The sequence below is a fragment of the Danio rerio genome, chromosome 21, assembly GCF_049306965.1.
Source record: "Danio rerio strain Tuebingen ecotype United States chromosome 21, GRCz12tu, whole genome shotgun sequence".
In the NCBI taxonomy this organism is placed as follows: Eukaryota; Metazoa; Chordata; class Actinopteri; order Cypriniformes; family Danionidae; genus Danio; species Danio rerio.
Genome location: NC_133196.1, coordinates 23347116 through 23635473, shown reverse-complemented (window position 1 = coordinate 23635473; position 288358 = coordinate 23347116). Strand labels below are relative to the sequence as shown.

The 288358-nt window shown below is 35.6% G+C and overlaps 5 protein-coding genes and 4 long non-coding RNA genes across 38 annotated transcripts in view; 3 read left to right on the top strand and 6 right to left on the bottom strand.

Annotated features, from left to right (window-relative positions):
• The window catches only part of capn5b (calpain 5b), a 70654-nt gene extending 40354 nt beyond the window's left edge, over window positions 1–30300 (bottom strand). For both annotated transcript variants that reach the window (XM_009295397.5, XM_001345078.8), the window contains exons 1-2: window positions 30187–30300; window positions 17061–17233 (exon numbers count right to left, since the gene is read on the bottom strand). In XM_009295397.5, coding sequence (XP_009293672.1) covers window positions 17061–17225 — 165 coding nt within the window. In that variant the 5' untranslated portion in view covers window positions 17226–17233; window positions 30187–30300. The remainder of the gene's footprint in view (window positions 1–17060; window positions 17234–30186) is intronic.
• On the top strand, window positions 6756–10178 carry LOC137488807 (uncharacterized). Of its 2 annotated transcripts, none has more exons than XR_011008038.2 (6): window positions 6756–7021; window positions 7267–7410; window positions 8125–8241; window positions 8335–8376; window positions 8720–8850; window positions 9191–10178. It is a non-coding gene; the product is annotated as an uncharacterized lncRNA (long non-coding RNA). The 2 variants fall into 2 exon arrangements; XR_011008037.2 differs by having other exon boundaries at window positions 6758–7021; window positions 8720–8806.
• Window positions 30301–32792: 2492 nt separating the features above from the next.
• On the bottom strand, window positions 32793–51306 carry cul5b (cullin 5b). Of its 14 annotated transcripts, XM_073935322.1 has the most exons (21): window positions 51211–51306; window positions 50557–50666; window positions 50343–50442; window positions 49443–49478; window positions 49126–49302; window positions 48886–49027; window positions 48653–48798; window positions 47088–47196; window positions 45980–46060; window positions 45701–45839; window positions 43079–43209; window positions 42799–42906; window positions 42134–42198; window positions 39995–40127; window positions 39735–39866; window positions 39539–39662; window positions 37349–37524; window positions 35314–35475; window positions 35022–35140; window positions 33537–33660; window positions 32793–33210 (listed from the first exon to the last, which is right to left on the bottom strand). In XM_073935322.1, coding segments are annotated over exons 7-21 (1800 nt in total). In that variant the 5' UTR covers window positions 48655–48798; window positions 48886–49027; window positions 49126–49302; window positions 49443–49478; window positions 50343–50442; window positions 50557–50666; window positions 51211–51306; the 3' UTR covers window positions 32793–33015. The 14 variants fall into 14 exon arrangements, with proteins under 14 accessions (XP_073791423.1, XP_021330127.2, XP_021330129.2 ...); XM_021474452.3 differs by lacking the exon at window positions 47088–47196; XM_021474454.3 differs by lacking the exon at window positions 47088–47196 and having other exon boundaries at window positions 45746–45839.
• Window positions 51307–53731: 2425 nt separating this feature from the next.
• slc35f2 (solute carrier family 35 member F2) lies at window positions 53732–60177 on the top strand. The gene is given in 9 exon segments (NM_001076556.1): window positions 53732–53801; window positions 54725–54857; window positions 54967–55136; window positions 55504–55631; window positions 57045–57204; window positions 57436–57592; window positions 58721–58773; window positions 58889–59043; window positions 59273–60177. Coding segments are annotated over 8 exon segments (1191 nt in total). The 5' UTR covers window positions 53732–53801; window positions 54725–54741; the 3' UTR covers window positions 59525–60177.
• Window positions 59270–61285, bottom strand: LOC141379864 (uncharacterized). Its single transcript, XR_012396781.1, has 2 exons — window positions 61040–61285; window positions 59270–60863 (listed from the first exon to the last, which is right to left on the bottom strand). It is a non-coding gene; the product is annotated as an uncharacterized lncRNA (long non-coding RNA).
• elmod1 (ELMO/CED-12 domain containing 1) lies at window positions 60797–76391 on the top strand. 5 transcript variants are annotated; one of them, XR_012396614.1, is made up of 14 exons: window positions 60830–60920; window positions 61359–61432; window positions 62592–62683; window positions 63979–64124; window positions 64226–64254; window positions 65665–65762; window positions 65851–65980; window positions 66109–66242; window positions 68819–68887; window positions 69204–69227; window positions 69346–69369; window positions 69504–69554; window positions 71300–71433; window positions 72845–76391. XR_012396614.1 is itself a non-coding variant. In XM_021468917.2 (13 exons), the coding sequence occupies exons 3-13, from the start codon at window positions 62613–62615 to the stop codon at window positions 73018–73020; spliced, it is 1062 nt and encodes a 353-aa protein (XP_021324592.1). In that variant the 5' UTR covers window positions 60830–60920; window positions 61359–61432; window positions 62592–62612; the 3' UTR covers window positions 73021–76391. The 5 variants fall into 5 exon arrangements, 4 of the variants coding, with proteins under 4 accessions (NP_001316803.1, XP_021324592.1, XP_005161264.1 ...); XM_021468917.2 differs by lacking the exon at window positions 69346–69369; XM_005161207.5 differs by lacking the exons at window positions 62592–62683; window positions 69346–69369.
• An 11688-nt stretch (window positions 76392–88079) lies between these two features.
• Window positions 88080–91924, bottom strand: LOC141379866 (uncharacterized). The gene is made up of 3 exons (XR_012396783.1): window positions 91808–91924; window positions 91129–91416; window positions 88080–89770 (listed from the first exon to the last, which is right to left on the bottom strand). It is a non-coding gene; the product is annotated as an uncharacterized lncRNA (long non-coding RNA).
• Window positions 91925–92141: 217 nt separating this feature from the next.
• Window positions 92142–269936, bottom strand: gria4b (glutamate receptor, ionotropic, AMPA 4b). 10 transcript variants are annotated; one of them, XR_012396477.1, is made up of 17 exons: window positions 269681–269929; window positions 267094–267252; window positions 179491–179730; window positions 161975–162159; window positions 161118–161171; window positions 160503–160661; window positions 148170–148337; window positions 145550–145654; window positions 137846–137956; window positions 131438–131644; window positions 127848–128221; window positions 105304–105502; window positions 102504–102751; window positions 97591–97705; window positions 96773–96887; window positions 95928–96065; window positions 92142–93950 (listed from the first exon to the last, which is right to left on the bottom strand). XR_012396477.1 is itself a non-coding variant. In XM_021468771.3 (16 exons), exons 1-15 carry the CDS (start codon window positions 269766–269768, stop codon window positions 95763–95765), a joined length of 2715 nt encoding a protein of 904 aa, XP_021324446.1. In that variant the 5' UTR covers window positions 269769–269929; the 3' UTR covers window positions 92142–93950; window positions 95732–95762. The 10 variants fall into 10 exon arrangements, 8 of the variants coding, with proteins under 8 accessions (XP_021324446.1, XP_021324448.1, XP_021324447.1 ...); XR_012396478.1 differs by lacking the exon at window positions 269681–269929 and adding an exon at window positions 268157–268277; XM_021468771.3 differs by lacking the exon at window positions 96773–96887 and having other exon boundaries at window positions 95732–96065.
• Window positions 269937–275110: 5174 nt separating this feature from the next.
• Window positions 275111–288358, bottom strand: part of LOC141379862 (uncharacterized) — a 19089-nt gene continuing 5841 nt past the window's right edge. The window contains exons 3-5 of one of the 2 annotated variants that reach the window (XR_012396775.1): window positions 282429–282692; window positions 279394–279508; window positions 275111–275654 (exon numbers count right to left, since the gene is read on the bottom strand). This is a non-coding gene — a long non-coding RNA (uncharacterized lncRNA). Of the gene's footprint in view, window positions 275655–278999; window positions 279509–282428; window positions 282693–288358 lie in introns of those variants that run through there. The other variant, XR_012396774.1, reaches the window with a different exon arrangement.

Below are 288358 nucleotides of genomic sequence, written 5' to 3'. Positions count from 1 at the left end.
AATTTGGGTCGTTCATCCGGAACTGACGATCGATAAAATACATGCAGTTTGATAAGCAGTTTTCAAATTAGACAATCTAGTGCAAAATCTTCTCCCCTAATTATTTTAAGCATACATTTCACTTACTGTGTATGTGGGACTTTTATTTTGAAAACGTGAGCGCCAATTTGTTTACTTTGTATCACTGGGCAACAACAGCACAAGACACATTGAAACTGGCCTCAAGATGCAAAATGCTAGATTTACAAACAACACATTTATTTATCTTTGCTCTGAAGAGGTATAAGGTATGTTTAGTTACATCTTTAGTTTGTGATTTATTGTGTTTATTGTAAAATTTGATGTGTATGTTTCAACAAACACATGCTGAATTGTGTCAAATCACTCTGCTCAAATGTCATCTGTTCATGCAGAGGTTGATATTAATTCCTGGCTGTTTTCTTTGACTGTGGCTTCAAAATACAACAAGACAATCTTTATCTCTCTTTTGTCAAGTTTAATTATAATTTAGACTTTATCGATAACAAATCTGGTGAGCAAAACAGGTTAACATTACTCTAATTGGGTTTATATTTGTCTGTGTTTAGCGCAGTGGTTCTCAAAGTGGGGGTCGTAAGACAATGAGGGTTGTCGCTTGGTGATTTCCAAAAATATCATATATTTTAATAAACTATTAGAATGATCATATTTTATTAATTATTATAAATTATTTGCGACCTCTGTGGTTATTATGCTAGATTAACATCACAACAGTGTTAGTTGCAGCAGATTGATTTTGCGGTACAATATTAAACTTTGACACCTTTATGGCACTCACATAAATTAAGGCCACGATTGAACAAGGAAGATGATCTCCAAGTGGCTCCAAGTCTCTAAAATTGAACCAAGAATAGTCTTGTGCTCATAAACATTGTGCTCACCATTCTCATTAGGTGAGATTAATATTAAATTAAACAAATTAATAATGACTATAAAAAATATATGGTTGGAAGACTGTTGCACTTTTTTGTGTTGCCAATATCCTTATGTTTATATAGTTCCTATTGGTGTGTGTGCACCATTGTGTACAATATCTGTATGCTTATAACCACCTCCGATTATAGTGGGGGTCGCGAGTCACTGGAGTGGATATTTTAGGGTGTGTGTCTGTAAGAGCAGCACGTCAGAGTGGACCTCATTTGGACAAACACTTTTGGTCAATTTTATCACCACTTTTCATCCGGTTGATTAACGAATCAAAACAAAATTCAAAGCTTCCAGATACCATGAACACAGCCACAATTACACTTCTCCTCAAACCCAATAAAGACCCAACATTACCGTCAAGCTATCGTCCAATCTCACTAATTAATGTAGACACTAAAATAATTGCTAAAGCACTTTCACATAGAATAGAAAAAATCATGCCATCCATAATCCATCCAGATCAAACCGGTTTTATTAAAGGTAGACAATCATCAAACAATACACGCAGACTCATAAACCTAATACACCACTCATCAATAAACAAAAACAAATCTATCATAGTCACCCTCGACGCTGAAAAGGCTTTCGATAAAGTAAACTGGAAATTCCTGTTTTCCACATTAGAGAGGTTTGGTTTTGGGGAGTCATTTATTAATTGGATCAAAATTCTCTACACATCACCCTCAGCTACTGTCATTACTAACGGACTAACATCACGCAGCTTCACTCTACACCGGGGAACTAGACAAGGATGTCCACTCTCTCCCTCTTTATTCACCATATTCATTGAACCACTTGCAGCAGCCATCCGTCAAAACATTTATATTAAAGGAATTCAAACATTAAACATACACCATAAAATAAGTCTTTATGCCGATGACATATTATTATACTTACAAAATCCCCAAACATCATTACAGGAAACAATAAAACTTATTGATACCTTTTCAAATATTTCGGAATATTCAATCAATTGGAATAAATCTGCTATACTCCCATTAAATTCCACCAGTGTGGATGTGACATCCCAAACATCACAAATCCCTCTGTGCACTAACTATATCACATATTTGGGTATCAATGTTTCCGCCAGGCTGTCAGAGTTGTTTGCACTTAACTATACTCCGATACTTAAAAAAATAGATGACGATCTGCAACGCTGGATGAACTTACCACTATCCATCATGGGCAGAATATCAGTTACCAAAATGTCCATTCTCCCAAAAATAAACTATTTATTTTCAATGATTCCAACACAACCCACACATACCTGGTTCAAATCCCTAGACTCAATTATAACAAAATTCTACTGGAAAAATAAAACCCCAAGAATAAAATTGACAACCCTACAGAGACCAAAATCACAAGGAGGATTAGAAGCACCACATTTTTACAACTATTTTTTGGCAAATCAGCTTCAAAACATACACAATTGGATTAAACCTAACTCATCAGAATACACATACACAGAATACAAGACATTGAACAATCAATATGCAAAGACATTAACATTTCAGAATTACCCTTTCACAGTCAATCAATCAAGAGACATCACTGTTTTAAAATGCCGACAATAGAAGCAACTCTGACAGCCTGGTGGAAATTCCATCAGGTCACAAATTCCCCACTCACACCATCTAAATACACCCCAATTTGGAATAACCTTGATTTCCTAGCCAACAAGAAGCCACTTAACTTTCACACATGGGCAGCCAAAGGAATCACACAACTTCAACATATCTTTATTAATAATAATCTGGCACCATTTCCCCATATAGCCCAGACATACAGCATTGGGAGTAATTGCTTTTTGGAATATTTACAAATCAAATCATCAATTAAGTCAAAATTACCTAACCAATCAATCAATCTAGACCTTCCACCTCAAATCTCAGAGTTTATTAATATATCGCCCTCCAAAAAATTGCTCTCCCAAATATACAAAATGATATCAAAATCAGACAATGCATTAGTTCTACCAACCACTAAATGGCAAACAGACTTATCTATTAATCCCAATGCTGCATTCTGGACTCAAATTTGCAAAAACACATTTTCCATGACTAAAAATGCTAACTTACAACTTATACAGTACAAAGTACTTCACAGATCACATTTAACTGGGCAGAAATTATTTAAAATGGGTTTCACGTCAGAAATATGTTCACATTGCACACAAAACACTGCAGACACATATCTTCATGCCTTATGGCATTGCACTTCAATTAAATCATTTTGGGTAAAGGTTACTGACTCACTCTCCAACTTAATGGGTTGTCACATCCCACTGTGTCCCTCCCTCTGCATATTAGGTGACATATCCACAATCAATATAAATAATACAAATGGTCAGTTTCTGCTGGTGGCTCTAACTATCGCAAAGAAAACTATCCTCATGAACTGGAAATCAAGAAATACCATTCACATCTCATACTGGAAAAACTTGTTAACAGAATACATCTCCATTGAAGATCCTCTTTGCCTGAAGCCATTCCCTAACAACACCTTTATCAGTACATAAACAAGAGGGGAGGGGAGAGAGGGGGTCAGGTAGAGATGAGGGAAAAAAAAAAAAAAAATCTAATATTTAATCTAATTTAAAATAAATAAATCAATTGGAAAAAAAGTATAATGTAAACAAATAAAATAAAAGAATCATAATTCGGTCTTTATATACTTTTTTACTTTCCCTTTTGTTCTATTTGTTCCCCTTTCCTGTCCCTATCAATGTTATTTATTCATTTTTATTATATATAATATTTGTTTTCTATTTATTATTATTATTATTACTATACATAAATTATTATTATTATTATTATTATTATTATTTATATACCAGTGCCTCTCCTGACCAACAACAGATAAAAAAAAAGAAAAGAAAAAAAAAAAATAGAAAGAAAGAAAGAAAGAAAGAGAAGAGGAGGAAAAAAAAAGAGAGAGGGAAAAAAAAGGAAAGAAAAAAAATCTACTTACATGTACTAAATTCACAGGGTAAAGTGTAACGTAGGCATGGCAGTCTGGGCACTGCACTGGACTGATCCATGCCACACGTTACACTTTTTTTAATGCATCACAAAGCAACTGACAAACACTATATACCTTAATGCCCATCACACAACTACAACCTCCTCAATTTATTGTTACAGCTGTTGTTATTTTTATTATTATCATTATTATTAGTATTATTACCAGCATGAGTATATTATAGTTATCAAATTACAGTAATAATCTATCATACATATCTTTAATATTATTCTTCCATGTGGAATTGTATAATTCATAATTAGCATTGATATAGTGTTTTCTTTTTTATTTATTCAGTTTTTATTATTATTATTCTTTTTTTTTTTTTTGGCTTATTCTCGTTGCTTTGTTTGCTGAACTTTATTTTTCTTCTCTCTTATTGTTTCTTTTTTCTTCTACTCCTCCCCTTCCTTTTCTGTTTTTATTTTTTATTTTATTTTATTTATTTATTTTTATTATAAGTATTTTATTAATTTTTGTTTATTATCATTAGTTTATTTTCTCTTTTCCTCTATCTCCCCTTCAAACTTACTACTTACTACTATTATTATTTGTTATTATTATTATTATTATTTATTATTATTATTACTTGTCCTCTCCCTGATTTTCCCATCCTCCCCTCTCCTCGACACCTTTGTCATAAATGGTATTACTTTTATTTTTTGAAATCATTATTATTATTATTATTACTGTTCTGACTTGTCCTGTTATCTTTCCATTATCATTATTACAAGTATTTATACCATTATCATTATTAAGGTTGCAGTTGTTGTAGTAGTAGTAGTAGTAGTAGTAGTTGTAGTTGAAGTAGTAGACAGTGTAATAGTATCGATTGTTATTGAGTAATTGTTACGGAGATTTTTGAAGTAGTAGTTCATGTAAGTAGTAGCAGAAGTAGTAATGGTGTGGTAGTTACAGTAGTAGTAGTAGTCATTGTTGGTGTAGTAATATCAGTAGTAGATGTTGTTGATGTAGATGTAGTAGAAGTGATTGTAGTAGTAGTAGTAGTGGTAATAGTAGTAGTAGTAGTAGTAGTAGTAGTAGTAGTAGCAGTAGCAGTAGACGTTGTTGTATTAGTTGTAGCAAACGCTATAGTAGTATCAGTAGTGGTAGTCGTTGTAGTAGTATCAGTATTAGTAGACATTGTAGTAGTAGTAGTAGTAGTCGTGGTTGTGGCTGTAGTAGAAGCAGTAGTAGTTGTAATATAAGTAACTTTTTGTAGTAGTAGTTTGTGTAGCACTTGTGATTTATTATTATTGTTGTCAGTTATTACTGTTGTCCTTTCTTTCTTTTTACTCTAATTTTTACTATCATACATTAATAAGCATTGTTGTTACTCCCTACCTCTGACTGGTTTCTTTCTATATGTTTTATCTATATCTGTGACACTTGCTTCATTTATTGACTGTTATTGTTCCTTATGTATGTACTCTGACCTGTCCACCAAGTTACCTTTACATGCATACACACACTCACACACACACACTCACGCACATACCAGTACATGACTATATTGTTGTTGTTTTTGTTTTGTTTTTGTTTCGTTGCTTTGTATTTGTTATTTGTTGACGTTTTCTTGTATTTGTATGATTTTTGCATATTCTAATAAAAAAAAAAAAAAAGAGTGGACCTCATTAACATTCACGACACAATCCAAGTATGGTCAATCATGGACCTTCTGATTCTATGGGTAATAAATGAGCTTATAAAACCATTTCTGGAGATTTTTTTAACTTACTGAAGCCAAAAACCTGCAATGTGGATATCATAGAACAATTTAACTTATCAAACCAATGCAGTATACGGAACCTTTAATGGTTACCTTTTATACCCCTTTTTACAAGATGTAAAATAAGTCTCTAGAGTGTGTATGTGAAGATTCAGCTCAAAATACCCCACAAATAATGTTTTATAAAGCTGTGGTCACACGAGTTTGAGGTTGCGAAATACTGTTATACAGTGCTGCGAAAAGGCAGGACTTTCCCCCTCTGACGACATGTACAAAGGGAGAATGTCAAGCATTTCTGCAGACTGTATGAGAATGTATTAATATTTTTTACTATTGAAAGCTGCTTATATTAATAGACTGTTGCTACGCAACTGTGTTTAAACCTCTTCCAAATGTGTTTTGTTTCCATAATAGTCACCATTTAAATATACATTTTAAAAAGTGTCAAATTATGGTTATAGAGCAACTTACACTGCAAAATAATATAGAAGTGCAACTGAGACAATCATCAAACATGCAAGTTAACTTCAAGTATGAATCAAAAATGTCTTCAATGAGTTTAAAGTCAAGTAAAAAAAACAGAGCAATCTGAAAAATCAAGTGCAAGCTATATTTTTTATAGCTTATAGAGAGTTTATAGATTGTAATCAAAGCCATAAAATCATAGAAAACAATTTCACATTTTAACAGCCTCACACTGCACTTCTTTTCCTCTGTTCAGCTCCCTTCCAAATGAAAACACTAATAAAACAAATTGTGAATACTGTATATAGACTTCTTGTATATGCATTAACTCCTTAACATATTAGCATGCTGCTTAGTTTATGCTGTTAAAGGTTATATGAAGAGCATAAAAATAAATAACAGACACAAACAAACTGGTAAAAGTTTAATTAGACTTATGAACCTTTCTTTGATATTTCATTTTTGTCAGTATGGAACAACAATAATAATAATAATAATAATATTTATAATTATATACACTGTTAGACATTTCTGTAAATTACACAGTTATTTACTATATTTCACCCAGTGTAATACTGCAAATTCCTTTTACGGTAAATAACTGTATTTACCGTTGCATTATGGGAATTTAGTGTGACGTCGAACAACATATACAGCGATGTACTGTATTTGTAAAAATTCGTGTATTATACTGTATTTTCCACAACTGCTTCAACGCCACCTTGCGGCGATTCGACTACTCTGCACCACATTTTGCCTGAGGACCCTGGAGCAATTCTGGAGGACAATTTATTAGTGTGCCTGAAGAACATACTGGATTTAACAAACTTTACTCTGGTAAGCTGAGGCAGTGTTTCATTTTACAGAATGTTTTGTGGACGAGAATAGAACAAAGTAAAGTATAAAGTTGGCTATTATTATTTTCTCTGGCTTGGCGTTATTTCGCCCATTTGAGAAATATATCATCTATTAAGATGTTACCTTTATTTAATTTATTACATTAACACTACTATTACTTTAAAAAAGACTGTTTATGACTATTAGCCATTGTTCTCGTCATATCTTTTTATTTATTTACATAGGAACCGGTGTTGCAGCGGGTTTTGGTTTAGGAGGGAACCAGAGGTATGCAGACAGTTTTGGAGGACACTTAGCACGAGACAACGGTCCGGCAGAGAGTGTTTTCCCCCAGAAGAATATGAATGAAAGACCATCAAATAATCCAGGTAAAAGCGCGTCTGTCTGTGCTGACAACACTCGACATTGATTTGAGCACCTCTATTAGCATTTGTTTGCTCGGCAACATTAGCTGAAGCGATCTTAAAATGGTAATGTTAACTGTTAGCTAAACTGAGCTAAGTTTATATTGAATTGGACTCAAACTCATTTTAACGTGCAACGTTTAACTTATATTGATTTATACTATATATATTAGATGTTGTGAACTTATTTTTCTCTGGTTTAGAGTAACTTATAACGTTAGCTTGAGAAAATAACATCGCGACGTAACCTATAAGAACGTTAACGTAAATCTACAATATGCATAGAGGTAAAGTTGGTTTTATATTTGCACATTCGTTCATTTAGAAGACTCTAACGTTATACTGTTTACCATGTTACTTTGAATATTCGATCAGAATTAGCATGCCAGTATGACTTGAAATCAACATTAACACTGTTTATTTGACCGTGAGCATGTTGTACTTTGATAGTCATTAGCTGCTAAAATGATTTCGCTATTTAGAGTTTGCAAATAATACTTTTATGAAATTAAATTATTACGGGGGAAGTCTGAATCTGCTAATATAAAACCAACTTTACCTCTATGCATTATGCTAATAACCACCTTTTTGCTATTTATTGTTTGCTAATTATTTTTTTATCACAACTCTTGACATTTGCTTTAACATAATTGTTACCATTATATTTTTCCTGTTTAGATATGGCACGAGCACAGCAGCAGGTTTTGTCTGAAGAAACAAACAGCATTTCGGAGGAACATCTTGATCAGCACAGCCTTATGCTTAAAAAATAAGCAAGACCAGTAAGCAACCAAGGTAAACAAATACAAAAAAAAGTTGTGTGGAGGTTGTGGATTGTAGCATGGTATTCTTATCTGTATTTTTGGCTTTTTTATGGTCTCAATATAGAATACTGGGAGCCTGCCTGTGCAAACTGGACCTCATACAACAGTAAGTACTGTACATCTATTTGTTTCTCAATATAGTAACGTTACTTTTAATACAAAATGTGTCACATGTTTAGTTGCTAGCTAAATAAAAAATCTTTTTCCCTTTTTTATTAAACCTTTTAGTAGGGTTTTTTCATCTTTGTTTATAATATTTTTGAGCAGATTGAGGTCTGTCATGGGTCAGACATTTCAAAATACAATAATTAGTATTGGGATACATGCATTTGTCTATGTATTAATTGTCTTTTTCCCCATTTCATGTTGCCTAAATATTTTGTAATATTAAATAATAAATATTATTATATTAAATAAAATAATAAAAATTTTTGTATAAATAATTCCAGAGGATGAAACAAAATGCACAGCAACAACCAGAGTGAGCCAGAAGAAGGCAGGAGAAGTAATGAAGAGAATGACAACCATGAACAACAGTGAGTTATCCTTCTTTCACCAGCTAACTGAGAACTTGGATTAGGTGAGACACTCTCAATAATTGTATCAGTATTCAGTCTGTTTTAGTTTATTAGGAATACATAAAACAAATAGTCTAATCTGTCCTGCCGTGAATCAACCCATCACAAATGCTACAATGTTTTTGTAAAACCTTGTTAGGGAAAAAAATAAACAGGACATTCTGGTTAGTTATCTTTTAAACATGGTAGTGAGCAGGTTATGAGCAGGAGCCAGTTGCTCAGTACCTGCTGAAAACTAGCCCAACCTAGCTGCCATGCTTCAAAATAATTAACCAGTATATGATTTATTTTTTTTAAACAAGCTTCTTCTATGCTTATGTTAGTCTGTTTGTCCCTATCCAGAGTTCTTCATAATCCTGGACTAGCCAAATCCTAACCAGATGCTGTGGTGGTCATGGAGGAGGGAATCCTAAAAGACACACGTGATCAATGAGTTTCCGCATTGATCCAATGGGCCAGCCTGACCACCCGCTGGTGAACTTTCAAGCCTCCGATGCCTAGACTGCGGCCTTGCACAAGTTTGGCTAGCGGAGAACTGGTCGTGCCCAACTGAGCCTGGTATCTCTCAAGGGATTTTATTCTACACTTTCGTCAGTTGGTGAAGTTTCTTCCATGCCACTGTCGCCAATGGATCGCTTGGCTACGATTGGTGGATCGGTGGATTTGCTCTTCAGTGTTTGGACTTTCAGCAGTGACATTTACTGCTTCAATTCTGAAAACTGGACTGAAGCAGCTTCAATTTACAAGAACTTCTATGTTAAGCTGCTTTGACATCATTGATCTACAGTGTAAAAGTGCAATAGAAATAAAGATGAATTGCATTTGAACATGTGAATTCAGACCTTGTTGAGCATTTGACACCAGAATTAGTAATATTTTAAAGTTGTGTTGTTTCTGAGTCGGCTAATAGTTACAAATATTTATTTTTCCAACAATATGCAATTCAGAAGTTTACATTTTTATTGTACATGTATGTTCTAGTGCTTTGTGTGATTTATTTATTTTTAATGTGTTGATTGTATTGCTTAATGTAATTTTCACACATTTTCCTTAAATGCTTTATGCATTATTAATGTTTTAAAGAATGGAATATTTTGTAATTGTGTCTGGTTTAATGTCAGTAGTACTTAGTACAATTGGGTTTTTGTTTCTCAACAATATGCAGGTCAGACACTTAAATTAGTTTTGTACATGTATGTTAATGTGCTTTGTCATTTTCAATGTTTTTTTTCCTAAAATAAAATATTTTGAATGATTGAAATGTAATGTTTTTACACATTTTTAAGCTTGTTTTAAGCATCTCCAATGTTTTAAATAAAGAGTGTTTATTTTGTTAATATTTTGTAATTGTGTCTTTTTTAGGTCTATAGTATTAAAATAATATTAATACAATTATATTATAAAATATTTAGGACAAAATTAAAAGGTTTACAGTAGCTAACTGTTAACTTAGGTTTTTACAGTAGTTAACCATTTTCAGACACTACAGTAACATGCTGTAAACGGATTTACAGTTGTATACTGTAAATCTAAAATACAGTAACTTACTGGCAACAGTGTTGCCAGTAAGTTACTGTAAAAACCCTTTGAAATGTCTAACAGTGTATATATATATATATATATATATATATATATATATATATATATATATATATATATATATATATATATATATATATATATATATGAAGAGTTTAGATGAAATTTTCCTCTAAAATGAGGATTTTTATCAGGCTCCTGTGTAAATGTTCAACAATATCACTTTTATGGCACAGAATAAGTCCTTTTTCTGGACTTTAAAGTGAAATATCTCAAAATAAATAATGGAGCTGAGATAAATGTTTATTTTTGATGTAAACTTCAAACTGCATTTAGACGTTTTTGCATCTGTACTCTTCATATATATCTATATCTATATCTATATCTATATATATATATATATATATATATATATATATATATATATATATATATATATATATATATATACACATCTATATATACACATATATCTATCTATCTATCTATCTATCTATCTATCTATCTATCTATCTATCTATCTATCTATCTATCTATCTATCTATCTATCTATCTATCTATCTATCATTCATTATTATTCTAAAAAAATTTAAAACATCCCGTGCTGGTTTGCCTGGTCTGTAGCATGGCTTTAGAGAGAATTTTGGGGCTTTTTGATACCTTAAAATGTTTCCTACAAAGGCAGCCCACTAGGTTTTCTTCAGTTGGGCCAAACTAATGGGCTTTTCTTTCCAAATAGGAAATAATAACACTATTTGTCTTCAGCATGCAATACATCAACTATTATTTGACAAGCATTTAGTCTCTTGAGCGTTTTAAGCGATTACTTTCACAGCCCAAAAGCCTGAAAATGGACATAATATCTTAACACCCCTCACAAGTCCATTGTCCCCTGTTTCATTATAAGGAACAAAGAAAACAGAGACAAAGAGCTGACAAAGAAAAATAAAAGATATTGTTTTTGTGAGTGAACGCTCTCTTCAGAGGCGAGTTTTCAGCGCTGTGTCTGTGGGTTGGTCACTATTATAGTTGTATTGTGTGTATGTGTGTGTGTTAAGAGGATACGGACTGATTAGACCACAAGGTCATTGGAGTTACAGCTCAGCACTCCTGCCACCTCTGTGAACACACACACTTTTTAATCACAGCCTAAAATGGCATCCAAGGGGCAACCCTCTCCTGGGGCTAAGAGCTTATGTGTGTGTCTGTGTGTGTGTGTGTGCTTCTTTCATATTATCTCATGCATTGAGAGTTATGAGTCATGCTGAGTCTGTCTTGGCAAGCTTTGACAGATAAGACCAATCATAAAATCACTGAGCAAAACTCAGACACCAGTGAGCTCATGGTTTAAATAAATGACCATCAGTCAGCACGTTTACATGAACTCCAATATGCTGACATCTCAAGATCAGTCTGGTTGACATTCAAACCAATTTTACAAGACTTAATAAATCAGTTATAATGATGTCAAAATGTAATCATTTGGTAACTCCTACTCATAAAACCCAGTCTTTCTTCTGTTTGAAAAGCAGCGTTGACAAGAAGCGGCAGAAGGGGGTGGCAGAGAAAGAAAAAAGAGGGATTGAGGGATGGTATTAAGTGACCCAAGGACCCAAAATGAAATATGAAGCAGCAACAGTGAACTGCATTAAAGCCCCTAATGGCGATCATTTAGTCAGTGTGATTTGTTGCAATGCCTTCCTTCATGTCAAACAAGGATAGGATTTCATTTGTACAGTTCAGGGACAACAAACAAAATGTCAGCATGTGCAACTATTAGGCTCCCTGTTGATGGAGAGTGATTTCAAATCAACATGGATTAGCCTTGTTCACATTCTTACATAATTTTTCTTGTCTTAAATATGATTATCAAGGCACGTTAATCCAAAGTAAAATTATGTTTTTGATATTTCATCAGAATGCAAGAACAGTGTTTATAAGATAAATATTATACACTGTCAGAAATAAAGGTACAAGAGCTTTCACTGGGGTGGTACTTTTCAAAAGGTACACATTTGTACTTAAAGGGTCCATATTGGTACCTCAAACGTATATATTAGTACCTTAACAATTTTAAAAGGAACACTTTTGTACTTTTTAGGTACTAATATGTACCCTTGAGGTATTAATATGGACCTTTAAGTTACAAATTTGTACCTTTTGAAAAGGTACCACTTAGTGAAAGCTCACTTACCTTTATTTTTGAGAGTGTATGTAGTAGCCGTATTGTATTTATAAGACATAAACAAGCACAGTTTTGGATAATAATGTTAAACTTTTTTGTGGTGGAGGGGGGGGGGGGGGTAATCATGAAATTTGTGCATGCAGAGTAAGTTATCTCAGTGTTAAAGAGTTAGATTTGCATGTATTTCAGAGCTTTTCTTTTTCAAAATTTGTAAGTCTGGGTTGGAGTCTGTCTCTGATTATTTTTTTGAGCATATTCTTATTTATTTTTACTCTAACTGACATTAATGTAGATAAATCTGATAATTACACAATACATATTAATAATAGTAGAAGTCGTCCCTTTCTGCAGGTCAAGAGCTTGGGTGTCATCTTGGATAGCACACTCTCGTTTGAAAGCCATATCAAAAATATTACACATACTGCATACTTCCTTCAGCATAATAATTCTTGTCTCCGGCTCTTCGCTGTTCTCTCACAACCAACAACACAGCAATTCTCATCCATGCACTGGTTACTTCACGTCTTGACTACTATAATGTACTTCTCACTGGCCTTCCTAATAAACTTTTCCATAAACTCTAACTGGTTCAGAGCCATGCAGCTCGCGCCATTTATAGGACTCCATCTCACGAGCATGTCACATCACTTCTTTATCAGCTTCACTGACTTCCAGTAAAGTATCGTATTGACTTTAAACTATTACCTCTCACCTTTAAGGCACTTCACAATCTTGTTCCTCAATATCACACTGAACTTCTCCATATTTATACTCCATCTCGCACTCTAAGATCAGCCAACTCTTTGTCCCTGGTGCCACCTTGCACTCGATTTAGCACAATGGGAGACAGATCTATTAGCTCTATAGCTCCACAGCTATGGAACTCGCTTCCCCTGGACCTAAAAAGCAGCGATAGTCTTCGCACTTTAAACAGGCTTTCGTGTTAATATCAATTACCATGTTATTTTATACTTCCATGTGTTTGTACTTCAGCTCCTCTCATGTATTTAAAAACAGCAGTACTCACAAACGTATCAATACAAGTATACTCCAAGCAAAGCGTTTAATAGATATGTAGTGGAGGAAAATGGAAAGGCAATCTATTGTACAGTGGATCAATGTCCTTCTGTTTAGCTATATGTAAAAGATTTCAGACATGCTAAAAGGCAAACTTACATTCTTTGAGAAAATGTGGACACCCTTTATATATCTTATTTCAAATTTAAATTTCACCAAATTATTCAATGAAACAGGAAAAGACGAAATAAACTGATATTGACTTAGCCTATTTACATATTCCCGCTATTTCCAAAGATTTGTTTAAACAAGCCATTGTCATATTGATGATCTGGTACATGGCTTCTATGGATGATTTGTATTTTTCAACAATTTCTTACTGTTTTCTCTAAAATAATCTGTAACTAATTCAAACAACCCGTGCCTCAACCCCCCCCACCCCTTTTCCCTTTTTATTTCCTTTTTTTAAACCTTTTTTTGCTTTTGTTTTTTTTCCCCTTATTATTTTTGTATTTTCCTCTAAATTTAAAACAAAGATGTAAATATGATTGTGATGTTATACTGTCATATTTTTATTACATCTCAATAAAAAGATTGTTGAAAAAACTCATATGCAGAAATATTGTTATTCAGTCTTTTTTTCTTCATCACAACAACACAATGAATGCGATATCAGTAGTGTCTGCACTCGATCCCACCTTCTCTGCTGTGACCATATAAAAGGTGGAGATGTCAACTTTGGGATGTTAAACTGCGGCACAGACAGAACCAATCATAGTGTCTGCCTCAATTATAACCTGGATTAATGGTGACAGGAGCTGCTGTGGGTGCAGTTCAGACACCCCACACTGGAGCACAGCACTGGTGTGTTTGTGTGTGAATGAGATTCTGGGTCGGGCTTCGTTCCAGGAGCGAGAGAAAGGCATAATTGACTTGGACAGGCTTGACACTTAGTATGGCCCTGAGCGAGACAAGCACAAGGGGGAAAGTAGCCTATCACATTCCTGCAATTCATGCTATTCTAAACGCTACAGTTTTTAGAGGCTGCATTGTATAATTAAGTTAAAAGAGAGTTATAATGCCAAAGAAAACCTTAATAATGTCCGCTGATAGCTTTTTCCTATCAGGATAGGAGATTTAACAAATAGGCTATATTGTATATGCATTCTTGTGAACCAACATTGACACTACATGGTAAAAATAACCCTGGTTTAGTCAAAAACAAAATAAAAACTGAAATTTTATGTCTGTGTCCATTAGTGGTGGATAATAGACCTCCTCCTCTAAAGGACAAATGACTCAGGCTGACCTTTACTTCTGCCATGGCTTGACTAACATTGAGTTTTGACTGTACTGATGATGAATTACAGCAACATTTTGTTGATCAACAAACTTATTGAGTAATGACAAGCAGAATCCCAAATTTAGCACATCTGTGATCAATTCTTAATTTTGCCAGCATTTCAGCAGGCCATTCACACAATGTATGATGACTACAAAAATGAAGCATAACTAGATAATTTAACGTTGGCTTGAGAAAGCCTAGCTAGAAAGTTTGAATTATTATTAAAAAGTCTGAAAAAGTTTGAAGCCGTTATTTACGCATAACGTTTGGAGCACTTTTAATGGTTATAGGGCATTCTCTATGGATACTAGAGTGTTGCTATATGATTGCTAGAGTGTTGATAGGTCAGGGTATTCTGTGTAGTTGCTAGGGTGTGTTGTTTCTGTAAGGTTGCTACATGGTTAGTAAACATGTTTCTATGCATGCAAAAGTTTTAAACACATCACCATCAGATGTGCCTTGTTTAAGGCTCAATAGCGCTTTAGAGAGTGTGCTCTTGCAAGTGTGGCCATATTCTCTTCTTACAAGCATCTTTATATGAAATGTATGGGATGATAACTGGTTTCAAGGTACTGTATACTGTGATTTGGAAGTCAAGGTTTTAAAACTGCCAAAATGTTGTTATACCTTTCCTATGGTGTGTAAGATTTGTTTTGCTTTATTTTTTACATCTTTTCACAACAATTTTATTTAGCTTTTTTTAGGGCAACAGTACAGAAAAGAACAGAAACTACTGATCTAAAATATTTTAAAGGTTTCTTAATATAAAATATTTTGTGCTTACTGGGGTAAAAGTTGTTTTTTACAAGACATTTAAAAATAACCTATTTCGGAGCAGTAATCACAATACTGTGATACCGCGAAACAGTGATATTTTTTTCCAAGGTTATCATACCATCAGAATCTTATTCCGGCCCATGCCTAGATGTGTTTTTTAATATCTTGGTCTAATTTTCATAGAAATATCTTTCCAAATTTGTGCAGGGTTCTCAGGTAAGATCTGCCAACACTAACGCTAATGCTATGCCATTTCCTGCTATATGCAAACAAAAAGGAAACAATTTTGATTTAAATATATCATTAACAAGTATATGGTCAGTTCTGTACACACTGTAGAATTAATATAAATGCTGTGGTCACTACCTGCATTTGCTTGTTGAATGTGGTTATCATTTCAATAAATTACTGGACAGAATATAAAACAGAACAACAAACAGATACTCAAATTTAGCTGCATTTTATTTTGCATTTAGAACTTTTTTTATAAATACAAACACTGTAAAAAATGCAGGGTTCCACGCAATTCATTCATGCTGTCCCAATAAAAATAGTTAAAAAAAGTTAACTTAACCCTTTTAACAAATTTATAAGGATTAAACATAAAAAATAAGTTGTCCCAAAGAAATCTCAAGAATTGTGTTGTTTCAGCTCATTTTAATTAAGTTTAAACAAGCAAAAAAAAATTTAAGTGAAGTTCTGTCATGAAACAAGATTCTTTGAACAGAACAGAATAAGACAGAATGGAACATAGTAGAATAGAATAGAATAGAATAGAATAGAATAGAATAGAATAGAATAGAATAGAATAGATATTCTCTTGAATACATATACAGTACTGTGCATCTCCAAAAATGATAAATTGTTTTTTTAAATTCCTGCAACAAACATATATACACTAAAACATACATACTTGCTAAATGTATGGATGTAAAAGTTCATGAATTCACTTTAAAAGCAACTTAAGTGTATTCATTCATTCATTTTCTTCGGCTTAGTCCCTTTATTATGAACCACCAACTACTCTGGTATATGTTTTATGGTCCTTTCACTAGCCACCCAGTTTTGGGAAACCCATACACTCTCACACTTTATCCAATTCACTTATAGCGCATGTCTTTGGACAGTGGAGGAAACCAGAGCACCTGCGAAACCCATGCAATTCTTTAAAAAAAAATTAACAAACCAACATCAACATCTTTCCAACTAGCAATCTATTTAAGATTTTAGATGTAAGAACTCTCTTTAAGATCCTCTTGGGAACATAGAAATCACAAGCAAAGCAAAACTCTCACTGTGTCTGTTAAATGAAAAATAGTGAAAGTGCACTAGGATTATTAAGCGCTGACCTCAGGTCTTTTCCAGTGGACACGACCAATCCGGTTCCCCTGGTAGAAGAGCGAATCATCCACAGCGGGGAACAGCGGGTCCTCAAACAACGCTCCACTCTGTAGACACTGCCTCTTGAGGGTGGAGTAATGCTGCCCCTCAAAGGCCTTCGCAGAGGAGAACATCTTTCAGCCTGCAGAGGGAGAGAGAGAGAGGGAGATGAGCATGTAACTCAGATGCTCAGGTGAAGATCGTCACCTTCTTCTACTAGGACATTTGTGTGTGTGTGTGTGTGTCTGTCTGTTTGTTTTCTGTATGGTGCATATTCCTTAAAGCAATGGTACTAAAGACACTGAAGTAATTTCTGTCCGGGGGCTTTAGGCAGTGTGAGTGAGTATATGAGAGCATAGTTTGTATAAGTTGGAAATGTTTGACAGGTTTGCAGCATCAAATCTTTAGTCTGAAGCCCTTGGCATGGGGTTTCATCACCTTTATACTATTCTAAAATGTGTCCTTCTTCGATGTCATTGTCTGGCTCAGATATATTTGTTTATTTATTCCGTTACCTTTTTCTGTAATTTTAAGAAGATTTTTTACAAATTGTCTAAAGAGAAAACACATACTAGGCAACGCAGTGGCGCAGTAGTTAATGCTGTCGCCTTACAGCAAGAAGTGCTCCGTGCTCCGTTTTAGCCCACAGTCCAAAGACGTAGTACAGGTGAATTGGGTAGGCTTAATTTGTCCGTAGTGTATGAGTGTGGATGTTTCCCAGAGATGGGTTGCGGCTGGATGGGCATCTGCTGCGTAAAACGTGCTGGATAAGTTGGCTCATTCTGCAGTGACAACCCCAGATTAATAAAGGGACTAAGCGACAAGAAAATGAATGAATGAATGAAAACACATACTGTAAATATGTGCTCATACAACTCTTCACAAATCTGTCAAAATAAAAAACAAAAGGAAGCAATGTATACATACAAATAAAATGTCCTATAATTATATATATAAAAAAGGTTTCCTAGGTTTCAGACAAACACCAGTGCACAAATTTAACTTTTCTTTTTAGAACTTTGTACAAAATAAATATATGAATGCCTTTTGATAAATGTCAAAACAGGTTTGCTGGTGGGAGAAGAAAATAAAACTGCAGTAAAAATGACATTTAAAATTCAATTGATCAAAAGTAACAACATAAAAAATCAAAAAATGGATTTTTTTATTCAAATGCCAATCCTGAAAATAAATAGCATGCTTTTAAAAAAATAGTAAGAAAAGTTTTTTTATCAGTAAAATAGCATATCATTTTTGAGGGATTTATGTTACAAAATGTTATATATAATATGTTCTTAGAATATTAGAATTTATTTATAATTTAAGTTATTGATGATGTGAGACTAAAGACCGGAATAATGACGCTGACAATTTAGCTTTCCCATCACATGAATAAAATGTATTTAAAAATTATATTTATATAGAAGACTTTTTTTATTATTAATTGTAATAATTTACTTTGTATTCTTTTGAAAACATTATAATATTTTACTGATCCAAAACTTCTTAATGGTTACTGAAAATCCAGCTTTTTCTGTTAGGAATAAATACTTATTTAAAACTACAAATACATATTTATACAAATGTATATACAGTTGAAGTCAAGATTATTAGCCCCACTTTTATTTTATTTTTTATTTTTAAATATTTGAAATGTGTAGAAAAAAAAAAGTTCTCTGCGTTCAACAGAAATCTGGGGAAAAAATAAACAGGGGGGCGAATAATTCAGGGGGGCTAATAATTCAGTCATCAACTGTATATAGTTAGAGTTTATGGTGTAAACAAATAAAAACAATGTATACAATGTTAATTTTTTAAAATATTAAATGTTTTGATAATATTTCATAATAGGACTATTTCTGCTGTATTTTGATCAAATTATTGCAGGCTGAGCTCAAGAAACTTTCAAAAAAATAAAAAAAAATAAAAAACACTTACCAATCACTTAAACAATCACAAATGTGTACACCTTCCCAGAACCAATGAAATAGCAAGAATCTTAAAACACAAGACTTGGCACGTAAAACAAATAGGATCACAATGAAAGCACTTTATTTGATAGGCTGTAAGTAACTCATCCTTCTAGACTCGCTAATCTACAGGACACATTTACTCTGCTGGCAGGACGAGATGAAGTGGAGCAGCAGGAACTGTACCTGCCCAACAACCATGTCACTGTGACTCCATGCTGCTCTCACTCTCAGCTTTCAATCTAGCCTGAACTGGAACATATCATTACAGCGCTCTATTCATCTCAGAAAGAGACAATGTGAAACCTATGTCTGCTGGGATGAGCGTGTCAAATTGACTGGGCAATACAATTTTTTTATTTTAATTTTTTTGATTGAAGGGGTCTATAAGAGCTATCCTAGAGATTGAAAGTAGTTCAGCTCAGCAAAACATGAGAACATCTTAGTCAGAGACACCACTAAATCTGCAACTGATTATCATAGATAAGTTAGAACAGATCAAGTTAGAGTAGTAAATTAGCCATATTTGTAACATCTCTAGACATTGGCAGTTTTTAGGGACATGGTACAGTAGCTGGTTTTAGCCAGTCAAAGATGGCCATTGGTTCATAATTCAATAAAACAACCAGACCCAGAAAACAGACATCTAATAGACGTCCAAACATAAACACCTTGCTAATTAAAGGCTAAATTTGGGCTGTCTGTAAAAATTTAATAGATATCTAATAATATTAGTTCAAAATGAAACTATTTTTTGGACTAATGTAGTGATGTCTAGACATACCCTTAAAAGCCCAAATGTAGCGTTTTATTTTTAGTGAAGACTATACTTTGATGTCTATTAGACATCTGCAGTTTTAGGGGACATGGTAGCTGGTTTTAGCCAGTCTAAAGCCCCGGTCAGATCAGATCACATTTTATTGTTGGTTACAAAAGTCACTATGTCAGATTATGCGATTTTGTCTTGATACAATCTTGTCGTGGGTAACAAATGTGCCAGACTACACATTCCTTCACGATCTTTCATCCTGTGACGTCTACGGTGAGTGTTATTTCCCAAAGCAGTCATAAGTGTTGCCATAACAACATTCCTTATCTTATAAATTTCAAAATTATTAGGCATTCGTTATGACATTAATAGGATCAAATTATATTTTATTTTGTAATATTAAGCTATCTTTTAAATCTAGCCATGGGTTTCTTATCAAACACTTCTTCGCCTAAACTTGCCGCGAGTGAGACGGAGAAAATGAAAGCATATCACCACCAAGGAAAAATGAGATACTCGAGACAAAATAATGACATAATAAAAAATTAGCAAATATGCGACAGAGGTTTGTAATACAAAAATTACAGTGAAGCATTAATTAAGTCTTTTAAGCATTAATTAAATCAAGTAATTTAAATTAGAAAGCCTGGGCTTTTTTGTATTCGCAGCACTAAACTTGTTTCCAGATTACCTCGGTAAAACAAACTCGATCTGAAGGCTGAGAGAACTCAGAAACTCGATGTGAGAATGTCTGCATATATGTGCAAGATAAAATTGCTAAAAACACTTTAATATTTTAGAGAAAGTAGTTAAAGTTTGCATAACCAATCATTGACGAAAAACATCTAATAGACATCCAAAGATTAAAAATCTAGGCTAAATAAAGGCTAAATTTAGTTGTCAGTAAAAATCTAATAAATGTCAAACAATAGTCTAAAAACAGACTATTTTTGATATTCACAAATTCAGCCCCTTTTTTGTGAAGACTATATTTGGATGTATATTGGATAACTTTTAAACACAAAATTGCTTGGTGGGAACATGTATACTGTGCTCAAGCTGTCTTTATTACAACAAAGTGACCTATTAGCCAGCAAATATCCAAAATGGACAAACTTCGACCAGATAGATCAGAACTAGTAAGCTTGTTATAGTAGTTAACTAATCATGTTTACCAACCTGGCTAAAAAAAAAGCAACATTCCGTTGGTAGCATGTGCTTTGGAACAGTAGTACTGTTGTACAGGTAGCTAGTCTTAGCTGGTTTCTAGCCATTAACGCATAAAACAACTTAAACAAGAAAACACAGCAGCTACCACTTGGTTATATTTATTAAATCTGATTCATATGTTTTCATATTATCATCTCAAAGACAGACAGTATAAAGTATTGAGACATGGTAGCTGGTTTTACCCAAGAAGGACGACTAACAAGATTATCTTGAACCAGAAAACAAAGCATCTAAATGGTACTGTACCCCACAAGCATGTTTTGGCATCAGTCATTTTTTGAAACATGGTATAATCTAAAGAATGGTGGGCTGCTTCAATCTAAAGCTTTAAAAAATATGGACAAACTCAAGACATTTAATGCAGTCATTGGGTTTTTAGTTAATTCAATATGTCCATTAGCTCATAGAACAACTTGAACTTCATTTTTTTAACTGAATGAGTCTATGTGATTTATTCAAGAGTTTGAATGTTGTTTAGATGAGCAAAACCTGAGAACAAAAACGTATACGGAGTCTCTTATTCAGAGATGCCACTAAATCTGCAACTGACCATCTTTGATCAGCTAAAACATGTTAGAGTAGTAAACAAGTCTAACTTGAAGGAGAACAAAACTGTAAAAATGCCTAGATGCTTCAGTCCAAAACTTCGTAAATTATGGACAAACACAAGAGTTGAGTTTCCATATTTTACCAATTTGAGTTGAAACAGCATTTGAAAGAAACTTTTATAAAGCGTAGCTGGTTTTAAGCCCCTAAAACAGCTTGAACCAATTGGAACTTGACCTTTTTTTGAATGAATGAGCCTATAAGATCTATTCAAGACTTTGAACGTAGCTCAGATGAGCAAAACTTGAGAACATCTTATCCAAATCTACAAAAAAGGATCACTCTGTCCGTTTCCCTCCACATTTCCATGGACTTGTCTGAAATGCATGGCCAGTCTGTCAATCACGGCTCACTCAGAGGCCAGTTTTGCGGAGCCGCTGTGAATTATTCATCTCCACTTGCAGACCTTCAGGAAGATTAATTATGTCTTCAGCTTTCTGTCCATTCTCTGCGCGCTAATGACAAAAAACGCCAGCTTATGTCATTCTACAGCCACATTTCCATGGCTCTGCAGGGGAAACATAAAGGCTGGAGACTTCGGATGATAACAGCTCCATTATATGGTCACGCAATATCAAGTCAGCAAATGTGGGATGAAGGTTCTTGATGATCTCATTATTTGACAATGATAACAACGACATTATACTTGCATGTTGAAGAAACAACAAAATGTTCATTAAAGGAATGTTCATGTGATGCATTTGAGGCATAATGTTGCTTATCACAAAACTAAAACTAAAACATTTTATTTTATAAAATAAAAGTGGAAATAAATTGATTATTAGATTATAAATGAAGAAATAAAAATAATATAAACTTAATATAACTTCTACGCTTCAAAACAATAACTCTAGACATTTGAGCTTCATCTACATTAAGTGTTTTTAAAAAAAAAATCTGTCAAAACCTACGTCTTCTTTCAGAACACTCACTCACCCTTCTAAAACATCTACAACAAGCCCTTACTCTAGGCATGACTGCAGCCAAGCGGCTAATAGTAAAAAAACTGTAAATCTCCTTTACCCCCTTCTTTTCGAACCTGGTTAATGGATATGGCCTCCGATATCCACTTGGAAAGGCTCAGATTTATCAGGTCCAATTCCAACAAAAAATTCTTTGCTACCTGGGAACCCTTTCTTGGATACTTAGACCTGAAACTTGCTCTATCCAAATCCAGCACCCTTCATGAAAACTGACTGACACATCACCTTATAGAAATTTTTGGATGTCTACTTACTGTGTAACACTAAATTTTGTTTGTTATTTCTGTTGTACGTAAAATCCTTATAATCAAAGTATTTAAAAAATTCCATCTTTAGTCTGGCCTATTGATATAAATTTTTTTTAGAGAAAATATATCTATTTTTAAAATCTATTTTTACTTTTTAAATTTGATTGTAGCTTATATTGTCTTGTCTTTCTAACTGATTTTTTAAGGTGCTAAATAAATAAAGTTGACCTTGACCTTATGAATTGTAAACAAAAGTTAGAAATGGTGCCTTGGTTTACATGTTTACCTAAAAGAATAAATAAAACAAATATTAGATGTAAAACTTAAAACAACAAATTATTATTATCAAAAAATATTTGCAAATAACTGAAATAAAATGTAATCATCCAGTTTACACCTTAAACTTAAAAATGGCCGAAGAATGTGTGGCATATTACTCATTTATACACAACTAAAACTATTAAAAGCATTTCTTTACCTAAAATAATAGCTCAAATAAAATAAATTATGAAAAACCTCAAGTAAAAAAGGATAAATGATGCCTTTGGAACTAGCTTAAAGAAAATACATTTTCATTCAATTTCCTTCAGCTTAGTCCCTTTATTCATCAGGGGAATGAACCGCCAACTTATCCAGCATATGCCCTCCAGCTGCAACCTAGTACTGGGAAACATCCATACACACTCATTCATACACATACACTACAGCCAATTCAGCTTGTTCAATTCACCTACAGCGCATGTCTTTGGACTGTAGGGGAAAGCGAAGCAACCGGTAGAAACCCACGCGAACACAGGGAGAAAAAGCAAACTCCGCAAAGAAATGCCAACTTGTTCAGCTGGGACTCAAAAAAGTGTTGTTCTTGCTGTGACGCAACAGTGCTAACCACTGAGTTACTGTTGCCTTTCTATCAGATCAAACCAGTCTGGCCATTCTCCTCTGACCTCTGGCATTAACAAGGAATTTTCACTCACAGAACTGTCGCTCACTGAATATTTCTTCTCTTTTCAGACCATTCTCTGTAAAACCTAGAGATGATTGTGCGTGAAAATCCCAGTAGATCAGCAGTTTCTGAAATACTCAGACCAGCCTATCTGGCACCAACAACCACGCCCTGTTCGAAGTCTCTTTAATTACATTTCTTCATTCTGATGCTTGGTTTGAACTGCAGCAGATCGTCTTGACTATGTCTACATGCCTAAATGCATTCATTTGATTGGCTGATTAGAAATTAACGAGCAGTTGGACAAGTGTACCTAATAAAGTGGCCGATAAGTGTATATTTATCCAAATATAGACATTTGTCCATATCAAAACAACTTAAAACATCAGTATCAATAAAAATATCCTATCATTTATTGAAATAATTTCCGTTCTCTTCAGCTTTTTCCCCCAAAAAAACAGAGGAACTGAAAATAAATTTTTGTGATATTCAACATTGAGCCACAACTCAACTAAGAAACACTGAACCCTTAACATTCCTTTAAAAAGCATTAAATAATCTCACTGTTGAACTCATGAACACATGATTTTGCACTGGAAACTCTGTGTCTGTACAGTACACTTGACTGGAGCACCTGGGGAAATAGAAACAGTGCAGTTGGACAGCCAGCACAGCAGATGGTGCCTGGCCTCATCTCATCACTGAGACCACCAAACCAAAAAATAATGAATACAAATAAAAATCCTCCTCAAAAACCTCATCACAGGAAACAGGTAGTGTAAGAAATGCTAAGGAATTTGAGATAGCAAACATTAGAACTGACCAAGATTATCACATGCATCTGTGCAATGCTTAGAATCAGTTCAATTCCAGAATGAATGTTTTATGATAATTTACTCATTCCATGATGTTCATTTCTTTCTTACTTCAGCTGAAAAGGAACCAAGAATTTTGTGAGAAAACATGCAGGATTTTTCACCATGTAGTGGACTTTTATTGTGCCTAGTGGTTGGAAACTGCAGTTTCAATGCAACGAGAGCATTTAATAATGTTCTTAAAAAAAGAAAATAAATATTTTTATACAACAGTTGTGTCTGGTTCTTGAATCTGATTGGTTGAAAGCCCTGCAATATTCTACCAGTAACATAACTCGCACCTTCTATTCATCCATGTGTATTAGCGATGGGAAGTTCGGATCATTTTACTGACTCAGATCTTTCAGTCTCGTTCATCAAAATGAACAAATCTTTTTTCGAGTCATTTCACTCATTTGGTTCAATTTGCCAAAATATTATTAAAATGTTACAAATTGCTTCCAAACACATCTACAACTAGCCCAAAAGGTTGATCACTCGACAAATAAGTCATAAATAAAATACCATAAGAAGGAGAAAATAATAATTCAATGTTCACCTGCTCTTTTGTCTATGAAGGTATTGTTGGTTCTTTGCTCAGCTCACCACTTCCTGTCTTCAAATGTCAGTGCTTCGTTCACGTTACACGGACAGTCACATATAATCTTAACCAATGTACATAGTCTAAGTCTATAGGAGCCATGATAATTAGTTAGTAATTAGTACATAATTAGTCATTCGTTCATCACATGACAGAATGACTCAAACCCGAGGACTCGAGAGATGAACGGTTCAATTCTTTTTCCGTCTCTAAACGCATATGATTGGCCCGTGAGGAATGAATGACTCAGACCCGATAGAGGACTCGAGAGATGAACGGATCAATTCTTTTTTCGGCTCTAAACGCATATGATTGGCTTCTGCCTTTCTGCGATGAACGACTCAAAAGACTTGGAATGAACAATACCACCTGCACAAATGTGCACACGTGCGGATGAACAAATCACTCCCTGAGAGGACTCGTAGTTCCCAAGTCATATTGAAGATTTGTTCAAAAGAACGAATCGTTCATAAACGACCCATCACTAATGTGTATTACTCCGCCCATATACAGCAACAAGCAGAGGACACTCTACAGTTTGACAAATATTGCTGCTGTTGTGCAACATAATGTACTTTTGAGGGTTTTTTTAGTCAAGAATGTGGTTGTTTAGATTACAACAATATAGTTTATTCAAAGGATGGTGCTTATTTTAAAATATTAAAAATGTCTGAGAGACAGAGCGTCGTTGGCCATTAGCCTGCCATACTGAGCAAAGACAGTTGACGTTGTCCATCCACAAGATGGAGACAGAGACCGCATAAAAAACCTTTAGAGGAAGAAAAATACAGCATAAATTCTAACTACAGCCGATCAAATCATTATTAAACAGGTAAGTGATATTCTATGCTGATATCTCTCTCTTTTGTATGTTGTAGTGCTGTATTTATACCATATAGTTGTAGTGTATTGAGTGTGTGTTGGAATGTGTGTGTTGGCAGAAAGAAAGAAGAAATGCCTGTATGTGTTTAGCATTTTTGCTTATCGCAAACACAACACCAATCTGGTTGTGATTTTGTTGCTTTTTTTTGGGGGGGGGGGGGGGGGGGTAATTATTGTGATATCGCGATTGCAACAGAGCAATACTGTAGACTGTAATACTGTTGGAAGATATCTCTGTAGATTGATGGCATTTCATACTGTTCAGCCTTATAATCCTAAAACGCAGCGAAATCACCTGTTTTGTCATCACTTTAGACATTACACTGGAGAATCATTCAAATACTAGCTCAAAAGTGATGTTGGTGAATTAGTAACAGCTTCTGCTGTTCTGACATCCGCTGCAGATGTGAATGAATGGTGGAAGAAAGAAATTCCTAATACAAAAGGGGTTTTAGACTCTCCGTGTTTGATTTTCTATTTTACATACATGATTATGCTATCGAACTGTTGAATAAACACAATATCACATGTGTAGCAGTGCGATGTGACTGTATATTGTCACATATTGACTGTATATGGGACGATAAGGCACTCGCTTAACGCACTCCTCCCACCAGTGCCGATATACAGCAACATTGCACTGTTACTCGTGTGATATGGCTCATATATACTTTAAATGCAATCAGCATTCAATAGAATGCAATCAGCATTCTTCAAAATATCTTCTTTTGTGTTCAACAGAAGAAACTCAAAAGGTTTAAAACCACAGGAGGGATAATAAATAACATTTTGGTTTTCGGGTGAACTATCCCTTCAACCACAAAAGCTCCACTGACTGCCAATAACTTTTGGATGCAAGCATTTGTGGTTAAAAGTATATAATTAAAACAAGTGTTTTTAAGACAATGACAGATTGTTGCACTGTATCGTGAGATCTGTATTTCTTAAATGGAATTTTTACAACTCTATGAAGCTGCTGCATTAAAATGGTAGTTTCGATGTTTAATCCACTGAGCACTATATGAGTCCACTATATGAAAAAATCCCTACAGGTTTAACTCAAAAACCTCATTTCTAATCTCATTTTTTAAATTTCTGATCAAAATGTTTTCTTTTATTCTGAAAGTGAACTTACCCTTTTAAACCAAAGCCAAATGACTGACACATAAAGTGCTAGTTGACAGACAAACAAAGGCCTTTTGACTCTCTCTCACACCCCATTGATGCAGCACAAGCTCATAAAAGTTTACAAGCGGGGTAGTGGAATGAAGAGGTTTATGGTCTCGGCTCGATTAAGCATTGCGCTTAATGTGAAAAAAATCAAGGGAGATCCAGAGAACCGAGTATCTGAAGAAAATGCATGGTATAGGAAATCCTGAAATTTTCCTGTGGCGGTGGATGGAGAAAAATCGTGAGGCCTCACTGAAGAGCTGGCAGAGAAACAGTGCACCAGAGAGCTTGATGAAACCCTCCCCTCCCCTTGCCGATAATCACCATTTCAGGGTATCCCAGCTGCGTCACTGCAGCCTTCTCATGAATACATGTAGTATATGGTCTAAACAGAAATACTGTACACACACAGTCACCCAAACACTCCACGACCGGAAAAGAACACTCAGACAGCATGCAGAATATAGTCACTGCTGAATAAATACGCTAAATTAATTCAAAATGTACAGCAGTCAGAGTTGAAAGGGCTACTTCTCAATCGAAATAACACTTATTTCATCACCAATGTTTTTTTTTTGTTTTTATCAGTAGCTCATATTTTATAGTATGATTTAAGAAATACAATCATTTCTGAATAGGATTATTAATTTAATGCAACAAAAATAATGTCACAAATTTACAAAAACTATATACTTAAACGATATCAACTCCTTTTATTGCTTACTGTAGGTTTCGATAACAATTATTGACTGATTTGTCCATTAAGCACATTAAACAAGTATGACTGATAAGTGTTTTTTTTTAATTATGTAGTTTGTTGAGCCCTCTTAAGTTACAAAACAGCCACTACTGTATGTCTGCAAATTAGAGAATAATTAGAAGTGCTTTTGAGCTAGTTTGACTTGTAAACTAGCAATGTATACAAACCCTGCTTTTAAGTACAATTTAAGATGGTGGTTGACATTTATAAAACTGTGGCCAATATCTAATTAGTCTAAGATGATCATCTTTAGCTGGTATACCAGCTAAAGATAGATGATCATCTTAGACTAGTATACCAGCTAAAGATCTACCAGCTAAAGATCTGATCAAAGTTAGAAACTGGCCACGGTATATGATATATGTTAACTATTTTATTTATAAATAATCTTGGACATATATCAAACAAGCTACTAGTGGATCATCTCATTATGGTGGTCAGTAAGGTCAGCTACAGAACAAATGTAAGTAATAAACTAGTTAAATAACAGATTAAGGGACTAAGTCGAAAAGAAACTGAATGAATGAATATTAGAAGGTACCATTTTTTTAGGACATAATGACTGTTTTGTACAGACTTAGTCAAACTACTTATATAAAATGAGCTGAATCAACAATTTTTTTTGGGGGGGGTAACTTAATTGTTTTGTGTTCAATCCACTTTAATCTGTAAAAACAAAAACAAGTTAACAATCGATTTATGTTGGGACAACATGAAGGAGTTGTGTGGAATACAGCATTTTTTACATTATAAGAAGGATATAAAAATATAGTATAAAAATTAGCTCATCAATGAATTAAAAAATGTCAGCTACCAATTGATCATACTTATTTAATGTGGTCAATCTGTTTTCTATTCTTTATTTGTTAAGTAAAGTGACTGGTCAGTTAGTCACAACCTACTAAGTACAGTCAGGCAGGTAATAGTATTAGTAAACTTGTTAGAGCAGTAAATTAGTTTACTAATATTTTGGTATCTAGACATTCTAAGATGACCATTAGCTGCTAAACCAATATACTACATGGTTAACCTAATCAAAATGCTTTTCTGAATATGGCAACCTGACAACTAGCTAATTATAATTATACCATATTAGACCCAATATAATTAAATTAGTTGGAACTAGCCACAATAGTAAAGTCAAGTTTACAAGCCCAGAAGGAAATTCGTAATGTTAGCTGCTTTCCAGCAGGTCTATGGTGGTTATATGATGGTAAACCACCACCAACAACCCTTCTAGGTATTGTCCATACTGATTTAAGGCAGTCATGTTAGAAGAAAACGCTGGCAGGTCAACCACCTGAAAAGCTAATGGCCACAGCTACCAGTTGGGCTTCAAAATAAGTAATAGCAATGTATTTTTGTGATATATTATAAATCTTCTTTAAACACCACTAATTGATCTGGAAATCGAATAAGCTTCCATCAAGATTAGTTTAGTCATAGATATAGCTAAATCGTTAAAAATACTTTAAAAAATGTAATCCTTGATCCTATTAGCTCGACAAGACTAAATAACACACCTGACAGCACTACAGCATAAGGCTTTCCCATCCATCCACCCACAAAACATGCTATCAGATCATTCTGTTGTATTAACAGTTTGGGTTTAAAGCTTCCCGTTAACGACCGCTGGACTGCCCACTCCTGTCAAACCGGTGGTCTAACTTATCTCAATAAGAAACGCGAGGCGTGGGCACAACTAATTACCGACTGAAAGTGATTTCCTTCCCTATACAAGAACAATTGGGTGCTACTTTACCCAAACGCGCCGGGAAGATGCGGTAGGCTTCCAGTTCCCGTGCACACACATGACAATTTATGCCCGCGACCAGCGCGAATCTCCATCAAATACAAGCGTGATGTTATTATTTTCTCGCCTCAGCACGCGTCCCGTCAGGTGGCAAGATTTACCTCGCGCGCTTCATACGATCAGCATAAATCAGCGCGCTCGTCTCGTTTGCGCGGATAATTACAGGCTGGCATTCAAAAAAAAAACGTGTCAAATTCGACCTGATGCCACACATCGCCAGTATAACAGAGCAGCACGGCCTCGCTGCCTGTGAAATAATCCAATACCTGAGCACAACTCCAGTCCCACGGTGGTGTCTCTCTACCTCTCTCTCTCTCTCCCTCTCTCTCTCTCTCCGGTCCTCCCGGGATCCAGCGACGTTCTTGCGGTCCCGTGCAACTGAAGCTCCTCTCCGGGCTCCGGATCACTCGCACGCGTGTCTGGGAGGGGCCTACGAGCGGAGGGGGGACTCCTATTCTGAGCATGTGCGGCGGGGTAGACACCAATGTATGGCCAGTACACACACACACACACACACACACACACACACACACACACACACACACACACACACACACACACACACACACACACACACACACACACACACACACACTGTGATTGCAATAATAAATACACGATGCATTATGTCATTTTTCTTGGTCAGAGATGTAGTGGCATTATCCAGGAGCATCGTGGTGCAACTCAATGTAATGCTATGAGAAGGCAGGCGTCAGCACCATGGACAGCGGCAGTGTACATTTCTAACTTGCCACTAGGGAGACAAACAGGGACACACTAAGCAGAGACTGTGAGCTGATGGGTAAAACTACTGAGGAGGAAAAAACGCCTCAGGCCTGCGCTTCTCTGCAATAACATACAATGCTGAGAATGGGGAGGATGATTTGATTAATAGCAAGAAAATTGGCCTTGATTTCAACTTTTTCTAAGGCAATGAAAGGAGGGTTTCTGCCGGTCTATGAAGGTGAATTTAAGGCCTTTTAAAGATCTTTTTAAGACCTTGTGAAGACGATGTAATGAATCATAATGTAATGAATTATGTTTTGAAATAAGCAAACTATGAGTTTATCAGTACTGTGAAGTATAAATAGAAACTGAAAATATTTAAATAATTGAAAATAAACATCCAAACTAATGTTTAATTATTGTTTACAGCTCAAGCTAAAAGGTGCAGTATGTAAGTTTGACACCCAGTTTTTGCACTAGGCGCTGCATTCCTGAATCACAACAAACACAAGTGCAGACTGCCAGACTGAGGACCAACAGGAGAGAGCCTGACGGTCGAGCCTGAAGGGTGATTTGAGCCGTATTCTGAAAGCAATGGCAAACGATAGAAGATAATATAAATATAAAATAAATAAAATAAACTGATTGAAATTGAACTTTAAAACTGTGACTCAAAACCAACACAATTCAGCATGTACATTTAATAATGTTAAAGAGGCTTGTTGTATTAATTATGTTATAAACCTTAGAATTTTGCGAGTAAGTGCATATTCTGTGCTTCTGAATGGCTGTATTTAAATTTCTATCATGTTTCTTCAGTTGCAAACAGCCTAATTGCTTATCACTGCAAATCTTGTCACTTAGCAAATTAGCACACACAGTTACAATGTAACCCGTTCACGTAATGTTTGCATTTGTAATATTTATATTATTTTCTAATTTATAACCTCATGTGGATCTCCGTCTCATTTCGGAGTCTGCTACTGTCCACCAAAGGTTGAATTTCGGTCACGGGTGCATGCTTTGAGAGCCTTTCTGACTGAATGAATAAAATGGGCAACCTGGAGTGTTAAAATATAATTGGCTAAACTGGCATTGGGCGGGTTAAAAGACCCAAAACAAAGACAGCCTTTCTCTGCACGCTAACGCACATTTTCAAAGCAGAATAACTGACTTCAGCATTGTTTTTTAGATAAACAAGAGTGTTCGCTTAACATGTTTCTTAAACATCTGTAAACATATTATGGTATTTTTATACTTTAGAAGAGTTAAAAACTTACATACAGCACCTTTAAGGCCCACTTTTAGCTTAGCTCCTACTCTTAGCTCTTTTAGCTCCTACTTTAGCTCTTAAACACTACATTTTTGAATATTCACTGTACTTTTACTTTTTGATCAAACTGTGAAAAGTGATATTTTTCCTCATTATTTCTTTTTAAAATTAAAATTAAATTTTCATAAAATTCACATATATTTATTCTTGTTTTAAGAATTAGATGGCCTAATTATATTATTTTTGTTAGGAAACAATTATTTCGTATTTATGTACATTATATAAAGAAAACTACATTGAACTGTCTTTATTCACAGCCATGGGGGAAAAAATATAATTTGAATATTCTGTTTGGGGACTTATCATTTACAGTTATGTTATTCAGTAAATCAGTTTTTTACTCTGTAAAATGATGACTTTCTACCGAATAAAAAAAAAATCCATTTAGGGCTTTTTCTTTTGTTTTGCCTTAAATAAAAAAGGTGACAAGATTTGGACATGCTTATATTCATTTTTAGACAGCACAATACCAATGTTTTTACTTTAGAAGAAGTAAGAAATTTAGATTTTATGGAATAACCGATTTTGTAATCATTAGTTATTTTGACCTACTGCCAATTTTGTGAGAAAAAAAAAAAAACACAAGCTCTAAAATTATAAATAATAATTAGAAATGTGGATTAAATGTTATCAGAAATTTCTAGAAAAATAGTACATTTGTACTCAAACTGAGAATTGATGGCTTTTTTAGGATGTAAAGTAATGTTTCCACCCAGTGAGTTGGCGTGGAAAGGTCATAAAACATAATTAAAAGATGCATTTAAGCTGCCCAAGACTGCTGACATGCGTATAAATTAGCCACACAGACTCCTGCCCGCTTTCACTCCTCTATTTCCACAAAAGTTCTTTTTTATTTATCTCATAGATTTGTAAGGCAGGGTTTTGTCAGTGATTTCTCAGCATGATGTGTGTTGAGATAAATCTAGTCAGCCACCCAGCAGGCCAGGCTGGGCAGTGAGGTGATGTCAGATATGAACTCCTCCAAAAGGAGAGCTAGTGTCTAAAAAGTGGCCCAGATTGCACTGGGAATGGTCGGCTATGCCATGTAGATAAATGTGTTAATGTCTGTCTCGTCCCGTTTGATGTACTTGTGTTCTATCAGCCACTCGATCTGCTCCTTGATCATCTTTTTCTGGGGCAAAAACATGTTCTTTAGGATTTCCACCAGCTCCGTCTGAAGCTGCGCATTGCTAATCCTCTTCCTCATCTTCATGATCTGAATGATAGCTTCCTATACAGAGTAAAGACGAGAGTACAGAGTAAATATGCAAGTCTTTACAAAAATAACATATTCATAAAGAAACGTTCTGACTGAGTTCTCCAGATGGCAAAGGAAAAGCAGCCAACGAGTGACTAGAAAACATGGCAACTCGTTCAAAAATGTTTGAAAGCATCCCAGGATCATAGAATCACTATTTATGTCATCTTATATTTATGTTTGAGTTTATTCACAGTATGTTTGATTTAAAAGTGGGAAAACAGCATAATAAACAGTCAACAGATGTGACTTGATCCATCATAAATATAATCAAGGTATAGGTTCAATCATTTTAATACCTGTGTGCGTAATATCCTAAGTTGAACTATGCCTTCATTTTCTTCTTCTCGCATTCTCTCCGTGGTGAGTTGTAATCGACCAATTAAATTGATCTTTCCTCTTTTTTGAACCTTGGAGTTTTTTCTGTGCAAAAGAGAACATTTCGCTGAACTGAAATATGTTAGAGTGTGCAGTAATAAAATAGTATAGTAGATGTGCGGTATGTACAATACAGTTTAAATGTTTGTGGTCGGTCAAATCTTTTTTAAGGATAAATTAATTATTAATTAATTATTTTCAACAAGGTTTCATTAAGTTGATCAAAAGTTATGCTTTTCATTACATTTCAAATAAATGTGATTCTTTTCATTAAAGAATTCTGAATCATCCTGAAGCCAAAGGTTTAAACAACTGTTAATAAAACGTAATGAACGAATGCCTTTCTACGCATATTACAGACTTTGACTTCCTGTAACATAGGAGTCAGGGTACAATTGAGTTGAGGGTCCAAATTAGGTAGTCAGACAGGCAACGGTCAAAAAGGAACAAACAGTAACGTGTGTAATCCAAAAGCGTAGTCAGCAAAGCAGGAGAACGAACAGTACAGGCGGTACAAAAAAGATCAAGACCACGGAAGGACAAGGCAGGGAAACTGCTTAGAACTGTTACAGGGGAACAAGACTCAGCACGTGAATGTGAGGTGTATTTATAGTCCTGGTAATCAGTCGATAATGAGCTTCCAGCTGTGTGTGAGAACTGGAAGTGGTGTGTGTATGAGATGCATGATGGGATTTGTAGTTCTCTAGTGATCTGCAACTGCTTGATCGTTGCTGATCGTGACACTTCCATATTACGTAAACGAAAACTTACAGAAGTCAATGGCTACTACTGGCATTAATTTCTTTTCTAATTATATTTTCTTTCTGTTCATCAGCAATACTTGAAACTCAAATAAGTTTTGTAATAAGTGAAGGGTCAGTAAATGATAACAGAATTTTGGTGTGAACTGTAACTTAAATTAATTTTAGTGATGCATAAATTTCGATAAATACTGTTAACTAACAACTCCTTATATTTGGAAGTCAATAACAAATACATTTGCTGATATAAAAATAAATATTGATATGACTTTTTTTGTACCTGATTCCAAAAAGAATAGGCAAGCAAATACAGTGGACAAGTGAGTGTATTTTAAAAACCTAGCTGCAAGAAATCTCTAGATCTTTCTTTTCTTTTTTATGTGAAAAGCAAATATCTAAACCCTCATGGCAAGCTGCATATATATGAAGTAGATCAAACGTCGGAAATAATCCATAATTTGACAGCTTTAATACATCAACATAACTTTCGTCCAGGTCTTTAATGATTACACAACATTTTTTCCCCACAAATGTTGATATGGTAACCAATAAATTCTTCATCCCTCATTAACATGCATAATTTAAAAAAAATTATCTTGAATACTTCATTCATGATCAAATGTACTCTGTTATGTGTGTGCTTACATTAAAGAAAACTCTTGATTGATGGAAAATACAGTGCCTTCTGCAAAATCCTTAGGAGAGCCCACTACAGGTTCATAGGACAGCACCTGGCGCTTTAGTTTGGGAAAAGCTACAAGAGACTACACATGTAAAAACAACAACAACAAAAATAACAACGTGTCAGGCAGTTCCCAAAAGTCAGTATCATTTCAGATCTATTCATTTTTATTTCATATATTCATTTTAAGTTCCGAGAATGCTCTTCTTATAGCTGTATAAAATACAAATTGTTTGTAACAAAAGATTCCATTACCCAAAGTGTCCGGCGGAGCTCAGCGTCAGGAAGTTCTGTTGCTAGTTTCAGATTCTCAAAGCTGATCCTTTCTCTTGGTCTTTGGTTCCAGGCAAACAGCACCGCTAACTGGAACGTTGTGACTTCTAAATCATACTGGCCAACTTCATTCTTAAACGTGATCTATGGATAGGAGAGATAAGACCAGACTTGACCTGTTTCCTTGACACGACAGACCTTATGAAATGTCAAAGCGAGACTTAATCTCCAAATCCGGTGTTGCAAGAAACCTGACATTTCAAAGACTAAGACCGTGTGTCCAGCGAAGCATTTTTTTTCTCTTCTAAAGCCAGCATATTTTTACAGTTGTTTTCAATGACCGTGCTGTGTTTTTAAAAACTGTAGCTGTGAGGCAAGGCTGTAAATGACCATCTACATTACACTGAGGCCTGGTATATGCAAATTTGGCTAAACCCAGCCCTCATCACTGTCACTTTCTAATAAGTCATCAAAGTAGAAGGTTAAGATCTATCACATTGTGCTGTCCATGTACAACATTAATTTTCATATCACTGGATTACAAGATGTTAGCAATCTACAATGGCTGTAAAGTACACTGTGAAGCCGTAATGACAAAGTCAGTGCAGCAAACATTTTTATGTTGCTTTAGCTTATTTTATTAAGGTAATCAGGTTAATCAACTACATTTTTTAGGTTTAACTTAATATTTTAGTCAGTCTGATTGATGCAAGTTGAGATGCCTAAAAAAGTTAATTTGATTCAACTAAAAAATGTGAGGCTGCAAGAATGTATTAACAGTGTACCGTAATAAAACAAAATGACAAGTTTCAAGTGAATTTTAGAGCCAATAACACAGGGCTGAAAATATCTTGAGTAAGATGGCGGCACAAGTCAATTTGTTACAAAGAGATGAATATATTAGTAAATGATGTTGCTTTTAGACATCTTGATTTCATCTTATGACAATAATGATCATTGTAAATTGTTTGCATGCATGTAATTTAAGTGGTGTTTAATTTCGGCTAATTAATCACAGAAAATCATTCTATTATCCAATCAGCTCAAGACCAAACCCCTATAACCTACGCCATACCTCCGTTTTCACTTGACTTCAGCATCCCTCCACCAACCCAACTCCACACTATTAAACCTGATACCTACTTATATCTGAGGGGGGAGCCATCTGGAGCCGGGCTAGACACTGCGTTCAGACTCTATCTCTCTCTATCCTGATAAGGGGAATAACACGAGTTAGGATGTCTTTCCGAGCTCAGAGCCCTCTCTCCGGACAGCTGGCCAAATATGCATACTCTATACAGTCAAATATCTGTGAGTGTGAACTCGTGAAATATCTATTTAGATTCCATTTCTAACCATTACATTTTTGATGGCCCTATATGGTTAATTTCCAAAGATAGTATGACTATTGACTGACAATTTGTACTGAAACTATATGAAATTGTATAATCTAGGGGCCTAAAGCATGGATATGAAAAGAAAACATGGTTAACAACTGAAATCTATAAAAGGCATTAAGATATCTTTAACACTTTATGAGTTATAGCAAAGTAAATTGTGAAAAAAAAAACTAAAAAAAAAAAAAATGCTTTAAAAATGCTTAAAAACATTGACATCTTTCTAAAGTCATATTTATCACCATGTAACTTGGTTCCAACTCTTAGGTAAAAATTGTTATTTTGACAAAGTAGTGAATTACTCAGTAAATCTGCATCCATGAAATTTATTAGTTTGGCATTTACCATTATTTGGGCCCATTTTTCCACAGAAAAAGGAAACATTAAAATCCTAAACTTAAGGAGAACTGGAAAAGCTTCTAAAATGTTTCTGAAATTCCCCCAGAATGCCCCAGCAGCACTGTTCAGATTTAGCTTCAAATTTTAAGCCTTTTAATGGTGACAGTACAAAGCGGACAAACAACAAATCAGTCTCACGGGAAGAGGCTTGCCTTGTGTTTTTCAAATTTTCACAGTAAATAGAGCATATCGTTACACAAAGGTCTGAAGCTGCCACTTACAATGCCATTGGACATCAGATGGTGCCAGTGTAATTTTCTGCCACTGTGATTTTTCTTGTAAAAGTCCTCCACTTCAGGAATGAGATCTTCTAGTTCGGTGGGCAGCGACACAAACACTTTCTCTGAACTCCGAGACCACGCGCCCGCATTCAAAATCTTTATATTGACTGAGTCAGCTGTAGTATCAACACATAAATGAGTAGTTGATGAATAGAAAGTAAAACATTATTTGCAAAACATTACTTAAAAAAACAACAACAACAACATACAGTATATTAATGTAGTTTGAAATCTGATATTTGAGAAAATCTAAGTGGTCGATAACTTTACCAATTTTTTCACTGTTACTATAATTTATATAATGTTAGTGTTATATATTGTATTATATTTTTATATTGTTATTATATTATTATAAATATTAATATATTATTTATTTTTTTATTTTATTTTTACTCTACTGTATCCTTAATATGTCCTATGGTGAAAAAAATCTCTTAATAATATACAAATAGAGTAAGAGTGCTTTATCTTCATTGTTGGACATCACCTTCATTTAATGTTATTTATTTGATATAAAATGATTTTTTTCTTCTTCATGACTTGTCATACTTGGTCATTGTCAATAAACGGGTGTCACACCAAATGACAACACAACTTAATTTTAGAGTGGTTTCATGTATGTTAAATATGACAAGATTCTGATACAAAAACATTACAGGTTTATGTCATGGGGTGCACAGGAGGCTTCAGTCACATGATTTCGAATGGCGTCCTTCAATTATTAAAACTTACTTTGGAATTGCTAGATTAAAATTGCACAAAAAGTACAGGAGTGTCAAACCAGAGGACATGGTTTTCAGTGACAAAATGTTTAAAGTTCCTATTTTTTCAGAAATATGCGGATGAAAAAAGTACTGCCATTTACTAAAATTCCTAAAATTAGGTCTAAGGTATTTGTTAAGATTTTCTTTTTAATTTATTAGAGTTGTAATTTACTGAAGTATGCTCAAGACCTCGAATAACACCATAGGTCAGTTTTTAATTTTTTTCTCTAAATAGTAAAAAAATGTGTTAACAGCAATTTTTAAAACAAGTAGTGTTGTCAAAAGTATCGAGTTTGGTACTAATCAGTACTGAAATTTTAAAAACGCCTAATTTCCTGCTAACATTCTTAGCGCTGTTGGCCATGTTCCTAAAGAAAATTAGAATTTAATATAAGAATAAAAAAATTAGAAAAAAAAGAAAAATACAGACTAACATAATGTCTTTCGGGAACACTTCCCAAAAAACATTATAATTTGAACGGCATCTACGCTTATGTTAGTTATTAGTTTATTTTTTCTTATCCTGAGATCTCCATAATCCTGGACCAGGATGTATACTGAGCAGATGCTGTGGTGGTCATGGAGGAATGAAAAGCATGAGACTGATTCCTGCTGAAAGACCCCAGTGACAGACAAGTCTCTGCATTGATACCGTGGGCCAGCCTGAACACCCACCGGTGACCTAACTTCTCCATGATGGATGTCCAGTGTTTTCCTGACTGACTTTCCAGACAGCTGATCTGCACAAGAAGCTTGGCCAGAGGAGAAATAGTCATGCCCATATGAGCCTGGTTTCTCTGGAGGTTTTTTTTTTTCCTTCACTTTCATTTTTCATTTCATTAATTGATGAAGTTTGTTCCTCGCCACTATCGCATTTGGCTTGCTTGTTTTGGGACCTGTGAAGCTGGGCATCGATGGATTTGCTCTACACTGTTTTGAATTAAACACAGCAAAGATCAGTCGATCCATTAGTGTATCTGTGTTAGCACTTGGTGAACAGGAGTGAAGAATGATGAGCCTTCAAGGCCAATCACAGTCATTTCTGTTGAGCCCAATGGCCAATCAGCAGTGTTTAAGAACATGCTCAACAGTGCTTAAATGTTAGCAAAAAGTGGATGGTTCTAAAACTTCAGTACTGATTGGTACTGAACTCGATACTTTTGACAACCCTAATAACAAGAGGTCGATGGAAGACAAATAACTGTTTAATTGCTTATTTGAATTTTAAATGATGACAATACTAAAAATATTCATTTTTGTCATGTGTGAGAGTGGAAATGCAATGTCATGTCAACAACCCAAATATCAGGTAATCCAAACATACAACAGAACAGCTCTAAAGCTTTCCAAAACTGGCATATCTGACCTGGTAATGCAAGTTTATTGTGTTTGTGCATTTCTTTGAAGGATTGATTTAAGTCTTCTGATACTTTGATGTCCTGGAACATTCTGGCCAGCTTGTTCACGTAATCTGCGGGCATACCAACCTCCTGACACACACAAAAGATAATTAAAGAGATCCTGAAAAAGCTTTTCATCCACCATCATTTCAAGTCTCTTACCCTGAGCCACTCCACCATGTTCTCTTCGATCTCACTGTCTGCAGAAATGTCAAGAATAAGCCTGCGGGTCAAGTGCGCTTTGTGGTACCTCATGAAGACGTCTTTGTTCTGAACATACTTTAAAACCAACAGCTGAAAAAAAAAAGCGACTGACATAATTCAACTGATTTGACAATTAGAAACATAAGTCAGGGGCAATAATACAGCCACTAAAATGAAACTATTTGTTGGTTCCTCCACCCATCCACCCACTCACTAACCACTTCCTTCAGCTTGGCCTCTATTTCCTCTGAGGTGAGTTTTTTGCTCAGTGGCGTCTTTCGAAGCAGCATATCACAGTAGTTGGCCAGCAGCTCTGGACATTTAGACTCTGGTTGTGTTTTCAGACTCACACTGCAAATATAAAATTAATCCACAGTAAATACATTATCAAAAAAAGATCAATTAGTATATATTCTCTAAAGACAAAAATATGGGTTACACTTTACAAACAGACAGCATTAAATAATATGTTTACTAACAGGAACTAAAAATGAGCAATACATATAAAAAAAAATTAACTAATGCACTATAAAAATTCATAGTTGTGTTGGTTAACATTAGTTAATGCACTGTGATTAAGAAGAACTAACAACTTACAACTGTATTTTCATTAAATGTTAACAAAGGTGAATAAGCACTGTAATAAATGTACTGTTTATTGATTGTTCAAGTAATTAAAAGTAACTAATGGAATTATATTGTAAAGTCTTACCCGTATACGTAATAAATTATGGACACTAACGATTAATTAGACATAAATAAATGGTGTGTTGAAGTTGTTTTACTGTAAATAAACATAGCTGTGGACCTATGCTCAGTTATGTGTAAAATAATAATCAATATTGTTATCATAATTATTCCAAAATATTATAAGAAGGACATATGACCAAAACAAGGACTGCTCAGTTATGGGAAAAATCATAATCATGACATGTTTTGGTTGATATTGTAATCACAATTATTCAAAAATATTATGAGAAGGTCATATGACCAAAACAGATGTGATTTAAATGAATAATTAAACAGATAAAATAAATAAATAAATAACACCTATACATTTTTGAGGTAATGAAAGTTAAGTCCTAAATACCACAACTAAATGGATAACTAAAACGAAAACAAAACGAAAAAAAAGTATAATATCCATAATAATCCAACAGAATAAAGTTATACAAAAGAAACAAACTGTGCTTTAAGCATAGTCTTCACAGTGAGATTTGATTTGTTTCTTATTAAACCCACAAAAATCCATCCTTCAATCAAGAGCAGTGAGTGACTTGTCTTTTGCTGTTTGATTAATAATAATAAGCACAGTCTGTGACAAGAATATTTGCCACTGTCACTGGCACAAGTTTCAAATTTACTCTCACACATGCATTATTCATTCATTTTCCTTTGGATTTTCCCTCAACTATTACAGCATTTGTTTTACACAGCGGATGCCCTTCCAGCCGCAACCCAGTACTGGAAAACACCCATACACTCTCACATTCACACACGCACTCATACACTGCAATAAAGTTTACCCAATTCACCTATAGTGTATGCATTTGGACTGAGGGGGAAAACGGAGCACCCAGAGCAAACCCACACGAACATGGGGAGAACATGCAAACTACACACAGAAATGCCAGCTGGCCCAGTCGGGACTCAAACCAGTGACCTTCTTGCTGTGAGGCAAAAGCGATAACCACTGAGCCACCGTGCCTCTCCCACATGCATTGTCATTTCAAATATTTATGTTCATTCATTACTTTTTTAAGCGAATAAACACTAGAAGCGTATTTTAACACAGTCTGCAAAAGCCACGTTACATTATTTTATTGATTTCTATGTAAAATTGTAATTCACAGTGAACAAATTGGGAATGAATGTGGACTGTTTGAAAGAAAGTGAGATATGACACAAAAAAGTTTTATCTTGATTATTGTATTTTCATAATCGTTGGAGACCAAATTTAAATAGAAATTTAATTTCGATTAATTACACAACCCTAATGCAAACAGCAGCTTTTCGTCATCACATCCATGTGACTTTATTAATAAAATGATTGGGAAGATCTAGAAGAAAAGTGACATGAAATTTCTTGATAGCAAAATAGTAACATTATTGTTCTTGAAGCAGTCCAATTAGCAGAGACACTGCTCCTGAATACTTTAAAGAGATGCAGAGTTCATATACAAAAAATAATCTCTCCTTCTGGAATTAAACTTGAACTTATTTGTCATGTCATTGAAGTAGACACATCTTGCAGCATTGAGACTAACAATTCATTGAGTATAATTCATTGCAATTTATGGGAATTTGTGTAAAAATCACAATCCTGACATGTGCATGAAGATGTGAAGATGTCTTACCCTTTCTGTTTTAGAGGAAGCTCTAGTTTAAATATTGTGGCATCATTCACAACTGCTTTGTAAGCCTGTGTAAAAACCCATGTGAAGTAATCAATCAAGAATGAATAATATTCACTTTCACACATAGGAAAAAATTGGCATAGGAAACAATTGAGACCTCTTGAAAATTCTTAAGCATTGCATATATTTATATGGGTTTGAGTAAAATGCTATAATGGGTAAAGAAGTTAAAATATAAAATGTTTCATTAAAAATGTCTGATAACATTTATAACAGATTTCAAGTATGACAGTGTTAATTAGCTTTATTTCTCTTTCCTTTCTTTATTTCTTGTTATTTAGAAAAACAAAAGTTAGTCAGATATGTTTTCAATTGTTGACTGAAAATCAGGGTTATTCCACCAAATGTTGAGTTCTTAACTCTTGGTTTCTGTTTATTTTAACCAGCTGTCATTTTGCAAAACAAAACAAAAATTATACTTTACTCAACCACATACGATATCTTGAAATTGTGAAGAAACAGAAAGTGAAGAAAATAATTACAGAAACTGAGAATTTCCAAGTTGTCCCATTATTGTTTCCACAGATAAAAAATGATCTGATATATAATTGTATATAAATATACAGTGAATGTTTGAATTAATGAAAAATCTTCTGCAGACTTACTTTATCCCTGGATGTTAGGAAACGTGGGTCATCTTGAAATGCTTCCTTGACTAATTTACTAAAGCGGTTAAATAATGTTAGAAGCTGCTCTACATATTTTTCAGAGTCCTGAAAAACGAAAAACATAAGTCGCATTAAAATTAACATCAAAATCCCATCAAGGAATAATAAAAATGAATACGCTTTTAGATGATTCAATGGCTTCTCTACTGACAACTGGACTCATGTACAGTTCAGTACCAGCGATGCATCTGTCAGGTAAAGAATAGCAGCTACTCACTGTGGTAATGGTCTCAGCTGAAGCCACCATATCAGCCAGACCGGCACTCATGATGTGATCCTCCAGGTCCTTCAGCATTGGCTCAATCCCACTGGGAACTTTGTCCATTAGTGAAAACATAAGGTGCAACTCTACAAAAACACAACATAGCAGAACAAAAACACTTTAAAAACGTTAAAACATACAGAAACTGTGAACGTTTTTTTTTTTTTTTTGGGGGGGGGGGGGGGGGGGGTATTTTTTTATTGATACATAGCAAACAAGTTCTCAGTAGGTGCAGTAGATTCTCAAAAAACAAACAAGATCCAGCATTCATGATATGCATTCTCTTAAGGCTGTGCAATTGGGCAATTAATTGAAAGGGGTGTGTTAAAAAATAGCAGTGTCTCGTTCATTGTACAAACTCAAAACTATTTTGTACAAACATTTGTGTTTCTAAGATTTATCAATCCTGTGAATCACTTAACTAATATTTAGTTGTATGACCAGTTTTTTTAAATCTTTTTTTACATGTTGCATGGAGTCAACCAACTTGTGGCACCTTTCAGCTGCTATTCCACTTCATGACTTAAAAAAAAAAACTTTCCACAATTAATTTACATTTCTTGGTTTTGTTTTAACAACACAATTTTTGATATCCCCCCACGAGTTCTCGGTTGGATTAAGGTCAGGGGATTGTGTTGGCCACTCCATAACATTAATTTTGTTGGTTTGAAATTAAGACTTCGCTTGTTTACTAGTGTGTTTGGGGTCATTGTTTTGTTACAACAACCATTTCAAGAGCATGTCCACTTCAACATAAGGCAAAATAACCTCTTTGAGTATTTTGACATATGCAAACTGATCCATGATATACGATAAATAGGCCCAACACCATAGTAGGAGAAACATGCCCATATCATGATGCTTGCATCACTTTGCTTCACTGTCTTCACTGTGTACTGTGGATTGAATTGAGATTTTGGTGGTTGTCTCACAAACGGTCTGTGGCCCTTGTACCCAAAAAGAACAATTATACTCTCATTAGTGCACAAAATGTTCCTCCATCACTCTTTAGGCCAGTTGATGTGTTCCTTGGCAAATTATAACCTCTTCAGCACATGGCTTTTTTAACAGAGGAACTTTGCGGTGGGATTCTTAAAAATAGATTAGCTTCACAAAGACGTCCTCTAACTATCACAATACTAACAGGTAACTCTAGACTGTCTTTGATCATCCTGGCGCTGATCATTGGCTGAGCTTTTGCCATTCTGGTTATTCTTCAATTTATTTTAATGGTTGTTTTTCATTTTCTTTAACGTCTCACTGGTTTTGCCCTCTATTTTAAGGCATTGGAGATCATTTTAGCTGAGCAGCCTATAATTTTTTTGCACCTCTTTATAGGTTTTCCCCTCCCCAATCAACCTTTTAATCAAAGTACGCTGTTCTTCTGAACATTGTCTTGAACGACCCATTTGCCTCAGGCTTTCGAATGCTTGTCTAACAAGTGCAGGCTTCATCCTTCAATAGTGTACACCTGATTCACACCTGTTTTTTCACAAAAAACACTGGGCCTTGTTTGTTTTTTGGGAATCTACAGCACCTACTGGTAACTTGTTTGCCATATATCAATAAAAAATATATAATATATCAATACCTGGATTACTCTGGTCAGTCACGTTGTACTGCTATTATTCTGAACAATACTGTATGTTGAAGAATGTTGGTAACCAAAAAGTTTCTAGTCCACATTGAAAGAAAATAATATTAAAGTGAACTGAGACCAACAACTATTTTCAAACATTCTTCATAATATCTTCTTTTGTGTTAATCAGGAAGAACTTGAGGTGAGTAAATTTCATTTTCAATACTACCAGATTAAACCCCCCGTGAAATCATAATAATGTTATTTAGACATTAGTATTAGTAAGTTGTCAGCATGTCCTAATCTATAAGCCTGCTCCAAACAGTGACAAAATTCACACTTAGAAGATATAAACATCCAAAGCTTGCAGTTTGTCACTTTTGCCAAAATGAATCAAATTTTTTTTGACATCTCATACTTCATTTTCTCATCAAATGTGCCAATCAAATGCTGTCTAGCATCCGACATGTCCTGCCCCCTTCAAGAGGCTTCATCTCAACAATTCTAACGGGCAGAGCTGTAATAAAAACAAAATGTAAATGGCTGTTTTTTAAAGGGGAGAAGCTACTCTATGTCCCTCCCTTTGTTTCAAATGCTTTATAGTGTCTGACATGTCCCGGCTTCTGCAAGACGCTTGATTTTAACCACTCTAACTGGCAGATTTGTGATAAAAAAAAGTTATTGGCTGTTTTTATAAGGAGAGGAGCTAATCTATATCCCGCCATTTGTTTAAATTAAAATTATGTGACACATCAAACAAACCATGCATTTCAAAGCACTTCACATGACTTTTACATATTATTGGTGAAAATTCTAATATAAATATTTCCCATGCAGACATACTAAAGTATGGGATTTCCTTTCCTTTACATACAACAGTTGCATGCTGTTGTGTTTGTTTACACTTGGAGGACTTGATGTTTGGCACACAAACACACAGATGGTGGGATGGGGAGGTGCTGGCAAGATAGAGATGGGAACTGTGTCCCATTGCCAACCTGAACTTGCTGAGCCTTTGGTGCCAGAGCTCCTGCCGTACTCACTCTCTGTCTCGTTCCGCTTGATCATTCCTGGACATTCGGTTAGGATAGTCTCTTTGAATGATGTCACCAGCGCATTAACACAACACTCCATTAGCTAAATAAATGCAAAAGGCACAAACTGAGCACCCAGCGATGGTATGCGAAAAAGACTAATGCACAACAGGCTGAGCTGTATTTAATAATGAGGGACCACAAGGCCTTGCCGGGAGTATTTTTGGAGCGGTGAACACTCACTGCCTGGACGGAGTTACATTCACGTCTGGTTTCCAGATATCGTAGCGCACGCTTCTCCTCTTCTCTTAATTTGCCATCTGCCTGTCAATCAAAAGCTGGGATGAACAACTCTCAAATATTGTGACACATAATAATGACATTTCAGAAATGTGCTGGAATTTACTATTTACAAATTTAAATTATAATTCAATACTTCGTAGACATTATATACAGGGTTCATACACATTTTTACTACAAAAATTCCAAGACTTTTCCAGGACTTTCAAGTCAATTTTCATGGCTTAATGCTTCATGTAATATCTACATACTGTACAGCGGTAAATCATAAGAAACATTTACATTTATTACAGCATATCATAAAACACACAATAGTTTCAATTTATTTTTATATTTATGTAAAATAGATGATGCTTACACAGCACTAATAATGTGAGGGCATGTTTTGGCCAAGAAAAGAAAAGAAGCAAACACAACTAACCTCTATTCCAATATGCAGACATTTTTTCAAACAAATTTTAGATAATCTTAATAGTTTGTTAAGCTAGTAATAGTAGGTAAAACTACTTCTATTAAAAAGCCGCGATCACACTGCACTTTTCGCTCCATAGACTTCCATTCATAGGCATGCGGCAGACCAGCACGTGCTACAAGTTTCACATTTCACTGCATTTGAAAGTTCAAGCTTGGTGGATTCTTACCTGCGAAATCACACCAGGTGATTGCATGAGACCAATAGAAGATCATTTAAAATAAGAAATTTAAAATATGGAGCAATCACTCACTTTTAATAACGTTTTAAATTTTTCAAGCAAAAGCTCTAGTGTGACCGCAGCTTATGACGCTTTGGACAAAAATGTCTGCTAACTGACTAAATGTAAATGTAATTTCCATGACTTTTCCAAAACCATGTGGGTTTTTCGGTTTTTACTAAACTTTTCCAGGCCTGGAAAATGCCATGTCAAAATTCTGTGACTTTTCCAGGTTTTCCAAGACTGTATAAACCCTGTATATATGTGCTCAAGCTTATTATGCATATGTACATGTGTTTGCTCAAAAAATAATAATCTAATGAGTCCATAAGGTGATATGATGAGATTTTCTGTTTGACCTTAGAATGAGACAGGACCTTTCCATCCTGATAATGTTGATTAGCTAAATCTGTAACAAACTGGTCTGGCAGAAATCTCTGTCTGGGGTGCAGCTGTGATGTGTAACTCCTGTGCAAAAAGGAGAACTCGTGCAGATGAGAAAAAATATTGCTTTATAGTCTTACTGTTCACTCTTTTCTTTTGATTCCTTTTATTTTTGTTATTAGAGGAATATACTCCCATTTCCTCACTATTCTTCCTTTACTATACAGTGCGTCCGAAAAGTATTCATAGCGCTTCACTTTTTCAAAATTTTTTATATTACAGCCTTATTCCAAAATGGATAAAATTTATTAATTTCCTCAACATTCTACACACAATACCCCATAATGACAACGTGAAAAAATATTTTTTTTAATTGCTGCAAATTTAATAAAAATAAATAACCTAAAAGAAATCGCATGTACATAAGTATTCACAGCCTTTGCCGTGAAGCTCTAAACTGAAGTACATTCTGTTTCCACTGATCATTCTTGAGATGTTTCAGCAGCTTAATTGAAGTTCACCTGTGGTAAATTCAGTTGATTGGTCATGATTTGAAAAGGCATACACCTGTCTATATAAGGCCCCATGCAGTGTTGACAGTGCATGTCAAAGAACAAACCAAGCATGAAGACAAAGGAATAGTCTGTAGACCTCTGAGACAGGATTGTCTCGAGGCACAAGGCAGAGGAAAGTTCCAATGAGCACAGTGGCCTCCATCATCCGTAAGTGGAAGATGTTTGAAACCACCAGGACTCTTCCTAGAGCTGACCGACTGGGCAAAAATTCTCAACGACAGGTGTGCCAAGCTTGTGGCGTCATATTCAAAAAGACTTGAAGCTGCAATTGCTGCCAAACAATGTATTGAGCAAAGGCTGGAATACTCATGCACATGTGATTTTTTAGGTTTTTTATTTTTAATAAATTTGCAACAACTTCAAAAACTCTTTTTTTCACAAAAAATTTAAGAGAAACCATAGAAATAAATACAGTTAAACTCAGAATTATTAGCCCCCTGAATTATTCGCCCCTCTGTTTAATTTTTTTCCCCAATTTCTGTTTAATGGAGAAAAGATTTTTTTACACATTTCTTACCACAATAGTTTTAATAACTCATTTTACTAGATCTTTTTCAAGACACTTCAATACAGCTTAAAGTGACATTTAGAGGCTTAACTAGGTTAATTAGGTTAACTAGGCAGGTTAGGGTAATTAGGCAAGATATTGTATAACAACGGTTTGTTCTGTAGACTATCGAAACAAAAATTGCTTAAAGGGGCTAATAATTTTGTCCCTAAAATTGTTTTTTAAAAAATTAAAAACTGCTTTTACTCTTGCCAAAATAAAGCAAATAAGACTTTCTCCAGAAGAAAAAATATTATCAGACATACTGTGAAAATGTCCTTGCTCTGTTAAACATCATTTAGGAAACATTAAAAAATGAAAAAAAAAAATTCAAAGGGGGGCAAATAATTCTGACTTCAACTGTATATAGAGAAATTATAGCAAAAAGATTTAATGCAGAGTTTGAAAACACACTCACATATTTCATATAGTTCTGAACGCCGTTCTGCTGCAGATATGAAGGTGCTTGTGTCTTGTAGAAGCGCTCTGTGGAATCTAGATATGACTTCTCAAAATTCTCTCTATAGATTTGCAGCTTGTCATCGGTGTTGGAGCACAAATTCACTGTAAGAGAGCAAAAAGATGAGTGTGTCCATCAGGAGAGCTCCATCTGGACAGAACCCGAGTGCTTTGGTATTTCGGTAGCTTTACCATATGACTCCCGCACGCCGATCACAAGCTGAGAGTCAAAGGCTTCTCCTAATCTCTCAGCATGGACCAGTTTCATGGCACTGTCCTGAAGCCGGCTCTTTATATTACAAAATATTGACTCATTCCATGTGTCTAGCATAAGCTTAAAACAAAGGAAACAACTGATTAGAAAAGATTTCATGTTGTGCATCTGTTGTTAAAGTAATAAAGTATATAGTTCAAATACAGAGAGTGTTCCACCTTTCTAACAATACTGTCTTCAACATTGGACTTCTTATTGCTCCCCTGGTTGCCCAGCAGGGTGATCTCCAACTTGGAGAAGGGCTTAGGTAGAATATCACACTGTGTGAAGAACTTTCTCCACTCCACAATGTAGGCTTTAAGCAAAGCTGTGTCATCCTGATGACTGAGTACTCGCTGACAAAAATAAAGAGCAAGAATTAAAACATACTGTATGGAAGCTTTGGGATTACAAAAATAAAGGCTTGTTTGCAACAATAAAACTGCATATGTAGGTAAAAATGCAGCTATGTAGATATGAAAGAAATGATTCTTACCACACATAGTGATAAAAACACAATTATATTTTCCATCTAAAAAAAATATAAATAATTTGACAGCCAATCAGAGTAAGAACTTAAAATAAACAATGTCATCACCCAAGTACGTGGACGATAAAATTGTTATAGCTCTTGTAGCGGACAATTCTTACGGACTATTTTTTAACAATATTTGACTAGATCTTTTTCAAGAAACTTCTATACAGCTTAAATTGACAATTAAAGGCTTAACTAGGTTAATTAGGTTAACTAGGCAGGTTAGGGTAGGTTAATTAGGCAAGCTATTGTATATCGATGGTTTGCTCTGTAGATTAATAGAAAAATGTATAGCTTAAAGGGGCTAATAAGTTTGTCCTTAAAATGGTGTTTAAAAAAGTAAAAATTGCTTTTATTCTAGTCAAAATAAAACAAAGAAGAAAAAAATTCAAAGGGGGCTAATAATTTTGACTTCAACTGTATAATATATATATGCGTGTATATGTATATATACGTATATATGTATGTATATATATATATATATATATATATGTGTGTGTGTGTGTGTGTGTGTGTGTGTGTGTGTGTGTGTGTGTATATATATATATATATATATACACATATATATATATATATATATATATATATATATATATATATATATATATATATATATATATATATATATAAATAATACATATATATATATATATATATATATATATATATATATATATATATATATATATATAAATAATACAATTGAGGTCAGATAAATATACATATACATATATACAGTATACCACATGACTTGATTTGCAAATTATTACATGTTGGTTGCAAAGTTATAAATGATGAGCAGAACTCTAATAATAAAGTGTAACTCAATTATTATGTGCAGAAGTGCTAAATAGTACATACTGCCTGTGCTTGCTTGATAAAATCTAAAATGTCTTCTTTCAGTGCCTGGTGAATTTTTGCTGGACCTTTATCATCCCATAAACACACAGCATGAACGTCTCTGCAAGTCAAACACATATTATGAGAAAATATGAGATCTTACTGTACATTTTAGATAATCTAAACTAATAGTATATAAATTTAAATATTTAATGACTTCTTGTAAACAACTTACGAAAATAAATCAAACCACTGCTGCTTAGTAACTGACTCCTGACGGAGTAACTTCAAAACAATGGGCCGCATCAAATCCCATTTGTCTTCAAACTGCAGGGAGCCTTTATTCTGAGAAAAGAGCACCAGAAAAATAAACACTTCCTTAATAATGTGACTGACACATTTAAAACATTAAACTGCATTTAGTTTAGGGGTGCATTCAAGCAAAAAATGAATAACAGAAAGTAGAGTGGATGTATAGTAAATTATTTTAGTATAGTGATCAATGTATATATCTAATTCATAGATTAGTTAAAAACCAGAGGCACCAGATGAACTTGACAGCTATGACAGACAATTAAATAATCAATTTCTAATGTCCAGTTTTAATGATAGGAAAAATAAAATATCTATTGACATTTTACATAGCATTTGGATAGCAGTGAGTTTTTTTGGTTGTGCAGGAAGGAGAAACATCTTAGAAAAAAAAGACTGAAATCATCAACATTAAAAAGCAAATAGCAGAGTGTAACAGCTACAGACAACATCCTGTTTCAAATAAACGCATCACGTTTAGCGATTTAATTACAGTGACTCGGTGGTCAGACCGCTGTCATAACATTACGGGAGAGTCAAACGATGCAAAACATTATCACACTGAAGGACCTCCTACCTTCAATAAATTAGACGTCGCCATGTTTCTTCAACTTAGTCCTCGTGCAGTCTCGCGATGTTTGACAAGGTGTGGTTGCTAGGGAGCATTGTGACCGCGACAGACCGCATCAGCAGCACTAATAACATTGGAGCCCTGATTGATGCTTATTCATGTACATTTATATAAATATTAGCTTATACATTATATGCGTTCACATGGCTATTGCACACTGATGCATAATTCATTTGCACATATTCGAATGTTTTTGTAGTATTGGATGAAACAATTGTTAAATAAATGTTTGGTAAATAATAAATATATATATATATAAAAAAGAAAATTGTTAAATAAAACTTAAAATCAAGACTCCTTAGGTCCAATATGTATTAAAAGGATGATGATGATGATGATGATGATACTACTAATAATAGTGGTGATAATAATAACAATAATAAATAAATAAACAAATAATGATAATTTAAAATAATAATAATAATAATAATAATAATAATAATAATAATATTTCCTAGTGATGGGTTGCAGCTGAAAAGGCACCCGCAGCGTAAAACATATGCTGCATAAGTTGGGGGTTCATTTCGCTGTGGCTGATTAATACAGGGACTAAGCTGGAAAGAAAATGAATGAATGAATGAATGAATGAATATAATAATAATAATAATAATAATAATAATAATAAATTATACACACACACACACACACACACACACACACACACACACACACACACACACACACACAAAAGTTAGTAAACAGATAATGAGCAACTTAAATATCCAAATAATTACTGTAAAAAATACTATTTAACAGTAAATCAACATGACTAAATAAAATATTTCTGACAATACTAATATCACTCACATTTTCTCTAGTTTAGACTGACAGCAATTTTGCATTAAACATTTCAAACAAATACAGACTATTTTTTCAGTGTAGGATGGTAAAATTGATTTAATCATCATCGTATTATGCTATAATGCACGTTTGAAAAAAACAATCACATTTAAGCAGGGTCACAAGAATAAATTGTCCTCCTTAAGGGTTTAGTTTTTACAGATTATATTAAGGAATAACCTTCTTTAATCTAAACTTGTGATAATCTGGAACCAGCAGGCCTGTCTGCAGGACACTTTCTCAAAACAATTCCAAGTCAAACAGCTGCACAGCATTTTCCTATATAAACATCTATTGTTTATACTGGGGAAGCATTTCAATCCAAAAATATTATCCTAACTGTAACACTAACAAGTGCTTATCCAGGAACATAGTTCTCCTTGGTGTCAGTCAGGTTCACCACAGTATCTGTGATGTTCCACAATTCACTGTACAGAAGGCTTGCCAAGTCTGTGGTTTTCCAGTGGAATTAGGCTGCTTTAATACTTGCCATGGGTTGTTGTTTTTATTTTGCAGGTTAAAAGTTTGCCATAGTGCAACAATTATATATAGTTGTGGTTAAATAATAATAATTTGATTTAATCAATTTTAATAAATTGATATTCTACCAATGCTAAAATGTGTGCTTAGTGTGCTAGGATGATGACTATGCACACTTTTTTGAGACACAGGGACATTAGACAATAACAAATAAATAATAAATGCAAAATGCTCAGCATACACTGCGTTTTGAAAATGAATATTTTGATCTATTTCTCAGTGAAAATAGGCTATGTATTTTGGTGTATTTAAACAAAACAGATTTATTAAACATATATAGTTATTAAAATACATTTTTAGTCACCAAACATATTTAGAAATTGAAAGATAATACAATTAAATTCAAACAAAATATTGCAAAAAAAATTACAATCTACATTTCTATTTTTTTTTCCAATTTTTTTTGCTTCTCTTGAGTTTTCCTCTTTTTAAATTTGTATTAAATATTTTTCTATAACATAAATTTGGGTGTACTAGTTGTGGAGTGCACTTATATATATGCTAAGACATAAAGTCATAAAGTTTATGTTCTAATATAAATATATTTCTGAATGTTTATTTTGGATTTTTAAAATATATTTCAATAAAATGTATATCACAAATAAGGGTTGACTTCCGTTGGTTGAAGTTCTACTGCATTTGATTATTTAGGGTGACTTATACAGTTATTTTCAAAAAAGAACATATTTAATGAATAGCGGTATACACTATGTATTTAATACTTAAGAATACGAATAGGCGGTGAGTCCTGTGACATATTTTGAGTTTTAATATTATCGGGGTACTTTTGGCTTATTTAATGGCCTGGTTTTATTGCAAAAATCATGACTTGCAATCACAATTCTCGTCATTATTTATCCTCTTTGATTATAATCATCAATTGAATATTGCAGCTTATAATCACGAAAATAAATTACAGATTTAGGAGGATTTCTGAAGTTGTATTAGGTCAGAACAGGTCTCTCCACCATTGGTCAGAATTTAATAAAGAGGAAGAGAGACGTGGAAGGATATTGGCTGTATTGCACAATGGGCGGGGCTTTGAATTGACCGAGCGCATTTATGATTCCTCTTTTTTCAGGGAAGGATGCAGTGCTTGGATTTTACCGGATTAACTTACACACGAATTACGGATATGTCGGATCGATTACATTCAGGTATTTAATAGACCCTCGGTTATATTATTTCGCTTGTAAACACGTGACGTTGTGTTTTTAGCCTAGCCACAAGGCTAACTCGTAAGAACGTAAGGATATTTGATCTGAAAGCTTTTGGAAAGCAAAATGTTTAATTATGTTTTTAATGACGAGTTAATCAGTCTTTCTTTGATTAGGAGGTCATTTGATAATTTGGTTTCGTTTAACTGTTGGTGTCTGACAGACGCCACGTGCTCAAGGAGATCCGTAAACCACCACATCACTACTTTGATGTTCAGCTTTCGCAGTAGAATTACCATAAACTGCATTATCTTGCAGAGCTTTTTCATTCAAACGTGAACCTTTTATGGTACCCCAGAAAGTCGAGTTGGCTTCTGCTGATATTAGAGTCTGTATTTAAAATGAATGAAATTAAAAGTGAACTTTACTATGGTTGCTAACTTGCACTGTACTTTTTGTTTTGTTGAATCGTTTATGTTTTGTATAAAATCTTGTCCTTATCCCGATTTAGGCTTTTTATATATACTATTAGCCATGTTTATTTAAATATTTAGTCAAAAACACAAACAATTTAAGCATTAAAAATGCAGTTTGTCATATAAAAATCCATATCATTTTGCATTGAGGCATTAGACTATTTGCTTGCATTTAATATGTGTATAAATTGTTTTTTAAATATCAAGTAATTTGGATCTGTTAATCAAAATGTATTTTTTATTTATTTTATATTATGACCTTTAAATATCATTAAACAAGGAATCTTATAAAAGAAGCCCCCCTGAGGTCAAAATTATTGGCCATACATTCCTAAAGAGATTAAGTTTTTTTTTTTTTTTTTTAGTAATCACCTGACCTTACCCAACATCAAAGCCTGTGATATTAACTTAAATGTTACTCTACACTTTTTTTCTTCACTTTCTCAGTGGTCTATGTGTAAAATATGGATTGTGAAGCAGGAGAAACCTCCACTGAGAACAGAAGCTTGGAAACTCTCAGGCGCTGGGGAAGATTTCTTTGTGGTCCACGTAATCTTGCACTCAAAAATGTGTTTACATGGTATGATGTTAAATCTTTCTTTGGATGATTAGTGTAATGTTTTTTTTTTTTTTTTTTTTTTTTTAAGTTTGCTGGTATTTTTGGAGTAACTTCGGAATTGTGTTAACAGGCAGCTCTTCAAAACTATTGCAATGGGTCAAGCCCTGTCCATGCTGATATGTGGGACAGCAGTTACATGTCAGTATCTGGCAAAGGACGTGGAAACGCCAATGCTGCAAAGCTTTCTCAATTATTCTCTGCTGCTGCTCACCTATACTTTTGTGTTAGCCCTAAGGAGAGGTATGTTTCAGCACACTCACTACTTGTATTAGACATTTAAAAGTGAATAATATAATTTGCAGTAACATGCTTATAATTGTTCTGGTATCAAATCAAACTTAAAAACAAAGACATATTTTTATTCTACTCAAAATGTAGGATTTTAATGTCTGAATCTGTTTTTATTAATTTTAATAAATCGTGTTTTTGTAAATTAACTCTTCAATAAACAATAAAAATATTTAAGAACATTAATAAAAATTAAGTTTTCTGTTTATGAACTCTTCATTGATTAATCATAAAAGCCATACTGTGTAGTTTTCTTAAGAGTATTGCCTGAAACTAAAATATGTAATACATTAATCCACTTTTATATGTTCTATTTTAGGGGAAAATAATATTGTTCAAATTCTAAAAACAAAGTGGTGGAAGTATTTTCTGATGGCTCTTACTGATGTAGAAGCCAATTACACTGTTGTGAAGGCATATCAGTTCACTACCCTTACTAGTATACAGGTAAGAACAGTTTCTTCCTAGTTGCATATGTATATACTTTATATATAATTGTGTATTAGGTGTGTAATAGTACACAATAATTGTGATTCGGTATGTAATTTGGTTTTAGCTAGGCCACAGTTATGTATGAGCATTTATTTTTTCTAATTAAATCATTGCAAAAATATTACATTGATGTTCAAATCTAATGGGGTATATGCACATGGCCTTAGTCAGCCAGCCCCAGGGTATCCGTTTAATTGTCATTTTATACAAAATCACCGCGTTTAAGATCTGATTAAAAAAAAAAAATAAAAACAGTAAATTTTCACTGCCTGGCTGTAATATGATAAAAAGTAGCATTAAGATCAAACAAGAAACACTGCAATAAATTATATTTTTCCGCGCCATGTCTTTAAAATATGGAAATTAGGTTTTCCCCAGTATTTTCAATGCAATTTCTGCACTCACCTGCTGCTAATGATGGCGCATGCGTTTAAACAGGTTTTCATCTCTTTTTATTTTGTTCTTTTTAACACTTTTTTTCTCTTTAACAACCAAATAGATGCTTAAGTCTATTTAACTGATTAAATTTGAATTACATTACAACATCAATGCTGTAAAAGGAAATTATTAATTATGAAATTAATAAAAGTCACAAACCTTTTACTGGAAGTTCATCATTGGCTACAAAACACTAGCTGTGCATATCGCCTATTAGGATGTCTCTACTCTAATTCATTGTTTAAAAAGTTGCTTTCCTCATTTTATGACCAATTTACTTAACCTATTAGTGACATCTTAATGTATGTAGTAAAAGTAAAATGAATGAATGAAAAACTTAACAAAACTAATAAAACTAATATATCCACTAATATAGGGCAAATATTTTGCTTGTTTCTACATCAGTTCATTGTTGAACTGTATGTAATCATTTACTTAGTAACTTTCACAACTTGTTTTCATGACAGATTTAAACTGTATGCATACATTTAAGCTGGGAATAACAGATTAAGTCAAATAAAACTATACACCAAAATAGTTCAAATGTTAAGAGAAACGCACTTGTCTAAAGTTCATTTCTCTAGTCTAGTGAGCCAACAAGCTCTGAACACTGAACGACTTTTCTGAAGTAAATGCTATGTGACAATGTTTTTACAAGCTCTTTTACTGATGTCTTTTCATGGATGAAATGCTACTTAAGAAATGTTTATTTTGTGCTATAACTGAAAGTAAAGAGTTGTTCATTTGCGCTGTTGAGCTGATTATCAGTGACTGCTGATATCACACCACATTGAAGTGTTGAAACCTTTAATCAAATGTACTTAAATAGGCAAATCTTGCCTATCCCCCACAAAGCCCTATTTTGTACCAAGTCTTCATATTACTGTAGCTTTTCTGTTAATCTAATAAACTAACGGTTATGTATTGTAGCTGCTGGACTGCTTTGTGATCCCGGTTCTGATGGTACTGTCATGGATCTTCTTAAAGACTCGCTACAGGCCGTGGCATTTTGTCTCTGTGGCTGTGTGTTTGTTTGGTGTCGGAGCGATGGTAGGAGCAGATCTGCTGGCTGGGCGAGACCAAGGATCAAGTAAGTTCTTCATACTAAGAGGGCCAAGCTTGTTATACTAAGCTTTTAGTGTTTTAAGTAATCATTATCAGAAACCTGAAGTTTTTTTTTTTTATTCCTGCTACAAAAGATATCAAACAAGAGTGACTAAAGATTTTATCATGGATCGTAGAAATGTCAATCTTGCACAAAAATAGATCTTTGAGTCTCTGTTGTGTGTGTGTGTGTGTGTGTGTGTGTCTATGACTGCAGGTAGTCATGTGTTGTTGGGTGATGGACTCGTGCTGGTCAGTGCTGCTCTGTATGCAGTGTCAAATGTCTGTCAGGAATACACTGTGAAAAACCTGAGCAGGGTGGAGTACATAGGCATGATAGGGCTCTTTGGCACTCTCATCAGTGGGGTGCAAATGTAAGTTTTGTGTACACCACTTCATATTCTACTTTTATAACCGTCTTTCAATTGAAATGCTCATTCTTCATCCAGAGACACAGCCTTGCTTTTAAAAAGGTGTGCAGTATGGTATGTACATAACTATCAGTACGATTTTTTTTCTCATTATGGATGCAAACACAACACTTAGTTAAAAATTCATTATTGTGAAATCAAAATAGATCACCTACACAGGATTGCATAGATCTGGATCATGTTTTGCTTTTCTACCTTCAGTGCTGAATGTAAACTGTTACATAAAACTATTGTTTCAATAAGTACTTCTTTCCAATAAGTTTACTTTTAACTAATGTCCATGAAGAGTAATATTTTATGCATGGGAATGATTGGCAAAAAGATTGCAGATTGGTTATGTCGTGTCATGGTGTAATCAGACAGTTTTGTTTTTAATGTAAAAAAATAAAATAAAAATAGCTGATAGAATTAAGCTGCAGTCACGCTGCACTTTTCTCCACATAGACTTCCATTCATATGCATGAGAATGCATCAGACCGGAAACGCAAGCTCGCGCGACAAGTTTTGCAGTTTGCTCTGTTGGAAAGTTTAAGCTTGATGATCTCTGACCTGAAAAATCACATCTCTTGACTGCGTAAGACTAATCAAGGATCAAAACATGACCTCTGTACAGAAATTTTAAACATGAACCAATCGCTTGCTTTTTTAAATGTCTAATCATCTCGTTTAGTTCTGCCCCTTTTCGCTGTGCCATACTACAAAATGTAGGCAGATGCTAATCTACGTAGCACGTTTTCATAATCCATGCTAAATGAAAATTCAGATTTGCCATTACAGGATTAAATTACATTATAAATTGTTAACCTGCTATATTAAATGATATTATTTCACTACATTATAGTTGTTAATGAAATTAACACACATACATATATATATATATATATATATATATATATATATATATATATATATATATATATAAGTTTTATTATTGAGTGCTTGGAGTGTTTGTAGGAAATCATCTGGTGCATATGGAGGGGAAAAAGTAAGCTCCCTACAGGTGCTTTTGTCAAGCACTTCCTGGTTCATTTTTGGTGTAATATCTGTAACTATCCTTTTTGTATTTTAAAGGGCTATACTTGAGTACAAAGCTATACCTGCCATCAATTGGGACTGGCAAAAATGTGAGTAACATTTTTAAATTTAAGATTAGACCCCCTTTAAACCTCCTTAATTCATAATTTCTGTTTTCCTTTTCATTAGATTAGATGGGTAAATGCCTGTATTTTTATTCTGTAGGCTTGCTCTTTTTTGCGTATACTCTGTGTATGTACGGGCTGTACAGTTTCATGCCTGTGGTGGTAAAGATGACCAGTGCCACAGCTGTAAACCTCTCTTTGCTGACCGCAGACCTCTTCAGCCTTTTCTGTGGCATCTTCCTCTTTGGCTACAAGGTGAGCAGAAAAAAAATACATTTTTAGAAAATCAATAAAATGGAAAATCCAAAGTGAAGATCACAAAATGTTCCAATATCTGTCTCACTGTCTTCTTTTTATATAATAACTGTCCAGAGGGGCTGACCTTTTTATAAATTCTTTATTTCTGCTAATAAATCTTTAGACAATTTTTAATTGATTTTCAGTTCTTTCCAAGTTTTTGAAGCACTTTCCTTTTTCTTTGAAGTTTACAGGCCTGTACATCGTGTCTCTTGTGGTGATCATGGTTGGTTTTGTCATGTTCAACGTTGTACCAACCTTCACAGCAGATCAGTCGCATGTCAATGATGATGTGGTGTATCATCTTGATTCATCTGCAAATTACCAACAAGGCGGAGACATTGTTGAAAATTGTTTACCAAAGGAAGGACAAGAGAATCCCGATAGGACATGGTCTTCACACAAAGCACCCTGCAATGGAATCTGTTCACAGACATGAAGCTCTACAATGTAGAGTACATTTTACAGATTTTTCTCTGAAGGATGTACAGGGTTTGCCAAATTAAGTATTTTGTGTTATTTGTGGATTTCAAATCCACTTCCGTGTGCCTACAGTCTATCAAACTGCATATCAATGTTAGATAAATCTGCTGAGATTTAAATTCAGCTGTTACATTTAAAAAAGCAAATATTTTGCTGAAAAAATGCAGTGTAATGACCTGTATAGTATCACCTTTAACCACCCGAGGTGCTAACATTTCAGTTCATTTTGAAGTGCTCATTAATGAGGGTATGACGCTGCGAGAGGTTTGTTTTTTGTATTAATGTTCTTAGAAACATTCTATTATGGGTGTGTATTTTAAGTTACTAAATTGAAAGGTTATAATACTTTAGGTGAAAAATACCTGTAGCTGAAATGATGGATGGTTCATATTAAACTTGTTACATTTATTATTAAACAGAATGTTTTATATGAATATGTTGTATGTATATTTTGTTTTAATGTATATTTGAAAGTGGTTTACTTTTTAAGCAGTATAGTTGCGCTAAAATTAGAACATCACATGTTATATTGTTAAGATATTATTGGCAGAACACTGCTACAGATGCAAAAGCTACCTATTTATATACCTATATAAATATTTTGACTGATTCTGTTTTTATGACTGCAGAAGTTTCAATAAATACATGTTGCAGATAATTGTTTTTAAATGTTAGAATTAACAAATACCTATAGCCCTTAATTTAAAAAAAATTAAATAAATAAAATACTGCATTTTTTCCCCCACCAAATTAGTTTGAACACTACAAACTTGAGAAAAACAACAAAATAGGTTCAAGATGCAGATCCACGTAAGGAAGAAGATAAAAAATATCAATTACCTAATAAAAAAAGCTAAAACTATTGTCTTTGCAGGGCACAGTAATGGATTAACTATAGCATTTGTTAAATTGTTTAAATTATTAACTAAAATGAATACTTGTATTTTTATGAACTAACATTAACAAAGATTAATAAAAGTATAACTTATATTTGAGTCATTTATTAACCTAAATATGGAGGTTTAATAAGGCCCCTAAGTCATCTAAACACTGGCTCTAAAAGAGTAAGATAATTTTGCCATTAAATTTCAAAAGTGGAAAAAGCAATATTTATTAAAGATAAAAGTGTAGATACAATTTTGTTCTTAATGTAGTACAGTTAGTACCAACTTCTGAGAGAGGTCTGCTGGGGTCTTTCCGCCGCCGTGCGGCAGTCAGAGCAGCGCTGCATTGCGATGCTGAGAAGCGCCCGCCCTCCCTCATTCACATGCTCATCATGGAGGAATAACAGGTACCTGCCGTACAGAGAGAGGAGGACAGGCATATTCCCATTCCCAGCGACATCTTGAAACGTATGTTCCTGTCATTTATTTATCTTTTATCAGATACTCTGATGCATTAATACCCGATACGCCTTTTTTACACAGTCATGTGTGGTGTAGAATACAGAAGAGGTCAGAATAACCCTTACCGTTAACGTTTCTGAAAAATGAACTAGTCTCGACGGTAAATATGTCCGCTTGATGTCATTATATAAGCTGGGGTATTTGACTGTATTGTAATTAATGCATATGTCGTGAAGGAATGTATAAGATATGAAATATGTGGAAGTGATATGTAGCCGTTATGTTGGTTGTAGAGCAGTTGCCCACGGCAACGTCTTTAATCCGCCTAACGCCACTGACGACCTCGAGACATCCTGGCTATTTGTATCCACGACTGCTGAATGCAGCAATATTATGATTAAATAAAGATACACTGTGGATTTGTTTTCAATTGTGTTTGTGCAGGTGGTTAGATCACCCTCGAATGTGAGTTATACTGTTGTAGGAAAGCAGATAATCGCGATGAAGCATTTTCTAAGGTGAGTATGGCTTAATTGTGACCAATCGTTTATTGCATATAAGATGAAATGTCACTGCTTCATTTACCTCCATTTTCATTTTCAAATGCACATTAAACTCATGTAGAGTATCAGTTCACGTCGCATGTTTTGTTGTGTGGCCCAATTATGTCACTGATGTGGAAACAAAAAGAGAAACAATAGATGTATTCGCCTTTTTTAAAATGAATTAATTAGATGCCAATTGTTACTTAAAACTATAACGAATAGTTTTATTTAACAAGTTAACAGAAATATTAGAATCACATTTTATTGCGTGCATCATTGCCACTGGACCAATTTTGTCATTGGAAGATAAAAAAGAGCTTTTAGGCATCCAAATATTACTTGTGTAGGCCTATACAGTTTTTTATGTTGTTTTCCCCCACACAATATAATGTGTCCTGTTTATTATTATTATTTTCTATAAACAACAATTACTATCATACATTTTTGCTTGATTTACAGAACATTTTCACAAATGTTAATTAAAATACTAAAGTACATAATGTATATCTACCGGCAATACACTTTCTATGCATATAAATTACATTTAATTTGAGTTCTCTTTTTTAATCTCAAATATATATATATATATATTATATAGTATAAAATAATCAGACATAAATATTATGTAATATACTATTGCTTATTTATTTAAAATATTTATAGCAACCTTTATAGTACCACACTTATTTTGGCAACCTGACAGATCATTATGAAAAATGAATTAAACACATCAGTGCTACTTGAAATCTGGTGAGATTACACTGGAACTCCACCAGTCTGTGGTCTTTTCAGTCCACTAACATTTACTATCAGCAATATCTCTTAAAATGTAAATAACGACCTTTTAATTAACAATCCCTTGGTGGACGAGTTGTATTGTGACTTTCAGTTATGCACTTTCTTATCAGCGACTGCTCTTAATTACATTGTTTACAATATAAGATGTACAGTATATGTGAAACAAGTAGTAGTGTTTACTCCCAATGTGCCAGTTTAGTTTTATGTATCACCCAGACCTTATAATGCAGTAACTGTCTGTTATTGAAGTGCTGAAAATGAAACTGCCTTCAAGACACGTCACTTCTGTTCAACAACCTTGATAGAAAATAACACTTTTTTTTACAAAATACAGGTCGGATCACAAATTCATTGCATGCCGATGGGGAGGAGAGTCTATCCTGTGAGCAGTAACTCTCAACGAAATCAGCAGTTGGACTCAAACAGGTTTATTTACTGTAGTGAAATAGGCCGTAAATAAAATGATTATATACAGTTATATGGGAGGATGGATGGATCCATGTATTGATTAAATTATTTTTGACATTATTCAAATGAATTATTGATTGATTAATTAAATGATAAATGTATTAATTCATTAAAATAATATCAAGAGTTTGTATTGCATGCATTATTGTCTGTGGCCTAATTATATTATTGAAAGTTAGAATCAAAACACTGTAACACCATGTCCTAACAACACGTGACGTGACAAGATTCCAGAGACAAGAAATTTGGTGGTCTGCACCAAATGTGACGTGACATGACAGAAACATTTAAATACCAGCCACTACACTCCAAATGAATTGGTAAAGACTTTTAATCTAATTAATACATATTAAACCTCTTTAACATATTAATTATAGGCTACTGAGGGACTGATCTTGTCAAAGTTATGAAGTTCCTTTTCAAACCATCTGCTAGTTATTTTATTTTTAAGATCTGAGGTAAACAGCTGCTGCTTTTACAGTAGTAGTATGGCAATAAATATCACGTAAAATGGTATTTAAACTCAAATTGGTGGCATTAAACACTGAATAAAGCACATAAATTGTACCTGAGATGATCATCTTAGTAGTATATGGTGTTGTTTTACCATCTACTATCTAAAATAGAAATTGAGCGCGTTGCCATCAAGGATGGTACATTTTATCACATGAATATATATATATATATATATATATATATATATATATATATATATATATATATATATATATATATATAAATCAGATATATTCAAATAAAAATGACTAAAATCACATCACAAGGCAGACCTAAAATACAGGAATATGAATGAATGTACTCATCCAAGTGTTGAGCAGATGCACACAGTAAACTAACAGACATAAAAACATACTGCATGATACTTGCTAAACTAGAAACCCGAGTAAAGAATATTAGGTTTACATTTATCTTTCACTTTCATCCCTCACATCATTACAGAACTGTGACCCATTTCATCACCATGGCCCACTTATCTTTGTCTAAAAACATGCTTTTTACGACAGGGATCAGACCAAGCTTTTGTAGACACCAGACCATTATAAGAGAAAAAAATAAATAAAGTGCTTTTCTCTTTGAACAGCTCGAGTAGCGTTCATGAGAAACACATGATCTGATGGTGCTCAGATATAATGTCCAAATTGAGTATGCTTTATTCTGGGACAGAATACACAGGTGTATTAGGCCTATCAGTATTGTTTTGTTCAGTGCTCTCTATATTTCTCTGGATCTTCTAGGGTACTGACCCAGTTCCTGGTGTTCCTGTACTGTAAGTGTTTGTGGCGGGGCCTAAAGTTTGTCATCCGGAAGGTGACGGGACGATGTGAGCTTCAACGCATTTGTTACAATAACAAACCTGGCGCTCGAAGGACACTCAAGATTGGTAAATACAAACAGTGATTATGGTGACACTATATTAGTATTTGTAGTCCTATATTATCAAGGGACATTTTTTAAATTCTTTAATATTTTTTTATTTCACAGAATCCTCACTCCGATGCTCTAAACATGAGGTGAGTCTTGAGATTTAGTTTTATTCCCACTGTATCTAGTTTAGTAATATTTAATGATATAATGGATATATATTTTAAAATTTAATTCAATTTAATAGTTAAAGATGTTTTGCAATGTGCTTTTGTCACTTTATTATGTATATTTCTGTAATCCATTGTCTTTTTTATTTATATTTTTATTGTATTTTTTTAAATCAAATTTTTAAATTTTTATTTTATCTGTATTCAATTAATAAAGATCTTTAATATTTTTAGTTTTAGAAGCGTTTACATGACACCTATTTGAGCTAAAACAGAAAACTTTTTTGTATTTCGACTTTGCAGATTACACATTAGCAGTGTTTTACTGGCCTGAAAACTTCTTAAAATGGCTTTCAAAAAAAGTTTGTGAATGTGTAGCTTTTAAAAAAAAAGGTGGTTATGTGTATATGTTCATTAGATGTTCAGTCTATAGCAGCGTTTCTCAATACCTTAATTCTGGTCCTCAATCCTGGTTCTCAGCCTCAATTCTGGTCCTCGACCTCAATCCTAGTCCTCAGTCGTGGTCCTAGGCATTGTTCCTTAGTCTTTTCTCCTTCATTGCCATCTACCCAAGGATGAGAAACCACTATTTTATTTCAGAACATTCATTTATGGATTTACACAATGGCACTCTTTGCAGCGTCTTACGAGAGAAACGTGAAATAATATATCTCTGTAAATAAATACATTAAAATGAGCATATCACATACTAAAATGCCATTTAAATGAAACATGCACCCTTCAATCTAAAGTCATGGCAGAATATCCTGTAGAGTTCACTTTGAAGGGCACTTGTTGTTGAATTAGGATTTCTCTGGGTCCTCAGGTTTCCCACAAAGACATGCTGTTAGTAAATTGAATAAGCTAAACTGGCCCGAGTCTATGGGTGTTTCCCAGTGTTGGGTATCGGCTGGAGGCGCATCCACTGCGTAAAACATGCTGGATAAGTTAGCGGTTTATTCAATCAGGAGTTAGTGACTCCTGATTAATAAAACGGAAAAACGAAAAGAAAATGAATAAATGAATGAAATGCTGGTCTATAAGCATGTCCGAGAACTTGACAACCAGATCGGCTCAGATTTGTGTGAATAGGGATTGTTTGATATTGTTGTCTTCTGTATGCAAAGCTTTAAAAAAAAAATCTTATAATATTTTTGAATATTAGCTATTAAATAAATTAATAATCCAGTCCTCTTGAAATCAAATAATCATGGAATCAAAAATTTAAAATTTTATAAGATTTATTTGTATTTTCAGAGCAAAACACAAGAATTTATAACAAATTATGCTGTGTTTTAAGGAAAATAGTTAAAAAATTCGTTATTTTCGGCCACAAAACAAAAAAATCCTGGAGAAACAGCTTATCTTTCTTATCAATTACCTCCATAGCTCTTGCAGTCTGCCATCAGCGTTCATCCAGATTCTGTGGAAAAGTCTATCGATGACATTATGGCCCTGAAAAAGATTAACCTCGACACCAACCCACAGTAAGACCTCATCAAGATCCTTTGACGATACAGTGTACTGTACACTTACTTTTTAAACACATTCACTGTATTTTCTGTCCTCTTCCAGGCTTGGCATTTCTCTCCAGGCTTGCCTTCTTCAGATTGTTGGTTACCGAAACCTAGTAGTGGAGGTGGAGAAGCTGCGCAGAGAGCCGTATGACTGTGAAAACCCAGCACACGAGGAGATGCTCATGAAGGTATCACTTCTCACAAAATAAGAAATAGACATTTGTAACACTGCTGAAATGTAGGCCATAACAGAACTAATCTAAAATAAGTAATAGTCTTCAGTGATACCCATCTAAAATGTCTGTCTACTCACCAGCTGTGGAAGGAACTCCGTCCCGATTCTCCTCTCTCTGGACGCATCTCAAAGCAGTGGTGTGAGATTGGTTTTCAAGGAAACGACCCCAAGACTGATTTCAGGGGCATGGGTCTCCTGGGCCTACACAACCTGCTGTGAGTGACAGATTGTGCTGAAGTGAAATAATGGCAAAAACAGTCAATCTTTGTAGTAGTTTAAACAAATATTTCAGTGAAATGTGGTTGTAACAATGTTGTATTCATGTATTAAATACATAATATACATCATCATTGAACTAATTAGAACAAAACCAGCATTCAGGTAAACTTTATCAGTGTTGCCAGATATAGCTGACCTTTTAAGCCCAAAAGCTGTCCAAAACCAGCCAAAACACACACAAAAGAAGATTAATAGATTGATTAAATTGTTATTTATTTAAATCAAATTTAACCTAGTTATTTTAACTGACATAATTTTTAACCATACAGCAACCAACACCAGCAGTCACAGAACCACAACATAATTGAAACACTGCCCCCCTCTCACCCACACACTGCACGTAATGTTAGAGTATGTTTTACTTTCGAAATGGGATATAAATTCGTCCTATTTGGCGTTTTAAATTCTTTATAACATAATTAGGTGCTGCTTGTTAATCAGACAAAGCTTCTATGTTTGTTCTTGCTATCAATTGTGAAAAAAATGATCGATAAAAGTGTCATCATAAACCGCTGTGAGTTAACTGCAGGCTTTGCATAATGCGTGTGCACGCGAAGGGGAGTCAGATTTGTCCGGGGAGTCAGATTTTAATACAACTTTTCTTCACCTCCTCTTGCGGGTGGGCTCACATGATTTGTGCTTTGCTCTGGGGTCCGTTCTTCAAACATGGACTATTAGCTGGATTTAGATATTGATAATTTTACACAATCCAGGATCGTTTCGTTCTTCAAAACTCATCTGAGACTTGTTGTGATAGCAATAGTTCCGGTAGCTCAAACCCGCTCGGGAGCAGGTTTATTTCATATAAACAGGATTATATTGGGTTAGTTCAAGCAAAGATAATACTGAAAGTATGTACCAAGTGCTGATATTTTCTTACAGTAGTTATATGCACTTGGGAAAATAGTAAATGTATATAATAAAATTTATGCAATCTGCACTTCAAAATAAAAGTACAAAGACTGCCACCTGATGGTTCAAAGAGAAAATTTATTGATATGAACATTTTAGATACAAACGCGTACATGCACAGTATTCAACTTTAAAAAAAAAGGATAATAATTTATGTAGTCATACACGTGTTTTAACCACTAATATGCCAATGATTTGATGCTTCGTAAAAGTTGCAGACACCTTAACCAATATCAAAATGCTTTTTTGATGCAAAATTAATTTATACAGTTCCTTACGTCAATTAAAAACTTAAGTAGGCCTAAGCTACTATAATAAAGAAAATCTCTAAATGTAGAACTAAATACATTGATATACATTGAAATATATGATGAATACTCTTGACACATCATAGTGTAAAGCCTGCAGCTCACAACAAATGTGGAAAGTTATTGTGTATCATATTTAACAAACTGTTTACTATGAATTTTATATAATTTTGCTCACTTGGATAATTAAATCCAATAATTAAATCCCCCACAGTCCAAAGACATGCAGTACAGGTGAATTGGTTAGGCTAAATTGTCCGTAGTGTATGAGTGTGTGTGTGGATGTTTCCCAGAGATGGGTTGCGGCTGGAAGGGCATCCGCTGCGTAAAAACTTGCTGGATAAGTTGGTGGTTCATTCCGCTGTGGAATTCACCCCGGATTAATAAAGAGACTAAGCCAACAAGAGAATGAATTAATGGATAATTCAATATTAAACAGATGATGTCAGCCAATCTGTGCATTACTGATCATGATTTCAAGAATCGATAAATCTCTCCTTCACAACACATACAGCAACTCTGATCAGTTTATCTAGACATTTTAATCTGATTCGTGAACTTGTTCGAAGAACCAAATTAGCCAGAGACCAGTTATCAAGATTAACAGATCCAGGATCCTGGATCATTTAAGTAAAGTACAAAGAACGGACCCCTGGTCACTACTAACTGAATGGGCTTTGTTGTATAAGTTGCATATAAAATTTGTTTCAAAACCGCCCAAATTTTACCTAAATTTTACCGCCCATACTTAACCTACATGATGCAAAATATATTTTTAATTACACAAAACTTGTTTCTATTAGTTAATTTATGTTAGCATGTTGCTAACTACCACACCAATATTCTAAAAACATTAAGTCTGTGTGATATCAAAATGAACAATGTTAATTTTTTCTAGCTCACATGAACAATTATTCAACAATGAAGTTAAGTAACTATTAGTTTGCTACAAATGTATGATCCGCAAAAAGACAGCCCGTCCCCTACTCAATGTACTGTACCATTTCAGTTGTAATTACATAAACATACTGAAATTAAAAGTCTCAACAACCTTTGATTCTTGCAGACTTTAACATACTTGAGGTGAAATATATTTCATTCACAGTTAGCTTGTTTTTAGTAGTCAGCATATAATTTTCCTTTTGCTAACGAACCAATAATCTAAATGCATTTCATACTATACATAATAACATACATGAGGTCAAATTTATTTTTGTAGTATACTTGAAGTAGTTTTATTGATTAGCAATAGATTTTCACATAGCCATGCTTTTTTTGTTTGTTTTTTGCAGGTATTTTGCAGAGCACGACAAAGCCACTGCTCTTCAAGTTCTTCATGACTCCTTGCAGCCCAAACACAGGTCAGGCTCATTTACAGTACATTGTTTTATCCCTCGAAAAAGCCCGCTAAATTTAACTAATGCACTTTAAGACGCCATTAAGCTTTAAATGCATGAGCAAAAAAGGGGTTTTTGTCATTGAAGCTTTTTATCAGTGTGTTATTTTATGTTGTGTGTGTGCACACCATGCATATTTAAAAAAAAAAAGATTTTTTTCATGCCATGTAATATCACACCTTCAGCATGCTTTCTCACCATAAAACACATCACACACCCACACATTCCTTTTTTTCTGTTCCTGCTTCTGCTTTATTCCCATCATCACTGTCATGCACAGGGACGTTTCCAAAGAAGAAGCCAGGTACATTTTTTCCTCTCTCAGTAAAAAAACTCATTTGATCATTTTGCCTCAGTCTAATGGCTATTTTTTGTTGTTGTTGTTTTTTAAATATCCAACCTCACCTCACTCTAAACACAAGGCATTTTGCTCCATTGTAACGTTGGTTAGTAGCTGCGAATGCTTTCTCTTTCTTTCCAGTGTGTAATTGTTGTCGTTTATTCAGTAGTTGGCTGCATTATATTCAGTTTAAGATCAGGATTAAGTGGACATGTTATAACATTTTGGCTTTTCGTACAGCAAAATGAGCAAAGCTGAATGGGAAAAGAAGAAATTCGACAAAGCGATCGGGTGAGTTCAGAAAATTGCAAACTATTGTGCATACTCACATTGAGGTCCTGTTTACACCTGCTATTAAAGTGATAGTTCACTCAAAAAAATTCTGTCATCATTTACTCTCTCTGCACTTATTTCAAACCTGTTTGAGTTTCTTGCTTCTGCTGAACACAAAAGACGATATTTTGAAGAATTTTGGAAACCAGAAACCATTGACTTGCATAGTAATAATTTGTGTGTTATGGATATGAATTGCTGCTAGTTTCCCAAGTATCTTCTTCTGTGTTTAATTGAAAAAAGAAACTCAGTTGGTTTTGGAAGGATATTCCCAACCACGCCCCCCTTACCATTAGTTTGGTATGAGAAAATGATGTGCAAAAAGAAAGCTCCATCCCCTACAGTTTGAAGTTCATCAACATACGGCGATAAAAGCATTAGCAATTTCTAGTTCACATAGACTTTAAAGGTCTGATCACCTTAGCAACACATAGCAACAAAATAAAAAAAAGACTGTAGAATTGCATATTCCAAAATGGAGACCAGTTCTTAAAGTTAGCATAAAGCGGAAATTAAGTTAGTTTTTTTTCCCTCTATTATGACTTACATCTATTTGAAATAGATAAAAAGTAGATCGATGCATGATTTCATCCTTTGAGAACTGATTGGATTGTTGAAGGATTGCAGGTTGGAGGTTGCTTAGTGTGCGAATTATACATCGACGATCAGGGGGGGTCAACTTTTTTTAGTAGTAGTTTGGTATTACATGCTTCAGTAAATCAAATTTATGAATGTATTTAAATTACATCTAATTATTAATAAAATGTATACGTTTTCAGTGTTTTGAGGGATATTTAGTGACTATTTTAGAGGTTACTGTAGGTCAAACTATACAAATGATGTGTTTTTTAGGCTACATGCAGATATAAGCACCTATTTTACCAGAAACATGTTTTGTGAATACTTAAGATGTCTATCGGTGCTCTAGAACGTCCAGTGTCAGACTGTTGAATGCTATTTTTCCTAGGATTGGTTTTGCATTCTCAATGGTATAAACTGTAATAGTGGGGGTCAAATGTATATTTATATTATACATTTTTAATGATTAATTTTTAACATATAGACCAGAGATCAGAGAAAGCTATTTCTTACTATTAAAGGGCTGATCCCCTCCATACATCTTGTTTTGATGTCATTCAACGGAAATCAAGCGTTAATTAGGCAGTTTAATTGATGAATGGATGAAAACAGAGCAGAAACGAGTTTGTGCTGATAGCCCCACCCAAAAGGCCTTCCACGTGACCAGAAGTAAAGAAAACTAATTTCAAGGGGGGTGAGAAAACAATATATTTGATTAAAGATTCTGAGGGTGAATGAATTTTTACAAAATAATAAAGTGCACAGACACATGATTAAAACAAGCACTCCTATATACATCTAAAGAGTACATTTTTTCTTTAAATGTGAATGTTTGTGCAGTGTGTGCGTATTCATCACTCACTGTGTGAACTTGTGTGAACTCTGCTTTTGCGGCTGCGCTGATGTTTTGTGTGAGGATTTGAATCAGGCTCTTCTGCTTGTCATGAGCTTTCAGGATGCATTAGCTCTGATGTGTAGCATGAAGCCTGTTAAATCACTGCACACACACACATGCGCACACACACACATACTTAGACAAACACTGGCTGAGTCTTAGGATTTTATAATATTTATTTACACTAAACAAGTGTGTTTTGTGCTGACCCTCATCTTTTGTGGCGCAGATACTCTTTTGCTATAGTTGGCATAAACATCACAGATCTGGCCTATTCCCTGCTGGTGAGCGGAGCTCTGAAGACTCATCTGTATAATGTGGCACCAGAGATGCCAAGCCTAGTGCACTTCCAACAGACCTTCTGTGAGTACTAATCATAATGTCGCCATTGTACTTGTTGTGAGAAAAGCTTTGTCTAAAAGATTTATGAAGAAACAAAACAAAACTATTACATAATTAGATATATAAAAATATATATACAATTAAAGGGATTAAAACTAAAAAATTTCCACACTTGCCAATTGCTGGTGACTTTTGAAACTTGTAAACATAACAGCCATTAAAAATGGACGTTATGTGCATTATTAATGTAATTTAATAATTATAGAAATTAAATAGTTATAAAAAAATTGTAAAAAAAATTATTGTAGTTTATATTTATATGTATTTATTTTACTTTACTTATTTTATATTTATTCTGTTAATATAGCAATAATAATAATATGAATTATTTTGTAAACATTAAATATATAATTGTATACATTATATTAATATGCACTCACCGGCCTTTTTATTAGGTTCACTTTACTAGTACTGGGTTGGATGCCCTTTTGCATTCAGAATTGCCTTAATCCTTCGTGGCATAGATTCAGCAAGATACTGGAAATATTCCTCAGAGATTTTGGTCCAAATTGACATGATATCATCACACAGTTGCTGCTGATACAAATCTCCTATTCCACCACATCCCAAAGGTGCTCTATTGGATTAACATCTGGTGATTGTGAAGGCTATTTGATTACAGTGAACTCATTGTCACATTTAAGAGACCAGTCTGAGATGATTTGTGCTTTATGACATGGCGCCTTATCCTGCTGGAATCAGCTATCAGAAGATGGGTACACTGTAGTCATAAAGGGATGGACATGGTCAGCAACAATACTCAGGTAGACTGTTGTTGACACAATGCTCAATTGCTAATAATCAGCCCAAAGTGTGCCAAGAAAACACCCCCCACAAGATTACACCACCACCAGGAGCCTGAACTGTTAATACAAGTCAGGATGGATTCATGCTTTCATGTTGTTGATGCTAAATTCTGACCCTGCCATCCGAATGTTGCAGCAGAATTCAAGACTCCTCAGACCACAAAAATCCTGGTAGAGCAGCAGTTTCTGAAATACTCAGGCCAGCCCTTCTGCGCTAACAACCATGCCATGTTCAAAGTCACTTAAAACCCCTTTCTTCTCCATTCTGATGCTCAGTTTAAACTGCAGCAGATCGTCTTGACCATGTCTACATGCCTAAATGCATTGGGTTGCTGCCATGTGATTGGCTGATTAGAAATTTGCATTAACGAGCCGTTAGACAGGTGTACATAGTAAAGTGGCTGGTAAGAGTTTAAATTTTAAATATATTGACAAACATTTTATGACAATGAATAATTTGTTTTTAGTATTTATTTCTAGTATATTTATTATTTGTTTATGAATTAATTTAAAAAATAAAAGAATTATTGAAAGATTATCTGTCTGTCTGTCTATCTATCTATCAGGTTATCTGATGCAGGAGTTTCACAGGTTTTGGATGGAGGAAGACCCATGTGACATCATGGAGTTCAATCGTGTGCGCACCAAGTTCTACAAGCGCGTCCTGAAGCAGCTGAAGAACCCTGACATGGCACTGTGCCCTCACTTCACTGCCTCTGACCTTCACCTGGTCAACCTGTAGCTTCTCATTCATCCATCCATAAAAAACCCATGTCTCATTCACCACACATCCTCACTCCAGCGTCTCCTGAAGATCACCAGCACTGATGCTCGAGACCATGTTGATTGTACGTGCGCATGGCAAAAGTGCACCATCTTTCACAGCGATTGTGATATTTACAGCTACTGTACGCTGAAGTGTCCATCAGCATCTGAATGTGGACCCGAGGGCTCCCTATCCACCAGTAGGTAGAGCTGTCGGTACACATTAGGCTTCAGGCACAGAGAGTTTGTACTGCACTGATACCAGGCACACCTAGAAACAGGTGGTCCATCTTTGTATACAGTATCATGTACTTTCAGAGCTGTTATATAAAGGATAATCTTTAGTCCTTGTGAATCTGTTAAAGGAATATTCAAGATTCAGTCAAAGTTAAAGGGGTAGTTCACCCAAAACTGAAAACCTTTAGGAGTTTCTTTATTCACAACACAAAAGAAGATATTTTTAAATTGTATGTGCATTTTGTAATATCGCATACATAATGCTTAATGGAAATGCCAAGATGCGCATGCAGTTTGAAAATTTGCATAAAAATGTATGTGCACAACTGACTAGGATAAAGGTTTTATTTGATAAAACAAAATGCATTGTATTATGATGTGCATAAATTACGATGGAACACATTTAATGAATAATATCCATCAGTCGCATCAAAAAATGTCATTTGATTTTGTTTTAACAGAAAAATAAGCTCGATGGGACGCATTAATGTAAAAACTAGCAGACCGACCACATTGCATAACATCTAAAATGTTGTTTTGGTCGTTAGAAAAATCCCTCAGCCAAAGTCTGTCATCAAAGTGGTTAAATATTATTACCTTCAGAACTGTCTTGGGTGTTTGTGCCTACAAAATCTACTGTTCTTTAGGTTGTTTTTCGTCTTGACCTTTCGAGTCGCAAGTTATTTAATATGTATGAAAAAGTCCTACAGTGGCTTCTCTTAGTAAAGTTTTATAAACAAATTTCGAGAGGAGCACGTCATATGATTGATCGCGGCTGGTCTCTTATTTGCAATCATTGATAAACCAATCAGATTAATCCTAATCTACAATAAATAGCCCATTTAACCCTCCTTCCCTTCGTTTTTGAAGAATCGCACTGTTGACCCCATCTCCCAAGTGTGAACTCTTGAAATGCAGCAAATTCCAGTTTCTTTTTTATATTTGGTGCCAAATTATCAGGAAGCTACAATATTATTGTCTTTGACTCGATGAGTTGAATCTTTGCAAATCTTATTCGCAATTTTTTATGTGCTATCCTAGTTTTGGGCATTAGTTTATTTTGCATTTAGAAACCTAGCTATTGACAACCATTGTAGGAAAAACAAACACTGTGGAAGTTAATGGTTACAGTTTTCCAGCTTTCCTAAAAATATCTTCATTCGTGTAAAAACAGAAAAAAGAGAGAATAACAGGTTTGTAACAGCATAAAGGGTGAGTAAACAGAATGTTCAGTTTTGGGTGAACTGTCCCTTAAAAAAACAACTGTAAAATAACTTCGCAGCCTGCTTTGCTCATATTTACCAAGGGTGCCAATATTAGTGGAGAGCGCAGTAGACATGCCATGATGGTATACACTTAGAAATGGGAGAAACTATTGCGCAACATGATACCATATGCCCTGCCTTCTAAATAGAATAAAGAGCCAATCATCGATTGGTGAAGTGATTGTGTCACTTCTGCTGCCAATGGGAGCTTTGGTTCAAAAAGAATCCTGAGATTTGCGTTTAGGGTTATGCACACTGGCTAGACCAAGTTGGTCTGAGCCATTTGAGCATAACAAACAATTAAGGCAGTTCGTGCCAGATTTTATAGCCAATTTTATAAGATCAGATGTGTAATTGTAATTTTGTCAAGTAGTTACTGGGATTTCACTAGTCCTCCTGTTGTAATAGGGGGCTTGGGCTTGTATGACTGTAATCAAGTGCATTAGTATCATATACTTTTTCAGCATCTCTGCTTCTGGAGGTATTTTTCCTGTTCGTTTTTGCCCATATGGATTTTAGAATGCATGTTTTAGAATGTTAAAACCAGCCAGCTACAAGGTGATTCACTACAGACGTTTTTGAAAGCCTGACAGAAAAAGACTAAAGTAAGACTTTAATATTATTGCGAAGGACACAATCAAATAATCAACAGATAAATATAAAACTATTGATTTAAAGTTGTTGGTTGTATCTATAGAAGCAGTGTATTTTGCAATATACAAATATTATGGAGACAGTTATGGGCTGTATAGGAAGAGCAGAGCTAAAGTTTAAAATACATATCTATATTTTTTCACGCACCTCTGATTTTGAAATTGAAAACTTTTCAACTCTCTGATTGGTCGAATTTTCAATGGCATTATGGGTAATGAGGTTTTGTCCCCTGTGATTGTCTGAATTGATTTAAAAATAATATGAATGAGCTCAAAGTTATTGAGAAAACGAATGAGTTTTTACTTACTGAACCCAACCTGCTGCATTATGCAATTGACAGATGCTGTCAATGGTGTCTAATTTGCATTGAACCTGGAATAATCCTTTGAACAGAAATGATTTCCGCTTGCTGTATTTACATTTCATTCACCATTCTCATCACCCTCAATCCCATTCAGTCAATTACTATTACGTGTTGCCAAGAAGCAGAGCTTAAAATCAAATATTCACTTGCCAAATACGGTAGGATAATGTGTGTTTTGTGAATGTTCTCATGCAGAGCACATGATTGTTTTACAAATGTAATAGTGTTGATGTAAAATATGTGGAATGTTCTTTTTTTTTTTTTTTTTTCTTCAGTTCTTGCACCAAAGCAATAAGTGACGTTTAGAACACCAAGTAGAACAGTTTCTTCTGCACATGTGGTGCCTCTTTTGTGTGAATTAAACACTAATTAGCAGAATTAATGTAGAAATCTAAAGTTCAGCCTTCGGTGTGAGTATTTCAGGCTTTCTTTGGTCTCCTCTGCAGTTCTTTCACTTTTTCACTCTTCACTATCGCATGTTGCTCTTATTTTTGTTTCAGTTTGACCATGAACCCTTTAAATCGATGGACAGTCACAGGGTTTGCATGACAATTTTGTTTTTTCCGCTTGCAAAAATTGTGTTAAAAGAATGTGACTTAATTCTAATGTTGCTAATCTGTGCAATGAATGTCTACACTACCGGCGGTGTTGAGCAGCTTCTTTGAAATAGTTTTTTGGTTGAACTGTGTTTTCACATGATTTTTAAAATGTGTGACGTGTTGTTTATTTTCCATTGAAGCATTTTTACTGAAGCACTTGCTGTACATAAAGCCTTAGAGGTGGAATACATGCAAACATTATTAAAGCTTATCATTATGCATGGCTGAATGGTTATGTGTGTGTGTTTTCTTTATAAACAACTTTGCTGTAAAACTACAGGGTGCTTTTTGAATGATCAGGAAATCATTGATTTGAGTTGTTGTTTTTACATTCAAGCCCATAATAAAAGGCGGCATGAGATTTTAAATTATGTAGACTATGAAGTTAAAAGATATAATTGGTGTTATTTGAAAACTTTAATTGATTTTTTAAACTACTGGGTAAACAGGCTTCATGATAATAATAATAATAAAAAGATTAGCTTTTCGCTATATATTTGTCTTCAGTATCTTGCGTTGCATTCTTTCACTGAAAAGAGTAACAAACCATGCTGTTTTAAGCTAAATGTTGTGATTATTGGCAACAACTTGTAAAATAGATCTGAAGTAATACAATATTCAATTCAAGATGGAAAAATAACAATGAAATTAAAAATGTTACCTTGGCAATTAATGAAAATAAGTTTACAACCAAAGTCGCATAAAAAATAAATGAAATAAAACGAAATGATAAGTAACGGAGGACAAATGCATAGAAACTTTAAGTATTGTAAATAAAACTAATGTCAAATAAAGCTAACAATATGACAGCAAATAAATATAACATTACAGATATTTACAATTTTTTTGTTTCCCTGCCAAATAAGTAGGCTAAGTAAATTAAACCTGCATTAAAAATGTAATCAAACTATAATAAATAATGAAAACCGTAAACTTCAAAATCAAAAAAAAAAAAAAGTCACTGGCATCTAACTGAAATACCTTTAGAAGTTAATTTACCCAAATTAAATAAAAAATGTATATGAACAAATAAATGAATGATATGTGGCAAAAGTGCATATCACATATCGTGTTAAAAATGTCACATAAAATAAGTGATTTTTTTTTTACAACAAATAAATTTACAGAAAAACTTGACAAAAATTGGCGAGTACTGAAATACATATTTAAGACTACAGTTACTAAGATATCTAAATGTCTGAATGAATATATGGCAAATATATAACAAAAGTGCAGATTTGTAAAAATGTATAGAAATAATTGAAACTAATTTTAACTAATTTAATTTTTTTAATTGAGTAATAATAAAATGGCCCACTTTATTAAATGGTTAACCGTGTTTTTATTATTTTAAATATTGACTGTTAAAATTATTTAAAGAATGACGGTTTTAAATAATGGTTTACTGTACACACACAGCATTGCTGGTTTACCAAAAAAAAAAAAATAAATAAAATAAATAAAATAAAATAAAATAAATCAAACAAACATAAATCTGCTGCACCAATAGATTTTGGTTTTATTGTAAAAAAAAAAAAAAAAACAACAACAACAACAACAGAAAAACCTGTTAAATTAGAATCTGAAATATTTTAGGGCATACTTGAAAAAATAAAGATGATTTAGTATTCAAAAAATACTTTGATTTTAAATGAATTAGTCGTACACTTCATATTTTCAGATTTTTCATAGTATATGCATTAATTTCAGTACTTTTACCACAAATCTACTTATCAACCATTTGGTATAGGTTGATATTTTAGAAATTATGGGATGTGTTGAAAAAAAGCATTGAGTGTGTTATAGCGACATTACGAGTTAAAAATCTTGGGAAAAGGTATATAAAAACAAATAAATAAATACTACCGCTACTTACCTGATAATAACATTAATAATACTAAGTAGGCCTACTGGTACAAATACAAAGTCCTGTTATTCTGATTTTATTCGCAAGGGGGCAATAACGCTCAAGCTACCGCGAGCACATTTCCTGTACCGCCAGCCAGGACTCTCTTCATCCTCAGCAGCGTTTATGCTAAGATGTTACATCTGCAGAAAACAGCCAAGGTTGACACTCTCGGCTATGCATGAAACAGCATGAATGATGTTGTTTCGAACGGGGAAATCTAAATAATATCTTCCCTCATTCCTAATGTGCAGCATTAATTATTCAAAAGAAATCCACACAAAACTAAACCACCATTTATAAAAGATGTCACTTACCCTGCTTGCTAGAAACGTCTTAGCTTTGGGCTCATCTGCTAGTCTTAGCTCTTAACTGAGAATATTTTTTCATCACTCCATAATTACATAAACGATGCTGTGAAAAGTCAGTTTCTTTTTCTTTTCTTTTTTTTGTAGAATAAAATATTGCATATAGGCGACAGTAATCAGACAAACAAACACATCCCAGTGTCAAAACATTCTCAACATCATAATAACACGTCAAAAATGTCAATTTTATGCTAATTGATTACTTTGATGTCAAAACAACATCAAACTGACATCTAACATTGGCATCAAAAAACATGTCAGAAATCAATTACAGGACTGTCCTCTAATAAATATTTGACATGTCTTTTATACGTAAATGTAAGATGTCAGTTTGATGTTGTTTTGATATGAAGGTAGTTCACATGCATTACAGGGATACAAAATCCAGCAGAAATTGTAATAGAAGTTTAAATGAATAAACTCATATTATTGTGTTTTTATTTTCATGCCTATAGGCAGCCTTTTAAAAATATGTTTTTTTTTTTCTCAAATAGTGGACCTTCTCGCAGTCATTCGCCTCACTTTCTATTAAATTATGTGGTTTAAATACTGCATTTTAGTGACATTTTAAGCACTAAATTTAGCTAGTCAGACAGTTATCATAACCACACTTTTCGATGCAACTAAAATATTTCCTACATTTTTTGTCAGTTTTTACCATACTATTTTATGTTTACAAAATTGTGTTTATTTATAAATGTGCATTACGTTATTACAGTAAATAATGTAATGAGATTACAATTTCAAATACAAATTTTTGAACAAAGAAATATGAAAATGCTAATTTATTATTAGTCATCATTCAAAAAAACTATTGGGAATCTGTTAAAACTTGTTTTAAATTAGAAACAAACAAAAGCAAATAACAAACAAGCCAGCTCATTTCCTCATTCAGATTTGTTGATTTTTAATAATATTAGGAAATTAAATATGTATAATGATGGGTTGCAAAGCTAGACGGGCATCCAATGCGTAAAACGCAGGATGAGTTGGTGGTTCATTTCGCTGTGGCGACCCCAGATTGATAAAGGGACTAAGCCAAAAAGAAAAAAAAATGAATGAATGAATGAACGAAATTTGTAGCTCTATACCCTCACCAGGGTGCTCAAGTGTTCATGGGAGTAGTCCCAACCAGTCCACATGTGTTTTGTGAATTTGGAGAAGGCATTCGAGTGGCATTCTGTGGAAGGTTCTCTGAGAGTATGGGGTCAGAGGTACTCTGGTAAGGTCTGTCTCACCCCTGTATGAAGCAGGAGTTTGGTTCTCATTGCTGGCAATAAGTCAAACTTGTTTCCAGTGCATGTTGGACTCAGGCAAGGCTTTTTAAGAGTTCACACTAAGCTGATGATTAATAATAAAGCTAGTTTGCCATGCTGTCCCGGTTAAGAGCCCTGAGCTCACAAGTTCCTCAAGGTTCCCTCCCATTGCAAGGCGAGAGGAGAGTTTGAGCTTAGGTAGATCTCAAGAAATCCCCTGTCATGGTGGCTAAAAAGCAGATTTGCTCTTTACAGAGATAAGTACTTGGTAGGATCATGTCTATGATGTCGATTTGGATTAGTCAGTAAACTTTGCATGTTTTCTGACGGTGGGAGGAAACCGGGGGACCCGGGTAAAACCCACGTGAACACCGGGAGAACGTGCAAACTCCGCACAGAAACATAGACTGGTTTGATGAAGACTGGAACCAGAGACGTTCTTGCTGTGAGGCAAAAGTGCTAAGCACTGGGTCACCATGCCCCCCACCTAGAAAGGTGGAAGAGTAGGGGTTGAAGGGGGGATTCTTCAAAATTAAGATAGCTGTGATACATAACCTAAGGTATTTATAGTAGCTTAGGAATCGTCTGATTGGTTCATTGTAAATTGAATATTGCAGGTCCAGCCGCAAGCAATCATAAGCACGTGATGATCCCGAAATTGGTTTATAAATAAACAAATATAAATAAATATAAAATATAAATAAATAGACAAATTTCAAAGCACAGCACAATGACCACATGAATTCATCTCTGCTATTTGCAGAAAATGTTGTTCTGTTAGCTTCATTGAACATGGACCTTCAGCATACACTGGGGCCGTTTGCTGCCGAGTGTGACGCGGCCGGGAATGCTCCACCGGAAAAAGGTGGTTTGCCATCTCCAGTGTAAAGGAAAGTCCTTACCCAGGTGGAGGAGTTCAAGGATCTGGGGGTTTTGTTTACAAGTGAGGGTAGGATGGAATGTGAGATTGGTGCAGTAGTAATGCGGTAGTGATGCGATGTATCATTGCATTGTGGTAAAGAAAAAGCTGAGCCAAAAGGCAAAGCTCTCCATTTACTGGTCAATCTTTGTTCCTACTCTCACCTATGGTCAAGACCAAAAGGACAAGATCTCGGACACAAGCGGGCGAAATGAGTTTCTTTCGCAGGGTGGCAGGGCGCACCCTTATAGATTGTGAGGAGCCCTGTCACCCAGGGAGGAGCCGCTGCTCCTTCACATCGAAAGAAGTCAGCTGAGGTGGTTAGGGTTTCTATTTTGGATGCCTCCTGGATACGTACCTAGAGAGGTGTTCCAAGCATGTCCCACTGGGAGGAGCCCTCGGGGAAGACCCAGGACATGCTGAAGAAACTATGTCTCTCTGCTGGCATGGGAACGCCTCAGGATACCCCAGGAGGAGCTGGAGGAAGTCGTCACCTTAGAATTATAAGGTTCTATCTGCGTTCTTAATGATTTTGAGATATTGAGCTTCAAAGTTTTTGCAATACATAGCAAACAGTATGCGTGTAACATTTGTTTTTTTTTTTATATAAAATGTCTTAAAATGTAAACAACTTATAAAAAAACATCCCATAATGTAAATAATTTGTCATTTAATTAGAGTATATCAATAACTCAATTTTGACGAAAATGGTAGATAATTCTAAGGTGACGAAGTGTCTGGGGAGAGTCTGGGGTTCTCTTCTAAGACTGCTGCCCCCACGATCCACCCCCGGAAAAGCAGATGAAAATGAATGGATGAATAAAATAAATTTGTCTTAAAGCCTTCTTTTATTGGTTAATTTCAGAATTTAAGATGGCATACTGTCATCAATGTGTGGATGTCAAGTGGACGTCAGGGTTTTGACATCAAGTTGATTTGCATTTTTAACCAGTTTTTTAACATCATGCTAGATGCCAATTTGATGTTGTAGGGATGGTATACAGTTTAACCCAAAGAATGACCAGTCTGTCTGATGAAGAAGAGCTAGAGTCAGAGATTCAAATAAAAAAATTAATTTTACTGAAGATAGTTTGCAGTTTCATCAGCAGAAGCCAGCATTAACACTCGCAATGAGTTCCTAGGCCGCTCTGACTTACAGTACAACAATGCAGCAATTATACTCTTTACACAAGTCCAGAAAAGGTGGGATCCAGGTAAACAGTTCTCATTGGTTACAGCAAAAATAGACAATTCTAATGGTGTGTGTCAATGAAGTATTGTATCTAGCTCCAGATATGGATGGCCTCATGCGTCAAGGAAGAATTGTATCTAGCTCCAGATATGGCTGGCGACATCGTTCCTGGAGGTCAGGCCTACCCTAAGTTATTAAGAGCTGATCTCCGACCTGTAAAAGCTAAACCATAGACGCAATAGACAAGCTGTTGTGGAAACTCAATGTTTCTTGTACATTCAGCTGTTTTATTAAACTGGTTCAAGACTGGTTCCATCAACCTTCGGCTACAATGTCCTCACTACACACAGTGTCTATCTACATACAAAAAGAATTACATTAAAAAGAATTAACAATCAAAACAGAACAATCAAAACAGCTAAATTACTGTAGACAATATCATGACAAATAGAACAGGTGTTTTTCCTCTCCTCTGCATCAGTAATTCTGTTTAGAAGGACAGAGGGAGAGAGGTCTCCATGACCTATGACCTGATTTTTGTGTGTCTCCTGAAAACAAAGTTAAAATAAACAGGCAAAGAGAGGAGCCAGGACACTGAACCTTCTTATATAAAGCAGTGTGTTACTTATTTATTGGTTCAAATCAATTTCAAAGTTACTCATTCAAATAATTATATTTAATAAAAGTGATGAGAAACAGGATGTTGAGGAAAAGCATAAACGTTGATTTATGATGAAATGGATTTGAAGGTAGAAATCCGACTCCTTCAATGTTGTTTGAAAAGTGGGTAAAAAGTATATATTTTTTGGATATTTTTTTACATTAGACTGAAAAAAAAAACAGTAAGGAGGCCCACAGTCTCAAAAGTGGCTGGTGCCTGAAACAATGTTTTAATCTGCAGTGTCTTGCCTTAAGATGTTTCTCAGCTGAACACAAACATTTTCATGCAGTCTTGAGTGATTGCGCAAATTATGAAAGCCAAAGTGCTTTTCTCTGTGCCTGCTGTGCCTGTGTGATGACAAAAGGTGTTGAGTGTTCTCCTAAACACAGGTTATGGATCAGACAGGACTATTATCTGCCCACTCATAACCGTCAAGGCTTAATGCGACATGACAGCCAATCTGACATCAGACACACTCTGTCACATGCAAGTTCCTGTTTTCTCAACACGTGGCTCATTGCGGAGCGGCCAGTGACAGCATTTAGCATAATGTCCAAACATTTCATGACAGGGATGTCGAGAGGCATTAAGAGGCCTTTAAGCATGATAACAAATAATAAGAGCTCAAAGCGAGACGGGGCAATGTCAGCAACCAGCATAAAATTCTAAAATACACCAATCAATTGTTAGATTTGAGTCTGTATTAAAGGATCACAGGGTAGCTTTTAAAATGGCTTCACTTTAAAATCATTCGCTTCTAGTTGGGCTTTTCAATTGGGTCCAGAATGACTTATTAATTAGATTTTCATAGTGTAGCAAGAGGCAACATTTGTATGTAGTTATGCATCACATTTTCTAATTTCATGCACTTGGAATGGCTTTACAATTAAATGAACTGTATTCTAAAGACATATGCATTACATGTGACAAACTAGAAAAAAAAAACACAAGTACTGTATGTATTTGTAATTCTACCTTGAAAAATCTCTTTAAGTTATCATTATTGATTAAATTATACATTTAAAAAAATAACGCCTACTGTTTGTTCAAATTACTTGTTTAAAACGATCTGAAACAACCCAATTCTTGAGTGTTTTTTGAGAAATTTAATTGATGATTGATTCACTTAAATTTGTAACCACTAATAACCTAACTTATTTCTTTCATGTTGTCCAACACAAGTCAATTGTGTGCAACCCAACATTTTTACAGTTCATTTAAATGACATATAATAAAAAAATAAGCATGTTGTCACAATTCACTTACTGTACATTCTTTTGGGGTAAATATTGAGGGGAAAGTGTACACTGTAATTAGGAAGCAAAACTAGTCCAGTGTAATGATTTGAGGAAAAAAATATACTCCGAACCCCATGTGGACTCGCATTAACTGTAAATGTCAAGAAGTGTTAGGCTGTGCCCGGTCTCATCTACAACTCTACTGTGGGTAGCATATTTTAAAATAGTACATTAGTATGTAAGTTGGCAGTGCAGGTCCACCGATTTCCAAATGTAGCTTATATTGTATACTCTAGTCGGCCTACCTTAAAATCTGTGTTGATAAAAAATTAACTGATTTTATTCAATTCCTAATCACAACCTGTAATCAATGTTCTAATATATATATATATATATATATATATATATATATATATATATATATATATATATATATAAATGAGCAATATCACACGAGTAGCAGTGCGATATGGCTGTATATGAGCACTGGTGGGAGGCGTGTGTTGGGATGAGGCCGCAGGCCGAGTGCCTTAGTGCCCCCACCAGTGCCGATATACAGCCATATCGCACTGCTACGAATGTGATATTGCGTTCATACAACAGTTTGATGGCATAATTGTGTATATAAAAACTAAATCAAACATGGAGAGTCTCAAAAACCCTTTTGTATGAGGAACTACTTTCTACCGGATTCAAATCATAAGCTGACAGTTAAACAGTTGAGCGTGCATCTTTTAAACTTTAGATCTGTAGTATCTGCTTTTTGCTGGCTGCATGTGGGCGGAGTAATACACAAAGGGTAAAGTTCTGATATTGCAGAATATCGCACAGCAATCAGCTGAGAACCAGAATCAGATTTGAGAACCAGACAGAACTGTTGTAGAAATATATATATATATATATATATATATATATATATATACATTAGATATGTAATAATATTATTTACACTCACCGGCCACTTTATTAGGTACACCTTATTAGTATTGGGTTGGATCTCCTTATGCCTTCAGAACTGCCTTAATCCTTTGTGGCATAGATTCAGCAAGGCACTGGAAATATTCCTCAGAGATTTTGGTCCATATTGACATGATAGCATCACGCAGTTGCTGCAGATTTGTAGGCTGCACATCCATGATCCGAATATCCCATTTCAACACATCTTGTTGGTGTCCTATTGGATTGAGCTCTGGTGACTGTGGAGGCCAGTTGAGTACAGTAAACTCATTGTCATGTACAAGAAACCAGTCTGAGATGATCCACACTTTATGACGTGGCACGTTATCCTGCTGGAAATAGCCATCAAAAAATGGGTACCCTGTCATCATAAAAGGATAGACATGGTCAGCAACAATACTCAGGTAAGCTGTTGCGTTGATACATTGATGTTTAATTGGTACTAATGGGCCCAAAGTGTGCCAACAAAATATCCACCCCACCATTACACCACCACCACTAGCCTGAACCATTGATACAAAGCAGGATGTGTGATTTTTTGCTGCTGTTGCCCATCCGCCTCAAGCTTTGAAATGTTGATGCTCTTCTGCATACCTCGATTGTAAAGAGTGGTTATTGGAGTTACTGTTGCCTTTCTATCAGCTCGAACCAGTGTGGCCATTCTACTCTGACATCAACAAGATCAGCATTTTCTGAAATACCCAGACCAGTCTGGCACCTACTTACTGGCACCCCAACCATGCCACATTCAAAGTCACTTAAATCACCTTTCTCCCCCATTCTGATGCTCGGTTTGAACTGCAGCAGATTGTCTTGACCATGTCTACATGCCTAAATGCATTGAGTTGCTACCATTTGATTGGCTGGTCAGAAATTTGCATTAACAAGCAGTTGGACAGATGCACCTAATAAAGTGGCTAGCGAGTGTATACAACATAGGCTCTTATTAACTATAGTAAACTGCTAAACTGTGATAAATATTGTAGACTACAAATTAGATTGAACTAACTGTGGTGTTGTACTAATATATCTATAGTGGAAATTTTGTTTAATTATCCTACTAGCTTGGTATCCTGTGTGACCTTGAGGCTCTAATAATGATAGCTTTTTGCATGTTAACATCATGTGCACCGGCTGAAATCGTTTGGCTGAATTTGTCCTATACTTCAAATAATAGATTAGCCGTGTCACGATCCTGAAGCCAGAACATAATGATAATAAACTGGCATGAAATGTGAGCTCAACACTCTGTGCTCGCCAGATAACACATAAACTGATGAGTATCGTAAAAAGGTGCACATTTTGAGCTGGTCTTGGATGACTTCGCTTCTCCTCAAGGTCATTAGCGTGACTGTTTTCTAACATATGTTCCAACATCTGTTATAGGAGGGCATTTAGGTTTACCGTGCCAACTGCTGTTTTTCTGCAATATTTATTCATATTCCCATCATGCACTGCTTTGCCCCTTTCCAAGGATTCTCGCAAGGAAAGAAAATCTATTTACCGTAATGTCAGTGCTTTGTGGTCGTTTTTAAGTGACCCCCTATGGCATGGTCATTTTTACCATCTGCTCTGCACTTCAAGCTTGATCTCCATGCACTTGCAGGGTTGAATTTAAAATAATTATGATTAATTAAAGCAGTGATATTTGCTGAAGAAAATAGGGTACATCAAAATTCACAGCATTTACTACCCATAGGCCATTCCCTCTTTTTAGCGCAAATATCTAATCAACCAAGCCGCGTTTCCACTATCGCTCCTAAAGCGTGCGAGCCAAGGCCAGTCGCGTTTCCACTGTCACTTTCGGGGCCTAATCGGGCCAAATCGGGGCTTTCTTGGGGCCAGCGGCCAGCCTTTTTCGGCCCGCCGAATACCTTGGGCCAAAGAGGGCCAGCCAGGGCTTCGGGGCAGAGTGAAAGGAGAGGCGGGCAGTTTTCCGATCGCACACGAGTACATGCGCCAAACACATAAACAAACAAATAAATAAGGAAAAGAAAACATCTGGAACAAATTATAGGCTGGGGTCTTTTTGCGTATGATCGCCCTTATGTTTCTCTTTTAAATGTAAGGCTGTTGCATAAAATAATAAAGTAGTTTTAATTTATAAGTGACTTTTCTTTGCTGCATCCTCCTTTATGTTTTAATAAGGCATAATAATCTTTACACCATATTAAAGACACAATAGACAGTAGGTTTTCGAAAGTTTCTGTAAAGTTTAAAAGGTGTGTTTGTGTGTTTAGATGCCTGTGTGTGTGTGTGTGAGACCGAGGAAAAGAGCACTCCCTTGATAGCTCTGTTGATGCCGCGAGCGGCTTTTTTCTTATATTTTTTTATTGTTTTTATTTATTTTGGAGATAATACACTATATGAATACAACAGAAAACAATAAACTTAACAAATTTCATATCAACTTTTGTAGGCTCAAAACAAGTGTCATATCTAGATAAAATAGCCAAAGCTATATTGAAATAATTTAAAGAATTACAAATATCAGATATAATAAAATCACATTAAATAAATAAACCAATATAAAACTAACAAAATCTAGCTATAAAAATTAGGTACTATATCAAACTGCCATATTAAACTTAATATTAAAAAGCCATATTAAACTTTCATTTAAAACTTTATTAGTGCATAGCTGCTGAGCGCAATGAAATATAGGCTATATTTTATTATGTGCTGCTCTTATGTGCTGAAACACTGAACACTTTCCTTTACTTAAGATATAATAAGCAAGATCTTTAAATAAAGGTAATCACCTATTAAGTGTCATAAAGCCTATAGGGAAAAGTTTATGTTTCAGTTCTCTCCGGAGCATTTAACATGAATGTTGGACAGTGTCTGTCTAACTGAGGGTGTTATAAACTACATTTCATATCGAGTTAGTAACAGAGAATTTTATATATGTGGTTTTATATTATGGATGTGTGCGCTCCCGGCGCTGGGTCCCTCGGTTAGAGGCAAGACCACTGGATTTCGATGATGAATGAGAACAAACAGGCATGTGCGTATAGACATACATTGTACTGCTGTACAGTAACGTGTCATTTGTTTGTTTTGGTTGTCCTAATTTTAATAGTTTTGTGATGATGTGGTGTGCTTTATCTGCCTGTTTCCCGCTGAAGTGGGCGGATTGAGTGACGTTCGATTCGGGGGACATTCTGGGGGCGTGGTTTGCGTGACGCGCTGCGAGCTACTAGCCCAACAGTGGAAACGCGACATGATTTCGGCCTCATTGCTTAACGTCCCGGGTGATTGGCCCGGCCTGGCTCGATAAAAGCCCTGGCTCACACTGGCCCGATAGTGGAAATGCGGCTAATGACATTGCAGCAACTCCAATCATTTAGGCATACAGAGCACACTTGCCAACACTCAAGTTTTTCCCAGGAGTTTCGTGTACTGTAGAACCATCTCCCGCCACCCTCCCATTTTATTATAACTCCTGGAACCCCCGGTTTGCCAAGCTTTGTATAGTATTCGATCACAGTGACCGCTCGAAACCCGCTCCATAATACAGTTACTAACACCATAGTACATTTACTAACCAGGTTCTCAACAACAGTGTTATTTATACACATCACCCCAGAACACCCCACCCCCGGTCTCCCAGATTTTCAGGATCAAATGTTGGCAGGTACAGTATGATGTAGAGAAGTGCGACATCCAAAACTATACATATAACCTCATTCACTATTCCACAGGTATCAAATCCAGTTCCTGGAGGGTTGCAGCTCTGCACAGTTTAGTTCCAACCCTGTTTCAACAAACTTACCTGTAGATTTCAAACAAGCCTGAAGGACTCAATTAGTTAGATCAGATGTGTTTTATAAGGCTTAAAGCTAAACTGTGCAGAGCTGCGGCCCTCCAGGAACTGGATTTGACAACATGTGCACTATTCCCAATATTAGTACACTAGTCCACTTAAAGTGTGAATGAGCACTCAGTTCACCCGAAGGGATGCGTATTGGGTTGTTTACTAGTTATGAAACAAAGCATTTTGATAAAAATGGTAATTTAATATATTTAGAAATTTACACTAATAGGATGCTACTGTGGACGGCCTGGTTGGCCATGTAATTTCATGAAGCGTGCAGACTCTTGTAGCGAATAATGGGTGTTTGTATTTTCTAGCTGTTGACCACTAGGTTTTCAGACACCACACCATCAAATAGTTCACCATTTAAGAGTATAGGGGTGATTTCAGAAACAGCCAATGTGTAGACGATCTGTTCAAGTTTAAACCAAGCATCAGAATGGGAAAGTGTGTTTTATAATGTGCCATAATTGTTGGCATTTCAGAAATGGCTTATCTACTCAGATTTTCATGCACAACCATTCCTAGGTTATTACAAGAATGTTTCGAAAAGGTTACAACCAAGGTCTGCAGAGGAGCATCTGTGACACAGCAACTCCAACACTGAAGCCTTTGTGCTACAGCAGCACATTGGTGACACTCCTGTCAGATACTGTAAGAAGGACTCCTGTAAGTAAGGACAACAGAAAAATGGAAAAGCGCTTTATGTTCTGATGAGCCTTGGTTTTTGCTGTGAAATTCATTTGGTATAGGGTTGGAATTTAGCATAAGCATCATAAAAGCATGGATCATGTGTTGTATCAGGGGTTCAGGCAGTTACTGGTATAACAAAAAGGAACATTTCTTGACACACTTTTGGCCCCTTAGTATCAATTAAATTAATTTATTCAATAAATAAATAATTGTTACAGCCTACCTGGATATTGTTGCTGACCACATCCAGGGACCCATCTTAAGGATAGCTGCATGTTCATCTTAAACATGACAATGAGTACACTGTACTCAAATATCCTTCACAATTGAACAGCTTTGTGGTGTGCTGAAATGGGAGATTCATGTGCAGCTGACAAATCTGAAGGGACTACATGATGCTATGGACCAAGATTTCAGAGGAATCTTTCCAGCATCTTATAGAATCTATGCCATGAAGAAATAGAACAGTTATTAAAGAGCCCATATTATGGGTTTTTGAAAATTCCCCTCCATGTAGTGTGTAACACAGCTCTAAGTGAAGTGAAGTATCCAGCTAAGGCTTAAATCTGTAAGAATACAGTGTTTAAAACTGTTGATTCATCTATAAAAGAGTCGAATCATAGTGCTTCAAACGAGTCGCCTTGATACCGACTCATTAGGTGTTTCGCCATGACGTACGAACGAAACAAAGTTTTTCACGTGCACGCGCAAACCCGGGAGATTTCAAACCTGAGGCCCCGCCCTCTGACGCAGTAACCCAGACACACACACACACACACCCACAAACACACGCACACCCACAAACACACGCACACAAACATGCCGGTCGATTGAAGTCACACTGCAGATGGATATATTGAGTCTCTACCCAAAGATGAAACATCAGCATTATAACCAAGCAGTTGGAAACTTCTGGAAGCTACATGCTACAAAGAATACTTCATCTGAGTTTGTTAAAGGAAGGATCAGTAAAGAGTAACTGATGGACGTCAGGATGGGTTTCTTCCTACATTTCTCAAGTGTAAGTACGTGCGGTTAAAGTTGTTGCCTCGTTTACTCTAGCTTGCAAATGTATTTGGTTGTGATTTGTTACTTGTAACCGCGTGTACTGTATCAGGTTAACTGGATATATTATCTTATCGCGTGCAAAGTCACGTTAAAAACGCGACGCGTGCTGTTTGTTTATGGAGCTCCGTGCTAGAGTTCTGCTCCCGCGATTTATTCGGAAATGTATTTCCGCGCCGCAGAAATCTGGCGCGGGGAGAGAGAGAGAGAGAGAGCGAGAGAGAGCGAACGAACGAACGAGCTTTGTGTACTTTGTGCTGTGTGTGTGTTTTTATCCAGACAGCTTGGCTGTCTGGACTGTATACTGGGTGATATTTGGTTGTGTTCTCCGCTCTAGCGGGACCGGGCGCGGCGGGCAGAAAACGGAGCGGGTTCTCAGGCTAAAACCTGGCGGGTGCGGGCTGAAGCGGGAGCGTTGTCATCCGGAGGTGTGTGTGTGTTTTTGTGTGTGTGTGGTATGGCGAGTACACGACTGTCTCCTTCGTTCGGTTATCCGTGGCACTATCCACTGGCCATAGTGTGGCAGCTAAAGTCCACGCCTACACTATCGAGCGTGTATGAACTGTGATTACTTTTTAAATTGCTGATTAGCTATTGGCCATTTCCCTCTCTGACTGAAGGCAGTCGACCAATCGCGACAGACTGTCATCGGTCCAATCAGCGCAGATTAGCTCCGCGCTAAGGAGGGGTTTGGGAACAAATGAATCACTGGACGATTCATACAGGAGTCGCTGGGATAATTAGGTAAAAATAAATGCAGATTATAAGACCATGAAAGTGTTTTTTGACCTTGCATGCATATTAGACTGTTGTTGGAGACCCTTACAACCAAGATATGACCTTATTTCATGTATAATATGGGCTCTTTAAAGCAAGAGTGGTCTGATGCAGTACTTTTTATGGTATACTGTGTGTTCATATGGTCTAAGGATTTAAATGAAGCTTGGTTCCGATCACTGTTATATGCAAGTATATAATGGTTTCAGCAAATACTTTACAGACAGTCTAGCTGAGTAAACAATTTAGTCAGGTCTGTAAAACAGGTAAAAAGTTTAAATTGATCAGGATTGTTCAAAATATCATCATTTGACATCTGCAAGGAAATAATGTTTTAAATAGGGATGCACAATTATTTGAAAAAAAAGTTGCGATCTCGATTCTACCCTACACACAACCTTAATTCTGCTTTTCTATGATTCAGCAAAATATATTTTCAAGGTCAGGAGAGAAGCGTAAAGGCAGTCGCACCAGTCTTCACATTGTTTTATACACGTTGCTCAGCAATATGAACACCTCTAAATGGTCTTAAAATTTTCATATGTCATTTCTGTCTTAATGTATTCGCGCCTGCAAAATCCTGCTTGGGCTGACGCACTGTTTGTATATTACTGAGAGGAAGCACGCATGCCTGCCAATGATGCCTCAAACATAATATTTGAACTTCAGAATTATGAATATTTGTATTCTGATGCCATCACTTCACTGTGAATTAACAACCAGGAGATTTAAATTCTAAGTCCAACATTCCAAGTCTGTGCAAAATGTTTCATTTTAATCAACAGTAAACCTACACATAGGCCTAATATTATTAGTGTTGTTTTTCCATATGTTTGAGAAATACCAATAATAGCCAACTTAATTTAACCTTTATTTTACATCTAAGGAATCGTGAGAAAATTGTGATCTTGATTAAAAAAAAAAACAAAAAAACATTATTCTTATTTTTGCCAGAATCATGCAGCCCTATTTAAAATTATACAATGATAATCAAATCTTCACTGAATATTTGGTCAGATCATGTGCTGGAACTTGGCCAAACTGGATCTTGTGGACTCCAAGTCATTTCTATTCTGATTCCGGGAGTTTTCACTCGATTAACTCACCCAAATAAAGACACCGAAGGGCAATTTCATGTCCATTAATATTTTACTAAAAAATGATCAAAATAAATATTTACAATTTTAACATATTAACCTAGTAAGGACACCACGTTCATCACAGCATTAGAGACCATGGGGGCAAAAAACCTAAGCCACTGTCCAAACACACCGATCTTCAATATGCATCAGGATCATATTGGTGTGTTTCTGAGACATAATGAGAATAGACGGCAGAGAGGAAAGAGAGGGAAAAACACAATGAAAGACAAACATACCGTGTGCTTGAGTCATTTATCGAGACGAGGGGTCGTCAGAACAAGAGGGACCATAAATTGCACTTTCAGTTAAAATGCAAGTTGAACAGAAGTAGGCAGAGAAAGATTGATTCGTTTTTCCATTACCGATGTCCTGAAGCCTTGAAACTGTCCACATCCTGTTTTATCGTCCAGATGTCCGTTGCTACAGTTTCTGGAGAACATGCTGAAGGCCTGAATGAGGTTACACAGTGTTTTTTTTGTTTATAAAAAAAAGGCCAAAGCTGAACTCTGACAATGGCTCTCACGATACAAACAGTGTCTTCAGAGGTCAGTGTTCAGAACACTTTCTATTCTATTTCTATACAAGTTTGCGCAATTGAGTTCGATTAGTTTCTCGTCCAGTTGAGTTTCTTTATATGATTCATAAAGACATCTGCTCTAAAATGAATGGACAAACATTTACAAACTTCTCAAAACCATTTTTTCCCCCTCCAGTAATCACATGAATCAAAAATAAAATATACTTCTGTGGAAAAAATAAAACAGTCTAAAGGGTACCATGGTCTACAACTGCACAGTGATTATGCAGGGCATGGCTTGGGAAAGAGCAGCGGCTGAGATGCACTGAGAGTGTGTGCCACATTCCCGAGAAACATGGGCGCATAGGTCACTGGCACTGATAACATGCCCATGTTATTAAATCCATAGAAGTTCATGTACATCTACATATATCAAATCTTTTTTAAAATCATTTTCTAACCATTATTGCGATGAATCCGTTGTCTAAAGATGATTTAAAAAGTGAATTACACTTTGTCAACTACAGAATCGGCTATTTACAAATTCATTAAAAAGCAAGCGAGTTGTACAGTCTTCTATTTACAAAATGTAAATAATTCATTTTAGGTATGATTTTATAGAATATATATTTATATATATGAACTCTTCTTCACAGTTTATTTAATAAGTATTCATTAATACTATACTCGTGTCAATAATACCCTCTCGGGCAAACAAATGCCCATTTTACATTTATGCTAAGATGTGGATTTGTGGCGTTTCAGTTTGACGAGGATTATGGCAGAGTGTTAGAACAAGCAGATCTTTTTTTCCACCCAACATTTACCAAGATTCAGTTGAATTTGCGTTTTTGTGGCACCCGCTTCACCCTCAGAGGCATCACAAGTTCTTTAAATGTACATGATGGAATCAAAAGTCAGCGCGATAACCATATCGTCCTAACAGTGTAATATCTTCTCCCCAGAGTGTGAAGCCACCAGGGGTCTTGGTTCCTTTCGAAAACTACCTTGTCAGCACAATTGCTCAGCTTGATGGCGTCATTGCTGTAGGGTCGGTGTTCTGATGTCTGTTTTGCGGTCTTGTGGAGTTTAAGGCACTTTAATGTTTTTGGTTTTCACGGTAAGTCGGATGACACCAGAGCCAGTCCGGAGCTCTGCCGCAGCGAGGGGCCGGAATGAACAGCCTTTGGGCAATCAGGAGTCAGGACGCGTCCGTTCTCACCCACGCTCCCCGTAATGGACAGGCGCGCCTTGTTCCGCATGGCTTCGGTGAAGGTGAGCTACGTCCAGAGAGAAAACAGAAGTGGGGACAAGGAGAATGCAAGTCAGAGGTGCGTACGCAAAAAGCCAGAGCATTATTATTTGAATGAGTGCACATTATCAGCAAGCACATACAAAACACCAGATTATGACACAGTTCAGCAATGAAGCGTCTTGAATGCATCTGGTTTAGTCCTTTGGAGCCAAAAATGAATTTGAATTCACAACTTGGGGGTTTTAAAGACTATGCCTAGGGATTATCTTTGGTTTTGATTAACTATTCTTTACTCGAGATGTGTAACGCACCGGTGTGTGAATATTTATGTGCAATCCAGATACCTCGGGTTTCGGCATGCGCAAATATGCAAATGCATAGTGAAGAAGCATCTGGCACACTCCTGTGGAGCCAAAAATTACTTGAAACTGACAACTAGGGGGCTTTCAATACTCTGCTCAATATCAAAGGATCATCTTACCTATAATTTATAACTTGATAAAAGTTTTGATACAAAATTGTGCAGTTCATATACCTTGGGCTTTATCATTAGCAAATATGTAAATTCACAACAATGAATCATCTTGGATGCACCTGGCAAAGTTACTTGAAATAGACAACAAAGTTTTTTCAAGACTACACCTATGGTTGAAATAATTGTAAGTTTGCTTACCTATGCTTCTTTACTCTGTAAGAGAGATTACTTCTCTGGTGTTTAAATATGCAATTCAGGTACTTCGATCTTTAGCATGCATAAATATACAAATGCATAGCAAAGAAGCATCTCGAATGTATCTGCCATATTTTTGGAGCCAGAAATAGACAACTTGTCCGGGGGATTTAAGGACTATGCTTAGGAACAAAGGATTGTATTAAGATTTGCTAATCTATTCTTGTTGACTCAGTAAGAGAGATTCCACACTGCTGTGCTGAGTGATTACAAACATGTGTCGTCCAAGAACCTTAACCTCTCAATTCATCTAGCATAGTCCTCCAGAGCCTAAAATTACTAGAAGGTTTTCAAAACTACGGTTATGATCAAAAGATTGCCTTAAGCTTTAACCTTTCCTGTCTACTAAAAAACCTTTTTTGGAGTAGAGATTACAAACGAGAGATTACAAACATGCAGTTGGGATTTCCCAAACTTTAGCATGCGCAAATATGTCATTGCATAATGATGGAACATCTTGAATGCATCTAGCACAGTCCTTTGCAGACAAAAATTACCTGAATTTGACAACTGGCTGGGATTCAAGGCTATACCTAGGATCAAATAAGTTTTAGTTTAACCTAACTATTCTTGCTGACTTGTCAAATGAGTTCACTGCATAAATACTAGGTACCTCAGAGTCAATGCACCTGGCATAATCTTCTGGAGCCGACAATCAAAAGAGGTTACCACACTAGCAAGTGATTTCAAATGTGCAGTTTGTCTCAGTTTTCAGCATGCGCAAACATCCGAATTCAAAGTGATGAAGCATCTCGAATGCATCTGGCTAAGTCATTTGGACCCAACGATGATTTAAAATCAACAACCAAAGGTTTTTTAAGACTGTGCCATAGAAGGATTGTAAAGGATTGTCTTAAATATATTCTTCACTTGGTAAGAGAGGCTACTGGTGTGTGATTACAAATGTCTGCAGTCCAGGTACCTCAGTCTTCGGCATGCGCAATAATGTTAATGCACGTCTCTGATTCAGAGTACACGTGGTGGAGACAGAACAAGGACATCACAAACACAAGAAGCTTTACCACGGGCTCACACACGGCAAGCTACGGCAGCGAAAACAGAGGAGCTCCACTTACGACTGCCGGCCACCTATGTACATCTGACCTCCTACATCTCTACTCCTTCTGTGGCGTAGACGTTGTAACCCTCTCTATATGTTGCTAAACTCTGAGTGCTGTGGGTGGGACTGGGCCCTGGTGAGGGATGGGGGCTGGGGAGGGGGACGGGACTGGGGAGAGGAGAGGAAGAGGGGCGACGTTCAGACTGTTCCACCTTCATTCTCTTGGCCTCGTTTCGGGACTTGTAGCAGAACTCGATGAGGGCCACCAGCATGGCCAGGCCCAGGCCCCCGACCAGAATGTAGAAGACCCCAGCCACATTACTGAGGCTGAGGGCCTGTGAGCTCTTGTCCTGGATGTGAGAGGAAGGAAAGAAACAGGAAGACAGGAAGTTAACGGGGTGGGAGTGGTGTACACTTACATACACACACACACACTCACATACACACTTGCACTCATTGACTAGTCTAAATATCTACTTGCTACCAAACACATTCACTCACATATACAGTTTACAGATGAATCAATTCATATCCTCCAATCAACCTCCTAAACTAAAAGGCTGATGTTTTTGTGGCGACTTTGACACACAGGCATCAGTGCTTTGACAGGGTTCTAATTAGTATGTAATTACAGGAAATGTCTTACTTTTGGCTGTACTTTCAAATGGATCACTAGCTCCCTGTGCAAGTTCTCCAATTTAAATTCTTGCTACGTTTTAGCTTATCACCATGTGCGGTGCGTTTCTGGCTCCACAAAATTCAGGTTTGCTTGGCTTGTCATGCAAAAAGACATCAATGGCACGCTCGGCTAAATAAACTTGGGATACCTCCAAAAGCCCAGTCACTTCCATTCCTCTCAGGTACTACAGTAGGTGTGTTATCAAAAACAGAGATCTCTAATAAGACAGTTAGTGTGGAGAAGCAGGGCATGCTGGAACTATCTTGCTTGGTGCACGTCTAAAATCTCCCTACAGATAAGCATGCGCTAGATACTGGTGACTCTCTGCCTCACTGAGCATTAGACAACAGTGATGGTCCCAGACTTATGGAGACTGACCTTACTTCCCGAGTCCTTGGGTCCACACTCGCCCTTATCGTACCACCATTTGTTTTTCAGCTTGTCTAAGATGCCTGATTCACTCAGTTTCAAAACGGCAAGGTTTACGGGGGTTCTTCAACCGCGCAGAGGAATGTAACACAAATAACATAAATAACATCATAGGACATGTTATTTTATGTTATTCACTGATAACAGCTGACAGAGCAGTTGCACTGGCAAAGTGACCGAGCCAAGGATCCCGTTGTAGTACATGTCTCTGTGCTCCATTTAGGGGCCTGGCACTGGAGCCACAGACATATGAACGGGACCTTGTTCCATCGCTTTAGGTAACGGGCGCATACTGCCACGGCCTGTTTCTGTACCAACGCTGGAGGCAATTACTGTTAAACCACAATTATTGGCATATATACCGCAGGAAGCAGACTTTCTGTGTTCCTCTAAACTGTTATGAATTTCACTTATGACTTTGAATCGTGTCTTTAATACGTAATCATGATGGGACTCTGCAGCAACACTGCTTGCCGGTACAAAATGCAGCTAATGCACCTCAGGAGGAGAAAATCATTAACTAGAGGTAAAGAGATGCCACTAGGTAAAGAGAAGAGGAAAAGTTCCTTGATGAATGAAAGAAGATCAAGGAAGGAATCTCTGCCTGGTATCCAGGGCGAATACTTGTGCTTTGACAGTAATTGCGTTCCTCTTTCTCCTCAGGCTAAATAGGGTCAGGATTAAGGTCAGGTATGTGATTGCGCCCCGGCAGATGCTCCCGTTACAGAGGAAACTGTTTACCCGCGTTGGTTGACATAGTGGCTAACCTTCTCACCACCTCCTCCGCTGCCACACTCTCCTTTGTCGTACCACCACTTGTTTTTCAATTTGTCCAACAGGCCTTGTTCATTCAGTTTTAAAACTGCCAGGTTAACTGCACTTCTTGAAACGATAAAACATAGTTTGTCAGTAGCAGCAGTTTGTCATAGTTGAGCAGAATCCAATCAGGTTAAATCAAGAAAGAAAGGGGTGGAAAGCTCTATAGATTAGTCACCCGTTCCCACCCAACTTCCCCTTAGAAAACACGAAAACACCAAACCACGGAGGACAAACCTCTCTTTTCCTGTTTTCACGTTAATTCACACCAGCCTTATCTGTCTACTCGTACTGCACACCTCCAGATGGGGGAATGGAGAAATCAATATCTGCTCTCTGCTTTTAAACCCCCCTCCCCAACCCTATTAGCTAGCCTTATTTGCCATCTTCATTCGTCCGCTTTACTATGTGCTCAATATTGCTGTGAGATGTGCAGAGGGACCTCATGATATTGAATGCCTGTTACTTTACCTATATGCTGTTTACAGACAGTTTAAATGAGCACTGTAGGTTTAAGCCTCTGAAAGTGCTGAATGAGTTTGATCTTGTTCCCCTAAGCCTTGTATTCCCACCCTTGGTTTTAGTCATGCGAGAGCTGGAAAAACAATTAAACACCATCTTTCCCTGCTGTTCTCAGGATGGTAACAGTTCTGAGGGTAATGGTCTGCTAATTTAGGTATATGATGTCGCACACACACAGTGGGGTTCAAAAAGTAAAAGACCACATGAAAAATACCAGTATTTAGCATTTTATAATTAAGCAGTACAAATTATAATGCTCTGTTATCTAGATATTTATACAGTGCTCAGCATAATTGAGTACACCCCATTTTGGAAAATGTTATCCATTTCTCAGTGAATATATTTTAGTGCATTTAAACAAAATATCTTCATTAAACAGATATATTTATTAAAATATATTAACAATATTTTAGTCACCAAGCATATTTAGAAATCAAAAGATAATGCAATTAAATTAAAAGAAAATATCGCAAAAAAAATTACAACCTACAAAATTTTAACAAATTTTTCTTTTTTTTTTTTTGCTTCTCTTAATTTTTCCTCTTTTTTTTAATTGTTATTTAATATTTTTCCATAACATAATTTTGGGTGTACAAGTTTTTGGACCGTTATGGTAAGTTATTTTGTTAGCTTCAGTTTTAGCTTCAGTACTGACTAATTTAATGTATATCCACAGATATATTATTGTATAGCTTCTTATTAAAAACATGAATTAAAAAGCTAGATTTGTGAGGGGTTTACTTATATATGCTGAGCACTGTATATCACAGAATATTATTATTTGCAGTGATTTTTTTATTTCACATGATTTGAAAATATTACAAAGAGCATGTTAAGTATTGAAATAAGCAGACCAATTTTTTTTTACTCAATACTAAATAATATAATCCATATTATTTATTAATAATCAATATTACTTAATTGATTATTTTACATATTTAATAAATAAATAAATAAAATGTTAAATACAGTTGAAGTCATAACTATTAGCCCCTCTTTGAATTATTTTTCTATATATTTTTTTATATTTCCCAAATAATGTTTAACAGAGCAAGAAAAGTTTCACAGTATATCTGATAAGTTTTTTTTTTTCTGGAGAAAGTATTTGTTTTATTTCGGCCACAATAAAAGCAGTTATTAATTTTTTAAATACCATTTTAAGGACAAATTTATTAGCCCCTTTAAGCAATTTTTTTGATAGTCTACAGAACAAACCATTGTTGTACAATAACTTACTTAATTACCCTATTCTGCCTAGTTAACCTAGTTAAGCCTTTGAATGTCACTTTAAGCTGTATAGAAGTGTCTTGAAAAATATCTAGTCAAATATTATTTACTGCCATCATGGCAAAGATAAAATAAATCAGTTAGTAGAAATGAGTAACTAAAACTATTATGTGTAGAAATGTGTTTAAGAAATCATTTCTCCTTTAAACATAAACTGAGGAAAAAAATAAACAGAGGGGGCTAATAATTTAGGGGGGCTAATAATTCTGACTTCAACTGTATATATAGTTTCATCCAAAGATAAATCCTAGAAATTTAAGATTTATTAAATAACCAAATAAACAAATTGTGTACTTCAATGTCAAATTTAAAGGAACACTAAACTGTCTATTAATATTATTGATTTAGCTTTAAACAATAATCCTGGAAATAAATAGAAAGAGAAAAATATCAAATACTAATATCAAATATTGACTAAATTTATATATAAGAGGTCCCATGAAATTAAAATAAAGATTTTTAGATGTTGGTATCAGTATTATTCCTTTCTAGCATATCTATAAGCCAGTGTCCACCAAAACAAAACAAAATTCACATTCAGAAGATATAAAACTGCTATAAACATGTAAAGCTTGTAGTTTGTCACTTCCACCCAAATGAATTAACATGAGATGAGAAACTGTAGTGTTAGTTGATGTAAATAAAACATTTAAGTCAACTCACACTACTGTTTGTCATCACATCATAACCAATAATCAAATGCTCTCTAGTGTCTGACATGCCCTGCCCACTTCAAGACGCTTCTCATTTGCTTTTCATTTGATTCACTTGAGCTCAACCCCTCTTACTGGCAGAGCGGTGATAAAACAAAACTCTACTGTTTTTAAAATGGGGAGAAGCTAAACTATGTCCCACCCACTCTTTATGTTGCGGTTGAGATTATGCCAAACATAGAATAAAATTGGATATTTCAAAACCCTTCATAGGATCTTTAAAGTATTTTTTTGTATGTTTTAAAACAAATTAACTTTTAAATTATAATTATTAAAATTATAATAACAATAATAATAATAACAAAAACAAGCAATCGAAATTAAACATGAATTTTTAATGTGGCCATAAACCTTTGGACTCCACTGCATAAGTTTAATCTCACTATTTAATAATTCAGTTAAGTTAAGGGTCAAAGAGTATACGATGGGAATGATTCAAGAGAGGTTTATCCTGAATGCAGTTTATCCTGAATGCAACACTGATAAACACACAGCCCACAGGAACAAAGAACGGGACAGGGAAAGAATGTAGTGAGACACGTCTGAGCTGAGGAGGGGAAGAGAAAGAAGAGCATTAAATGCACTGTGTGCTGTAGATGTGAAGCCCAGTGAATGTCCTGCACCGGTCCGACATCACAACACTACGAAAAAAAACGCTAATCCACTGGATGCTCAGGAGAAGAGCCACACAGACCACAATAACTCCATTACAAAACAGCTGATCCTGGAGCTACTGACATCTGTAACAGACTCCTCTCTGAGATGTTTCCACTTTTATTTATTTACAGGATATGAGTTCTCGGTATCATCCTTTCATATTTTACTAGCCGAAATGCTAATTCGTAATTTGGGTATTAAGATTTCTACTATTTCTGCAGTTTTTGATATCAGGAATTGCATTTCCAGAAGTAAAAATGTAAGTTCTTGATATCAATGATGACATGCTCTCTGAAATCAGGTATTAGCAAGAATTGTGTTTACAATAGTTACATATTAACATTCAAATTCAATTGTAGATATCAGGGTATTAACTTACGGTAAGTTTATACTAGTAGCAGGCTTACAATTTTTGATACTGATAAATACTATGTAACTAGTAAAATGCAATTGTTACTAGTTGAAGTGTTAATTCTTTATATAAGAAATTAAATTTCTACAAGTAACAATGACAATTTGACCTCAGGGGTAACACTTTACTTGAAGTGGGTGTACATAAGACTGCTATGACCACTTTGTGACATGACACAGCTTAAGATTTTGAGATGCATGGTTATGAGAACTGGCATTAAGTGTTATTTGCTCAGTTTTATTCTTAATAAATGCAAAGGTGACATTGTTTGAGATGTCTTTGTTATACCAAGTTGACAACCAAATACATCATAACCTTACTTCGTCACGACAATTAACTTGACATTATCAAGACAAAACCTGTCATAAATCTGTCATGAACATGATTGTCATGAGACCATTATAATCATGAATTTTATAACAGCATCCTTAATATTTTACTTGACCTCAACTAAAATTAACAAATTGAAAAAAGTGATCAGAAAACGATTAATGAAACAAATATAATGGCCTAAAGGCAATCATGTTTTGACAGATTTATGACAAGTTATGTTATCTTGGTAATATCAAGTTGTCAAAGAAAAAGACAGGTTGTGATGTATTTTTTGTCAAGATGTCAAAAAGAAATCCCAAACAAAGTAATTTTTGCATTTAAAATGAAATAACTGAGTGAATGACACTTTATAACAGTTGTCATTTGCATGCATAAAGTCTTATAAACACCTCCAAGTAAAGTGTTCCCAAATGCTAACTGCCATTGTTACTGGTAGAAATTCCTCATATCAAAAATCACCTCTGAAACGTCAAAAGTCTGTCAAAGTGTTGACATTGAGAATTGATACCCTGCAAAAAAAGAAAAGTCAAACCAGCTTGCCATCCCTTTCAGTATTTTTTTAACATGGTGCTTCAGTTATTGGGCGTGATTATTACAATTCCCATCCCAGTTTTATGTGGGGAAAAATACTTTATATTTGTCAGACCAGGCAGAATATTCAGAGCTTGTTCATTCAAGTTCATTATTAAACAATTCAAACATAACATATTTTTCCAAACAAATTCAGTGGCATCATCATGCATGCATTAGATTACCTGCTTAAGGCTACATTAAAACCAAAAAGAGAAGAAAAAAAGAAAATATAGCACGACGCATAACACACTGCACACAAAAGCAAATAAAAAGCAAATAAATAAGAAGAGAAGAATAGAAATAGGCACGCCAGGGAAGGTGGAATACCATAACAACACGTGGCATATTGTTATACTACTCCACCCACCTTAACTGTGAGCCCTTTGGCGTCGCCACCCCGTAGCCTTTGGAGTCCAGGTTTCCTCCGACTTTCATGGTGTCACATGGTTTGCGCTGCTCCGTGTATTCATTCATGGTGGACTCCAGGAGGAAGGCGTATTTCCCTTTGGATTTTCTGACCCGTGCGACTCCCTCTGCAGTGGTTTTGGTGAACACTGTGGGCTCTGCTGACTTCATGTAGCTCCACATCTTCTCATACACGGCGATCTTCGACCTCTGAAAGGTGGGGTAAAGGTGTACAGTGCCAGTGAAGCGAGCAGAGGGCACAATTGTTAGTGCTTGAATTGCAGATAAGAGGTAATCTGCCTTTTGGGAACTTAAGATAATTAATATTTATAAATTAATTAATATGTAAATCAACGCATGCACTTCTTATAGAATGTTTGGGGTCAGTAGGACTATTTTGCTACTTTTATTCAGCAATCACACACTAAACTGATCAAAAGTGACATCTGTAATGTTACAAAATGTTTCTGTTTATTAAATTTTTCTCTATATTAAACTTTAAATTGATCAAAAATATCAAACAAATAGGTTAGCCATTTCTACATTGATAAGATTACTCATTATTCATGATCAGTGTTGGGGAAAGTTACTGTTGAAATTAATGCAATACAATATTGAAAAAATCCCCCCAGAAAATAACTCATTGGTTACTTAGTTACTTTTCATGGAAAGAAATTTGTTGTATGACCTTTGAGTTATTTTTGCATTACTTTTCCTTATTTGCCTGAGGTTTAGTCTCTTTCAGAACTTGCAGGTGTTTTGTCACCTTTTTCATAGAGAAGCTCTGCATTTAACATCCACCTATGGAACCTACAAATTCATTTTTCTAGTGTGTAGGTAAATGATTTTTTGACAACTTTCTGAGCCTAGAGCTATACATGCTGTATAGATTAATGACAGCATGTAGTGTGTTTGCTACTTTTGAATGTTTTGTGTAATTAGTTAAGCAAATTCACTGTCAATTGAGATAAAGATTGAATAAAGCCTAAGAGTACCAACATAAAATAATTTAAGGCAAAAACTAAAAATGTAAAATGTTTAATAACAAAATGAACAGTAGGACGAAAAAAATCCCCATATTAAAATAAATCTCTGAGCTTTATCCATTGATTAAATTGCTTCATGTGGCCTTAACAAATGTGTAAAAACTTACTATTTTACAAAACGTAGTCACATTTACAGTAACGTTAGACAGTGGCTGCATCTCCTCAACAATAAAAGCAATAACCAATTCTTTTAGTTTATTTGAATTATTCGTTTTACCTGGAGAAGGTGAACTGATGCAGTACGCTCTCTCATTAGTGTGTGATTTTTACTGACATTTTTATTCCGCAATATATTTTGTAGAAGCCAATAAAGCAAGGTAAAAAGTAACCAGCGTTACATTTTTTTTAAAGTAGCTGAAATATTATTACTTATTTTTAAAAGTAATCCGTTATATTACTCATTACTTTGGAAAAGTAATATTATATCGAACGCACATTAAAACGTGTTACCCCAACACTGTTCATGATAATAATAATTAATAATCATCATCTAATACTTAAAGGTAGAGTTCACCCAAAAAAGAAAATTCTCTCATCATTTGATCAACCTTCACTTGCTTTAAACCTATTTGAGTTTTTTCTTCTGTTGAACACACACAAAAAAAAGATTTTTAATTTTTTTTTAAATGTTGATTGCTGGTGTCTTGACATTTTAATCTACCCATCAGATTATGCTACCAAGTACCAACACTGTATCTGAATGGTTCTGAGGATGGGGTTAGGGATCAGGTAGGTTAGGGCGATATGCAGCTTCATATAACACTACTCCACAATAAAATCTACACTGGTAGCAAAATCTGATGGGTGGTCATCAAAATGTGCTGCCTACGTTTTGAATGGGAGATAGGACAATCTGACAAGGTAGGACAAATCGACAGAACAACTGCACCTATTAACTTTCCATAAGTGTTTTTTTTCTACTATGGATGTCAATGGATGAAAGCCAGCAGCATACTTCAAAATATCTTCTTCTGTGTTCAACAGATAAAAGAAAATCATAAAGGTGTATAACTACGTGAGGAAGAGTAAAATATGAGGTCATTCAAAATTTTGGGTGAATCATGTTTTTTTCCACCAAATATTGATTTCTTACCTCTTCTGAAGTTTAAACATTTGTATTGTGTTATCTAAAATAAACATAAACACATCTGAAGACATTTTAATGCAAAAATGACAACATTTTTAACATAAGACTTGCAGTAATGTTTGGCTCAAACACAGATGCTAGAGACATTTCTTCTGATTTATTTTCTTTTTATATAGATTTATTTTAGCTAACATGTACTTCATTTTTACTTACTAACAATTTTTTTGGGAGGGTGGAGATGGATTATTTAGTGATTCAAGGTTGTAAAAGGACTAATACATATTAATGTATTACATTACAGATTGTCAAATGTAGGCTACAACAGTACTTGAAGAACACAAAAGTGAACAGTAAACAGTAAATGCTAATAAAGTATTGCTATGCATAATTTTTTAGTTTTGTAAAAATATGACATGTATTGTGGTGGTCACAGTAACTACAACCTCAAAATGAAGGCAAACCCCTGGTGTGCTTAATAATGAAAGCTAAAATTTCCTAAATTAGCATATTAGTCAATGAATTTTCAGTTTTTTTTCTCCTAATGCAGCACTTGAAGTCTTCTCATTTTGAAGTGATTCCCTCTTGCCCCCTTAACAAAACACCAGTGGCCATGCCATTTGTCCACTCACCCTGAAGAACTCTTTGGTGGAGCCTGAGTCAAGAGTGCCGTACGCGATGTCTGTCTGCTTGGCCAGATCCTCAGCACTTTCGATGGGCGACACCATCCTCTCCACAGTCAGGAAAGCTGCCAGGTTTGCAGTGTAGGAGGAGATGATGATGAGGGTGAAGAACCACCACACTCCACCCACGATACGGCCAGATAGAGACCTGCAAAGCCGAGAGGAAAATGACCGTGCAGGAGAGTTTGAAGAAGTGGAGAATGACAGAGCAATGAACATGAGAGGATATCGTTGAGGGAAGGAAAAAGAAGGGTAGAGGGAATTCAGGAGAGTTGGAGGAAAAAGGACAGAAATTTTTTGTTAGAAAGCATTGTCAATATAGAAATTGAAATAAAAATAAACTGCAAGGGTATGCCGCCAAATTGGCTGAATCAACACAATTCTTGAGTTTTTTTTGGGACAACTTAATTGTTTTATGTTTAATCTACTCAGTGGTGGAAAGACTACTGAAAAATCATACTTAAGTAAGAGTAACACTACGTGAAGTTTATTTATAAACTTATTTTGAGAGGATTACGTGCTTATGATTGCTAACAGCTGGATCCACATTATCCAATTCTCAATGCACCAATCAGACGATTCCTAAGCTACTACAAATACCCTGGGTTAAGTACCACCAATATCTTTGTTTTGAAGATTCCCCACTTCCACCCCTACTCCTTCTCCTAGATGGGTGACACGGCGGACCAGTGCTTAGCACTGTTGCTTCACAGCAAGAACATCTCTAATTTCAGCCTTTACCAAACCAGCAGACATTTCTGTGCAGAGTTTGCACTTTCTCCCTGTGCTCACATGAGTTTCCCCCGGGTTAGACGAGATCTATCTGAGCTCAAACTCCCCTCTCACCTTGCAACGGGAGGGAGCCCCGGGCTCGTGGATCTTATGAGCTCAAGGCTCTCTCCCGGGACAGCATGCCAAAGTAGCTTATAATTAATCAACAGCAAAGTGTGAACTGTTGAACTGCCCAAAAATGAAGTGCAAGTAGAGTAAAAGTATCTGTTGTAAATATTACTCAATGTATGAGTAAAAAGTAATAATTTTAAAAGTGCTCAAGAGTGAGTATTACACTGTGAAAGGTTGATGAGTTTACAGTACATGCAGTTTATGCATATATGTGTGTGTAAACGTAACATTCTGTAGTGCATTTAATGATTGTTTAAGGCCATTTGATGATTTTAGTCAACATACAGTAGGCATCCATCATCTTATCAGTGACATGCAGTCTCTGAGTGATTGCGTGTAGTTTAAAGATTTTGGACATCTTCTTGAACATTTTTCAAACATGTCTTGAAATTGTTCATTAGAATACAAAATTGTAAAATAGATATTTATTGTCAACATGTCTTTCCTGGTAAAATAAAAAGTTATAATAATAATAATAAAATTATCATTAAAATTCGATTGGACTGGAGTTGCAAGACTGCAAGAAAAAAATAGTGACTGAAGGCTGAAGGAAAACAATGGAGTAAAAGAACTAATACTGCTCAAGGGAAAGTACACACCTTAAAAAACTACTTAATGAATTACAATTCCTGAGAAAAACTACTTACAGTAATTTGAGTATTTGTGATTTGTTACTTTACACCACTGAATCTAAGCGATTTGGGTTGGGACATTATTTTATGACATTATATTATGACTTTTCAGATCTGAAAGATGTTTTTTCCATTCAATTCAATTCAGTTAAAATCAAATGTATTGTGCTTTACACAATAATTTTGGGATGCTCAAGATGTATACTATTGTTTAACAAAAGTTAGTCAATTGTATGATTTTATTTAATAATAATAATAATAATAATAATAATTCCTTACATTTATATAGCGCTTTTCTGGGCACCCAAAGCGCTTTACACACAACGGGGGGATCTCATCATCCACCACAAGTGTGCAGCATCCACCTGGATGACGCGACGGCAGCCATTTTGCGCCAGACCGCACACCACACACCAGCTGATTGGTGGAGAGGAGACAGTGATGAAGCCAATTGGAATATGGGGATGGTTAGGAGGCCATGATGGACAAAGGCCAGTGGGCAGATTTGGCCAGGATGCCGGGGTTAAACCCCTACTCTTTTCGAAGGACATCCTGGGATTTTTAACGACCACAGAGAGTCGAAACCTCTGTTTAACGTCTCATCCGAAAGACGGCGCTCACTGAGCAGTATAGCGTCCCCGTCACTATACTGGGGCATTAGGACCCACACAGACCGCAGGTTGGGCGCCCCCTGCTGGCCTCACTAACACCACTTCTGGCAGCAACCTAGCTTTCCCATGTGGTCTCCCATCCAGGTACTGACTGGGCGCAGCCCTGCTTAGCTTCAGTGGGCGACCATGTGAGAGTTGCAGAGAGCTAGCTGCCGGATTTAACCAAATCTGTATGTGTTGACTCAACTTAAAACAATTGCTCAGTGTAATTTTTGTAGAAAAAACATTTCCCAGGATACTTTGCAGTAAATTTCACAACTTGAGTTGTAAACAAAAATGTATTTAGCACTAGCCACCCCGAAGAAGCACCACAAATAATTAATCAATCTCGCTATGGTCACATACTGTGTGTATTTTTTTCAATAAACTTGAAATATATTGTTTATAAAATTAATAAATTAAATTAATAGTTTTATAATTGTCAATGGTTTTTAATTTGGCTGCTATTTGTAATTCTTTATGGGATGGAAATTCTTTACCAAATTTAAAGGTTAGTCCACTAAAATATTATTTCAAATAGGTATACACTTGTTCAAACCTGAGTTTCTTTTTTATCTATTGAACACAACAAGTTATTTTAGAGAATGCTGGTTGTTGGCACCCATTGAATTCCATCCTATGGAAGTCATTGCGTAGTATCAACCAGCATTCTTCAAAATGTCCTCTTTTGTGTTGAACAGAAGAAGAAACTCATAAAGGTTTAATGGAGTAAATGGTGAGATAGTTTTCACTTTTGGGTGAACTATCCTTTTAAAGCCATTCACAGTATTGTACCTTTATTATTGTCTCTTATTTTAATATACTTCTTTGCTTCAAAGTTTGTAATTTGTGATTCTCTTCATAGCTGCTTCATTTGGCTCATAGCTTACATCTCTATAATAAAGACTTTAATAAAATCCTTATGTGAAAAAAGGAATGGGAAAAAAATTCCGGTGACTACAGAAGGCACTGCAGATCTTCAGTGTCTTACAGCATGAAAAGCAACTCGTGAACAGTGTTTCAGTGCAGTGATGTTTTAATTGACTGTGTAGGTGAGGGTCTCCTCCACACAGAGGGAGATCTCCATCCGACTGGCTTGCCGTCAACACATATTGGCTATTTAGAGTGGGCCGTCGGGAACGTCAACCACGATGGGGATGAAGTGCTAAAACCCAACGCTGTTTACATTTACACCTCATCCTAGTTATGCAAATCATTTGACAGGACAGCATTGTGAATTTATGCAGGCCTTTGCTTCTTTTCGTGCAGTCAAGGAAACAACCATGTTGTTAAAGGAAGAGTTTATCCAAAAATGAAAATGACCACATTAATTACTCACCCTCAAGCCATCCTCTGTGTATTTTTTTCTGTCAGATGAAAACAGTCAGAGTAGTTTTAAATTTGATCCTGGCTTTTCCGAGTGGTATAGTTTAATGGTGTTGGATGGTGGCTTTTGTTCTGAAACTTCCAAAAGCGCACAAATTTAAAAACTCATATATCGCCAGGGCTTTTTTTACACGTCTTATGATGTGGATCGATGTGTTTTTGTAACAGAAATTTTTAAAATTAGGGATTTAAAGATTTACCGTGAGCTTGTTGAAAATGGATTAAAATATATGACGATTCATACCAGTAGAAATCTTGAGCAAATCGCGATATATTTTTGAACAAAGGGTTTATAGTCGCAAACTTGATTTACCTGTACATCAGTGGCAAGCAAGAGGTGGTGTGGCGGAGTAAAATGACAGCGGTAAAGTGCGCCAGACAAACACAAACTGTGTGTAAATACTGTGAAAACACATTTACTTGCAGAAGAACGAGTATGATGCACATAAACCAAGCAGACCAGATGATTTGCAGATCCGCTTGATCCGACGAGTGCTACTGAGATCACACGGTGCATCAGTGCTTTCATAATGAAAGTGTGAAGATGTTTTTCAGACTGACAGAGAAAGTTGTTCTGTTACAGAAACAGGTAATAAATTATTATTACTCACGCCTTTTCAAATTAGTGTATGCATATTTTAATAATTTGATTATTATTATTAAATATTAAACATGATTATCTCTTCTTAAGTGTATCACACTGATACTTATACTAATTAATTATACAAGCAATGTTAATTATTCACCTTCATAATCATGTTCAACTCCTGTCTTTGCCCTACTATATAATTAGATCTTTTTTTTTTTTTTTACCGCTGTCTTTTTTTTTTGGATTAGGAAAGGCTTACCTCTCCACACCAGTCATCTCAGTCCCCAGTAAAACAGTTTTTTTCAGCAGGGGACATTGTAAATGTGCAAAGACCTCAGCTTATGTCAGAAAACAGAGAGATACTGATCTTTCTTTTGAAAAATGTCAAATCCCAGCACAGTCACAGTTTTAGTGTGTTTAAATAAAAGAGTCTTCTTTAGTTTGTACTATTACTATTTATTTTGGAATTAATTTGTTTTAAAAATAGCAATTTGGTTATGGCACAAAATATATTATTTTGCAAAACAAATTTCAAGCATTTAAGAAAAAAAGGTAAGGGCTCTTTAAATTTGCTTCTAATAATTAAAAAAAAAATTGTGCCTAAGTGAAGTTTCACAAACTAATTTTAAGAGAAGCATGTGATATGATTGATCGCAGCTGGTCTCTCATCTATAATCATTAGTTGGCCAATCAGATTAAACCAAACTCACTATAAGTAGGCTGGCTAAAACTACTCCCTTATCTTCATTTTTTTGAAGAAACCCCCCATCCACCCCTTCTCCCCCTTTCCTCCTTTACCAGGGGAAGCTCTTAAGAATCTCGTACTCCCCTTACATGCTCATTGACCAGATGGGAGCCCTGGGCTCAATTATCTCCAAGCTCAGGGTTCTCTACTGGGACAGCATGCCAAACCTGCTATTATTTTCAAGCATGATCTAAGTGCGAACTCTTGAAATCGTGAATTGTATCGACTACAGTTAGGTGAATCATGTAAATAAAATGTAAATAAAACAGCATGGTGGTCTTGCCGGTCTCAATGCTGGTCTTGACATTGAAACCAGCAAAACCAGCACATCAGCATCACCATACTTTACCCCCATATGCTGTTTTTTTTTAAACAGGGATGACAGACGACTACGATGTATGACATATGACATATCACGCAACGTTGAGAAGACGCGTGTACAATTTTATACAGTTACGCTAAGCTAACTAGTTTTCATGTTTGTCTTCTGTGGTAAACAAACTGTGGTTCTTATGAGACTCGTATATTCCACAACGAATGTATTTAACATTATACGTCATAAATCTGTGATTGGAGTTTATAAATGAAACATTTGAAATAACTTTGTTACAAAAACACATCAATATGCTTTATAAGACAAGCATTGACACCCTGCAAAGTGTGGGTTAGTTTGAGGACAGATTTATGCGCTTTCGGAAGCTTCAAAATAAAAAGCCACTATTCAACACCATAATACCAGAGCCAGGATAAAATTTTGAATAACTTCGACTGGGTTTGTCTGACAGAAAAAAAGCCCTAAACACAGAGGGTAGCTGAAGGGTGAGTAAATTATGGGGTAATTTTCTTTTTTGGGCCGAACTATTGCTTTAAGGCACATTGGATGCAATAAGAATAGACTCAAGGTGAACAGTCACCCTTCTGAGACTTAAATCCGAGTAACTAAACGCTAACCTGCATGCAGACACACCATTCAAGCTTGGCGACGACTGCAAATCAGATGCGCTAACCGCGGCTAATCGATTTGACTTCATGAGACAAAGCCAATTTAATAAGAGCCTAAATTGAGTGGACACGAAACCAGTGAGTCACCCCTCGGGCTGCTCCGCTGCCCTGTCGCTTGGCATACAGTATCATTCATAAAGACATATGATCCATGAACAAACAGGAATTCTCTCTGGTCCTCATCATGTCATTTGGTGTAAAACAGACCGTCTGATCACAGCTCAATGATAAGAATCAAGCCGTCTCTGTGGATTTCACACATGCACACACAAGCGCAAAATAAGCAAACTATCTCTCAAAGCGGCTCATTATCAAAGAGCTGCCATTAGAGCTGTGAAAAGGGATGCTTGACTGTCAGTGAAATAGTCACTATGCAGATTCCCCATCAGCAAGTGTGTTCCTGAGCAAGAGGATGTTTGCTGAATTCAAATAGCATTTTGAAAAGTTGGTAGATTTGTGGGAGAGAAAGAAACGGAGAGACCTTGACGTGCCGTGGATAAATGGAAAGGTCACTGCCCGCAGCCTCAGCGAGCCTCCAGCGCTTTATTTATTCATGGCTTCCTCTCTACTGCTCTGATTAAGATTTAATACCTGCAAATCAATTTTGCCATGCATGAGACTAAAGTCGTTCACAATCATACTCCACATTACCGATCTCCGCTTTTGCTGGCAAATTGGAAAAATAAAAAAGCAAGCTCTTACATTAGCCCATTAAAAATACATTCGTTCCTATTTGGCAGCATTTGCCATCTCTTGGCGTTGTCAGATGCAGCATGTGGCGTCTTCAAACACCTGGATGTCTCAGTGTGGCCTGAACATTACAGAAAACCATAAGCAGCTTTATGAGATGCTAAAGTGTTACTTAAAACTTAAGTAATTGTGCTACTATAAAACTAGTAGAAGACTTGTTTATAGGCATACAGGCTATATCAGGGAGAGATTTTAAGATGCAGGCTCCTAAAAAATAAGTGGGCTGTCATTTGGTTATCATAAATATAGTCATATTGTTAAATATTAATGTAATTTTAAATGTTTTGACACTTTGAATTCATTCTAAAATTATCGGACTGTTCAAAACAATTGTCTTATAATTATTATATAAGGATAATTTTTTTGAAACTTTTTTTAGATGCTTTGATATTTGCTCTTGATTAATAGAATGCTTTCTTGCTCTGTTAAAGGGATGGTCTACTACTTATATATATTTATATTCACATATTTTAAGCTTTGGTTCATGTGTAATGTAGCTGTGTGAACATAGACAATATCTAAAAATATAATACACTCAAAATACAATACAAAGGAAGACATTGGCTTTTACAGAGTTAGCTTAGCAAAGCCTACAGCGAATGAAGTTTGGGGACTACAAAAATTTACATCCGGGTTAGTGAGATCACAAACCCTTCAGGTTACGCACATTCACCATATGCATACACCCTGTGCAGCGAAGGGGCGCGGCCAGAGGCACTGTAATGTTATAGCAGAGAAAACTAAAATGCGGCCAAACGGTGCTATTTCCACAGAGCTTGTTCTGTTTCAGTATTTGGGCTTCCAAAGGAAACAAAACAAAGAGAGAAGTAGTTACAGTTTAATTATAATTACCTTCCAGACAATTATAAAAATATATAGCTAGCATTTGACCAAAGACAGCTTCCAGAATCTCTCCCAGTCCAGTGCTGGATTTGGCTAAAAACTCCTCAAAGAAGGAGCAGCTTGAACCATATTAGACGAAGCTGTTGATTGTGAACCACAACCTGTAAGTATTTTATTTGTTAATATTTATCTATTACATGCACAGTTTCTAGCGTTAACGGTATGATTTAGCAAGGATGTAAACAACAGGAAATGCTGTTTGGCACCATTAAAATATCAAGCTATAAATGGGTATTTATCAGTCAAACTGCTGTAAACACTCACATGATTTTTTTTTTTTTTTTTTTTAACAAATGAAGCATGAGCACACATTGCTTTGCATCTAATGAACCCAACCACACCTTTTAAACACACTCTAGACCAGGGGTGGCCAACCCTGTTCCTGGACAGCCACCTTCCTGCAGATTTCAGTTGCTACCCATATCAAACACACCTGAACCAATTAATTAGGATCTGAACACTACGTGATAATTACAGGCAGGTGTGTTTGATATGGGTTGCAACTGAAATCTGCAGGAAGGTGGCTCGCCAGGAACAGGGTTGGCCACCCCTGCTGTAGACCAAATCTTTAAAAAAGTTCAAGTAAAAAAAAAAAAAAAACTTTATATGGTAGTATTCTTCATATTCTAGCTGTTATTTTTTTTTCCTAACAATGCCTGAAATTTTGTATTAATAGCACTTCTTTTGATAATTTGCTAACACTAATATTAAGAAGCATTGGCTAAATAAATGTTAATGTAATAGAATGTAAATTTATAGACACTTACTAAATATAAACAAATATCCGTGTATACTACGATAAAATGTAAATGTTGTATAATAAACTACCTGACAAAAGTCCTGTCACCTATCCAAGTTTTAGGAACAAAAAATGATAACTTGACTTCTAGTTGATCAATTGGTATCAAAAGTGGCTTACATAAAAGGCAAAAACCTCTAGATTATGCTGCTTTAAGGCACGCAGAAAGGCACGTAGAAACAGTGGGAAGGGGAGGAATAGCCTTAAAGGTGCAGTACATCAACACCGCCACCTTGTGCAAAAAGGTATAAAAGAGAGTCTTATAAAAGGTATAATAAAAAATCTGATGGGTGTTTTGAACTTAAACTTTACATACATATTCTGGAGACACAAAAGACTTATCTTAAATCTAAAAAAAGAAATAATCCAGGTGCCCTTTAAAGATGAAGAAAATGTTCGTACATTTAACAAAATATGTACTATTATTACTATTTTTTTTTCAAAACATTACCTGCTTTTTAAGTATTTAATATCAATGTTCATAGTATAATCATAAATGATACTAAAATATTAAAGACGTAATTTCCTTTATCAGTAATAGTTCTATGGACCTTCCAGCACCCTTTTAGAGTTCTCTGTGGTCCTCTGACTCAGAATCTGAAAGGCTGTATCACTCAAAGTTGAGTTAAGTGTATTCACAAAAGAATTAAACCACAGGAAAAGTCAATAATTAATTTCCAATGATAACCTTTTTTTTTTTTTTTTTTTACCAAAAATAGTCTCAACAGCTGTCCTTTTTATCCTTATGCACAGCAAAAATTGAAAATAACAAGACTCACACTGATTGCCATGACTGCAGTGGATTTAGGTCGGCTGCACCTGTGAGTTCAAGGGCAAAGAAATCCACCGCTACTCAAGACAACAGCCAAATGATGGTATTTCTGCCCACTACAAATAATAAGCTTGACTAATGCACTGAGAGCTTTTTAAATAAATCAAGGCATCAGTGATGAGCATGACACACTCTCTTTCTAATCCAGAACAATAGCATCACGCCTAACATCTACAATGTGTGGCATGCTTTCAGTATTGAGAATGGTAATGTTTTCAGCTGCACTTGCCCTTAAATTGGGTCCTATTATATTAATTTTCACAAGATGTAATATGCCTCAGGTATCCCCAGAATGCATCTGTGAAGTTTCAGCTCATAATATCCTACATATCATTTATTATACAATGCTCTATAGTAACTGTTGAGATGAAGAAGTCAAAATAGGTCTTTTCATGGCTGTTTCTCAATTTCAAAAAAAGCAGAGAATGGATTTGCATTCTAATGCCAAGTTCCCTTGGAAGAACACAGAATTCATCCTGTGAGAAATGAGATGCCACATTCCTCCTGATGGTCACATGACCTTCACGCATTTTAAAGGAAAATGATTGAAACATTACAGCGTTCATACAATGATTTATTGATACATTCCTTTTTCATATACAGTTGAAGTCAGAATTAGCCCCCCTGAATTATTAGCCCCCATTATTTTTTTCCGTTTAACGGAGAGATTTTTTCAACACATTTCTAAACATAATAGTTTTATTAACTCAATTATATTAACTAATTTATTTTATCTTTACCATGATGACAGTAAATAATATTTTACTAAATATTTTTCAAGACGCTTCTATATGGCTTAAAGTGACATTTAAAAGCTTAACAAGGTTAATTAGGGTAACTATGGAGGTTAGGGTAATTAGGCAAGTTATTGTATAATGATGGTTTGTTCTGTAGACTATCATAAAAGTATAGCTTAAAGGGGCTAATAATTTTGACTTTAAAATGTTTATTAAAAAATTAAAAGCTGCTTTTATTCTAGAGAAATCTTTTATTCTCCAGAAGAAAAAAATATTATCAGACATATACTGTAATTTTTTTTTTGCTCTGTTAAACATCATTTGGGAAATATTAAAAAAAGAAAAATAAATTCAAAGGGGGGCTAATAATTTTGACTTCAACTGTATATGACATGCGCAGAAGCCTTACAAAGATACTTCGCACAATACAAAGAAAACAGATTTTAATATGAATTTTAGCAAATAAACACGCTTTAAGTGTTTAAAGTGTGGTTCTCTCAAGCATCCTCAGATCTATCAGCCTTTTAGTTTTAGAGCTAAACTTTGGCGGTTGATGATGTCACAAAATAATCTAAGAAAGAAGGATCGCTTAGGTACAAATACTGAGAAACTCTTTTAAACTGTATGTACTGTTAGGTATGTTTTCATTCACTCTGGGTTGATTTTGAGTCTTAATTTGGCAATAACTTTTCTGCTTTTGTTTCAGCTAGCAGAATGATTTTTGGTGACAATTCTTTTATTTTGACAAAATGCTTTGCATTTTTTAAAAACTCAACAATACAATGATTTATTTCATACAAAGTCCAGTAACTAAGCTTTTTTGCACAGGGTCAAAAGGGTAATGGTGCCAACTGATAATCAACACTAAAAATTACAAAATGTATCTCTTCCCAACAGGGAATACCACCAACAATCAAAACTGCATGATTATATGGTGTCACGGTTTTGCCATCACAAAATGTGATTATATTAGAAGTCAACGGGGCAAAAACAGCCACCAACAGTAAATTAGGGAGAAATTTAAATTAAAATTTTATATCCAAGACTGTGATTAAAGGGAAAAAAATCCAGTCCACAAGTACATTTTATATTGAAAATACGTCATTTTGTGTGCTTTTTCACCAAATCAGTTACATCATTTGTGAACTTGGCAATTAAAATCATGTAATTTTTAAATCATTTAATAGTTTTGATCAGGGCTAAGATTGATTAACAGATTTATGCAAAACAAATTGCAAAAAAAAATCTGATGCATTTTACAGCAGTTTAATTTAGTAATAGTTTTAATCCTGTACATAACAAAATGATTGAAAATCTGAACAGTGCACAAGGGTTAATGCAATGACCAAGCTACTCCCTAGCCACTTTATGGAAGAGGGCAGAGTCTATACAACCTGTTTTTCAGACCTTTTGCTAAAATAAAACTTTCATGGTTTTGATGTACAAACTTTGCTTTGTCAAATAATAATTGTTCCACTTGTTTCAAAATGACATCACTTTAGTTATAGTATGTAAATGAGTCTTTTTGTATATTTGTATATATTTTTAATATTTGAACCTTTATAGGGTGGTTTTACATACACTACAAGTGAATTTTGCAATCAATATCCCTTACATGCATAAAAACTGAACCTAACTGATTTGAAAATATTAGATATTATAACGCTACTTCCCTCCAAAACAAGTCACACACTTTACTTGTTCTGCAGCACAAACACTCGCTATTTTGAGGATGTGTTTCATCTGTGTATGGCCATAAATCTAAAAAGGAAATTACAGTTCAAGGGTATCAACTTTTATCCCAGAGTGTCTTATGTAGATAAATGATTTCTGGGCTGAAATGATCATTTTGGCATGGAGAAAACCTGGGGCAAAGCTTCCTCTGCTGCAGCGTAATCTCCTCTCTCTCATTTCCGTCACTGTTACAGCACTGGCCTGGTGAGTCAATCATATCCTTACATCACTCCCATGATCTCTCTCTCCTACAGCCCTACAATCATTTCCAAACCATCTGAGGAATAAAAGAAGCCAGTGAATAGAGGCAATTATTGGAGCAAGATCGACCATAAAACACAAAAGTAGGGCCAGAAGAAGAAAGCAAGAGAAAGAGGAGGGGGTAGAGCGAGACAAAGATTTAAAAAAAAAAAAAAAAAGTGAAATTGTTCTTCGACACACAAGAAAAAACACAACAAGAGATAAAAAGCTATCAAAGAAAATCACAGGTTTTTTGACCAACAGCAACCCTGCATTTTCCATACATCCCCACAGCTAAATATACGCTACATCTGCAAACACAAGCGTTCTTTAAAAAACATTCGTCAGCTTCAAACATGCTTGAATAAATATTACCCAGTCAGTGCAACCGAAGCACTTCAAGGACTTGACACTTCAACAAAAAGATTTGTACAGAAGGGCTGCAGCTCCATTTTTGATTGGAGACGCAATCTTACCGAACCTCTGACTATCATTAGCATATCTTAATTCCCCGTTCATCCCGTGATGCAATTTCAAGAGGCTTCGTTCACCAGAGCTGCGTGTGAAAATGAGTTTTTTTTAATCTTCCCATGTCTGATAGGGTCTGCTGCGCACATGCATTACAACTACAAAATCACCACAATAGCGCACGCGGCAGATGCTGGTTCTACCTGTCGAGTGATGACACCTGCCAGCCTGCCTCAGCCAAAAACACGACAGCGAAAACAGGCAAGAGTTATGACCCTGTCCGGCTCCATCTCACAAGACGCCCTCAGCATTTTCATTGCCCATCATTCGCACATCATCTTCATCAATCATCTTACTTAGAGAGCACTTTACCCTCAGTGAAAACTCATAATTCAGTGGTGCTGAACCAAACTGACTAAATTATGTGTTTTAAAAAGGAGAATAAAATAAACTAAAATGACAAAATCAATGACTCATTCTGCAATGTAGAGTTTATGAATCGATATTTCAATTGTACATGATTCAAGTTCAAACTGTGCAATTTCTGCACCAACAGTATCACAATGATAATCATAATCATAATAACAATAATGGACAACAACCTGAGAGCTCAAATCACATGTTTAGAACAGAAAAGTTTAAAAGTTTCAAGTCAAACATGATGATTCATGCTGAAATTAGGTTTAAAAATACTGTATTAACAGAAAAATTGGTTTGTCAGACAACAACAATAACAATAAAAACTCTATGTGCTTGTATTGAAATCCTTGGGTTTAAAATTGTGTTATCAGTAAATCAGGACCTCATTTCAGAAAGGAGGTTAGGTGAAAACGCAGAGTATCTTAACCCTGAAATGCCAGAAACTCTGTGTTTTCTGTTTCAAAATGGCAGGTTTGTCTAACTCGAGAAAGCAGGGTAAGTCAAGCCCGTTTCTGAAAGAGAGGTAACTTTAGCTAAAAGTCACTTGTCAAGATAACTCTGTGAACCTAACCTGGTCAGGAGCAGGTTTTATTCTCTAAACTCTCTGAGTTTCGGTTGGTTTCCTCCCCCTTTTTAAAGACAAAGCTTAGCCTTAGCCATTCATTGCTTGTATTTGTCACACAAAGAACAAAGTCACAAGAATGGCTTGTCCTTTTTTGGGAAAATTACATTTAGATTCAATACCATAGTTTTAAGTTTTACCTTTAATATTACTGCAAAAAATTAATAATTAGCTTAAATTCACTGACCTTTGACAGGGACATGTACTCTAACTAGATTAATAGTATTATTACTTGTTCTACAAACTATTTTTTAGTACTGTTTACATTCTAACTTTCATATCAACCTCCACCACTTGATCAATAAAAAAGGCAGACTCACAAGTGCACTTTTAAATCTATTAAATTTTATCTTAAACTGATCAACGTGTGTAAAAGTGGAAACCTTAAACATTTCCACTGAACATTGAGATGAGGTTGTATGCATTCTTGTTTTGTCAAATTGGTTGTAGAACATATGCATTAGCCTATTTTATGTAATTTAATGCAATTACATCTAAAATAACTTCAAAATTACGGCCAAATCCCCACTTTTTCAAAGTCAATAAACGTCACAAATTACATTGCTTATTTTATCACTTAAATATGTAAATACTTTAAATGGAAGCGTGTGCATTAACTAAAGCAGCTGTGTTTTACCATGCTAACTGTCTTTGTTTCGCTGATGCGGCGGTGTTACTTTAACAAAAAAATCTGGTCATATTTGCTATAACTTAAAAGTTTAGCTGGAGAAAAAAATGCTGATCCCTTTTTTAGATGTTGCCATGGTAACTTGTAATATCTGTGCTCCAATGATAATGCCTTTTTATAGTCATGGTGTGTGCGCTTAACTTTGAATTAGTCTACACAGACTTGAGTGACCTAACTCAGATCAGCTGTTCTGAAACCGAAAACTCTGAAGTTTGTAATCTCTTTAAGTTAACTCAGAGTTCAAGTTTAAACTCCGAGTTGGTTTAACCTCCTTACTGAAAGAGGCCTCAGGAATATTAATAATCAATACCAATATTAATGAAATAATAATAATTAATAGTTACAACAGCTATATCATATTTTTCTGCATTAAGCTTGAGTATATACTTTTATACAGTATGAAGTATTACGATATTGTGATATTATGAAGACAATGATTACAATAATGATTAAATATATTTACTAATAAATGATTTTCGATAACTCTTCACAATAAGTTATTGCTAGTCAATGCATTTACTAACATGAACAAAACAATGAACAGAACATTTATTACAAAATTGATTAGTCTGTGTTAACATTAATGAAAACAAAGTTGTTCATAGTTCACGTTAACTCACACTGTAATAATAACTCATGTTATTACACAGCTCCATTTTTTAAATTCTGATCAGTCACGACATTCCAAGGTATGTTATTGCCAGACAACAACCGCTGAAACTAATAACATCCCTCATCCGGGTACTTCATCTTGACCATCAGTGTATATGTTATTGTGTATATGTGTATATGTGTATGTTATATTGTGTATTGTTATATATTCAGTTATTTTGGCTCTATCAGCTTCACATTTTAGAACAATACAGTAAGTCTTATTCCCTTAACATTTGTACACACAAATTCTGTGCAAAGACATTTTTATGAATAAATTGTGAATCATCCAAATCTTCCATTCTAAAATGTATTCTAAATATACGAAGAAAATCAAGAATAACCACATACACAATAATCATGTATGCCTGAGGCCTTTCAAGGATATATAAAGAACGTATAACATACTGTATAACATATTTTTAGAAATCAGATATGCTATTTAGAGGTTGAGGGAAATGCAACTAGACATCAAAAATGTATAATGTATGTATAACTGAATAATTAGATGTCTATTGATATAAATATGATATTATTTTATTTTAATATATAATGTATAATAAAGATAAAAAAAACAAACCACCTGATCTATCTTATATAAACAGCGATAATATTGTGTCTCACATAGCGTTTAGAGGCATGGCACACTTGGTTCTGCTTCAAGACATTTTGGCACATGCTCTAAGGAGAGAGCACATCTTTAGAGAGTGCACAGATATATTTGCTGAAAACGACAAATGGTTGCTCACTGACTTTAGTGGACAATCACTGTTAACTTACTTTTCAGTTCTAAAACCTGAGGTGTACTACACTGTGTTTTTGTGGACTTTAGAGTGCTGCACGCTTATGTCACTAGGCAACCACTGTATCAACAGTCTTGGTACTGCAGCATGTGATGTCAAAGACTTAAGTGATGTGTGATGCTTTTTCTGCACAGTTGATCTATTTAACTACAGGTGATGCTTTATGGGCACCTATGATGAAAATTATCTTTTGTAAGCTGTTTGGACAGAACTGTGTGCAGGTATAGTGTGTCCACAGTCATATTGGGGTGATAGAAACATATTAAGTCTTTTTTTTTAAATTTCCTGACATTAAAATAGGATTCAAATCCCTCCCATTTTGAGGCCCACCACAACGTGACGTAGAAGTGCAGTTTCCCCACCTACCGAATTGACTGCCTCATATTAACATTCTCCATAGTAACATATGTGACAAATCAACAAATGTGATCAAGAATGAGTTTTACAAGTTAATTTAGGTTTATTTTGTATATTAACATAATGGATATTCATACAGCAGTGGATATTATTGTGTATCCTGTCACATGTCTTGCAAAGTTAAACACGCTTGATGTGTGTGTGTGTCTAAGTTCTTACTGTAGTATTTCTCACAAACCTTACGTGAGATCTGCTTCCTTCATGTCAGTCACTGTGCTGTTTATCTGACGCTGCCGAGGCGGAGATTGAGGCACACTTTGAAAGGTACATGTCAATGGAGGGCGGGGAAAACTAGCATTAGGGCACAGGTAACTAAAAGAGTAACATTGTGTTTAGAGCAGAAAATTACAAACTTCTGAAAGGTATAATAAATAATCGGAGCTGAAACTTTGCAGACACATTCTGGAGACACAAAAGATTTATCTTAAATCGTGAAAAAGGAGTCAAATAGGTGCCATTTTAAAATTATTTTTCTTGATGTTTTGGTGCTGTACTTATCTGTCACAGCACAAGCACTACTTTGTAGAAAGCCCTTGTGAAAATACCTTATATGAAGGTAGTTTGGGCGTGTATTATGCAAATTACTAACGCGGACGCCGATTTAGAACTTACTAACAGAAGTTTACTAACAGAAGAAGGGGTTTAAGAGCAAACTCATGTGCGTATGCTCGTATTGTGAATTAGTTTCAAAGCTATCATGAGAAGTTATGTTTTGTATCTTATAATTACAAAAAGTAATAATAGGATACAATTTGGGGCAAATAGCATTGTGATAAGTGGAATAAAGTTCATCCGGATAGTTGTTTTCTCAGAATAAAGCACTTTAGGCTTGTTCAATATGATGAGCCTGTCAGATTTTATTCTGTGATAACAACCATCTGTATGTGCTTTATCCCTTATTTAACAAGCATAAATATGGATTTTAATAATGCATTAGTGAATTATTAATAAACTCTTTATACATATTGTTCAATATTACCTCATGTTTGTAAAAACAACTTACAGTAACTATTGATACCTTATTGCAAATTGACCTGATTTCCTTGTATAAATATTTTGTACAGTTTAATAAAACAGACAAGTTTCACAAACTACACAACCGGTCAAAAGTTTGGGGTCAGTTTGATTTAAGTGTTTTAAAATAAGCTTCTCCTGCTCACCGAGGCTGCATTTATTTAATCAAAACTACAGTACAAAGTTTAAAATTGTGAAATGTTTTTGCGCTATAAAATAACTGTTCAAAAGTAGTTAATCATTTCATTTAATAATTTATTTCAGCGATTTTAAGGAAGATTTTTTAGCTTCTTTACTCCAGTCTTTAGTCACATGATCCTTCAGAAATCACTATAAAATTAATTACTGCTATTATAATTTTTATTATTATTATTATTATTAATAATAATAATATTATTAATGGTAATAGTAATAAAAGCAATAATCACTGGAGTAATATTTCCATTTGAAACTACATAAAATAAGCAAGCAGTTATTTAAAATTGTAATAAAAATTTAACAATTTATTTATTTTTTTACATTTAATAAATGCTGCCTTGATAAGCCTTGATAATTTTCTTAAAAAAAAAAACATGAAAAAAAACTGACCCCAAACTTTGGACCAGTAGTGTACATGCATATTCGTTTTTTGATTTCTTACTATTACAATGCACTAAATGCAAATAGCTGAATATTTTTATTTTCTCTCAAACACAAACAGCCTGGAAAGTTACCAGACCACGATTTGAAAACGGCTTTCATACGTTATAATCCATCCTCTGACTAATGATTTTGGCTCTACTATGCTATATAAAAAGAGGGTTAAAAATATCCCTAAAAATTGAATCAAATAAATAAAAGTAAAAAAAATGGGCAGAATTGCTATATAAGATTAAGAAAGTACTGAAAAAGACAACACACTTCATGTATTAAATATGCATAAAACTATCAAGTGCACATGAAAAAGAAAGCAAATCTGCACATTTGAATAACCAGTAGGCTATCAGACAGTGAGGAGGAGGAAAGGACAAGTACCAACACCCGAGTAACGCTGCTGAGCAACTGCGTCATCTCGTCTAAATCAAGAACACTGAGCTAAAGGCACATGCTGACTAAAGAGAATTAATGGCATGGACAAAAGAAAATGAATGGAAGTGCTTTTTTTCCTCCCGGCGTTTACCATTGGCTCCAATCCAACTCATGAATCTTTATTAGTTATATGCAAAAAAAGATGAAGTGCATGATACTTATAAGACCTAAATGGAAACCATAGGTCCTCTACAGCGCTGCGATTCACAGCCTATAGAGCAGAAGCGATAGACGCTATGGTTTTGACGGCTCTCTAAGTACCTGCTGTTTTCCTCCAAGAGCTGTGCTTTTTACCGCTCTTCTCTTCCTCTTGGCCTGTCATGAGTGATTTCTTATCTGGTGGGGGCTGAAAAATAAAGCCTGTTTTTTTTTTTCTTCTCTTCTCTTGATAACACTTCTTAAAGAGCTCTATCGTGGTCATGCAGGTGTGTATTACACAGAGAAAAGAGGAGGTGAGTGAGCGAGAGCCTGATGTTAATCCCCGCAGGCGAAGGAGACAAATCACAAAAACAAACTGATGAATGACTGCCACATTTCCGGTGAGATTTCACATTTAGCCGGCAGGACGGACGGACATGTGCGGACATTAGAGGCACAGAGAAATGAAGGGATGACTGATCGAACTGGTCCATGGGAACCCAGGACCCCACACTGACTTCAATGACGGCCAAATCCATCAGGGTGCAAAGTGGGGTGACATTTCAGTTACTTACCGTAGAACAGGTGAGACAAGGGGAATGTTTTAAATACAGAGTAAAATATGTTCAAGGGATAATTTGCCCAAAAATTAAGACTTTTCAACATCAGTAGGGTCCAAAAACAGAGTTCACACTTCAAAATAAATTCTCCAAAACATTGTTTTTGCAGCAACGCCATAGTAGAGCCATTTTCAAATATTCAAAGAAACTTTAAGTAAAGAGTTATTAAAAATATATTTATTTTCTTTAGGTTTTAATTTATTGTCTTCAGATTTGAGATTTGAGTCTTATGGGGAATTAAAAGGTGCTGCATTATAAATGGCTTTTCATGGAAACACTGATGCAAATAAAGAACCTTTATTTTTAAGTGTGTTAAACCCTCTTAAACAGAGTAAAGAATAAGAATGTTTCTTTAAAATCTCTTTTTAAAGCGGATAGAATGACCTTATTTATTTTTGGGTGAAATGTCACTTTAAAACTGATGCTAGCTATTGTACATATACATGGAATATGATCATATCAGTAAGTACACTCACATGCGCTCCATTAAGTTGAGTTGTTTGTGTGTTTGAATGATTTTGGTCTCTGCTGTCTTTAAGGACATAAACACATACACATTCATTTCAAATCTAATCGGAAGGTCACTTTACCTAGATTTTGCAGTCTTTTGTGAAGAAGCTATCATTATATCATGTACTGATACAAAAACATCACGTATATTTAATCTACTAAAAAGTGTTTTTTTAAAAAAAAAAAATCCTAAACTATTTTTTATGGTTTCTATTGTAACTTACTTCACTTTGGGATTAGTCAGACAACCTTATCACGTTTACAATTAGTTCAAAATGCTGCTGCAAGGCTTTTAACAGGTACCAAAAAACACGACCACATTACACCAGTTTTACGCTCTTTGCACTGGTTGACTATGCACTGAGTCACTTCTCTTAATTTTTAGGTCTCTAACTTATGTGTAAATGGGGGCGTAAGTCGAGGCTGAAATGTAGAGGTGACCGTGCTTTCGCAGTAGTTGGTCCTAGGTTGTGGAATGCTCTGCTCTCTCTGGATTAGATCTGTTTAATCTCTGTCTATTTTTAAATCTAGGTTGAAAACTTACCTCTTTGATTTGGCATTTTATCAATGAAAATTGTTTGTTTTAGCTATAATTTAACATTTTTCTTTGTTGTGATGTGTACAGTATTGTGCAGCACATTGGTCAACCTCTGGTTGTGTTCTAAAAATGTAATCAAAAATATCATCAAATACATAGTGTATGCTACTGTCCAAAGTCTGTTCAATTTTTTTTATTTTAATTTAAAAAACTGCATGCTAAGCAAACTAGTAAAAAAAAAAACAATGTAAAATTAAATCTTTTTAGCTTTAATTTTTATACATACATTTATTATTAAACATATGTTTACTTTATATATGTTCCGCTTCCTCAAATTTGTGTTTAAATGGATTTTTTTTCTCTAAATAACATCATACAGTATATTCTCTCAACCTCACATATAAACAGATCCCATGCTAGGATAGTAATAGATGTCACACTACTTTTGTTACTGTATCAAATTTGTCTTCTTTATAAACATGTACTTTAATATTTGTTGATATATATTTATTTTACCCTTTACTTATAGTTAAGTTATAATAGTATTCCTATTATGATTGTATAATAGTATAGTACAGTATAACTAAAAAATGATATTATGCTTTGATTAATACCATTACTATTTTTGAAGAGTACCAGGATTGGTTAAGATTGCGTTGGGCTTACAAAGTTTTTGTAATACTGTAAAACTCAAAAGTCACTGAGAATATATATATATATATATATATATATATATATATATATATATATATATATATATATATATATATGTATATATATATATATATATATATATATATATGTATATATATATATATATATATATATATATATATTAGGGGTGTAATGATTTATCGCTGTACGATTTATTGCGATGCAAAAATGTCACAATATGCATCAGGGCGTTATGACGATTTCATTACGATACAACGTCCGTTTTCTCTTATTAGTTGAGCTGTTAGCACGAGAGCTACGTTCCACCTGCTGTCGCACGCGAGTTCAGATTGCAGCAGCAGTAATGTTAGCAGACCAAGATGAGTGGAGCTGAAATAGAGGATGGCCCATCCTCTCAAAATCAGACGTCTGTCAAAATCAGACGAATTATAATTCGACTAGTCAGAATGACAATTAGAGATATCTGCAATTACAATTGTACTAGTACGAAATCAGATTAGAGATATCTGCAAATATATTATGACTAGTCATTCCTCCATTGACTTCCATTGAAAAATATTTGCAGATATCTCTAAATGAGTTTTGACTAGTCACAATTGTAATTAGAGATATCTCTAAATTAATTAATTAAATATGAATTAAATATATTTATGGATAGTCAGAACAAAGGTTTAAATGCTAAAACTGCTTGCCATACGCGCGCGTCTGCTTCAGTGAACAGAACCTGCAGGTTGTGACTAATAAAGTAGTAAACAACATTCAGTTTGTGGAACAGAGTGATCGTTCAGGAGCCGCGTGGAAAGTATGAACAGCACTTAGCAGTGGAAATGAAACTGAAAACGTACACATTATTTAAACAATCATATCGCATTTTAGAGTTATGATTACGACGAGCATGAACTCTTTTGAGTACAGAGGTACACAAAAATGCACGTCAACATGATACACTTGATAGCGCCGACATCAGCGACGCCGAAGAAATAGTAAACCTGCCTAAACTGCTGAAAAGAGTCACGACTGTCCTGTGTAATAAAAAGACGGCCACCCTGTCACTCATTATGCCCAACATGAAGACAGCCATCCATAAAAACCTCTCAGACAGATACACATCAGTTCAGGATTATCTTATAGAACTGCTGATTACCTGGAAATGTGGATTTTTTTTGCACACACAAAAAACGCAAGTGACCAAGCAAAGCCTTAAGCTCTTACTGTTAAATTCAATTGAATAGAAAGCTTTTTTTTTTTGCACCTTTACTTAAATTGTTCCTTAATTTTGTCTCTGTCATTTCAATAATATTTTTAAAGAAGTTTTTAAAATGTTTTATTTTCCAGAGACAGGCCTGTTTAATTTATTTTCTTAAAGAAGGTTTAGTTTAACAAGTTGAAACAAAAGAAATACATAAAAAATAGTTTACTTGGTAAAATTTGCATTTCAGTTTAATTTTCAATTTTTATTCCAAATATCGTGATACATATCGAATCGTGAACATTATATCGTGATACACATCGTATCGTGAGCTGAGTGTATCGTTACACCCCTAATATATATATATATATATATATATATATATATATATATATATATATATATATATATATATATATATATATATATATATATATATATAGTAGAAAAAAGTATTTAAATGATTTAAAACTTTTTTGTGTATTTATTTTTTAGTTTTAAATGTTTATAAGAGTGCATGTAAATGTACTTAGTGATGACTGTGACTGACTGTTCCCCTCTCCCAAAGACTCAAAGCAGACATAATGAATAAACAGTGAGTTTTAATGCAAATTCTCCCACTTGGCTGCTTTTTAATTCAGACTCAGGCAAAACACTTCATCAAATCACTATGGAAACTACAGCAATGACTACTTCAGCTATCAGACATTACCATATATGAGAAATGGTTTTAATTTCAATGTTTTTACTCGCAAGAAGAGTCGGCTTACCTGGGCGAGATGTCGCACCCCTGCTGCATGAAGGCACCGAGTGAGAACCAGAGACTGTTGAAGATCCCGAACTCATTGGGGGGCTGGTCGCTGGGCAGACCGTCAGTGCCCTCTTCGGGCTCCTCGGTGTGCCACTCATACGGGCTGAAGCGGCTGACCAGGAAGAGCACCACGCTCACGCCTATATAGGCGAACACGATGCACATCCAGATCTCGTAGGCCAGTGGGTCCAGGAAGGAGAAGACACCCGGCTTGGACTTTTGAGGCTTCTTGATCATGATGGAGATGCCCAAGCTCATGAAGGGTTTCGAGAAGTCAATAACCTCCTCCCGGACCAAAGTTATAGTCAATGGGGCCACAGCGATTTCCGCTTTCTAGAAATAAAAGATAGACAGTGTAGAGTGGTTAGTGTGCTTTATTCTTCAATAACAACCACCTAAATTTACTTTACCCCACTTACTACAAGGCTACTTAATACAACAACGTAAAAATTAAACACAAAACATTGTTCAGACTTGTAATAGTTCTTTAAATAAACACAAACCTGACAGAAATGAAAACAGCTGAGTGGAGCATACACTAACCTACACATTTTTGGTTACATGATGGAGCCAAAAAGTCAAAAACAGTGGCAGGACAGACTAGTATATAAGTATAGATATTTATTGACGGTTAAGATAATTTGAAGTACCTGGATGAGCCTGTGCTGTTAGTTTCAGCGGCTGTTATCTGGGAATAGCATACCTTGGAATGTTTGACCAATTAGAATCAAGTATTACAGACAGCAGTGTAGTAATTTGCAATAACAACGGTCTAATAGGCATGAATTTGGATTTTACTATGATTAAAAAATGCTGTACAAGTATTTTTCATTATTAGTTTATGTTAATAAACAAATGAACTAAAATGGAGTAAGGAAATTTTATTGTAAAATGTGACCTGATTGTCAATGGGGCCACAGCAATTTCCTCTCTCTGGAAAAAAAAGTGTGCTTCGTATCAATCTTGATATTTAATCACACGAGAGTTAGCTATGCAAACTTGTTTAAAAGCAAAACATACATAATGACTTAGCTGGGTTTATACAGTAAATATTTGCTGGCATTTCATATCTTCACATTTTCAGTTATTTTAATGCTGTACTAAGAGGAGAATGAAAAGAGAAACATAACAAAGCACAATCTGCTGATTCCTACTTCTCCTCACATCATATTGTACAACTTCTTTAATTGAACAAGGCTTTGCATATTAATGCCAAAAAATCCAAGAAGTTAATCCAAAAGGCTTAATACTGAGGTTGTGTTTGGTGGAGAGGGATAAACTAATCAATGCAAAAAAAAAAAAAGATGCTTACAGCACAAAGCAGACTGTAGAGTCTAAAGTCAGGCTGCACGTTTTGCTGCACGGTAAATCCAAAAACTAGATTATTGTTGGTGACTTAGTGACACTTTAGGCCTCAGCAGGGCTGTGCACGACTAATCCAAAAAAGAAATTAAAGTTTCTCATAACTGGTCGACACTTTCAAGAGGAAAGCAAAACTTTGGCTTGTGTGTTTTCTAGTGCTCAGCAAAATCTACAAAATGACACTGGCTGTAAGCAGCGGTCATTAATAAACGTCTAAAGCCTCTTAAAGGTTCTTGTCTTTCTTTTTCTTTCTTTTTTCTCCACCAGAAACAACTTAAAGTTTTCAGTGAAAGCTGACAATTTATTCTCACATATACATCATACATATATAATTGTGAAATAATATTACATTTGTTTGATACATTTTTTTGTTAAAGTAATAATTCTCACTATTGAAGAGATAGTTCACCAAAGTTCACTTTTTTTTTCTTTTTTTGAACAAAGAAGAAGATATTTTGAAAAATGCTGGATGCTGGGACCCATTGACTTCCATAGTACTTGTTTATTTCCTTCTCTGGAAGTCAATAGGTGCAGCAACAGCATTCTTTAAAATATCAGAAGAAAGACACTCATACTGTAAATGTTTAAAACCACACGAGAGAGAGTAAATGATGAGGTAATTAAAATTTTTGGGTGAACTATCCTCTTTAACTAGTGGTTTAATTCCCTGCATATTATTAGAATAGGAAAGTACATTTTCTGTATGATCTTATTGTACATCTCTTATCCTGCTGTACTTTAATTATTTAACTACTTTAATTATTACCTACTACCATTACAATTAATAAGGAGCAAATTAGAATTTTACTGAGTCAGAAGTAATAGTTAATGGTTTATTAATAACTAGATTTGTACCTTAATAAAGTCTTACCCATTTTTTAATTAAAACATTTGTATTTTAATATACAGATATGGCAGAAATGAGGAGACAACTTTCTCAGTTTATTATAATTATGTAATTAAATTTGGAAGAAATACCATCAGACTTTTGCAGATAAAACAACAACTGCTAATTTTTTACTCAAACCCATACCTAACAGACACAGTAAATTCAGAGATAACAACAGATCTCTTGATTTGTTTCTAAACTGTATTTTAAAACACAAAGCTCAATTTTCCGTGTTCAGTGTCACATGATCCTCCAGAAATCATTCTAATATTATGATCTGCTGCTCAGCAAACATATAAAATATGTTTGAACGATATTAAAATAATTTTGGGGGGATTTTCATTGTGAAAGTTCTATACTTAATTTAAAGTAACATTTAATTTAAACAGTGTATCTGTTGTTATGAATAACTATTAAGCAGCATTTCCGCTGCACAATACATTCCGACACGACTGTCAGAATAAGCCCCCTTGTGGCAGTCGCACTGAATATTCAGTTTTGTCATGCACAATGGGAAGCTGATTCTCGTGTTGGTGTGCGAAATAAGAGTGCAAATGCAAGAGCATTTTTTCTACGTGTGTTCACCATGGCTGAACGAATGAATGAATTTATGATTACTGGAAACTCATCATAGACTGCTAAAAGTTTTGGAGGGAATGTGGAGACAAGATTAAAAAGAATATTATTATTACTTATTTATGAATATAATTTTTTTTAATATAGACTTTGTTCTGATTTTAAAAAATTACGGAAAACTCCTATTACTCATCTCGTGCGCACAGACCTGCTAAGACAACACTGGAATACATCACATCCGGTCGTCCAGTCGCATACGGTCTAGTCGCGGGAGTTATTTTATTTCTAGAATTAATATTTTATTTTATTAATATTTTATTTTTATTTTGAGTCGCAGCTCAAATCGGATCAGAATTTTCAGCATACGGAGATGATCGGAGCTCCACGCAGCTCCCGGACTCCTCTGCATTGGAAATGAATGACTTCCGGTCTAACGCTTGTCGTTTGTCATGTGCATTGGAAAGGTGGCTTTACTTTTGTTAAAATAAAACAAATAATTATTGCTGAATTATCGTATAAATATCTTAATCAATCAATCAATCAATCACACTGACCTCAAACATTTTAAATTACGGGAGATTTTAGGAAAAATTTTAGGAAAGCATTAAAACAAGAAATGAATGGCAAAACAGCCAATATTAAGCATGTCCATCAAACAATCAAATGTCATTTATAAATCTAATGCTAATGTCAGACAATTGCAAAAAAGGAAAATGCTTTACCCCGTACACCAGCTCCCCGACCATCCCGTTCCAGATCTTAGTCTCTGGGTCTCGAGCTCCGTACTTTCCATCAGGCACGATGGAGATCTTATACTTGAAACCGATGTGTTTGGCAATTTCAGATGCCAAATCCACACAGTATCCCTCATATTGCTCATTCCCCTCGTACATTTCCCAGTTTTTCTTCAGCATTACATACGGCCCTTCCTAAATGAACAAAACAGAGCACTTTCAATGGGCAGCATGTCACACTTCTAAACAAAACAAACATGTTCAAAGTGGTTGTAAACCTGCTATACATTTCAAATATGACTTATTGTGAAGGTATAGACGAACAAAGCTGCTTTTTAGATCTTAATGAACATAAATTACAGTCTTTATGTTCTCATGTACTAATCAAATGTTAGCCATAAAGAAACAATGAAAATATAGTTTTTTCTTTAACATAAGTCAATATGTCCTCACATTCCCTAATAAAGTATTATCAAACACTTTTAAAATATCCCAAAGGCTTTATGAAACCATAACAAAGGGTTCATACAAGTATTGAAATATCACATAAGGCATATAAAGATAATTACAGTCATTATAGGTTTGCGTGTGCTTATCAAATGCTAGCCATAAGAAAACAATGAAAATAAATATAGTTTTTTTACATAAAAGTCAACATGTCCTCATATTCCTCAATAAAGTATTATCAAACCCTTTTAAAATTTCACAAAGGCTGTATGGAACCATAACAAAGGGTTTATACAAGTATTGAAATATCCCATAAATCATATAAAGATAATTAAAGCCATAAAGAAACAATGAAAATATCATTTTTTCCCTTTAACATAAGTCAACATGTCCTCACATTCCTTTAAGTATTATCAAGCACATTTAAAGTATCACAAAGGCTTTATGAAACCATGACAAAGGGTTCATACAAGTATTGAAATGTCACATAGGCATAAAAAGATAATTACAGTCATTAGGTTTGCATGTGCTAATCAAATGCTAGCCATATACAGTAGAAACCTTTCGCTGCAAAAAAGGCTTTTCTTACTTAGAGTTTATATCTTATTTCTAGTCCAAATATCTAGGAATTTTCAAGCAAAAGACAAGCAAAAAATAGTCACGTTTTCAGAAATAATATATCAAAATTAAGTGAGTAACAAGCAAAATAATCTGCCAAATAATTTAGCTTTTTTTCTATTTGACAGAAGAATACTTTGACAGAATATTTAGCTTGTTTCAAGGAAAAACTAGCCTAATTTTGACATATTATTCCTTAAAACAAGACAATATTTAGTTTGTTAATAAAATGCTTCCAGATTTAATCATTTTTAGATATTTAGACTAAAAATCAGACAACAACAACAACAAAAAAATGTAAGAAAATAATTTTTGCAGCTTTTGAATTATCAAACAAAGGGTTAATACAAGCATTAAAGCACCCAAAACGTGCATTGTGTGTTGTACGTTTCAAAGCAATAAAAACTACCATATAAAATTCATTAGGTTTGCATGTGCTGATCAAATGCTAGCCCTATAAAGACCTTTCACTGCAAAAAAGTTTTTTTGTCTCACTACTAGTCCAAATATCTAGGAATTCTTAAATCAAGAAGCATTTTCTAGACAAGCAAAAAATATTGTCTCGTTTTCAGAGAGTATGTCAAATTAAGTGAGTTTTTCACTTAAAACAAGCTAAATAATCTGCCCAATAATCTTGTTTTTCATTTTGACATAAGAATATTTTGAATACCCTATTGGCAGATTATTTAGCTTGTTTTAAAGAAAAACCTGCCTAGTTTTGACATATTTATTCCTTAAAACAAGACACTCTATTTGTTTGTCTAGAAAATGCTGATTTAAGATTTTTGGATATTTGGACTAGAAACCAGACAAAAAAATAATAGCATATTTGGAGTGTTTTAATTGTCAAACAAACGGTTCATGCAAGCATTAAAGCACCCAAAACGTGCATTGTGTATTGTACATGCTTCAAAGCAATGTAAACTGACCTATAAAGTTCATTAAGTTTGCATGTGCTAACAAGATGCTAGCCACATAAAAACCTTTCAATACAAAAAAGATTTTAGTCTCACTACTAGTCCAAATATCTAGGAATTCTTAAATCAAGAAGCATTTTCTTGACAAAAAATATTGTCTCGTTTTCAAAAATAATTTCAAAATTAAGTCAGTTTTCCCATTAAAACAAGCAAAATAATCTGCCAAATAATCTTGTTTTTCCATTTTGACATAAGAATATTTTGCATAACCCATTGGCAGACTATTTAGCTTGTTTTAAGACAAAACTAGCCTAATTTTGACATATTATTCCTTAACAAGACACTCTATTTGTTTTTCTAGAAAATGCTTTTGGATTTAATTATTTTTAGATATTTGGACTAGAAACCAGACATAATTTTTTTTTAAGAAAATAAGAAACACATTTTTGAAGGGTTTTTAAATAATCAAATAAATGGTTCATACAAGCATTAAAGCACCCAAAACGTGCATTGTGTATTGTACATGTTTCAAAGCAATAATAACTGACTCATAAAATTCATCTCCACAATTTATTTAAATTGCTTTGCAAGCCAAACAGCACATTATGGCTAAAGCACATTGGTGCTACAGTTCAGAAGCAAAAAGTAGCTCAGAAAAACCCACACCGCAAACACAAACGGTCATTTTAGTCATCAGCATGATGTACCGTCACAACAAACAATATCTAACACAATACAGGTGCCGTACAGCAGCAAATAAAAATGTTTACTTGCAAGCAGCCGGCAGAGCATTTACATAAAAATCCTGAAAACTTGCTTTCCTTTTACAAATATTTCCTAAGCCATATGGCTAGGCTAAAATGATGAAAGGCAGAAAGCCCAGTAGGGAGAATTAAATATTTCACACACAGCAAATAGAGCTCTCCGCACTGAATGTCAACGGAAGATCCGTTTCATCTCAAATTTGTTTGATGTATGAGAATGCAGCCTTCTCCTCCAATCTTTTTTCACAAGCTCAGGGCAGCGCGATGTTCCTGGGCAGTGTTTTTCTACAGGTAAAAATGGAAATAAAAGGATGTAGTGTTTGTAGCAGGTAACGCCTCGAGCGCGGGTGATCTCTATTCTTGCGTCATGAGGCAGTCATGCAAAATCATGTTCTTACAAAGACCACATCAATTCTTTATCACTCACTACTTAGAAACCTAAAGCGATTATTCATCTTAAAATGGAAACGATCTAAATGTCATATGAGATTCAAAACCCATGACTAGAACCAGACACAACCTGTAGACTTTTTTTTGTTATTTATGTGAAGAATTTTGTAAACCATCTGTAAATTTGTGTGAAATGATTTTGGGAGTATCATAACTAAAAACTTAATATATGAAATAAAAAATAATAATTTCTTTACTTTTATTTAATGTTTACAATGCAAATCCGATTAGATACACTTATTTGGTACACAAAACAAGTGTCTTTTATAATATATCTGCTACAAGACAGATAATATTACTTTACAAACTGTATTCTAAATAAATCAAATGAACATTTTCATCTTAGTCAATAATATCACTGAAATTAATTTAAAAACTCAATAAATATAAATTTACAAACAAGTAAATAAATAGACTAAATGGTGGGCTATAAATCTGTTTATAGTTTCACAGTTTCCTAGCCATTACTTACTTTAATTCATTGGAATACAAAAAGAGACAGTTTGCCATAATAATCAAGCAGCTCCTTTTTGTACATTGAAAGTGAATTTTGCTCAAACTTTAAACCGTTTTATTATGTTTTTTTTATAACACTTTTTTAGACTTTCTTTAGTCATCACTCACCTTTATTGTAATTATCTACATTGAAATAAGTTGGGAGTGGAGACCAAGTTCAATTTTATTCTGTGGCATTTCAGAAGTTGAAATAGAGAAAAAATATTTTTGGTCTTCTTTTATGATACTTTCTAAATGTTTTTTCGTTCTCTAATGCACATTCACCTTCTTTGCATGCTTGGCTTTTCTTTAACACACAATAGTTGTGAACATATATCAAGTCAAATGTCATTCTATGGTTTTATTTGCCATTATAATTATTTTGGACTGCTTTTATTAAATGTTCACGGTGCTTTAGTAGTCTTTGTTCCCTATTTATCTCCAAAGTATATTCAACTTTCTTTATTCCACACAATGAAAGTGAATACTGACCAAGCTACATTTATTTCTCTGACAATATAAAATTTTAAGTACACTGCTAAGTCTGCTTTTATATTTTTCAGCAATATATAGAAAATAAGCATTGTGAACATTCTTAAAAACATCTTTTGTGCTCCACAGAAGAGAGTCATAAAGGTTTGGAAGAAAACAAGAATCAATTTTAATGGACCCTTTAAATTCTGCTGCTATTGTAAATGTAATGTAAAGTACACTTTTAAACTTAACTATTTTTGTCCCACAGAGATGCCATAGAAATGACTAGAGGTGCTTTGTGTGCACTTTTGTTGAACCATTCATTGATCAGTTCATAAAAGTATTATCTTTTTCTTAGTATAAACAACATTTTAATAGTCTAAAGAACATATTTCCACTGTAAAACAAATGGGTGGCAAAGGGATAGTTCACACGAAATTGAAAATTCTGCCATCATTTTCTCACCTTTTACTGGTTGCAAACTTGTTTGACTTTCTTTCATTGAACTCATTGAACATTTTAAAGACAGATGGAAATTTCTACAGTAACTAATGAATTCCATGATATTTGTTTTTTTTCTACTATGAAAGTCAATGGTTACAGGTTTCCAGCTTTTTTTTTAAATATCTTAAATGTTCAACAAAAAAAAAAAACTCAAAGGTTTGTAACCACTTGAAAGTTAGCAAATAATGGGTAATTTTTCATTTTCGGATGAACTATCCCTTTCTACAGTTGGAATCAGAATTGTTAAACTCCCTTTGATTTTTTTTGTCTTTTTTAAATATTTCCCAAATAATGTTTAACATAACAAGGACATTTTCACAGTATGTCTGATGATATTTTTTCTTCTAGAAAAAGTCTTATTTGATTTATTTCGGCTAGAATAAAAGCAGTTTTTAATTTTTAAAAAAACAGTTTTAAGGACAAAATTATTAGCCCCTTTAAGCCATAAAGAAGTGTCTTGAAACATATCTAGTCAAATATTATTTACTGCCATCATGGCAAAGATAAAATAAACCAGTTAGAAATGAGTTATTAAAACTATTATGTTTAGAAATGTGTCGAAAAATTCTTCTCTCCGTTAAACAGAAACTGGGGAAAAAATAAACAGGGGGGCTAATAATTCTGGAGTGTTAATAATTCTGACTTCAACTGTAAATGGAACTATTGGTGCTAATAAAGAACCTTATTTTTAAGAGTGCATACTAGAAAACTTGTATTTCAAAGAATGTCCACGATATCTTAATGGAGACATCATAATGAACGCAATAAACAGCAATCATGATTTCATATACAATATGCCATATTCAAATTCAGCATGCTGTAAAAACCTTGCCCTTCTATTTCAGCACATGTGATATAAATGCTAAAAAAAAAGACTTCCATGAATCCATCCAGTTTTCCAATCCTGCATCCCTACAGGTCTTCTCCACTCATGATCGAGCTGCTTATTAGAGCTTGTCTTTGTCTCTGCGACGGCTCCATTTCTCATTGTGGCATTCATTTAGGCTCAGGTAGCGGTTTCCATGTTTTTGCCCTCAGTTCTGATTTGTCTCTCTGTCTGTCCGCGCTTCAGTGAGCTCTTCCGTTGGCTGCTCAGTTTCTTAATAAGGGGTTCCTCACCAGCGGCTGAAAAGAGGAGGATTTGGCTTCAGCTGCGACACTCCAAAACCTTAGCATTTAGCAAATATGTTTCTCAATGTCCCCTGTATATACATGGAAGACACTCTCTCCTAATACAGAATGTTTCCCAGTCATGCAGTGTTTAATGAGCAAAACAACATAGAGACGAGTCCAAGACGGGTCACTTTTTTTTTGGGGGGGGGGACAGTACACGTGAGGAAGGCAGATGATGCACACGGCTTATTCACAATGCCATGGCAGCACACATTTACACAGCACTGTTGAGAGATGCTATTTAACACACATAAAAGAGCATTACGTTTATCTGAATGGACAGCAGTATGATTGACAGGTCGTACAGAGGAAAGAAAAAAAAGAGTGCTTTGATGAACAGCACGGATCAGCTTTTGAGATTTTTCTGCAGCATTTGCAGATCTGTATCTTTGTGTGTGTGCATGTTATGAAGAAATTCACTGCGAAATGTGCATATTTTTTCCCCCGCCATGTGTATGAGAGGAGCTCTTGGCAAATGGAAGCTTTCAGATGAAGGACAAACACCACAGGTTGTGTTATTGTTAAAAAGTGTGTCAGGAAAGGCTGCTACTCACCATGATAGTCGTCACAATTACGGTTCGATTCTCCATGCCAGACGTTTCGTTGGGAAGCAAGGCGTGATCCTGGGTCAGAACCAGTTTATCAGCATCGTTCCAGTATCCGATCTGGAGACGGGACAAGCGTGAGAATGAGAATCCAGACCCAACTGAGAGCAATTGAACACATGCAAGCATTTCCATATGGGTAAGTGTATGTAAATGTGTGTAAATAATGTGATGACTAAGTTGGGCTAAACTATTATAGTTTTTCCTCAAATGCTTTGGCTCAATTCTCGATTTAAATTTTTAATTTTCAAAACAATAAGTTTAGATTTCTGGACAATTAGCTTATTGTTTACTTCAGAGTGGCAAGTCCTATTGATTTAGGTAAATTGCAAATGCTTTGGCACATGTCTGCAAACAGTAAGTACAACTGTCTGTAGTTTGGATAAAAACTAACTGTGTATGGCGCTGTTGATCAAAACCGATGAGCCGATTCTCATTTAAACTGTCAAACTCTTCACAACTTCTCAATAATTTTTTATTGTGCCACCAAACTCAAATCAATTTACAGTTTTTCTTGTTTGCTTTAACCTGGTTAAAGTTAAACTAGGTTCCACTTCATTTTCATTATCACTATCCCAGCAAAGCAGAAGACATGTCTTGCATATGTGTAAACCCTTTCACATTGTGTTGACACATTTTCCCCACCATTTTTTAAAACAGTTAACACGGATGTCATTCAAGCAGTCCAAACTCTATTGTTTAAGCTATGGTAACCAAATAGAAACCATCTATTCCTAACAAAACTACCAAGATCAGTATGAATTCACTGAAGCACCGGTTTGACACTCCTTCACACAAATCTTTAATTAGCAATCAGTCTGAAAACATCAAATATTATACAGTGGAAGGTCTGTGTTCTGTGCCAGCATGGATGGAGAAGGTAAATAGTGGCTATGTCCTATACTCCCAATAGATTTGACTGTATATTGGTTTACATGTGTTTTCTCTAATATTTACACTATTTTATTACTTTTTGTCTGTTTTTTTTAAGCATTTCAGATTTCAGCCACAGTTCTGGATCCAATTCTTCGCAAAAAGGCAAATTTGACAGCCCAAATAGAAAGACAACAAATGGCATTGGCAATAGGCTACAATGGCAAGCAATAGTACACTGATTCACACTGAGTTCTGTATTTTGTGTTTTATTGTCCATTGTGTAATGATTGATTGAAAAAGCTCATATACTTGTTTGCAAGTTGTGTTGTTTGAAGGTAAAACTAACTTTTGTTGCACATTTAAAACGGTATGTGCTTTTTGCAAGCAAAATATGTCATTTTGACCATGAGTTCGCTGTTTAGGCCTGAGTGTTAACTGTTTTGAAAATGTGGAGTTTTAGTTTACGGCTGGATCAAAGCAATCAAGAAAAACTTTATTCAATTACCAAACATTTGTATTTGTATTGCCATTTTTTGTAATGCTTGCTAAATTGGTAAATGACCTCTAGTTGCAATACAATTTGCGTTATCTATTTATCAGTCAAGTTTGGTAACATGCATATACAGTTGAAGTCAGAATTATTAGCCCCCCTGAATTATTAGCACCTGTTTTTTCCCCCAATTTCTGTCTAAGAGATTTTTTTCAACACATTTCTAAACATAATAGTTTTAATAACTCATTTAATACCTCATTTCTAATTCTTATCATTTCTAAGAAATATGTAATGTAATGTGTATTTATATAGCGCATTTATTGTGTATGGCCATCCAGCGCATTTATTGTGTATGGCCATATAGTGCATTTATTGTGTATGACCATTCATTGTGTATGGCCATACAGTGCTTCAATCATGAGGATATCTCTCAACACCACCACCAGCGTGCAGCATCCACTTGGATGATGCGAAAGCGGCCATAGCACAACGGCGCCAGTGCGCTCACCATACACCAGCTATAGGCTGATTAAAGCCAATTCAGCGGATGGGGATGATTGGGAGGCCATGGTGGTTAAGAGCTGAGAGGGAATTTAGCCTGGACACCGGGGTTACACCCTTACTCTTTACGAAAAATGCAATGGGATTTTTAAGACCACAGAGAGTCAGGACTTCGGTTTAACATATTATCCGAAAGACGGCACTCACTGACAATATAGTGACCCATTTACTTCAATGGGGCATTAGGAATTAACAGATCCCAAGTTGAGCACCCCCCTGCTTGCCTCACTAACACCACTTCCAAAAGCAACATAGTTTTCCTATGTGGTCCCCCATCCAGGTACTGACCAGGCACAGCCCTGCTTAGCTTCTGTGAGTAAATGGTCTTGGGCTGCAGGGTGCTTTGGCCATATCACAACATGAAATATACAATACAGCAATTGGACAAGCAAGACTGCACTTTGCATGTAATACATTTGTACATAAATAAATGTGCTGTATAAATACAAATGTTCATTTATTTTTTTCCTATGTACTATTTATTCTTCTCAACAAATATCAGATTTTTAAAATCTTAATTTTCCATGATTGTCATGGTGAATAACCAACTAATCATTTTGAGCAGTGTGGCTCACACAATGACAAATACACTTTATGTTTTGGTGGTCTTGGCCAAATTACTGACACAATAACTAGGTTTTGAAGCATGCATTAAATGTTTTGGGGAGTAACTACATTTTGCAGACATGCAATAAAGTTCTGAAGTTCCAGCAAACAGTTTTGACATTTGCACTCACAGTTTAGAGAATGTTAAGACTGTTATGAAAAATGTACCAAAGCAATTAAGAAAAATTATAATCCTTTGACAACTGATCTGCAGATTAATAGTCAATGGGGTCTGAAAATAACAGCTTGAAAAAATACATTTAAAATATATTTGTTTCTTTACCAAAGAAATTAAGTCAACTGGGTTTGGAACAACATGTCATTTATTTTGAAGTGAAATATGTTTAAGGCCATTTTAAAGTATAGCATTGTTCAAAACTTTGGGATTGGTAAAGTTAAAAGAAAAGAAAAACAGAAATGAGGAAAAATCAAGAAATCATTTCATTCAATTACAATATTGCAATATATTAAAGAAATAGGAGATGACATGAAAACTTTTAGCTTCTCTGGATATTCTGGAATTAGTATCTAAGGGTTTGAGAGTTTTTTATTCTATAAATGTCTGATAACATTTATTCAAAATTTAAAATTTAAATACTATAAATTTTCCCCCAATGAAATGTAAATGAGTGATTTTTTCCACCAAATACTGATTTCTTAAATTAACATTTGTATTGTGCTGTCTAAAAATAGCCACAAATGAATCTAAAAACATGGCACATTTTAACATAAATTTTTATTTTATATTGCAAAAAGTTTCACTTTACAAAATTAGTTTACTCGAACAAAGTGTAGAATTTAGAAAACAAACTAAGAATTTCCAAAGTGGTTTTTAAATTTTGTCCATAGTTGTGAGTAAATATATCAAATGAATCTTATATTTTTGTAACATTCTATCAAAAAAAAATCAACTAATCATTATTTCTATATCACATTCACAATGTAGATTGTGTTGAAGCAGCATAATATAGAACATATCATAAAATATGAAAAAAAAAAAGCCCATCTATGGTGAGCAGAAGAAACTTTTAAAATCGTACAGACCCCAAACTGAGAGTATTTTCAAAATAAATGTATTGTTTGTAAAGTGTTCATGAAGACCCTAAAGATGAATGTTGTTGTTTCGGCATCTCTGCATGTATGTTTTTGGCTGTGGGGTGAATAACAGTCAGACAGCCTGTGTGTGCCCGTGTCCTTACAGGACCCAGCTGAACGGCAGAAGGAAGAGCCTCAAGCGGGGCTCACGACCGCCTGATAAATGAGTGTCAACCGCTGGCGGCTCGTTCCTGTGCCCATCAGTCTTTCCCCCGGTGCCCTGCTCAACACTCCATAAAGCAGAGGCTCCTCATAACTCCAGAAGAAGGTGTGTGACAGCAGACTTTATGGTACATACAGAGATCTGATGCTAAAACCACCAGACCATTCAAGGCTGACCTTGGTGTATTATTTCCAAGCTGTTCTGTATTACATCTTACACAATTCAGTTACAATTTACAGTGGTCCCTCGTCATAACAGATTTCACCTTTAGCGGTCTCGCAGATTTTTTTTTTGTGCAATTTGACATGCTTTTTTACAGCGCATTGTGTTCTGCTTCCTGATTGGCTGTAGACCATTGTCAATCAATCTCTTCCGTGCCGTGTCTGTTGTACAGTACAGAATACTTTCAGCTTGCCAAATTGACATAAATCATCGATTGCTAGCAGTGTGACCCTGAAGTACTGTACTGTACTGTATGTTAGCAAGTTTTCTCCCCAACAAACCCCACAATGTCGACGAAACATTCTGCATCATCAAAGGCACCCACGGTACCACCCAAAAGGCAGAGGAAGATGCTAGCCATTGCACAAAAAGTTGGACTTCGGGATATGCTAAAGGAAGGCAGAACTTACGAGAGTGTTTAAATAAGAGAGAAAAGTGTGAAAATGTTATTGCTTATTTGAGAAAATAATGTAGTGAAGGGTTTTACAGACTTAAAGAGCCCCTTATTATGGGTTTTTGAAAATAACCTTCCATGTAGTGTGGTTAGGTTTGGGGGTGAGGTGTCTGACTAACACTGTTGAGAACTGGGTACTGTGTACTGTGGTGTTAGTAAGTTAACTACTGCGAAGTGTGTTTTGGGCGGCCACTGTGATCGGATCCTATGCCATTGTTGGCGACCCGGGGGTTTCACAGATCGTACCAAAATGCTGAGGACCAGGGGGTGGGGGTGGTTGAAATTACGGAAGTTTTATGGGATGAATAACAGGAAACTCCTGGGAAAAACAGGAGTGTTGGCAGGTATGATCACACATACACTCTGCACTCTGACTACTTCAATATTGTTGATAAGCCGTGCTGGGCATTTCACTCATGCTGAACGCTTTCGACCAATCGCAACAGGCAGTCATCAATCTTATCAGCGCAGATTAGCTACGCACTAAGGAGAGGTTTGGGAACAAATATAATCGCTGAACGATTTATATGGGAGTCACTGGGATAATTAGGTAAAAATAAATACACATTGTAAGACAATGAATGTGTTTTTTTTTTTGACCTTGCATGCATATTAGGCTGTTGTTGGAGCCCCTTAAAATCAAAATATGACCCTTTTTAATGTATGATAGTGGCTCTTTAAACAGCTATAATAATAGTGAAAAATTAAGCTGACAACTTTGCGGATATTACCTATTGTGTGTTATTTATAAGAATGTACCTCCCGTTATTAACGAGGGACCACTGTAATTGAATTCCATCTATTTACAGCACATTAGAAAAATAACATGTTAATTAATGCAGTTAGTAGGTTTTAATTAATGAATTAACATTAATATTATTATAGTATTAAGTGCATAACAATAATATAACATTTTTGATAAATTTCATAAAAGTTTAATTTATAAAATAAAATAAAAGTCTTAATAGATAAAGGTCACACTATGAAAACTTGTACATTTCCAGTGTAAACAGTTGAATTTATTATTTTCTATTAGGGCTTTTCTTTGTTTTTCAGCTTTAATGTAGTGTTTTAATAGTTGTTTTTTTTATTTGTCTATATATTTGTATGAAATGAATAATATTATTCTATACTATTAATAATTTGAAATGGTTTTATTTCATATTTGCCATTTTCATTTTTAGTAAATATTTTTCATTTACAGTAATTTCAATTTTTATTTTAGTTTTAGTATTAAATTAATAAAAATGATACGAATCTTCATATAAAAAATATTAACATGTTAAAATATTTGTAGTAATCCTTTTAATTAACTTTTATTTCATTCCAAAGGTACAAAAATGACTTAAGTTCCATGAATTTATTTTCTGTCCATTTTTAGTAATTATTTTTCTTAACGGGTCTGTTTAGTTTACATTTTTATTTTAGTTTAAGTGTTAACTAAATGAAAATGATACACATCTTTATGTAAAATAATTTACATTTATATATATATATATATATATATATATATATATATATATATATATATATATATATATATATATATATATATATATACACATTGTAGAAAATAGGTTCCACACAATTGATTTGTGTTGCGACAACATAAAGGATTTAAGTAAGCTTATTAGATTTCACAAATATAAGTGAATTAAACAACAAACAATTAATTTGTCTGGAAAACAAAAACAAGGATTGTGTTATTTCAGCTTATTTTAAGTAGTTTGAACAAACAGCAAACATAATTTTTAGATTGCATGTATTAATCCTTAGTTATCTTTTATTTCATTCCAAAGGAACAAAAATTACTTTAGTTCAATGATTTAAGTTTTTCTTCAACTATGATAGCCTAACTCCCTTTAACGTCACCAACACTGAGACAGTTATTTAACTAAATATAATACAGAATAATTCATTTAATTTCCACACAGTATTCCCACAGGGCCAAGACGGTCATAAAAAAAAAAAGCCTACTCGCTCCGTCATACAGACGTGGGCAGAAAACAGAGCACGGTGACAGGAAACACTGTGTGGGAGATCCAGAGCAGAATAATGTCCATTTCTATGAAAATCATCATCCATGATTTACAAGAGCCTTAATGATGCATACAGGCTTATAAGTCATCTAAAATGGCTGTAAAACACGATTTTCACCAAGTTAAGAGATGCATATATGCATGAAATGAGCATGCGGTGAAGTACTGTAAAAGATTGTTCAAAAAGAAAATGCTGACTATAAAATAATAAAGACTCATCAGGGTCTCCTGGGATTGATCTCGCAGAAACAGCTGCATCAAGTGAAGCACAGAGCGTTAAGCACATCGCAAAACACAATGAATTACACTGAAATGATGCTCGACAGATGAGACAGACAGAAAGCAAACCATAATTACACTTTCTCTGAATAAAAACACAAACAGGAAAAACTTGACTGGGATTTTTTTTAGGGTAAGACACTGGCAAAAACTTATTTTATTATACGGATTTCAATTTTGAGATCTTTTCATTAAATACTGAATTATTATTAAGAAAACATCCAAATAAGGCTTTTTATGTTATTTTGTTGCACTTTATCAATTTGTGCCAGTTGATTTTAATTATAATACATAAAATAAAAAAAATTAAACGGGGTTTTTGTTTCAAAATGAGCTTTTTTTTCTCCTGCTTTTGGCCATAAATCTTCACTTTAGCAGCACTTGCAAACACCAAACTGTACATTTTTTTATTTATTTCTCTATTTTGAATTATTTTACAAAAGTAAATGTTTATATACAGCATATACTGTATAGCAAGTGTGCAATGTGCTCTCGACATTGGTGGAAGCATACAGTTTTTACCATATATAAGTACACCCCTCACAAATTTCTCATTTAAATTCTTATTTTTAATAGGAATCTACACAATATTATATTTGTGCATAATACTGTAAATTAGATTAGTCAGAACTGAAGCCAAGTCTGGAGTTTATCTACCAAAACAATTTACGATAACGGTCCAAACACTAGTACACCCAAATTTATATGTTACGAAAAAAAAAATTATTATTATTATTAATAATAATTATTATTATTATTATTAATAATAATAATAATAATATTAATAATAATAACAAATTATATATATAAAAAAACAAGCTCTGGAGTCAATTCTTCTATATTTTAGAAAAGAATGACAACTTACCCTTCTGGGGCCGTTACTTTTTAATTCAAAAACATCCATAGTGTAGTTGACTCTGCGGCCGTAGTGGTCAAATTGGACATTTCCTGTTAATCCTTGGAGGTGCACCTGGATTACAGTGATAAACAATGTCATTATAGCTTATCCAACCACCGCAAAGCACTTCATTTACACATCCACTTGCTTTTCTGAACTTTAACCAGCTTTCTTCTGGAAATATCAACCCCACACCAGTGTTTCTCAAACTGTGGCTAATCGAAAAAAAGAACGCCTAAAAAAGGCCTCAAAAGTTAAAAGTCTAAGCACAGTCATGAGAGATGTCATGCTATAAATGGTTGAGTTCATGTCAGGCCTAATTACACATGAGCAAAAAGGCTGATGAATTCTGCCCGATGCAGCAACAGAGCAAGTAAAACAAGGCAGAGACAAACTCAAATTTACTTCTTATCTATCTGTAATTAAAAGCAATTAAGTAATTTGCTGCTGATAAAACACTGGTGACTCAGTTATTTTTGCATGTTTGACATGAACGTCCTGATTCCAGATGAATAAATAAAGTACTTATTTCAGATTATTGTGACAGTATAGTCAAGGTACTGTATATAGTGAGGGGCTCTGAATGTGAATTATTCAACATAGACTTTGTTTTGTGTTTTATATTAGTTCTGTTAGGATGGGCAGGGTCTTTTGCATTAAATTTCCAAATTTGTCCCTTGACATTCTTTTTTTTAATTTTATTTTACAATTGTAAGAGCAGTTTTTGTGATTAGCTCATTAATTATATCTCTCTTGTTTTTTTTAATGTGAAATACTCAAATGTAACCAACCGCAGTATGAATACTTTAAATTGTAACCAATACAAATTTTACATTAAAAAAGCTGTTTTACACATAAAAACAGGTTTCTTTTTATAATGTAGGGTTGATTTATTAAAACAAAAATCATATACTTTGTAATATTGCTGTTGATATTGTAATATTGTTCTTTATTTTTGATTGATAGAAAACCCTGTATAAAAAATGTGTGCTTGGGGAAACGGCATATCATCGTTTTTTTCTGCTTGCGAGTGTAATGCTGCATTCACACCAGACACGAACGAAGCGCCAAATGCGAGTGATTTACATGTTAACTCAATGCAAAGACGCGAATCAATACTGTTTTTCAGTCTTCGTAAAAGCAAATAAACACAGCTTTGCTCTGAATAAAATCCATGTTAGCCATTTAGCAACTAAGCTAGAGTCACCGGGCAGACAGAAGCCCTGCCCATGATGCGAATCTGCATCTATTATGAAGTGAATTTGACGAGCGAATAAAGCGAGTAAACTCAAAATGTCTATTTGGCAGTGCATGGTCACACGTCTATTTAAGCGTGAATAGTATGATTTTTCCGTGTGTACCGCGTCTGGTGTGAACACAGCATATAGGTTTTTTTTGTTGATTGTGAAAATTGATGCTATAGCTGCATGGAGAATTGGTTTTGGAAAAAGAGACATCTTGTAAATAACAGATTTTCCAGTGGGGGATTGTCTTTTGTCTCTCCAGGTGTGAATTATTCATGACCATTGTCACTCCCATGCGTATAGCTGAGATGACCCAAAAAAGATTTTAAAAAATGTAAATCATTGTAATGTTTTCTTTGAATGAGAGAACAAAATAATTTTTACATAATTGTGAAGTAAATATTCTATCCTACAAGACTGGTTACTCAGGAATCTTGTTCAGGCCCATTCAGTGTGTTTTTTTTAAATCTAATTTTATCAAAAAAAAAAAAAAAAAAAAATTCTCCAAATCCTACTAACTAGGCATAGTATTTTTTGTCCTTCTAAAAAAACGCAAGCTTGTACATTAATATTTCTCACATATTATTGTAGCACAGTTTGTGCCTAATACGAAAAAAATAAATAAATAAAAAATACATGTTGGCCAATACTATGTAATAAGTACCTGAAATAAGCACAAATGTCAGAGCATGTCAAAACATCTTAGGAGCCTTAAAATCACCTCAGACTCCAGAAGGTTAATATTACCTTGACTATAATGTTACTTTCACAGTTTGTTGTTTTTTGAATTAGCAGAACCCATTCATTTTGGACCCAGGTTTGAGATTGTGACTTATCTAAACACTTCTTCTTGGGCATAAGCTCACCAAAAATGTGTGTGATTGGTTATAATGATGAGTGGCACATAAACAAAATAAAATAAAAAATTAAATTTCATTTTAATCGTGACACCTCTAGGTTAAGCTTGATTATGACTATAAATTTGTAGGTCTTTTTTCTCTCAAGCTTCTATTAATTTCAACCGTGTTATGTTCTTTCTTAAAAAATGATCTTGGTTTAATAAAAAAGTGTGAGAAATCACTCTAGTTCTCACTATGTCTCTATCCATCGTCTTCTGACACCCTTTCCTGCTTTGGTTCTCGTTCTTTTCACCCTTATAGTTTCCTCCATTACACCTTTCCATTTCCTCAGCCATTTTCCACCTTCCATCAATTCAAAATTAGGCATTTCACATTTTTCAGCTTGTCGATTACTATTCTGCTCCATTTTTCCATTTGAGGTTTATTTCAGCTGCCACTGAAACATGTTTTCCTGCCTGTGTACTGTACGTGTGTGAATGTGACCTGTTTGAGCGTGCGCTCCATGTCGATGCCCTGGTTCCAGGGGGCAGCGGGGTTGGCCAGACAGTCTCCAGCGATGCCTCTGCGAGAGATGTCCACCTTCTGCCTGCGGAGGTTCCTGAAGGCCTCTGCCATCACCATGACCCCGTCATACGTCAGAGCTGAAGTGTACTGTACAAAGACAGGGTCATAGAAGAGTCAGCTTACACTGTACATTATACAGTAATGATTAAATCAGCTTTTCTTCTTTTGAACTGTGTTTTTTATTAAACTTTTTATAAACATAGTCTACACAAAACATTTACTTAGAACGTTTACACTTATAAAAATAAACAAATATTTAAAATAATAATAGATAAAATTTAATAATAAAAAATAAGGTAACAGTTTAGGTAACAATTCACAATATTAATAAACCATTAACACTAATAGCTTAATAACAGATAATTACTACTACTACTACTACTAATTACCCATTTATTAATAGTAAGGTAGTAGTTGGGTTTAGGTTTTGGGTAGAATTAGGGATGTAGAATTATCCATTTATTCATTTTCTTGTCGGCTTAGTCCCTTTCTTAATCCAGGGTTGCCACAGCGGAATAAACCGCCAACTTATCCAGCAAGTTTTTACGCAGCGGATGCCCTTCCAGCCGCAACCCATCTCTGGGAAACATCCACACACACATTCACACACTAGAGACAATTGAGCCTACCCAATTCACATGTACCGCATGTCTTTGGACTGTGGGGGAAACCGGAGCACCCGAAGGAAACCCACGCAAAGGCAGGGAGAACATGCAAACTCCACAAAGAACACCAACTGAGCCGAGGTTCGAACCAGCAACCCAGTGACCTTCTTGCTGTGAGGCGACAGCACTACGTACTGCCACAATCAATGTTTTGCAAAGTACTAGTTGCAAAGTACTAGTTATTTCACAATATTACAACAAGATTCATCCTGTTTTTATGACATCACAAAGCCTAATATGTCCTGACCAATCAGAACCCACTGCATACATATTTCTCAGCGTGTGTCTACACAGAAGTCAAAATAGAAAGACTGTTTAAGGAGAAAATACACAGTACTGTAGAATAAAGGTAAAATGTCAACAAGAAGTCTTGAATAATTGAAAATACAATAAACTTTAATTTGGCCACTTTTATATGAAACATTAGTTAAAATACAAATTATAAACAGTTATCATAGACAAGAAATAAACAGAGGAATGTTGCAACTGACCAATCAACATCAACCATGATCATTTTCACTTGAGTGTCTGCACTGTAACAAAACACTGTTTATTCAATCAACCTAATTACATTAGCTTTACACCAATGGAAGCCATTTGCAAGGGTTGAATAACCAAAATGGGGTTATGCGTCCTCATAAACAGAGGACAACCAAGTGAAATCATAGGGGACAACAGTCTGTGTTTTGCAGCTGCATCAAATGGAGAAAAAAAAGGAGAGCAAGGGGCCAACTGAAAACAGCACGCAATATAAAGCAAAGCCGCGACTCACACATGCTTGTCATTGCACATATTAGGAGCAGGAGGAGCATGTGAAATCAGTGCGCTGTGACACAGTCGCTGTGAGGCTCAATGGGTGAAGGGATTGGGGGAGGACGAATGGGATGGTCAGCTGCTATCGGACGCTGCCCTTATTGCACCAATAAGTGGCTTTCTCTCTCTGCCTCGCTGAGATAAAACACCACACAATGAATCACTGCAGGCAATGCATGGTATTTTTACAAAAAAAAAGAAGAAAAAAAAAACAATGTGTGTCCTTTAGAGGCCTGACATTTCATGCCCTTGCTTTTTTTGCTCTGCTGTTGTGTCTCTTATTGCTATTTTAGAGATTGTGACGTTGGTTTGTGTCGTGGAAGTGAGTCAGACAAGGTCACCTGGGCTTTTTGTACATATATGCGCGCCGACAGACCAAAAATACCCCTGTGTGTGTTCAGGTTGTCCTGCTGAAAAGGAGACGCTCTGGTGGTGCTTGGAGATGGATTTTGGTATTCCATCAGCAGATCTCTGGTGTATGAGATGGGACTCTCTGTACCGTTACAAACACAACACAAAACACGCAGAAAGAGCCCTGGGCTATAATGCCATACAGTGTGAACGAGATGGAGTGACAGAGTGGGATGGAAATGGAGAATGAGCGAGATAACAGGAGACAGATAACAGGAATAGAAGTGATGCAATATGCCGGTGCTAATGATGATACAGATTTTTTCTAAATGGAATTTTTATAGCGTTAATTAGGGGTGTCGAAATATACATGGATTGCTGGCTGTGTTATTTTATATTAAATTAAATACAAATAATACTGTGATAAACAATCAAATGCCAGTGCCATTATGGAGCACTAAACTTTTAAATGAAATTTGTTTCATTCATACTTGACACTAGAGGGTGCCCTTAGGCAGAGAGTCTAAAAGAAAGACTCATAGGAGTAAAATTTTCTGGTAAAATAAAACCAACCCAGGCTCATTCTGGAAACGTAGCCCCTCGGACGTTTCTGGAGGCCGCGATTTACGTGGCCGGAGGTACGTGCGGCCGCGTTTAGTTTTTTTTGAGCGAACGCTGCGGGGCGGTGTGGCGCCGCTCCGCTCCTCTTCTTCGCGCTCGCCGGCCGACGGCTCGCCTTCGAGTGGAAGGCTTTCCCGATGCAACCAGTTTGTCCGCTTAGCTCACAGCATTGCGTCGGCGGAGCGGAGGCCCAGGAGGAGGAGGAGGAGCCGGTCGCGGGGACGACAGCGGTTTCAGATAGAGTCCGGGGAACAGCGGTTCCAGAAATCAGGTAAGATGAAAAACAGAATCCGAAAAATAAGGGCGAGAACGCTGCGGGATCCGAAAACGCGGTCGAAATCGAAGACGAAGTCTTTTGCTTTTTTTTTTTTTTCTGGACGGCTTTTGCAAACCGTCGCATGGGTTTAGGGAAAGAGGAGGAGGAGGAGGAAGAGGAGGGCGGCCGATCCGGCGGCTTTTCGCGCGACAACAGCGCGGGCGCGAACGGCGCACGCTCCTGAGAGGCGCCCGGGACGTGAAAAAGCGCACACATCGGCCTCTCGTGGATCCGCGAAAACAAAAAACGCTCGAATACGTACCTCCCGGGACGTATCTCGTGGTCCGCAGAAATGTCCGCGGGCTACGTTTCCATAATGAGCCCGGGCTAAATATAAAACGAATGACGGTGAATGAAAGTCAAACCGGTGAGCCGTCTGACAAAAAAGTGCCCTTCTGAATGAAATCAGCAAAATGCCCTTCTGGATCTTTCACTTACTTCGAAGAATTACTGACTATGCTTACATTGACATCTGTAATCTACTTATTTAACTAAATAGACAATAATGTAATTAAGGTGTTTACATGAAGTGCTTTCATGTAAGAGTTTCCTGTAATTTTGGGTGACTTTAACTGCAATTCAGCAGTTTCACCTTCCCTAATGAACACTTCATTCATGCCCCCGTGACAAACTGGGGTATTAGAAAGCAAATAAGGAGTAAGGACTGGTGAGAGTGTTATGGAATTTAATAATGCACGCCAAATGGAAAGAAAAAAACCTCTGCATTTACTGACAGCCGCGTGTGTGGATCTTGTCGGAAAGTATGCTGAAAAGTCCTACATGACGGTAATAGTTTGATTGCGGTGTTTAATTCAATATTTCCACTAAAATATGCATACTCTACATCTTCTGTTTAGTCCATTTCAGTTTAGTTCAGTAATGACTTACTGACTAATGAATAGTCGGATTAGGTTAATCAAAAATCGCTGTTTTGAGCTTATGTAGGCCTACAGTTCAAAATTGATGTTTAACTGAATAAACAGTTAGTTAACATAAGTACATCATATAGAACATCATTTATTTTCATCACCAATTATCATAGTAGAACAGTTTCTCAAGCAGTTAGTGATGCATTTTGGAAACAGTAGATGAGCCCCTGGTCTAATGCGCCACCTGGCTTGAGAAACCCGTTCTCAAAAACTTACTTTTAGCCACTTTTAGCCTTCGGCAGGATTCAAAGGATCCATTTTAATCTTGATTAATTCCAAGATTACAGTGAGAATAATCTAGATAAAAAAATTTATCTATGCCCACCTATTATAAATATAGATCATCACCGGTTATTACTTACTGTCGTACTCGTATGCGCTATGTCCCAGTTATTAAAATGCTCCAACTACTTAAAAAGCAGACAACTTTGCACAATTCACTGCACGTAAGTTTGTTCATGTGGGTTTCCTCCAGGTGCTTCGGTTTCCCCCACAGTCCGAAGACATGCACTTTAGGTGAATTCAATAAGCTAAATTGGCCCTAGTGTATGTGTGTGAATGCAAGAGTGTATGGGTGTTTTCAGTGTTGGGTTGCAGCTGGAATGGCATCTGCTGTGTAAAAGATATGCTGATAAGTTGATGGTTCATTCTACTGTGGCAACCCCTGGTTAATAAAGGGACTAAGCTGAAAATAAAATAAATAAATGACATTAAAAAAAGAGTACTTTCTTTAAGCAGGTTTTGATTATGCTACGTCATTTTGGTACAGTAGCTGCTCACAAAATTTGAAGGAGAAATTGCAAAAGGCACAAAATAAATTAGTACGAATAATTTTAAAAATGCATCCTAGAGCACATTTGAGCAAAGAGTCTTTTAATAAATTAGGTATGTTAACTGTTAGTAATAGAGTGTGTTTTTTAAAACTGGGAATGGTACGTAAAATGTTTAATAATGTGGTTCCTAGCTATTTGATGAACTATTTTCAAATGGTGAGGCAACAGCATTCATACAGTACTAGGAGTTGGGATTTTAATATTTGTTTATTTAAATTTAGAAGATTAGTGGGGAAAAATATGTTTTTATATACAAGTGCAATCATGTGGAACAAACTACCAAAAGCAATCAAGGAAATAAAAGATTTAAGGTTGTTCAAAAAAGCTATTAAAAGATGGTTGTTTGATGAGGATAATTAGTTTTGCATGGTGGGTGAGGATCTTTTAAATTATGTTACTTGAGTGTGAATAGGTTGGCGGCTGGAGTGACATTGTGCTGGATAGGTTGGCTGTTCGTACCGCTGTGGCGACTGTTTGTTTTATTCTTCATTAGTATTATGAAGCCATACATTGTTTTTATTTAACAGAGGACCACAATGGAAATAAGCCCAGGGCTTTATTGTGTTTTTATCCTCGACAGTTTTTTTAACAAAGTGTATGGAATACTTTTTGTACAGTTTGTCTAAAATCTGTCAAATAAAATTCAATTCAATTCAATGTTAAAGGTGCAGTTCATATATCCAACTGCTTTTATTAAAAGACAAAATAGTATTACAAATAATATTTGTATAAATATATTTAAAATTTAAGAATTTTTCTGTTGTGAAGAAAAAAATATATAATTGTGGATGGAAAGCATCGTTAATGCACCTTGATGCACCGAGGTATCGAATTAAACTGAATCGATGACATAATAATCGTAATCAAACTAAACCATGGTTTATTGAAATCGGTTTCCTCAAATGGTTTGAGTTACCTTAACTTAGTAGGTTATACAGTGTACTATAGATACTATAACTATAATTATACAAGTATAGACTTTTTTTTTAATCTGGCGATGTCATTGGCCAATGAACATTTCCTGCTTGTTGTGAAACTATTTCATAATTATAGCAAAAGGCAAATCAATCATGACTTAACATTAAAACAGCTATAATTAGGTTACATATCAATATTTTGACTTTTTGGATTCCTGGAAGCTATGGAAATGAAAGATTACACAGCAAATACGTTAGGACCATTTTTATTGTTTACATTCCTCAAAATTGTCTATATTATTATGCAAATATATTATTTCAGACTTTTTTCCCATCAATATTAAACATTTGTGCTACTTAATATTTTTGTAGAACCATTTTCAGGAATCTAATGAATAGAAAGTTCAAAAGAACAGCATTTACTTTGAATTAGATTTTTGTTAACATCATAAATGTCTTTGCTGCTACTTTTTTATCAGTTTAATATGTGCTAGCTGATTAGCGAAATTGATTTTTGACCCCCGAGCTCTCATAAAAGCACCTTAAAAATGTTCAAAAGCCCTTATGTGAGTAAAAACACACAACACTGGTCCACACTCAATTTATGAATGAAGCATTCATTTGAACGTTTTTTTTTTTTTTTAAATGAACTGGATTCAAACTCTAAATGAATTATGATCAAATGTTTTCGGTCGTTTTTTTTATGTAGAGACACATAATGAAAATGACTGCACAAAGAACAAATGACTCTCTCTAAGGCAAGGAAACAGTAACAGAATTTTCATATTCAAGGCATGTTCATATTTAGTCTACCACCAGTTTCATAGTCCAACATCAATTATCAAAGATGGCATTAGGTCACCGACTCCCACAGGACAGAAAGGCAGCATTACAACAGTTGCAGTTTAATCACTCCAGCTAAAGCTCTAAAACACACGGATTGATCCCTGGAGAAGGTGTGTCCTCACTAGATAGTGCCTTCGGGACTTTTACAATAGCCTCAGCAGGAAAGGCTAACAGCTTGGAGATTTTATGAGGTTTTGGGGCGTCAGTAGTGAGGCCATCTGAGAAAGGCTTAAGGGAGTAGCTTAAAGTATTTGGGGATGAAGGAGAAGGAGCAGACGAACGGAAATACCTCAGGCGGTCTGTGAGAGAGTATATGTATGTGGATCTGTGCATGTGTTGACATGGCTGGACCACAGCGTCTCATTTACACCCCTCTTTTGCTAGTCGGTGGGTGTCCTGCTCCGGCCGCTGGTGTGCAGTGAGGAGCAGCCGCCTGTTAAAGCGATGTCCCCTCAGGCCTCGCCAAAGGGATTTCCGTTACTGCACCACATCACCAGGCGGGGATCAATGCAACCGCCCTCCAAAGAATGTCATCCTCATCGGGCCCCAAGGGGAAAGTCAGTCCCAGTGAAAATGGATCAACAAAAACCTCGCTTTCACAACGCAGACATGAACAGGCATATCAAATCAAGAGCAGGATTCGGCTGGTGAGACGAGGATGAATGAAACAGCTTATGGTAATGTAGGTGTATAATTCACAGCACGGGTCGAGGCGATGCGCTTTGTTACGCAGTGTTTTCTGTGTAAGAACACATCTTACTTGAATACATTGGCACAGTTTCTTGAGGTTCTGTCTTTGACATATATTACAGTTCTAGGATAAAACGTATTACCGCTGTTTCTTGAGAGCGCTGCATAATGCATGATCATAGACTGTCTGTACGGCACTCTTTTTATTTCGATCTGACTGGTCTTTTCTTGTTTTATCTACCCTTCCTCCTTCAATCTATCTTTACTTCCAGTCAAACATACATCTATGCTTTATGTCCTTCCTTATATTACTTTACCTTACATTATATTGCCTTTCTTAAATTATCCATCCATCCATAAATCCATCTGTCATTCAAACAGTCTTTTCTTCCTTACATCCATCCTTAATTTGTCTTCATCTGTCCTTCAACCAACCCTTCCTTCCCTCTGTTCATCCATCCATCCTTAATTTGTCTTCCATTGCGCTTCAACCAGTTCTTGCTTCCTTCCTTCCATTCATCTATCTAAGCATTCTTAATTTGTCTTCATCTGTCCTTCAACCAGCCCTTACTTCCTTCTGTCTGTCCGTTCATCCATCCATCCATCCATCCATCCATCCATCCATCCATCCATCCATCCATAATTTGTCTTTATCTGTTTTTCAACCAGCCCTTCCTTCCTTCAACCTCATTCCTTTCTTCCTTCCTTCTTTCCCTCCTTCCATCCTTAATTTGTCCTAATCTGTCCTTCAACCAGTTCTACCATCCATAAATCCATCCATCCTTAATTTGTCTTAATTTTCATCTATCATTCAACCAGTTCTTCCTTCCTTCCTTCTTTCCATCCATCAATCCATTCTTAATTTGTCTTCATCTGTCCTACAAAAAGCCCTTCCTTCCCTCATTCCTTCCTTCCTTCCATCCATCCATTCATAAATTCTTCTTCTGTCCTTCAACCACCCCTTCCATCCATCCATCCCTCCATCCTTAATTTGTCTTTAACTTCATCTGTCTTTAAACCAGTTCTTCCTTCCTTCCTTCCTTCCTTCCTTCCTTCCTTCCTTCCATCCATCCATTCTTAATTTGTCTTCATCTGTTCTTTAACCAGTCCTTTCTTTCTTCCATCCATCCATCCATCCTTAATTTGTCTTCATCTGTCCTTCAACCAACCAACCAACCAACCCTTCCTTTCACCCACCCTCAGTCTGTCTATATTTCTTTATCTTTAATCCATCCCTCATTCTTCACTTCCTTCAATAAATCTATACCTTTTTTCTTCCATCCACTAACCAATCTTTGTCTATTTCTTTTTTCCTTCCATTCAAATCCTCACCCACCAACCAATATATATATATATATATATATACACATACATACACACACACACACACACACACACACACACACACACACACACACACACACACACACACACACACACACACACACACACACACACACACAGTTGAAGTCAGAATTATTAGCACCCCTGAATTATTAGACCGCTTGTTTATTTTTTTTTCCCAATTTCTGTTTAACGAAGAGAAGATTTTTCCAACAATTTATAAGCATAGTGTTTTTAATAACTCATTGCTAATAATGTTTTTTTTTATCTTTGCCATGATGACAGTAAATAAAATTTTACTAGATATTATTCAAGACACTTCTATACAGCTTAAAGTGACATTTAAAGGCTTAACTAGGTTAATTAGTTTAACTAGGCAGGTTAGGGTAATAGGGCAAGCTATTGTATAATGATGTTTTGTTCTGTAGATTTTCAAGGAAAATTTTAGCTAAAAGGGGCTAATAGTTTTGTCCCTAAAATGGTGAAAAAAAATTAACAACTGCTTTTCCTCTAGCCGAAATTAAACATAAGAAAAAATGTTATCAGATATTCTGTGAAAATTTCCTTGCTCTGTTAAACACAATTTGGGAAATATTTAAAAAAGAAGAAAAAAAATTGAAAGGGGCTAATAATTCTGACTTTAACTGTATGTATGTATGTATGTATATACATATATATATATATATATATATATATATATATATATATATATATATATATATATATATATATATATATATATATATATATATATATATATACATATATATATATATATATATATATATATATATATATATACATATACACATATATATATATACACACACACACACACACACACACACACACACACATATACAGTATATATATATATATATATATATATATATATATATATATATATATATATATATATATATATATAGTAGTGCTGTCAATCGATTAAAAAAAATTAACTAATTAATCGCACCTTTTTAAAAAATTAATCGCATTTAAAATACTGAAACTTGTAATTTTGCCTATTTAAATGTAAAATTAATGTAAACGCAAGAAAAAAATATTTAAATTCTAAATATTATTGTTTAATAAAATTTTTGTTTAACTTGTAACACAGATTTTTTCATGTAAACAACATACCCACAATAAACCATCAAGATCCTGGGTTGACAGCCATATTTATTACAGAAATTAAAACACAGGCATGTTAATGACATTTAAATTTCAAAACAATCAATGCCAATAAAGAAAACATTGATTTCCATGTTGGATTCTAAGTGGACTGCAAAAACATACAAATACAACAAAATACAGGAATTGCAGATATGTAAAATGAAAAATTATAATAATAAACTATAGAATACAAAGTGTTGCACTCATTGTAAAGTTTTATTGCTGTGAGTTGAGAACATTAATTATAGAGTAGAAACAATTTTGCTTAATCCTCCTTTACATTCATCCAGTAGCTAAGGCCCCGTTTACACTAATGCGTTTTAGTTTGAAAACGCATAAGTTTTGCTACGGTTACGCCATCCGTCCACACTACGCCGGAGTTCTCGAGCGCCGAAAACGGAGCGTTTCGAAAACGCTGGAGAGGCCGTTTTCATTCTGAAACGCAGCTGCTCCGTCTCAGTGTGGATGATGGAAAACGGAGACATTTGAAAACGGAGGCGGGGCTGCAGACATTCGCCTCTCTGATTCGGGCTTTTCCTGAATATTAAGTAGCCTAACACGCACAGTTCAGTCCTGCATCTTCTCCGTGTAAGTTAAAACTTCGCAAGTTTGATCAAGGCTGCAGTCTCTTCTTCTCAGTTTGATATGGAAAACAGACTATACCGAGGACACGGGTAAATCTTCAAAGGGAACAGTGTACTTTATAACTTCATTCACATCACCCTGGCTACGTTGTTTTACTTTCTCAACAATAAAATGTAAACATGATATAAGGAACTGCCTATTTTCATTTTAATATTAACAACTAAACAGACAGCAAAAATGTTGAGGCGCCGTGCTGCAAATATGAGCGTCATCTTCACTGTGTGCATATTTATAACAAAACGGAGCCTACAACAACTGCCTCCTTTCAATTTCAGTGAAAATACGAAACACACCCTCTCTTTGCTGAATATCAGTTTTAATCGATAATGGCCATTATAAAAGTATAACATACAATAAGTTTATACATTATAGGAAATAAAGGCAAGCGATCAGTCAATATAACGTTACAGAATGTACGTGCTTACATTAATCATTAACTTATCTTTGCGCTTAGCCAAAACACGTTACCTGAGAACAAGTAATAGATTCCAATGTCCAATGAATATGTCGTTAAATAAAGACAACAAGATGAAAGAAATATTCCGTTTAATAAATATAGTGAGGTTAGATCCAGCGGGAGATGCTTGATGAGAAGTCCGACTAGCACAGCTCTCATCTGGGTAGATTGGCTACAGCGCTTGCCTGAGAGTGTGTGTGTGTGGTCACGTGATGTGCATTTTGGTGTGGACGGAGAGCAGTTCAGAAACGCTGGGTGAAACGCGAGTGTGGACGCGGATCGTTTTCATTCTAAAACGCCGTTTTAAAACTAAAACGCACTAGTGTAAACGGGGCCTAAGACTAGGAGTATCCTGCAAGTGCACAGAGACTCCCAAATGCCCGCAAATGAATGATAATTTCTTGCAAACCGGTCGTTAAATACATTGAACACCCCTCCCGCCCCTACTCAGATATGTCGCTCACTCCACCCCTGACACCCCTCAACAGGCCTGACACAGACACACACACAGACAGACACACACAACCCGCTGCAGACGTTTTGGCCCCAACGGCCTTCCATACTGGAGCGACTCCCCTCATATTCAACACGCATGATCACGTTCATCAAATTTGCTAAGCGTCCTAAACTAAGCGTCCTAAATTACATTATTTCACCAGGATTCTGACACAACAACGTGAAGCATACGCTTTCGTTGCGTTTAATGAGGAAACACGCTAAACTTGGAGGGCGCATACTGAAAGGCAGAGTAATGCCCTGTCTTTGACAGCTCGCGACTTCACCAGACGTTCTGAGTACATTTACATAAGACACCAATACTCCGATTTTAATATGATTAAGATAATACTCTTTTTAAAATTCTACCGTGAAGCCTTAAAAGGAACCTTACCTTAAAGGAACACCGAGTCACGAAATGCGGAGGATTTTCTTTCTGTTCGCCATGCAGTCTCAACTTACAACAGAAGTCGAAAGTTAAAAATGAAACACCCGAAATTGCATGAAACTCTGGATAACTTGTGATGCAACTAATTGTTTTATACTGGAACTTGCCTTCAAAAAGTGCTTTCCTTGGTCTTATCCACATTTATTGCATGTTGAACACACGTCCACCACAACAGGAAGTAAAAAAAACCTGAACTGCGTTAATTGCGTTAATTTTTTTTAACGGGTTAATTATTTAAAATTAATCGCATGCGTTAACGCGTTAATTTTGACAGCGCTAATATATATATATACATACAGTATATATATATATTATATATATATATATACCCTTTTCCATCTATTTTTCTCTTTCATTCCTTTCATCCCCTCATCCTCTACTGCTTTCTATGTTTCCATCCATTAACTAACCCAACCACTTATCAATCCATTCTTCAATTCTTTCATTTTTTTCTTTCTTTTTCTTTCTTTCTTTCTTTCTTTCTTTCTTTCTTACTTACTTACTTACTTACTTACTTACTTACTTCCATCCATACTTTCTGCATAGTTTAAACACATTTATAAAGCCAGTGGGTGTGATCAACAGTCTTGTTGTAATTTGCAAGTTTTCTCAATGTGGCTGGAGGGACTCAAGTAGGACGCTTATGCATTTATGCTAATATATCAGGCTTCAAAGCGGTTGTGCGCTGGACCAAGCCATGCAACGTTACCTTGGGAGGTGCGTCAGAGCCGGGGTACTCGCGCTGGTCCAGCTTGTTCCAGCGCTGCATGAGTTTAATAACCATGGGATTGCTGAAGTCCACCAGCTGAAAGCCTGTCACATTGGCTCCCCCATGCATGAAACGCTCCAGATTGATGTCCTTAAAACCCTGCCAGAGCAAAGAAGGGGAAAGAGTAAGAAATACAGCGAGAGGGAGAGAGATTATTAAAACGTCGTCGGCAATGCAGCGCTATGATAAGAGAAATTCCACAAACATTCATATCCAGCTTGCCTCTCTGAGCCAATTCTGTGCACAGCCAGAGAGCAGGGAGAGAGAGCACGCTCTGCAGCTCCCAGCATCATTAAAACACTGTCACCAGCGCTCACACTGGAATACGAATTAGTCTCTCAAATTGACGTATCTTGCTTAAAGAAAAGCGAGGATTAAGAAAGAAAAAGAACGAGGGAGGGCAGGAAACAGAGAGGACAAGACAACTAAAGAGATGGAAAGAGAGAGAGAGACCAGTGGAGAGGAATGTGTCGAAAGGAAGAGATAAAACAGCATATGAAAGGAGGACAAGCTGACAGGGAAAATAAGGCGATAAAGGAATACAATTTAGCTCACCAAATTTGCCATGATGTAATGGTAGCCTTTGACATGCTTGCCGACACTCACAATCTGCAGAGATAAACCAGACATTGCAGTGAGGGTAAATCCTAAAAGCAAATACAGTTGTCGGCATTCACCCAGCATATGAATCTACAGCAGAGCTGTAAGCCGTAGGGAAAGCAAAATTCTGCTGTTATTAATTATTTCTATTCAAACAAGCTGCCTTTTCCCATACTGCTCTGTAAATTGAGGAATATTAAAGCAAACAGCGGCTAGAATACATCTTAAAACTGCTTTGACAGCTATAAAATGTTGTAAAAAGAAATATCAAGGGATCAGTTTGCAGGGAATAAAGAAATATGCCTGTCTAATGTGTCATTTCAGGAAATCTGTTCTTTGTTCCCTCAGGACCTTGTGCTTGTGAATATTTCTTTTTAGTTAAGCATGATGCACTACATTTGGTACAGTGTGCAGACCCTAAAAAACATTTGCAACCAATCTATTTGCAATTCTCTATGATTGTGAATTTCATATGCCATTATGTTAATGTTTAAAGAGACCGCTTACCCAAAAACATCATCCTTCACACTTATTTTGTTCCAAACCTGCATACATGTTTTTGCTTTTTCTTAACACAATGTAATATATTTAGAAAAATGGCTGGTTCAACTTGCAAACTATTAAATAATAACAATAATAAAATAATGATAATTTTATTACAATATATACACTTTATAACATAGCATAATGTATACTATACATGTTACTACTACTACTACATGGTTCTATGCATTTTACTTTTCTTAATTGGATTAAAGTGATTTTTTTTTTTAAAAATGCATGTGTCAAGCACTTTTTTAAGCCTATCTCACCTGTTCCAGCATGTTGTTCAGTCTCTCTGCCTCCAGGTCTATGACAAACGTCTTTTCCTGCCTTCGGTCCAGGTCTTCCAGAAGTTGCCGGTAACTGGCATCATTAAAGTTCTCCACACATATGGCGCTGACCTGCCAACCATTCTGGCCTGCCTTTTCCATGATGGCCTGCAGTATGGAATACCCTAAGACAAGAAAAAGGCATCTGATCAGCGTGCGCATCAAACCACCGAAGGCTTGAACCATTGAGCCGTGTCTCTGTTATTCAGAAAGAATGTGATTTGTGGCACTGTCAGTGAGTCATTCCTGCGCCAGTGCGGTACTCTCTCATCTGCAGCAGCAGGCCTGTGAGCCATCACTGATACCAACCTCCCTACCTTTCATTTTAGGCCTCAATCCCCATGAAAGCGTACAGTCCCAGAAGCCCCAACAGTATCCGGAAAAAAACAAAAACACCCTCTAATTTTCAGTTGCATCCCTAAAATAGAAGGCGTCATCGTGCAGTGATAAAAAGAGAAGAAGCTGTTTTTTGTCACATTCTCCAAGGTGTGATTGAGGCTCTATTACAGCTCTTGTGATTCCTGCTATTGGCCTCAGTGCTGCTTGTACTAATCAGGCAGGGCTGGTGTTGGATATGTTAATCTAGCTGTTTGAAATAGGCACTTGGAGCCTCTGAGGCCCACTTGACTCCAAGATGAGCAGATGTCCCTGCAAAACGGACCCTTATGGTCACAATCAGAATTTGGCAACGCAGCTCTCTCGGCTCCACTATTTAATGGATTAACCTGTGCTTGATCTGGCAACCCTGTTGCTCAATCGGGTGCCGTGTCTGTTCGCTATTAGTTTATATACTAAATAGCCAAACGGGGAGGTTTTTATGCTAGTATATGGATCTGTTATACACTTACCGGCCAATTTATTATGTACACCTTACCAGTACTGGGTTGGACCCATTTTGCCTTCAGAACTGCCTTATTCCTTCGTGGCATAGATTCAACAATGTACTGGAAATATTCCTCAGAACTTTTGGTCCATATTGACATGATAGCATCAAGCAGTTGCTGCAGATTTGTCGGCTGCATATCTATAATGCGAATCTCCCATTCCACCACATTTCAGAGGTTCTCATTTGGATTGAGCTTTGGTAACTGTGGAGGCCATTTGAGTACAATGAACCACCACCAGCCTGAACCGTTGATACAAGCCAGGATGGATTTATGCTTTAATTTTGTTGACGTCAAATTCTGACCCTACCAACCGAATGTCACAGCAGAAATCAAGACTCATCAGTCCAGGTAATGTTTTTTCAATCTTCTATTGTCCAATTTTGGTGAGCCTGTGTGAATTGTAGCCTTAGTTTCCTGTTCTTAGCTGAAAGGAGTGGCACCCAGTATGGTCTTCTGCTGCAGTAGCCCTTTTCCCTTAAGGTTTGACATGTTGTGTGTTCAGAGATGCTCTTCTACATACCTCGATTGCAACGAGTGGTTATTTGAGTTGCTGTTGTCTTTCTATCTGCTCGAACCAGTCTGGCCATTCTCCTCTGACCACTGGCATGGCCAAGGCATTTGTGCCCACAGAACTACAGCTTACTGTATATTTTCTCTTTTTCTGACCATTCTCTGTAAACTCTAGAGATGGTAAAACGTGCAAATCCCAGTATATCAGCAGTTTCTGAAATACTCAGACCATCCCGTCGGGCACCAACAACCATGCCACGTTTAAAGTCACTTAAATCACCTTTCTACCCCATTCTGATGCTCATTTTGAACTGCAGCAGATGGTTTTGACCATGTCTACATGCCTACTGTAAATCCATTGAGTTGCTACCTTGTGATTGGCTGATTAGAAATTTGTAAATGAGCAGTTGGACAGGTGTACCTAATAAAGTGAGTCAGCCTAGTAAAGTCAGTGAGTGTAAATTGGAGTGTGTCCAATAAAGAAATAAAATTAACATTTTACTTCTGTAACTGATCTACTTACTGTAGATCCATAACACATTTTCTTAGCAGCCTATTGGTTTTCATTAGCTGCCTTTAGCCAGTTTGTGTTTACAACATGTATCATTGCATCCCTGAATCTGCAAAACGAAACTCATATGGTACATTGAGAATGAAATCACTGAGTGTGTGTAAACTCAAGTGTTTTTACAGTAGCTGTGACAAATCTAAACGTAACTGACTGGCCACAGTGTTCATAAACTCAAGAGAATGCGGGTGATTGCTTTTATTCTCAAAGCTGAAAGAAATCTGATGAAACATGCACAGATCTAAGTGTAAGCCTGCAAACTGTCACTTTTCATTTACGTTCACATTTAACTTCAATCTGGAATTTACACAGGGGCATTTGTTTTGTCCTCTTGAATTTGTGGCATATTTTTGTAAGTCATGGTGTGATCAACCCTGATGTACATGCGTGGAAACTTTTTGAACAATAAGGTAATGCTTTATGAATCTTATGATAAGGGTGTTTTTTCACACCGGATGTAGTAGACCTCTAAAACTAAATTAACTAAATTTTAAACTTTTAAAACTTTAAAAAAGACAGTGGACCCAAAATAAAGCACTTTATAATAGGTACACGATATGAACCATTTATTAAGCATTAGCAAATAGTTAATTCATTATCTGTTAAGAATGAACTCTTCATTAATAGATGTCAGTGAGCAGTTAATAACTGCAGATACAAATGCTGTATTCTTGACTTTAAAGCATATATATAATGTGCTTAATGATTGTATTTTCATATTTGTTAATTATTATTTTTCATTACTAAATTATTATATTATTTACAAACCAGTTATTTGAGAGAAGTTGCTGTTTTTTAAAGACTTTTCAGAATGTATAAGTAAATTATTATTAAGCTATTTATACTAACAGTTAATTTGTATGTTAATAAATGCTTTATAAACAACTTCAGCCAGTTTTGTGACCTATTCTAAAGTGAGGACTTTACATGCTTTATATAACCCCTAATAAATGACAATTAAAGCCTTATAAACAGGTAAAACTGGTTCTTTTCGACTTTGTGCCTTTATTAATCTGGGGTCGCCAAAACGGAATGAACCACTTACTTATCCAGCACATGTTTTACACAGCAGATGCCCTTCCAGCTGCAGCCCATACACACACATACACTACAGACAATTTAGCCTACCCAATTCACCTGTACTGCATGTCTTTGGACAGTGGGGGAAACCGGAGCACCCGGAGGAAACCCATGCGAATGTGGGGAGAACATGCAAACTCTTCACAGAAATGCCAACTGACCCAGCCGAGGCTTAAACAATTGATCTTCTTGCTGTCAGGCGAAAACAATACCTACTGCACCCATGCGTCACCCAAGAAAGAATATAAACAACTTTATTCATTTCTATTCAGTTGAATAAGAATAAATGAATCTGTATCAAATGAGAAATAAATCTTTGCAATCTTAACTAAAATAAAATTACTGTGCTGTTTAAACATCGCATTGAAATGTTGTAAGGCAAGGCAAGTTTATTTATATAGCACATTTCATACACAGTGGCAATTCAAAGTCCTTTACATAAACAAGAATAAAAAAGACAAGTCTAAGAAGAAAAAAAACTAACAATAGAAATTTTTAAAAAGAGATAAAAATTTGTTAAAACAGGTTATAAAAAAATCAAAAAGAGAAAATAACATAATAATGCGATCTGTCGGATGCAGCATAGTGCTCATTCAGTAAAGGTACAGCTAAACAGATGTGTTTTCAGTCTTGATGTAAATGTGCCTAATGTTGGAGCACATCTGATCATTTCTGGAAGCTGATTCCAGCAGCGAGGGGCGATTCACCCTGATCTTGACTGAACTCTTGGAATTTCTAGTTTATTTGAACCTAAAGATCTGAGTGATCTGTTAGGTTTGTATTCAGTGAGCATATCTGTAATGTATTGAAGTCCTAGGCTATTTAGTGATTTATAGACAAGTAATAATACTTTAAAATCTATTCTGAATGTAACTGGGAGCTAGTGTAAAGACCTGAGGACAGATGTGATGTGCTCTGATTTTCTGGTTCTGGTCAGAATCCTGGCTGTAGCATTCTGGATGAGCTGCAACTGTCTGACTGTCTTTTTTTTTTTGAAGGTCAGTGGGGTGACAGTTACAGTAATCCACCCTGCTGCTGATGAAAGCATGAACAAGCTTCTCTAAGTCTTTACTGGAAACAAAGCATCTGATTCTTGCAATGTTTTTATGATGATAGTATGCTGATTTACTGACTGCTTTGACATGACTATTGAAACTCAGATCTGACTCCAGAGTCACACCAAGATTTTTGACCTTATTTTTTTTTTATTTGACCTTTTGACCCTCCAGTTTTCTCTTTGTTTAACTGAAGAAAGTTTTGGCACATCCAGTTGTTAATTTCATCAATGCATTGGCAGAGGGTGTCAATGGGGCTGTAGTCATTAGGCAGTAGGGCTAGGTAGATCTAGTTGTCATCAGCATAGCTGTGGTAGGAGATTTGATTCTTTCTCATTATTTAGCTCAAAATGAGATCATAATATATCATAATTGTATTATAATATATTGTTAAATTAATATATTGTTGTTGCTGTTTCATCCAATTTTATGTTGTATTTTGACACTCCTGTTATTCGGCAATGTTTAAACTTCACACTAATTTTACTTTTTTTAGAAAAGATTGCAAAGACGTATTGTTCATTTAATACTGAGCCGTTATAAAGCATAAATAATCCTCACTTTAGATCAGGTCACAAAACTGGATGAAGTTGAGTGAAAAGGTCACGAAACACCAAAACACATTTTTTGAGATGCTGACATTCATATATGTTTCTCACACTGCTGAAAACCTTATTAGGACACATATATTTCACAAAAAAAGTGAAAATTGGTTGTTTTTGCATTATTTCGAGCAAATTCGTTCTTCTGGTTTGAAAATAAATTTTGAAGCTGCGTCACAGCGATTAGATTCTTGTGTGAATTCCAGCGTGTATACTGGATGTCTGTACCAGTGAGTACAACGTGTTGTCTTTGAGCTTGCAGCATTAATTCAGGAGCAAGACTTGGTTCGAACCAATCAGCGATCTCTATGGTGTATAAGGTGCAACTTAATTAATATGCATGATATAGCTTCGAAGACCTTTTTTTTACCTGTTACAGTGCTGAAACAGCAGAGAGACGACAAGTTGTGTTGCCAACCATATTTAAAACAAGTGGAAGAAGAAGAATTGTTTGGAGACATGTGTCGTCAGTGTTGAGTTTATAAATTAGCTGCAACAAACGTTTTGCTGCCATGAGCGAAGCTGGACTCACATGTGGATTACAGTGCTCTGCTAACACTCGACACAAATATGCTTGTAAGGAACATTTTTTTACCTGAGAGCTTTCGCATCTGAAATGGTGAAATCAGGATTTTCCACTCATCTTCTTTTAAAAATGATTCGGTTCAAGTTTGTGTTGATTGACCTGTCTACGGATTGGTAAGTGTGTGTGTGTGTTCTTTGTGCGGCATCAAACATTCCATTAAAACTAAACGCTTCTATCCGTTCCTCGCATCCAATATCTCGTTTGTCACGGGGGGCATGCATGAAGTGTTCCTGAATGAAAGTGAAAGTGCCTAACTGCAGTTAAAGTCGACAAACCAATATTTTGGCAAGTAATTTGATTACTGACTTAATTTAGTCACTGTCTGTTTCCCCTGCATCTGTTTGTTGTTTTGTTTCTGTGAAAATCAGCATGTGCCTAAACTGAAACTCCCATTTTTATGCAAACCCTTCCCTCTTTCCCTCCCCCGACACTAATACCTACACAGAGCTGGACACACCCACTTTTCTGACTTTTTTCAAACTAGATGTGTGAAAACACCCTGCTGAGACGATAGAGGGTTTAATGGCCCTTTAATAAAGCATTTATTAACATATGAATTAACCATTAGTATATGCCTGAATAATAATAATATATAAATGTTGATTTTGAATGTTGAATATAGTTTACTAATCATTTACTAACTCATTCTGAATAATCATAAAAAAACTCTCAACTACTCTTAAATACAAATAATTTGTAAATATTGTAATACTTAATTTAGTCATGAAAAATTAATCAGTAATAAAGTATGAAGGTACAATCATTAAGCACATTTTAAATGTGGTTTTAAGTCAAGAATACAGAATTTGTATCTGCAGTTATAAACTGCCAACTAACGTCTGTTAATGTAGAGTTAATGTTTAACAAATAATGAACTCACTCTTTGCTAATGCTTAATAGATGATTCATAGTCTGTACCTATTATAAAACTGTTATCACTTACTCCTGTCTTTCTTTTTTCTGTAGAACACAAGATTTTTAAAAAAGTCTACTCAAATCAGTATTTTTTGGACCTCATAAAAAAAGAGAATAAATGAGTCATTGAAACAGATATTAAAGGCAAGCAAGCACTAACCTGTTTGTATCTAGTAATCCAGCATTTAAATCATTCAAGCCACCATCAGACCGCCAGCATTAAACGGTAAATGTTTTATCAGCATCACTGAGTAAAATCCACAACCTTGGTGTTTCTAGCATCATGTTCAAAAACAGCTGAGCTACAGTAACATTATTCATTAAATGCAGTTTGATCGACCACAGTGTTTACCAATGCCCTCATGCTCCCTGGATACATGTAACATAAATAGCCATGAATTAACATATCAAAGCACCATACATTATACCTGAAGTGGACATTTTAACACACCAGCATGTTAAACAAACAGCAATCAGTCAAGTAGGCTGATTACATACACATTCACCAGCGAACCTTCCCAAGCGCACGCACCATACCCGTTCTCCACCCTCAATATCTGCAGACACCTGCAGTATCGACCACTATCTCACAGCCAAAACTCATCTGCCATCCATTTCAAATCTCTGACGCTAATAATTCAAGCCTCCCAATGGAGAATCAAGCTCTGATTAATAGCTGATAAATCTGTAGCTTTGGGTATCATCGCGTTTGTGAATATCTGAGTGTGTGTGTGTTTATGTGTGCGTTTGTGCAGAACCAACAAGAACCCGAATAAGCATTAGCGCTGCCAGCATCCTCCCTTCCCCCTTCATCATCTCCATCCAGCCCAGCAGGGGGAAACAGCCCTGAATATGTGCGTGTGTGTGTATATGTGTGTGTGTGTGTGTGTGTGTGTGTGTGTGTGTTACATACAGACAGAAGAGAGAGACAGAGAGAGAAGGGATGGAGAACAGACCATGAAAACGCAGTGAAGTGCCAACCTCTTACACTAAACCATTCATCATGTCCGCGTCCCACTCAGATTGTATCTGTTCTGAAGCTCTCACAGCAGACTGAGTCTAAAGCAACTCAGCCAATAGTCTAAACAAGGACCATCAGGGCAAAATCTGTGATTTTCAAGCGCTCCAAAAGCACTCACATTGGCCAGCCGAGAGGACATATTATTTGAAAGAGCTCAACGCTGTTTTAGATATTTGTAGCCATGGTTTCAAAAGGGAGGGATGGCAAATTATTTTTTTATTATATTAATAATTATTTTAAAGGGTCACAAAACAACAATGTAGGCAAAAACAGAAATTGTACATTCAGAAACATTTACATGGCAACTGATTCTAGTTTATTGCAGTATTACGTATGCCAGGCAGGTATTTGGCAGTTAGTAAACAGGGACGGGCTGGTGTTGGCTTGGTGCTGGTGTATATCCATCACAGACAATGGCATGTATAATTTGCCATGTGTGCATGATCCGTCTCCATTGTTGGTTGTTATATGAAGTAAATCCACACTACGCTGATGAATCGTTAGCAAAGCACAACAACACTACCACACACTCCCCCATTGTGTGTTTGTTAGTTTTTGTCTTTTATCTTTACCTGCCTAAACATGTACTATGCACAAAATTAATTTTGTTTTCAAAGACTCTCATTTAATGGTGTTTACAATAGAAGCATTTTCCAAAACTTTGACTTTTTTTTTAGATTTGTGCAATTACATTCCCAAAAAAGTTTCCCATTTTTTGCTGAATATGTTGTCATGTGGCAGACCAGTGGCTCAGTGGTTAGCATTGTCGCCTCACAGCAAGAAGGTCGCTGGTTCGAGTTCCGACTGGGCCGTTCGCATTTCTGTGTAGAGTTATCATGTTCTTGCTCGTGTGGTTTTCCTCCGAGTGCTCTGGTTTCACCCACAGTCCAAAGATATGCACTAGGTGAATTGAATAAACGAAATTAGCCATAGTGTGTATGGATGTGAGTGTATGGGTGTTTCACAGTACTGGGTTGCAGTTGAACGGGCATCTGCAGCATAAAACATATGCTGGATAAGTTGCCGGTTCATTTCAACAATGAATAACTTTTCGATTTTCAGATAGATTTGTTCAAAGCTTTTACTGTTTGTGTGGCTGAAAATTGCTCCCACACCTATATTTGAAAGCTCAATAGAAGTTTTACAAAATTTACATTCAGCTTTTCTGTCATTACTTTAACACCTAGTCTTTGAAGTGGTCATTTTAAAGCTTGATAACTGCAATTGACATCAGTGACTTCCAGTTGATGAGCGTTAAATGAATAAAATGAAGCTGGAAAAATACATTAACATAATGGTAAAATAATAACAATATTAAAATGATTTTAGGTAAAATATTATTTTGCATGACTTTAATGGAAAGCATGAAAACAACAACAAATAGTCTTTTGGTTTTATATTTGTTGAAGGTTTTTACTGTTTGTGTGGCTGCTAAGTCCTCCCACTACCATTTTTGATAGCTCGATAGAAGTTTAATTAACTTTTAGCTTTTCTGTTGTTACTTTATAAACCCAGTCTTTGAAGTGGTCATTTTAAAGGTTGTTAGCCATAGTTAACAGGTACAGTCTCATGGCTGCATTTGACTTCAGTCAAGTTGATGAGAGTGATAGGATTAAAATGGAGCTGAACAATACACTAACAATAACCATGAGCATGTCATAACAATGCCTATTGTTATTGTTAATTTAGAGAAAAAATGCATTTTGATAAATAGAAGCTAAAATTTTAAGCAACAAACAAAAATCACTGATATTTCATGACTTCCGATGTCTGGAATAGACCTATCTACCCTATCTACCTTCAAAATAGATAGGGCTGCACAATATATCGTCTCAGCATTGATATTGCAATAGTGGCATCACAGGATGCTTGAGTCTAAATTATAATTGAACAGGAGCCACTGAGCACATGTGATTTGAAGAATCACTGCAGAGTTTAACCACTATAGAATTTAAAACATTTGGGGACAAGAAATTATGATGCTTGGAGGTGTAACAAAAATTAATTGTATTTGATTATTTTTTTACAATTATGACTATACTGCGTCATTTTACATTTGCACTGCAAAAAATGCTTCTCTTAAAAAGATTTTTGTATATCTAAAGGTCTAAATGACAAAAATGTATAAAATGGTTTCAAATAAAACAAATTACCTAATTTTAACTTATTATTTCTGAAAACTTTTTTTTACTTGTTTACAGAATGGTTCTTGACTTAAGAATTTTTATATTTGAAAAAAGTTTTTTTTATTTTTTTATTGTGATCCTTCAATTTCAGGTTGTTCCAATATCGTACAGCTCTAATTCCAGTATTTCTAAGGTCCATGGGAACCCTCTACATTACTTCATGTAGCGTCTTGCGTATCACATCTGTTAATATACATTGTAAGAGAAAACTGGTTCAGTTTGAGCTTTTTTGTTTGAAAATAAGTTTTAAATGTTTAAAACTGACATTATAGGAAGGGACGTGGAAGAAGACGGGACTATTTTGTGAGATGTTGGTCTCATTACTATTCATGAGGCTTTGTGTGTGCTTATCTTATTAGAAGCTGTTTCGTTTTAACCATTCGTGACAGCATGCATTGCTATGACAGATGCGGTAAACTGTGAGATCGCGTGCACTTGTTTTTGCTTTGCAAGAGTTTCTGAGTGGCAGAAATGCTCATCATGCTGTATAATGTAAGTCTCTGACACAAAAGCTATTCATTCAATATGTGAGTTTAACCATATTTGTAAAATGTATAAAGTGGTCTCTTATTTTTTTCCCAAGGCTTTATTTTCGAAGCAGCGTACAAAATGCAATTGGCTTTGCATTTATGTGGATTAAATGACAGCAATCACAGGGTATTTGTGTGTTTGTGTAATGTACAGTGAGCTTACAAAAGCATGTATAATGTACTTTCATTTTGTTGCGTGTAATAGTGAATTGCAGGGTGCATTTGTGAGAAGCTGGGATGCTTTTAACTCCATCGAAGCGAAACAAAACCATCTGAGTCTGAAGATGCTGTTGAAAATGCCCTCTTCTCAGACATTCTCATCAGAACAGTGATGATAACAAACCTCACAAAATAAGCTGTTTCATGACTCTTTAAAAAAACATTCACTCTAAAAGACACTGCATAATAAACATAAAATATAAGGTCCATTTATAACTATATAAGCATAAATTAATTTATAAAAATATTAATACATTTAAGTCATTAAATTATAGTAAATGCATAAATGCACAAAACCACAATACTTTATAATAATAATAATAATAATAATAATAATAATAATAATTATAATTATTATTATTATTCATAATAATATTAGTTATTATTATTATCATAAACAAACTTTGTATAATTCCTTTTATATTAAAACAAAGCAGAATCAATAAAATATTATTATATTGCATTTGTTGTTATTTTATTTGCATAAAATTATATATTTAATACATAAATAATTACATTTATTCATTAAAAAATAAATAATAATAATAATAATCATTTTTCCTTGTTGCTGGTATGTAACACAAGCAAGGTTCCCGTGGCTGTACTCAATATATTTTTAGACAACATAAAGGCATATTACAAATTATAAACACACTTGGTTTTAATACACTGCACGACCACATTAAACAGACTACAAATTTTATTCCAGTTATTATTAATTTACAAATGTATTTATTCATAATTAAGAATAGCAGCAAGACTAGTTGTTTATACTTTATACTATGACAATAAAACTACTACTACTACTACTACTAACAATAATAATAATAATAACGTAGACTAACCATATTCCATACACAACGATGTTCTGTACAGATTAACTTTTAACACCAATCTTTGAATAAATACTTACGGGTCGTAGACAAGCTATACATCTGTGTAATTTTTGTGTCTCACTTTTTTATCCCAGATCACAACAGAGACCCTTCTACCAAATGTTTCTGAAAAAAAATCTGTAAGTTTGCTACGTCCACTCAATGAGGTTGAAAATGAACAGTGGGCAAGATTAAGTTGCAAGTGTCGCTTGGGAGGGGAGACATTTAGAGCAAGGAAAATATGCATTTGAATTTAATTCATGCATAACACAATATTACATTGTTTTTGAAATCAATATCATCACAAATTGTTAAGTAAATTACCTTTTGTTGAATAAATGTTTTGAAATGGCGATATTTAAACATCAGTTGTCAGTGATGATAACTACAGCGCAACTCTCCACAAGAGAGAGCCTGAGAGACGGGCTTCAAATGCTATTTGCCCATCATCTTTGTGCATCAATAATGTTTCTATTCATAAAAGGTCAGTTAAGTTAGCTTTAACTTGCATTCATATAATGTTTTAATATTTTAAATTGTCACGCTATAATAAAACTTAATCTAAAACTTGAATGATTGTAACATGCTTTCATTGTAAACTTTCACAAATCCATATTAAATTTAAGATTAACTTCAAGTTAAACACAATAATAGTATTTTCTGACATAATTTTTTTAATAAGACTTCTGACAATGACCAATTTTGCCAGTGAATTAAAGTTATGCGCCATGTACGGAACACTACTGATCAGAGAATGATCACACAAACATGCTTACATGGCTTTCAATGATGGAGGAGAGGTCGCTTGAATGCGTGGAAGAGCAGAAAGTGTACGGAACACGGTTAGTCTACGTCAATAATAATACAGGTATTTGGTAATTAACAAAAGCAAGGCTCTCAAGACTGTACAGTGCAAAACGTATTAACAATAATTTACTAGAGTTATCTATCAGATGATTCTCAAATTGTTTCATGAGTTCACACTTAGCTGATGATTGATAATAAAGCGTATTTGGCATGCTGTCCCAGGAGAGAGCCCTGAATTCAAACGTTCCTAGAGCCCAGAGCTCTCTCCAGATTAAAGGGTGAGAGGGAAGTTTGAGCTCAGGTAGATCTGGAGAACTCCCTTGCTAATAAATGACACATTATGAATTACTTTGGAAATATACAGCTGACTAGAACTCATCTATAGTGCCAAATTGCTTTGGTCAGTTGGCTTATGTCATGAAAGGAAACCGGGAAACCTGGAGGAAACCCACGCGAGCACAGGGAGAACATGTAAACTCCACATAGAAATGTCAGCTGGCCTGGTAAGGACTTGAACCAGTGACGTTCTTGCTGTGAGGCAACAGTGCTAACTACTGGGCCGTCGTGCTGCGCTGTCTAGAAAGGAAGGAGTAGGGGTGGAAGGAGGGATTCTTCAAAATGAAGATACTGAGGTAAGAAATTCTGTTTGTTTATGGTGAGTTAAGAATTCACTGATTGGTGGATTGTGTATTAACTAACAATGCTGGACCAGCCATGTTCAATAAGCATGCACTCCTCTCGAAATTAGTTCATAAATAGACTACACTTAAATTCTGCTTTTATAAAAAATAAAGTGCTGATGGACTCAAAGTTCAGTCTGTAGTTGAGCCGTCCTGCACCTATGAATTCAACGGCACAGCATGCAATCTCATAGCTTATTACTTAATATAAAACTTTTAAAGTCTCATTTACAGTCTAAGGACTTGAATCTGGATTTACTTCTGATTTTGCTAACATTTAAAAAATATTTGATATAGCCCACCATATGGCAAATTTAGCAAATAAGTGACCATATGGGTTGTGAACAAAAAACTTATGTCTGTGGCAGATGTGACAGAAACTCCCAAGAAATCTGCACATCAGGAACATCCGCGATCTGACAGAGAACAGCACATCTTAAACCTGTACAAGACAGCACTGATGACTTATGCTATTTATAGGATTTTCTGCAATGGGCTCTCAAGAATTAGTCTTAAGTCAGCATAAAGATATTGTGCTCATCTTTCAAAATAAGTTTTGGTGCAACTTCGAGTATTGTCAAAGTCTAACACAGCAGCACAAGATAGAGAAGCAAAAAGAAATGAAAAGGTACTAATAGAGAGAACAGAGCAGAAGCATAATTATGTAAGAAACAGTTGTGTTCTGGCCAGAAAAAAAACAGTATTGTGTACCTGGGAGTTTAAAAACCTTCAGAAGCTTCTCTTTCAAAACATTTACGCCCCATTCACTCGGGCTTCAGCATCAATGCTTGACAAAGGCGTGTGTGAAGTTGGGGCTGACGCGATTATAGCAGCATCAGCCAATGGAATTAATCAGCAATAGGCCACTGTCTGAGCTTGTGTATTTGCATTAGGGTTGTAACAGTATGAATTTTTTACGGTATGATAATCGTCTAAAACAATACCACGGTTTAACGGTTTCGCGGTATACGGTATGTTACAAATGTTACAAAATAATAGAACAGTGAAGCAAATTTGACTTTTTCCAAATAATATATTTTCAGTTACTATAAACAACACCACTTACAATGAACAAATAAAAAATAAGAAAATAATAAATAATGTGTCAAAGTCCAAATAAAGTCCAAATAAACATGGTGCAGTCTACAATGCAGACAAACAGCTGCACCTTCATTTGTGTCTTTTGAAAACAGCAAGAGCAGCAGTTCGTCTTTGCTGTGTCACTGTTTTGTCATGTTTCTGTGCTGCTGTGCATGCAAAAGTACTTAGTATGAGAATTATTTCATGCAAAACTTTTTTTTTTGCGTTCTATTTAGCCGCGCATAAATGTACAGCCTATCTCTCATTCCGTGTTGTTCAAAAAGCTTGTTGTTGGTTCACAAACAAAAGCGAAACCTATGCTTATTGGTTGTGATACAGCGAGTTTGAACCAATCTGGGCATGGAGGAGGGACAATGCATCAATGTATCATGTCTGGTTTGTCCGGAGACACAGTGACGAGCGTTTCTTTGTCAAATCAGCGTTGTCAAATTTTGATGACGTAACCGCACTGATTCCGGAGCCTCTGAAAGTCCGCGAATGGTATGTGATACAGCACCGGAAAGCTGAGATTCTCTTCTTTATGCCAATCTTTGAATTGTATGAATCGGATCAGCGGATCAAAAGTTATTAAACATTTAAGAGCAATACTTATTTTTAGCCGCGGGCGGCTGTCTCGATCTTTAAGGGTTAAAACCGTTGATATGCAATTGTTCATGGTATGATAATCGTGCACGTTCAAATCGTGGTAGACCGTCATACCGGTATATTGTTACAACCCTAATTTGCATACAGCAATCTGACGCTTCCGGCACTTGAAAAGTTGAGCAAGTCCCAACTTCTGCAGCGACCACTGAAGCGGCGCCGATGGATCCACAATGCAGTTCGGCAACACCTGACATCACCCATTCAAAGTCAATGGGAAGCGTTGAAGCTGACGCCCTGTGTGAATGGGGCATTACTGGAAATCAAAACAGAGTGGCCATCATTTCTGGTCACCTGACTCCATGAGATGAACATTTGAGAAGTAGTTATATTGATTTAGGTTATAAATGCTCCTCAAAGCAGTCTTCCACACATTCTTCAAAGCCTTAAAGTAAGTATATTACTTTAATTCTTTGTTGGAAAAGGGAACAAAATGATTCACATGACTCGTGCACTGTATTCCAAGTCTTATGAAGTCATATGCCAGCTTTTTTGTGAGCTTTTTTGTGAGGACAAACATTATTTGTTATTCTTTGAAAATCTGAAAAGGAAAAAACTTAACCCAAAAATGAAAATCCTACCATGAAGTCACAGTATGTACAGGTACAGGTATTTTAAAATGTGCATTTTAACTAAGGGGTCCATACTGATTTCTTAAATGTACAAATGTACACTATAAGCACATAAGAATTTCAAGAAGTAAACCTTTGTTCTTCATAGAGACTATTATATGGCCTTTAGATACATGGATGCTTTGATATTTTGAAAAGTGACAGCTTTTGTTCCTTTATTTCTGAGAGTGTATGATTAACTTGTAGATGTTTTAATTTTAAATCAATAACAAAGACAGAGCTTGATGATCCAGTAAAGAAGCACAGGTCTATCATCTGCCATCATGAATGGATTATTTAAATTCACATTATTTAATTTTAATGTAATAAAATGACTGGAAGAAACACAATGTTAACTGATAAATTGTTACTCATACGCAGGTCATTTTATCTGTCAAGTTAAATTATTGTAACAGTTTTACGTGAATGAAGTTATCATAAAAATAAATTTTACTGCAGTGAATGTAATGTCGTAACATTGCTGTCTAGGTGCCTGGCATGAGGCAATAGTTGTACAGTACAAAGCAGTTAGCTATAACTGTAATTAAAATATCATAAAAAGGTAATGTAACACAGTTGCTCAGCTGTCTAATAAAACACACGCAAGATCTCACATTCTTTTATTTCATAACTCCTCTTGTGCTTAAATCTTCCTGAGCCACTAGTATAATTTAGTGGACTGCTACACAATAAAACTATTATTGTCAGGCAAAACCCTTGATTGTACCAAAGATGAACAAATGTCCTACAGGTTTTATGAGGTTAAAGGGCTAGTTCACCCAAAATTAGTTAGCTGGCTAGCTCTTTGCAACTTTCACTTGGTCGCCCACTGAAGCTAAGCAGGGCTGCGCCCAGACAGTACCTGGATGGGAGACCAGACGGGAAAGCTAGGTTGTTGCCAGAAATGGTGTTTGTGAGACCAGCAGGGGGCACTCAACCTGTGGTTGGTGTGGGTGCTTATGCCCTAGAATATTGATGGGGACTCTTTACTGCTCATTGAGTGCTGTCTTTCGAATGAACCGAGGTCTTGACTCTTTGTAAAAATCCCAGGATGTCCTTCGAAAAGAGTAGGGGTTTAACACTGGCATCCTGGTCAAATTTGTCCACTGGCCTTATGTCCATCATGGCCTCCTAACCATCCACATATCATAATTGGCCTCTCCACCAATCAGCAGGAGAGTGGTGCATGGTCAGGCGCAATATGGCTGCCGTCCCGTCATCCAGGTGGATGCTGCACACTTGTGGTGGATCAGGAGATTTCCCCCAAAACAGTGTAAAGCGCTTTGAATGTCCAGAAAATCTCTCTCTCTATATACTTGTAAGGAATTATTACAATTATTATAAAAATGTTTTTTTCTGCCATAATTTACTCGGCCATGATTTGTCTGAAACCAATTTGCATTTTTTTTTTATTGAACACAAACCAAGATCTACTGTTTAAAACAAGAATGTTTTAATCTGGTAACCATCATCATTCATATACTGTTGGCAAATCAAATACTTTGGACATCCATTACTAGAGGTTACCATCATTCTTTAATATTTCCTTCTTTTGTGTTTAACAGTACAATAAACGTGGTTTGGAACAGGTCAATGGTGAGTAAACAATTCTTTTGTTAGGGGGTGAACTATCCATTTAAATGGCAGAGTTTTGAGTTAATTCTCCCTTTAAACAGTTTTTTTTTTTGAAGTTTCAAACAAATCAATGACAAATCAGACCAACTCTGAAATGAAAAAGAACAGATCATTCCCTAGATTTAAATTATCAGTAAATAAGGCTTTACATGTTTGTTAATCAAATTGCACAATAAATGGAGTAAGTGATTCTGAACTGTCTGAAGGAGCCTATAATAATTGAAGGATTTGCAAATGCAAAGCTACTTTACATGCAATCAGGGCAATTGTAGCATGTTTTATAATGTATAGGTTGTGTTTCAGTTATGCCCCACATCAACACTATAATGACTACTACTTTAACCTGTGAAAATTAAGAACGCATTTTAAATTGGAAACGATTGTTTCTTTTCAGTACAGACTGGCTGAAACGCAAACTATCCACAATTACTCTTTGACTGGTCTTCTGAAGAATTAAATATCATTCCCTGATTCGTCATGTCACTCTCATATAACCATTACACAACTGGTAGATGGCAAGAACTGATGCAGGCAAACATTGCACATGCCCACTGAGCATGAATGGTCACATATCATAAGTTTTAGTATATATAGTGGGAAAATTTTTCTAAAACACAGTAAAAATGCCAATACATATGGACAATGAGTGTTTTCACACTAAAGTGAAAACTTAAGTCCTTATCTGCCATTATATAAATAACCAAGGACCACATATTCAGCTAAAAAATCTTCTTCAATGCTCTACTGAAGAAGGAAAGAAATACATCTAAATGTTGGATGATTTGAGGATGAGTACATTAACAGGAAATGTTAATTTTTGGGTGATCTATCCCTTTAATATTCAAAGCCAGTATGCATACCTGTTAATCATTTTCACGGGCATTTCTCTGATCTACCCAGCAAAGTGAACTGTGCATTATTATGAGTGGGTGTTTAATTGTCTTACCCCTGTCGGTGTCGTAGAGAAAGACAAAGCGATTCCAGTCATAGTGGTCCAGCAGGCTGAGCAGGGCCCCTCGTATGGAGGGCCGCAGCTGTAAGACGAACTGGCTCTCGCCCTCGGTGGGGAAACTGGGTGTGATGAGGGAGATGTGCAGCGCGCCGCAGAATGATGTTAGCGTGTGAACCGACCTCTTGTCGTACAGGCCGAAAATGGCGAAGACGCCCCGTGAGTACTGGGAACAGACTGCAAAGCACAACAACAAAGAGGAAGAGAGAGTTAGATGCTTAAAACATTAATTACATAATTCCTGAGGGAGCGCTGAACATTTACTTCACTTTAGAGCATTAGGACCTAGCTTACGTTAGTGATCCTGTGTAGGGCTTTTCCGTAGGTGTTTGAAACATTAATGAAACAGCCTGGGAGACCCATCCACCACCTGAACAAGCGCATATATTTTCTACATGGATTCGATTACCAGTTCAGCTCATTTCTGCACCGTAGTACAAAATGTTACACAAGAACGAGTCATTTCAAAAACACAAAATACAAAAGGTATTGTTTAACACAAGTAGGGCTATAATAACTGAATAAAGTGATTTGTTGGCTTTCTGTTTCTTCTCCTTCAGAGGGAGATTCTAAGCTGGTACAAACAATTGTGATGTGTTACCTTTTATGTTTAAGATTAGTAGATCAATATTTAGTATATACACTCATCGGCCACTTTATTAGGTACACCTTTAATCAGTCAATCACATGGCAGCAACTCAATACATTAAGACTATTTGCTGGAGTTCAATTCGAGCCTCAGAATGGGGAAGTAAGGTGATTTCAGTGACTTTGAACGTGGCATGGTTGTTGGTACCAGACAGGCTGGTCTGAGTATTTCAGAAACTGCTAATATACTGGGATTTTCACGCACAACCATCCCTAGGGTTTATAGAGAACCAAAAAAAGAGAAAATATCTACCGAGCAGCAGTTCTGTGGGTATAAATGCCTTGTTCAAGCCAGAGGTCAGAGGAGAATGGCCAGACTGGTTTGAGCTGATAGAAAGGCAACGGTAACTCAAATAACCACTCGTGATTCTCATTACAACAGAGGTATGCAGAAAAGCATCTCTGAACACACAACAAGCCGAACCTTGAGGCCCCTCCTGTCAGCTAAGAACAGGAAACTAAGGCTACAATTCACACAAGCTCATCTAAAACGGACAATAGAAGATTGGAAAAACGTTGCCCAAGTCTCAATTTCAGCTGCGGCATTCAGATGGCAGTCAGAATTTAGCGTCAACAACATGAAAGCATGGATTCATCCTGCTTTGTATAAACGGTTCAGTCTGATTGTGGTGTAATGTTGTGGGGCATACTTTCTTGGCACACTTTGGGCCCATTAGCACTAATTGAACATCATATCAACGCCACAGCCTAGCTGAATATTGTTGCTGACCACGTCCATCCCTTTATGACCACAGTGTTCCCATCTTCAGATGGCTACTTCCAGCAGGATAACGCACCATGTCATAATGTGTGAATCATCTCAGACTGGTTTCTTGAACATGACAATGAGTTCACTGTACTCAAATGGCCTCCACAATCACCAGAGCTCAATCTAATAGAGCACCATTGGGATGTGGAGGAACAAGAGATTTGGATCATGGATGTGCAGCCAACAAATCTGCAGCAACTGCCTGATGCCATCATGACAATATGGAAAAAAATCTCTAAGGAATATTTACAGTACCTTGTTCAATCTATGTCTAAGGATTGAGGCAGTTCTGAAGGCAAAATGGGGTTCAACCCGGTACTAGTAAGGTGTACCTAATAAAATGGCCGGAGAGTGTATATTTTCATTTAGAGATTCAAGATTATGTTTTACAGGATAATTAAGCTACCACTGTATATTATCAGATATAAAATATAGCTTATCTCTAAATGTTGCTGTTGGTCAATAGCCTATGGAGCTTTGGAAAAACTGACCATTTGGAAATTCTTATTTTGTCTAAATTGACATTTTCCAGTTATCTTTTTGAGTAAAACAATATTTAAATTTTGTTTTGCAAACTACTGATGACATTTCTTCTAAAATTAAAATCAAAATAATATTTGTAAAGCATAAAAAAGTGGTCAGAAAAGTTATATCAATTTTAAAACAACACATTAACAATGTGTTTACATTCAGAAGAGTTAAGAAGTCAGTGTTTCTTTGAATAACCCTGATGTACAGTCATAACAAATGAACATTTGGAAATTTGTCCATTTTCTGAAAGAAAGAAAATGTTTGAAATTATAACAACATTTTACTTGAAATTTGGAAAAAATATTCTCAAACCTTTATAGAATAAAACAAATACTGACATTTCATTCAAACATATACCTTTAAGTTAAGTAAATCAAGAGAAACGTATTATTTTCAATTGGCGGAATGAAATACAGTATATTCATGATATAGAAATACATTGCCCCTTTGATTTAACATTGAAAACGCTACGGGGTGCTTGCTGTCCAAATGTGCTTTTCAAAAAACACAGCAAAAGCAAATGGAAAATTGGATCAGTTCTGTGGACTTGCTCATTATTGAGTCAGAGCCGCAGCAGTGAGTGCCAGCGGTTTCCAATACACACTTTCTATGCAGTATGATAATGAGCTTCACGCTGCTTCTCCCTGTGTTTCTGCAATTCGGAGAAACTTCAGTGACTGCCGAGGAAAAAACGTCTGATCCACTGCCTCCATCTGAACAGAGTAGTTAAGCAGACCCGTCTCTAACAATGTCTCTCATGTCTGACAGTCCTGCAGTTATTGTCAGTTTTCCCCTTTTCATATTTCTTTCTTGCAGCAAGTCCGACTTTGAAGCTTTAACTGTGTTACGCTAATGGAAAATCCTCCTGGCTTTGATGATTTTCATTTTCTCTATCTTTTCCAAAAAAGACATGTCAAAACGAACAACGTGCATTGTTCTCTAACTGCTTTTTTTCTGTCATTGTAAACAAGACGCTCATTTAATCGATGGTATCATAATTACATATCGCTAAACGCACCGCAACTGAAGGGTTTTGTGGTAGTTGGTTATTTTAGTATGATTCTGATTGACACTAACATGTGTGTGAGTGTAATTGTGGATTATTAGTGGGATCTTATTGTGCTGTAAGTATAGGCTCTTTGATCATGGATGTGCTAAAAGCTGCACAGGCTACATCTGCTCCAGACTGGGGGAAGGGTGAGGAGAGACACCTGGATCTGACCATGGGGAGCATCAATCCTACTGAGAACACAGCCTACACACACACACACACACACACACACACACACACACACACATACACTTGAATATGTGATTTAAAATCATTTCCCACTTCATGGGCATAATAATTTTTAAACTGTACAGACTGTATATTTGGGTCTTCTTATTACAATTATGGGATGATAACGTTTTTCAAGGTAAACCGTGATTTGGAAAAGGTTTCAAAACTTTGTCTAATATGTCCAAAATCTTCTGCTATACCGTTCCTAAGGTACGTGTAAGATTTTTTCCCCTTTTTTTTAGGACAACATTATCTCCAACAGAAAATATATCCAAAGATTCCATTTCAATTGGTAAAGAAATCAGTGTTTTTAAGCCTAAAAAAAGGGCAGAATTCAATGATTCATTTGAATTATTTAGCCTGACATGTTTACTACTCCAAAACATTTTTAATGTTTCTCAAATAAAATATTTTGTGTTCAAAAGGGAAACAAGTTTTAGTTTTTTTCCCCAGACATTTAAAAAGAATATATTTTAGAGCAGTAATCACAATACCGTGATATTTTTATCCAAGGTTATCATACCGTCAGAATATTAAACTGACCCAACAACAACCATTTTCATAAGCACAGCACTAACAGAAAACATGACCTTTTTTCAGATTAAAAATGCAAATAATGTATTCCATGTTTATGGTGACTGTTCATTCAAAGGCATGATTTAAAACAGTACAAACTGTGCACTATTTACTCTAACCCTATAGGCACTGCAGCGTTTTTGTATTGCAGGCACGCGAGCTGATGTTTTACAGTTGGAGAAGCGATCACAGGGGCGACGCAGTGGCGCAGTAGTTAGTGCTGCCGCCTCACAGCAAGAAGGTCGCTGGGTAGCTGGTTCATGCCTTGGCTGGATCAGTTAGCGTTTCTGTATGGAGTTTGGATGTTCTCCTAGACATGGGACGATAACCATGATCAAGGTATACCGCGGTTTGGAAAAAGTAAAGGTTTTAAAGAGCCCATATTATACATGAAATAAGGTCATATCTTGGTTGTAAGGGTCTCCAACAACAGTCTAATATGCATGCAAGGTCAAAAAACACTTTCATGGTCTTATAATCTGCATTTATTTTTACCTAATTATCCCAGCGACTCCTGTATGAATCGCCCAGTGATTCATTTGTTCCCAAACCCCTCCTTAGCGCGGAGCTAATCTGCGCTGATTGGACCGATGACAGTCTGTCGCGATTGGTCGACTGCCTTCAGTCAGAGAGGGAAATGGCCAATAGCTAATCAGCAATTTAAAAAGTAATCACAGTTCATACACGCTCGATAGTGTAGGCGTGGACTTTAGCTGCCACACTATGGCCAGTGGATAGTGCCACGGATAACCGAACGAAGGAGACAGTCGTGTACTCGCCATACCACACACACACAAAAACACACACACACCTCCGGATGACAACGCTCCCGCTTCAGCCCGCACCCGCCAGGTTTTAGCCTGAGAACCCGCTCCGTTTTCTGCCCGCCGCGCCCGGTCCCGCTAGAGCGGAGAACACAACCAAATATCACCCAGTATTCAGTCACACACAGCACAAAGTACACAAAGCTCGTTCGTTCGTTCGCTCTCTCTCGCTCTCTCTCTCTCTCTCTCCCCGCGCCAGATTTCTGCGGCGCGGGAATACATTTCCGAATAAATCGCGGGAGCAGAACTCTAGCACGGAGCTCCATAAACAAACAGCACGCGTCGCGTTTTTAACGTGACTTTGCACGCGATAAGATAATATATCCAGTTAACCTGATACAGTACACGCGGTTACAAGTAACAAATCACAACTAAATACATTTGCAAGCTAGAGTAAACGAGGCAACAACTTTAACCGCACGTACTTACACTTGAGAAATGTAGGAAGAAACCCATCCTGACGTCCATCAGTTACTCTTTACTGATCCTTCCTTTAACAAACTCAGATGAAGTATTCTTTGTAGCATGTAGCTTCCAGAAGTTTCCAACTGCTTGGTTATAATGCTGATGTTTCATCTTTGGGTAGAGACTCAATATATCCATCTGCAGTGTGACTTCAATCGACCGGCATGTTTGTGTGCGTGTGTTTGTGGGTGTGCGTGTGTTTGTGGGTGTGTGTGTGTGTGTGTCTGGGTTACTGCGTCAGAGGGCGGGGCCTCAGGTTTGAAATCTCCCGGGTTTGCGCGTGCACGTGAAAAACTTTGTTTCGTTCGTACGTCATGGCGAAACACCTAATGAGTCGGTATCAAGGCGACTCGTTTGAAGCACTATGATTCGACTCTTTTATAGATGAATCAACAGTTTTAAACACTGTATTCTTACAGATTTAAGCCTTAGCTGGATACTTCACTTCACTTAGAGCTGTGTTACACACTACATGGAGGGGAATTTTCAAAAACCCATAATATGGGCTCTTTAAAACTGCCAAAATTTTCTGCTATATCATTCCTACGGTGTGTGTAAGATGTTTTTTGGTTACTTTTTTAGGACAACAGTATCTCCAGCAGAAAAGTTCTCCAAATATTTAATTTTAAATTGCAAAGAAACCTGTTTTTTAAGCAAATGACAGTTGAATGATGGAAATTTAACCTGACATCCCAGAGGGCACACAACATCATAGGCGCTAATGTAGGTCATGACATCAAATAACCAAAATTCATTGTCTAGTCAGCGTCTAAAAACAACCTTAATTTAACATCCAATAACAACATCAAATAATATTAAGTAATATATATATCATATTAAAGTAATATACATTTGACAGAGTCAGACATTTATTTGTCAGGTATGGCAACCAAAATCCACCATCTGGTAGACGTCATAGTGATGTCCACACAATGTTTCTAAAAATAAAATATACTGTGTTCAAAGGGAAAAAAAGTTATTGCATTTTACCCAGACATTTAAAAAAGAATTTATTTTAAAGCCATAATCACTATACCGTGAAACAATGGTATTTTTATCCAAGGTTATCATATTGTCAGAATCTTATACTAGCCCATGCCTAAGTGTGATGTGTTTTCTACAGTTCAATACTTGAGTGGCCACTAAGCATGGGTCGGTACAAGATTCTGACGGTATGATAACCTTGAACAAATATCACAGTTTTATGGTATAGGGAATACTGCTCTAAAATAAGTACTTTTTAAATGTCTGTGTAAAAAAACTAAATAGTTTTTCCCCCTTTGAACAAAATATTAAATTATATTTATTTATAACATTTTGAAAAACATTTGGAACAGTTAACATGCCAGACAAAATCCTACAAATGAATCACTGACTTCTGCTGTCTTCATTAGTTTCAAAAACACAGATTTCTTTACAATTTAAAACAGCATCTTTTCTGCTGGAGATACTGCTTCCGAAAAACTTAAAACATACAAAAATCTTACACATTTGTTAGAAATGGTATAGCAGAAAATTTGGGCGGCTTTAAAACCTTGACTTTTCCAAACTGTGGTATATCTTGAAAACGGTTATCAATTCATGCCTAGTGGACACGTGCCCTAAATGCAAGCCTCAAAAAAATGTTTTACAATTTATTTTTGTACAAAAGTTAATGGTAATTTAGACCAGTTTATCCTCATATAAAAATATCAGGGTATCCCTATTCTTATGTGCCCATTTTGTTTTGCTATTAAAGATGTAGATTTTGCTCATGTAAGGGTGCAGTTTATGTGTTGAATTTAAAATGAACTTTTTCTATTATCTGAAATCCTAATATTATAAGCATTTGTTTTTTGATGTATTGAAATAAGTATTGATTTTTAGTACAAATACCAAAAAATAAAATAAAAAAGTAAATCAATAATTAAGTGACTATTGGTTCATTAAATGACGCTTTTAAACTATATAAAATCTAATGTGAAAACAGCTATTTTTGGTGTACCTAAACACAAAACATCATTGAAAAATAAAGGAAAAATGCTATTGTTAATGTTTTGTTTTGTTGAAGACATACAGTGTCATCCTGCAACTGTTTTGCAGCATCTGAAATGTCCTAAACACTATTTTTAACTGTCCAAAAAGGGGAAAAAATTTTGTTTTTACTCTCTGATAGTCAAAACAGAATCAAGAGTTTGTTAAATATGCATTAACAAACAGTCAGGAAAAAGTGTTTAATGTAAATTTGGACCTCGAGTCCAAATATATGGACATCATTTTTCTCTAAAAGTGCATCATATCAAAAGATGATACATAGGTTTTTATTCGAATTAGGCTCCAATAAGCCCAAATAGCAAAGATAAATAAAAAAGGCATGCAACAAAACAGCTTGGGCTTTAAGAGGTTAATGAAGGGATTTGACCAAACATGTTATGAGACATGGCAATCTATGATCACAGACTTAAAAAAACAAAAAAAAAAAAACAAACACTTATTCATTTAACTGATCTATATAAAGAAATTTGTGTAAACAGGTTTAAATGTGACCACTAACATTGTTTGACTCAAAATGTATGTAGAAGATCACTATAAACACGTCAGATTATTATGTAAATATTATGGGAAAAAAATACAACCTTGATTGTACAAATTGTTTTGCTAAAACTCACAAAAAAAACACGATTCTATACATTATTATTTGATTTCCTCAAAAAAAAAAAAAAAAAGATTTTAAAAAATCATTCTAGGGATATTTCACTCAAAAATGAAAAATCATTTTACATATGTTTCTTGTTGAACACAAAAGAAGATATTTAGAAAAATGTTGGAATGTTGTAACCATTGACTTCCATCGTATTCATTTATTTTATGATGGATGTCAATAGTTACTGGTTTAAACAAAATGAGAAACTCATAAATGTTTAGAACCACTTGGGTGAGTAAACTGTGGTTAAATGTTCATTTTTGGGTGAACTATCTCTTTAAAATATATGGTCTTTCAGTTTGAAATAATGCAACACGGTGGCTCAGTGGTTAGCACTGTCACCTCACATCAAGAAGGTCACTGGTTCAAGTCCCAGCTGGGTCAGTTGGCATTTCTGTGTGGAGTTTACATGTTCTTTCTGTGTGGGTGAGGGTTTTTTTTCGGGTGCTCCACTTTCCCCACAAGTCCAAAGACATGCAGTATAAATTAATTGGAAAAACCAAATTGTCTGTAGTGTATGTGTGTGAATGAGAGTGTATGGATGTTTCCCAGTACTGGGTTTGCAGCTGAAAGAGCATTCACTGTGTAAAACTTAAGCTGGATAGGTTTGTGGTTCATTCCGCTGTGGCGACCCCTGATAAATAAAGGGACTAAGCCGAAGGAAAATGAATGAATGCTTTTGAAATAATATATATGACTATTTTTTTAAAAATCTTTATCATTATTAATTTCAAGTACACATCTAGTTGGAAATCACTGCTCTAAGAACAGTAATGCTTGGTCCTATTATATTTATAAACCACAGAAGCCACACACACACACACACACACACCGTCATGTCCTTCATCATCTGCACTCCACCAACTATTTTGTCTGCGACCTGCATACCAAGTCACATTGCCAAAGGCTGATGTTTATCCTATCAGGGAGAGAAATAAGATTGCAGCAGATTTTTCACTCTGCAGTCGCTCTGTTCCACCTGATTTGCACAGTTAACCCTCTTTTGAATAACGCTGAATACATTCTCTCACAGCGCATGTCAAAACACAGTCCCAAATGAGTATCTGCCACAAAAATTAGCACAAAGAGAACAACATTGTCTTAACTTCTCCAATTTTACTCTGTTTCCTGTCATCCCAATCCACAGTGCTAGAACAAAAAAAAACAAAAAGCAAAAAGAGTGTATGCCAGCATTCACGACACTGAACTGCACAGCGAATTCTTAAAAACATGTATTAAAAACAAACTGACCTTATTTCTGCCACCAATATGTTGTGAAAATGAGCAAGGAAAGAAATCTCTGCATATTCAAACTTTTGATCTCTCCTTCAAAACATTAAATAAAATCCATGCTCTCATTTAGAATAAACAATAGCAAAAAAATAAATTCAATCAAAGTAACAAGTATGTTAAATATGTGGACCACAAGTAGGCACCCCAATAAATTTAACTGAGTAAAGTTTTATTTTCCCATTGATATTTGACTTTTTGTACACCTGTGTGTTGTGGGACAGGAAATTGTTCAGCCTCCTGTTTCACAGGGGTATAAATATGAAAAATGAGTTAACACACAGGGCAAACTCATTTAGTCATTCATCACAATGAGTAAAACCAAAGAACTGAGCTGTGATTTGTAATATAAATGTTCACAAAATGGTAAGCAGCTTTGAAGAAAATAGCAGAAACACTGAAAATAATACCAGTAATAATGATGTGTTTTCAATCAGCCTGAAACAGGATGACAATCTATCTATCAGAATGATGGTTTAAGTGGTCAAAAAAACTACAAGCTGCAGAATTTAGCTGGGTCGAAAGTCTCTAAAACTACAATCAGACATCAACCCAATCACCCAAAATTGCTTGAAAGGGTTACAATGAAAAAAGCCTTAACATTTATTTAAAAAAACAAAGCAATAGATTAAAAGGTTAAGCATTAAAGATATTTTATCCAGCCTTCTTTGCATAAATTTACCAAGGGTGCCAATAGTAGTGAAGAGCACTGTAATTAAAAACATCTAGTCTTGTTATTAAGTCTGTGTATTTTGACCATAATAAATGTAGCGCCGTTGAAGTGTGGTATATGACGCTGTCAAATTCATCAACACGCTCTGTTATGAAAAATAATGACTGTTCAGCCTAACTTGTGGTTTCCTCGTTCAATTAATGAAATGCTTGTCGACTGATCCTGACATGAGCATGAATCCACAGCTATGACAGCTGACAATTGCTGAACTGCACTGCTTTATAAACCCACACATATCAACATTAGGCATGGGACAATAATCGTTTAATATATACCGCTATACCGTGGTATGGAAAAGTCAAGGTTTTAAAACCGCCCAAATTTTCTGCTATACCGTACTATGGTATATGTACGATTTTTTTTACAATTCGTTTTTAGTTTTTTAGGAAACAGCATCTCCGGGAGAAAAGATCACCAAGATGCCGTTTTAAATTGTAATAAAATCGGTGTTTTTGAAATTAATGAAGACAGCAGAAGTCAATGATTGATTTGAATTATTTAGCCTTACATGTTTACTGTTCCAAAATTTTATACATCTTTCTTAAAATAAAATATATTGTGTTCAAGGGGGCAAAAGGTGGTTGTTTTTTACCCAGACATTAAAAAAAAAACTTATTTTAGAGCAGTAATCACAATACCGTGATATTTATCCAAAATTATCATACTGTCAGAATCTTATACCATCCCATACCTAATCCACATACCTACAAACACTCACAGTTATCTTTATGGGGACTTCAAATAGATATAATGAATTTTGTAATGTACAGACTGTATATATTCTATCCCCTTATATCAACCCTACCACAATTCACTGCCATTGCTATACTTGGAGACATTTGGTCCCTTCAAAGTAGGGAATACAAGGTACACCCATACACACAGATTGTTTAGTGTTAGAAGAAAAAGCGATGCGAGTACGCATCCAGTACAATTCATGAATACTAATATTGTACTGACTTTCTATTTAAAGCCTCTAAATGCAATCAATAATAACCAAACAAATAAAAGAGAAATTGAAACTGGTAAATAATAAATATGAGACCTTTTGAAGCCTATAAATAAAATATTTTGTATTTTCTAATATACATTTCAGGAGTAATTCTCTTTTTAAAAGCCCAGAATTTTTATTTTTTTTTGGATATTTACAATGACAGCTTCAGCCAACAGTATTAAAAAATAGGACTGCCTCGATACCCTAGTGTCAAATGCATCATTAAAAACAACGGAAATTCAATTTTTTTTCAGTAAAGCAGAGGAGTTTCATGACCAGACAGACAGGTCTTTGGGGGAAAGCACAGTTACATTTCAGACCTCGTCTTGATCTTAAACGTGTTTCAGTCACACTTCCTACATCCGCAGGGCTGGATAGCTACTAAAATCACCACAGATATCCTTGGGGAGAGAGAAAGTGGGGGTTGGGGAAGGTAGTTGCTCAAAAGGGGACATGGAGGCTGCTTGTAGCAATCAAGGCTGCAATTACGTTAGCAAGATTCGCAGCAAACGCTCCTCCAGTCCAGCAACCCCCCTCAAAAAGCCCAAACTCCAGCTTAGCTGTTTTCCCTGTCAGGCTGACCTTTTTAAAGGGACTACGTCTGTTTAGGAAAACAACCCAAGGTAGGTTTTATTTGACATTATCAAAAAGCCACAACTCAAATGCCCTTTGTGTGTACTCAGGATACAGTAAACACACCGCGTTTCAAGCAGAGCCGGATGCTTCCCCTAAGGAATGAAAAGAAGGGTTTGTTTTTAATCGGCAAGGTTTGTATCAAGTTCTTTTGGTGACAATGCAGCTTGAAGATTGGCAGATTTCCCACTGCGATGGTCCATTTCTCTACGGCCCAAGCTACCAATGACCCCTAAAGAGCCTCCACCAACATTCCACTCAAATGAACAAGCAGGTCAGTGCAGTTTTCCCGCACTTCCAAAATCAATGAACGTCTGTGTGTGTATGCGTGTGTGTGTGTGTGGTTTGTACAATCCACATTCGGTTTTATGTAACATCAAAATCATTTAAAGGGACAGTACACTTGAAAAAATAATTCTGTCATTATTGTTACATTCTAAACTTCTGACTTCTGTGTAACACAAGCACAAAAAACTAACTTGTTTTGTCAATTAAGGGTCCAAATAATGGACAACATTTAAACATAAACCAATAAATGTTTTAAAATGTAAAGTTTTTATGTTCCACAGAAAAAAAATATTGTATGTTTAGAACATGAAGATGAAATGACAGCATTTTCATTTCAGATTGAATTGCCCCTTTAATCTAACCTTGTAGCCATTTTTTTTTTTAAACTGAACCAACCAGAAAGGACATTTATGACATGCTTAATTCTGTTAGGGCTCATAGCCAGGAGCTGGACATCCCCGATAGCTAGCTTGTATATTTTATAGTAGTGTTTCAGGTTAGCATCTGTGCATCTGCGAAATGAATGACTCCCAAAGGCAAAATAAACCAGCTTTTGCTTTAATTCACATGATCCATACAGGAATCTGGAATGAAGAGATTTATGATGCAATAACGCCTCGCAGGTCTTGCCTTCTAACCCTGCTAGTCAGGCACCCAGACAGCCTAGCGTACGTGAAGGGGGCGAGGAATAAGCACAGCTCGGCTGCCTCCTGATTCTATGTAAACCATGAACTGCAGAAAAACAGATCCCGCTTTCCGCTTCACGCATCACTGCTGCTGACAGCTTCACTCGCAGTGCGCTTGACTTCATCTCCCACAATGCCTCTGGGACAGAAAAGATGGATTAGGTTTCCCTGTCTGCCTGGTCCCTCTCCTTCAGACCAGAACCTTAAAGATTATGACAAAAAAAAGTGAAAAAATAAGGCAAAAAAAAGAAAGCCCTCCATAATGGAGAAACCAGCGAAGAGGTGAGTTAAGGTGAGGGTGGATCTTGATTTCAGTCTATTTTATAAGTGAGTTTGACAGCGATAGCTCTTGTTTGAGAGCGGGGGGCATGAGGAGCATCCTTCAGTGCATGACTGCTTTATCGATACTAATAGCCTATCCTATCCTCTGGTCGCATGAAGAAAACTAACCTTTCCAGAGGCTAATCTGCTGCTTGTCACTACACAAGACATATGGATATAATCACCACAGCATCTGCTTGCTGAATTAAGGCAACTGGTTGAGTTAACATGAGAGTGGTTGTAAAATCATTAATTTTTACCAATTTTCTGTGGTCACATTGGTGAAGTTTTAAGGAGACAAATGGTCAACAGTGATGTATGAAGCATAATTCACACTTGTTATGCTCTAAACCATAACCAGTCATAAGCCAGTGGTTCTCAATTCTGGTCCTCGAGACACCCACCTTGCACATTTTGTATGTCTTCCTTACTTAACACACCTGATTCAGATCATCAGCTTGTTAACAGAGATCCATGAACTGATCCTCGTGTGTCAAATAAGAGAGACATGTAAAATGTGCAGGGCAAGGGGTCCCAATGACTGGAATTGGGAATCGCTGTCTTAACCTAACACGTCAAATATGGAAAAATCCAACATCCGGCCATTTATTTTCTTTCTTTCTTTCTTTCTTTCTTTCTTTCTTTCTTTCTTTCTTGCTTTCTTGCTTGCTTGCTTGCTTGCTTGCTTGCTTTCTCTTTCTTGCTTGCTTGCTTGCTTGCTTGCTTTCTCTTTCTTTCTTTCTTTCTGTCTTTCTTTCTTTCTTTCTTTCTTTCTCTTTCTTGCTTTCTCTTTCTTTCTTTGTTTCATTCATTCGTTCATTCATTCATTCATTCATTCATTCATTCATTCATTCATTTTTTCGGCTTAGTCCCTTTATTAATCAGGAATCGCTACAGTGGAATTAGGGCTGGGTGATCATTCGATATTGATAATTTTCATGATATAAAATTTTTCGATAAAATGATAATGACAGTTCGATAATGGCTCGATAATATTTACGAACTATGCGTAACGTTGCGCAAGCATTTTGCAGTCTGCCCTTCCGGATGCCGCACGCTGTACAAGTTTACAGCCATGTAGTGTTAGTTGTACACAAAAACGAGATCAAAGGAAAAAGCACGCTCTCCGCTTTTCATATCCCCGCGGGCCGTGCCATCTCCGCCTCGCCTCCGAAACGCGGCCAGCTGCAGACTGCAGTGAATAATGCTAAGCTGACTCTGCTTTTTCGCTGATCCACTGCAATGTCCCGCTATACACCCGCAACCGACCTGCAATTAGCTAATTATAATGTATTTTTTTTATTACCCGACCCGCGGTTTATCAACAGCGCCCGCAGATATAACAGCCATTTACGCATCACTAACGGGAGGCAAAAATACAACCTTTACGGCTCCCCGTAAGTTTTCGTTGTGATGCGCGATTTGTAAAATAAGAGTCTGCATAGTCCTATTTGTGCTAGTCTGTCAGACAAATTAAACATCCGCAGATATAACGGAGATCTGCGCATAACATGGTTTATGCGTCCCGCTATATGCGATGTCAAGAGGGTGACTGCATAAGGTAAACTGCACACACTTGATTATGTAGTGCGTGGACGTGTCTCACAGTGCAAAGCATAACTAAACCTTTACATGTCCATGTTTAATCAGTCATCGATAAGATCTATTGATTAAAGTGTTATTGACAAGTAATCGTTAGCATCCCTAAATAAAATATATTAAAGTATATTTCACCCTAATACATCCAAATTCATCCAAAACTGAAAATTCTGTGACCATTAACTCACCTTTACTTGTTCCAAACGGGCTTATTATTATTATTTTTTTCTGATGTTGAACAATAATATCCAATAACTTGTAATGTCTTTGGTTGTTGAAAACTTGAACAGTAAATGCTGAATTTAGATTGTTCTTTTGTTTATTTATTTTTTTTTTATTGTCAGACAGCTAAAACATTTCACAAAATGTGTTAAAAAACACAAACATAAAAATGCACAAAGCGATTGGCATACTGAAAATCTTATAAAATTGATAGATTTAAAATTTTACGTTTATCGTGATAAATATCGATATCGACTGATATGAAAAAAATTATCGCGATAAATTTTTTTGCCATATCGCCCAGCTCTAAGTGGAATGAACCACCAACTCATCCAGCATATGTTTTATGCAGCGTATGCCCTTTCAGCTGCAACCCAGCACTGGGAAACACCCATACACTCTTGCATTCACACACATACACTATAGCCAATTTAGCTTACACAATTCAACTATAGTGCATGTCTTTGGACTTTGGGGGAAACCAGAGCACCCTGAGGAAACCCACATGAACATGGGGAAAACGTAGAAATGCCAATTGATCCAGTCAGGACTTGAACCAGCGACCTTCTTGTTGCGAGGTGACAGTGCTAACCACTGAGCTACCGTGTTGCCTGCATATATCAACATGAATATTTTTGCATCATAGTTGTCGGTGCCAGATGGGCTGGTCTGAGTATTTCTGAAATTGCTGTTCTACTGGGATTTTCTTGCACAACCATTTGTAGGGTATTACAGAGAATAGTTTGGAAAAAGAAAACCAGATTGACAAAAAGGCACCAGCAGCACAAATAACCACTCAATGCAACTGAAATCTGCAGAAGAACATCACTGAACACATAAAGCCTTCATGTGAACCATGTGAACCTTGAAGCAGATGAGCTACAGCAGCAGCAGACGAAGAGCACAGCAGTTACACTCCTATCAGATAAAACAAGAAACTGTGGCTACAAATCACACACAGGTCTACTTAATCTGGACAATAGAGGATTGGAAAAGTGTCAGATGAGTCTCTATTTCTGCTGTGACATTTGGATGATAGGGTCAGATTTTGGGGAATTAATGAATCCATCTTGCCTTGTATCAACAGTCCAGTCTGCTGCTTGTGTAATGGTGCGGGTGCCATATCTGTCTACCTGACTTGCTGAGTATCTCCATCTCTTTATGACCACAGTGATACCATCTTGCAATGGCTACTCTCAGGAGAATAACGCAACATGTCACAAAGCTCAAATCATATCAAACTGATTTCTTAGAATTGACCGTAGGTACACTATACTCAGAAGGCTTCCAGAGTTTTCAATCAAACTGAACATGTGCCATATGTGCTGAAATGAGAGATTTGTATCTTTATAAACAAGCTATCAAAGTGAAATAACACAACAAAAGGTGAAAGCCACTTTGTAAATAAGATTTAAAGGACAAAAGAAAAAAAATGAAAGAGTAATTTCCTGCTTGTTAATAGATTTCTGAATGTTTGTTATCTTAATAATGAAAGACTCTTGGTTGATTTGATATAAAACATCCACACAAGCTTTTCATTCACATGCGAAAAATCCAAGATGAATACAATTTTTTTTTTCTTATATGCCTAGTTGTGTGTGGGTGATAAAATTGATTAGATTCCTCTTCTGAGACAGGCGTGTTTGATATTTATAGAAAAAAAAGGGGCTGAATGAGATTTTTTTATGGGGGACGCAAGAACGTGGAAGCACAACTGTACAGACAGACAAGAAAGAGTGTCGGCCTCATTCAAGCACTCAAACACGCAGTGTGACTAATGCTGGGTGGCGAATGAATAAACTAACACTTGTCAGTGACATTTACAAAATTCGTCATCACAGGCATTAATGGAGAGAGAAAAAAAGAGAGAGAAAATGTTTGCGCAAGTCTTTTCCGAAAGCAACGGTAATCACATCAATGAAGCCTGAGGAGAAAGCCTGTGAGCCATATTCCCATGACCTTACTTCCTGTTGATGCTGATCCTGCTACTCAAAAAGTTTCATCGCAACGTCATAGAGTTACATTTCTGCGCATCACACATGCTTGTATCCAAACAACATACAAAGGAGTTTAAAAACTCATTTATTCATCTTTCTTCAACTTAGTCCCTTTATTTATCAGGGGTCGCCACAGCGGAATGAACCACCAACCTATCCAGCACATATTTTTATGCATCGGATGCCCATTCCAGCTGCAACCCATTACTAGGAAACACTTATACACTCACACACATACACTATGGCCAATTTTAGCTATAGCACATGTATTTGGACTGTGAGGGGAAACCGAAGCACCCAGAGAAAACCCACGCGAACATAGGGAGAACATGCAAACTCCACACAGAAATGCCAAGAGACCAAGCCAGGGCTTAAACCAGCAGTCTTGCTGTGAGGCAACAGTGCCAACTACTGAGTCACTATGGCGCCAATTTATAACTTTTTAATTTATATATATAAAGTTTTGTGGTGAACATTTTTACTTCACAGGACTTGCCCACCTTGCTGTCTGACAAGTCTTTGCTACTAGAAACAGCACTACTACTTTTAACTACTTCCATAGGAAAATAATACATCTTTTATCAATTGGAAAATAATGCATCATGGAGATATCAGGCAGAAGCAAATAGAAAGATCTACAATATACAAATGTGTTTGATAAATTTAGTTTTAGGTACTTTGCTAAATATTAAGAAATATTATATGTTATCAAATGATTATTGTTCCTAAAATGCCTGACATGATTTTTAGAGTTTTTACACAGCTGAGGGCAAAAATATTTTCAAACCTTTTTTTTCCAAAGGAAATTTTCACATTTAAAATTAAAATTTAAAATAGAAATTTTTTCAATAAAAAAAATAAAATAAATAAATAAATAAATATATATATATATATATATATATATATATATATATATATATATATATATATATATATATATATATATATATATATATATATATATATATAGTTATATACAGTTAAATAATGCAACTGTAAGTAAGAAAAAAAATATATATATTTTTTCCCTCTCTTTCAGATACATTCTTGTTTCATTCAGTTTTTCAGCTTTTACACTTTTTCAAAAATATTCTTTGTTGTCATTCAATGACTTGCCTAGTTAATCTACAGTAATTAATATAGCTAAGCCTTTAAATTGCACTTTAAGCTGAATACTTGTATCTTGCAAAATAATTATTAAATGGTACATACTGTCATCATGACAAAGACAAAAAAAATAGTTATTAGAAATTTGTTGTGCTTAAACGTGCTTCTCCAATGTTTCTCTATTAAACATTCATTCATTCATTCATTAATTTCTCTTCGGCTAAGTTTCTATTTCAGAGGTCGCTACAGCGGAATGAATCACTAACTATTCCAGCATGTTTTATGCAGGGGATACCCTTCCAGCCACAACCCGGTAATGGGAAACACCCATACACACTCATTCACACACACACTAATACACTACAGACAATTTTCTGTTTAAAACCCACGCCAACACGGGGAGAACATGCAAAGTCCATATAGAAATGCCAACTTGCCTAGCCGGGACTCTATTTAACAACACTTGGAAAATGTATAAAAAGAATTACATTTCCACAGGACTAGGGATGGGTACCAAAACTCAGTACTTTATCAGTACCATGCTAAATTATAAAATACAGAAGTATCGATAAGCTTGGACGTTAACGGTTCTGCTATCGGTACTGGATAATTATTGCTGAATAATCCTTACTAACAGTTGCATAATTTAACTGACCAACCTTTTCTAATTTGCGATATTTGATATTCGTCTGCACAGTTGGCAATCTCACATGAGAAATGCTTGTGTTTTCGCCCCAATAGTACAATGGTGAACACGTCAAGTACAAAAGCCTTTACAGTTCTCGGCTGTGCGCACACTCTCAGCGGAGAATCGTGCTAAGCACACACAAATAGCTTGCTACAGACTCGCATGCACACACAGCTCGTAAGCTTGCAGAGTGGTGGAGAGAACCAAACGGGTTGTATTATCCGAGTAGACACCGAAAATGCCCGTAGCAACAATCACAACATGTTGTTTTCTTGTATAAGCGGAAACGCAAGCAATCTGGTTAAGCATCTTTCAAAAGTGCATTAAGTGCAGAAAGACACATGAAAAGTTTTCAACTGCCTGGCTAAAGGTACATCATCCACATCATTATGCTAGCAGTCAATCACATAAAGTCTCTATAAATTAGTATAATATTAATAGTTAAATAAAAACACGCATTCATTTACAATGAAAACTGTATTTTTCTATAGTAGCCTAAATAAATATTAAACAATAAAATGCTTTGACATTACTGTATTTACAAATATAGCCTATGAATAGCCTAATAATAAACTATGCTTATTCAGATTATTAAAAAAACTGCTTATTTTTACATTGTTACCTCTCAAACACTGTTAACTTATTTATGTGAATGTGTTAATGAAAAATCTTAAACATAATCTGATTATTTAACTGCATTTTGAAACTCAAAGAGAGTATTTACAACTGCAGGGACCACAATAAACCAAGAAAGGTCCCAACTTCTGCCAGAAAAGGCAATCCTCATTATTTTTTTCTCAGAAGAAAAGTTAAAAACTTAATTTTACAGGAAAATGTTTATTTATTTGTTTTACAATTATTGGTTTTGTTTTATTTTTACATTAAAACGTAATAATAATATAAAATGTTTTCAATTCTGTTAAATTTTTTTTTTCAATTAAAAAAACACTACAAAAAGTAAGTGGTATCAATAAAAGTAGTAATAGCGTTTAAACCTTAACGATACCATCCTTACACAGGGCAGCTAATAAATCTGCTTTCAACAATATAAGCATTTGTTACACTGAATGATTTGTAGTGGGTGTCTTCTGTTTTCATAGTAAAAACAGAAGAAAACAAAAGCTGCATTCTACCATTCTGATGCTTGAAAACCTCTTTCCATCTTTGACCCATATACAGTTTTTTTTTAACCTGTCTACATCTGCCAGCTATCCTACTAAAACAGATACTGGCTTCCCCATAACTCAATCCATTTTGTTGTCAGTACACACTAGTAAAACACAGCTGTAAATACTGTGGAACAGTGTGTGCTTGTGCAGCACAATGAAGCACAGTGCCACCAGATCCAGACATCAATAAATCTCCAGCACGCTGACGTTTATCTAAGCAATCAAACGATACATATTCATATCCTCACAATGATGACATAACACCAGCACAAGTCCCCGAGATGATAGCAAAGGTTGTCGTTTACATATCACAGTTTATTCCTAAAAGTCCCTTCCATGTCACCATCTCTCTGTCTCTTTTTCTTGACACTCCACAGTGCTGTTTCCTCAGTTCCTGACAAACTCTTTCACTCTCTCTCTTTCCACATTTCTCCTGCTCTCCTCTACGGCTGAATGCCAGGGTGTGCCTTGCAGGGGAGATTTGGCCCATTTCTCTCTCTTTCCTCTTTTTCTCTCCCTTGCTCTGGTGTCCGTCGTGGCTGACGCTTCTCTTGTTTCTTCTGTTGCCTGTCTTGTGTCTTTATCCTTCAGTCCTCCTCTTTTGTTGTAGCTCTCCGTATCCTTTGTGAGTCCATTTTTCATCCGCTATCTTTGTGTTCGTTCTGTCTTTTCTTTTGTACCCGCTCTTTTTTTTTCCTGACTGATATTCCTTGGTCTCTCGTGTTCGCATTCACACGAGCTTCCTCCGAGACGTCTTTCTCTTTATTTATATATATATTTATTTATTTGCTCATTCATGCAGCCTTAAACTGCTCACTGAGCTAAAGAGAGAGAGAGAAAATCGCTTGACTAAAAGCTTCAACCTAGCATGGCCTTTATTTAAACCTTTAGTCCTTTTATATACATAAAGCATTATATCAGTTTGTGGCACCACAACCAAATCTAGGATTATCTGCGTCAATGAAAGAAGGAAGGGATGGAGGAAAAGAGCTGAGAAGATACATATAAAGGCATAACAATTATAAAAAAATAAAAATATTGCTTTTTTAGATTCATAATTTGGGTAGCAGAAGCATAAAAGCATAACATGGACATGCATCATCTGAAATAAAAAAGTACATGTAATTGGGATTTGTGCAAATACTGGACAAATTACAGGACTAAAATCAGGTAACTCCTTTAAAAAAATAAAATAATGATTTTACAGATATAGTGGGAGTGGGACAGGTTGAAATGTGTATTGAGTGAACAGATTCTATTTGTGTTTTATTTATAAAAAATAAATATATTTTGTCATTACAAATTGTATTAGTTTATTGTCTTTAAATAAAGGGTTTTCCAGGACTTCAATATTTTAAAAAATCAGACACAATATGCACATTGTGGGAACACAGAGTGCAATAAACATACAGTAGGAAGTATGATATATTTACATAATATTTAAATGACTTCTTTAATTTTTTATAAATATACATATATATACTATATACATATAAATATATATATATATATATATATATATATATATATATATATATATATATATATATATATATATATATATATATATATATATATATATATATATATATATATTAGTGCTGTCAATCGATTAAAAAAAATTAACAAATTAATCGCACCTTTTTAAAACGCGATTAATCACATTTAAAATACTGAAACTTGTAATTTTGGCTATTTAAATGTAAATTTAATGTAAACGCAAGAAAAAATATTTAAATTCAAAATATTATTGTTTAATAAAATTTTTGTTTAACTTGTAACACAGATTTCTTCATGTAAACAACATACCCACAATAAACCATCACGATCCTGGCTTGACAGCCATATTTATTACAGAAATTAAAACACAGGCATGTTAATGTGTTAATGAAATTTAAATTTCAAAACTATCAATGCCAATAAAGAAAACATTGATTTCCATGTTGGATTCTAAGTGGACTGCAAAAAATGCCAAAATACAGGGATTACAGATCACCACTCAACAGGCCTGACACAGACACACACACAGACAGACACACACTACGCGCTGCAGACGTTTAGGCCCCAACGGCCTTCCATGCTGGAGCGACTCCCCTCAGATTCAACACGCATGATCACGTTCATCAAATTTGCTTAAACTAAGCGTCCTAAAGTGTTACTGTATTTCACAAGGATTCTGACACAACAACGCGAAGCATACGCTTTTTCGTTGCTGAAAGGCAGAGTAATGCCCTGTCTTTGACAGCTTGCGACTTCACCAGACGTTCTGAGTACATTTACATAAGACACCAATACTCCGATTTTAATATGATTAAGATAATACTCTTTTTAAAATTCTACCGAGTAGCCTTAAAAGGAACCTTATGTTAAAGGAACACCGAGTCACGAAATGCGGAGGATTTTCTTTCTGTTCGCCATGCGGTATCAACTTAAACCAGAAGTCGAAAGTTAAAAATGAAACACCCGAAATTGCATGAAAATCTGGATAACTTGTGATGCAACTAATTGTTTTATACTGGAACTTGCCTTCAAAAAGTGCTTCCTTGGTCTTATCCACATTTATTGCATGCTGAACACACGTCCACCACAACAGGAAGTAAAAAAAACCTGAACTGCGTTAATTGCGTTAATTTTTTTTAACGCGTCAATTATTTAAAATTAATCGCATGCGTTAACGCGTTAATTTTGACAGCGCTAATATATATATATATATATATATATATATATTTATATATATATATATATATATATATATATATATATATATATATATATATATATATATATATATATGCATCATTGCCTCACAGCGAGAATGTCACTGGCTCAGATCTTTTCCTGGCCAAGTCGACATTTTCTGTGTTGAGTTTGCATGTTAAGTGGGTTAAAGTATAGGGGATGGTCAACAGTATAATCCAAACTGTAACTAGAGAAAATAATTACAGACGTAATTACATGCAGATATTTAATCAATCTTAAGTACAATGTAAAAACATGGACCATGAAAGTACATATTAGTTAAGGCAACCCTCTGTATACTGTATACATACATAAATACATACATACACACACACACACACACACACATATATATATATATATATATATATATATATATATATATATATATATATATATATATATATATATATATATGTGTGTGTGTGTGTGTGTGTGTGTGTGTGTGTGTGTGTGTGTGTGTGTGTGTGTGTGTGTGTGTGTGTGTGAGTGTGTGTGTGTGTGTATCCATATCAAACCAGCGACCTTTTTGCTGTAAAGTGACAGTGCTATCCACTGCACCACTGTGCCACCCATATATATCAGTCTATTTGTAAAAAAAAAAAAAAAAACAAAGTCAAACATTTAAGAAAATTGAAAGGTGATTCTCTTTTTTCCATTGTCTTTCAAAAAGTGAGCCTATTGTACAATCAATTTCAAAGTGACTTTAATGTTATGTCACAGACTGATAACAGTGCACATGCACTTATGCTGTTAAATGACGTAATAGCAAGTTTGAGCTCATCGCTGACAATCAATGCTCTCACTGTCGCCACAGTAAACATCACTCTCAGCATTAATGCCTGGGTTAAGCAATGATTTAAATTGAGGTTCTTTTGGGAATCTGCATATTTAATTTAACAATTATTAAAGTTTTGACAAATTATTAAAGAGTCTAAAATTCCATAGAATACATTGCATGCATAATAGAAATTATTCATGAAATACCGTAAAAAGTAGCTTTAGAAAAAGTACAGTCACAATGCAATACACGGAAATCAAGTAAAAGTGAAACATAAATCTACTAATCCACTTAATTATTTAAATATTCAAATTAAATAGAGAACAAGCCTTCAATATCAAATTTAGCATTCAGCATCAACACACTATGCCTAATTTATTTACTATTAATAAGCCAAGCCAATGCCAGATTCCTTGCAGATGTATTTAAAAACAAAGTGATTCCTATGATGTCATCTTCCCAATATTATTCCAAGTTACCTTCTCCAGTTTCAGTGTTTAGCAATAATGTAACAGAACACCACATAATGGGTATGGTGAATACATACACAAAATGCTCCCAGGATGCCCTGCGTACCTTCGGGACGTTATTAATTCAACCCACTCTGAAATTAAATCAGCACAAAAGAGACGAGGAGGGGGATGAAGTTAGTCTGCAATGCTCTGGGATTTGGATCCTTGCACAGACACACAGACAAACACACACATACATAAAGTCCTCTGTCTGAAAACGATTGTTTTTTACAAAACAAACTGTCACAGTCACTCACCCTCAGAGATGCTCTCCTCTCACTCACTCACTCACTCACTCACTCACTCACTCACTCACTCACTCACTCACTCACTCACTCACTCACTCACTCACTCACTCACTCACTCACTCACTCACTCACTCACTCACTCACTCACTCACTCACTCACTCTCACAATGCACTGTATGAGGAACATCACAAACTAAACTTTAAATAAAGATACAGTCATAAAACTGTTAATGCATTAGACATCACAAACTATAATTCAAACCAGAGCTACTCAAATCATCATAAAACTGTTTATACAGCTATACATCTCATTTACAGATTTATTAATGCCTTAGACTGACATTAACATTCACGAGTGTTCTTTACTGTAATAGCCAGTCAAATTGGAAGTTTACCCAAGCAATTAAATAAACATTTCAAAGCGCAATGGAAGGTGCTGTAATTAGGAATGCACCAAAATAAAAATTCAGAATAAAAAAAACTTGGCCAAAAACCAAAACTTTGCAACAAGTATTTATTATTTAATAAAAAATATTTAAAAAAATTTGTAAGACATTAGTAACCACATTTTATTGACAGTAAAATTTTAAAACCACATTTTATTGACAGTGAACACTAATCTACTGTATTTTCACATTTTACTGCTGTGTGCACGGAAGCTAGTCGATGATGCATTCTGCTGCTTCTAGCTCTTCGGTCAGCGCAGCAACAAAACAACCCATGCGCCGCTCAGACCATTGAAATGAATAGGTTACATGGAACACTTGCCAAGTTCGGTGTAAAAGCCACATCACACCGTGCAGTGAAAACAGAAGGAAGAAGAGTGAAACCTGTGCAGTGAACACTGATGGCCATTGCTGGACAACATAGCCTTTTTTTTAGCTCATATGTTTAGACAACTAAATGAAAAAATAAATTTTCGGCCGGTACATTTAGGTAGCCATAAATTTGGTGCATACTTAGTTGTAATATATTTTCCCAATGAATTGTAGGAGGAACATCCTGGAACATCCTCTTAGTCCCTCACTTATCAGGGGTGCCCACAGTGGAATAAACTGCCAACTACTCAAGCAGCGGATGCTGCAAAGCTAAACTTTTAACAATGATAATTAAGTGGTCATAAAACTGTTAACCTACATTATTTCAGACACACATTAACATTCAGGGCTCTTTTTTAACAATCTAGGTCTAAAGCGCAGGACGCAAAAGTATTAAGGGCATGTCCAAACCACTTTTGCTATTTTTAGGACGATTTAAGCATGGCACATGGTCCAACAGGGTTGTGCTTATTCTCTTAATGAGTCATGAGTGTGTTTTGAGCATAATGTGCATTAAACCAATAAGAGTCTTACATTCCCTTTCAGTTGCGTTGCGCCATGGAGCAGTCGATATTTACATGGTGGATTTTGTAAGTGGAAAAACTGAATGCTTTACTAGCAAAGCGCAAAGATTTGTTTCAAAACTATGTCTAAATTCAGAACAATAATAACAAAGTGTGTTAAAATAAAACTGAGTTATGTCCAAACAGACGTCCTCTTCTTAAGCCCCATATAGTAATGCATCTGTCTCCAAAACCTGACAGGTGGACAAATCTAAACTTGCTTTTATAAAACAAATATAAATATGCATATAATAAATAATACTGCTAACAATAATAACATTATGCAAATTTTCATGAATAAAATGAAAAAAGCCCCCTCACACAGAGGAATTTTAGCCAGTGGTTTTTATATTTATATAAAAAATTATCCTTTTTGTAACATTTTAATCCTTTACTCAACAATGCACCTTCACACACCGCTGAAGAGTCCACAAAGTGGCGCAAATGGCTTTGCTATAAACAACGTAGTGCAAATCGTAAAAATTGGAGTTGTGCTGGCCTCAAAATAGCAAGAAATCCCGCCACACACTATGCGCCGTATTGCACAGGGTGTATGATCGGGCTCTCAGTGTTCTGAAAAAGCCAGTCAAAATCCAATAGTCAAATAGTCATGAAACTATTAATGTTTTAGAATGAATATGCATATCATTTACTATATTATTTATGCCTTACAAACTTACATTCAACAATGTTCTGATATCAAACAGCCAGTCAAAACGGAAGTTCAACTATGCAGTTTAAAACCAAATAAATACACTATTTTCGTCTATTTCTATGGTTTCATTAAAAATACTTTACTGATGTACCATAAAGCTACTCCAAATGAAGCTACTAAGATAATCATGAAACTGTTTATGCATTAGTATAATAAGCATATAATTTACAGATTGATTCATCCCTTAGAGATTACCTTTAACAGTGATCTGAAATAGCCAGTCAAAAATGAAGCTCAAGCATTGAGTTATATCAGCAGTTTAAACTGCAACATAAGGCGTTGCTTTTTTTTCAAAGGAGAAATGAAAAGGTTGAGACTTCGGTGGCACAATTCAGATCTAGAGCGATACTCTTTTAACCTCATACACGGGCAGCTTTCCATGGCAGCGATCAGAGTGAGAAGAACAAATTATAGCAGCCATCGTGATTCACAGCCCTCCTCCGCCGGCCAATCGCTTACCCTCATTCCCCTGAGTCACCCGCTGTCATTCTCCTCAGCCTGTCAATCACAGCTGCCGTCTGATGCTGTCAGGAGCTTGTTATTTTATGGAAGCAAATGCGAAACATGCAGGCGTTTTTCTTTTCAGCTTTCTAAGACCCGAGTGAATCAGAACGGCGTGGTGAATTTTAATCAGAACTACTGATCATCACATTGATTGAAATGTGATGCGTTGCGACAAGCTTTGAACGGGCTAAAAATGAATATATTATTCTAGGCCTATATGAATATGAAACCGTTTACACCGCAAGATGCAATTTAGGTTGGTTTATAAGCTAATAAGTTACACTGGGTTAATTTTGAATCCTGTAAACATGCACATACACACACAAGCACACACAAAATAAATTACATCCAAATATGCCATTCTAATTAATGCATGTCTTATAATTCAAAGTAAGATTTAAATTAGATTGTCACATTTTAAGTAGGGCCCTATGATTACTGAAGTATGGCAAAATGTGGACAAACCCAAGCAATGCAATCATTAGTAGTACATACTAAAGCAAGTGCCTCTATATCTGCGGTTGATGTAAAGGTTGTTTGCAATAACCTGGTTCTGGTGACAAACAAAATTCAGGTGGAGGGCAGGCAGTAAATAAGTAAATGCAAAAGTCTTTTATACCATAGATTTATATCATATTTAAAAGGTGAAATACAAAGAAAGTAACCACATACTGTATGTTGGGCATGATCATTATATCATGAAGAGGGCTGTAATTCAGTTAAATGAAAAATACTATAGTAAGTACAGTGTTTGGAAGCGTACTATAGATTAGTGGTTCTCAAACTGTGGTACATGTACATGAGGGCTTCCTTCTAGTGGTACGCGGAGAAATCGCTGAATAATTCAAGTAAAAAAAATAAACACACTTTCATTTCAACAACAATGTGATCAGGAAATTGATTTTAATAGGCTAAATTTTTTTGTTTATTTTCATTTTTCTAATGTTTGTGATGTATTCTATCATTTGAGGTTATTTTCCTCCCCATACTTGTAACAGTTGTTGGGGGTGTATCTCCTATTTTTATATCCCAATGTGAACAGGTATAGTTTAATCGCTTGCTTCTCTGACACACAAAGCCAATTCTAACGAGCAGTAAGCAGATCTAATTTCTAATTTAAATATGTAAATCCAATTCATATATTTAAAATACAAGTTAACGTTTGGATTTCAAATTACTACTTACTACTATGTATTTTATTATGTCATTATGGTGGTGCTTGGAGAGACAAATTTTTCTGAGGTGGTACATGGTGAAAAAAGTTTGAGAACCACTGCTATAGATAAATACTTGAACTAAACTGTTGTACTAATTACATAGTTGCTGTGGCACAACACAACTGTAGTAATTACTTTTCAATTCAATTCAATTCAGCTTTATTTGTATAGCGCTTTTACAATGTAGATTGTGTCAAAGCAGCTTTACATAAATGGTCACAGTAACTGGAACAGTGTGGTTCAATTACTTATTCAATAGGTTTCAGTAAAACCATGACAATGCACCACTGTTTACACTAATGTTACAGTATTTATTACAGTTTATCAGTTCAAATTTGCACAATTTTGCTAAAAAAATTACAAACAACAACATTTTAACAAAATTTTATATATTTTTAGTTTCTTTTGATTTTTGCAATTTTTGAAATGTTATTTAATATTTTTCCCTAACATAAATTTGTTCTACTAATTTTTGAACCCTTATTGTAAGGTATTTTGTTAGATAAGCTCCAGATTTGGCTACAGAACTAACTAAACTAATTTATATGCACACATATAAAATTGTAAAGCATCCTATAGAAGATATTAATTTAAATGAGAGATTTGTGAGAGTGTACTAATATATGCCTAGCACTGTATGTTGGGCATGATCCTTATATCATGAAGAGGGCTACGGTTTTATCGATGCAGTACTGTAGAATTATGTCACATAAAAATACAATAGTAAATACTATAGTGTTTGGAAGCATACTATAGATAATTACTTGAATTAAACTGTCATAGTAATTATATAGTTGCTGTGGCAAAACACAACTGTAATAAATTATTCAATAGGCTTCAGTTTTCTATGCAATAATTATACACGATCACAATGCACCACAGTTTACACTATCATTACAGTATATATATATATATTTTTTTTACAGTTTATCAGTTTACTATGCTACAATATCCTGTAGAATCCTTTAACAAACAGCTGTACACATTATACACTTTACTATGTGGTTTAAAAACATCTTCCAGACATCACGAAATAACAGATGAAAGCAAACAAAAGTGTGGACGCATATTATTTGTTTATTTTTTTGTAATGGGGAAAAGTGCTCCACAATAATAGCTGTCTAGTTTTGTCACAAGGATTGCATTTCTTTTCTGTTCGGTTGACTTACAATTTACTATAAATAAAAATCCACCGCTGTAGCGTTACAGATGTTAACGTTATACAGTTACTTTTTTAGCCGAAACGGCAGTAAAGACTTGGATCATTGAAAACAAGACAGAGATTTTATTGCAACGAATACAGGGCAGGGTATGTAATTTAGTGTGGTGGAACATATACAAATAGCTAGGCCTGTATATAATCTTTATTGGTGCTGTCAAATGAATTACAGCATTGAAAAAAAATTTGTACACATGAATTACTGACATTTTTTTAACACATGCCGCCTTTTCTTCCATTTTTAAACTTTTTTTAAAAAATTTTCCCCCCTTTATGAGCAAAACCTTTTGTCTACAAAAGCTATTCGCATTTCTTATTTTGGCTGATTTAAACAATTAAAAACAACATAAAACAGAAACATTTTGACGTTCTGATAGTAAATGTGGAAGAATCACTTCCTGCCCTCCATTTGAATTCCGCGCATCAACAATGATGTCATATAAAAACAACCTATATGATGACATTTTCTTTAAATTATGATCACACAGAAACATAGGCTAAATGTAGACCAATTACTGTTGTGTAGAAAGTGGCTTTAAAAAAAGTTTTTTTGTTGTCGTTGTTGTATTTATGAAGTTATGAAAAAAGATTTTTAATAAATATTTTGTTTTTTTATAAAAGTTATTAAATATTGTAATAGTTTGACAGTTTGTGATTTAATTTAACCAATGAAACAGAGCAACAACAAAAAAAAATTAACGTAATTAAGTGGAATGCAGGAAAATTGTAATGACCTTTTCTACATATTTATTTTATAAACATTACTCATGATCAGGAAGAAAACTGAATCATATAAAACAAGCATGTTCTTTGTAAATACAGTTTGATTCAATTAAGCCAACATTTATGCTAAACCTGGCTTCATAACAAGATAAAATGAATGTTTTAATTTAAGGATAATTTCCGCCATTAAATAAAAAAACAGCAGGTTCTATCCCGCTTGTTTTTAATCGTGAATAGCAATGCGAGATTCATTTGCGCTTCTGTCACTAATTCAAATAAATCCATGATTTTCTATTTCAATCCTTGCTAATTACAGTCACGGTAATTAGCCTGGAACACAAACAGCACAACGCTGCGATATTTACAAAGCCACAGAAAGGAGAACAAAGGGACGTGTGGCATTTTTTTGACACTGGAGAAGAGCCATGCCTGCTTTCCTCAGCTATCAGGATGAATTTCTGGCCTATTTCTGTCCAGTCTGCTAGTCTTCTACAGTATAAAGCATTTCTGAGACTCTATATATTTCTTTTCACATCCTTCTCTGTGCTTCTTCCTTGCCTTGCTGCACTCTATATTCTCCTTTTTCTGTCATTTGTTCTCTCTTTCTCAGCACACTCCCTCTCTTGTTTTTCATTTTCTTCCTCTCAAGTTTAGATAAACATGACAACCCATGGCAGGCCTCGCCATCGCCCCTCTTATAAAAGGACAACCAAGTAAGTTTGTTTTGCTAAGCCATTTTCTGCAAGTATGTGAAAAACGAGCAGCTCAGATTTTGCTCCCTTAGTGATGTAGAGAAAGGAAAAGGGGATTTCATTACATATCACTGCCCCTTAAACTGCATGTTTCCCTTTATTCACGTCTGATGTCTGAGCCAGAAAAAAAAAAAAACAGACAAGAAGTTTCAATAGATTTATGACACTGAGGATATTGTTTTATTGTTATTATTTTTGCCAAATATCAACAGTAAAATGTTATTAACAAAATATGTTTAGTGCTAGACTGCTAAACCACGTCAGCTCACTGTTGTTTCTGAAGGACGAGTTAAGCTTTGCGCTCTAACTTTAATACGAGAACAAGTTTGTCACTTCATATTTTGCAAATCTTTAAAAATGTTCTTTCCCACAGTGCGTTAACAATCTGTAGGGCTAAAGTTACCATTGCTTCTGACTAAAGTCTTATTTACATCGCCAGAAACATGCAGTAACAAAGCAGCACAATCCCTTTCATTCAACGTTGCGTTCACATTAAACACTTTCTTCACCTATTCTGCTAAAATGTTTGCTATTATCAGCAATATAACTTATTCATTGTATAAGGGAGTCAATGTCATTCACAAACATAAGTAGGGAACCAGAGTGTGAACGCTCACTTGTGACCAAACTACTAGCCACTGACGACAATCAGCTTTTCACATTGTCATTAAATTTATCCAGAAAATGCTCATAACATAAACACTTATTTAGTATAACCAGGTGATGATGGTTTTGTATTTTCTGTAAAGATAATAAATTTTTATTAATTGTGTAATGTTCATTTGCAAAAGCCAGCACATAAGAACAGAGCAGTAACATGCTTAATGAGTTGAATCCACTGTGCTCCACAATGTAGCATTAACGTTACATAAATGTAATGATTGGCTAATCGGGAGAAAAGGGAGCACTCCCGGTGGGCCGGTCCGTTTTTTGGCCACGAGGGCCGGTGTCCCTAGCTGCTTGCTCTCTCAGCAGTTGCACTTTTTTCATTTTTTATTTAACTGACAATAGCCACACTATTTTTATTCACTATTTTGCCGCAGCCCCGCTCTTTTTTTTTTATTTTCTCGCAGCCCCATGAGCAAAATGCAGCCTGTAGGTTAATGATGATGTAACTATCATTCCACCCCAAAAAGCGGCACCTTAGTGAATATTAATTCATATTAATGAATATTACACCTGGTCAATGAAAATCAGATGATTCACAACATTAATAAATCTGACATAACTTGATCAGAAATCCAAAAAGGGGAGAAAAAGAGTAGACATCAATAGCAGCAGATAACAGTGCAATACTTATTTTTTATCCCGGACTCATGCCTTTTTTATGCCTTAACAGTGCCATCTTGGCTATTGGTTAGCACATTGCGTTACGACACGCTCCCCGAGTAAAATATACATTTTTTTTCATTTTTAGTGTTAAGACATATACTGTTTCGGTTACTTATGTAGGGGTACACACACACACACACACACACACATATATATATATATATATATATATATATATATATATATATATAATATTTTTTTTGTGTGTGTGTGTGACGACCGTTACAAAGGACTGGATATCTTTAAAGATTTTTATTTATGAAAAACATTTGAAGTTCTAAAGCAGCTGTATCTTTGAAAAAGACGTGTTAGTGTCATTAGAAAATTAACTGGAAATAAGGTTATTTTAATATAGTCAGTCGTCGACTGAGGTGGGCCGGTCTAAAGCTTGAAACTCCAGAGCTTAAAAGGAGTCCCACTCCGGCCCTAAACGATTGTAGATTTTGGTTGTACGATTACAGTCTGAGGAATAGTCATGGTTTTCACGATTATTCATGAATTTCAAAACATTATTCGTTTATTAAATCACACGAAAATTCATTATATTTTAAAGTGTTATTTATTGCTGCTCAGAACACAATTCATACAGTACAAAATAAAAATAAAAGCAAACAATAGTCCATTTCTCTAAGTGTTTAGCATTGAGTAATAATTTTGATACTGAAATATATAATCACAGAGCAACAAATAAATTAATGAATGAATAAGAATTTTTAAAAGTTTATATTTTTCTAATAAAAAAAAAAATGCATTTGTCCAATGCAAATCTAAAGCTACATAATAGCTAGTATTTCCCTAGTATTTCACTTTAAAAGAGAAAAGCGTATAAAGGTCGCTGAACCTCAATTCTTTGGCATTTCCTTTTGTAATTTTTGTCTTTGGAGAAGAAATTTGTCTATTCCATACAAAGTATGAAGCTGACCAGTCGGTTCTTGTCACATGACTCTCGGTGTGCTCACAGCATTCTTTCAACTAGGTGCACCTGTAAATCTTGAGCGCATCACGCCATTTGCACGCCACTCATCCATGCATCCGCATTGCTGTCAATGTGCGCACACTTCCATTAGAAATAACAAACTTGCGTGTGCAAAAGATGGGATACGTGTACGACCCTTAGTTAATAGCCTCAGCCATAGTTAAATTCAGCCTTTAATCCAGTGCGTGTGCTTATTGTGAACATGCTTAAAACTTTGAACTAGCGAACAGTTAGCATAACTTTGTTTAGTTGCAGCAGTTTTGTTCCGTGCAGAAAGAAGCCCAAAGAAGCCTGTGCACAAGTTCTGGTGTTAAGAAGCCTTTAAAATTATATAACCGTTACGAACTAAAGCGTGGTTAATTGTTGCATCCCTAGTATGCAATAACCTTGTATTATGTTTGTAAGGATTTAAAGTACAGCTGGCAATTTCTGACATTTTGGCTCTGTGATCTTTACTTGTTTTGTAGTTTCTAGAGTGATAAAATAGCATGCAAAAGCTTCCCCTTCCTCATTTGCATTTAAAGTGACATACAAAAATAATGTATTTTTGCTCACACCGAAAATTAGACAATTTTGACATACCAAAATAAATGATCGGTGAGGTATTTTGATCTGAAACTTCACAGACACATTCTGGGGACACCAGAGATTTATTTAACATCTTATAAAAAGGGAGATTATATGTCTCCTTTAAACCCCCCATTGATCCTCTACTGTTTTAGCTTTTAGAAAGTACATTTTAGTACATGGTAGTGCAAACAGAGATCCAGGCTTGTCTCACCCTGTGTGGATCATTAAGGTCCTATTGACACGCACCACCCCAACCTACTGATGTACAGAGCCAAACAAGCACTCAGCGCAGTCGCTAGCACTTAGCTTGATTAGCACTGCCTGTTCTAAATAGCGCAGGAAGAGGGGCAGCGATGCACCTCCTGCCTCAGTTTATACAGCTCAGATTGTAAACTGTGAAGCGTCACAATCAAGTGCCGGGGATTAGTCGACTCGTCCAGATATTATTTTGCAGGAGTTGACTGTTATTGCGCTGTGCCAACACATACAGATAGAGGATATATGAGTGTCATTCACAAGCGAAATTCAGTTGAGGCAACAAACATGACACTAGAATTGGAACACAAAGATATCCACAAACATCTTGTCTTCATAACAAAAAAATACTTTGTTGAGACATACTTTGAGTTTACGATTTAGATTTTACAGTAACATAAGTAGTTTATATAAATCATAATAATGATAATACTACTACTACTTATAATAATAATAACAATTGTATTATCAACAACAACAAGAATACTAATAAAACCTTTTATTTTTAATGCGTATTTGTAAAACTTTCTCACACTAAGACTAAAAACATGATAAAGAGAATGATGGAATGACAGAACAGATTGTATGATATAATGATAAATAAATTAAAGTTATTAAGAAAATTATTTAAAATGTAATTATTAGAATGATAAAATGTTGGAAGGTGATATTGACAGATACTTAAAACAGCAGACAAAAGGAAAGAAGGAATATTAATGCAGTAGCGCAATATAACTATTGTATTTAACTATGAACAGCTGAATGATCGAGCAACAAGGACAGATTTAATGACAGAACAATAAAGCATTAGAATGATGGAGCAATAGAACATCAGATAGAATGATTGAACCCTATATAAAACAATAGACAGATCAATACAATGACGGAATGATCAAATGTTAAATAGAACAGATAGTTATAACTCTTCACAGAACTTTTGAATGATAGACATAATAAAAGAACAATCGATTTATCAATAAACAGAACGAGAAAACATCAGTTAGAATGTCTGAAGACTCTTCAGAACGTCAGAATAAAAAAGATGTTAGATTGATAGAAAAACAGAATGTTGGTTAGAATGATAGATTCATAAACAGTCTGACAGGAAAATATATGTAACTGTTGCCATACTTTGGAAGTAACTGAATATGGGTTAACAACCCAGCTTCGTATGCTGTACACATTTTTATGTAAATAAAGTAAACAGGATGGATGAATGGATGGTAAGCTAGCTCTCTGCAACTCTCACATGGTCGCCCACTGAAGCTAAGCAGGGCTGCCCCCGGTCAGTACCTAGATGGGAGACCATATGGGAAAGCTAGGTTGCTGCCGGAAGTGGTGTTAGTGAGGCCAGCAGGGGGCGCCCAACCTGTGGTCTGTGTGGGTCCTAATGCCCCAGTATAGTGACGGGGACACTATACTGCTCAGTGAGCGCCGTCTTTCGGATGAGACGTTAAACCGAGGTCCCGACTCTCTGTGGTCGTTAAAAATCCCAGGATGTCCTTTGAAAAGAGTAGGGGTTTAACCCCGGCATCCTGGCCAAATCTGCCCACTGGCCTTTGTCCATCATGGCCTCCTAACCATCCCCATATTCAATTGGCTGCATCACTGTCTCCTCTCCACCAATCAGCTGGTGTGTGGTGTGTGGTCTGGCGCAAAATGGCTGCCGTCGCGTCATCCAGGTGGATGCTGCACACTGGTGGCGGATGAGGAGATTCCCCCACTGTGTAAAGCGCTTTGAGTGCCCAGAAAAGCGCTATATAAATGTAAGAAATTATTATTATTAAATACATAAAGCCGCAAAACCACCCAAAACACAATTTTTGTTGGGAGAAAACCGAGGTGATCACTTTGATCACTCTGGCTTCAAATTTGATCAATAAGCTTGAATGTGTTTCGTATTAAAAGAAAAGGTGGGAATAATGCTACTGCTTTGTGGTCAAAATGTCAAAACAGGAAAAGCTAAATACTAAAAGAAGCCATACTTAAAGATGCCATAGAAAGCATTGATACAATATATTCTCTGATATCTACACAGAAGGCATTTGGCTAAGGTAAGGATCAAAATTTGCACAGGTCTATTTTAAACCCAATGAATGACTGACTGTTTGATACGGCACAATGCATAAAAGGCGTTAAACACTAACCAGTTTAAAGTTGAATTTAATGTTTAGTTTAGAATTTAATGTTTATGTAAAGTTTAGTTGGCATCGACTACCTGGCTAATTTTAGTGCAAAATAAATGCAGTCAACACATTGATAACTGCACATTCCACTTAAAATGTAACAAATAATATTTTTTTCAGCACAGCGTCTGAACATAGAACACTGATTCTTGGCAAGTTATTCCATAACAACATAATGCACAAAAGACAAAGGCCCTAAGCCTATTCACTGTCAGACACTGTCAGACCACTACGATAGTTCCAGTGCTGCCTAAATGTGACTGGATGACATCTGCGCTAGGGTATTAGCATGGAGTGATCTAACTGGCTGTTTTATTATTTAAAGTTCACTCAAAGTTTTTGTGAATCATTGACGCTGAAATAAGAAAAATAACATATTAATAAATTTCAGTAATCAGAATGCAGTTTCATTTGGGCTTCTGGTAGTACCTAGATTAGCAAAGTCAAATAAAGGATGTCGAGGCTTCTTATTTATGGCTCCTAAAATGTGGAACAGCCTTCCTGATCATGTCCGAGGTTCAGACATACTATCGAAGTTCAAAACTATATTAAAGACCTATCTTTTTAGTAAAGCATACACTTAATGCATCACATAGCGGTATGATGCATGACTGTGCTCCACGCAGATTTTTTTTACATCTCGTTTATATACATTATGAACAGCAGCTATGCTAATTATTCTTTTTTTTCTCTATTTCCACCTGGGGATACTCATCCTGAGGCCTCCAGAGACTATGCAGCGCCACTGATGTGATCCAAGACCAGCAACGAGATGATCCCAAGGTTTCCATAATCCTGGACCAGGCCGTATTCTGAGCAGCTGCTGTGGTGGTCATGGAGGAGTGGAGAGCATGAGACTGATTCCTGTGACGCTTCTCCAGCCTCCGGCGCCTAGACTGCAGCTCTGCACAAGACGTTTGGACATAGGAGGAATGGTCGTGCCCAACTGAGCCTGGTTTCTCAAGGTTTTTTAATTCTTCACATTTGCCAATTGGTTATTACCTTGCCGCTGTCGCCACTGGCTTGCATGGTTCGGGACCTGTAAAGCTGTGCATCGATGGATTTGCTATTCAGTGTTTGGACTCTAAACAGTGAATATTAAACCACACTGAACTGAGCTAAACTGAACTTAAACTCTGAGAACTGTACTGACACTTTTTCAATTTACAATAATATTCTATGTGAAGCTGCTTTGACACAATTAACATTATAAAACCGTATAGAAATAAAGGTGAATTGAATTAAATTTGATCTGCGTCAACATCAATCAAAAAGCATCATGGCTGAGTTTTAATGCAGATCGGTCAACTAGTCTGTATAACCTCATGTGTACATGTGTATGTTGCCTCATTATAAATGTGGAAAATTCACAATATACACATTAAACTGACATACAGTTTAACAGAGCTAATGCTCCTTCAGTGTGTCATTGAACAATTTTTAATCCGTATATACTGCATTTTGTCTTAAGACTTGCTGTGAACAAAAATGAGACCCAAATACATAAGGTTAATAGAAGTTTAGATAAACTATAAATAATGGAATAATGGATGATTGTAGTAATCTTACTTGTGGCCAATCAAACACTGCCTCAGGTAACATATTAATGATCTTGTGTGCATTGTTAGAGTAAGAGTAATTTGAAGCTCACAGTAAGTGTTTTTATTCAGCTATGCCAAAGTATATTCAGATATTCATTCTATGACATCTTTAAATGTAAAATAATTTTGGTTCTGGGCACATGAAGACCCATGTTTGCTGAAAAATGCACTGTGAGTTAACATGAACTAACAATGAACAACTGCACTTTCATTAATAAATGTTAAAAGGATGAATAAATACTGTAAATGTATTGCTCATTGATTGTTTATATAAGTGAATACATTTACTAACATTAAATTTGTGTCTTAAATTGTAAAGTGTACCAGTTAGTCATACTGGATGGAGTCCAGTGACTGAAGGAGTGTGAGAAGAGCCTGACACCAGTCCTCTGATACCGCACTGCCATTAGTGCTACTGACTGAACAGACTCCCACATCATTTGATCCCAGTCAGTGAGAGAACACTGAATGAAGCCTATTGACTGAACACAGCCAATAACACATTGTACACAGACACTAGAGAGAGAGAGAGACCGAGCCGTATCCCTCGATAGCTCTCTTCCTGATTCATAAGGGCCTTTGCAGAACAATACACTCCTGCATTCACCAGATTACCACATTAGACAGAGGCATTGTCACGGATGTTTTGAATATATTTAAAGCAGAAAATTCCTCTGTGCTCTGATAAAGAGCCCAAAACAGGCTCTAATCTGCAACATTTCCTCTTTCTGACTCGATGAGTGACTCCATAACATTATGTCCTCTAAAAGTGTGAAGGAACAAAAAATATTAAAGAATTGCATTACAAGAAGGCTGTCATGTTTGGTATTATTATATCAGTGTAGAGGAAAATTTTCTAAGTCTGTGGTAAGATATAGGTTTGAGATTTATTCAGTTTTGATTTTAAGCACAGCGGTGCAGTTAAATTTTACAAGAAAAGGAAAAAAAGTACATTATTCATAAGCTATATTTAGATTCATAAAAGAATGTAAAATTAATACCCCTCTTGTGAATGTTTTGTTATTTTTCAAATATTAATGTAATGTTCTATGAAGCAGTATTTCTTGTAATATTTGTCATTCTGGAGAAAGTTTTTTTTTGTATAGTTTATGTGGAAAAAAATAGCTTTTACATTTTTATGACAATTTAAGGTAATATTATTAGTCCCCTTAAGAATCCTTTTTTGCAATTATATATATATAACTTACCATGCTTAGTCATTTAGATTTTTTATTTAGTATAATATTATCCAAGGTGAGGCAGTGGCGCAGTAGGTAGTGCTGTCGCCTCACAGCAAAAAGGTCGCTGGTTCGAACCTCGGCTCAGTTGCCGTTTCTGTGTGGAGTTTGTATGTTCTCCCTGCCTTCGCGTGGGTTTCCTCCAGGTGCTCCGGTTTCCCCCACAGTCCAAAGACATGTAGTACAGGTGAATTGGGTAGGCTAAATTGTCCGTAGTGTATGAGTATGAGTGTGTGTGTGAATGTGTGTTTGGATGTTTCCCAGAGATGGGTTGCGGCTGGAAGGGCATCCGCTTCGTAAAAGCTTGCTGGATAAGTTGGTGGTTAATTCCGCTGTGGTGACCCCGGATTAATAAAGGCACTAAGCCGACAAGAAAATGAATGATTGAAAATTCTCCAAAATATTATACATGTATATATGATTTAAAACTTTACTAAAATCTCAATTTAAAGTGTAGTGATATGTGATCTACCAAAATGCTATTCATTAGCATAATAGCTTTGAAACCACAGTCCCTCCCCTGCCGTCCAAAGCCCCGTTTCCTGAAATCTCGAAAGCACACCTTATGGATGACAGACACCCACTAGATCACGTCATTCACCACTTTGAAAACTTTGTAATACTTTATAATGCCACAATTCCAAAAAACAATATTTATCTAGCACATTTTCAGTTGTGTAGCAAGAAAATCTTGTCATAATGCATGCAAGGATTTTCACACAGTTTGTTCTAAAGTAATAACTGTATGCTTAGTGGTTGGCCGTCGGCATGCAAGAATTACACTTATTATTAAGCCATACTTACATAATATTTCAGTATTAAAATATAGGGCTCTATTTTGACAGTCCATGAGCAAAGTGCAAAGCGCAGAGCACAAACACTTTCAGGGCGTGTCAAAATACATTTTTGCTAATTTAAGGACGAAAAAATCCGCTTTGCGCCGTGGCGCATAATCTAAAAGGGTTGAGCTTATTTTCTTAATGAGTTATAGTGTTTTGAGAATAAACCAATCAGAGTCTCATCTCCCATTCCCTTTAAGAGCCAGTTGCGTCACGCCATAAGCGCAAGTAAGTGGAAGTGGAACAACTGAGCCTTTCACTAGCAAGAAAACAGTTAAACAGAGCATCTACAGCTCGAGAATGAGATAAGGCATCTCATAATCTTCTTTCACTTTAGCTCTCGTGGATAGGGAAACCTTGTATGCACAGATATCCATTAGCCTAAACATAATTAATTTTGTTTGTTAAGCACAAAAATGTTTCAAAACTATTTCTAAATTCAGTTATTATTTCCAGCAAACGAATAAATGAACAATAATAACGAAGTGTGCTCAAAAAGTTATATCCAATTACACATGCTGTGCCCCATATGGTCTGAGCCCTGACAGGTGGGCAAATCTAAGCTTGTTTTTAATAAAAAAAATATAAATATGGATATAATAAATTATACTGCTAATAATGAAAACATTATACAAAAGCAAATTGTTATGAATTAACTGAAAAAGCCTCCTGAGATGAAGAAGGCATGAAGGCAATTTTTATTTTATTTTTGTAGGCTGGAAAATAATATGTTTTGTAATATTTTAATCCTTTATATTCATATCTTTATTATTTTATTTATTTTTCATTTGTAAAGATATTTGCATATTGCTCTACATCTTGTCTGTATTAAGCAATGTGTAAGCGAGGCGCACAACTAACACACTCTGCGCTCGACTTTAGACCGGCTTTGTTTTGGTCTATTGAAAAATCTAGTATAGTTTCTCAAAATAGCAACACACCAGCAATGCGCCTCAGAACTCTTTCCTTTTTAGACCAGAACGCCTATGGGCGCACATATGAGCACTTATGCATTTGCTATTTAAACATTGTGGCCGAAAATGTCAAATCAACTTTTTTGCCAAGCTAAAACTAGCAAATAACAATTGCGTCGCGCCTTGCACCACATTGCGCCGGGTGTATGATAGGGCCTCTAGGGAGCGCGTCACAGGTTGTCATTATTCAAAAATAAACCAATATGATGTGAATATAAAACTTCACCTCAGTAAAGCAGGCTAGGAGGAATAGCGCTATTTACTTATGTTTTCTTATTAAACTAAATAAAAATGTACAGTACTGATGTTGCAAAAGGTCCCTTATAAAATTGTAAATAGTCACAAAAAAAAAAAAAAACTGAGAATTTCATTGGCTGAACTAGGCCCCGATTGGCTAATCGGGAGGACCGGGAGAATTCCGGGTGGGCTGGTCCATTTTTTGGCCGTGAGGGCCGGTGTCCCTAGCTGCTTGCACTCTCGGCAGTGGCACTTTTTTCATTTATTGAATTATTAGACCATAGCCTCACTCTTTTTATTCATTATTTTGCAGCAGCTCCGCTCTTTTTATTTATTTTCCTCGCAGCCCTGTGAGCAAAATGCAGCCTGCAGGTTAATGATGACGTAACTATCATTTAACCTCAAACAGCGGCACCTTAGTGACTATAAGAATTCAAATAATTAATATTAATGATTATTACTCCTGCTCAATGAAAATCAGATGATTACATCAATAAATCTGACATAACTTGTATGCCATTGTGCCATTGTGGTCGAGTGGTCAGCATGTTGCTTTATGACGCTGCCGACCTGTGTTCGAACCTCACCAGAGTAATCATTGTTATTATTTTTTTTTATTGTTAAGACATATTATACTATTAGGGTTGTTGAATATTTAAAATTCTAAAGCAGCTGTTTTCTTGAAAAAGACGTGATAGTGTCATTAGAAACTGAATTGGAAATGACCTTATTTTATAGTCAGTCGTGAACTGAGGTGGGCCGGTCTAAGAATTTAAACTCCAGGGATGAAAAGGAGTCCCACTCCTGCCCTGGGCTGAACAACACTTTCTTGCATATAACCCATTCATAAAACGACAAAATCTACATAATCATTGCATTACTAAAAGAGGTTTAAAACATGGCCTATCTATAAGCAATACTTCAGCCATGGTGTCATCCTTCCTTCAGCGTGCAAAACTAACTACAATATTGATTCAGAATTTAAATTTTTTTAAAGCCGATCTGTCTGTGTGAACGGGGTGCACAGATGTACAAATCTACATTTGTTGACAGACAGTTTGGGCTACTTATCAGAATTAGGGGAAATGTCTATCAATATAAATAATCGCAATAAGATTGACACTGAAGACTTCTGTAATGGCTCCTGAAAAAAGTTTTGGCATCACAGGGATAAAGTACAGTACAATAATGCAAAATGCCTAAATATGATTGGGCATCTGAGTTTGATAATAATTGTTGTTTAACTTAATATTTAACTTAATAACAGTTGACATTTTCCACCATTTTGTGTATTAGCTCAAACCCCACCAGTCCTGACAGCCATGCTATTTAGGCATAATAAAGCAATAGTGACATAATAGAGCATTATTCCACTCTATCAGGCCGTATCCTAAAATAAAACCTCGTAAATGCATGGTTTTAACCCTGATTGTTCTTCTCATCATTCAGTTAAACACACTGCATGTGTGTCTAATTAGCTACATGATCTCCACAGGATTTAATTATGTAGCAGCTCTGCAGGAGAAAACACTGATATTTCTGTTTGTCTGTGGCACCGCAGCATAACTAAAGTCGATGTTGTGGCTCCAAGCTACTGGCATTCGGAGCTGGGCAACAGGAATAAATCAGGTGTGTCTGGAACACTGAATTAGGCCACTGCAATGACCCAATGAGAGCAACATCCCCCTAAAACATTTTGTTCCATTGTTTCTCTTTTTCGGCGAGGTTTACATATTAAAACAGATTTAGATTTAGATTAGAGACACTCATAGGCTTATTTTTTCCAGCATAGTGTGTTCTGTATGTTAGCATTTGCTTATATGTGTGCATTGTGCGATGTGTGTAAATAACAGGCTGTGTTGTACACTTATGTGTGTGTGTGAGCAAGTCTGAGGATACGGCATTAATATGATTGATTCTACCACGCGCCAACAGGTTTGCCCCATGGGTGAATAACTGTGTGTGTGTTTCCTCCTGCTGATCTTGGTGCTGTGTTGTAGTGCATGGGCAGGAGAAGGTGGGAGATGCAGCAGACTCTCTTGGCAGTGTACATTGCTGATCACTTCTAAAAGAAGTGCTCAGGGCATTTCCGACATAAACAAAGCATTTGCACAAAAATGGATGTGTCCTACTGAAAATAAAGGAAGGAAAGATGGCTATGTTTAACATTCGAGGCCCCAATAGCAACTTTTTTTCCCAATGTCCCATGATGATTTCCACTAATTGTGGGAGTAACTTCCATTAATTTGTAGTTTAATTATTGAAGTGTGTGTGTTTTTAACTGGTCTGTGACAAACAAACTGGAGAGCTGTTTTGCAGTATAATGAAAACTGAAGCCAACAGTTTTTCTCTGTTTAATGCTGTAAAACTGCTTGCTTTAGGCAATATTCACACCTGGCTTGTTTGGTTCGATTAAATCAAAGTCAAGTTTTTTTCACCCTTAGATGGGAATCTACAGGGCAGGTGTGAACACAGCAATCACACTCTGGTGCACACCAAAATAAACTAAAAAACAGACCCTGCAATGGTAGTCTTGGCTCAGTTCCAATTGAACTCTGGTACAGTTTGTTTAAGGTGTGAATAGGATCTGACCTCGATCAAATGAACCTGTGGCGTCTGCTGTTGCTAAGCAACCAGTAGCCACACTCTCCAACAGAACACCACTAACAAAACCCACTTTAAGTCCCAGCTCTAGCTCTGATACAAGTTTTATTCATGGTTAAGAAAAAAAGTGTTGTGGGCTGCGTCCGAAACCGCATACTTCCACACTATACAGTACGCTAAAATTAGTATGGGAGTCCAGTAGTATGTCAGAAATCAAAGAATTTGAAAATCAGTATGCGAGAAGTATTCGGATGACTTACTGCTTCCGGCGAGATACTGAAGTGCGCATCCAATGCTTCTGAGATATCCCATGATGCCACGCGAGAGAGTTCATATATGGGATTGAAGGGACCCAACTGACCAGGTAGGTCACATGACAATGACAAAATGGCGGATATAGTACGTCCGAATTTCAAACTGCTCACATTCATATTGTATAGAACAAACAAACTTTTCTCACGACCGAGTAGTACGTTTAAATACAAATGCAGTACCTACTGAGTAGTAGACGGTTCTGCATTTGTCTGCGATAACTAAACAACCATTATAACTGAAATATGTAAATATACATCAAGAGCAAGTTTATCTATATTTTTGCACGTTTACATTTTAATTAAAGAACTTCAGCAAAGGTTGTGATAAGTGAACGGTCCTCAGAGCTACAGCAAGAGTTTGCCAGGGGTGGTTCTTCAGAGAGCACAGCTGGTGGTTGCATGACAGACACCGTGCCACTGAATGCATTCATGTCTGTCCAAAAGAAATGGCACAGAATTAAGCACATGCTGTTTTTTCAGCAATGTCTGATTAACTTGCGGGGGCGGCATGGTGACTCAGTGGTTAGCACTGTCACCTCACAGTCACCTCACAGCAAGATGGTTGCTGGTTAAAGTCCATATGCTGGGTCAGTTGGCATTTCTGTGTGGAGTTTCCTCCAGGTGCTCCGGTCTCCCCCACAGACCAAAGACATGCACTATAAGTGAATTGGATTAACTAAATTGGCCGTAGTGTATGAATGTGAGAGTGTATGGATGTTTCTAGCACTGGGTTGCAGCTGGTAGGGAATCTGCTGAAATAATTGACAGTTGCTGGAATAATTGAATGCTGGAAAAATTGACAGTTCATTCCACTGTGGCAAACTCTGATAAATCAGAGACCTAGCTGAAGGTGAATGAATGAATGAATGAATGAATGAATGGATCACTTGCAAAAAGGGCAGTGAAAAGCATGTTTGGTGCGGAAATAAGCAAGTATCAGACTTTCTGATGTGAATACACCTTTGAAGTACTTTATTACAGTGCAATACAAATAAAGGTGATGTAGGTCTAAGTTGAGTGTCGAACTTTGATTAGATGCTTTCTTAACTTGTTTTCTCAGTACTGTCATTTTTGCTTATTTTGTTATCAAAACAAAGGCCTTTTTATGTCCATCTATGCTGTACTTCCATCAGCGTGGGTGAAGTTAAACAATTCAGTAACAGTATAAGACTTTATACCTGTAATAGAAAAATTAAAAAACAACAACAACTTTGATTCGAGTAAATTATGGCATTTAATCAAGCTAATTTTATTCAATGCCAAATAAAAAAAGACTACTAAGTTTTAAATAGAAGAAAGGTTACTGGAGTAGATTATACAAATTGCTTCAGAATGTCTGAAAAGGGAAATCACACCAGCTTTACATAATTCTGCCACTTAGACAAACAAAAATGTATGAAAGCACTGAATAAACAAGATGTTGCAATGGGTTGTACATTTTTTTAATATGAATAAATAGTTTGGTAACACCTCAATAAAAGTACATGAATAATGATGTGTTAATATGTAAACTAAACATTACTTTATCATGAACTAATGATGAATTAATGCTTGCGCTAATCATGAGCAAACTTTACAACATAAGTCACATGAGTTCATCTGTGAAAAATGGCTACCTTAATTACTTGTTAGTACATGATTGTTTGTCAATTAATTTACTAATTATCATATTAGTTTATGCTTGATTTAACCATCATGAACTCATGACATGTTAATGTATAATTATATCATGACTTTACTTGAAGGGGCATATCATCATTAACCCATTCCTAACATAACTCCATATGCACGTCTGTCTAGTGCGATTAAACTAAATAACAATAGAAAAGTGTTCTGTCAACATCAAAATGAACAGTTTAAACACAGGAGTTCATGAGTAGTTAAGGATAAGTTAACGATGGACATATCTATACATTAACAGCTCAAAACGAGTTCCTTATGGTTACATTTAGCTTAAACTTAAATGTTAATTAATAGATTATTTAACAACAGGTATTTTACATGTAATTAAAATAGCTGTTATTCACACGTGAACTCATGCGATTTATGTTGTATTTAAAGTTAGTTAATGATTAGCGCACGCCTAAACTCATCATAATAAAATATTGTTTAGTTTACATATTAATACATTATTATTCATGTACTGTTATTGTAAAGTTTTCTCAAATCTTATAAGCCATTTCATTGACATTTTCATATAGATGAGTTTGGAAAGCCAGTATTAAACTTGCCCTGATAATAAATGAATAATCACAAGCAATTCTCGCAACAATATTGACAATTTGATACTGCCAAATGCAGACACCACTAAAGAGTACAAGCCAACAATATCATCAGAACCACATTCAAAACAAAAGCTGGAGTAAAACATATGTCTGACGAAGAGAAATGTGAATGACTACTAGCTACATTTACAGTATTAACAATGGGTTGTTGTCATCTCAAATTAAGCATAAACAAGGATGAAGAAGGCGAGAGCGTTGAACATGAACTAAAAAGATGCTGGGCTGGCAGACGCACCGAGAAGCTGTTCAGATGCTGACGTGAGACTTCATGCTGACACATTGCTTCTATTCATCTCTTTGTGTGTGTCACATCCGAGGACTGAACCTGATGTAGGTTTGAACAGAGCACTAGCTGAAAAGATTTCATGGTCAAGGACAGCTGTCTCCAGCAAACACACTTCTCTGGAAACTGTGCTCTTGGTCCAGCACTTACACTATGGTGTGGCAGACACTTTACTGGAAAAGGGAACAAAACAGGGCCTGAATCTCTTGCTTTGCCATCGCACGGTCAGTCAATAAAGGTGCTTAACCTTGAGAAAATCTGATCATCAGCTACAGGAGGTCTACCTAAATATTACATGAGCTGTTTTCTATTAATTTTATATGATTTTTGCAGTTTCTGAAGCCTTGATACTAAAATCTGAGAGATGTGATACCACTGGAAAGATGATTTAGAATTCCAATGCATCAGTTACATAATTACAAAGATTATTTCGCCATTTACAGCTACATTTTTAAATGAAGATTCTGAAAAGGTTCTAAAAGATTGATTTTTAATATGTAGTATGTAGTAGGGTTGTACACTATATCGTTTCAGCAATAGTCACATAGCAAGTATGAAATGTTGAGTCTGAATTATAATTTATCATTCTGCAAGGGTTTTTTGAGCACTGGGACCGTGTGAGGATTTAAAAGCATTTAGGCATAAGAATATTTACCATTTTGTAACTTTGCAGTATTATTTTACATTTAAGCATTCAGTTACTGTATAGCTAAATACATTTTGACTCATCAGAAATCAATAAAACGCTGATTATTTAATTAGCAAATTTTTCTTTATTAAATTTATCTATGCGTATAGATTGTTTATTATATTTTTTGCACTCCCCTACAGAATCTTCCCAAGCAATCTAAAATTATAGATTCTTTACAAACATTTATTCAAATTAACTATTGAAATTGTATTCATATGACAATATATAGCAGAATAAAAAGTATTGCAAGGTGTAATTTTTCCACAATTGTGCAGCCAGGGTAGGTTATAATATAACAATGTAATCTAATTAGTCTAATTTTGTTCGAATCTAAACTTTTATTTTACATTTTCATTTACTTTTATTATAATAAAACATACATACATAGATGATATAGTTAGAAAAAAATATTTAAGGAATATTACTTAAATCTAGATGTGCAAAAAGGAGATCAGCACAATGCGAAGATTGGAGGTAGAGTAAGTTCATACTTTTTCTATACAATAGCATTGTGAGGACACAAATTAATCATGTAAATGTGGTTTTAGGAGAAAAAAAACAAAACAAACATTTTCTAGTTTTTTTTTTTTTTTTGTATTGTTAAAAATGATGTTGTAATTCTGCAACTGTGGGCTATACAGGGTTAACCTAAAGACCCTTTAAGGCAAGTCATTTCACTCGGCGGTCATCTTTGAAACACCTCTCGGGCAGTATGCTCAGGCATTCTGTTGAAATGGGGAAACATCAAATTCTCCAAAACTGCTTGCCAAGCTTACCATTGAATTTCATATTAGAAATCACCAATAAAATTGAACAACAGATGTCCCATTAGTTTCATTTCTCCTGTACTAGAAGCCGGATTTATTCACCATATAGCGATCAATGATTGGCTCCTGTACGGGAAGGCAGGCTTTATTCACTATATTGACCGGTACAATTTTCCCCATTCAAAGAGAAAACGGGTGACATGTCTTGTGTATTCTAGAGCCTTTGATTAACCTTAACCTAGTCATAAACCTAGAATAATCTTATGTATTTATAGTGCTCAACATACAGCATACAGGTACAGCCCTCTCAAATTTGTCACTTAAATTAATATTTCTATAGAAAGCTTTACAATATTATATTAGTACATATATATTGGATTAGTCAGTGCTAAAGCTACTCTTAGAAAATAACTTTTGATAATGGTCTAAAATTAACACAACCAAATTTATATGTTAAGCAAAAATATTAAATAAAAAAAGAGCAAATTTCAAGAGAAACAAAAAAATAATATTCATATTTAATGTAGTTTTTTCCAATATTTTGCATGAATTCAAATGTGTGTGTGTGTATATATATATATATATATATATATATATATATATATATATATATATATATATATATATATATATATATCCATTTAATAAATAGGGTTTGGTCAAATGCACCAAAATATACTGCCTATAATCACTAAGAAATGGATAAAAATATTCTCTTTTAATAATTTGATATAGTAAAAAAATAAACTTCTCAGGTGAAAAAATTAAACAAACAACAATTTTCAGACTGACATTTGATCTGTTTAATATAAGACTCAGTAATTCCTACAAAAACAATGCTTCCATTAACGTAAAGTACAATAATTTGTACCCTTTTCACGTAGAGTGTCAGCAATATAAACATATGAAGTGTATTGTCATGGCCCAGCAGGAAGCTCAGCATGTCTTGATGTGCTCTTCCAGTGTCCAGCGGTGGCAGTGCTGCACACAAGGCCCCCGAATGCATGGGACTTCAATGAGTCACAGCCTCTATAAATCTTTATCAGGGCCAGACAGTGCGCCTGTGACCTCATTATGGACTGTAACGAGCATTATCGACACCGTTTGGGCCCGGAATTTATCTCTCTCTGTACCGCTGGTCTAAGCTCATAAACACACACATCGCCAGGGCTTTACAAAGACCAAGGAGTGCAAGTCAGCCTTTACTGGAACTCCACTGAGCCAGTAAAGCACTATGTCAAACCTAACTGTGCGACGGACCCAGCTCAAAGACACTAACTCTGCTGTTGCCCATCCTTTGTCTGTGACTAATGATAAAAAACCCATTTATCCGAATGGCCTTTTCTCTTTGGAAAACCAAGCGAGCTAGGCTAAAAATAAACATTGATTACATGAAGCATGGCGAGACTCCTGCCGCTCTGAAATGGAAGAAACAGGAGGCTTCATCTTCACTTCTTCTTAGTTTGGAGACAAGCTTTAAAACATATAATACTCAATGAATACAAGGAAGAGTAAAAAAAAAATACTACCTACTGTACATATTGGTTGTTTCTAGATCATATATGGTTGCGGCTGGAAGTAATGAGAATTATTTATAAAATTTTTTTAATTAACGTCTACCCCTGTCACAGTAATGTAAAATATTAATTATTGTTATACATTGTCACAAAAATGAGTATGATCACACTGGACATTGAGAGCTTTGTTTGTACTTCTGCAGACCCAGAGATAACAAATGAAAACCAGAACCAAATTAATACCAAATATATAGTTTAAATAGCTGCTTTTTCATTTACAAATAATTTAAATAAGCAATACACCCACCGCCACTTTATTAGGTACGCCTGTCCAACTGCTTGTAATTTCTAATGAGCCAAGCACATGGCAGCAACTCATTTTCACACACAACCATCTCTAACGTTTTACAGAGAATGGTCCAAAAAAAGAAAATATCCAGTGAGCAGCAGTTATGTGGATGCAAATGCCATGTAGATGCCAGAGGAGAATGGCCAGACTGGTTTGACCTTCTTAAAACCGAGGTATGCAGAAGCGCATCTCTGAACGCACAACATGAGGCAGATGGGTTACAGCAGCAAAAGACCACACCAGGTGCCACTCCTGTCAGCTAAGAACAGGAGACTGAGGCTAAAATTAGCACAGGCTGACAAAAATTGGACAATAAAAAATTGGAAAAATGTTGCCGTTGATAAAACGTCTGATGAGTCTCCATTTCTGACAATGAGGCAATAAAACATGACAATGAGTTCACTGTACTCAAATGACCTCCACAGTCACCAGATCTCAATTTTATAAAGCACCTTTGGGATGTATTAGATTGGGAGATTCAGATCATGGATGTGCAGCCAACAAATCTGCAGCAACTGCCTGATGCTATCATGTCAATAAGGACAAAAATCTATGAGGATTATTTTCAGTACTTTTTTAATACAGAGTGTATTAAAAGCCTAAATATATGCAAATATGAATATGAGACATACAAAACACAATAAATTGACATAAATTCACAAAAACAACACACCACCTGACTCATGTGCATGTTTAGAATGATAGATTACATCAGGGGTCACCCATCTCGTTCCTGGAGGTCTGATGCCCTGCAGGGTTTAGCTCCAACTTGCCTCAACACACCTGCCTGGTTGTTTCAAGTATACTCACCTTGATTACCTTGTTCAGGTGTGTTTGATTAGGGTTGGAGCTAAAATCTGCTGCACACCGGACCTCCAGGAACAAGTTTGGTGATCCCTGGCGCACATGATACATATCATTATCAATATGACGTTTATACAGAATAGTTAGTCAAGACTGACATTGTGAGTCACATCTATCATGCAGTCACTTGCAGTGTCCAGGCCCATGGCCAGCTATGAGATCACAGAGGTCTAGACATCCGTAAATGTTTCATGTGTACGAATAAAATCTGAGGTTCTACGAATAACAATTTATTTAAAATCATGTTGCTGAATAAATTCACGCCCTTGACTCACAGCAGTTGTCAGACACTGTCTGACTGAAAGAGCTATAGATGGTGTGACTGCAGCCTCCACTCCTCCACATGTTCCCAGATCTAGTCATTATAAGGATTATATAAGGATAAGGATAAGGTTTTTAATTAATACTGACGGTGTTAATAAAGTAAGTTGGGAGTCATTCATGTGGAAAGATTGTGATCAAGTTTGTCATCAGGTGTCCTATTTGCAAAATACAATATTTGAACTAGTTTGGTAGATTTTCCAGGAGATTGATTTTGTTGGTTTTTGTAATATTGGTAATATTTGACAACACTGCATTGCAAGAACTTAAACTAACATATGCTAACATATGCTATTAAAACAGTAGCATTATAACTCTTGAATATTACATGAATATTAATTATTAATAAAATTCATAAACACTCATTAAACATTTATATAAATCATGAACAGCTTAAAATGTCATTCATCATTCATACACCAAATCCTATTAATGAAAACTGTCTCTGGAATATTAATATAATTAATATAATATATATATATATATATTACAACATACTGTATATTGCGACATGAAACACAACTATACAGTTGAAGTCAGAATTATTAGCCCCCCTAAATTATTTGCCCCTGTATATTTTTCCCCCAATTTCTGTTTAATGAAGAGAATTTTTTTTTTCTAAACATTATAGTTTTAAAGGGCCATGACACCCCCTACTTTCGGTTAAAGTCTACTTCAGAATTTTTTCAAAAGATGCATGATTAATGGGCGTGGAGCTCCGCAAGCATCGGGCAGGAGTGGGCGTAGCCAGCAGGGGAGAAGGTGAGCAAACAACTGTTGATGTCAGTTAGCTCACAAAGTGAGACAAACCGTGAGGAGACGCATGAGTTTATAGTTTACAAAGTTAAAATGCAAAGAAATGAACAGTGATTTAATGCCCTGCTACATTTGTTATTCATAATTTCATATACACATAACCACAATTTATATCATTATAAAGATAAGTGTGTACATGTAAACACTATAAATGATCGGCCCTGACAAGATCACGGGGGAAAACATGCAACAAACCCCGTGGATCATGGAAACAAACACATATGAGCCTTCATGAACGGCTAAATACTGTGTGCCGTGGGTCCGTGTCTCACAGCTCGGGCTTGACTCTGGCAGGTCTGATGAATAATTAAGCAGCCGGCTCTTCTCATAGGATAAGAAAACTCCGCTATGAATAATAATGAGAAACCTACGCGTCATCATTGCACTTGCAGTACTGCGCTACATCGCCGATTTTGGTCCCGCCCCAAAAATCATTTTAAACCCGGAAGCTGAAATTAACTGACAAAAGCTCAAAATTATCCAGTTTTCCCCACAATTAAAGCTGACAGGTGCTAACATTATCTTAACTGATGCTCAACACACACAAATCTGTTAATATAAAATAAAGTTCTCCAGTGTGTCCTGAACCTTTAATAACTAATTTCTAATAACTGATTTTATCTTTGTCATGATAACATTAAATAATATTTGACTAGATATTTTTCAAGACACTTCTATACAGCTTAAAGTGACATGACAGGTTAGGATAATTAGGTAAGTTATTGTATAACGATGGTTTGCTCTGTAGACTATCAAAAAAGAATATAGCTTAAAGGGGCTAATAATTTTGACTTTAAAATGCTTTTTTTTTTTTTTTATTAAAAACTACTTTTATTCTAAACTAAATAAAATAAATAAGACTTTCCCCAGAAGGAAAAATGTTATCAGGCATACTGTGACAATGTCCTTGCTTTGTTAAACATAATTTGGAAAATATTTTAAAAAGAAAAAAAGAAAATCAAAGGGGGGCTAATAATTCTGACTTTAACTGTATATTTATTTTATATGTAGACATCAGTGTTGGGTTAGTTACTTTAAAAAAGTAATAGATTACAAACTAATGACTACTACTGGAGAATTGTAATCTGAATACATAACCAATTACTTAATATAAAAAGTTATTAAATTACTAACTATATATGATCATTTGAATATTTGAATTCACTACTTTTGTATTTTTAAATATATTTATTATGTTTTTTGTCCTGTCTCTGTAATTCTGTTGTACTTTAGAAGCTGTCACTAAAACAAATTCCTTGTATGTGTGAACATACCTGGCAGTGAAGCTCTTTCTGATTTTGTTATACTTAGAAGTTACTTTTAAAACATCTAAAACCTATAAAAAAATTATACAAAATAAACTGCAGCTTTTTTCTGTAATTTAATATTCACTGAAAACATAACAGGCGACGCAGTGGAGCAGTAGGAAGTGCTGTCGCCTCACAGCAAGAAGGTCGCTGGGTCGCAAGTTCGAGCCTCAGCTGGGTCAGTTGGCGTTTGTGTGTGGAGTTTGCATGTTCTCCCTGCGTTCGTGTGGGTTTCCCCCGGGTGCTCCGGTTTCCCCCACAGTCGAAAGACATGCAGTACAGGTGAATTGGGTAGGCTAAATTGTCCGTAGTGTATGAGTGTGTGTGGATGTTTCCCAGAGATGGGTTGCTGTGTAGAAAGGTGCTGGATGAGTTGGCAGTTAAATCCACTTTGGCGACCTCGGATTAATAAAGGGACTAAGCCGAAAAAAAACAAAATTAACAAATGAATGAAAACATAACAATGGTTTGATCATTCACTTGTTTTACGAACCTGTTTTTTTTTACACAATAGAAGACATGAAGAAAACTGGATACCATTTACATCCATAGTATGCAAAAGCACTGCAGTGTTTACAGTAGGTGTTCTGTGTTTGTCTAAGGTAATTAGCTTACCAAAATGTGTATATTCTATACAAAGCCTCACGCTGATCGTTCAGTTCTTGTTGCATGAATCGCAACTTTTTATCTGGTGCACCTAGAAAATGCAAGAATTCAAAAGCGCATGCTTGTTAACTGAAGTTGCACCACAAAACATGATTTAAAAGAAGCATTTTTTCTTCTAAAACCTATATTTGTAATGCAAGTAACACATCTACTTTGAGTTTAGTGACTGTAATTAAATGACACAAATTTAAAATATAATTCGTTAAATTACCGTTTTCCCCAAAAATGTAATTACACCCAACTCTGGTAGCCATGAATTAAAGCACAATTGTTAACAACCCCTAAGACCTCACTAATTTTCAAACCATGGCTATATGGCAGTACGTGCTATTTCACAAAAGTTAAGACCAATTAAAACATCTTCATACTTATGTGTAGGAACGGGATAATTGATATCAGCTACTGTTATTTACATACAGTATCAACATCATGTCAAAAGTTATTGCAGTGTTGTTGCTCTTTAGTTTCTGTTTCTTTTAGAATGTGAAACAAACACCAGCCTGTTGCCTGGGAAAAATAAATAATGCAAAAGCTACTCAACATGCTCATACAGTATGTCATTTGGTTGGAAAAAATCTGTGCGCATACAGTAACCATGTTTAACAGCAACTACAAATTACATTTCTTATTGTTTTACTGATTCAAATGTAGCCTTGATTTCTTTATTTAAAGAGTTTTTTTTATCATGCCAGGCTAAAAGTTGCTGGCTGAAGTTCATTACATAACTATCAGTGTCATTAATAACATGGTAAAACATTCAGAATTCAGCAGAGCGCGCCTTCAAACATAAAAAACATGTTTCTCCATTTTTTTCCAATTTCTCAGTTCTACTAAGGATCCTCTTGTCCTAACACCTGCACTTTAGCCCCAGGCTGGCAAGAGGTGACCCACTCATATTATTAGCGTTCTTCGGTCCTGACAGGATGACCCCCATCACCATGGAAACCCTCTTTATGGCTCTAAAAGAAGCGCATTTTGTACCTGTAATTGCCCCGTGTGCATGAGTCCCACAGCTCACACAAACACCGGTTCACATCATTATTCACGTTCAGCTGCTCCGTCTCACACATACACATAACACCATCTTAATATAGAAAAATCACTCTCCTTGCCATGCATTTCCACACAGAATCTTTGCCAAATGAGCTCGTACATGCACATCTAACAAGGAGCATCTGCGTAGCTAAGGCTGCGATTCAATTACTGAGAGAAGCAAGGTGCGATTTAGTTAGGAATTATTAAAAATCTGTAAGAATATATCATCAAAAATAAAATGAGTGTTTAACATTTTTTTTAATATACAGTTGAAGTCAAAATTATTCGCCTTCCTGTGATTTTTTTTTTCTTTAAAATATTTCTCAAATGATATTTAGAGCGTTATTTTTCACAGGATTTATGATAATATATTTTCTTCTTAATAAAGACTTATTTGTTTTATATTTTAGCTAGAATAAAATAAGTTTTAATTTTTTAAAAAACATTGTAATGTCAATATTTTTAGACCCCTTATGCCTAATTCAGACTGTGTAATTTTTTAAAGTAGTGGCGTCACAGATGTTTTTACACTGCATGACTATCTGGGGTAGCTGCTAGGTTCACACCGCAAGATGGATCGGGGGTTTCACACTGCATGACTGCACAATAGGAGAATCGCCAACAACTTTGTCTCTGTCCGCAAACTACATCTCATAATCAGACAGACATGAAAAGTGGCATGGAAACAATGCGCAGTCACGTAGTATATGTATTCTTATTAACTACATGAAGCCTTTAGTGGGGTAGAAAATGCACTTATTTTGCTTACCTGGAAGGGAATTAACAATTTCTAACAAACTTTTACTTTTTTATTGTATTACTCTTTCGACCTGGTTGTGGTATTGCTCGGATGACATACCAAACAGACACGGGAGCCCCTGCCAAATTTAAACTAGTTTTTCCTCCATTTCTTGAGTCCAAATAGACCAAAAAGAATTTCAATTTCTCCACCAACCTTTTCGTTGACCTCCAGATATACTAGTGGATGCTGCTCTCTCATTGGCTGTAGGTGATCGCCGATGTTATTTTCAATCTAAACACATTTTACACGGCATTATTTGAATCGCCGACATCTCACGTGTGTCGGCGACTCATGTGTGATTCTCTCAGATCGTGTGTTTAATAGCTCATACTGTGTGATTGTTACTCCCATGAATGAGCACCAGAGATGTATAGTAACGAAGTAGAACTACTTCACTACTGTACTTAAGTACTAAAAGGCAGTATCTGTACTTTACTGGAGTATTATTTTTTTCTCCTACTTCCACTTTTACTTAAGTACATATTTTACATGAGTTTAATACTTTTACTCCGATATATTTTTTATGTGCTGCATCGTTACTCGTTACTAGGGGTGTCAAAATGATCGATATCTGTTCAGTAATAGGTCATACCCGCTTATTACGTGATGACGTCATTTATCTCCTATGCGCGATGTCGCAATACTATAGCTAAGGACGGAGGCGCGAGGGCGAGGCGGCACAGCATACCAGCCGCTAGTGTACTATTAGGGAGAAATGTTGTAAAACTTCACCTCTGCCTATCTCTCGCTCTCTCACTTTGGACATTTGACCCGCTGGCCAGTTAGTAAGGTAACTTTTCCTCTCTTCTTAGCTGTTAAAGCTTGGATCCAGACATGAGCGTGCCAAGTTTTCTTCACTGTGTCTATTACCTGTGATAATCGCGTATTCTTCCCGCCATGGGTGAACAGCGCTATATTTCTAAAGCCCTTTCTGTTGAGGACAATAACCAATCATATCCGTGTAAGACCCGCCTGTCATCGCTCAAAAAGCAGGCGGGATAATATTGACATGAGTTTATTAGCTGTAAATGCTCGTGCTGTTTTCTGTGCATGAGTTTTGTTTGATACATCCAGAAAGAGTGTTTTCTTTGAGCAGGTCAAATTAAGGGCACAGTTCGTATATCTGACTGCTGTATTAAAGGACAAAATTTATTACAAAAACCCTTTAACTGTCACACCAAGACAAAAGCAATAGAATTTCTTTTTTGATTGCATTTCTTAACTCCAAATGTCGCTAGTTAACACAATCAGTGCATTTTTATTCAACACATCACATTATTTCTAAAATATCAGCCTCTACCAAATGGTTGAGATGTTGGTTTATGGTAAAAGTACCAGAATTAATAAATATACTAAAGAAAATATGAACTGTAAGACCAATTTCATTAAAAACATAATAAAAATAAATAAAAATTATTACTAAATCATAGCCATAAGCCATAAAATATTTCAGATTTTCATTTAACACAGTAATATACACATTTTCCTGTTTTTTTTTTACAATAAAATCAAAATCAAGTGAATTTGTGAAGCAGGATTTAGTTTACTTGTTTAGTTTAAAGCTTTTTATTTTAAAACAATCAAACTTTAAAACTCCCAAAGTGTGAGTGTGTCTTTGTGTGTGTGTGTGTGTGTGTGTGTGTGTGTGAGTGAGAGTGAATAATGTGTAAGAGAAAACAACAGTGTGATTGTACCTGTGTGTGCGTCTGTGTGTGTGTAAGAGAGAGTGTAAAAACAATTGCAACCTATGTAATGTCCCCACAATTCACAAAAATGTGTGTGTGTGTGTGTGTGTGTGTGAGAGAGAGAGAGAGAGAGAGAGAGAGAACTGTGTGTGTGAGAGTGTATGAATGTGTGAGAGTGAGGAGAGAGTGTACATTTAGGTGTGTGCAGGGCAATGTGTGTGTGTGTGTGTGTGTGTGAGAGAGAGAGAGAGAGAGAGAGAGAGAGAGTGAGTATGTATGTGAGTGAACATGCTGAATTATCTCATCAGTGAAGGGATTTTCTGGTAAAAGGGCCTGACGATGTGAGCTCGTGTACCATAGAAACTATTTACAGAGAAAAACAGTATCATAAGCCATGTTTCTTCGTTCTGCTTAATCAAGTACCCCAAAAAGATATTTAAAATAAACAAAACAATTAGTGTATTTTGACTGCTTTCTTTAATAACTACATTACACAATACTTGTACTTTTACTTTTAGTACTTGAGTAGTAAATTTTGAAATAAACTACTTGTAATACTTAAGTACAAAAAATGTTGAATACTTTAGTACTTCCACTTAAGTATGGTGCTTAAAGAGCACTTCTACTTCTACTCAAGTCAATTTTTGATAAAGCACTTGTACTTTTACTTAAGTATGGGTCTCTAGTACTTTATACATCTCTGAACTGACTTGGCTTTCATTTCAGGCATTTGTCGGCGATTTCTCAAAACCTGTCGACGAGTCAAAATCAGGGCTAAAATCATGCAGTCTGATCTTGGTATTAAGCAATATAATTTAATAATTAAAATAATGTTTAATTTAATACCATTGACTTGCCTAATTACCCAAATAAGCCCTTAAATTAAACTTTAAGCTGTGTTAATGTGAGAGTGTAAAGGTGTTTCCCAGTACTGGGTTGTAATTGAAAGGGTAAATGTAATGACATGCAATTGACTGCGTAAAACATATGCTGGAATAGTTGGCAGTTCATTACACTGTGGTGACTCATGATAAATGAGGGAATAAGCAAAGAGAAAATTAATGAGTGTTTAGAAATATTCTTTCCATTAAACAGAAATTAAAGGAAAAATATACAGGAGGGCTAATAATTCTGATTTCAACTGTATATACAGTACCATATATAAAACAGTACAAACCAAATCAGAACAAATTATATAGTACCATTTACAAATGATAACATTTTAATAAAGATTTGATATTTATGTAGACATTTAGAAAAAAAAAACTTTTAAAAATAATTTATTTGGTGAAATAAAAAATAAAAAATTCTTATTCATTTGAAGCATTAAAAAATCTTTTACAGTTAAGGAAAACCTTTCAAGCCAATTCATGAATTACTTTTCTAAAGGAAAAACTGATATACTGTAAATTTATAAATATATTTTGGTTTCTAACATCATAGAAACCTAACTCTGCGACCTGTCACACAGCAATCTCTTCTTCCCCTAAAATTGAAGGGAAAAGTTCCTTGCTGTGACTTGCGGGTCAGCGCTTATGAGCAGGAGAAGGACTGCGACCCTACAGCGATCTGTCAGGGTCATTTGTCCCACAGCTCCAGTCTTTTTGTACAAATGTGTGTCGGGAAGGCTTTGATTGACAGCTCTTTTCTGAGGGCAGAATAAAACACAGAACTGAAATAGAAAGAAGGCCCATCATGACCTCACTGTGCTCTGAGTAACCAGAAGCATCATGTCCATTCAGACTGAAGGATGTCAACTGCATGCCCTCACACACACACACACACACACATATATATATATATATATATATATATATATATATATATATATATATATATATATATATATATATATATATATATATATATATATATAGATAGAAGTTTAATTAAGCACATTTATAGTAGCTGTAATGAGTTTTATTAAAATGTAGAGGAAATAGCCTTTATACTGTATAATCAAATCTGGTTAGTCTGATCAAGTTCTGTTCCATTCCGTTGTCTGTCATCCAGCAACAGTCCCAAACTGCCTGGCCAAACATAAAATATCTACATAGTGAAACGTTTATTTATAATATCATTTTAGATTTGTATAAAATATTAATAAACAAATCTGGGTCTGTATGATTCAACAGTTGTATAAATAATGCTTACATTCAGGAAGAACACATTGTTTTTGTTGTTTTTTTTTTAGAAATGACAGTATAATATATCAAGTTCTAAAACGTTCCTATTTCAAATAAATGTAGATATTTCAAACTGTTTATTCATGAAATAATATGACCATGGTATCCCAAAACAGAAACATAATTGTCAAAGTTCTTTGATAATCAAACTTGCAGATTACAGTGATTTGTGAACAAAGAAACCCATGCCAAGTTGACTTTTTAAAATTCATTTAAACCACTGGATTGGATCTCTTGTCTATTTTTCCTTTCATTTATGCGGGGAGCAAGGACCTGCTGTTAAGCTAATCAATATGCACTCCATAAAAGTTTCTCGCAAGACAGACTAACAGGCCTCAGCAGAGAATCAGAGTGCCCTTTAAATCCTCAAACATTTGACAAATATGCTTCATTACCTCAGAAACTGATTTATTGCACTCATAGTATAACAACACAGAGACTTGATTTCTGCATGGGATGTAAATTTACAATGGCTTTTTTGATAGCGCACATCGTTAATTGTTAAAGTGTTTATTTGTGCTTTTGAATTGCATTAATGGAACCTTTATATTTCTTCCAAAAAAGTTTGAAAAAGTGAAAAAAGCGACAATAATTAATTATGTTTTAATAAAGTAGGGCATCGTTTTAGCATCAATATCACAATGTGTGCAAAAATATGAAAACTTTTAATTACCTCTTTTTTTTTTTTTTTACAGTGTATGCTTGGAGAAACTGAATAGGGCATCAGTTTAATGTCAAGATTTGTGGTGTTGTGTTTCACTACAGCCATTGTGGAGAGCATTATCAGATAATTAAGTATCTGAAATGGATTAGTATAGAGCTGCACAATACTGTGAAAATACGTGATATGTGTTATTATTGTTGAGCGTTGTGATAACAATTTTTCTAATGATCTATCCAACTTGCGAAATGCCTTTTTATCAGCAATTAAAAAAAAGAATGTATGTTATGACACTAAAAAAACATGTAAAGATATTTTTATAATTAAATAAGCGAATTAAATAAAAATCTGTCAAGATGCAAATATTTAGACCTTAAAACACCACAAATGACTGAAAACCTCTGCAAAAATACTGATTGTTTTGGGCTGTTGTCATTTTCCTCTCTTGTCTCCTAGCATTAGCATTAATTAGATAAACAGCTAGGTTTAGATGTTTATTTGAAGCAAAAGTCATAGTTATAGTCAGTTATTATTAATGCGAGTTGGTCCCCAAACTAAAGTGTGGTCAAAGTTTTACATTTGACCTTTAACTTATAGGTCATTTGTCACTTTCCCAAAATATAATGCTAAAATTCTTGAACAGTGTAGCTTGATCAGTGAAGTGTTGTGTTGTATCAGCACAACAATCATGGGTTTGATTCCAGAGAATGCAATCTATGTACATACATGCATTACAAATGTACTCAGTGCACAAGAAGTGCACAATAAAACATTTCACAATAAAATAACTTAGTATTAAGTTTAATAAACAACTATAGTAAAATTGTCTTTAAAACAGACAACCTAAAATAAATGTGGTGATAGACACTTGTTGCTCTTCACAAAGTCCCCATGATGCTTAAGCTTCTTTTAAACCTTTAGATATATTTTGTTCACTGTGATCTTCTGGGAAGAATGATGTTTGCAAACATCGACTTTTCGTTTTAAAGTTGTCATTAATATTGTGGACCGTTAAACTCATGTACGGCTCCATTGTTTTGTTGGACCACATATCTTTGGTCGAAGTGAAGTATTTAGTAAACCTGCTTGAGCTTGTGTTCAACGCCCGCCTTACATTTCTCATACATTTCGGGAATAGCAAATTTTGTGAAATAAGTGCAAGATGGAAGCTAGTATCTTTTGTCAAGTGTTTGTATTAGTCTTCGGAAGCCGTCTTTACTGATGATGTGCGCAGGCATCACATCTTTGCATATACAATTCTTTGTGCCGTTTTGACCCTTTCTCATTAGGCACGACGCTTGCAAATGCTTGAACAATGGATACTTGTTAAGTCTGTTAGGGCTGGCTTTGATCTGTGCTTTTGTTTGTTTTTGTTCAGATTTGTAGTATTGCTCCGTTTTGTTGGAATAATCATTTCACAAGTCTTGCAAATTACCTTGCTCTGTGACACATCCTCTCTCCTGAATCCAAAATACTCCATATTTTATGTTCTTTACTCCTGCTCGCCTATTCGGTTCTCCAGCTCAACTTCGTCATGTGCGGAGCTGGTTAACATCTTTCTCCCGCTCAGCCTTGCTGTAATTGCCCAGTGCACTGCGTCAGCTCTGATTGGTTAACATATTAAAATCATGTGCAAAAGAACATATACTGAATAAAATTCAAAATAAATTAATAGATTTATAATTAATTATGATTATAATTAATAAATTGCAGCCTTATGCCGTGTAGAAATTGCCTGTGCTTAAATTGTGATTGTTTTGCGATTGCGGTTAATTGCACAGCACTTGTGTAAATGCATGAACCGCATTTATAGGACTGTCTATAGTATAAAATTCAAACAATGCATATAAACAAACCAGCATTTTGATTGGTCAGACATGTAATTTTATAATGAAACACAACTATGTTGTCATATTTATAAAGTTAAAATCTTACTTATAATTAATAACGAACTGCAAACACATGTTTTATATGAGGAAACTCCCTTTGGACAAGGATGCTTGCATTTTGAGTGTCACTTGCGCTTTATGTCAGTATGCAACTGACGTCAACACATCATGCATTATTAAAAACGTAACGATTGCTTGATTAATTGATTGCTAAATTAAAAGACAATCAATAATGGGAATTTGTGTAAATTGACATCCCTAGCTCAAATGCAATTGTGTCTGCATATTCGGCCATGGCTCATTCACTCTGCAGCCGAGGTCTGTCATTTAATTGGAAGGCACCCATCTCTACACAGCCTGGCGCTCTGCCCACGGCCCATATAATTGAAAGTGTGCTGTGTGCCGTAAGTCCAGCATAGCATAGTGAAACACAGGCCTCTCACAGCAGCTGTTCGTCTGCCTGCACGTAATGACAAAGCACTGTGGGCCGCATGGAGGCCATTGCTCTTCCCTTTGATATGTGGACTCATAAACGCAGCGGTCTAGAATCATATAGAGTTCTGCCATATGTGCATGTATTACATATTTACGTTGAAGGATCATGGGTCCTTATAACTGTGAATGAGACATACAAATATATGTTACTGAGCAAAAGCTCAACATGTTTGATTAGTTAAATGAAAGCAGATTAGATAATATAATTAATCATTTTTTTTATATTTGCACAGAAAATCATGAAAGGATCATTTTAAAAGATTATTTAAAGGGATAATTAAAATGCTCTAATCATGAAATAAAGCATACACCACTAATCTTGTTTGATGCTGCGTTCACACCATATACAGAAGAAGCATCAAGCGCAGGTTATTTACATGTTAAGTCAATGCAAAGATGCAAATAGAATTCCTGTGGCACAATTCGAATAAAGCCGTGCAAGTTGAGTGTTTTTCGCATTTGATGAGTTTAACACGCGAATTGCTCGAGTTGGAAAATCTGAACTTCAGTGAACATTTGCACTGCGTTAACTAAATAGGAGCTTTCTCTTGTATATGCATGATTATGATGTAGTGCCTGTTGTTGGTGTCCCGAGCGGAAATTCTCTAGCCGACACCTGACAACAGCTTGTCAAACTGGGCTCGGCTCAGCTGAGAGCTTCCATCATAGAGGTATAGTTTCTGGAAGAGTAGACGAACTCACAGAGCAAGGTGCACCTCTAAAAGTATCTAGTACAGTGGTTTCCAAAGTGTGAGTTCAGACCCTTTTTCCATTGGATTGCGACCCTTGGGGCGATTATTTCAAAGACACAGCAATAGCGTCAAAAGCAGATTGATTTTATGGCACCAGGTTAAACTTTCTGACACTTTTACAGCACTCACATATATTAAAAAAAAATCATAAAAAGGTTTTTATATTTATAAATATCTCAGAGGATATTGGGGGTCATAAGTCACTGGCATCATTATTTTGGGGGTCACAAGCTAAACAGTTTGGGGACCCCTGATCTAGAGGACTCAAACAAATATATGCTGTTTTTCAGCGTTTCTAAAGCACAAAAACACAGCTATTTCCTCAATAAAATCCTGTTAGCCATTTAGCAATGTTAGCCATTTAGCAGAGACTCTACCCATGATGCAAATCCGCGTCTATTGAATTTGATGCGCAAACAAAGCAAGTAAACTCAACAATAGCAAGATTTCTTTACACTTGCTACATCTGGTATAAACACAGCTAGGGATGTCCTGATCAGGTTTTTTTGCCCTCCAGTCAGAGTAAATTGATTTTGAGTATATCTGTGAAATAGTGGCGAGATGGCATTTCAAATTGAGGTTCTACAGTGGCTGTTTGGTTTTATGTTGGTTTGTTGTGGTAAACGTAGCATTTTCCTTTCCACCTCTTGCAATGCCAAGATTTCATATCTCACAGTGTTGGCAATGGCAATGTACATGTCAACATCTTTATAACACCTCCAGAACGAAGACATACTCTCTCTTTCCTCTTCAAGCTGCTTCCATGTTCTACTTTGCCGGCATTTAACCAATATCGTCTCTGCAACAAAGTGATGTCATGCCGCACGCATTGCTGTTTCTGTGTGAAGTCAAGAAAGAGGTCTTACTCTGTGCCACCGCATAACTATAGATGTGTTAAAATATAAGGAGAAATGTATTCATATATATTCGAGTCTTGATTGGGAGGTAACGTCCGATTTCGACCAAGTCTGAAAATGTGTGATCGGGTCTTAATTTTCGATCACATGATCGGATGTGGACAACCCTACACACAGCATGATATCTCTTTTTGTTGTTGTCATTTGGCCAAATAAGCAATGATCCAACAGATCAATGCAATTGATGCAATTTGTTTTCCTGTTTTAAAATTTGAAATCTTCTGCGTTACAATAATGAACATTATAATATAATAACTGTATAACTGTAATATAACTGTAACAATAAAATTAAATAACCTTTTGCAACAATCAACAATTAACTTCATGCATCAAATGAGCACAGTTTTATCAGGTGTAATGCCAGTAGGAGGTGACAAGTTTATGTAATATGTAAATATATATATATATATATATATATATATATATATATATATATATATATATATATATATATATATATATATATATATATAATTATTTGTTCATAGATTTGATAAAAATATTGATTCATCTGAAAATTTAACAAATCAAGTATTTATAAAGGAGTCATTGAATCATTCATTACAGTTTTTTAAATAATTAATTTTTCCAACACAACAACAATGATCAAAATGATCAGACAGAAAGTCATCAAATTCACAAAAAATATTGAAATTAGTAAATAATTGTTAAAATTATTACATCTGGCAGTTAAAAAACAATGATTATTGAGTTGTAATAAAAGACCAAGCATTAAAAATGGCTGCACTGGGACCGAGGTCAAAGTTCAGACCTCACACTCCATATTGACTACAGTGCCTATATTTATTGCCTGAATTTAGTGCGAAAAGCACACATGGGATTACAGAAGGCCGCTGAGGAAAAGCCGTTGGTCATTCAGCATGTTATAAGATAAAAACCATAGACTTGCGACTGTTTATCAATGTAGCAGGATGATTTAAGAGTTCAATTTGTGGCATCTCCAAAAGAACAAATTAATTAATATCGCTCAATAAAATGACTGACCGCACTGACCGCAGAATGGATTAGGAAACATCAGAGTTTCCACTGGAGAACATGTATGAGAAATCATAAATAAAAGCGACAGATGATGCCTTAATATGTTTTTATTTAAGACTGCCTATGCAGCGTTATAAAAGACAAGATTACTCTGCAGAAACAGACACCTGGGTGCTTTGTGTACAAGATGATGCAGCAAATCAAGCCTCTCCCCTGATAGCTTATCTAGCCAACCTCGAGCGTAGGCTGTAAATGCCCATTCTCCTATGGTCTATTTAAGCTAATCTAGTGTATTATAAGTCATAATAAGCCAAGATGGTTAATTAGGACCTGCATTGGCACAAAGACGCTGGAGGAATAACCCTGGCTGCCCTTTATAATATCTACAGGCTGTGTGTTTACAGTATTAATGCCTTGATCAATGCAGTCAAAGCTTGGATGGAAGACAACCTAAGGGATGGACAGCAATCATTACATTTCAATGCCCTCAAACCCAAATCAATCATCCACATTTGGTAGTTTAGGCTACTTGACATTTATGCAATGTGACTTTAATAAATGCTTTCCTATACCAGTTCAATAAAAAGTAAGCAGTCAATAAGTAAATGTCTATTAACATTAAGGGTGAGAACTATGAATTTTGACAAACTGTCTATGTACCATTTAGAAAAAAATGCATAACAATAATTGTATTCATCAGCTTGTATATTGTTAATCAGCTTGCAAACATAAAGAGTTATCAGAATCTGCCAAAATTTGCATATTGGTGCATTTAGAGTACTGAGAGATAAGCAGACGTATGTGTGAGAAAATATCATATATTGGACCAGATTTACTAACAGCTTGCATCAGCGCCTTTTGGTCTTAAAACTGTACTGTCGGCATTTGCTAAACACATGCAATAAATGAAGAATAGCACTGAAAAGGTGTGGAGACTGCTTTTTTTTGCACATGACCTTAGTAAATATGTATTTGTAGGAGTTCCAGTCTGACGTAAACTTTATGGGCATTTCAATATATTTACTTTCATTTGCGCTCCTCAAATTATGGGTATTTACATTGTTATTTAACACCTAAAACGAGCATGTCTTAAATGTTGCGCTTGAACTTTGAACATTGTTGAGCTGCAGTTGTTGTTGCCAGGAGGAGGCACTGCAGAGAAATAGAGAGGGGTATAAGTTAAAATATAGTTTTTTACATGTTTATTTGAAACGCCAGAAAAACACATTGTCTAAACATATAGTTTGCCATATATGTTTTTGTTTAAATTTTCTTCTGGAATTAAAATAAAACATGGAACAAATAACTAGGGTGAGTCAAGCTGACAGCTAGCTCTCTGCAACTCTCACATGGCCACCTACTGAAGCTAAGCAGGGCTGTGCCAGGTCAGTACCTGGATTGGGAGACCACATGGGAAAGCTGGGAAAGCAAGGTTGCTGCCGGAAGTGGTGTTAGCGAGACCAGCGCCCAACATGTGGTCTTTGATGGTCCTAACGCCCCAGTGTAGTGAAGAAGACTCTATACTGCTCAGTGAGCATCGTCTTTCGGATGAGATGTTAAACCGAGGTTTCTGTGGTAGTTAAAAATCCCAGGATGTCCTTCGAAAAAAAGTAGGCTTTTAATCCTGGCATCCTGGCCAAATCTGCCCACTGGCCTCTGTGTACCATGGCCTCCTAACCATCCCGTCACCGTCTCCTCTCCACCAATCTGTTGGTGTGTGGTATGCGGTCTGCCGCAATATGGCTGCCTTTGCATCATTCAGGTAGATGCTGCACACTGGTGGTGGATGAGGAGATCCCCCCAATATGTAAAGCGCCTTGAGTGCCCAGGTTGCAGCTTACATACTACGGACAATTTAGTGTACCCAATTCACCTGTACCGCATGTCTTTGGACTGTGGGGGAAACCGGAGCACCTGCAGGAAACCCGATGCGAACGCAGGAAGAACATGCAAATTCTACACAAAAACGCCAACTGACCCAGCCAAGGCTCGAACCAGCAACCTTCTTGCTGTGAGGCGACAGCACTACCTACTGCGCCACCGTATTTACTGCACATGGTATTTAATAATTTCATTTTTTTAAGTAACAATTTAAAACATATTTTTAGCCTTTAACATACTGCATATGTTGTGTGACAAACATTTTATAAAAGCAATAAGAAAGACTTAAAAGAATTTTAGAACAGTTAATGGTTTTAGTCTCTCCACATTAGGTCCAAACACTAAACCACAATTTCTTTAGGATTATTGCTTCATTATACCCTAGAAACACACTTAATACAAGCATGCAAATGCAGTGTCAAGTTCCGAGCTGTGTGTTGGCACATTTTGAGACCCAATGACATGCTAAGCCATTTTTGCTTTGCTAGAAGCTTAAACCAAACTCAAATAAGGCGGCTGCCCAAGTGCTTTTCTGTCACATTTTTGTACCAAAGTATCAGCAGAATCATTTTTGTAAAAGACGCAGTGACTCACTAATTAAGTCCCTGCATCCTATGATAGTATTACTAGTATTACTTTAGTAGTACTAGTATTAATAGTACTACTTTCCCTATTAGATTTGACGCATCCTGTACTTCCCAATGATACTCTAGGAGAGGAGCTGTGGTAAACAATGACTTGATAAAAATTACAACGTGACAATAAAAACATTATGAATGTAGTATGTCATGATTTCATTCATACTGTACACAGTCACACTATACAGAACATACTGGTCACTAATAAGTTCTTATTTTAATTCACTTCAGACAACTTTCACAGTTGTGTGACTACTGGAATAAAACTACATTTCTAAATTGGTCTGTGAATGAATGCTTGTCACCTCCAACTTGCATAAGTTTAACTATAAAGAAAGTAACTGAAAAATCTGCATACACAGACTGAGTGAAACAAAATGTCTCGATCCTGTCGGTCTGATATATCCGATTTTTTTGATTAGACAGCTTCTCAACCAATCAAATTCCAGAACTGGAACTAACAGTTGTATAATGATTCTTTTTTCAATAGTGGTTTTGAAAGGGCTATGTTAAATGACTCATTCGCACAGCAGACAGGAACAGGAACTTGTGTTCAGCCTGATCTGTGAACATGAAACTTCATCTAAAGCATTGCTGATCAAATCCCTGCTTGTATCACTTGCTTCGCTTCTTTCAATTAAAAGCTCTGAATTGCGTGTCAACCTCTTTGTACCTCTTTTTAAATTACTGTTTCACTGCATCTTCCTGTCTAATTTTAGGGTAGAACGATGCTGGCAAAGAAAAAAGAGAAACGGCACTGAGAAAGATTGGGTCAGTACACAAGAGAGGTCTCTAGTCTAACTATCTAAGTAATTAACAGTAGGCAACAGAGTTCACACAACTCCTTCCCCCGTCTACACCTCCTCCATTAAGAGTGTCAAGGGAAAGGGTAGTTACATAACCAACGCAACAAGGTGGATAAAATACAGCACATAAAAAGAAATAAATTAAACACTTTTTCCTGAAAAAAAAAACTGAATAAATCTTGGCTAACAGTTTAGCTAAAAGTATACTAGTATAATTGGGATTATATTTTTTTAGAGGAACATAGTGACTGATGCAATCATTAAAAATGAAAGGCCTGATCATACATCAGCTTCAATGCTGCACCAGGTGCAACTAGTGATGGGAATTCTTTTTACTGACTCGAACCTTTGAGTCTCGTTCACTGAGATGAATGAATCTTTTTCAGTCATTTCGCTCAATTTGCCAAAATATTATTAAAATGTTACGAGTTGCTTCCAAACTCATCTACAACTACATGTTGATCAGACTACAAAAAAATCATAACTAAAATGCTATAAGAAAGAAAAAATAATAATTTATTGTTTACATGGTCTTTTGTCTATGAATATGTCAGCTAACCTCTTCTGAAAGGTCTTCACTCTGACAGTCCCATGTAAGCTTAACTAAAGCACACGGTATGAGCCAAAAAGAGGCATGATTAGATCAGCTTTCAAGTCTTCTGGTTGAGTCATTCGTTCATCACGTGACAGCATGTAAAGAAGAGATGACTCAAACGGTGGTCTCGAGAAACTAGCGGATCAGATCTTTTCCCCACTCTAAATGCATATGATTGGCTTCTGTCTTTTACGTGATGAATGACGACTCAAACCCGATTGAAGAAAGGAAGTAATCGAAAAAGGAAGTAATCTTTCACTCCACCTGCAAAAATGTGCATGTGCGCAAAAGAGCGAATAACTCCCTGAGAGGGCTCATCGTTTTAAGTCATACAAAATGAATGAACAATTCAAGACCGAACCATCACTAAGTGCAACACAAGTGTTTTTCACGAGTTTCAGCCCAGAGCATGTATCATGTTCATGTCCTGCACCACATTGTTTAAATAGCAAATGCATTTGCACCCATTTGTGCAACCATGGGCATGATGATCTGAAAAGGATGTGTGCTAAGGCACATTGTTGTTACGTTGTTATTTTGAGGCAACTGAAATAGGTCAAGCCATTGACCAACTAAAAGCTGATCTAACATTAATGGCGCAGTTTTTTTATTTTTATTTAAAAAGGCATGCTAGTGATATGTGCCTAAAGGCTGGTCCACAATGCAAGAACATGCTGCTTATTACACACACAAAGATGTGTTGCGGCACACATGCATCTTTAAACATGAAAGGTTTCAAATGTAAAAAAAAAAAAATTTGTCTACATAATTACACAAGGGTAAATCACACAAGCTGAAAAGTTTCCTCCCAAGTAAAGCATTTCGTTTTTCTGCTAACAAAGTCTGCCATGTAGCAAATTATAGCAAATTTTCAATAGCACTTTTGCACATTGCTCTTTAAGAGAATGGGAAATGAGACTCCGGTTTAATTTATGTTATGCCCACAACACATCCATAACTCATTAGACTAATAAAGACAAGCCTTTTAGACTGTGTACAGGGAATGGTGCTTTATGGGATTGGACACTGACATGAGAGTGGACGCTAAACATCAAACAGCAACTCATGGATTGGTGTAATTTGAAATACAATAGCATGTGCTATGCAAGTGGCAACATCCCGCTCTCCCTCATGAAGCTAATACAGAAGTAACTGAAACTGCAATTCATCAGAATTCCACTAGGCCTGGCTCCATAATAGGGCACATTTCTATTGAAAATGGCCAACTTTACAGCCTGGTACAAAAAAACGATTTTGGTGTATATAGCTAATATTACACTTGATGACAACTGTAAAGGAGGGTGATTTTTTATAACTCTTTTTTATAAATTAAGTCTGCATAATTAAGGGTAGGGCCACTTGAATGACAGCTAGGTCTCGCTGGTTGCAGTCACATCATTCCAGCTGATTAGCCGCTGAACTCAGCATATACATCATATTTTTGTTTTATTTTATGTGGCTTTACACAGTCAGTTGTCTTTCGGAATTATTTCTTACAATTATCAGATAATATGGCATGCTCAGTGCACTTAATTATGCTCACAAACCATTCATGTGGCCTCCATTTCCCAGGTAAGTGCAACACTAATATACTTAATTTATATATAATATATACAGTATAATATACAGATAATTTATTATTGTATAACTTTATTTACAACTGTTATACACTCCAGAATCTGAAGGGTTGATTAGCTGTAGGCTTTAGAACAGTCATCTGAAACACTGTCATACAGTGTTTTGTCTGGATTTCATAAAAAAAATCCAGTTCTGCTTGCGCTCCACCTCTTTGCCCTTATTTGGTTAACCCTGGTTGACAAAATAACCCATAAACAAAATAGCGACGACTGGCCTCGCCCACTTGTAGCTTAATTTGAAACGTATCTAAACCTTTAGAAACCTATAGGTGGCATTTTTTACAGTCTATGGTGCAATGTAGCTTTTACTTACAGAACCAACTGTTGCACTCTAATAAGTAGTTTAACAATCATCTGAATAAGTAAGAAAACTGCAAGTGTATTTAGGCCATTTGCATATACTGTAAGATAAATTTAAAGCAATGTCTGAGAAATTATTTGACACTTAACACTGTATATGATTCAAATCATGATGAAATTTGGAAAGGTCCGTGAGCCAGTACACAAACTCAATGCCGCTACATGTCGCTAAACTACCCATGAGGCTATTGGTGCCAACATAAAGCACTAAAATTATTAAAGCAAAATTAAACAAAATAAAATACTTCTTAAATACATTTTAACCAAGAAAACAAAAACCAAAATGCCTTAAACAACTAAAATAAAAATAATACTGAAAATACAGCAATTAAATGCTGTTCAAAATAGTAATAAATAATATAATGTTAAAATGTTTAAGTAAACACTAAAATGCTAACATTAACCTTAAAATGACACTGCATTCCTTAAGTTGCATTCCACACTGAGCATTTCCATTTCACCCTTTAAATGCTTCTCCATCTTCTCCTTCCATATTTCTCTAATAAGAAGCCAAAATCACATCCTTGTTTGCTGTTAATCTGTGCTGGTCAAGTTGAAAGTGAAAATATAAAAATTTCAATGTACGTAAACTAGAAAATCCAAACGACGCCTAGAATAATAAACCTGTCTGGTCTTGTACTCTGTGCCATTCCTCACCAGCAGGCACTTATTCATATTTTCTCCTGTGTCAGCTCTTTGTTGCATTATCCATCCCTCCATCCATAGCTTTTCATTTGGCTGTCTCCACCTCTCCATCATTTTGAATCTCTGGTTCGCAGGGGTGGTTGACTGACTCATATCAAGATGGAGGTGTGTAGTGCTGATACAGTCGCTGCAGACGAGGTTGGGGCTGCAGGCCATGAACGATCAAACACTTTAACCGTGCCATATGGCAAATGACGAATCTATCTAACAAACAAAAGCAATTTTACTACATAGTAAGACAAAATAGCTGCAGATGTCGTGCTGTTATCTCATTACCCAAGAAATGTGATTCAGCAATAAAAATAATCTGAGGCGACGCATATACTTCATCAATCGCTGCTATCGGAGGCACAGGACAAACAAGGACATGCAGGGGGGGATAAGGAGATCATGTAATTTACTTAATCCTTTAAAGAATAGCAACAACAGTGGAAATAAGCCAGCAGAGACTATGTAGAAATACTTTGTGACTCCTTGTTGAAAGTCATCTTCATTCGTGGCAAATGTATTCATAATCAGGATGACTCTTAATTGCAATGATAACAATTTAGAGAGCTCATCACACATGATTTTGTCAGTTGCTTTATACTGATTCTGCCAAGCATCCTGCTATATAATGCTTATCATAGGCTCAGACTCAGGCTTCGAAGTACACGTCAATCTAGCAACTTTTATCCTGCATCACTAATGCCCCGTTTACACTAATACATTTTAGTTTTAAAAGACATACGTTTTGCTACATGTACTTTTGCCCACACTACTCTGAAGCAATCAGTCAATATGCAGAATCAGTGTACGTGGTTACATGAACTAACATATTAACTTTTCTTTGTGCTCAGTTAAAACGTGTTACCTAAGAACAAGTAATACATTTAAAAGGCCAGTAGATAGAAACAAGATAAATTAAATATCACTTATAGTGAGATGAAAATCCAGTGCAAGATCCCTGATAAACTGTCTAACGTGCGCTGCTCTCACCTAGGAGGTGTGCTCAAAGCACCCGCTGACTGCCTGGAGCTCAGACGATGTGTGCTCCAGCACATGCCAGAGTGTGTGTGGTCATGTGCTGTGCGTTTTCAGCAGTGTAGTATGGAAGGAGATCTTTTCAGAAGCCCTAGATGAAACGCCAGTATGGACGTGGATTGCTTTCATTTTAAAACGCCGTTTTAAAACTAAAACATGTAAACGGGGTCTAAAACAACACTGTTAAAGATTCCACTAATTGTTGAAGAAACTCTCTACTTATTATTTAAACTCCCCTAGAGATAAAAAAAAAGGTGTGTTTTACCATTTTTCAATTTATTCAGCCGATCTCCAAGTTGGCAGGAGCACTTTTGGCTTAGCTTAGCAAAGATCACAGTAACAGATTGGTCCATTAGCATCTCGGTCAAAAAATTACCAAAGAGTTTAGATAATTTCCCTATTTAAATCCTATTTACTATTTGACTGTAGTTACATTGTGGTTATAGGACAAATGGAACAAGAAAAAAATGGAACAAGAAAATTTGCAATTTTCTATGCTGATATGACTAGAAACTAGGGCTTTTCTCCACAGCGTCTATCATGAATCAGCTGTGATAACTGCACATTATTATGTCAATAGACTGTACTTGGAGCCATTTTTCTGCATCCACATCACTCATCTGTGAATAACGCCAAAGCCAAAATGACCATTAGAGCCAATCACAGCCCTTTCTGTTGAGTGTGGGAACACAATGACTAACCATAGGCGTCTAAAAACTTGCTTGAAAATGCTCAAAAAGCAAGCGGGACAATATTTACATTTGTTTATTTGCTTTTAAGGCTCATGTTGCATGTTTTTGAGTTTTGATTGATAAAAAAAAATGGTTTTAAAAAAATGGTTTTAAATAAACGGAAGCATAGTGTAGCATACTTTGATTGTGCTTGGTCTTTCTTTGTTATTATTAAAACCACCACATCTAACATGTAGCTCATTTATGAAATTATAGTAACTCGTATTTTAAATGGAAAATAGCAATTTTGATCAGATAAATCACAATTAGATTTTTTCTCCAAATCGTGCAGCCCTACTAGAAACTACTAGCATTCCAGTGTAATAATCAAGGAACTCTGCTGCCATACCATGGTAGCAAGAGGTGCAAGTATATTACGCAGTGCCTGAAAATAGTTCTGAATCATCTCTCAGAAATGTCTCCATGGTTGCAAGAATTTCAGGCACTGTGCAATTTCACTGCACCTTTAACTCTTGGGAGATGTTTAATTAGCTTATTTTCAAAACGAAAAAAAAAAGTGTAGTGTTGCTTTATAACCTGATCACAACTGTAGATGAATCAAAAATTTCATATCTATAAGCAATTACTTTCAGTAAAAAGATAGAGAAACGATTGTCAGTCATGACAGAAATGAAATGATTGTTTATTTTTAAATGATGTGGGTGCACATCTCACCTTGGAAATAAGCATGTGCTAGATAAGTGTGTGCCGATCAGAGGCGCACAGGAAAGAATGAGAATTTTTATCTACTTTTTAGGATTAAGGATCGCTAAATAATTTTTAGTCAGTCAGCCAACAGAGGCAATTTTCCATTTACAGGGTTTCTGCAGGTTTCATAAAGCTAAATCTAAGACTTTTTAAGACCCTTTCAAGACTATTATGAATGAGATTGTAGACTTCAGTGGGGCTAAACACTAATGATTTTTTTGTAATGGCCTAGTTGATCTAATAGCAAAAAAAACAAATGTAGTTATTTCTTATTTTTTAACCACATTTTAATGTGTCAAAAAAAAAAAAAACTCTAGTTGTATAGACTTTTTTTTTTAATTTATAAAACCTTAAGTTTCATGCCTATTTATAATTATTATATGCTCTCACGCTTACTTCTGTAAATAGTTTTTTGTGTAAATGAAAGATCATGTGAAGGGATATGTTGCTGTTATTATTGTGAGGAATTGTGGAATTGTGGAATTGTTTTTAGTTTCATTTTCCTGATTAGGGACTTTAATTAAAAGAATTTGCTGTAAAATGTCTTACAGCTGTTGTGAAATAAACACCTTTTTGCAATAAAAAATTACTATTTAGATGGATTGTTGGTGATTGGATGGGTGTTGGGGTGATTGGGTAACTTTGACGACTTTTAAAATGAAGACATGTTTAAAATGATTTAAGACCTACAACAAAATAATCCTTTGAATTTAAGTTTTAGAAATTTAAGACATTAAGACTTTTAAAGACCCAGCGGATACCCTGATTTAACTTTTAAATGGCACCGTGCATTTCTGTAGTGCACACTCAACATTTGCATGTCAGAGCTACTTGGCTGGAAGTTATGTTATGTTTCAGTTGTATGATAACTAAAATACTAAACTAAAATAAAAAAAATTTTTTACTAAAAACAAAATAACCAACCATGACTGAAAATTATGTAGAGACTATTTGTAGGTTATTTTTTTATTTAAGCCACCAACAAAATACTTTCAAATGTTATAGCAAGAGTCCAAAACACAATTCTGATGTGGGTCATATAAAAGCCTATGTAAACTGACAATCCAATAAAAATAATACATAGAATAGATAGAATTTACTTGGAATCGGTAATAATGGCCTGCAGTGTAAACAAGGCTTTAGTTGTGGTCTGGAGCCGGCTCTTAATATTAAACCCTGTTAATACTATACCAATAGCATAAATACAATACAATATTCTGAGCATTGTCCATCCAAAAGCTTACATAATGGTAACCAAAGATTGCCAAGGTTTTAGCAGAAGGGACTTGGGAATACAACAAGAGTAATGTTTTTTTTTGTGGTCCAGGAGAAAACATTTCCCTCACGAGTTAACCTTGACCCTTCCCAACATCCACAACCATGTGCAAGCGGTCCATGCATCTGTGTTTCCCCTGTAGCGACGGTCTGATCCGCTGGCTTAAAAAATATATATAAAAGGAGGCTGACAAAGCACTGGATCTGCCAGAGGAGAATTGACGGACAAGTAGCCCTTCGCCAGCATCAAGCCATTCCTGCCTGTCTGCCATCCTTGTGTGTGGGTCTAAGGTGATCCATCATTCCAGCTCGGAGGACGCAGGAAGATGCCATAGGTAAGAATCCCACAGGGAGATAAAGCCACTTTGAAAGAGGTTCAGAGGGTTTCCAATCTATCGGCTCTACCTGGCCTCGATGGAGACAGCTGCTCAGTGAAGCGAACACTTTGAGGTTTATACAAAGGCTCTAATCTTCGGAGATATTGGCGCAGTGCGAAGATAGATGCAGGAGAGAGCATTGAAAAAATACATGGAGACTACCTGGCCTCGGCAAATGCACTTGGTAAAGGATAACTCCACAAATGCTTCGGGGGACAACCAAGCATTTTTTTATCATGGGGAAAATTGAATTTTGATGAAAAAAACACTGTTGTGTGAGATCCAAATACAAGACAAATGGATCAATATTGGTAAGACTGTGAAGGTACACTGTTCAATTATTTCCGTGTCAATGCTGAGAAGCACCTATCTGAAAACTAAACTTACCCTAAGCTCCTTCATCACTGATAAATAATAAAGTATAGCATTTAAAAATATTAATATTATTACAACAAAAAAAAATACTTAAATTATATCTTAAGTTTTAGAAAAATTACAAGTTCACTGTGCTTTTTTCTGTTTTATTATTGTGTTTTGTATTTTATTATATTTCTGTTATATATATACACACACACAAACAGGCACACACACACCGGGCACTTTATTAGGTACACCTGTCCAACTGTTTGTAACAAGTTTCTAATCAGCCAATCACATAGCAGCAACTTAATGCATTTGGTCAATGCGATCTGCTGGAGTTCAAACCAAGTATCAGAATGGGGAAGAAAGGTGATTTAAGTGACTTTGAACTTAACATGGCTGTTAGTGCCAGACAGGCTGGTCTGAGAATTTCAGAAACTGCTGATCTATTGGGACTTTTACGCACAATCATCTCTAGGGTTTTCAGAGAACGGTCTGAAAAAGAGAAAACATCCAGTGAGTGGCAATTCTGTGGGAACAAGTGCCTTGTAGATGCCAGAGGAGACTGGTTAGAGCTGATAGAATGTAATGTAGTGTAATGTGTATTTGTATAGTGCATTTTATTGTGTATGGCCATACACCCAAAGCACTTCACAATCATGAGAGGGGTCTCTCCACACCACCACTATTGTGCAGCATTTACTTGAATGTTGTGACGGCAGCTAAAGGACAACAGCGCCAGGGTACTCACCACACACTAGCTATTGGTGGAGTGAAGAGACAGCGATAGAGCCAATTCGTTGGATGGGGATGATTGGAAGGTCATCATCATAAGGGATGATTGAGGGACTTTGGCCAGGACACCGGGGTTACACCCCTACTCTTTACAAGAAATGCTATGGGATTTTTAGTGACCACAGAGAGTCAGGACCTTGGTTTAACGTCTCATCTAAAAGATGGTGCCCCTTCACTTTTACAGGGGCATTAGAACTCACACAGACCACAGGTTGAGCGCCCCTCATGGCCTCTCTAAAACCGCTTCCAACAGCAACCTAGTTTTCCCATGTGGTCTCCCATCCAGGTACTGACCAGGCTCAGCCCTCCTTGGCTTCAGTGAGGGGCAACAGTAACTCAAATAACCACTCGTTACAACAGAGGTACTGTATGCAAGAGAATTTCTGAACACACAACACGTCAAACCTTGATGCAGATGGGCTACAGCAACAGAAGACCATACCAGTTGCCACTCCTGACAGCTAAGAACATAAAACGGAGGCTACAATTCGCAGGCTCACCAAAATTGAACAATAGTAAACTGGAAAATCATTGCCTGGTCTGATGAGTCTCGATTTCTGCTGGGACATTCAGATAGTAAGGTCAGAACTGGCATCAACAACATGAAAGCATGGATCCATCCTGCCTTATATCAATGGTTCAGGCTGGTGCTGGTGGTGGTGTAATGTTGTGGGGGATATTTTCTTGGCACACTTTGGGCCCATTAGTAATAGTTGTATATAATAATGCAATATAATAATGCAATATAAAAATGTACATAAAAATTTGTTACAAGTTTACACATTTATAAATACATATATTAAAAGAATTTTAGTCTGTAAGACTGAATTACTGTTCATCACCTTATTTTCCCCTTGATGTTCAGTAGTTTCATTAACTACATTAATTAATTCATTAATCGTATAATATAAATATTTAAAATAAATAGTTCAAAAGCTTTTGCACCATTAAATAGCTTCACTACAGTTATCATTTACCCTAGTGCTGTGTTCTGTTTTGAATCCTTGTGTGCTCTTTGCACTGTCTGGCCATATTAATGTCTTGTTCGAGAAAATCCTGCACTGCTACACACCCCTCCTCTTCCTTTCATACATTCCCAAAAGCCCAAACAGTCACCTCTGTCCCTTCATTATTTACAAATGCTCACCCAGAACTCATTCAGATGGATGCCGAAACCCACTGAAGCTGGAGGATCGAACATAACCCAAAAATACTCCTCAGGATCCTCAGAGAGCCGGCCGCCCGAGACTTTCAATCACGAGGTGAATCCCGACCACTTAAAGGGTGTCCAGAGCCCTGCCTCCAGGGGCGAAAAGAGGAAACGGCTCAACAGAGTGAGACTACCATGCATTTGGTAAAACATGTCGGCACATTGCAGACTTTTGATGATGGTGAATAATAATGAAAATAGGAAGATTAAAAACATGTTGTGAATTTACAGTAACCAAGTATATGTAACTTTTGACTGTGTGGACTTGCTGATGTTTGAAACAGTGTTTTGAGCTGAACTCATTTGAATTGTTTGTAAATGTTAAATATTAGTTGTTATCCTGATATGAAAACACTGGAAATGAGCAGTTTCACTAACTGAATCCTAACCGATAAACTCTAGCTTTGAGTCCAGCTTTAGCCTATTCCATGGGAAAATAATCTTGACCAGTGTCTCAGAGGAAGCCCTGAGGAGGCCTGATCAAGCCCTGGAAAAGACAATGGAGCTAGCTTTAGCACACACTAGTATGTTAGCATTTGCCTGATATTAAAAACATGGCTACTGATGGAAATAGGAGTGTGTACTGCTTTGCGGCTGGAAGGACATTTGCTGTGTAAAACGTGTGCTGGATAAGTTGGCAGTTTATTTCACTGTGGCGACCCCTAATTAATAATAAGACTAAGCCAAAAAAAAAAAAAAATGAATGAAAGAATGAACATTGTTAGTTATTGTGAGTAAAAGTTAATTCTTGTATTTTTTACTGATGACAGTTATTCACAATATTTTTTTTTTCATGTTTTAAATCCAAACCCTCTTACTTAGATCACATTTCGACTGCCATCTATTGCAATCTGGTCTCAGGGGCGATAGAGCCTTTGCCGTTGTGGGTCCGAAACTATGTAATAAGTTACCATTAAAAATCTGAATAGCACCCACTTTATCTATTTTTAAATCGACGTTGAAGACTTAAAAAAAATCTTTTTGCGAGTTCATGTAATATACCCTAATGACAGAGCCAGGCAATCCTAAATTGCTTCTTTCTTAGAAACTTTTACTGTTTTTACTATTGTTTTGTATTGTTGTTTTTATTGTATTTCATTGCTGTTTTTTACCAGCTACTGCTATTGTACAGCACCTTGATCGACCAAAGGCTGTAATTAAGTGTACTTTAGAAATAAACTTTGATTTGAGGCATCCAGAACAACTGAAATTTTATTAATTTATTATTAAATACATTCAATTTAAAATTACATTAAAACATTAATTTTATGCTTCACTTCAGGATTATTTACTCAAAAGAAAAAAGTATAACAAAAACAACAAAGAAACTGTTCTAAAAAATGTAAGTAAATAAATAAATAAAAATAAAGAATAGAAAAGTCCACACCTCAACTATAAAAATGAATGCGAAGTATATCTGATATATTTTATTAACCACTATGCTTGTTTTGTTGTATTTTCTGTACAGCACTTTGACTCGTAAAGTATATAGAACAAAATCAGCGTCAAAAGTATTGACATAAAAAGCTTGTTGAATTGCACTAACTAAAAAGTATTACAATGAATTAACAACTGCTTGCATTGTTGTGACTTGAATTGCCAATGTTTGTAATTTTAGGTCCTGAAATTTAACACAGCTGTTTATTTAAGCTGTGAATATTTTAAGTCAAAACACGATCTCATACTTCATATTCAACTTCCAGATTTCACTTCCAAAATATTCAGTTCTGTCAAAAAACACGAAGTATAATATTCAAAAGGCAATTTTCAGCAAATTTTATTTTTAGTTTAAAAATTTGCTTCCATAAATTCAGTGGCTCAAATTCGGCTGTTAAAATTCAACATTACATCCGGGAACTGCAGGAAAAGCAATTGATTGCAGATAGCAGATTCGATAGTTTGCAAATTGCTTTTTACCAGCAGGTGGAGATAGAACAATTAAAGATTTTTAAACCAGTAAATAGGTGAGGAAAAAAAGATAATAAAGGCAAAAAAGTAGCATTTAATATTAATATCAGTCTTGGACATTATAAGTAGGCTAATAAAAGGATTATGAGTAGGCCAGTGTGTAAACAATGTTTTGGGCATTAACATTAATCCTAATGTAATACAAGCCAGCTTGTGATCAGATAAACCTCATTCCTCAGATCTCAAGAGGTGATCCAGTGATCTTTCGCCTCCTCATTAAGCGTCTCCCATTGAGGTATCGCAGGTTCATCCCTGCTCGGACTGGTGGAGTTATAAGAGTAATTGTTAATTCATTGTATTATTTTTTTCAGTTAGTGCTATTTTACAAGCTTTTTATTTCAATACGTTTGGCATTGATTTTGTTCCATAAAAGCTCTATAAATAAAGTTTGACTTGACTTGATGATTTTGTTGAATCAATAAAAGCAGTTGAATTTTCTGTTTATTCATCAATCACTATAGGAAAAGGTTTTTTCTTCATTGGTGTTTGGATTATCCATGCAAGAGTGCCCTCTGGCCTTCAAAGTAGATTTACTACTGATCACACAACTGTGCTTCCCTGACAAGATGCGCATGACAATTGCAGCTTTTGATTAATCACAAATGCGATTTGAATATGATTCATCATGCAGCCCCTTTCTTGAGAATCAAAAATGTACTAAAAACAACAGGAGATTTTCCAAGTTTGACACAGCTTCCAATTATTGATGAATCTTTGTCAATACAGTTTTCATTCTGTCACTAAAAGGAGAACTTGAGCTGCCAGTAGGAAGCATGACTCTGTCAAACAACTCGAGATCACTGGAGATTTTCAGCGCCTCTTCACTCTCACTGCAGATGGCTTGCAGGAAACAACTATTGATTCAGGAACTACAGTGAGACTTATGCAAACATCAGACCCACACATTAATGAGCAAGTTGGAGGAAACACAGACTGAGAGTTGCCATGTTAAAATACTCGATCCGTGGGACAGAAAGATAGAGACGGAGGGAGGGACAGAGATATGGATTCTGTTCACAGAGGGATCCAATCTGGAGAAACAGTCCCCATAAGCCCCTGGCTATTTTCGTCACCGCTTGGCTCGTGTGGTTATCTTCCTATTTTTTCTTTTCTTTTTGGGTAGCCAAACCCCTTGGAAGAGAAAGCCGTCTGGGAGAACGATGGGGACAGAGGGATGTCGTGGCTTTAAACACACACATGGACACAGCCCTATCTGTTTGGCACATAATCCTCTCTGTTGACAGTCCAAACAAAGCAAAGAGACTCTCGCGGTCTTCATGGGGGCCTGATTGAAAGCTTCATACATTTTAAAACTAGATGGAGGAGAACAAAGGCACTGCAGAATACTTTCATTTGCACACCGTTTCCATACAGTTTTATAGCTCCTCTACAGCTTCCCTCTAACAATCTGTTCAGAGAATTGAGCTATAAATGAAAGAGCACCATAATAAAAGGGCTGTACACAGGATTTTAGGTGTATTTTGTTGTCTCTGAGCCACTAGTGGTGCCAAATGGTACTGCAAATATGATAATTACATGCTCTGGAAAAAGGGCAAATCAAGGATACATGGGCTGCCAAAGGGTCAGTAAAACATGAGCCGATGGTTGGGGGGAAAACAAACAAACAAAAAACAGGTAAAATCATCTCAAACTCATGGCATAACTAGAGTGAAGTTGTTTGTGGTGGTGGTGGAGCAGATTTTAACAGCAGTCAATGTTAATAAAATCATCAATCTGCAAAGATTAAAAAAGTCTAGGAAGTCACATGCATGTAAAAAATCTAAATCGCATAAGTCATATTACAGTCACTTAGTAAGTTAAAATCTGCAGTTCATTCCTTCCTTTGACTCAGTCATCTATAATAATTCTATTTTTAAGTATGAAACGAAGAACTTGTTATAATTTTAAATTTAAATGACATCTTGTTTATAACTATAAACAGTGCTTCCCACAGGTTTAAAATATACTTGCGGTGTTTGCCGAACTGAAACATCATTCACTCATACATGACATAAATAACTAACTATATATGACAAACAAAACTAATTTAATTTTTAACAATAATTTTATTAATTATGACACGGTTTCTTTTCAATAGATTAAAGTAAAAGACTGTTGAAATAAAAACGAAATCCACTATTTCTCTTACTTTTATGCTATTCAGGAGCCATGTGCACCCATTGACAGGTAAAATCTGCTTCTCTTTCAAGTTTAAATCAAACTTGAATGCCAAAGAATTTTAGATATGTATATAAAAAATTAATAAAATGATAAGCAATTGAGAAATAAATGACAGAAAAGGGAAAAAAATGGACAATATTTCTAAAATATCATTAATTATAAGATTAAAACATGTAGATTATTTATTTTAATAGAGCAAATGCTTTGATTAATGATTACTAATGGTGAACATATATTTACTTTTTCTCTCTGTCTTGCAGCTGTGCTATAACAGAAAAAAGTGTTTCTAATTATACTTGTAAATGGGAAAATGGAAAAATATAATACAGCACATTTTAGCTATTTAAAATACTATGAATGTTTTATATTTTTATTTTTTTTAATGTTTTATATATCTATTTTTAACTGTCCAAACTGGGAAAAAATGTGTTTTTACTCTCATAAGTAAAACATAAACATATTTAAAAAAAAAAAAAAGTCTACAGTACGTTAAATATGCATTACAAAACAGTCAGGAAAAAGTGGTTTATGTAAATTCGGACAACGAGTCCATATATATGGACATCATTTTTTTCTAAAAGTACATCATATCAAAAGATGATACATAGGGTTTTATTCTAATTAGGTTCCAATAAGCTCAAATAGCAAAGAGAAATAAAAAATGCAAGTAAAAAAAACAGCTTGGACCTTAAAAGGTTAAAAATTAAACTTCCCTGACTTACAGCTATAATTATTTTCAAACCACTTACTGTACTTTTATCTGAATTTTAGGATACTATATAGGAAATTCATGATACTAATTAGAATGAAGATACATATACCAACTCAACTGGTATATTTACAGATAATGTGATTGCCTACCTCTACTAAGTGTACTCATTTCATCACACAGCATCTCAATGTTGTTTGAGTAATTCTGCAAACACCTGAGGGAAAGTCCATATTCAAAATAATATCTAATGTTTATTTTCCTCACAGAAATGTGTCACACATATGCTTTGCAAAACATCAATGTTAAAATTTTTGAAAGCTGTTCCCTAAATCACTTTGGCATATAGAAGAATGCATCTGTAAGTCTTTTTGTTTGTTTGTTTGTTTGTTTTTTGCTGTCGTTGTTATTGTACATGCATATATTTTACAACAAACCCTGATCCAGTGGTATACTGTAATGTTAAATATGATTTATCTGAGATTTCAGCATGGGACCCTATGAAGCCAAAAAAAAAAAAATCTGAACAAAAGTTTACATCACAAATGTTTTCCTTGCTGCCCTGTTTTTAAATAGTTCAAAAGCCCCAATATTGTAGCATCCAGCTGCTGTGCTCATATGATGAGCAGCGTTCGCTCATGTGGCGCTGTGAGTAAATAGGCTGAGTGTGGCTCTGTGGAGAGGGGCATATGCCCATGCGGCGATGCTATCATGCACACTGATACGATAGTAGGAAACAAACTTGTCTCGTCTATGACTGAATTACAGCAAAAGAGGCTTGTATCAGCACTGTACTGCTGAGTTGACATACCCACTGCTGGGAAGCTGAAAACCGGCCCACTTGCTCGGCTGTCCTAGAGGTCACACAAATCCCTACTATGCAAAATTGCCCCTCACCCTCCTCGGAAACACACATTTGTCATTCCCCGCTTAATTTACCAACCGACTGTGTAAAATAACACTGCAGAACTGAAAGGATGGAGGGAAGGAAGCAGGCGGCTGAAGGCAGAAAGATCATTGGAAGCGAATAATCTGTCCTCTACTCATCCTCCCGTAGCAGCGATGGCTCCCCAGCGAGGAATAAAAGCCATCATGTGCAACACACTGCAAACAGAGCTGCAGACAGGCACGGAGGAGAGCTGGAGACGCTGAGGATGTGAGACGCTGGTAGTCTGACTTCTGCACAAGCTGAGCTGCCGCTGCTCTGCAGTGATTTACGCCACGCTCAAAATGGCGAGTGGCAGACCGGGCGATTAATCTGTTTAACTGAAACCGATTGTTCATACACAGTAATAGGACAGGAAATTATCAGGCTGGCTCAAATCACCACAACGACCGCATGAGCATTCAATCTGTTGAAAAGGTTAATCGGGCTATATACATTTCAGGCAAATTCATTATTACTGGCAGTCTCTATCATTAGGACAGGTCTTGGAGAACACAGCAATTTGAGAGGAGTGCAAGAATGAGTGTGGAGCTGATGGGAAGAATGGCATGCATGACAATGCACATGTAGGAAAACAAATACTGCGTGCTTAAAAGAATAGTTTACCCAGAAGTTGAAATTGCTCAAAAGTGAATTAATTTACTCACACTCAAGCATTTCTAAACTTTTATCAATTTCTTTCTGCTGTTGAACACTTAATAATATATTCTAAAGAATGCTGCGGGGGGGAAAAAAACTCATTGGTATCCATTAAGCATGGGATGATAACCGTTTTCAAGGTACACCACGGTTTGGAGAAGGCAACGTTTTAAAACCCCCCAATTTTTCTGTTATACTGCTCCTAAGGGATATTTTGTAAAGTTTATTTTAGTTTTTAGAACAACCGTATCTCCAGCAGAAAAGATATCCAAAGATGCTGTTTTAGATGGTAAAGAAATCAGTGTTATTGAAACTTATGAAGACAGCAGAAGTCAATAATTCATTTGAAAATATTCCAAAATATTATAAATGTTTCTTAAAATAAAATATATTGTGTTCAAAGGGGAAAAAGTATCAATTTAAAAAGAACTTATTTTAGAGCAGTAATTATAATACCGTGTAACAGTGATATTTTTATCCAAGGTTATCATACCACCAGAATCTTATACCAGCCCATCTATAGCATGAACAAATCATAATATGGATGTCAAGGGCTGCTTCAAAATATTTTCTTTTGAGCTCAACAGTAAAGGGTGAGTGAATGGTAAGAACATTTTTATTTTGCGGTGAACGATCCTTTTGATGGGTGAATACTTTCTGAGATCAGATTTGGTGGTTTAGTAGCGATTTCATATGAATGTATACATTTGTAAATTTTTATATGATGTGATTTTCTTGGTGGTTTGCATTTTAAAGTCAAATTAATTTAATAAAATGTAAATTGAAGAATTTTCATTGGCCAATAAAACTAAAAAAGAGAGAGAGAAATGCATGATATATTGGCATTCATCCCCAAATGAATGCTTATTTTTTATGAATGATCACGGTGGCTCAGTTGGAAGCAGCCCCAGCTGGGTCAGCTGGCATTTCTGTGTGGAGTTTGTATGTTATTCCTGTGTTCGTGTGGGTTTTCTGCAGTTGCTCTGGTTTCCCCCACAGTCATGTGGTATAGGTGAACTGAATAAGCTAAATTGGCCGTAGTGTATGCGTGTGAATGCAAGAGTGTATGGGTGTTTCCCAGAGTTGGATTGTGGCTGGATGGGCATCCCTTGCGTAAAACATATGCTGGATAAGTTGGCGGTTCATTCCGCTGTGGCGACCCCTGATTAATAAAGGGACTAAGCTGAAAAGAAAATGAATGCATTATGGATTATTTTATCTGGCTGGCCCACATCACATGTGTGCTGCAGGGCAGGCCATGAGGGTTTTGATTGGCGCCTTAGATGATGCAGCATTTTGCATGCAGCAGATGTATGCTTTAAAAAAGGTAATACAATATTATTAGCAGGCAATTTGTAAATGATTCTAGGAAAATAAAACATTTCCTTCATTTCAGCATTTAGGATTTAAAAATAATTATTACAATACAACTGTTGTTATCAGTCCCAAAACTGTCCATGTTTGTTCTAATGAAATTTATTTATGCTATTTAAGGTTCAAAAATAAAAGTTGAAAATGTATAAAATGAAAAATTATTTTTTTATTATTAAAAAAGCAAATTCATTCCTTTTCCTTTGGCTTAGTCCCTTATTTGTGGCAAAAAACAATTCCAGCCTATTTTTTATGCATTGAATCCCCTTCCAGCCGCAACACAGTACTGGGAAACACTTATACACTCTCACATTTACACATGCACTTATACACTATGGCCAGTTTAGTTAATGTCTTTGAACTGTGGGAGATACTGGAGCAACCCATGCAAACATAGGGAGAACATAAAAACTCCACAGAGAAATGCCAACTGGTCCAGCCAGGACTCAAACCAGTGACCTTCTTCTTGTTAGTTGACAGTGCTAACAATTGAGCCACAATGCTGCCCCCAAAAAAGTGAATTATACTCCATAAATCCATTCTGTTAGAATGACATATTGCAAAACATTTTCTTCCATCAGTATTGTTGTACTCTGCAGGGAATATTATGAGAAGGTTCATTCTATATAAATTTGAGACATGCTAGCAATAGCACTAGCTTTAAGACCATAATATCCCACCTTTGGTCCAAATGCAATGATTGGACAAACGTTTTATAGTCCTGAGCCCGCCACATAAGATTGAAAGCAATTTAAGTGTGTGTACCTGCTTCAATCAGTTGTACTGTACAATACATAGTGTTAAATGTAACGGGAAATTCAAAATCCTTCCAGTTTGATTGGATTGGGTTTATGGTGCTGTCTCTGCAGAAAGTTAAAGAAATACAATTCTTGTGCTGCATTTTTTTTAACCTTGCTTTCCACAAAGCGCAGCTGCCTGGGAAGCACAGCTCCTCCTATCACTTCATATCACAGCACAGCAGATAACAAGAAAATAAGGAACACTGTATTCAGTGGTTAGAACTCAGTATTGAACATTACGTGACAGAAATAGCAAGTGAATTGAGCACAAGCAGAAAGAACCAGTCCAGGCACACCAACAGTTGATCTGCACTATTACCCCCTGAACTTATGGTAAAATCCACTGAGCATGACGGGAAATGCTCAGGAAATGCTTAGGAAAGTATGGCGCACTCTTAAAGTGACATCAGCATATGAAGCCGACTTCATTCTGGCCCACAATCCCTCAACATGAGACTACACAGAAGGGGTTCATGGACAAACTATGGCAGACATTGACTGTATTACCACAAGATTCAAATACAAACACAGACACAAATTTCTGCAATGCCAGCACATATGTCAACAGATTGCACACAAATACATTCAAACATTCACACACATGAACACACAGTGAGAAAGCCCAGCTCAGGGCATTGGGGGAAGGGTGCTCACATGAATATATCGTACACTTGGTGCACTACATGCACTTAGCCTGTATTTGTGCCAGTTGAGAGCCGGAGGACAGATTTCACAAAGAGACACCAGTGCTGACTGGACGGGGGCCAGGCATTCCCTTAACTATGGCTACAGTTCAGTTCACAAAGCAGGTACAATATATATATTCTGTTAGCTTCACGTCACTTTGAAGTTAAAAAGAATGGTGATTTACCACGTTTGTACACAATATTTATTACAATAACAATTCAAAAAAGATCAGAACTTCTGTTTTATGCTTCAGATTGTTTACTCTTCTTAATCTAATGTCAATATGTTCATAATAAGTGATCCAATATTGATTCTGATCAACTCTAGATCCATCAACAAAGGCGATACTACCTGCTATCCTCTAAAGCTCTATTGCCATGGCAATAAACAGCATTATTGTACATGTAAACAGCTTCAAATTGAACTCACAGGCATTGGTCACGGCGAAGCTGTTGGCCGTCTCAATGTTGTCCACATGGGGTACCAAGTTAAAAGGGGCTTCGGATGCATTAGGGCTTGTGTTGTGAAGAAAAATGGCCAACCGAAAGGCCGTGTACTCCTGATCTGTGTTCCTGATGAACAGGCCGCCTGCAGGAAAGATGGAGAGTCATAGCAAGAAGGAAAGAGAAACAGGAGAGAGGGAGATGTGAATGAAAGACAGAAAAATAACACATTGCACCAAATGTCAAATGGGAAACTGTCTATTTAAATAAGGAGAAAAGGAAATGTATGGGTACAAAAGTACACATGGTTCAAGGATATTGAAATTCAAATAACATGCCAGATGATGAGATGAGTCAAGTGCACACTCTGAGCGTTCACAGGCGAATAACCCCATTATGCACACATGTGACATCTCTCTGGAATATTACAACATATTATGCACTACACAAATGTGTAATATTTTAAATGAAACGTAAAAAACATAGTAAAGTAACCTTTACAGTAGGTCAACCCTACCATATACAGTGAAAATGCATGTGTACTGTAACAGTCCATGAATATGCTTTCTAGAGTTAAATGCTGCAAAGATATTCTTATAGCCTTGGTAAATTTTTGGGGTCGACAAAAAGTTTAAATTCCCAGTAAAAACGCTTATCATACTCACCAATAAAATGCATGTCGATCTAATTAAAAGTATTCTAAAATTAACCCTTCAAATGCTAATCAATAATGTAAATATGTCACGTTTCATCATTGATTGGCGTAACTTATGTGCGTCGCGCATGGAGAGACTCTGTTAAGTGACGTCACTTTTAATCCAAAAACGCTTTTTTATAGCTAAAGAAACCATTTTAATAATCAATCTGTGGTAGGAAACCATGAGGAAGCAAACTGTTGACGGCCTATCACACGACCTGAGTTATCCAAAGCAAGAGAGAAGTTTACATTAAATGATCCCAGAGGCTCATAAACGCAGGTTGATGTGTCAAGTGCTTTGGCAGAGGCCAGTGTTGTAAATTGAGAGGTGTTTCCCAAGCGCTTAACTTACCTTTAACGGTAACATATAGAGATATTAGAAACTAAACGCGTATTTCAGTGTTTTTGCTTGTGTTGAGCGCAAAAGCGACACGCAGCCAGAATACATACACAAACTCGTGCGCATGCGTAACAACCACATGGTGTGTAAATGGACTTTTAAGTGAAATAATAGCTTTAACCCAAACATCTTTTCATGAGAACAGTAATGTATTGATATCTAATGGGAACTATTTTTGTATCATACCTGAAAAGGTTTTGGAATGTTAGAATAGTTGGTAATTGTTAGTGGAAGGATTTCCACATATCTGCATTGGCTATATACGTTTCTGAATCCATAGTAAGATAGGACAGTATTCTGTACATAAATTAATTTTCCAAATAATCGTTTAACTGGTAATTTTGCACTTCACTGAGCTGTGCTTTAGAGTTAATGGGAATGTCTGTAAAATTAATGTGATTATGCCCCTGCTAGAAAATCACCAGATATTTCATTCATTTATTTATTCTTCATTTATTTATATATTTCACTTCATTCAGCATAATGGGCGTGGAGCGTGACATGGAAAACCCGGAGTGTACCTGGATTGGAGTGTTTATAGAACGCTTCGAGCAAGGAAATCTGCCCCACTAATAGGCAATTCCACTCCAGACAGCGTGTTGCTTGGTGACACGAAAACCGACACTTTGGCTACTTTTGGAGCCAAATGCTTTCTATCCAGTTTGCCCAATATTAACCAAATTGCTTCAATTTGTTAAGTGATAAAGACTATAAATGTAAAAGATAAAATAAAAACATCTTTCTTGCCTGAACAAAAAAACACAATATTAAATTTTACACCACCATATATCACCCAGTTTTGTTTTATTTTCACTGTAAACAATGTTTGTTGTAATATATATATATATATATATATATATATATATATATATATATATATATATATATATATATATATATATATAGTTTTATATCAAGATTAAAACATCACATTCCTTAGACAACAGTAGCTACATTCTCCGTGAAATACTAGCCTAAATATCAGGAATAACAGGCACCAGGAGTCTGACAGCGTATGGCACAGGGCTTGATGCAGTATTGGAATAAATTAAGCCACTTTCCATTAACGAGGTGCTGAACTGACATTGAAGTCGATGTGCGATTAACCGCATTATTTTGATTTTACAAATCATTCGTTCAAATTTAAATAAACTTTCATTGCGTTTGTGCCGAATGATCCATCTTCAGTAAAACAACGTCCCGTTAGAGCCACGGAGAGTACTGCAGCACTGTGCCATAACCAAAACGTGGCACACTGATCTGGATGACAGCTAAAAACAAACAAACAAAAAGTACCCGACAAACTATTTCTCAGTAAAATTACCCCATGCTGCCATACAACAAAACCTACTTCCAGCCGCATCATTTGCGCACTGACATTCGCAGTTGACCCCCAATGCAGACGGTCTTATTTTCGTCATTCATTTGACACTGTTTAAGGCACTTGACGTCTTTGAGGAGCATCGCCGTACTTACCGATTTGAACGCTGCTCGGAAAAGCACCCATAGTGAGTCCCCAAACGCAAGAGAATAGCAATAAAAGCTGATTACAAGAAATCCTCATTTTGTTAGTTCAAATTTGTGAGAGACATTGAGGATGACGTCGGTTGGGTAAAGGACATAAAAGAGAAACGTTGTTAGAAATCCATTTTTGCCAGTTTTGTTCCCCCTGCAGTGGCACGAACCCTGGTGCGACTCCGTCCGGCGGTACTAGACGGTCCACATGCAAGATGGGGGGAGCGACAGCGGTGGGCAGTGTCTACATTCACATACACACACTCATCACACATGCGCCTTCTCACCAGCATCACATAGGCTGCACACACACACTCGTTCTCTTCGGGATTTGTGTGTTCGGTCTGATTTAGTGCCGTATTCCAAAACGGCACGCTTCTTCTCTTCAGCCGACAGAAAGCTGAATTACAGCGCGATCACCCTTTATTGTCTGACCCTCTGAAACAACGCGAAGTTGAACTAGTTGTAATAGCAATTTAGTGCTTCAGGTAGTAGCTTTCAGAGAAATGATGTGTCTGCGATGTAATGAGCAGATTATTATCTGCACTGAAATTCACAAAATAATAAAATTAATATGGGGAAATGCCATCAGTTAAGGCAATTAACACTGGGTGTATAGGCTAGTTCAGATATTTAGTGTAAAAACTGTAAAACACCAAAAAGTACGCAAAAATAGATTTGTGAAATATGATTGAACAAAATTTGAGAATAGGCTACTTTAGCTCTTATTTTTTCATTCTAATCACTGTTAAAAGCATAGTTTACCCTAAAATTAAATAAAAAAAACTAATTTATTTACTCAAAAAAACTGGAAGTTAATGGTTACAGGTTTCCAAAATTTTTTTCAAAATAACTTTTGTGTTTAACAACAAAGAAACTCAAACATGTTTGTGACAAATGAATATGAGTAAATGACAGGATTTTCTGTTTTGGATAACCTATCCCTTTAAATGTCAGTACATTTACACAACTGTGTTTTGAGGGCCTGGAAATACTTACTTTTCAGACACTGAAACAAAATGTTACAGGACAGAAAGCCAAAATGGCAGATTTTGGCCCTTGAAAGAGACTAACGTCATTTAGCACATTTTGTTGACATTTAATGAATGACCGCTGAGTTTCAATTTTCTGGTCTTTAACTCCCTATTCTATTCAGTCCCATAAATCATGCTGTTCATCACAATCTCAATTTCCTACTTTTCCACATCACCCTTACTGCTTCGGCAAAACTTCTAGTTTTAAATTTTAAGGAACACTTTGAAAAATGAGCAGTGAGTTAGTGATATTTGGCTTATTTCAAATGTATTGATTTAACTGTTGCAAAAAAAGTGATTTTTCTTTAAAATAATCTTCCAATTAATCCAAAAGGTGAACCAAAAACTACTTTAAATTAAAGCCCTGAGCTGGTGCTTTAGAGTGGTTTTCAAACTGAAAAGGATTGATCATTTGGAAATCTGTGCCATTTAAAAGATTGAAAACCTTTGCTTTAGAAAACCCAGCCAGGACATTCATCTGAATAACTATTACAAAACCATATAAGCAAATATAAAGCTTTAATGTTTTAAAAACTGGTGAATTTAGTTAACTACTAAACAATTTTGTAAAAGAGGTACTTCAGAAGTCTCTTCAGTCGAGAGACTCTCTTCAGTACCATCCATGGTTGTTTCAAATGGGTAAATACTTGCAAAAGTGACTTTTAAATGTCACTTGCAGCTGTTTGTCCTCCCTCAGATATTTGAATGGCCAAATCAATTAGGCAGCTTTAACCAACCATGGCATTCACTGTGCGTGAACAGACGTTCTGTAGAGTCTGTCAACTGCAGTGTCTCTGTCCAAGGTCCTAAATCTGCTCAGCTCCATTCAAATTCAAAACAGAGCATGTGCAAGAGCTAGCTCAATCTCTGTTTTCACCACAAGAAGGGTCTATTTACAGTTTGAAAAGATGTAATGCTTTAAAACAGAAGCTGTGGTCTAATGTTGACTGCACATAACATTGCACAACAAATAAACAATTATGGAGGAAAATCTGACTTCACTGGAGAACATTCCTTTAAACTTTAAAAATGATGCTTAAACAGAGTAACTTTTTTTAGTTGTCATGAACCTAAAATGTAATAGTTGTTTCCTATCTATTGGAATGTATCCATAGGGTCTACGTGATGACACCTGTAATAGTGTGTCCACCATTTTTGTGACCGAACTCTATTATGCTGTGTGGTGCTGGTGCTGAAATAGCTGAATTAGTGGGGGGAAATAAGTATTAAACACTTCATGTTTTTCCTGGGAATAATATTTCTAAAAGGGCTGTTGATATCGAATTGAACCAAATTTTGGGGAAGAAAACAAACATTAAAAAAAATTAAATACAAATAAACTTTTGAAAGAAAATTTTGATAGATCTGTTGGTCTCATTTATTACATCGGATCCTTATTTTGTGAGATTTCTATTGGATTCAAGTCAGGTGATTACTGGGCTATTTTACAGCTTGATTCTCTTTCTCTTTTCCATTTGAGAGTTCCCTTGGCTGTGTTTTGGATAATTATTTTGCTAAAATGTCTAACCTAGTTTTATCATCATCATCTTGGTAATCTAGATGTTTGACTGAAAAGCTAATATAAATGTACAATGATGAAGGGCAGAGGATTGCTGAATAACTACTGAGAGATTTCAGCTGCTGTCTGGGCTTTCACTGCCTTTCTACACTTCCCTTTTGTGTCTTCAATACCTTTCCTCTGTGTCATTTCATTTTATTACACATAACTTAATTTGTAAATTAATTAGTTTTGTTTTCTTTGCATATATGGATTTCTTTGGTTGTAACCCACATCCAGTAAAATATTGTCAATAGCACTTTTAGATATTTTCGTACCAAAATGGTGATGTGCTTGCATTGATCGACTAATGTTAATTCTTAGTGAAGACAGCATAAATTGCACTACTTGACTTTCGTTATTACTGAATAAAAGCACAGTTTTTGTTATGATTGAACAAATTAAATAGCCCTTTTACACTTTGTCTTACTCTTATTTGCCCAACCTAAAATGATGGAGGATGCTATAACTTATGGGTTTTTTCACTTTCATGAGATTAACAGACCATCACTCAACCATACTGTCCAGGAATGCCCTGGGATTTGTTATGTGTTAATTCTTTAGATGTACAACGCTTTCTGTGTTCAGGTTCATCTTTAAACACACTTTGACTGATTAACATGTCCCGAAATGAAGTAGTGATAGGCTTCAGTGTAAATGCCCTGAGAGCATCACTGCTGTTTGGAGTGGATTGTGAACAAGGAATATGTAAATTTCACCAATTTTAACTTCATTTCTAGACTTTATGGTGCAGCAGGTCACCAAAATAGATTTTTTTAAATATGTTTGGTTTTATGTGAGTTTTTTGATCTCCAGTAGTAGGCTATATGTCCTAAAGATTACTATGTTGCTATGGCAAACGGTAGTGAAGCCGTGAATAAATATACAGAATTGAGACAGACATGGAACAGATTGTAAGGGACAAAACACAATTGAGAAATCCTCAGATAGGTTATGACCAGCATTTGTCTATTGTTTGAGAATATATTGATTTCATTTAACAAATAAGGTAGGTGAAACAGCTTTTTGAACAAGAAAAAAATGGGTAAGACTTGATTTGATTGGGTGATTGGATTGTTTGCTATTGGTCAATCTCTTGTTAGTGACAGCTTTTTCCACCTTTGCATCTGTAAGCCTGTCTGTGTTTTTGTTGTTTTAGTTTGGTTTATTCATGTCACACCCCTTTATGTTAGTTCTCTTGTGTTCTTTATTAATTGTCTTGGTTATTTATTGTCTTCACCCCTATGTCAGCTTGTCTAGTTAATTGTTGCTTTGTGTATGTATACCCGGTTCTGTTAGCCCTTCATTCTCAGAAATTTTCTCAGTTATGTGATGTCTGTGTGTGCACAGGTTTGGTATTGTTATCCTTTAGTTTGTTTTAGTTATGTTGTTGTGCTGTGCGACTTCCCTTTGCCGTCAGAGTCGTGCAACTTCTTAGTGTCGCCAGAGCCATGTGACCCATATGTCTCCCAATCCTAGGCCTCTTGACCCAGTAGGGTTGTGTGAACCACCAGTGCTTCTCGAACAAAAGACTCTTTTGTGTCTAAAATCCCAGTGTCTCCTAAAACAAAGCCTCCTAACCCACTGGGTTTGTCTAAACTGACAGTGTCTCCTGACTAAGCCTTGATCCCGACTCACTGTGATTGAGTTTGAACTGCCAGTCCCTCCTCCTGAACCTGAGCCTCCTGATACACTGGGGTTATCTGAACCACCACTGCCTCCTGAACCACAGCCTCTTGACCCACTGGGGTTGTCTAAACTGCCAGTGTCTTCTGACCCTAAGCCTCCTGACCCACTGGGGTTGTCTAAACAACCAGTGCCTCCTGAACCTGAGCCTCCTGACCCAATGGGGTTGTCTGAACTGCCAGTGTCTCCTGACCCTAAGCCCTCTGACCCAGCATGGTTGTCTGAACCGTCAGTGCCTCCTGAACCAAACCCTCTTGACCCACTGGGGTTGTCTAAACTGCCAGTGTCTCCTGACCTTGAACTTGAGCCACTGAGATTGTTTGAACAGCCAGTGCCTCCTGAGCCTCCTGAACCACTAGGGTTGTCTAAACTGCCAGTGTCTCCTGACCCTAAGCATCCTGACCCACTGGGGGTGTTTGGACCACCAGTGCCTCCTGAACCAGAGCCTCCTGACCCACCAGGGTTGTCTAAACTGCCAGTGTCTCCTGATTCTAAAGGCTGATTTATACTTCTGCGTCAAACGCACGCGTATGCCATGGAGCAGCCTATGCGTGGACGCATAGCCCTCGCCATGGCCGTCGGTGCCGCTGATGTCCACCTCTCAAATAAGTCTGGTGTATACTTCTTTGCGAGTAGTCGTGCATTTATACTTCTCCGTGCTGTTTCTGTTGCTCTGCAATACACTTCTGAAACGCTAGCTAGCAGTATGTATTTATGTTTCTCTGTGTCGAGATTCTTCGCTGGTGCATATGCGTAGCATACGCGTGCACTTGACACAGAAGTATTAATCAGCCTATAATGTAACTACACGTCACAACGACTCATAGCGCAAGTGATTGGTCGGCTTGGAAGTGCTGACAAGTGTGGGCGGAACTGAGAGCCACTTGAGTCCGTTGGAGAGAGTGTTTAAAAGTATTGAGTGCTGTGAAGAAACTCCAGATGAAAAGTTTTGATTTGTGTTTACCTTATGGTTAAAGTTGTTGCATGTCCGCCGGTTTCAGCCTCAAAATAAAATAGGTTGAACCACTTGTACATTAAGGAAGCATTCAGAAAAAAAAAACACCAGCGAAAAAAACTCGACACAGAGGAACATAAACACCTCACTGCCAACTAGCATTTTGGAAGTTTTATTGCAGAGCGAAAGAAACACAGCACAGAAGTATGAATGCACAGCTACGCGTGCTGAATGCGCCGTGGGTCACGCTGATCATTTGATGCAGAAGTATAAAGCATGCTTAAGCCTCCTGACCCACTGCAATTGTTTGAACTTTCAGTGTCTCCTGACCCTGAGCATCCTGACCCGCTGGGGTTGTAAGACCCACCAGTGTCAGCTCAATTAAAGCCTCCTGACCCACTGAGGTAGACTGAACCACCAGTGCCCTCTGAACCAGAACCTCCTGACCCACTGAGGTTGTCTGACCCACCAGTGCTTGCTGAAACAGAGCCCCCATACCTAGTTTAGCTCCACGCTCCAAGCCCTCTGCAGCTCCACGCTCCAAGCCCTCTGCAGCTCCATGCTCCAGGCCCTCTGCAGCTCCATGCTATGGGTCCTTGTCAGCTCCACGCTCCAGGTCCTCCACATGATTTATTTGGATCTCCATTTCAGCATTTCCCATCATAGACGGGACAGCACCAAAGAACACCTAATCAGAAGATGCTGTTGCAAGAGTAAAGGGAAAATATTTTGAGGAAAAATTACTAGATCACATGAATTAACAATAAATAAATAATAAATGTGCATTGATAAATCATTTCTAATAAATATTGCAATATTTCGTTTAAAAAGGAACTGATTTCACGGTGACTTTAAAAAATATGTCACAGCAAATTGTCATATTTTTATATGGTAAAATTTTGCTTCATTTATTTGCAAATCCAAAGCAATGGTATAACATTTTCGTATCTCCATTTTATATTTGACCATTTAAATTAAGCATAAAGCCTGCTATAATTAATAATAATCATGTTCACATCACAACATCCCTGCAGGTCATCCTAATATTTTTCCCATGATAGCTTTTATCATACTTGTTTGCAGTTAAAGATCGTGGACACAACATTTCTTCTTTTTTATCAGACTGGTGGTAAATGAGGTGTCCAAAATCATTAGTCTCTCTGCCTTTTTCATATACCCAGATGCTGGTATCTCAGCAACTCTCAAGAAGTCAATTGCATCGCCTGTTTGGCTGAAGTACAAAATTAAATTGGCTCGACTGGGTCGTGAGATTGGGTCAATGCAACATCACAGAGACTGCTGAAGGTTCATATTAGACTCCTCAGTTTGTTGACTAACTGGCACCGCATTGGCTTTTTTGGACTGAGAGGTCTGGTTCATTTTAGAACCGTGAGCATTGAAACAGGGCACAATAAGCAGACTGCAGTCCCATAAAAGTGTTGATGGGAGTGTAAATTTCTGTAGGCGATCTACGGACAATGTGCAAATTCTAGAATACAGATGCAGGAGCTCATTTCCATAATGACCAGCGCAATCTACCTAAAGCAGAGCACTTTAAAAAGAATGTGGCTTGGGAATCGATATGTTCAGTCTTGTTCTTGCATTGCAAATAAAGAAAACCAGAAGGTAAAACCCTTTTCTTTCTAATATGCACACTCTTTTCTATAAGTTCCTCCTTTTACAGCATGTATTGCAGCATGTTAAGCAAAAAAAAAGGAGAGAGAGCAGAAGACAAAATCTTACAATTTGACCCCTGAAATTCTATAGTCTCAGCATCAGATTTGACACATTCACAGGCAACAGATGCACATGAACATGATACACAAAACTGGAAACATCTGATTGGATCAATTCAACATAATTTCTTGGAGATGTGTGTGTTGCATTTATTAATGTGTGTTATATGGGCAAACTCCTTTAGTGGAGGAAGAAAGCCATCTTGTTTACAGCTGTGACAATTAACTGAATGATGAATCTTATAAATAACGTACTGTATGATTAAACATCATCCTGTTGAATGAGCAAAAATAAAAATAAAAATATGTCAGATATTTCAAAAAGCCATTTGTAATTTTCAATCTGTACTTTTCAGTCATTGTAATATTGTATATTATTTTTATTTTTAAGACTGTCTTCCAAACCACTAGGTTTTTCTAATTTTCTCAAAAGTTTTTTTTTTTTTTTTTAGATGATCACTTATTAAAAACCAATGAGTTGTTTTGGTTAAAAAAGTGAGTAAACACATTGGTTTATAAGCAACAAGTTGACTTAAGCTAAAAAGTGAGCAAACCCATTATAACTTGCAACTGTTTGGACAAATTTTTTATAATTATGCACAGTTCATTTACTCACGAGCAGAACAGAGACTCAGTGGTAAAATTTTCCTGCAGCTTCCAATGAGAAATTTTCTGCCTATATATGAAATGTTCTAAAAGTCTGAAATGGTTCATTCCACTGTGGTGACCCCTGACCCCCTAAAGTAACAAAATTACAAATACTCAAACTACTGTAATTAAGTAGCTTTTCTCAGGAAATTCACTACTTTCTTTTAACCGGCAGTCACTACTTTATTTTTACTTCAGTCCTGTGATTCCTGTCCAATCAAAGACATGGGCAATTTATCACTGCAGCAAACTGTTTATAAGCATTAAAAGTGTCTAAGTAGATATCCGAAATCAAGACTGTTTAGATTCATGTCAATTATGAGAAGATGACGGATGTTTACTGTATGATGACCGAAACGGCCAGTAGCCACAAGACTACATTATGATGTCAGATTCATGTTGTACCCCAATGTCGTAGGGATGTTACATTTTGTTTGGAAATGAAAATCAGGTTGACGTCAGAACCCAATGTCAGGGTCCAACGTCCAACCTAAAATCAACCAAATATCAATGTCTAATGCAGCTTGATGTTGTGTGGACATTACCACTCTGACGTCTATTTGGATTTTGGTTGCCATACCTGACAAATAAATGTTAGTATTTGACATCAATATGACGTTGGTTTAAGATGTTGGCTTGACTGTTGGATTTTGGTCACTTTTGAACACAACCTAAATTCAACCAAACTTGGACATTAAATAACGCTGGCTAGACATTGAATTTTGGTCACTCTACATCACATCCTAAATCTAACCTAATACTAATGTCTTATGATGTTGTGTGCTTGCTGGGCAATAACTAAATGCACTACAGAATGTTACGTTTACACACAAGCACAAATTACATGTAAAGGCATCAGCATTTTTACAGCATACTCAATCATGAGTACTTTTGAAATGTCTATTTTTTTTACTCAGTCCTTGAGTAATATTTACAACAGATACTTTTACTCTACTTCCACTACATTTTTAGACAAGTAATAGTACTTTTACCTAAGTATGATTTTTCAGGACTCTTTTCACCACTGCTCCTGATATATCAGGGTGAAAGCCAAAGTAAAGGGGTTTACTTACCTTTTTTAAGTAAAGTCAACTAAAATCTAAACTGGTTAACTCATCTTTTAAGTAATGCCAATTAATCACGTTTTACAGTGCACTGTAAAAAAATGCAGGGTTCCACAAGATTCATTCATGTTGTTCCAACACAAATTGATTAAGGGCATACTAACACTATGTGCAGTTGCCTTGAACCAGGCCAAAACTGTCCTTGTGCTGCAGGATTTAGGAGGTTTGCTGAAGGTGCAGCTGTTGTGCAGTGAGAGGTTTGCGTCTTTAATAAACTACGACAGTTTTTTATTGAACAGTAAGAATGATTAATAAATCCATATGAAACAATGCCTTAAAAGTCACGTCTCGCTTTCAGTTTCGGGCTCTGGCACAAGTGAAACACGCTCTGGCACATCTCTTCCAACCATGCCTGAGCCCGATTCAGAGCACTCTCACTTCTCAAACGATCCGGGAAACGGGCTTAGGCACGGTTCGGATAGCATAGTGTGAGTACGCCCTAAGTTAACCTACTTTTAACATATTTATGTGGATTTAAAATAAACAAGTTGTTTGTGTTGTTTCAACTCATTTTAAATAAGTAGTTTAAACAAGCAAAAAAATGTTTTTATATTTTATTAAGTACAGGTCAGAATAAGTATTTCATATACAGTATATCCTTTAAAAATATAAAACTGTCATGCTGAATCACATTGAACCATTAACTTCACTCATATTTAAAACAATTACAGAAGACATTTGCATTTAATGCTTTCAATGAATACTAAATCACTTTTATAAATTATAGATGCAACAAGGCTAGCCTCAAAGAATTTATCACTAGAAGTCTTTAGAAAATGTGCACTGGTGCAAACTGTGGGTAAATCACATCTCAGTAATAGTCCTGAATCTCAGTTGTGTTTGATCTTGCCACAGATTCTTGCACAAAAGCTATGCTCTGACACAAACACATGAATCAAAATTGATCTACTGTGGATTTTTTTAAAGACTTACATCTTCAAGTGAAAATCAAGGCATATAGTTCCACGATGAGAGATATCAGTTGACAGTAAGCTCCATGAGTCTGGCTGTTCCTATCTTGTGCATCCTCATATTCATAATATTTAGCCTACAGACAAACCAGAATGAGATCAGTCAGTTTGCAGATGGAGGGACAGATCAATGTTTAATTGAATTTCCTTGCATTTTTGAGGAATGTGTTTAAAAATGCACAGATAATTCTATTGACGACACGCCATTGTGAATGCATGATGGGTTGGGAGCTTGTTATAGGAATATGTGCAATGTCAAGTGTACTTTGCTGCGTTACAAGGACTTCTGCTGCTAAGGGGAGAATGGAAAAGTCTCAAAGAAATCCTTTTCCTGCAGAAAGTATTGATGCAGAAATAGTTACTGCGCAACAGAAGGCACAAGCCTATATATGGATAACACAAATGGATTTGTACAATTGATAGGTCCCGGGAAAAACCCTAATGTTGCTGGCCTGATGTAAACTCATATCCGTGGACAGATTCATTGGAATTACAGTCACTAAAGTAGATCAATGATTGATGTGGGTCTCATGAGGCTTTTCTCAGTGCAGATGGTTTGAATGAGAAATGCGGCTGTAGGTCTATGGGTTGGGCCCTCGGGGGCCTGTGGGAGAACGAGCGGCTTTTGATCAGCTATCGCTGCTCAGGGGTCTTCTCTCGGACACAGGCTAGCTTAGTATTGGAAAAATGGCAAATGGTTTAATTTTATGCATTGATCCACAGCCACCACCTTTGTATACTAATTTACTAAATCGCACACACACACACACACACACACACACACACACACACACACACACACACACACACACACACACACACACACACACACACACACACACACACACACACACACACACACACACAGGGTCAAAATTTTCCCACAACTGCCAGTGAAAAACATTTACTGCCAATATATTTTGAGTTAATCAAAAAAATAATATGGACTTCAATGGATTTCTAAAAGTAAAAAGGTGCTAATTTTTTGTGTAATAATAATAATTTAATAATGAGATTTTTTAGTATTGGGTGACACAGTGACTCAATAGTAAGCACTGTTGCCTCCCAGTAAGAAAATTACTGGCGCAAGTGCCAGATGGGTCATTTGGCATTTCTGAGTGGAGTTTGCATCTTCTCATCGTGTTCACGTGGGTTTTCTCTGGGTTTTCTGATTTCCCCCACAGTCCAAAGACATGCTGTATAGGTGAAGTGAATTAACTAAATTGGCCGTAGTGTATGTGTTTGAATGTGAAAGTGTATGGGTGTTTCCAGGTACTGGGTTGCAGCTGGAAGTGCATCGGCTGTGTAAAAACATGCTAGATAAGTTGGTGGTTTATTCCACTGCGACGACCCTTGATAAATAAAGAGACTAAGCTGAAGGAAAATGAATGAAGGAATTCATTTCTAATATGTATTCAAACTTAAATGCAGAGGAAAATTAAAGGGATCCTGAATCAGCTGGAAGATAATTCAAAAATTTCCTTTACATATTATTGGAGTGCATTTTACTATTTAGGAATTACCAAAAAAAAAAAAAAAAGCTTTAAAATGTAATGTTTAGGTTGTGTTAAAACTTTGGATCGATTAAAGCTAACTTTGCTGCTCTGTTGTTACGGTTGATTTGAACAATTATAAATGCTGCCATCCAAACCCTGCTGCACCTGAAAAAAAATGGACACTTTCACTTTCAAATAAACACTGGTGCTGTTCAATACAAATCAAAAACACCTAAATGAGCCACAAAAAAAAAAAAAAAAAAAAAAAAAAAAAACGAACAAAGTATCACAGAACTTACTTCAAATTTATAACGAATTTTTGCCAGTTTATTCTTATCAAAGTCATAATGCTAACCATTAAAAATTATAAGAAGTTTCTGAAATGTGTTTACTTAAAGGACATCTTTAACTGTGTGCATGCTGAACAGGTTTTATTATAAATATTTGGAATAGGAATACATTTCCATTTTGGTGTACATCAAGTTAAATTTACTAAATGATTTTTGTGAACTTTATACAGGTGAAATAGTAAATAATGTTATAGGAGAATGTGCAATTATTCAGTGTAGCATATATTTATGTAAAATGCAACATTCCCTGCAGGCACAGGACATCAACATGATGTCATATTGACGTTGTACACTAATGTACCCAAACATCGTGGGTATGTTGAATTTTGTTTGAAAATAAAAAAACAACGTGACGTCAGAACCCAATGTTAGGCGGATGTCAATGTCCAATGTCCTAAAATCAACCAAATATCAAAATTTATTCATGTTACACCTTGACATTCTGTGGACGTTACCACTAAGACATCTACCAGACGTTGGATTTTGGTCACTTTTTAACACAACCTAAAATCAACTAAATATGTTGTTATTGGACCAAAATAACGTTGTCCTTAGACGCTGGCTAGACACTGAATTTATCAACTGATGTCATGATCTAAATCTAACCTATTATTAACATCTTATGATGTTGTGTGTGGGATATTCATTCTGACTCATACTTGTTAAAATTGTATGATATTTTCAAATATTATTAAATATCTTGCTGACAGATGTAGTTAAATGCTGGGTATGTGAAGAATAGTGAAAAAGTATAAAGACTTAGAATGACAATTAATTAATATTTTGTGGCTGCATTCTGATCCTTAAATAGAGTCTTTTAGATGGTAATTCTGTATATTTGTTTTATTGTAAAAATTACTGATTTCTTGTTTGTTTCATTAACGATTGTTATACTGACTTATATGTGGTCTGTAAATTATTATTTGATGTCAAACTTTTTGGTCAGTTTTTTAAAAAAAAAACAGATTTTTTATTTAAACTATTTAAGCTAAGCTTTTTAAGGTATTTATTTAAGCTTTTTATTGTTTTGTTACCTAAACCAGCCCCCGACCCCTTCTTTTTAGCCCATTTTTATCATGTCTTAAAACAGTCTCTCAATGAAATTAATTTACACGTCTATAAAAAATATCTGCTCTAATATGCAGAAATACCTTTTCGCTTTTAGAAACAATAACTCCATGTATGCTTCATTTTGTAGAATCAGGCAAAGCCAGCAGCATCTAAAAGGCATGACATTTTCCCCGGTAATGTGTAATGTACCAGAGTCGTCATTCTTCCAATGCCGACCGGGGCTCATTTTTGCTGGTTACTCCAAGGGATGAGCTGAGTCAGACGGAGTGAGGGGAGGGACTGGGGGGTGGGGTATTTTTAGATGGCATTTACTATTTACCCAGCAGCCCCTCCGGGATCAGCACCTGCGTGGAGGAAAATACGAACAGTGATGTATTTGAAATGAGGAGCAGTGATCAGTCAAATAAACAAAGAAGGAAATAATGCATAGGGATGGGTAAAGAACAACACAATGAATAATTGAGTGGGATAGGAGGTGCAGAGGAAAATTAAAAGCCTCATTCTGAACAGCGATCCAATTCATACGCTGAGAGCCCTTATTTAATGCATTATCTCTGAAAACGAGACAAGGGCATTGAGGCAATCTGGTTACACTAGCAATAATTACCTCAGAAAACCCTCTCCACATTGCAACACATGTTTTGGAAACAAAATGGTATTGTTATGTATTAAAATATTAAATAAATAAAATACAATAAAAAATATGGGTAATTTATTTGATTTTTATTTTATTTTAATCAAATTAAAATATATATTTCAAATAAATATTCAAATAATAATTCTAAATATAATTTACTTGCATTTTTAAATGAGTTATTTTTAAAATAACATGTTTCATTTAATGAATATTGCATGTGGTATATCATTATTATATTATTATTATTATTATTATTATTATTATTATTAAAATAAACTACATAATAAACTAAAATCTAAACAATATTGATTCAAGATTATAAAATTTAAGCTTCAGTAAAAGCAATCAGAGAGCTAAACAAAATTTGTCAGTATGACATATCTCATTCATCTTCATTGTTCTGATGTCTCACCCCATTTTATCAGCTGGTCTCTGAGTGAGTGTATGAGGAGAGTTTACACAGCACTTGCTTGGCGTCCTCACTGATTTATTGACGGACTGATTGATCGCCTCAGTCTCGCACCCACAGGCTAACACCTGCTATACAGCCAGTGTACTTCTCTGAAGCGTAACATTTTAATTGAAGTCTTACTGTGGGTCTTTTAACTCTCCTGCACTCCCTCTCTCTCTCCCTCCTTTTTTAGACACAAACACGCTGGTAAGGAAGCCACCGCTGTCCGTCAGCTCTGCAGTAAAGCAGCTGCCCTCCTCATTCACATTTGCAGATTTCCATTTCCACTCGGTGGCCTTGTTTTTTCACAATGAAAGGAAATAAAGGCCTTACCTTTGCTGCCTGTCAGAGAAGCTTACTAGCTTTGTCGCCTCTGAAGACAGGAGATAATGCGCGGGAGAAAATGAGGCAGTCGTGTGTCAGAACTCAGCGGAGACGCATTAACCTCCGAGAGTCTTTCTCTCCCCATCTCCTTGTCTGTTTTTCCTCTTATTTTCTTTTCTTTCTGTCTTTCTTTTTTTCTGATAACACCCCAGACGCATTGTTTGGTACTACTTCCAAAATGACCTTCAGAAGGTGAGATGGCTAGGTGAGTAGGGTATAATTAAAAAGGGTCATGATTTACAATAATATTCCATAATGACAGTTGATGTATTTACTAAACTGAACTAAGGATGAATAATAGGTGTACAGCATTTATTAAGCATAGTTCAACATTTACTAATGCAATATTTGAATCTAAAGATGGGCTTGTTAACATTACTTAATGCAACGGGAGTTAACAAGAACTAATAAATTAAGAACTAATCAATTAATGTTAATCAATAAATAGGTCTGCTGCAATGATTGTATTGTTAATAGTTTGTTCATGTGAGTTAATACATCAAATACCTTTAACTAATGGAACCTTAGTGTTATCACAAACTGCAAAATTATACTTTCTCTTTTGATTGAAGGTTTTTTTTTTTTTTTTTTGCAATGCCATAACAGTCAACCCTCCCGTTTTTCATGGGATTCTCCTGCATTTTACAAAGCTATCCTGCTGTAAATCCATAAAGGTGTTTTCCAGTTTTTCTCCCATATTTTCAAGCTTTCTATGAAGGGTGGCAATAAACATTAAAGAGCTGATCCTCCCTATACGCAGCCCATACCACCGAATTGCCAGGGGATGCCCCTTGCTCCTAAATATAATTGTGTTCTGTGCTTTCATTTTATTTAGGCGTGAAAACGCTTTAAACAATTGGTCAATTGTTAAATATAAATATTAGTGAATAAAAAAAATGGCAGGATTCCCTTCTTTTCTATTACATGTGTCATTGCCCCTCCATTGCAATCCTCAAAACAGTAAGTTCATGTAGCAGTTTGTGACTGTCAGACGTGCTAGATAGTGATAAATAGACACCGTTTCACAAACGGATTCTTTACATGCAATTTGAAGAGGTGCGAAGATGGACACTCTGGGTTTTGGTTGTGTGTTTGAACACATACACATAATTATAATACTATAATAATAATCTAAACATGGCAATCTGGTGGGTTTTCTAGTAAACACCTAAAATGTTGTCTTAAATCAACATAAAAATATTATGAAAGTAATCAAATACTTTGCATTTTAAAAGTGACAGCTCTGTTATTTATTGTAATCAAATGAAAAATAAAAATAAGAGATTAATTTGCTGCTCTTTAATCAGAATGGTTAAATTATCCAGTGAAGAAAAAGTTAATGAGATTTGACAACTAGATTCAATTTCTTTATAATAGCTAATAATTTTAATTAGCTAATTTATTTTGCAGCTCTTTCTAATGTATACTATTTATTCTATCCTTTGTAAATAATAAAAATGTATATTAAAAATATTACTGATCGTATCCTTTATTTTCACATCCCAATGTTGACAGGTATGCAATGCAAAGTTCTTTAAATATAACTGTGTTTGAATGTGCTAATGAAGCATTGTTTAATTAAATAATGCAGGGATTTGAAAACAGTTCAAGTACAAAATTTTAAACATTTGATGAAGTCAGATTCAAAATGAAAAAAAAAAATATTTTTTTATATAAAAATATATATAAAAAGTCAAAACGCCCAAAATTTAAAAACTGAAATGTTTTGCCTGCAGTGTCTCACCTTAATCAGAAAACAAGAGTCTGTTTCGGATGTGATTCTCAAATTGGGTCCTTCAAACCTCTCTTTTTGTCTGTGTATCTCCCTAGACTGCCTTCCACAAGGAAGGGTGGATGAAGAGCAGAATAATCGTGAGATCGGCTGGCACTACTTCATGTTTTTCTCTGAGTTTTTCTTATCAGAGGACAGCTGGTTCACGGACGCATTGCTGCCAGGTTATTAGACAGTTCTTCTCTTTTATCTAAACCTTCCATGTTTTCTGTGACAACTTATTTCACAGAGGCATCAGATACAGTGATCGTGTTTGCCAGTGACAGACTGATAAAAGTAGATTAAGCAAGATAAAGATAAAGTTCATTGAACTTGGGCTCAAATTGAAAATGTAAAATCAACACCATTTTGCTATCCTAGTTTGACCAATTGATGAAGATTGTGGAAGGCCCTGGTGCTGACATTCAGATATTGTAGTTTCACTTATAATAAATAGTGTAAATTTACAACCAATCACAACAGACTGATAATGATAATGTTGCTGGATATTGTTATAATGCTCACGGTGAATGTAAAATGTCGCCCACTAAAATATAGAGTATTTAGACACCAGCCTGTTAACATCTTACATCTCATACGTACATCTGGAAAGTATTCATAGCGCTTCACTTGTTTTACATTTTTTAGGTTACAGCCTTATTCCAAAATGGCTTAAATAAGTTTATTTCCTTAAAATTCTACACACAATACCCTATAATGACAATGTGAAAAAAGATTTTTTGAAATTGTTGCAAATTTATTAAAAATAAAAAACCTGAAAAATCACATAAGTATTCACAGCCTGTTGTGAAGCTCTAAATTGAGCTCAGGTACATTCTGTTTCCACTGATTATTCTTGAGATGCTTTAGCAGCTTAATTGGAGTTCACCTGTGGTAAATTCAGTTCATTTGACATGATTTGAAAAGGCATACTGTCTGTATAATGTCAAACCACGAACCAAGAGGACAAAGGAATTGTCTGTAGATCTCAGAGACAGGGTTGTCTCAAGGCACAAGGCTGGGGAAGATGTTTGGAACCACCAGGACTCTTCCTAGAAGCTGGCCATCTCAGCTGAGTGATAGGGAGAGAAGGGCTTTAGTCAGGGAGGTGATCAATAACCAGATGGTCACTCTGTCTGAGCTCCAGTGTCCTTCTGTGGACAGAAAAGAGCCTTACAGAAGGACAACATCTGTGCAGCATTCCACCAATCATGCCTGTAAGGTAGAGTGGCCAGACAGAAGCCACTCCTTAGTAAAGGGCACATAGCAGCCCATCTGGAAATGGCCAAAAGGCATCCGAAGGACTCTCAGACCATAAGAAACAAAATTCTCTGGTCTGATGGAGTGAATGCCAGACGTTACGTTTGGTGAAAACCAGGCACCGCTTATCACCAGCTTAATACTATTCCTGTTTTTTAGCAACAGGAACTGGAAGGCTAGTCAGGATAGAGGGAAAGATGAATGCAGCAATGTACAGAGACATCCTGAATAAAAACCTGCGTTTGACTGGGGTGACATTTCGTCTTCCAGTAGGACAATGACCCAAAGCACCCCACCAAAATATCAATGAAGTGGCTTCACAACAACTCGGTGAATGTTCTTGAGTGGCTTTGCCAGAGCCCAGACCTAAATCCTATTGAACATCTCTGGAAAGATCTGAAAATGGCTGTACACCGTTGCTTCCCATCTAACGTAATAGAACTCAAGAGGTGCTGCAAAGAGGAATGGGAAAAAAAATTCCCAAAGACAGGTGTGCCAAGCTTGTGGCATCATATTCAAAAAGACTTGAGGCTGTAATTGCTGCCAAAGGTGCATAACCAAAGTCATGAGCAAAGGCTGTGAAAAGTAATGTACATGTGATTTTTCAGTTTTTTTTTTTTAATTAATTTGCAACAATTTGAAAAATCTTTTTTTTTTTGATATTGTCATTATGGGGTATTGTGTGTAGAATTTTGAGGAAATAAATGAATTTAGTCTATTTTGGAATAAGGCTTACATAACATAACATAAAAAAATGTGGAAAAGGTGAAGCGCTATAAATACTTTCTCGGATGCATTGTAAGTAGAGAGACTTACAGCAAATAACTAATATTCTGACATTGTTGCAGCATATTTGTCTTTGTCTGTTTTGTAAGCTTTACTGGTTAATATTAAGGTAAGATTCTACAAACACTAACTTAATTCAAGCGAAGGCTAACATACATTGAGTTGGCTATTATTGCAAAATAACCCGCCTTAGGTGATACAAGACCGTTCATTCATTATTCAGACATTATTATATATTCGAATAACTCGACTGCTCAGTTCGCCTGAATCTATTGAAGTTCAGCTGCAGTTGTTATCATTAGTGTGTTTTTTCATTCTCTTCCTTGCTCTGTATTTCTGACCTCAATACCCTCTAACATGCTTTAATCACTCATTGCTATGCTATTCACTATCGCTCTCAACATTCTACTCTGAAATTTGCTTGCAAAGACATTTTTCTTTCGTTTCATGTTCAAAACATGAACCACAGTCATGTGGAAATACATTGTGGATGCACACAGGAAGAAATGCAGTAAAATGAGATGGATTTGCTGCGTTCATTTCAAATTCAAAGGAATTTCGCTGATTCAATCAAATCCCTGTGGAGACGGCAAGCTCGGTTTTAGCTCTGCTCGTCTTCCGGACCTGCAACAGCATAACTAAATGTTGGAAAATATTATGAAAAAAGAACATATAGGGCACTCAACCTAAAATATTACAGAGCGAATTCACACTCTGCACT

What these genes read in the sequence shown, in the direction of transcription:
- elmod1 (XM_021468917.2), top strand. Translation starts at nt 62,613, where the DNA reads ATGCCGATGGGGAGGAGAGTCTATCCTGTGAGCAGTAACTCTCAACGA. An exon ending in TCCGATGCTCTAAACATGAG is followed by an intron (nt 64,255 to 65,664) that starts GTGAGTCTTGAG and finishes TTACCTCCATAG; the next exon opens with CTCTTGCAGTCTGCCATCAG. An exon ending in AACCTCGACACCAACCCACA is followed by an intron (nt 65,763 to 65,850) that starts GTAAGACCTCAT and finishes GTCCTCTTCCAG; the next exon opens with GCTTGGCATTTCTCTCCAGG.
- gria4b (NM_212752.2), bottom strand. Translation starts at nt 269,768, where the DNA reads ATGAGGATTTCTTGTAATCAGCTTTTATTGCTATTCTCTTGCGTTTGG. An exon ending in TCCGAGCAGCGTTCAAATCG is followed by an intron (nt 267,253 to 269,680) that starts GTAAGTACGGCG and finishes TCTTTCCTGCAG; the next exon opens with GCGGCCTGTTCATCAGGAAC. An exon ending in CTTCGCCGTGACCAATGCCT is followed by an intron (nt 179,731 to 267,093) that starts GTGAGTTCAATT and finishes TGTGCTTTGCAG; the next exon opens with TCTGTTCCCAGTACTCACGG.
- cul5b (XM_073935319.1), bottom strand. Translation starts at nt 51,234, where the DNA reads ATGGCGACGTCTAATTTATTGAAG. An exon ending in CAAAGGCTCAGCAAGTTCAG is followed by an intron (nt 43,210 to 45,700) that starts GTTGGCAATGGG and finishes GTGTTTTTGTAG; the next exon opens with AGTTGCACCTTATGTTTTCA. An exon ending in CTTCCTCTAAAACAGAAAGG is followed by an intron (nt 40,128 to 42,133) that starts GTAAGACATCTT and finishes TTATATTTGCAG; the next exon opens with TGTGAGTCTGAAAACACAAC.